Source organism: Arvicola amphibius, chromosome 4 (assembly GCF_903992535.2).
Source record: "Arvicola amphibius chromosome 4, mArvAmp1.2, whole genome shotgun sequence".
NCBI classification, from domain to species: domain Eukaryota; kingdom Metazoa; phylum Chordata; class Mammalia; order Rodentia; family Cricetidae; genus Arvicola; species Arvicola amphibius.
Genome location: NC_052050.1, coordinates 55842386 through 56130743, shown reverse-complemented (window position 1 = coordinate 56130743; position 288358 = coordinate 55842386). Strand labels below are relative to the sequence as shown.

Sequence of the window (288358 nt, the reverse complement as noted above, 5' to 3'; positions counted from 1 at the left end):
AGTCTCCTGGAAACTAGAGCTTACTTAGTAGGGTAGACTGCATGGCCAGCAAGGCACAGGGAACCTCCCATCTTGGCCTCCCCAGCACCAGGATTAGAAGGACACAGTGCTATGCCTGGCCTCTCACAGAGGTGCTGGCAGCTGAGTTCCGCCCCTCCAGCTTAGGCAGCAAGCCCTTTGCTGACGGAACCGTCTCAGCTCCCTTCTTACGATTTTACCTCAGAACTAATCCTGACATTTGTTCTAAACCCATAGTACACTTTATCAAAAAAGTAACTTTCTTCATTAATTTCTCAAACTGTGGATTCCATCCAGCTAATTTCCCATGTATCGACCCAGAGCAACCTCCTTACCAGGCTGAGTTCCAAATTCAAATAAATTTCCTTTCACATCATGCCTTTCTTAATAGATTTTAATGGCAGCAAAGTGCATTTCCCCAGATCCTGAAGTTTTAATTTCGTATCAAGCATGGTGACCCAAAGAGATCTGACTAATTGAGAAAATTCAAAGTCGTATTTGAGTCTGGGTGCATTTATACTCTGGTGTTTTGAACTAGTTATTTTTGAGGGTGTAAATTTAAGACTCTTTTATTTGCCCTAAAGATTTAAGGTTATCCCCATAATATTCTCTGTTAGTATTCTGTATGCTTCATTGAGAGAATTTTTTTAAAAAATACATAAAATCACTAGTATTCATATAAAATGTGTCACATATGGGATTATCTAGCACACCTGTGAGAGAAGAAAAAGTAGGGAGCCCACAATACAGTGGACTTAGGGTGAAAATAGCAATCACAAAACAGTAAGCTATAGAAGCCACATGGGGACATCCATGGTTGTGGAAGCCTCAATGACTTACGCAGATTTGGGGAAATTCCTTTGTTTTCTGACAACCCTGTAAAGTGAAGTTAGTGGTGACTGCCTGGCCTGGTTGAGTAGGATTGAGGAGGATGCATGACAGGAGCCAGATACGATGACTATCATGGAATGGCCCTCTGACAATGACTAGTTTCCAGCCCTGAGCCCTAGGCCTCCTCTGCTTTCCTTGGCCTTCAGATTGGAGGTGCATAGCTCTGGGTTCCCTGGGTTCCTGATTTAAAGTAAACGTCATCGTGGAACATAAAATAGCCTATCCACTTCAATTCTCCTTCATCATCATGGTTGGAATCAAGTCCATCCCAGTGCCAAGTTCTACCCTGGGTTTCTACACTGCCCTTCTGCTGCCCTTCTGCGGTCGTTCCCAGTACTTGCCTGTGCTCATTCCCCACGTCCTCACCGTGGCATCCCAGACCCAGCTCTTCCCCACACTCCAGAGCTGGAAAGCTTGTAGTTAGTTCCCATTTTCTTGCTGGAGGCTAGGATCAAAAGAACAACTAATAACATTTGACTCTCACCGTCTTTCCAGCCATCAGCGTATTATTCGCCACCACCCAGAACGCCGTGAGATAGCAACAGCTCATGTGAGATTCGAAGCTGAAGAAGACAAGGCCCCTCCCTCAAGGAACTTACACTACCAGTTGACCTCAGGGATAGGCTGCATTTGGAGGTGCGACAGAGACAACCTTGGAACGGTAACTTTTGGCTAGAGGATGGGTCTCTTCCAAGTCAGCGGTTCTCAGCCTTCCTAAAGCAGCAACCCTTTAATTCAGTGCCTCATCTTGTGGTGACCCCCAAACATTACATTATTTCATTGCTACCTCATAACTGTCATTTTGCTACCGTTATGAATCATAATATAAATGATTCTGATACGCAGGATATCTGTTACGTAACAGTTATTGAGAACCACTGTTCTAAGTCAAGGTAAAGAAACCGAAATGGGGCCTCTGACAGATTAATACGCAGCCAAAGGATGCTCAGGTAGATCAGAAGAGCAGCAAAGACATTAGCTGAAGAGGCGGTGGATGGGATAAAAGGAATTGCATACAAAAATTTCAAGGATGAGGACTGGATTGGCTATCCTCGGCCACCTCACAAGCTAATGAAAAGACATCGATATGCATTTTTTTTTATCTCCACAAGACTTGAACATAAGGTAATTTGTTGTTGCTGCAGCAAAGAACCGGGCTAACGCAGTGAGACGTGGGATGCAATGATCAATTACACTGCATCACGTCAGCCAGGCGGGGAAAATATGTGGCCTGGGGCTTTCACCCTCGGATACCAAAGTCATGGCAGGCATCCCCAATCAATCACAACAGCCTTGCTCATTGGATTCAGATGTAGCTTTAGATCTCTTGTCAACATGGTGCTCCAGGCGGAGAGGACAAAATCTATCAGAGCTGGCAGCCTAATTAAAACCTACTTACCTTTTTTTTTTTTTTTTTTTTTTTTTTTTTTTTTTTTTTTTTTTTGGTGGTAGGCTTTGAATGCCATGCAACAGTTGTTCGGTTATTATTGAGCAGGCAACCAGATGTTACTAATGGCTTTTGAGGGAGAAGAGCGGCAGGCGGAGGGCATTAAGTGTGGCAGGAATATGGAAACGATGCTGTAGGAGTCCGTGGCTAGAGGCCGGCAGATAAGTCAAAACATTAAGTCACTTCATGATTTGATGGTTAGTAACTAGGGAAACAGAGACTGTAGATTAATTCACAAGGCGTGTTCATTTTTGCCAGAGTACCTCAACTTCATGATGCCAAGGTACTGATTTGTTTCCGCGTTCCTCTTTGTTTATGCAGATGAGGTGTGGTATGGCTCGCACCTGCTTACGTGAATCGAATCTTGGCGTGCGTCACAGGTTGTTTCCAAACAGGCTCAGTTCCACAAAAAGGGACCTGATCTTTGTCCAGCCTTGGAGCCTTTTAAACATCCCATGTTTTATTTGTTTTGTTGTCTTTTGTACATTTGTAAATGTTGTTCTCACTTCTCTTCCCTAGGAAACAGTCAAATGCATCAAGAACCATAACAGAACAGCTAGTAAGGCAAACGAGAGTCTGGTTACAGGATGCTGTGATTTTAAATAGCCTTCCCCCAGAATTCAACTGTTGCCAGCAAGATGGCATTAAAGGCAATTAAACTAGGAAAAAGGGCCCTTCCCTTTAACGCAATCAAGGACTTTCTGGTGGCGTGCAGAAGCCATCCTCTCTGAGCAAGGTGAGGCTGACGCAAGGAGACCCTCACCAGACTCCGACCGAGTGCCCCCATCTTCATCTTGGACTTCCGACTTGTAGACTGAGAAATTAATTTCTGTTCTCTAAATACAGCCCAGACTGTGGCCTTTTGGTGCAGCAGCCCAAATGGACTATAAGGTAGATCTTGTTTTCCTCCCAGTATTCATGGCCAACACAGCATGCCTGCAGCCCAGAATTAGATGAGTTCCCTGCAGTGGTCTCCTCGGCCTCCGGTTCAAGACCTTGCTCTAGCAGACACTTATGGCAGAGAGGCCGTGTCTACAGTACACTAAGAACGGTGGCAGCAATCTGCAGGCATTTATTCTAGCCACAAGGGAAGGTGGATCATTTACCTTTTTGGGGTCTCTTATTGTAGTCAGAAAAGAACATTTAAATAGCTGTTCTCCTCAGTGCCTCCCTTTCCTTCTAACTGACTCTGATTCTCTGTGTTTCACTGAGGCTGGAAAGTGGGGGGGGGGGAGTGACCCCTAGCTCTCAACACTAGAAGAGTAAGCACTTTCTGGAATGAAATAAGACCCTAAAGAAGAACAGACTCTGATGGGTCTGATCATTGGCCTGTGGCTAAGGGCACCATTTGCCTCTGAGATCCTGGTCATGGGTTGAGAGTTTCATTAAGATTCCAATGTATCAGGGTTATCTTGGGGCATTAAAGTCATGGCTTTTGTTCTCTCCTTAGCAATCTGACATTAAAGTGTGCCTGCGCCATCTCCTATCCCACTGAAACCAGGGACTGTTTGCCACAGGGATTGATGAATGAAGGATGATCTCTGATGAATGATGATGCCTCAAACAATTTTCCAACTCTTTGGAGTTAGGATTCATCCTGCCTTGCTCCATCACGACAACCAAATCAGCACCACATGGCGACGAGACCCCGATTACAGAACAGAGGCCTGCCTCTGAGGACATCTGGAAATCCTTTAACACGTGGACACTGAGGGACTGGAATGGATCATTGAATGGTCATGGATCTGTGTGCTGGGTACACCATTGCTGGGCTTTGTGTGGCCTGTGCGATTAGCAAGAGGCCTTTCCTGCCCAAATAATGCTTTTATTTTGTCATCGTCATAGCTGTGTCTTAGAGAGACTTCTTGTCTCTGTAATGTGTGGTATTTATATACCAAATGTTTTTGAATCCCCAGAACTCAAAGAATAAATGGGACCACGTGTTTCTCTGATTGCAATAATCCCAAGAATGGGGCATTGATCCTGTGGTCTCTGGGTGATCAGCATTCACCCGAGGGAGTTACCATATTAAGGAGGGTGTAAGTCAGAGAGTTCCCCAAAGGAGCCTGTGTATCAGAAATGTAATTCAGTGTTTAAGATTTTATGCAAGCTGGAATCTTCTGTATCACCATGGCGAGCACTGCCTCTCTTGCTGGTATGGCCCACTTCACTTCAAAGCTCCTGGTCTTCCACTGGTTCACTCTCCAATGTGCCCTTAAAATATTGATATGGATAATTTATATGCATGTCTGCAAATGCAGAGAACAATCTTTTTAAATAAACACTGATAAGCCACATTTCCCTAGAACTAGGGAAGACTAACCAATATTAGAACTTATGTTACTGTGATCACTAGCTGTCTTCTGTATACACTATTCCCAGGCAAAAAAAAAAAAAATCATAGCAGAAAATTGTTTAAACTAAAGCAAATGAAAATGTCTTTGGTAGGTGATATAGCAGGTTTCCTCCAAAATGAAATGAGCTCCCAACAGGGGGAGCAAAAGAGACTCAAGAAATAAGCTGTACATGTCCCAGTGCCCAGAAAGCTGAAATCTGCAAGATCAGTGAGGATCCCTCCCTAGGGATATAAAAAAACAGAAAACAACCATTGGAGGAGAGGCCTCCAACTGACCCAGTTGCTAAGGGATTTGTCCAACCTGTCCAGCTGCCTGCAAGTCATGCAACAGCCTGCTTTGCCTTCCTGGAATGTCCTCTGCCAAACAAACCAGTCTACCATGTTTCGATCAACTTCATTAAGGTCCTCAGGACACAGGCAAAAAGAAGTCACATTCTTGGTCAAAATCTCACACTAATGATCATTAGCCCGGTTCTCAATAGCGTTCTTATCTTCCAATCTCTGAAAGAATTGCCCATTAAGCTCTACCCAAAACACTCGATGGTTTTTCTAGCTCAGAGTTCCAAACTCTCTCATGTTTCTCCCCCCCCCCCCCCAAAAAAAAAACAGTTCCAGTGTCCTTAAAGACACAAGGTCAGATCACCACAGGAGTGAGAAACAGAACTAAGAAAAGATGCTATATTGTAGAAAGGCCTGCCGTAATCATGGAGACCAAGAATTCCTGTGGTACGCCATCTATATGATAGGGAATCAGAACAAGAAGTGTAATTCAGTGCGAATCTGAAAGTCCGCGAACCGGGTGAGCTAGCAGTTCACCTCCCTGTGTGAGGCCAAAGGACTGAAAACCTGAAGGCACATGCGTGATGGTGCAAGTCCTAGAATTCAAGGCACAATCAAGGCACCCTGGTATCTTAGGGCAGGAGAAAGTATAAATTCTATATCATCCCCTTCCTCCGTCTCTATCAATCAAAATTCTTGGTACTTGAAATGTCACTTATCTATACTGGTAAGGACAGGTTGTTTGTAGTCTTCTCATTAATGAGTTAATCTCGTTCAGAAAAATCCTCAGATACACTCAAAATAATGTTTACTAGTCATCTGAGTATCTCTTAGCCTAAACAGGCTGACCCAAGAAAATTGGCACAGATTTCAAAGATATAAATATTCTGTTATTTGTCACTAAACTATTTATGAGGTAGAAAAAGCATTCACTTAGTGTATTCTTTGACTGTATATATTAGTTGTACTGTATATATTAGTTGTAAATGTATATTGTAAGATATAGAGAAACCACCGAAAAAGCAAAACCAGTGTCTGATTGTTGTGCTAAAACAGAACACAGAATACTATAAAACACTCAGAATCACAAAAGGCAGGAAAAAAAAAGATGAAACAAAAACCAGGATCATATGGCAAGGGTAATGATGAAAAGATCTTAACAGATATAGTCAATATTAATCCAGTGGTGTTAAGATTTCCTTTTTGGGGTGGTTTTGTTTTACTTGTTGGGTTTTTGTTTGGGTGGTAGTTTTAGTGTTTTGAGATAGAGTCTTTCCCTGTAGCCCAACTGACAGGGATTCTCTGTCGTACCTTCCTAGTGCTAGAATTATAGATATGCAACACTATACTCTGATGTCCTGCTAAAATTATTATCTTTTGTTCTATTTTGTGACACAGAATCTCTCTGTATCCCAGGCTAACCTGGAATTTACAGTAAATTCCTATCTAAGACTCCCAAGTAACGTGTGATACCACATTAGGCTAAAATTGCTATGTAGCCCAGCTTGCCTAGAAGTAAATAGGTAGCTCAAGATGACCTCCAATTAGCAGAAATCTTCCTGCCTCATCTCCAAGGGCTAGGATTATATGTGTACATCAGCATTCCCATCTCAATCGTCACTTTAAACATCAATTCTCTAAATACAACACTTAAATTGCACACATTATCAGTGTGCATCCAAACAAAGACCCAACTATATGCCATCTACAAGAAATCCTTTCAAGAGGTGAGTGGCTGCTCTCTCCGTTGGGACAGCCGGACAGCCCTGTTCTCTGAGCACTAAGTCTGGGTACTGCCCGTGCCTCTCCCCCACCCATCCCTGCCCCTGCAGCAGCCAGCAGGAAGATCTCCTGTTGCCAGGCTGCTCCACCAAATCCTCAGCTTCATCAGAGGACCCTGGAGGCACAGCCCCCACCTGTACTGATTGGAAGAAGATTACCAACAGCCAGTCAGCAGGCAAGACTACCATGGTCAGACCACTCCACCACCAGCCGCAGCTGTATCAGAGGCCACCAGGAGGCACAGGCTCTACCTGCCCCAACTGGAGAAAGAATCAATGCCTGTACCTGCAATCACTCCAAACCCAGGTGGGTAGAAGGCAGTATAAGAATATGTTCAACAACATAAAGAGCCATATGGCAACACCAGAACCTAGTGGTTTTACACCAGCAAGACCAGAACTTCCCAACACAGATGAAGCAGAAGAAAACAGCCTTTAAAATAACTTTATGAAGATGATAGAGGCCCTTAAAGTGGAAATGAAAATATCCATAAAAGAAATGAAGAAAAAGACAAACAAAAAATTGGAATAAATCAGTAAATCTCATAAAGAAAGTCAGGAAAGTCAAGAAAAAACAAACAGTTGAAAGGAAAAGTTTAAGACTTAAAAATTGAAATAGAGGCAATAAAGAAAACACAAACCAAGGGAATTCTGGAAATGGAGAATCTGGGCAAATGAACAGGAACCACAGATGAAAGTACAACCAAAAGAGCACGAGAGATGGAAGACAGAATTTCAGGCATTGAAGCTATGATAGAGGAAATAGATTCATCAGTCAAAGAGAACATTAAATCTGACAAATTCTTAACACAAAACATCTAGGAAATCTGGGACACCATGAAAAGACCAAACCTAAAAATAATAGGGGTAGAAGTAGAAGAACTCTGAATCAAAGGCACAGAAAACATATCCAACAAGAAATCCCCTTGAAATACGAAGACATGCATAGTGTGAAGGGATAGAGAAAATTAACATAGTAACATTCTAATGGCACTCAAAAGAAAGTTAGTGTTGCCATAGTAATTTCAGATAGGAAAGCCTTGAGAGCAAGAAAAATCATCAGAAATAGAAAAGATATTTCATAGATATTACATAATATGATTATGTAGTATAATTACGTAGATATTATATAAAGTATGTTCTTAGATAGTACATAATAGATACTACATAATTACAGAGGCTCAGTTCTGAGAATTGTAACAGTCCTTGGTATTTGTGCTGCTGATAGCAAATCTCCAAAGCACCAAGGAAAAAAATGAAAGCCTCAAGGTGAAGTAGATGGATTCGCTAATCCCGGTGTAGATTTCTGCTCCCCCACCCCAACCCCAGCCCTGCCACCTCCCATCCATCCTAAAAGCAACAGATGCATGGACAGCTAGGAAGCTTCAGCTGAACTCAACAGCACCAACAATTAACTGGATAATTGGTATCTGTAGACTGGAGGTAACAAGGGCAGACTATGCATGCTTTCCAGGCCAAGTACAGCACATTTTGGACCCTAAAACAGATCTTTAGAGGAAGAAAAATCATGCAGTATCTGCTCCCAGAACACAGTGAACTCAAACTAGAGATCAATAACAGAAAGAAAACAGATAAAGTGCAGAATTTTGTGTGGATTAAGCAGCATGCCTCGAAGTAACACACTGGCCAAAGAAGAAAATTAATGAAGATAAAAATACAACGCATCAGAGCTCCGGGGTGCAACAAAGAAGCACGGATGCAAAGAGAGGGGAGACAGCCCACCTGGGGTCCAAGCTTCTGTCTTAGCAAAGCAGAGTAAATTAATCCCAAAATAAACAAGAGCGAAATAACAAATGCTGGAGCATAAGTCATCAAAATTTAGAATAGTAGAGAAAACCACAGCAACCAAAATTAATTCCTCAACAAGCTCCATTAAAAAAAAAATTATCCGAACTAACTGAGAAAAAGGAGAGAAGATACAAATTAATTACAAAAAAAAATTAAGATTACCATGAAGCCCATGGGCACTAAGAGGCAAGGAAGTGAATACAATGGACAGGTCCAGCACACACCTTTGGTTACCTATAAAATCTGGCAATTTCCTGAAAGACATTATCTACCAAAATTCACACAAGAAGAAATGAATTATCTGAGAAGATCTGGATGGATTAAAGCAATAATTCTATAATAAATAACCTTTGGGGCTGGAGAGAGGGCCCAGCACACACTTTTAAAAACAAAATAACTCAGATAGATAGATAGATGATAGATAGATAGATAGATAGATAGATAGATAGATAGATAGATAGATAGATAGATTCTTCTAAAACACAAAGTTCAAGGCCCAAATGGATTGAATATATACCATTTTTTCAGTCTTTCAGAACACAGAATCTTAGCAAGTTATTTCTAATCCAGTCTATAAAGACATTAACACCCTAAAAATGAGAAAAAGCAAAAATATACATGAAAAGAAAAAAAAAAGTTATAAACCAGTGTAGTGGTTTGAATAGAATGGCCCCTCATAGGCTCATAAATTTGAATGCTTGACTACCAGGGAGTGACACTATTAAGATGTGTGGCCTTGATGGAGGGCATCTGTCACTGGACGTGATATAAAGCCAGGCCCAGTGTCTCTCTCTGTTCTTGCTGCCTGCCTATCAGGATGTAGAACTTCAGCTATTTCTCCAGCACCATGACTGTCTGCATGCTGCCATGATTCCCTCCATGACAATGGACTAAACCTCTGAACTGTAAGCCAGCCCCAATTAAATGTTTCCTTTGATAAGGGTTGTGGTGGCCATGGTGTCTCTTCCCAGCACTGGAGCACTAAGACAGAGCAGTGTCAGTTGTGAACGTGGGTCTAACAGTCCTCAGTGAAGTATTAGCAACTTGAGTTGAACACTGAGACGAATCCCAGAGCACAGCCGAGAGTTATTCTAAGTACGAAAGCTGGTCAAATAAGCTAAAGTTAAAATAACACATCATCTCACCAAATCCCATTTATTACAAAATTTTCAGAGGAGTAGAAGAAAATTTTCTTAACTCTATAAAAAAAATGAAAAATCCCACTTGTGTCACTAATTGCTTACATAATGACAAACTCAATATTTCCAGATGTTTTTGTTTCTCTTTCCATTGTTGTGATAAAATATTCTGTCCAAAGCAACCCAAGAGAGAAAGGTTTACTTCAGTTCACCCAGTTCAAGGTCTCGCCTGTCTTGGCAGGGAGTCAAGGCAGCAGAAGCCTGAAGCGTGTGGTCACATGACACCCAAAGTCAAGAAGCAGAAAGCGATGAATCCTTGGATGTGGAAGTCAGCTCCACATCTTCACTTCATACAACCAGAGACGTTTTACTCGGGGGATGGTCCCATGTGCAACTAAGGTGGATCTTCCCCACCGCAATTAATGTCATCAAGATAGTACCCTTCAGAATACCAGAGACCCATCTGCCTGTTGACTCTATATCCTGTCCTGCTGACAATCATCACTAACTGTTATGGCACCTAAAATGAAAAGAAAGGAGAAAACTCTCGCCATTTATTTTCAACCTTATTCCAGAAGTCAAAGTTAACACAATAGCACAGAAAAGGCAACAACAGGGATGAAACTCTTGTTCAGAAGTTACATAGTTTGCAAAACAAACAGACAATGACGTAAGAGAGGGGGTTGTAGGAGAGAGGGGTACTGCTGAAAGTGGGAGGGGGGATAAGAGAGAGTGGGGGTGACTGTAATCAGCATACATGTACAAAAGAATGAGAGAGTAAATTTGTATCAATAGCCTATATAGAACATCCAAAAGAAACAATAGAACACCCAAAAGATAGCAAATGTTTACAAGGTCGCAAGATTTAAGATTAATATACAAATGTCATTAGCTTTCCTATAAATGAATAATACAAATGAAATTTAAAATTAAAGATACATTAACATTTATAATACAACTCCAAAAAGGAAGTATTTATGTCTGAGCATAATAAAATATGCCTAGGACCCATGTGAGGAAAGCTATCAAACTCTCATGAAAAATAAAAACCCTAAGTGAATCAGTGGAAGGTTCAGTCAGTGCTCACTGATGGGGAAAACCAATGTTTCTCTTAATGTCTCAACTTGATCTATAGAGTTCTGCAACCTTAATCAAATCCCCCAAAACCCAGAACATTCATTTATGAATATCAATAAATTAATTCTAAATCTTTATACAGGGGGCAAAAAAACAAATGAACCAACACAGTAGTAGAAGAAAAGGACAAATTTGGGGGTACAATGCCACTTGCCCAGGGTGTACAATAAAACTGCAGTTGTCAAGGTGGTATGCCACGATGAAGGGTGGCACAACAGGGAAACTGAATGGTCTAGAGAGCCCAGGGGAAGAGTGCGGAGGAATGGCCCGTGGTGTTTGAAAAGGTGCAAAGGAGACAAAAGAGGGAAGAGCATCTTTTCAGCAACCGCTGTTCGAGCAGCTAGAAACCCACATTTCAAGCATGAATCTGGACACTGGCCTTACACACTTGGTGAAACCCAGCTCAGCGTGTGCTATGGTTGTGATCATGAAACATGAAATTCTGCAACTGTTAGAATGCAGCCTAGGAAAAGGTCCAGGTTACCTTGGACATGAGGAGGAAGTTTCATGTACAGTACCCATGGCCCAACCCAAAAAGAAACAACGGATAAACTGGATTACATTGAAATTTTAAAATGTTTGTCTTAGAGCCACAAACTGAGATGCCATCCACAAATAACGTTACATTTAGCAATACGAAAGTAGGCAACCTTGCTTAAGAATTGGGGAAAAGGTTTAAACAAGCACCACACCAATGTGAATGATCAAGGAGACTAGAGAGATAGCTATATGATTTCTTGATGCTCTTGCAAAGGACCAGAGGTCACTCACCAGCATCCACATCAGGCAACTCACAACCACCTAGAAATCTAGATCCAAGGGATCCTAGACCCTCCTCCAACTTCCATAGGCTCATACACCGCACACACACACACACACACACACACACACACACGTGTATATACACGCAAGCACTTGTATGTGCATTTGCCCTTGTGCACATGCTCACATACACACAAGTAAAAAATAAAAACAAAGAAGAGAATATTCAGATGACAAGTGTAGGAAAGGATGGCTTGCATGATAATGCCATTAGGAAAATGCAAATTCAAAGAGTGAACAACAAATTTCTAAAAGGTGAAAGGCCAAGTGATGCTAGGATATGCAGCAGCAGAGCCCATTCCTGCCAGCACAAGACAGAAGTGGTCCACCATCTTTGGAAGAAAGGTTCTCATAAGCAAACAAGTTCTGATTGCATGGTCCAGAATCCAGACTCCTTAATATTATAGCAAATCTATCCATAGACAAACTTGTACATGGATGTTTATAATAGCTTTATTCTGATTCCAAATTTTTGGAAGAAGCCAGTATATTCTTCAGTGGGTGAATGGATAAATAATATATCTGCACAATGGAGTATTACTTAATGTTAAAAAGTAATGTAATATTTTAAGCCATGCAAGAAAGTCTAAGGTATATTACTAACTGAAAGATGTTAATCTGAAAAGTCCATGTGCTATTTAATTTCAAATATATAACATTCTGATGAAGAAAAAACTATGGAGAAGGTAAATCGGTCAGAGATTGTTGCAAGAAGGAAGGAAGGAAGGAAGGAAGGAAGGAAGGAGGGAGGGAGGGAGGGAGGGAGGGAGGGAGGGAGGGAGGGAGGAAAGGATAGAGAAGAGCATAAGGAGATATATTAAAGCTACTTTGTAAGATGTTGTTATAATAGATGTATGTTATCAGGCATTTGTTAATCCTGCAGAATGTATCACAGAAAGAGTACCCCAATGTGCACTATAAACTTTGGTTGGTGATGATGTCACTTTGTATGGTCCCTTGCTGCATTATAGGTACCAACCACTCTGATGAATTCTCCAGATTGTGGATCAGGCCATGAGGGCAATGACTATATAGAAAATATGCTTTATGCTCAATTTGCTGAGTGTAAAACTATTCCTTAATAAGTCTAAAAAGAAGTATGAACTTGGAAGAAAACTGAGTTGGGAAATTGCTTGCTTTTATAAGCAGAAGGACTTGAGTTAATCCCTAAAAGTCACCAAAGATACCAGGAGTGGTGGTGGATGCTTCTAACCCTAGCACCAAGAAGGCAGAGACAGGAGGACCCTAGGACTTATTGACCAGCCAGTTTAGCATTATTGGTGAGCTTTAGGCTGATGCTCTCTGTCTCATGGAGATGGCTGGTGTTCCTGAGGATAACAACAGAGATTATTCTCTGGCCTTCACAGGTACTCCATATATGCATGAACACCCACACATTCATTACACACACGCACAGACACACAAACACATATACATATATAATAATATTTATTAGTAGTAATAATAAGCTGAAACAACAACTAAAAGTTTTTCTAGAATATTAATTGCATTACATTGAGTTATAAAAACATATTTTTCTGTAATCTGTGACTATGGTATTCTTTAATTATTTGATTCTTCTTTATAGTGCTAGATAGATATAGATGTCAGTGTGAATGGTCTTAGAAGCTATTCATTGAGTTGATTTCTAATCAATTAATCATCAAATGCTACTGTAATGAAATATACATAGTTTATAATAGGCTCATTATAGGCAGATGTTAATGATTGCTTTGAATTTATGAAATATCTTCAATTTCTTCCTCCTCCTTCCCTCCTTCCTAGCTTAATATTTTTTTAATATATGGATCTATTTTCAAATTCTAAAACAGCCATACTTGAACATCTTAGACATGATGTACAATGTTACTTATATACTATTAGGCTTCATTTGAGAAAACTTTTATTCAGATACTTTCACCTGTTGTTTCGAATTTATTTATCTTCTTTTATAAGTGTCTTGCATGCATGGATATCTGTGAAGCACACACATTCCTGGTGTGTGTGGAAGCTAGGAGAGGATGTTGATTCCTGAACTGGAGTCACAGAGGGTTACAAATCTCCATGAAGGTACTGAAAATCAAACCCAGACCCTCTGCAAGAACAGAAAGTGCTTTTTAAGCCCTGGACTACTCCCAGCTCCTTTGTCTGTTCTCATCCGAATGGTAGATCTAAATGTATATTTTGTTATAATCCTTTTTTTGGCTCTCGTGTCCAGGTAGCTCATCTTTTATTATGCAACAGAATGTGTGGGATTGATATTACATTTTCCTTTAAGGCTTATATTTTTCTAAGATAAGACTTCTGTGAATAAAATTTTCTATTTAGGCAGTTTCTTCCAGCTAAATGTCATTTTCTGGGTGCTTTGGGCTTTTTTTTTATCGCATCTCGGATAAACTCTGATAATTTGTGTATTTCAAGGATTTCATATCACAGAGAATAGCCAGGAATCTGTTTTTTAAACTGTAGACAATTTAATACTATCTGATCCAAAGACTTAACTATTCCCTGAGCATAGAAAAAGTAGAAGTCACTCTATAAAGGCTTGGTTTAAAATATGTGTTGAATGATGGGGACTAAGTAACAATTGTTCTGCAAGTACCCCACTACTGACAAATTCCCAGAACTATTTTCACTTCTTAGTTTGAGATGAAAATCTCATTAAACTGCCCAAATTGGTCTTGAACTTGGAATCCTCTTGGCTTTGCCTGTACCAACCTAGCTGGGTGAAAATTTCCTTCTTATACGTCTATATTTTTATTCACAGAGCATATTATTTGACCTCATTAAGAAATGAATTACACACCTATTTGAGTTAGTGGCCGTGGAGGCCTCAGATAACCACACACACCACACAACAACGGCTGTTGCCATTCCCTTTGGTTGGCCACCATAACTAGATGGAAAGTCATCATTGCTGAAAACCCCACAGAGTTCGGCTGCAGGGCAGAGAGAAATAAAGCTGTAAATGACTTGAGCACTTCCTCCCTGGTGGCTAGTATCATAGTGTTGGGAGACGTTATGAAGGCGTCTAGAGGGGAAAAGGCACCAATGGTCTTACCTGCCTGTGAACCCTATGAATTTCAATGCCACGCAGCCAGGCAGTATATGCCCACTGAAAAAATAGTGGCATGACTGTCAGAGGCTAATCAGCTACTAGCAGATTGATTCTGAGGTCCACTCCACAGGAGGGAGTACATACCTGGTGCAGGAAGCCCAGTCAGATACTTGTTATCATCCCTAGCAAGGGAAACTCACTCCTATTGTTTTGCTAAGTTGACATGGTGCTAAACTACCTTCTAAATGTGTGTGCGTATAACCAGAGATAAATGCCACTCTCAGCCTCACAAAGCTTTTATTTGCAGTGAGCAGGAAGGAATGCAGAGATTCATGGATGCTCAACCTGCTGAGAACAAAGGATGGTTGAGTACTCATCCTTAAATATGACATCTGAATAGCCCTCTAAGGCTCAGGGCACAGCAAAGAGGAAATAATGGAATGAATGCAAGAGCTGGAAGAGAGGAAGAAGGGCTTCGAAACGTTATCTTAGGGCATAATTCGGCCATTGCAAAAACGATTCTACAGCAGCTGTGATTTCCTGTAGGAGGCTCGCACAAGGTTGATCTGTCAGCAGTCAATCATGGATCAGGAAAGGGAGCCAACCCCTTCCCTGCTGAACTTTCAGCCTCCATTTAAGAGGCAACAGCAGGACGATCAGGATTTCAAAGCCAACCTGTGCTGTCTAGAGACACTGTCTCAAAGGCAAATAAAAGAAGAAATTTCCGACGGCTGGGGAAATGATAGGACCTGCTTAGCACAGTGTGAAAAGCCCTGATTTCCATCCCCAGCCCCCCAATAAAATAATATAATACAAGCCATCTTCACCAGCTCAGTTCATACTGCATTCTCATTCTAGATTGCTCCTCCTTCTGCTGATGGGGTAGCTCAGCCAATCACATTCTGTTTGTGGGGTGTGTCCCCCTAAGGCCAAGATTTACTTATAAATCTTGCAGGTGCGCTTCCCACTTCCTCTTTGGTTTCCTGTGCTCCTGGCGTTCGCGGGATCTTTGGTCGTGTTAGTTTTCCCTCAAGTATTAAAATCTTTTGAATAAAGCTGGTCTGGTTATTTATTAATCGACCTTGCCCCTACATTCTGCACCCACTGCCACTCAGCCATCCTCCTTATCATCTTTCTGCACTGGATTGTTGTGCTGGGATTGAGTCACGTCAGCCCTGCAAAATCCACAGCGTGGCCAGCTTACCTTTTCACTTTCCCTGCTGCTATTTCAAGGCGGCTAAGAAAGAAAGGAGGACGCTGCACACACCCATAAAAAGTTCAAGCTCCTGTCTATGGCGCCTTCCATCTCCTGAGTTCGGGCACCCAGGGACAATGGTTGTGTTTCTCTCATTGGGTTTGCCTTCTGGTTTTCATTGTGGGTATTTGAAACATGCACCGTTGGAGTTCTTTGCATTACTCCATTCCTTCTTATCAGCTGAGAGCTGGCTGGCTGGCCTGCTTCATAATAAAACGGATGTGAGGAGATGAAAACCCCTTTCCTGCCATTCCACCCTGCAAACTCATCAGTGTTCCCAACGGTCACATTCAGCTTCCTAATGGAACCGTGGGAGACTGATCTCTCCTGTGTAAATCTAACCCTCCTCTTAAAACCCGAATCTTAGTCCAAGATTCTGCAGAGATTTGAGCCCATCAATTATCACCTTTTCCATTCATGATGTCATTGGCTTTTTTCCATCTGTGCTTGAGTGTGCTTCATTCTCTCCACCCCCTCGATCTGCTTTCTTCTCTCTCTCTCTTTTATTAACTTGTAAAACTTCCATGAACATCTGTCTTCTGCTATCTCAGTCTCGCTGTATGTTCTCTTCACAGATGTCCTCGTGGAGACCCTGGCCACAGTACTGTTCGTACAGTTCCTTCAGTCTAAAGTCTGGCCAGTGCTTCAACATCCCCATTCCAACCCCTTTACTCACACTTGCCAGTGGACTGCTTGATACTGAAGCCAAGACAGAGAGCCTCAAAGAGATTAACAGGAAATGGATGAAAGTCAAGTTTGAAGGTCACGCTCAGCAGTGCAAGTTTCAGGGTTAACCTCGAGGTAGAGTAGATGTGAATTGGAGGAAAAAAAAATATGGAATGAACAAGAGGAACCCTTTTTATATCCATATAGTTGAAATTACCAGAGAACTTATAAATAATCTGGTCTTTGTGAAAGAGAATTACATGCATGGAAATAAAGGAAAATTATTTGCAATATTTGGGGTTCCCCCCAAGACTGAATTGACCAACTATAGTGAAAATGTCTAGGTTTTGAAAAGCTAAGCAGTCCCTTTAAAAAGTATTCAAATTAGTAGGACATGGTGTCTCTGGGGAGGCTGTGGCAATCAGATCTTTGTGAGTTTAAGACCAGGCTGGTCTACATAGCAAATTCCAGTCCAGCTAGGGTGACATAATGAGACTCCACCTAAAAAAAAATGTATGCAGATTATATGAATAATATAATTAATAAATCTAAATTAAAAGGTGAATGGACTGAGGAGGATTATTTATTTTTTCTTCTACTTTGATTAACACTACTAACCATATTTTAGAATTTTAGAAAGTCAGTTATCTGGGGGATTAAAGGTTTAAGTGGAGATGGGATCGGGTTTAAAGGAAAGGAAAAGATGGGTTTGTTGTGGGATAATGCTCTTGTACACTGTAAAGATTTGTCATTCATATTGGTTTAATAAATGCTGATTGGCCAGTAGCCAGGAAGGAAGTATAGACAGGGCAGCCAGACTAGGAGAATTCTGGGAAGAGGAAAGGCAGAGACGCAGCTGCAAGCCAGACTCAGAGGAAGCAAGATCATAATGCCTTACTGAGAAAAGGTACAAAGCCATGTGGCTAAACATAGATAGGAATTATGGGTTAATTTAAGTTGTAAGAGGTAGTTAGTAATAAGCCTGAGCAATTGTCCAAATGGTTTATAATTAATATTAAGCCTCAGAGTAGTTATTTTGGAATTGAAAGGTGGGAAAAAAACCTCCAGTTACATAGGGTGAGGTAACCCACACTAAGTATATATGAGGATGCCTTATGGTAACTCACTATTTTACAAGTTAATTCAATAGCATAGTTTAAGAAACAGAATGATTTGAATGTTGGTATCCTGCATACATAGACAATGTTGCTTCCAGAAAGCATGGGTCATTAAATGAAATTATCAGAGGCAGGTATGAGATACTTCTGCATGAATTATTAGCCAGGGAAACCTCATGGACTCCCAAACAACACAAACTACTGCTATTTCTCTTGGATAAGCAGATAGTAATAGTCTGTTGTTGAATATAACCCTCTCCTTGGTTGTAGACAGGAAGAAATCAATCCAAAACTGACAAGGAAATTTTCTCCTGCTTACTAACTGCCATTGTGCTAGGAAGTGCTATGCAGGAGACTGAGGGAGAAGAGGTACCGAGAGTCTTAACAAGCTGTTAACTACATGAACCTGCCTGCCAGGACAGGTGTGGGCATTGATATGGAGTGGCTGTTATGGGGTAACCAACTGTTCTAGAATTAGTTTTGAAGCCCATGACACAGGAGAGAATACATACCAAGTGCTAGAACCTTTTTTTTTTCAGTGACTAGCAGTTAATAAAGAGACTCATAAATGGTCAAAATGCTAAGAATGAGTGACTGTTGTGGGCTCACACCTAAATGGCCCATCTATGTTAACTCTACTCCCAAGTCTCGGGGATCATTGTGGAAGAAGCAACAGAAAGAATGTTAGAGACAGAGGGTTCAGAGAGGGCTGTGAAATGTGGTTTTCTTGGCATAATATAACTGTGGTACTCATGAATTCATAGCAATCTTGGTTTCCTGCATGAGACCTATGCAAGACAAAGCCAGCCAATATTTAGGCATGGATGTGAACTTCCAGAGCCAACCCTTCACTAAGGAGCTATTGGTATGGGTTTTTTTGTTGATGTTGTTGTTTAAAGTCTGGCCACTGGTAGGTGGTAGGGTGTCCTTACTCCAGTGAAGATCCCCACATTCATTTGTATATGGGAAGCATTAACTGGACTCAGTGAATTATAACAAAAAGCAGAGGATACTAAGTCATAACATGGAAGCTTAGAGAGAGCATGGGGAAGTTAAGGGATAATACGATCAAAACACACTGTATTCATGGATGAAGCTCTTGAGGAATAAATGCTTTTACGTTTAAACTATTTTTTTAGCACCTTTTGGATTGTTAATTAAAATACAATTACATTTCCTTCCCTTTCCTCCGCCAACCTTTCCCATGCACCCCTACTTCTCTTGCTCTAATTCATACCTTTATGTCTTTAATTGTTGTTAAATAATATATATACATATACATATGTGTAAATATATGTAGAAAAGTATACATGCATATAAACATACATGTGTACGCATATTTTCTACATATGTTATATATACATATATATGTGTGTATATGTATGTATGTATATATATACACATACATATATGTGTATATATATATATATATATGATGTAGGTGTGTCTTCTATCTATCTGATGATTTCTTTGGATAATTAATAAAGAAACTGCCTGGCCCATTTGATAGACCGCCCCTTAGGTGGGTGGAGTAGACAGAACAGGAAGAGGAAGTGAGGTAGAAGGATCAGTAAGATGCCACACCTCTCCTAAGTTAGGCAGACTGCCGTGCCTCTCCTCAGAGAGAGATGCCAGACGCGATGAAGCTCCAGCCCAAGATGGACGTACGCTAGAATCTACCTGGTAAGGCACCACTTTGTGGTGCTACACAGATTATTAGATATGGGTTAAAGCAAGAGATGTGAGAATTAGACAATAAGAGGCTAGAAATAATGGGCCAGGCAGTGTTTAAAAGAATACAGTTTGTGTGTTGTTATTTCGGGGCATAAGCTAACCATGTGGGATCCAGGCAGGACGAAAAGCCGGCCTGCAGCTCCACACTACAGAATGGCGCCCACGTGGATAACTGAATCTGCAGAAAGCTTGAGAAAGCTTGGGAAAGAATAGAGTAAAGCTCTATTTTTTGGGTCTGGCAAGCAAGCACTCTCATCTAAGAGAGGCTTCCTGACTCAGCTTTAGCTGCAAAACCCTGCAGCTCTTTTAAGAAGTCCTGCCACGAAACAGTTAAAAGGTGTTGATGAAAAGCTGAATGCATGTTTTTTTGTTTTCAGCTGTAGCAAGAAAAAAGTTGTGCTGTTTTAAAATGCCGGCTTTCTGGGTCATCCTACCAGGGCAAACTCTGACTCTTTCAAGCAGGCGGTACTGACTATGGAGCTTTTGATTGTTGTTAAACACTGTTGCAGCTTGCTTCCTGGCAGGGACCTTAAAACACTGTAGAATTGTGGCAATGAACACGGCTCTGGCGGGTATCTCAGCCACAAGGCTGGAATAGCAGAAAGCTAAGGAATGGGGTGGATCTAGCTGTCAAAGTCACGGCTTTAGTCCTACTGATTTTGTTTCGTAAATTAAAGACTCATGTGGTCCAAAAAGAGAGATATACAGTAAAAGAAAGATTCAAAGTCGAAGAAAATGTCTAAATGGTTTACTATGTGTTGGGAATATACGCAGGCTAAAGGTTAAAGTTCTTAAAAGTAAAAAAGATAGAAAGAGTAGTTGGGTGTGGTAGTACACACCTTTAATCCCAACACTTGGGAGGCAAGGTAGATTGACCTCTGTTACTTCAAGGTGTGGTAGCACACACCTTTAATCCGAATGCCTGGGAGGCAGAGACAGACAGATCTCTGTGAGTTCAAGGTGTGGTAGTACACACCTTTAATCCCAGAACTTGGAAGGCAGAGGCTGACGGATCTCTGAGAGTTCAAGGACAGCCTGGTCTGCAGAGTTATTCCAGGACAAAGATATACAAAGAACTTGTCAAAAAATAAAAAAATAAAAGTAAAAATAAAAGAAATAGAGGTTAAAGTAAAGTCGCATAAAGATGGAAAATACACAGAGAATCTTGATACTGTATGCTATTATGCTCTCTTTGAATTGTTTGAATGCTGAGGAAGAAGCAACAGCTGCTAAAAGATATTTGTTTATAAATGCTCCTGAACTAATTCAAGATAGATATTTTGAAAATACCTTGACTTCAGAATTTGGATCTAAGGATATGATGCTTTGGAAAAGAGATTCTTCTTTTAATTTTACAGAAAATGAGACCTGTTGGATTGCTTCTATCCCAATATGGTATGATAGACCACGCCCTCCTGAAAGGTTGCTGTGAACATCTTCAGAAAATTACTTCACCCAACTAATGACTGAGATGAACCTGACACACAGGTTACACCATGAAAGATCTGATTAACAGCGCCCCCATTCAGCAGGAAGCAGTTTGGAGAGAAATAACTGCGTCCATATTCCCAAATATTGTTTATAAATGTTCTTTTACATTTAAAGGGGGATATGATATGGAGATGAATAATTTGCATTGATATGGATTTTGCTTTAGTGATTTAAATTTAAGGTCAATTTTGTTATATGTATATGTATTTTTGATACTGATTAAGGTATTGTGATTGTTTAGTTCATTTTAAAAATGTAATGTATAATTAAGAAATATAGGTTGCTAATGGATAATCAATAACAGACAAACTTGTAGTCATGTTAGTTAGATTTTCTAGATATATAGAGATATATTTCAGTTAGATAGGCATTCCTAATATCTTTCAAAGACTACAGAATATTCCACTTACATGTTTTAATAACTTAGGACTTTTCATGACAATGAGACACGTCAGCTCCTGGCAGCACCAATCTACTTCAAGAGGAAGATGGGCATCGAAGAGGATCCTTATTGAGTTTGATAGCCATTTGGGCAAGAAACTGCTCTTGCCTGGACTATTGCATAAACTGGACACAGAGAACCCTCAGAGAGAGGACTGCTGAACTTGCCTAGAGGTGAGATGATCTCTTTGGGTTCCTGATTCATGAAAGAGTCTGCGAGACATTCTGCAGGACACAGCAGATAGTGACTGAACTGTCTTTGAAATTTCCTGCTTCATGGGAAACTCTGCTGGATACTGTGGGCCTATAGGCTGAAGATGGATGCCCCAACAGTACAAAAGAACTTTGGGTGACTGTCCAGGCAGCAAGATGTCTCTGTCATTTCTAGAGTTTTGTAAGTTGCTTACTTCTCATTTACTTAGGTAATATTATACCCTTCTGGAGTCTTTGATGGAGTTGAAGGATAGTTATAGTTTTCCTTTGTTATGATAAAAGATAAAATGGATATAAATATTGTAACTGTAATTCATACTTGATAACTGTTTTGTTATATGTAATTTTACTATGTTAAAGTGAAAGCTTTTCTTTTTTGTTTAAACAGAAAAAGGGGAAATGATGTAGGTGTGTCTTCTATCTATCTGATGATTTCTTTGGATAATTAATAAAGAAACTGCCTGGCCCATTTGATAGACCGCCCCTTAGGTGGGTGGAGTAGACAGAACAGGAAGAGGAAGTGAGGTAGAAGGATCAGTAAGATGCCACACCTCTCCTAAGTTAGGCAGACTGCCGTGCCTCTCCTCAGAGAGAGATGCCAGACGCGATGAAGCTCCAGCCCAAGATGGACGTACGCTAGAATCTACCTGGTAAGGCACCACTTTGTGGTGCTACACAGATTATTAGATATGGGTTAAAGCAAGAGATGTGAGAATTAGACAATAAGAGGCTAGAAATAATGGGCCAGGCAGTGTTTAAAAGAATACAGTTTGTGTGTTGTTATTTCGGGGCATAAGCTAACCATGTGGGATCCAGGCAGGACGAAAAGCCGGCCTGCAGCTCCACACTACATATATATATATCCTGCTTAATCCATAAATGCTACTTGTATGTATTTGATTTCAGGAATGACCACTTGGTAGAAACTGCACACTTGAAGTCTCCTCAGCATGGCTGCCTAAAGAGGATCCAAACAAGGATGACACCCACAGACATGATAGCTTGGAAGAGGGAAATCTTGTGAGACCCTTACTCTAGACAAAGAACTGTAGGAAGCTAAGGGATGCTGCGAGTGGCAAATGGTTAGGGCTGGAGAGGTGGCTCAGAGGTTAAGAGCACTGGCTGCTCTTCCAGAGGAGTAGAGTTTCAGTCCTTACACTCACAGGTCAGTCCACAGCCATCTGTAAGTCAAGTGCCAGGTGATCCAATGCCTTTTGCTGGCCTCCATGGGCACTGCACACATGTGGTGCACAGACATACATGTAGGCAAAACACTCATACATATAATAAAAATAAGTAAATATTTAAGAAATTTAAAATGATTATACAAAGCAATATAAAAAGAAGAGAAAAGAAATGAGAAGATCAATTCAATTCCCCAGTAAAGACAAAGAATCTGTACTACAGTCTTTGGCTGTAGAGAGACAGACAGACAGAGAGAGAGAGAGAGAGAGAGAGAGAGAGAGAGAGAGAGAGAGAGAACATATGTATTAAGAAAACTTCAATGAAAATTCAACTAAATTGTAATTCTAACCTGATATTATTTTAACTATTAGTTTAAAGGGGAAATAAAAAGTCAATATTTAAGCATCAATACTGAGCTCTAGGGAAATTCACACATTTCAGTTGTAGTAATATAAACTAGGAAAAATGAAAATAAATGAGCACACAGTATGTAATTTTGAGGAAAGCATTAATACATTTTTCCATGAAATGAAAAATTTATGATTTAGGACAAAGGTGAAGCTGAATAATGAATTCAAGGGCTGGTTTGCTGACCATGAAATGGCCTGAGCATTGGTGAAGTCAACTCCATAAGACAAAAGCCATATATAACCTGGAAGCCCAGAGGCCTAACTGTTGTTATTTTATGTAGATTTGGAAGATTCTTGAAAACACAACGCAAATGGAGTATGCATGAGAAGTTTTATATACAATGAAAATATACATACATGTGTGGCGATATGGAAATTATGGGTCAGTATTATTATAAATAATATGAATTTCTTTTTGAAGATCTGATAAACTCACATGTAAACTATTTAAAAGAATAAATTACTTTGGTTTGATTACCTGTAACAGAATATGCAAAAGGTAATAGTTACTTTGCATACCAATAACCTCCAGGATCCCTTCAGCTACAAATGTCTGAAGTCATTCTGACCTAAATTAGGGAAAATAGAAACTATTGACAGAAAAGTGGGTAGAGCATTGCATCAGTTTGGTACTCTGGTGCAGTGATAAGATACTGACCAAAGCCAACCCGGGGAGGAAAGGGTTTATTTTAGCTACAGCCCATCATCATAAGAAATCAAGGCAAGAACTCCGTGCAGGAGCTTGAAGCAAAACCAATGAAGAACTGGTGGCTAATGGATTGCTTCCTCTGGTTTGTTCAGCTACCTTTCTTATACAGGCAGGCCCACCTGCCTAGGACTGGTACTGCCCAAAGTGGACTGTGCCCTCCTACATCAAGTCAAAATCAAAAAACAAAAGCCACACAGCTATACCTACAGGCCAGTCTGATTTAGTCGCTTCCTCAATGGAGGTTCCCTCTTCCCAAGTGTGTCAAGTTGACACCTGAAGGTGGCTATGACACCTGCGTATACTTTGGTCCTCTGCTCCCATGAGTTGTCAGCCAGTCTCTGAGCCTGGAGTTTTCTGGATGATGGCTGCACCATCTCCCTCCACCTCTTGCTTGCTTTTTCTCTGAGCATCAGCTTCAGGCTTGGTCATTGCAGCTCAGTTTCCTGCACCTAGTCAGAAACACAACATCTTTCAGGTCCTATGCCTTACTTCCTTTATCTCACATCACCAGTAGGGGATTTAGCTCTGCAGTCTCAGTGTAAAGACATAGGAAGCCGCTGACTCTCCTTGCCCTGTGGTGCCCCACTGTTGACCAGTCTTCTGCAATGCTGAGGATAGCAGAACAGGACAAATTCCTCCAGACACATATCTGGAACCAGAAGAGCGCTCCTCTAAGAAGGGAAGTGGGACTGTTAGGGTCTGAACCTGCAAGGTCTTCTACGGGCTCGCCCTTTGGCCCCTTGGTTCTCAGTTGGTGGGGGCTGTTCTAGGAGGCTATGACACCTCTAGGATATGAGGCGCTAGGGTGGACCTTGGAAAGACATAGCTCTTACTTCTAGCCTCTGCTTCCTGGTCCACCGCATCACGAGGAGCTCGTGATTCTGATCTCTAGATGGAGTTACCCAGCTGCTGTGCTTGCCTCACCATGGCAGACATGGTGGCAATTAACTTCCATTTTAAGACACGATGACTTGTGCAAACTGAATTCTTTGTTTTCTGTATAGATTTTAGCATTCCACTACTACAAGGGTCCTCAAGATAGTCCTGAAAATATCAGTAATTATTTTTCAAATATTGGAATCAGAAAAAAGTCAACAAGTCCTAAAGATGTCCCTGTTACCCTCCCTACTCCCAGCAAAAGCTTGGTGCCATTAACCTGTAAAGAAGGTGGTAAAAGATGTAGGCGTGTCAAGTGAGGAGGGGCAAGTGTGAAGACATCCAAGCGAGAACTCAAGCAGGCACATGGGACAAACACCAAGACCCTCTGTAGAGTCAGTTTAACTTTCTGTGTGAATCCAGATCAGGTATGAAAGTTGTTAGGTTTCAAACCTGTGGCAAATGGCTCAGGAGCCTATTTAATATATTAAAGTGAATACTGGCCAGCAGGTTCTCCCTGTACCCCTCAGTCCCTACCTGTGACAAGGTCCTCTTGGCTGACATACCCCCCCCACGCCAATCCTTCAGCTTCTCCAGCTGAGAGGTCCTTGGCTGTGCTCTTCCCTATATAATCGCTACCATTTTGGTTTAACAACTTTGTCTTGTAATCTTTGGGGCCTTCCTGGGCTGCTGCACCTAGTGTACCCTTTTTCCTTCCTCTTGCCGCTTCCTGTCCCCGTTCTCTCCCACGTAACACAACTAGTGTCCACTCTAGACTTGTCCCGGATGTTCCCTGCCTCTGGCCATGCTTTCCCACATATCTATAATAAATTTTCTTCCGTCCATCATACCTAGGAGCCTGTAGTCATTTTTCTTTCCTTTTTATTTATTATTTTCATTCATTGGGTGGGCCAAAACCACCACAGAACCGGTCATGTCCGTTCCTTCTCTCTCTCTCTCCTCTCTCTCTCCTCTCGTCCGTCTCGTCATCTCTCATTCTTTCTCTCGTCTCTCTCTCGCTTTCCCTCTCATCTCCATCTCGTGTCCTTTCTCTTCTTTCCTCTCTCTCTCCTTCCCTTCGTCTTTCTCTCTCTCTCTCTCTCTTTCATTTTTCCTTCCTTCTTCCTTCCTTCTTCCTTCCTTCTTTTCCTTCTTTCTTTCCTTATTTTGCATTCAAAAGCCTCAGCATCAGACCCAGGACAAAGACCACAAAACTCAAGTCAGAAGGAAAGTCCATATCAGGATAGCAAATTGAGAATCAGTCTCCAGAGGCAAGAGGAGTCACTGCCAAAAAGAAGGTCCAACCGTGTCCCAGGTCCACCATTGTTTATGACAGTAGACGAATGCAGTGGGTCCTTCCTAAGTATTCTGCACCCACAGATGCAGCCAGTCACAGAGCCAAACAAAAACACCCAAGAAAAAGAATGCACCTTCAAATCTCATCTCAGGGAACCGAAGGATCGGGCTTGTTTACTGAAGTCTTACTTCATTTTCCTTGGATACAAGTTTGTCTTTCTAGTAAAGATTTGAAAGATTAAGCAATTCTCACAGCCTGGTGCTTTAAAAGTATGTTTATGGTGAGAATTTGAGCCTCGGCATACTATCTGAGGATGTTTTTGATGAACTTCGATCATAAGTAACTGAGTCTAACCCCTTTGCTTCCTGGCTGAATTCATTCTAACTTCGATAGTTTGAATATCTAATGATCCCTACAGGCCTGTGTGTTTGAACACTTAGCTCCCGTTGGGTAGCAGTGTCTTGGGAGGGTGTGGCCCTTTCCGGAGGTGGGGTAGAGCAGGAGGAAGATGGAGAAGACTCAAGTTTTACATAATCCTTCTCATTTCTTGTCTAGTCTTGGCTTCCTGTTCCTCCCACACGTGAGGGGCTTCCAGCATCACAGCACGCTGCCACCGCCGCTATTCCATCTCGGCCTTGAGTGACTCGGACCCCTCAAACTGTGAGTCCAGATATGTCCCTGTTCTCTTACATTGCTCAGTCAGGTCACAGTGATGGGGGAAGAAACTAATGCATTGACTAAGAGACTCTTCCTTACCAGGATACCCTATAGACACTGGTGTGATGTATTGTTGTTCCCAAGGTCTTTTCTCATGAATGGAGAGAGAGGAGGGGAAAAGGAGGAAGTGATGGAGGAGTGTCTATGTGTTACTTTCATTATTAATAAAGATACTGCCTTGGCCCTTTAAGAGAACAGAAAATTAGGTAGGCGGAATAGACAGAGCAGAATTCTGGGAGAGTTGGGGAGACGCTTCAGGCAGTCTCCATAGGGAGTCTCCATGCTTCTCCTCTCCGAGATGGACGCAGGTTAAGATCTCTCCTGGTAAGCCACACCTCGTGGTGCTACACGGATTACTAAATATGGGTTAAAGGAAGATGTGAAAATTAGCCGATAAGAGGCTGAAACTATGGGCCAGGCAGTGTTTAAAAGAATACAGTTTCCGTGTAATTATTTTGGGCAAAGCTAGCCGGGTGGCGGGACACAGCCCGCCACTTCCTTCAACAGATTGGCGCTCCAACGTGGTGACTAAATCCACTTAAAAACCTGAGAGGGCTTTAAATAAAGGAGAGAGAGAGTTTAACACAGCTTTTTGTTATTTGCTAGGACGTGCCATAGAGAGATTTCCTGTTTCGGCAATAGCGGCAAAAAAAAAAAAAAAAAAAAAAAAAAAAAAAAAAAAAAAAAAAAAGCTGAGTCATTTTAAAACGCAGCTTCCTGCGCTGTGCCGCCAGTGCAAACTCTGGCTATAAAGCATTTCAATGGCTTTTATGGGCCTGGATATTTGTGTTCCCACTTGGGATCGGAAGGAGAGTGTGCTGAGACCATGGCAATGGCTCCCTGCTCCCTGCCTGCACCTGGGCAGATGGCGGAATCAGGCTTAGGCGAGCGGGAGAGCATGGCGGATTCCTGCCGCCATAGAGAGAGATGTTTTCAGACTGCATGGTGCTCTGCGCGTCAGATTTGGCTGTAACTTGGATGGAAAGAGTTTCTGTGCCACACGCTCAGTCTCACAGTTAAAATGCTGAGTGCGGCTCCTACCTGGCGGCCCCAGAGCTAACAGAAAATGATACATCCTCCATTTTAAAATTGGAGAGAGGTGGAGCCAACATCTAAAACAGCCCGGCGGCTCTGCAGCTCAGAGGTGCAACCGATTCAGAGTCACAAGCGGCTCCGCCATGTTGGACTGGGCGTGGCAAGCCTGCAGTACCTGTTTTTGACCTAGAAATGTCACAGCTTAGAGTCTTAAGCGCTTAGCGATGTAAAGGCACAAATCAAACATGTTTCTGGACAGTAAAAAAATTACAGATTCACAATAGGACAGATTCAGACATAAAAGACTTTTAAATGAGTCACAATGTTGGATGAATGTACATATGCTTGAGAGAGAGAAAAAAAATATAGAGAATAAAGTTAATGCCTTAAAAAAAAAGGGTAAAGTCTTTAAAGAGACAGAGTAGAGATAGTTATAGATTAAAAGAAGTAAAGTGATAGAGTAAAAATAAGCCACATAAAAATGGAAAATTCACAGAGAGTCTGGATTATGTATTTTGTTGTGTTTTCTTTGATTTTTTTGACTGTAAAGGAGCTAAGTACAGAGAGACATTTCATTATATGGGCTGCCAGGCTAGACCAGAATGGACATCTTAATGGTATGACTTCAGGATTTGGATCTAAGAACATGATGCTTTGGAAAAGAGTTTCTTCTTTTGTTTTCACAGAGGATGAGGCTCTATGGATTGCTTCTATCCCAATATGGTATGATAAACCACGCCCTCCTGAAAGGTTGCTGTGAACACCCTCAAAAAATTACTTCGCTCAACTGCCTACTGGGATGAACCTAGCAGACAGGTTATACCATAAAATATCTGATTAACAGCGCCCCCATTCAGCAGGAAGCAGTTTGGAGAGAAATAACTGCGCCCATTTTCCCAAATATTGTTTATAAATGTTCTTTTACATTTAAAGGGGGAGATGATATAGATATGAATAATTTGCATTGGTATGGATTTTAAGGTCAATTTGTTATATGTATATGTATTTCTGATCTTGATTAAGCTATTGTGATTGTGTAGTTCATTTAAAAATGTAATGTATAATTAGAAAATATATGTTGTTAATGGATAATCATTGATAATAGTTAAGCTGTAGTCATGTTATTAGATTTTCTAGATATGTAGAGATATATTTCAGTTAGATAGACATTCTTCATATCTTTCAAAGACTGCAGAATATGGCATTTAATGTTTTAATAACTTAGGGTTTTTCATGACTATGAGACACGTCTGCTCCTGGCAGCACCAATCTACTTCAAGAGGAAGATGGTCATCGAAAACGCTACTTATGGAGTTTGATAGCCATATGGGCAAGAAACTGCTCTTGCCTGGACTGTTGCATAAACTGGACATAAAGAACCCGCAGAGAGAGGACTGCTGAACTTGCCTAGAGGTGAGATGGTCCTTCGGGGTTCCTGATTCATTAAAGAGTCTGTGAGACGTTCTGCAGGACACAGCAGAAAGTGACTGAACTGTCTTTGGAATTTCCTGCTTCATGGAAAAGTCTGCTGGACACTATGGGCCTGAAGGCTGAAGATGGATGCCCCAACGGTACAGAGGAACTTTGGGTGACTATCCAGGCAGCAAGTTGTCTCTCATTTCTAGAGTTTGAAAGCTGCATATTTCTTGTTTACTTAGGTAATATTATATCCTTCTGGAGTCTTTGATGGAGTTAAATAATAAGGTAGTTATAGTTTTCCTTAGTTATGATAAAAAATAGATATAAATATTGTAACTGTAATTCTTGCTTGATAACTCTTGTTACATGTAATTTTACTATGTTAAAGTTAAAGCCTTTCTTTTTTGTTTAAACAGAAAAAGGGGAAATGATGGAGGAGTGTCTATGTGTTACTTTCATTATTAATAAAGATACTGCCTTGGCCCTTTAAGAGAACAGAAAATTAGGTAGGCGGAATAGACAGAGCAGAATTCTGGGAGAGTTGGGGAGACGCTTCAGGCAGTCTCCATAGGGAGTCTCCATGCTTCTCCTCTCCGAGATGGACGCAGGTTAAGATCTCTCCTGGTAAGCCACACCTCGTGGTGCTACACGGATTACTAAATATGGGTTAAAGGAAGATGTGAAAATTAGCCGATAAGAGGCTGAAACTATGGGCCAGGCAGTGTTTAAAAGAATACAGTTTCCGTGTAATTATTTTGGGCAAAGCTAGCCGGGTGGCGGGACACAGCCCACCACTTCTTACTACAAGGAAAAGGGGGATATGATATAGATATGAATAATTTGCATTGATATGGATTTTGCTTTAGTGATTTAAATTTAAGGTCAATTTTCTTATATGTATATGTATTTCTGATACTGATTAAGGTATTGTGATTGTGTAGTTCATTTTAAAAATGTAATGTATAATTAAGAAATATAGGTTGTTAATGGATAATCATTGATAATAGTAAAGATTATAGTCATGTTAGATTTTCTAGATATATAGAGATATATTTCAGTTAGATAGGTATTCCTAATATCTTTCAAAGACTACAAAATATACCACTTAAATGTTTTAATAACTTAAGGCTTTTTATGACAATGAGACACGTCTGCTCCTGGCAGCACCAATCTACTTCAAGAAGATGATGGGTATCAAAGAGGATCCTTATGGAGTTTGATAGCAATTTGCGCAAGAAACTGCTCTTGCCTGGACTGTTGGCATAAACTGGACACAAAGAACCCACAGAGAGAGGACTACTGAACTTGCCTAAATGTGAGATGATCTTTCGGGGTTCCTGATTCAAGAAAGAGTCTGCGAGACATTATGAAGGACACAGCAGATAGTGACTGAACTACCTTTGAAATTTTCTGCTTCATGGAAATATCTGCTGGAAACTATGGACCTGAAGGCTGAAGATGGATGCCCCAATGGTACAAAAGAACTTTGGGTGACTGTCCAGGTAGCAAGATGTCTCTGTGATTTCTAGAGTTTTAGAAGTAGCTTACTTCTTGTTCACCTAGGTAATATTATATCCTTCTGGAGTCTTTGATGGAGTTGAAGAATAAATAGATAGTTATAGTTTTCCTTAGTTATGATAAAAGATAAAGTAGATATAAATATTGTAACTGTAATTCTTACTTGATAACTGTTTTGTTATATGTAATTTTACTATGTTAAAGTGAAAGCTTTTCTTTTCTGTTTAAACAGAAAAAGGGGAAATGATGTAGGTGTGTCTTCTATCTATCTGATGATTTCATTGGATAATTAATAAAGAAAGAGGAGAAAGGAGAAGGTAAGAGGGAAAAGAATAGAGAGACCTGCGGAAGGAAGACAGGCAGAAGGAAAACTACAACAGAAAACAGTTTCTATTTGAGTCTTTGTGGGTCTCAGATAACCAGCTAAAGACCAAGAAACAACTGCCAGACTGAAAATTGAATGGAAAAAAAGGAAACAAAGAAAGGATATGTCTGCTCTAGGTATGGTGGAGGAGAATTATTGTAGATATAAGGAAAGTGTAGTCGGATGCACCGGAGAGTGTCCAGAGTGAACACGACTCTGAGCCAGGCCATGTGAGGAGAGTGGGGGGGAGAGAGAAAGCCAGACTGAGAAGACTGGCAGGTAAAGGGTGGAGCAAAAGGAAAAGGGCAGGGTAACCAAAATAATTGTATTATAAAGGGAAGAGGTGGTGAGGGAAGGGCAGCCCAGCCCCAGAGTGGGAGAAGTTTAGGGCAAGGGACAGGGTATGCTGGCTATACCCTGTAACAGGGACTGAGGGATACTGGGAGACCCTGGAGACCAGGTTCACTTTGATATATTAAAGATGCACCTCAGTCATTTATCCTGGGGTTTCAGACCCAAAAAATCTGCATATTTTGTTTTCCCTGGTTCTCACTCTAAGCTCCACCCAGTTCAGATGCCAGGAGACTAGAGGAGGAGCTGAGCTTGCTCTCACCTCAAGGTGACAACCAATAAACTCGGCTGTATTTCTTTTGCCCTGAAATTCCTCCCACTGCCTCCCCGGGAATTGGGAAAGAACACATTCTCGGAGCAGAGAAGTTAGGAGGTCACCACCGTGGCCGTGACTGGCAGAAGGCGTTGATGTGAGGTGAGGATGTTGGCTGTCAAACTGCCACCGAGACAAGCAGAGAGTGGCAGTGGCCTTTGACATGCACTGCCTGACAGAGAGCAGAAGCAGATGCCCATCCTGGCGGGGCTGTGGAGGCAGCGTGGACTCTGCCTTCTGTACGCTTGCATCCTTTGGATTCTACTGACATCTATGGGCTGTGACCCTGCTGCACTCTTTGCTTCGCCCGTCTGTCATCCCAATGCTTACCTTTTAAAGGAGATTTTCTTCTTTATTTTATTAAAAGAACAAAAAATTAACATTTTTTATTTTATATACCAATCCCAATTCCCACTCCATCCCCTCCTCCCATCCCTTCCACCTATTCCCCCACCCAACCTCTTCTCAAAGAGGGTAAGGCACATTGCTTTGGGGAAGGTCCAAGGCCCTCCCTATTCTGTCTGAGCTGAGCAAGGTATCCATCTAAAGAGAATGGGTTTCAAAAAGCCGGTACACGCAGTAGGGATAAATCCTGGTGCCACTGCCAGTGGTGCCACCGTCTGCCCCAGCCATACAACTGTCACCCAGATTCCGAGGGCCTAGTTTGGTCTTATTTTGGTTCCTTCCCTGTGCAGCCAGAGTTGGTGAGCTCCCATGAGCTCGGGTAGACTGTTTCAGTGGGTATTCCCATCATGGTATCTTTGCTTATATTCCTACTCCTCCCACTCTTCCATTGGACTTTGGGAGCTCAGCTCAGTATTCCACTGTGGATCTCTGCCTCTGCTTCCATCACTTGCTAGATGAAGGGTCTATGGTGATATTTAAGATAGTCATCAATCTGACTACAGGGCAAGGCCAGTTCGGGCACTCTGTCCACTATGGCTTATGGTCTTAGCTGGGGTCATCCTTGTGGATTCCTGAGAATTTCTCTAGTGCCAGGCTTTTTGCTAGCCCCATAATGGCTCCTTCAATCAAGATATCGCTTAAAGAAACCCCCTCAAAAGAAAAAAAAAAAAAAAAAAAAAAAAAAAAAAAAAAAAAACAAGATAAAGGTTTTTGAATGTGATTATATAAAAGACAATGGTGTAAGCCTACTATCTCTAAACGTGGGGCTCTTCCAGACTCAGAGAAAAAGGAACTGACTTCTCCTTTCAAGCACTTCCTTTTTTGCTTCAGATACAACCAGAAAAGATGTATGGTTAAACTGTGTGGTATTGCCACACATTGCCATCAATGTAGCAGATTTCATGTACTACGGTTTTCTTACAGTTTATTAGCAACATAACTGAAGACATTGGCAAGGTTTCTTCCCTGCCCCCCAACAGCTTGCGACTTAAAACAAAGAGCCCCTCGAATGCAGAAGAGAAGACTAATTCTTCCAGATTTTCCATTTGGAAACACTCTCGCCTCTTTTGACCTCTCTGCTCCCTTCTCCTTTAGATTTCTTCATAGATAGGGTCCCCAGTAATTTCACCGTCTCTCTCCCCTCCTCTGATGGTTCCTCCTTCTTGTGGTGTGTGTTAGAAGATCCCTCATTGATCCCTCTTGCCCCAGCCATCAGCTCAGGTCACACACGTATCCCCTGGCCTAATTTCCACTTCTACCACAGCTTTTAGAGTCCACTGAGATAGAACAGAAAGTCAGGGGAAACTCAGAGAACATGAGATAGAATAAGAGTTTCTTACTTAGGAGTCTGGTTGAAATATCTCACCACCTAAGAGCTAAGAATTACAGCAAAATGAGCCAGACTTTCTGTGAAGATTGCCTACATATAAATAATATTCATTTCATATAGATATTTCAGATAAGAATACTTAAACCAGGCAGTGGTGGTGCATGCCTTTAATCCCATCACTGGGGAGACAGAGGCAGGCGGACCTCTGTGAGTTCAAGGCCAGCCTGGTCTACAAGAGCTAGCTCCAGGTCAGGCTCTAAAACTACAGCAAAACCCTGTTTTTGAAAAAAAAAATGCTTTAGTGGCCATGAGCCATGTTTGAAGTCTAAGCACATTTGACCTTTGGGTATGGACGTACAGCTTGTTTGGATATACTCCTAGCTCTTATGGGAATCTCACAGACAAGACTAAAAACCTTTGATACACTAAAAACTTGTTTTAATTATTTTTACCCAACATACATGATCTATGGTTTACTCTATCAGCTGTAATCACGTGCGTCACGCTGTGGGGAAGTAACAGACTACCCTAAACTGATGGCACCGTGGTTTCGCCTGCCCAAAAGTGAACTGCTCTATCCCAGTCATTGGAGTCCTCAGACCTGAGGAATAATTCACACAGGTCCTCTGTGGTGACTGAAGAAACTTAATATGGAACCAGGCATCCCCTAAGGGCCATGGGCCTTTTACTCTGGAATGCCTGGTAGGTCTAGGAGCCTGCAGGTGAGTCAAGAATAGGACAAATGGGCTGTGGGGTATTAACATCTGCCTTTGCTTCTGGAAAACTTGCTTATCACTATGGGAAAGGGGTGGAACCGTCTTTTCAGTACGCAAGAGTGGGAAAGTAAGAAGCAACTGAGGGAACTAAAATAATTTGCTTGCCCAGCTGTGGTTTCTGGGGATAGCTGTCACACGCCCCTTTCTGATGGTCACTTTAAAACCCCACATTCATCCCCTTTCTGCACAGCATGCTGTACTGGCTCTAAGGATGACCCATGTGGGTGGGTACGTTGTTTTTTCCTGAGTGCCTCTCTTTCTTTTTATTCTTTTGCTTAAATCCTTGTTAAGATCTTTTCTTAACAGATTCTGCCTCTGTCTCATACTGGCAGGACCTGAAGTTCCTTTTCTGAGGGAAAGTTAAGAATTGAGGCTCCACCTGAGTGAGGAGGGGGACTCTGAATAGAGCTGCTCCCAAGCTGCTGCGGGCAGCACCCTGACTACTGCTTTCCCCATTAATGTCTAAATTCATGTGCATTAAGTAAGTATTCTCTTACTTTCTAATTCAGACTCTTCCTTTGCTTACATCAATCATAACTTATCAGGGAAGAAGCAGGATTTCTTCCTGACTTAGTCTGACTTTTTTCAGCTACGTTGTATGTGAATCCAACTCTTGTGTTTAGAGTGGTAAGTGGCTCCTGGAGGCTGTCTCTGTTGCTCTCACTTCTGATTCATGTTCACAGTTAAGTTTGTGTGTGCCTAACAGAAGATGTTGTTTATTTTCTAAGCATAAGAAAATAACCATTATTAAAGCTATAAGAAGGCACACATTGAGATAAAATCCACCAAGAAGAGATGAGCCATGGAATTCATGACCCACACATGTCTTTCTTTCTTATATTATGGAGATGAAGGACCACAGGCTTTGGGATTCAACCATGAGTTTGAAAGTTGGTTTTGTTCCTCATGAATGGGAGAAACTGAACAAGTCATTCCTTTTAGCAAAGCCTTCTACTTCTTATCTATAAATAATAAGCAACAAGGATGGACTCAAGCAAGTCTATACTCATACTCTTTATACTTCTAATTCCACACATACCCAACAGTTATCAGTTATGACTTGGTTGGGCAACCTCTTACCTAAGATGCCCAGTATCAATAGTTCCCAAACCCAGAAGACCACCAATTTTCAATAAGGAGCTATGGTCATGAAATTCTGACTGAATATAGAATAGGGCTAGGAATCTACATAGTCAGCTGATGGGCCCAAAGGGATGAACGTGCTCAACTCAATTCAGAGATTATGGATTCCCCATAGGACTGACAATTGAGATTTCTGAAGAAAGTGGTTAACGGACACAGCTAAGACTTCCCAGTGTCCTCAAGTTGCTAAAATGAGAGAGAGAAACAAACAACAGAAGACCATCTCACATTTCACGTCAGGAAAACACATCATGGAACTGAATAGTCTTGATTTCTAACCAGAACTACAAGTGAATTCTTGTCACTCAATAAGCCCACTGACTTCTTAGCCCAGGCCTGTTGTCAAACTCGATTCTTTCACAAATGTTGCATGTCCCCCCGCCCCAAAGACTACATCCAGTCACTGCCCCATATTCACTAGGCATGCCCAGCACACACTCGGGCTAAGGGTATTTAAAGTGGCATGATTTGCCAGTCATCTTCCTGGTGAATTATATTCAAATCACAACCCAACCCATTAAATGTCTGGATACTTCCAGAAATAAGTCTTCCATTAAGGGAATGTACACATCATTGACCTTGGTCTGTGCTGAGAAAGGAGCCTCGGGCTTTAAGGACCTGGTTTGGATTGGAAACAGAGTAGCAAAGAAGTTGAAACACGGGTCTCAGGAGTGTTTTTTTTTTTTTCCTGAAAATTGTATCCTTATGTCCCGCTTCACACTGGGGTCTCCAAGGACATCCCCAGAGATTGTCAGCCTTCTCTGTCCTTCCCCACCATGTGGCCATCTTTTTCTACCACATGAGTTAAACATTAAAGATGCTAAATCCTACAGCTTTACAGTGGAGAACTGTCCCCGTGGGGGTTAAAGCATACCTAGAGAACCCCACACATTATTGACTGGTGTTATATTTGGTCCCTCACTCAGCCATAGCACTATAGCCCACTCCCCAGTCTCTCTTCTGTGTGGAGAGAAGCTGATGGTCCGGATGAAGCCCTAGGGGAGACAAAGGACTCTTATGGGAGATCAGCCTTCTATCCCTTGCCCCAGCTGTGCCATCTCCTATCCCTTAGCCTTAGGTCTTGCACAAGCATTACTGCGTTCTCAGCAATAACTGAAGTCTTTAGACGATGAGCACTAACTCTTTAGCAGCGTTTAAAAAAAATCTGCCATTAATATAGAGTGACACTGAGTGTCTTAGTAATCGGATTAGAGCATATTGCTCCAACTGTCATTCATAGCCCAAGTCCCTTTTATCGCCTGGCTGATAGGAAGCTAAGCTCCTTGACTTGCTTGCCGCTGTCTCTTTGGAGTCATCAAGAATCTGACTTTTTCAGACCAACAATTTTATTTGCTTAATCTTGGGTGAAGGGATTAGGGATTTAGAGATTCTCAATGCCCCTACTACTCTCAGTAAGAAGACATGTCCCTTCCCTTCCACCCTTTCATTTCTGTTGCCAACACACACACATGCGCGTGCACGCACGCACACATACACACACACACACACACTATCATAACACAAATACCAACATACAATGAAACACTCACCCCTAACACAGATCTAACATAGATGCATAACACAAATACCCAACACAATAAAACAATAAATTTTTAATACACATTCCAAACACAGAATACATACTTAACACTCATAAGACAAATTAATACTCACACATGACACATACCTAACATACCACATGCCCCAGACAGATACAATACACAAGAATACAACACAAACATCCAAAATACAAAATACAGCTCAACACACCTACTCAGCACACACCAACAGCACATGTAATCAACATCTGTAATACCTCAGTACCTACATACAATACACCACAGTTTATAAGTACACAGAACAGAACACACAACGTCATACATAAAACACGGAATGCATGCCCAATGCATGTATTTAACATGCACAATAAGACCCAGATATTTTGATGTGCTTTCCCCAAACAGGCAGGAACAAGAGAGAGTCACACGCCAAAACACATATTCACAGAAATCCACATAAGGTGACAAAAAAGGAATTTCATGCCGGGCGGTGGTGGCACACGCCTTTAATCCCAGCACTCGGGAGGCAGAGGCAGGCGGATCTCTGTGAGTTCGAGGCCAGCCTGGTCTACAAGAGCTAGTTCCAGGGCAGGCTCTAAAAAAGCTGCAGAGAAACCCTGTCTCGAAAAAAACAAAAAAAAAAACAAAAAAAAAAACAAAAAAAAAAAAAAAAGGAATTCCATGCCTATTGATCAGCACATCCAAAGGTGGCATTTCATACTGGGGAGGCTGAGGCAGGAGACTAATAAATGAGTAGGACTTGAGCCTGAGCTACAAGAAAGACTATGTCTCAAAAAGTAAATAAACGTCGCATTTCTTTGGGGAAACAAAGCAATTTTCAGACTGTTCCTGCCTGAGGTTGCACGGCCAGAACCCTGCTCGTTTTGGTGAACAGGATGTTCACCCTATAATCTGTTGGAGCCTGTTAGCCCCAGTCACAGCAGCTTCCAGTTAGAGACCAGGAGTTGACACAGAAAATGACTGCAGAACTTTTGTGTATCAGAAGCCTGGGCACCAGAAACCCGCCACAAATTCTGTAGTATCCCCTGGTTTACCGCTGACAAATTAGAGAGCTACCGCAAGACAAGCAGAATTCCTTCCAACCTGAAGACACTTTTTATATTTAAAAAAGTATTTTAAAAAAGAGATGCCACTCAATGTAAAATATGAAAGAACACCGTGGCCCACACCTGTAATCTCAGCACTTAGGAAACCGAGACTGGGAAAATGTCAAGATCTAGAATAGACTGAACTGCACAGTGAGATCCTGTCTCAAAACTACAAAATAAAACACTATCCTTTCAGTCAGGACTGAAGACCCCCTTAGGCAACTTCACATCCATGTAACTGTGTCCAAATTACCCATCGATCCAAGCCCAGGGTTTCTTGCCTCTCACATGGAGATAACGCCAACTTCACACAGGTGTCACTCAGGAAGCTGGCTGTGTGACAGGTGGCACTAGTGCCTGAAGAGTCCCACACACCAAGGAAGGCTGATGATCTTGCACAGCCAGCGGTCAGCATGGAAGAATTTGGAAAGGCACAGGCAGAATGGATGCCCCATGGCTGCCCTCAGGCATTTGAGTGGTGATATAGGGAAGACGATAGATTTACAAACAAATGTAGGCCTGGCTGCAAAGAGGCAGCCTTGGCTTTGTATTAACTCAGCCCAGCTCAGCCCCATGGCTCTTACTGAGGACTTCACACAAGCCGGGCACTCAGCCAGGTGCCAGCCGCTTTGATGGACTGAATGTGAAGAGGAAGAAGAGAGAAGCTACCTTACAGCTCATTCTAAATGGCATGCAGGACTTTGCCAGGAATGCATTGAAGGTATGCCCCAGAAGGGGCTGTAGCTGCACAGGCACAGAGTGATAAAGGAGCTGTGCGAAGAGCAATGTGGGAGCGCAGTGTGGGGAGCACAGTCTGGGGAGAACCGTGTGAGGAACACGTGTGGAGATCACGGTATGGGGATCACAGTATAGGGAACACAGTGTGGGGAGCACAGTGTGGGAAACACAGTGTGGGGAGCGCAGTATGGGGAGCACAGTGTGGGAAACACAGTGTGGGGAGCACAGTGTGAAGAGTGCAGTGTGTGGAGCACAGTGTGGGAGCTCGTTGTGGTTAACACGGTGTGTGGAGAACGGTGTGTGGAGCACGGTGCATGGAGCACAGTGTGGGGAGCTGAGGAGCACGGTGCAGGGGATCACGGTGTGTGGAGCATGGTGTGGGGAGCACAGTGTGGGGAGCATGGTGTGGGGAGCATGGTGTGAGGATCACAGGGACTAGTCCTGTGCTTCATTAGAGGGCAGAGGGGAAATGGTGGAAGGTAGGGATGGTGAAGTGGTGGGGAGGGAGTAGGGAGATGAGCACTCCAGAGCAGCCTCATCCCAATGCATGAGGACCCCCAGACCGCAGACAGATCAAGGATTATACAGGACTTAAGGACAGTGTACAAGATCACACACTGACTTAAGTACAGCCCTGGAGAGGAGTGAGACCCGGTGAATTTTCACAATCTAGGCCAGGAGGATGGTTAGGACAAATGCGACTCCGTTTAAGCTCAGGGGCTCCTGATCTGCCTCTAGCTCACAGGCTAGAATACCTTCCTTCCGTGTGTCCAAATGCCTGGCTGGGAGACACAGCTACCTTCCCTGTTCCCTTGACACTGGCTGCCGTCAAAGCCCAGAGTCGAAAACCTAGCTACACCAAGTGTGCCAGCATTTCCTCCCCGCCACTCAGGTTTCCAGGGTTACAGCTCCCAAGACTGCTTTGGATAAAAGCGTGTCAAAACACATACCCTCAGCTCATCCTGGACCCCTCAGCTCTGCACCTTTTGTTCTTCAAAGACATGAGATAACAGCTCTGAAGCTGGCCTGATACACTGACTGTCTCGCCTAAGCTCTGCTTACAGTCTCTCTGTCACTCCGCTGTCCACTTTCTTACCCCCGGCCCTAGCAGTGGACAGAAAATTAATCGGTATACTCTATAATTTCCACATAGGCAGAAAGCGAGACTCTCAGTGGCAATGAATGCTGTAAAGAAGGGGGAAGAGCACTAGCGACTGCATTTTCTGTGCTTATGGGTAAGGGAGAGGAGTGTGTGCTGTATCCTGGAAGATGATTTTAACTATATAAACCCAGTTAGTTAGCCAGAAGCAGCCCAGCCATATTCTTTCGCATGGCAAGGTCTTGAGAAGCCGGTAACTAGCTGTAGACTGGTTAGAAGTTAGTCAGGCCTATCTTCGAGATCCACACCTCTTTTTTCTCTTTTTTTCCTCTACTCCCATCTTGACTAGACCCTTGGGTTTAACTGTTCATGGTCACAGGTTGGCTGCTGCATCTCCAGGAACCCTATTTTTATATATCCAAAGGCAGAAAAAAAAAAAAGATCCTTTGTTTTTGTGCCTCTCTGTTGATTCCCAGGAATTTATTGATTATATCTATTTTTTTAAAGTATATGCATAGGAAAGGGTATGTACATGTGAGTTCAGATACCACCAGAGGCCAGAGATATCGTAGGCCCCTGGAACTGGAGTTTTAGATAGTTATGAGACAATTGATGTGCGTGTGCTGAGAATAGAACTCAGGTCCTCTGAACCCTCCCGCCAGCCATACTTTCTCTCTTGCTTTTAGATAAGATTTCACTATGTAGTCCTGATGTGGTCGGAAACTCACCATATAGACCAGGCTGACCTTGAACTCAGAGATCTGTCTGTCTACCCCCGCTTCCCGTGAGCTCAGATTAAAGACATGGGCCACCATGCCAAGCCCGGGAGTTCTTTTTAATCCTGCCTACCGCCAGTATTTCATCATCTGCCCAAGCTGAAACTGCAAAGAAGGCTGAAGAGACAAATATCGGGCATGACCCGATTTTATTAATAACTAACTTTTTCTAGTTTGCCCAGACTTTTCTCAGGTTTCAAGGAAAAAATCCATTGTCTTGGGAAACCATTAGTCCTGTGCAAATTGGTTGGCAGGTCACTCATGTGTCCTGGTAGCCACTAACAGGGTAGCCAAGGAGTGGAGCAGTAGGCAACACGTGGATGAAGTACAAGTGACATTCAATGGAGATGAGAAAGTCTTTTGGTGTGAGACTCCTAAAGGTGAATGAGAAGGTCACCAACCATCGTTTGGGTGTGAAAACTGTGCAGGAGCGGAGAGTCACTGATGGTTCTGGGTGCAGCTGAAGTAACAGGAACACCCCTGCATCAGAAGCAGACATAGCTTGAACCACAGGGCCTTCCGCTCTCGCTCTTAAAGGATGACATTCGTGTTTCAAAATCTGGGGTCACTGTCAGAGCTTTGTTCCTAATGGTTGTTGGGTGGATCTGCCTGGTTCCTTAGAGCCTGGCCTTTACTGGCCTTCTTCAAGCCAACAGCAGCATCCCCATCCTTTGCAGCCTTGATCTCCAGCTTCCCCTGTGTTACCAGGGAGAGAAAGGCTTGAATGGCTAGGTGAAGACCCACTAACACCAATAGTCAGAGACCAACTCTATATATGTGAGTGTGTATGTATGTATGTGTGTATGTGTGTGTGTGTGTGTGTGTGTGAGAGAGAGAGAGAGAGAGAGAGAGAGAGAGAAGTGTGTGGGGTGTGTGTGTGAGTGTGTGTGTACAAATGTGCATGTGGAACTGGGAATCAAGTAATCTGTAACTCTCAAAGTCAACTGAGTAACACCCCTAATTACACTTCTAAACCCCTGTTGCTACACAATATAACATTCCCAGGAACAATTCATGGGGAGAACATCATAGGAACCCAAATCTAGCCTTGGAATACTATGGACAGAAAGCCACTGGTGATATTTTGTCACCATAAAGAAGAAAAGGTTCTATCAATAAGAACTGGCTTACAGCTAGATGGCCTGCCTTGTCCAGCTATAAACCTTACAGTCCTACACCTGAGAAAGAATCCAGAGTCTTAGGAAGTGCTCCTAAAGAATGCCCAGCCACACTTAAGCTTCTCACAGTTCTGTCTCCTTCGGGCCTCAGGATCCAGCCTGGTGCCATCCTGCCACGTGGAAGAAAACATGTTTTCTTCTTGAAAAGGCAGAGTCTTGCGGTCAGGGACCACATTCTTCCCCACAGATGTTCCAGCTTTCTGTGAACAACTTGATGTGAACTTGAAAGCAAGGGCTTACTGCAGTCAAACTCCCTTTCTCATTTCATGGAGTTATTACTTCTGAGAGGGTGTGGGACCATTTAGAGATTCTTTTTCTTAGGCCAGACAGGTGATTGGGCAGTCTGATGAAACACTCCCCTTGGAAAGGGCTGTTTGAATATCGCCAATGCGTAGTTTTAGGGACCTTTCCTTTCCGGATGACAGCAGAGAGCTGGAAATAGAAACAGTCTGTGTGACCCAAGACTGAGCTGTGGTTGATGTGAATGAGGGAAGAGGCTACAGATGGGAGGAAGCTGTGAGGGGCAGGAATCAGAGTGGACAAGGTCTTGCTTTGTAGGATAAAAGTTCACAGGCCTCTAAAAGCCCATGAGATGGGGATTTCACTAGATTAGCTTCTTTACAAAGCAGCAAACTTTAACCACCAGCAGGTTTAAGTCAACCCAAGCAGCCTTCAGTGATAAGTTGATAACCGCATTCTTGACTTCCCTACATACCGACACCACCACATAGAAAAAAGGAGTAAGAAAGCCCCTCTGTGTACAAATACTTTTGAATGTACTTCTCTATAGGGAGAAGTCAGAGACAGACAGAGGTAGTTACATTAATGCTCACCCTGAAAAAGATAGTAGTCATTGATAATAAAGATCAGACACAGTTCCCAAGGGTTGTTGGGGAGATAGAGAGGAAACCTGTCTGACACTGTACTTGGAAGATGGATCTGTGTCTCTGTGGAAATGAGGTTGATTTTACTGCATGTGGATTTAGAGAAAAAAAAGTTGGTTCAGAAACAAAGACAATACAAACCGAAAGGAAGCTATACAAAATACACTGTGTTATAAGCCCCCACTGTGAAGGAGACTAAAAAGAGAACAACCCAAACTAGCTTGGGAAAGCAGAATGGGACCAAATATTAAGAGCAAATTAGGGCATATGGGTGGAGAGATGGATCAGTGGTTAAGAACACTTGTTCATCCAGAGGACCCAGATTCAGTTGGCATGCACACAATATGGTAACTCACATTGTCTTCGCTGATGCCCTCTTCTGCCTTCGTGAGCACTGCACTCACATAGCACATAACCATCCACAGAGGTCAAAAACATACACGAAACAAAAATAAATCAAGTCTTTTTTAAAATCATGGACAATTGAAACTGTACTCCAGAGGGTAAAGATTTCTCACATAGATGGGCTAATAATCCCTATTTCCTGCATATCTTAGAGTTAAATAGGTAATCCCTTGGGAGAGAAATGTGACAGATGAGGATGAATGGGGAACATAACGAGTCCATGCCCCACCTGTCCTTGCCTATTGCAGTCTTCCTTCCCAGGATTTCTGTTACCTGCGTCTACCACAGGTGGGAACAATTAAGTAAAAAAGTTCAGAAATAAGCAACTGATAAAATCTAAGGAACTTATTGCAGCAATGTTTTCTAAGGATTTCATCCTATTGGTAGTTTTGTTATTGATATTTGATTGTGCAATTAATTTACAAACTAAACTTTATCAACATATATACTACAACCACATGCAAATACACATGCAACAATACAGGGTCTGTCAGTGTAAGTTCAGGAATCTGGCAGAGGTACGGTAATGTGCCTCCATCAGCTAAATTGGGACGACAGCTGTGTTCTCATTTAAAAGATACTTTAACTCTGCCTGATCTAAAAAACCTAAGTAAAGGTATAGTCTAATAAAATAAGTGGTCAGAACTTTGACAATCCGAGAAGGCTAGAGAGCACACTAATATCTCTTCAGCTTTTCTGTAAATCTAAATATGTATGTGACTGAAGAAAAGAAAAGAGAAGGAATTCAAAATTAAATTAGAAATAAAACATGGACAAATTATCATTCAAGATAGGACTGTTAAAATTTGCACCCATTACAGCCATAAATAATCTGTTTATACCTAAAGACTACTGCTTTTGAGTGTGTGGGTGATGTGTGTGTATCATTTGCAATTGTGATGTAAGAAACTGATTTTTAGGGTGTTTTTTATTTTGTGGGCTATTGTTTTTGCTAATAACTTCAGGGTGACAAATAAGGATAATGGTTCCTTTTATTCTCTACAGTTAACAACCTGGCGACAAAGACCCAGGCTATCTATACCCAGCCACACCTGGCTAACTGCAAGACACCTTCTTCCGACCAAGGCTCCTTCCCATTTTTCCAGAGCAAGGTGTCCACCCACACTGATAAAAAAAAAATAATAATACGAGTGTGCTGCACTCACGTTTCATTTTTTTCCAAGGGTAGAGTCCCCTACCTCCTAATCTAAAAAATATGAGAATGAAAGAGAGAGAGATTTGTACTCATATTTCTCATGAGCAAGTCTTAGTCCAAGCTGGTAATCATCTCTCTTACATGTGCCCTACAGAATTAAAACAAAAAAAAACACTCCACCCATTTCAAGAGTCAGATAGCCCTGAGCAGAGTCTGCTTACACAGTGGATAAACTCAAATGCCTGTTCTCCATGCAGCGGTTTTCAGATACCCTAGGGGCTTCAGACAGGACTGTTTCCCCACTGGATTCCTTGAACAACATGAGGGCCTGGCAGGGCAGCAGGCGGCAATAGCAGTAGGAAAATGTCCTGATTAACGGGGGGAGGTAGGACGGAGGAGGGAGGGGAGGAGAGGAGGAGGAGGAGGAGGCGGAGGAGAGGAGGAAGAGGAGACGAAGAAGACCCATACTCCTCTCTCTGCCGTTCTCTTCCTTCTCCTCCTTCTTCTTGAGACAGGGTTTCTCTGTACAGCCCTGGTCATCCTGGAACTCATTCTGTAGACCAGGCTGACTTCAAACTCAAAGATCTGCCTGCCTCTGCCTCCTGAGCACAGGGTCTATCAGACTAAAGGCAGGTGCTACCACTAGCTACTTGATGCTTCTTAATAGAATGGCAATTGGCCAAGACCAAGCTAATGCCCTCAGGGGCAGCCACTGAGGTCCTAAAGCAAAACCCAGGTGGCCAGAGGTTTTGGATTTTTTGTTGTTGTTGTTTGTTTTGTTTTGTTTTTCAAAGCAAACACAACTCACACACATACATGGTGGTGGAAAGGTGACATATTTGTATATCCAGTACTAAAAGTTAAAAATGAGTTTGTAGTCACTTTAGCTTCAAAACTGTTTCTAAGTATAGAATATCAATAGTACTCAATCTGGAGACAGAGGAGACTGCCCCCGCATGTGTGTGGACACGCGCGCGCACATACACAGACACGCACACACACACACAGGCCTTTAGGAAAGCTCCTCACACCTGCTGGTGGCCTTCAGTGTGCCACTCCCACATCTGTGCTGGTGCTGTGTAAACAAAGCTGTTGTGCTGCCACGAGTGTGAAAACACAGCACGTGTGATTCCACACAGTGGCTCACACCTCATCAGGAAACCGGAGCACATCCCATACAGACCTCCTAAGATACTCAAGAATACCATCAGTCGCTCGCCGATAGTTGCAAACCGCACTTTCCGTTGTTATTTGGAGTGTATTCCTCCTACTTAAATAGTTCACCCCACAGCCATGCGCTGTATCTCCCTGCCAGCCCTCTCTTGTGTCTCACACCTGGTACAGCTCAGTTCTTCCATCAAGGTCACGGAAAGATGTTGGCCTGTGACAGCCAGAGCCTTGTGAAGGCACTTTTTCCTGTTTGCACAATGATGCAATCACCTAAGGACACATTTCCCAAAATGCATCTCTAATATTAAGAAATGCTTACCTGTATATCTGACAATATGTATAATATTTGTGTTTTAGAAACTACACACACACACACACACACACACACACACACACACGTTAAAGTAGTGAAAAAGGAGCAGGAACGAGAAGAGGGAGCGGTGCTGGTAGGGGGAGGAAGGAGGAGGAGGAAATGCAGGAAAGCAGTGTGGCTGCTCCCAAGCAGCAGAGGCGGCGCTCACTTTGCCCATAAGCTCATACATGATACACATGTCACATCCACGTTTTACAAATCGTTTTCTTTAAGCTTGAGAATTTTGCATGCAGACAATGAAATGTGATCGCATCTACTCTCCACATCCCTTCCAGCTTCCCCCATATCTCTTCCTTTCCAAGCCTGGGTACTGAAGAGAGGCAACAGACAAGCTTCCCAGTATGATACAAGCTGCTTCATTCTGGGCCCTCCCTGAATCGTAAGCTTAACCCTCTGGTTAGGACCCTGGAGACCTCTTCTGAAACCCAGTTACCTGGAGGCGGCAGCAGCTGGCTGACGAGCACAGAGCTTTCGTGGATGTGTGGAAGGATGTGTGGGAGCAATGGAGAGAGGTGCGCTGGCCTTGACATCCTGACGCAAGCTGAAGTGCGGACCTGTGCCGCAACCCAGCATAGCCCAGGTTTGAGCAACTATCCTCCTGGAATCTCGAGAAAAATGAGACGGTCCTTGTCATCTGCGGCAGAGACCCTGCCTGAGACACGGAGATAGCATTGCTAAGACAGGGACAGCCAAGGTGGCAGACAGGCATGAGGGCTGCGCTCCAGGTAAAGGGGCCTCAGCAGATTAGAAACTGAGGATGCAGGTTAAAGGTCAATTTTGGAGTGGATTGTAACCTGGAATGAGAAATATGGTATTTTGTAATTTCTAGAGAGTTCTCTTTAAATCCCCTTTCCCTTCAGTAAACACATTGGGAAACCACTGCCCGCTGTGTGTGGTCTCCGTGGCACACGGGAATGCAGGTCACAGTCAGGACAGGCGAGGAAAAACCAGTCTAGAAGCCCGGTACATCAGGTGCTATGAAACTGAGAGGCTTTCTGCCCTCTGCTGGCAAGCTGGGGAACTACGACACCGAGGCTCCCAGCAGACAGCATGTCACCCAGAGAGTAAACAAGCTTCTCCACCACAACAAAATTTGATAATGCCTCTGTCCTCCTAGAAACCCTCCAGGGGGACAGATCTTTAGATCCAGCTCAAATATTTGCACAGGAATTACTTCCACCGCTGATTGTGAAACAGTTGAGGTCACGTCACTGGCTTTGCAACTGCCCCTTCACATTGTCCTCTGGTGACAGTTCTGTGAATCTCTGTCTTCTTCCTCTGCAGAAGAATACTGGCCTCCGGCATCCAGAAAGGGTACACCACTTAAAAGAGATGCCAAATGCCCTCCAGTCTCCTCTCCACTGTGCCGGCCCAAAGGCTGTAAGACGAGTCCTGTAAGTCAGGAGGTCCAGACCACCATTCAGACTGAGGCCAGGTTCATCCCGGAAAAGTTCAGATCTCTGGTGAGGACTGGAAGCCATTAACTCTGCTCTCTAGGAAGCTGTAACAGGAAGATGGAAGGAGAACAAGATGTTTAGTATGCAGGATGATTATGGGATACCTCTCTCTCACCCGCACAGATCCGTGTTCTTCTTCACTTTACAGTCTTCCTGGCGAGTTCATAATCACAGAAGGCTTTTCTTCTCAACAACTGCCAGTTTTACACTTGCAGTATAATAGGCAGAAAATGGGCGAGGGTGGACTGTTTGCGAGTTGTCCTGATATCTCTAAGATAAACATTTGACACCAGCGTCACCCTGCCAGTGTGAACCCACCAGGCCAGGCCAGAGTCAGCAAGAAGAGGTCAGTGGCCGATTAAAGCAAAGCCCTCTTGTCTTATCCCAGCTGAGGTGCCGAGCCCCTTAGCACCTTGTCAAACATGAAATTTAATCCCGGTTTTATTTTCCGATTGCTTTTTAAAAATGCACTACCCGTTGCGCGATAGGGGGAAATAGGCCCTTTTAAAAATGATTTATTATGTGTTAACAGCTAGAGAAAACCTAAACAATGTCTCCGTAAAGACCCGAGATCACGTTTTTAATTAAGAGCCACAACTTTTAATGGCCGGCATAATGTGCCCATTCATTCCGGGGCACCGGCACTCTGGGTAACGCAGCAGTCAAACTCCGGGGAGGAATAACACCCTTCAGTTCACACCTCAAAGTCTTCTGTGAAAGAAAATAACAATAAAGTAAGACCCCTTTAAAACTAGCTTGACATTTTAACGAGAAAGGACACATTCTGTTGGAGCGCAGGGGTGCCTGCTGCCACTGCTTCTTGGACAGACAATAGTTCCCCCCAGAGCTTGGTAGCTCACCAGCCTCGGTAATAACTGTGCAACTTAGTAAAAACCCGCAGTGTGCAACTTAGTAAACAGACACCCTGTATGCCTCACCTGATCACTTCCTGCCCAAACTCAGAGAACACTAGGCCCTCTGGGTTCGGCCGGTTGCGTCTCCCACACGAGCTGCTCCTTTATAAGCTTTTTCTTCTCTACCAGGTTTATTCAAGATTAAAAGCTAAGACTCTAAAGCGAACATGGTGCTGGGAATCCCGGTTGTATCAGGTGCTGTTCATTCATTGCTGGGTCCCAGGAAATAGCAACATGGCCGACGGCCGTGCATTGAGAGGTTGTTACCTAGTAAACCAGAAAGCCTTACTACCTGCAGATGACACTGGAATACTGGAGGAGAATAAGGGATGTTGCAACCGTGTGGAGAGGCGAGCAGACATTGTGGGCTGAGAAGGACAAAGTTGGGTGGTGTGGGGTGCAAGAGGTGCACCCTCAAGATACCACCCAGCTAGCTCCTAAGCAGAAACGGGATGGATGGACACACTCACCTCCTGGCCCCTGTTCCCCTCAGTGTATCGTAAGATTCCTGTGCCCTCTATGGGCTGAACACCCTATATCTCAGAAGATACGGGTCACAGAGGGAATGTGAAGAAACCTAATGTGGCTCAAATTGCCCCCCATGCATTTACGTGCCTTCTAATCTAAGCGTTAAGATGGTACACATTTAAACTGTTTCTTTGCGATCTTCTTTAGTACAAAGCCTCTGTCATTATAAACCTACATGACAAATAAATTTATATCATAGGGCCCCCGCACTTCAGTAGTGCCCAGACCTTAGTACACACAGACTCCATGATTTGAAGTTGCCAATTCAGGCTATAAACTCAGCACCGTAGACTAAGACACCACCAGCCAAAATGTGAAAACAAAGACCTAATCCATCAAATTCCATATCAGTTCTGGGAACGTCTCAAAACATGCTAACCTTGTTTTTTAGCTTCGGTACGCTCTGCTTCTGGCTGACTGCTTTTGTTATACTGAGTGTGCCAACCCTAGAGCGTAGGATTTTGTGCCTTCCAAAGACTCACACCTGAGAAAGGCTCGGTGCTAGCTACTCTCGGTATCCATGAACACCCAGTAGTGTAATGTGCCCTCCAGCTAATAAAGACCTTCCTAATTGGATCCAAACGCATGGTTTGAGCAGATCTATTCTGGTGAATACTCTGCAACAATACATTTTTCTCGTGTTATATCTGCCTTATGTTATCAAGGAACTTCAGCCCATAAACTCTGTATTGGTTTGGAAATAGTGGGCAGGGTCAGCCTTCCAAGGCAGAGAGGTGTAGGGGCAGTTTGCATGGTGATTGGACAGGAGAGAGAAAAGAGAGAGGCTTTGCTAGGGGGCACTTGCCACCCTCCTTTATTCCAAACCCAGGCTATGGATGGGACTGAGCCACATTCAGGACAGGCCTCTCCTCTTTAGTAAATCCTCTTTGGAAATGACTTCACAGACACACCCAAAGGCGTGGCTTCCTAATAATCTTCTATGTAGTCCTCAATCCAATCATAGTTAAAAACTATATGAGCACCAATCACGAACGACTTTGTTGTTTTGGTTTTTTTGTGGTAGTTTGAATGAAAGTGGCTCCTATAGGCTCCTGGGAGTGGCACTATTAGGAGGTGTGGCCCATTGTTGAAGTGGGTGTGTCTTATTGAAGGAAGTGTGTCACTTGGGGGTGGGCTTCAAGGTTCAGATGCTCAATCCAGACCCAGTGTTTCTTTCTCTCTCCCTGCTCCTGCAGATCCAAATGTAGAACTCTCAGTGACCTCTCCAGCACTATGTCTGCCTTCATGATACCATGCTTCCCACCACGATGATAAGGAAGTTAATCTCTCAACTGTAACCCAGCCCCAATTAAATGTTTCCCCGTATAAGAGTCACTATAGTCATGGTGTCTTTTTTCACAGCAATGAAACCCTAACTAGGACAACTTTTTTTCTCTTCTTGGGACCAGATTGATATAGATGATCAAACTGTTTCAGTATATTTTACATTACGATACCAAATATCTAAGGGCTGGACACTATATAAAGCAAAAGAGGTTTGATGTGGGATTCCCCTCTGCATGCTGTGAATACCATTGATTACTAAAGAATACTGCTTTGGACCTATAGCAAGGCAGAACTTAGTTAGGCAGGGAAAACTAAACTGAATGCTGGGAGAAAGAAGGCAGAGTCAGTGAGAAACCATGTAGTCCTGCCAGAGACAGACGCTGGAACTTTACCCAGTAAGCCACAGCCTCGTGGTGATAGCACACAGATTAATAGAAATGGGTTAAATTAAGATGTAAGAGTTAGCCCATAAGAAGCTAGCGCTAATAGTGATTTAATTAATACAGTGTGTGGTTATTTTGGGGCTGAGAAGCAGGAACTAACTAGCGACCCTCCTTACAACAGAGGATTTTTTTTTGTGTGTGTTCATGGTTTAGAGGTTAAGTGTATGGTGCCATATCTCAACTGTATGGAACACCTGATGATGGCTTCACCCAATGGCAGAGACACACAAGAGCGTCACAAGCTGTGCAGAGTGACTCTGGGGAGACATCAGGTCTGCATATACAGCCTACCCTTAAGAGAACCAGTCTAGTGCCACGTGACTCGACCTCACTCCTGAGAACAAAACAGAATTAATCCACACACAAGGATGGGGCTCTCAGGACTTAATTATCTTCATATCAGTCTCACCTCTCCGAGGTTCTAATTGCTTTACATGCCATTACACTGGACCCAATGGAGCTTCTAGTATGCCATTGTTTGTGAACACATCTATCAATTTACCATGCCATCCTTCTTATGGAGGTACTTCAGAACTTAGGGAGAAAGGATTTGGGCACATAACTGGCCACACAGCATGACAATTATCAGAATCCAAGAGGCCGAGAGACAGACAACATTGCTGAGGAAGGTTCAAAGAGAAAAATACTTGTTCTAAAATTTAAGAAAAAGGGAAACTCAAACTTGGCCTTGAATGGCCTGCAGAGTGCCCTGAAATAGAGAGAAGCAAACGTACAGAGAGAATTATACAAGCCTTGGTGGCCACCTTAGGGCCTGTGCCTCCTTCTGCAGCTCTGATACAATATCTCCACATGTGGACACACCTGGTGGACACACATCCTGGCTACTACTTCAGAATATTTGTCTTAAATCATAGTACTTTAATTTAAAATAGAAGTTCCCTGGCTGGGCATGGAGGAACATGCCTTTACTCCAGCACTCTCTGGCCCAGAGACAAGTGGATCTTCTATGAGTGTGAAGTCAGCCTGGTCTACATAATGAGACTCTATCTCAAAAACGAAGTTAGGAATTTAAGGCCCGGGGATAGAGCTAGTGCAGAGTCACTTGTGGAGTTTATGCTCAGCTTAGAGTTCTAGCCCAACATTGGCCTCCTCAGCATGCCAAATATCCTTACAGGAACACCTCACATTGATTTTGAATTATGCAAAACTAGGCTTTTTCCTAAGTAATACATATCTATGAATTCTATAATGAGAATGACCCTAAATTTAAAAATTAAATTCACAAGTATTTTCTACAACCCTTGAAATAAGAAACTTTGACCTGAATGTAGCCTAGTGGTTGAGCACATACTTAGCATGTGACACCCAGGGTTCAATTTCCCCCAGCCCCAAAACAATAAGGAAAGAGACCCAAAATGCAGCAGCTTTAATGATCATGGTCTGGTTCCTGGAGGCTCTGTCTGATGGCCATATCACAGACCCCAGGGCTTCTTCAGTTCGCTGTGGCATTTTGTTGGGGTGAGAGCCATGGGATGTTGTCCCATCACACAGATGATAGTCCGCCCTTCATCCCAGTGACCACCCCCTCTGTAGTCTCTCTCAGGGAGTGGCCTCAAATTCTTCCCTCATCTACACTCCCTAGGATAGCCTCCATTCCTACAGCAAAGAGCAAGGCAGAAGGAAACCCAGAAGAACTAGACCAAAAGTGATCCATTCCATCAACACTTCCAGAATATTACAACAGAAATTTATATTACAGGAGGCTTAAAAATATTAATGAAGACATCTACGCAGCAAGTTCAAATTCCTACGGTTGCACAGATCCGGAAATGCCAAGGTTGGACCTTCTTTAATCTAATGTAAGTGTGAACTATATTGCTGTTCTTAGTGTGCATGAAGATGAAGTTCACCATGTCGTGCGTGCCTTTGTGATGTTGCCTACACATCATGAAGCTGATTTGCAGCGCCAGGGCCTTGTGTGCATACTGAGCAAATGCTTTACCCTGAGCTACTTTCCTAGTCTTCAACCCATGCTGCGACAGTCCAACTTTGTCACCGTCTGGTTTATGTGCCCACACTTTCAAGAGGTACTGACAATGAAATCAAAAGACTCATCGTCTCGTCCTCATGTCCCAACCCCCATCTGCGCTGCCCACTGCCTGCTCCAATCTTCTCTTCTTGACCCCCTTCAGGCTTTCCTAGCATAGCCACAGCATAACACCCACTGGCCCTTAGCACTTCACCCACGCCATTAAATTCATTGCTCCCAAGAAGCATCTATGGTACCTCCTGCAGCCCTGGTCTCCATTGCTGACATGCCTGACTGTTGCCTCCTGCAGGTAGCTTTAGTCTGCTAGCTCGGCCAACACGGGTTTGAAAGTACAAGTAGGAGCCAAGGTGTTTCAATCTTCTTACCACACAACATCTATTTGGCCAGTTGCCTCTCTCACTGAATCTGCAACATCTTTTACACTCCCCAGACAGCCTCATTCAGCCACAATAGACTCTAAATCACCGCATTAAACATAGGCTGGATTACACGGGACTCATATTTCAGTTTCTTCGAGATCTACAGGTAGCAGCAATTTGAGAACTTCAGCAGGAAGTGTGGTGATGTAAGCAATGCCCCTCCTCCGAGTTGTCAGCACTAGCTGAGGCCAGTCTGCCCACCACTCTTGAATGTGACAGATGAGGTCTGCAGGACTACCCATCAGTCACAGCTGCCTCACAGCATGGGATCACATACCCCGGGACTAAGAAATGCCACCCCCAAAGTCCTACTCTGAAGCAATTGTTTAGAGTTCTAAGGCAGAGTCCATATACCACAGTGCTCTCAAATCCTTGGTGTAAATCCGACACCAGTTTGGAATTACCTGGTGTTGCTTTTCAATGTGTGCTCAGACCTTTTGGAAGAAAGTATTCAAAGAAAACCTTTAGGCAAATCATGCTGAGCAGAGCTGACTTGAGGATGGGATGGTTTGAGAATTGGACAATGCTCAGAACAAAAAAAAAAAAAAAAAAGCATCCAGAGAGCTCAGTCCAGATGTGTGGCTGGATGAATACAGAAATAATGCAGAGAGTGGATCTGCCTTGAGCATGGTCTGAGGATTGGCTCCCTTTCACCAACCAAAACAAAGGAATTAGCCATTTGCCACAAAGTACCTTCCTAAGACAGACTGGGCTGTTCATGGGCTAAATTGGGTTCTAAGTTGTAGCATCCAAACTCAAAGTGCAGAGACAGTGTAAGACTAGTGTGGGCTTCTGCCATCAGCTTTAGCGAAACTTATGTATTGTAGTCTAGTGTAACGCCATACCTGTTTAACCAAAGTAGATGTTTAAACAACCGTGTGCCAGTTACTGTAGTGAAAAAACCAACCAGGACCCAAACAGCCCCTGCTGTAATAACCGCAGCTCAACGTCTTAAAAGAAATACAACATTCGGAGAGCGGTTACTTATGTGCCTAAATCACAGACTCCTACAAGAATGAAAAGTAAGAGTTTGCACCAGCTTGAGGTTTGGGGAAGGTACATCCAGAAGGTCTGTCCTGTGTCTCTGACCTGTCTAGTGTGTCACCCACAGTAATCGTGAGCCATCTCATCCCATGGAAAGAGGCTAGGGAACGTGACGTGGTCATGACAGTGTGACATGAGCATGCGTCGGAAAGCAAAGGGAAGAGTGCACGGCAGCACAGCTGTGAATAGGGGTGGGACTGCAAAGTGTATGCCCAACCAGAGCATCTCCCTGAAGCTCTGGGATCAGTGGACCCTGGCCCGGGACCCCACACACCCCCCTCCATCAGCCCCTCACAGCTGATACCTGTCCTCAGCAAAAGAAATCCAAACTTCTTTTCTAACAACAAACACTGTCATAAACCTTGGATGCCACCTTAGGCCACATAGACTGACTGACTGGCTCTCCTGTTTTTCACTGGCACCCACACTGGCCTCTAGTCCTTGGCAAGCAGAGCACACTGAGGTTGTAAATTCCTTCAAAGGGGGTTGCATTTTGAAGGAATCAATCTATGTTTTAAGGGATAAGCTTCATGTGGTTGCCCCACTCTCCCCAGCCTGGACCTGAGTAGTTTATATACTTAGGGTCAGGCATGTCCAAGCATGTTGAACACGGTCTGGGGGCTGCCGGCTAGACATTGGATTTCATTAAGCCCAGGGGTCCCGGAGGAACTGAAAGGAATGAACGAGTGTCAGAAATACAGGGTTAGCAGTTGTCAGTCCAAGGAGGGGACTTCCCCGGCAGAGAAAAATTGTTGCGCGCGCACACACACACACACACACACACAGAGAGAGAGAGAGACAGTAAACTGCTCTTGGCAGCCAGACCCCCACACCTGCATCTTGTTTCCAGAAAGAGACTCAAATCTCCCAATTCTGTCACTGAGTCACTGTGAGTCACTTGTCATGCGTGCACCATGCCAGACAGAAACATTGGACAACACATTTGTGTCTTTCCATGCTGACAGAGTTAGCTGAACGCAATAAATTCACAAGGTTTGGTGGTTTCAGTGGCAGAGTCTACCATATCATCCCACCTACATTAGTCATCCGGGCCCTGGAAAATGCAGGGTCCCTTCTTCCAATGTTGATTACATGTATTAACTCTCATTTCACATACCGCACAGAACACAGTAACCCTTTCTGTCTAAATGTCTATGCACACACATGTGAGTCACAGGATGAATACAAGCTAGAGTGTGATAGCTAATCTTTGCTGTTAAACTCGATTACATCTAGGATCAGCTAAAAACTCATGCAGCTATGCATGCACGCCATGGAAGACGCATCCTAAATGCAAGCCATACCTTCTGATGTAGCCCATGTAAAGATATGGGAGGAGGAAGCTTTGTTCTTTTGTTTTTTTTGTTTTGTTTTGTTTTGTTTTTTTGCTGCCTGCTTGCTCTCACTCTTGCTTGTAAGTTCATCTACCTGGTTCCTGAGGCATTCCTTTAATGGAATAGAAATCTTACTTCTTCAGGATTCCAACACAGACCAAAGACCAGGACTCCAGTACCAGATTGGGGACTGCTGAGACCTTCGGTCTCGTGAACTGAGCAATTGCTGGGTTTGTGGCCTCTCCACAGAGAAACACACTTATTGTTAGATTAGTTGGGCCACAGTTGGCCAGGCATGAATCTCAGTGGTAGAATGCAGAATGCTTTTATACCACAAGAAGACCCTAGATTCAATCAAAACAGTCCCACAAAAGAGGGGGGGACAGGGGAAGGAAGGAAGAAGGAAGGAAAGAAGGAAGGAGGGAGGGAAGGAAGGAAGGAAGGAGAAACTGTGAACACATTAGATCAGAAACATAGACCAACACATATGAGTCTTTCCAGAATTTGAAAATTTATTAAACTCATAATATTTAATGGTTTCAGTGGCAGCAATTTCACATACAATCCTGCCTACCTTGAAAGTCTAGCTGGGGTATTGATTATTAACTCTCATATCACACAGCACACAATGTGTGTGTGTGTGTGTGTGTGTGTGTGTGTACACATATATTGTTTACAGAATGAATACAAGTTAAGTTGTAGAGGCTGCATCAGAGCTCAAGAGGTCTCAGAAGTGGGCTGAGTCTGTATTGATAAGGGGATGAACCAGTCCAGTACCTGACCAGAGCTGTTTCAGGGAGTGAAGCTGCAGAGACCAGCCATGAGTGAGAAGCCAAATCAGAAGATAGGGTGTTGTGGGCCATCTTCACAGTGTTAGGTGTCCATACCCTATGGGATCTCAGGAAGGGAGTCACTCATTCCCTTGGCATAGTGTGTCTGGTAAATTATCAGGTCTGGTTTCCCTGTTATTATTTCATTACTCCCAAGTGTCTTTACAGTCTCTGGTCACCCACATAAATGTATAGGGTGGCTCCCTTTCTGCTCTCAGGAATAAGTCATTCGTCAGTCAGTGCCTGGCGGATGGTGGTTGTGGGTCTATCAGAGACTGAAGTCACTCTCCTTCAAAATGGAGTCTTCTAGAGTAAGGAACCACCATTTGATCAGCACAGAGAAGCTTAGAGCGGGCCACCACCTGACCGCAGCAAAAATGGACGGTAGGAGGGGAAAGAGTGAAGAGTTCAAGGCAGTAGACTAGATGAGTGTGTTTAGTACAAGAGAATCTGATGTGTTTTCAAAAGTATATATTGACCTGATGATGCTTTGACGATCAATGATCATCATTTGCTTAGCCACATTAATTTCCACTTCTATTATGCATTCATGAAAATTAACAACCTACATGAGTTTCTCCACTTCACCAGACTTCAGTAGCATTCCTAAGCTTTCCAGGTCTTATCCTTAATTCTTTTTTCTTATCTCCCTGAGACATAGTTTTCTCTGTGTATCCCTGGCTTTCCTGGAACTCACTATGTAGACCAGACTTCCCTCAAACTCAGAAATCCACTTGCCTCTGCCTCCGGAACGCTGGGATTAAAGGTGTGCACCACCACCGCCTGGTTTAGGCCTTATCCTTGAAAAACTCTAGCAAAGGATCCTCCTGCATCAATTCAGCCATGGCCCCACAAACCCCCGTGTGCAATGAACTAGCTCTTTGGAGTCCATTCTATATGGAGGAATACCTTGCTTCAGCCTAGGTACAGGAGGAGGAGCCTTGGTCCTGCCTCAAGTGATGGAAACAGACTTTGGTGACTTCCCATGGAGGCCTCATCCTCTCTGAAAGAGTGGATGGTGGTGGAGTAGGGAGAAGGAGGGGGGGAGTGGGAGGATGGGAAGGGAGAGGGAACTGGGATTGGTATGTAAATAAGATTGTTTTAAAAATAAAAATAAGAATAAAATGATAAAATCATGGCACCGATTCTGCAACATGCAGTTATACAATAAGCCCAAGTCTGAATGACAAGGACGTCAGGGAGCACTCAGCCCTTTGTGCACCAGCTGAGTAATCAAAATTTCAGAGAAGTACTGGAAGAAAGGCCTCTGACAACGAGCCGAGACTCTCTTGAACATAAAGGATACTTTCAACGTGAGGATATAACAGATGTTTATTCTCTAGGTTTCTTAAAGACTGTCTTGGAAGAACTGGTTCTGATAACTGATTTCAAGTGTTGTCCTTGGAAACAGGAAAATGGGACACACGTGCACTTCTTCACCAGCGTTGCCATGAGGAGCAGATCGGGAGCCAGGATGTGAGGAGCATGTGGGGTCTCTGAATGTCACAAGTCTACCAGGATCTGGACCTGTGCAGAAGCAGACTCTGGTGTCAGCATCCCAAAATGTTAAGGGACTGCCTATAGAGCTCCCGACATTCTACTAACCTTCTTACAAACGCATTTCTGAAGTCCCTGGTTAGACAACCCATGACCCTGCCAGCCCAGCCAACTGGCCCGAGGAGCAAGTCTAGCGCCAGCCATTTTTGCAGTGTCTTAGTTGGGTTCCCGTCGCTGTGATGAAACACTATGACCAAAGTCAAGTTGAGGAAGAGTGGGTTTGTTCAGTTTATGCTTCCACATCACAGTTCATCATCTAAGGAAGTCAGGACAGGAACTCAAAGAGAGCGGGATCCTGGAGGCAGGAGCTGATGCAGAGCCATGGAGGGGTGCTGCTTACTGACTTGCTCCCCATGCCTTACTCAGCCAGCTTTCTTATACAGCCCAGGACCACCAGCCCAGGGAGACCACCACCTACAGTGGACTGAGGCTTTCCCAATCAATCACCAACTAAGAAAATGCCCTACAGGTTTCTCTATAGCTTGATCTTATAGAGGCATTTTCTCAATTGAGATTCCCTCCTCCCAGCTTGTGTCAAATTGACATAAAACCATCCAGGACAGCTGACCCCCTTGTCAACTTGATATGCAAACGCATGACTATTAAGCCATAATATTTCCTGCCTTGTTCATCTCCAAGGTTACACATTAATAAAGACATCACAATATAAAACATTTTACAAACTTAGAGAGTCCCGCAGCCTCACAAATTCAAACACTTTCAAAGCCGCTCTTTAAAAATATCCAGTCTCTTATAAAATCCAAGTTCTCCATAAAACCCCCAAATCTCTTTTTTTTTAAAAGTTTAAAGTCTCTTGACTGTGGGCTCCTATAAAATAAAAAGTAAATTAAGTACTTTCTTACTTCAACAAGAAAGAACCAGGACCCAGTCACAATCTGTACACGGTAAAACTAAACTAAAAAAGTATAAATCGTGCATTGTGTAGTGTCTCTGACCCACTCACAATCTTCCGGGCTCCTCCAAAGGGCTTGGGTCACTTCTCTGGCTGCTCTGCCCTCTGCAGCACACACAGCTTGTCTTCTAGACTCAGCTGACTCCACTCCACTGCTGCTGCTGTTCTTGGTGGTCACCCCATGGTGCTGGCATCTCCAGAATGCTAGGACCCCTTGCTGCAACTGGGCTGCACTTTCGCCAATAACCTCTTATAGGTTCTCCTCATGGTGCCAAGCTTCAGCTTCTCTGCATGACTGTTCTGATCCACTGAGGCCTCTCCTGTCCCCTCAAAGTGCCCAGCCTCAGCTGTTCTCCAAGATCCCTTCATACCTTCAAAACCAGCACCACCTGGGTGACTCTGACGTTACCAAGTTTGGCTGCCAGCATGAGATACAACTTCAGCCATCTCCAGTACACAGTTTCTCGGTGCTTTCAGGAAACATATTCCAGAAGATTTCACCTTAGTGATGCTGGTCTCTTCTTAATCACCACAAATTTCTTAATGCCAGCCAAGCAGCATTAAGTACCCCAGCAAAGCAATGGTTCCCGTTAACAGTTCTGGTATCTTGTTAATCACAGCTGATTCTTCGGCCCCCAGCTATCCAGAACCACAGGATCTAATTCAAAGTAATAAATGGCCCCGATTGGGTCTTTAAACTTCCCTCTGAAACTTCACAAGCCAGGCCTCCACCATCTGCATTCTCCCAAACATTCTCGTCGTCCATGCTCCTGCAATCAGATCAGCAAGCTTTCTAGCCCAAGTTCCAAAGCCCTTCACAAACCTCCCCCAAAATTACATGATCAGGTCTGTCATAGCAAGACCCTACAGTCCTGGTACCAACTTGCCTTAGTTAGGGTTTCTATTGCCTGCAATGAAACACCATGACCAAAAAGCAAGTTGGGGAGGAATGATTTTCTTTTTGGCTTGTGCTTCCACATCACAATTCATCATGCAAGGACATCAGGACAGGAACTCCAGCCAGGCAGAACCTGGCCATAGGAGCCATTGCAGAGGCCTACTGTGTACTGACTTACTCCCTATGGCTTGTTCAGCCTGCTTTCTTAGAGACCTAGGACCAACCATCCATTGGTGGAACCACCTACAAAGGACTAGGCCCCGCTCATGGGTCACTAATTAAGAAAATGCCTTAGAAGTCTGCCTACAACCCTAATTTATGGGAGCATTTTCTTAATTGAGGTTCCCTCCTCTTATAACTTTACCTTATGTCAAGTTGACATAAAAGTATTGGCAACACAGGGTAGGTAATTGATGCCTTAGCTTCAGCTGGACTCTTTGGAAATGCAAACTGCCCCAAGTTTTGCCAATTAGAACATGGCCTCACCTGCATCCTACTGGGCTTTTCCCAGAAAGGTTTAGGAGGGGTGTCTCTTGGCAAAGAAGGTCTGACAATCTCCCACTAGAGATGACTGCAGAAAAGCTACCCCAACCACTATGTCACCAAAGGTCTATTCCCATGACCTCAGAAGGTTAATTTGGACTTAGTTTCCCTGCATGGATCACCTCACACTCCAGTCTCATGAAAAACATTCAAGTAGTTCATCAAGACTCCAACTCTGATTCCTGTTCTTAGGAGCTGTCAATAGAGCAAGCAGATCTATGAACTGTTTCTTAGCAGATTTCTTGGCAGGAACATGGGCACCAGAGGTACCAGTGTTTGTTTGCTTTGACTTTTCTCATTCTGCACATACTTCATGTGAAATATAGGCTCACCCCGTGGCGCAGAGAGCAGCACGATCGATTTTTTACCTCTGTTGTAACTGAACCGGCATACATAGAAAGATTCATGCAGACTGATAGTCAGAGATACACGGCTCAAAAAAAAAAAAAAAAAAAAAAAAAAAAAAAAAAAAAAAAAGAGGAAACCCAGTTGCCACTTGCCCTTCCTGGCCCTTCTTTCCATACAACAGCAGCACCTAAACATGCATGAAATGGCCATCTGAAGGAAGCCAAAGGAATCAAAGTGGCAGTCATTTTGTTTTGTTTGTTCTTTGAGGCAAGCTCTTTTTTTGTAGCTTAGTCAGGATTTGTACTTAAGGCCTTCCTCGACTTTCCAGGTGTCTTAGTATGCCCAGCGTTAAAATTCTCTTCATCTGAGAACTGTCTTAGGGGGTCACTTTAAGAAGTTAATTATATGTGCTGGCAATCAGTGTGGTACCTGCTGATCAGTGAAGAAGCTCTGCCGGAAGATATATGCAAATACATAGGCACATATATACGAAAATCTCGAATTTCTATAGCAGAATACATGTGTATGTACAGACACTTTGTGCTTTGGAATACCTGGCTACGGATTGGGCTCTTACTTCCAAAAATGCCTGAGTCAAGAAGTCTCGCAGACAGGTGACAACGCGCATGACCTTTAACTGGATGAGAATCACTGATCAAAAAGTCTAAAATTCAACCAGGCATCATGGGTGTCTGCCTGTTATCCCAACCCTCAGGAAGTAGGATGATCATAGTTCAAGGCCAGCCTGGGTGACATAATTATACCCTGGCTCAAAAATGATTTTAAAAAAAATCCAAAACGAAAAGTCATAAATGTTTTAATGTCAGTGCTGAAAAAAGTTCCAACTCTAGATTTAGATTTATTATTTTTTATTTCATTCAGACCTTAGATTTCTTTTTTTTATTAGTGAATCTCAATTTCATATAGCCAAAGCTCATGTAAACCAGAAGAGACGTTGGCTCTGATGGGTTCAGGACCTGCTACTGCAAAACAGGGCCTTTGGGAAAACAGCAAGAAGGTCCCTCTTGCCTTCTCTCACCCCTGCCTCTAAAGGCTCCTGCAAGTTTCTCATTCTGAGGATACCCTCCATATGCCCAAAGGCAGGAGCATACTTAGCCCTGCAAGAACCTGGACCAGCAGGCTTTGGTAAGCCCTCTGGTTTATTACAGTACCACTCCCTTTGTATAATCATGCCCGTCTACAGCTGCTACTCATCTCCAACTTAATATAATATACACATGCTTAGCTGGTTTTTGGGAGATTTCGTTCCTTATGAAGCCCCCTGTAAAAGATAAAACTCATATTAAATTTCTAACCCTTTCTCAGGCTATAGAATCCCCAGTCAAGAAGCCAGAAAGTATCTTTCCTGTATTAAGCTTCATATATTAAAATAAACTTTAATATACTGGAAGGAACTTCTGTCCAAAGAAATTGAGATCAGTGGAGCAGAGAGACCTGCATGAAGAAACAGAAGAGCCACATGCAGGGACTGAGCATGCTCTTCCTTCCCCCAAACCTCCTGCCCCACAGGGTCTGAGTTTGATCCAGTCAACTAGATGCATCGCAGGGGTGTTTACCAACACTGGCGGACTTTGTGAAGCCTGACTCTGCCTTAAATGAGATAGTTAGATGACCCCGAATACAAGACGAGACTCAGGTGCCTGAATTTCCTCAGGCACCACCTGGTGGTCCCAGTGGCACCTGCCTTATAAAGTTGACATAGGAGCTGAATTCCTCCACACAGGTACCACATAGGCAACAATGCCTGGCGCCTATGTAACCTGGGAAGGAACCTAATGCTACAGTACACTCCACTCCGTACATAGAATAAGCTGAAAGGGGATGCAATATCTAAAGGGCTGGGAACATCTGAACGTGTGCCCAACTATAGCGTGCTGTGTGGAGTGGTGGCTGTGTTTGCTGTTTTTTTTTGTCAACTGGGTAAAAGCTGGAATCAACTGAGGAAGGAAGCCTCCACTGAGAAAATGTCTCCATAAGACTGAGCTGCAGGCAAGCTTATAGGGTATTTTCCTAACTAGTGATTAATGTGGGAGGACCTAGTACATTGTGGATGAGGCTACTCCTGGCCGGTGGTCCTAGGTTCCGTAAGAAAGCGGGCTGAGCAAGCCAGTAGGCAGCTCTCCTCCATGCTTCCGCATCAGGACCTGCCTCCAGGTTCCTGCCCTGCTTGAGTTCCTGCCTGACTTCCTTCCATGATGAACTGTGAGTTGCTTCGGTCATGGCATTTTATTATGGCAATAGAAACCCTAACTATGACAGTCACATATTCTTCTGCACACATCTTCCATTTAAAAGTAAACACAGAATTCTTGGCGGCACCATCCAACGCATGTATCCCCTGGGTTTTGCACAAAGAATGACTTGAGATGACTAATCTGATATCAGAGGTGGCTTGAGAGCCAAAGACTTAATTTATGAAGTGTTTAGTACATTCCTGACGAAAGTCGGCTCCAAAATATGGACACATGTTCATTCACAGTTTATGGTTCCCAGCTGTAGCACAATGGGGCCATAAACGCTCCTTGGAAATTGATAGAGCTGAGCTGTACTACAGAGGGTCTCTCCTCTGAGCTGGCCCGAGAGCAGGTTCCCAATGCCTAAAGGCTTGGAAGACAGGTGTGCCAGCAGGCCCCACGGTGAAGAAGCACTGAGGTCTGAGTTTGACTGCACTAAGAACCAGGCGCCTCTGGGCAATGCTCATTCATCATCTTAACAGCAGTGAAGCAAGAGGCACATCTGTAGGGAAAAATTGGGGCTTTGAGGGTGAATTTGTATAATAAAAAGTGTCAATCGTTTTATAGAGAAAAGCCAAAAGACAAGTTAGGAAGACATTGTGAGATGAAGGCTGAGAAAGAGTGGAGCTTGAGTGTCGAGGCCATGAGCACTGGCACCTGAATGAGTCATCGTGTCATTCTGGGGTGGACTAGGAACTAAAAGATGGCCTTTGACATGCACCATGAGTGACACTCCTTCGTTTCCATCACAGGATTTTCCATACCAGAATTACCCAGTAGGGTGTCTATTAAAAGCCATATTCCCAGGTCCTACAAAGGGTTATCAGATTTGACTGCGGGGTGGGGTTCATGGTAGATAGCTGCATCTATGGCAAACTCTTTAAGTGACCCTGGTAAAGTATTGAAGGTCCCCTCACCCTCAGTCCCCACTCTGAAAACATACAAGTGGAGACCATGTTTGTCTAAAGGTATGGCCTATGAAACTTATGTATGCAAGGATGCTGGCTAGAGGTACCACATCCTCTCGACTGTCCCAGAACACCTTCTACCAGACAGGTTACAGTGCACTTTCTGAAGAGGTGTATCCTGTGTGGTTTTCTTCACAGCCACTGTGAACCTCACATATCTGCTTTGCCCACCTGAGGTTGAGTTCATCCATCCTGTTCCAGTGGCTTTAGGGGTAAGAGACACACAGAACTAGAAGATTCTATCACAGTGAATGGTGAATGATCGCGAGAAGCCTGGGAAGCCAAGTATGGTTGCACACTGCTGTAACTCTGTATTAGGAGACTGCTCTTTTGTTTCCCAACTGCCCAGACCCAAATAATCACACAGAAACTATATTAATAACAACACTGCTTCACTGATAACTTAAGCATATTTCTAGCTAGCCCTTACATCTTAAATTATCCCATTTCTATTATTGTTTTATATTTTGCCAGGAGGCTTGTGGTTTGTTACCTCTTGCTTCTTGGGCAGCTACATGGCATCTCTCTGACTCTGCCTACTCTCTCTATATATCTCTGTTCATATTTCCCACCTGGCTTAACTCTAATAAGTCATTGGCCGAAACAGCTTTATTCATTAGCCAATAAGAGCAGCACTTATACAGAAGGACATCCCACATCATAACTCTAACACTCGGGCGGCAGAGGCAAGAGAATCGTGGTTACTTAGTGAGATCCCTGACTGAAAAACAAATGAAGGTATGGGGCTGTCTCTCCGTGCTGGAGCACTCACCTCACACATTCAAGGTCTTGGGACTGAAGGTATAATTCCCCAACACTGAATCTGTAAAAGGCTGGATAATAAACAATCAGATCTCTGAGTTCCTGTCTATTATATCTCCCTTTCTAATTTTCTATTCTTTATTCTATCTACATACTATTGTCTCTCTACTACCTCTATTACCCTCATTCTTCTAGAACTTTCCTTCTATTATCTCCCTCATTCTGTGTTCCTCTATTTTCTCTCACTATAGAAGATCCCCGAGATAATCAACTCACACTGTGGAAAACGTGTGTTTGGGTTCACAGTTTGAGGTTTGAGCCCACAGTGATTGACCTTGTTTAGGGCACACCATGGTGGAGAATACACTGTACAAGAAGCGGTTTATGTCACAACTATGACAAGAAGGAATGAGAACAGGTAAGTGTCCCACAGTCCCCTTAAAAGGCGCATGTCCCACGGCCTAAGGCACCTCCTACCAGGTATCACCTTTAAGGTCTCCACCACCTCACAGCAGTATCTAGCTGAAGATAAGCTTCTAACACACACTTATTTGAGGGACATTTAAGATTTCAATTGTATCACCCCTCCTTGTTTTTATGTATGCTTATTATATGAAGCCAACTTAAGTATGGTTTTATTGTTCTTATGAAATACAATGTTATCCTTCCTTAGTTTACAAAGCAGTGGTACATTTTCCATTTATGGGTTGTATTGTTATTCTTCTCATTACTGCCACAAAATACCTGACAGAAGCAAGTTGAATGAAGAAGGCTTTAAAGATTCTTGGCTCTTGGCCTCCAGGGATATGGTCTGTTGAAGCAGAGAAGGGAAGGACATAGTAGCTTGGGCTGGAGTAGCTGCTGTGGCTCAGAATTTGGTGGCCATGAGACAGAGAGCTCAGGCAAGAACAGGGTAAGACACAAACTCCAAGGCTCAACCTCAGTGATGCACTTCTGTTAGGGAGGCAGGACCCTAAGGGTCCATGGCTTTCTACAGAGCACCGTCAGTTGGGAACCTGGTGTTCAGAAGCCTGTAGAAAATTTCACATTCAAATCATAGAACTCACGTCCCTGAAAACTCTCTTCTCTGATAGTTTTATCCTAACATGGTCCTTGAGGCTGTGAGATGCCCACTCAGTGGCTCAGGGAACGTTCTGGAAAGGGAAGTGGAGAACATAAAGTCAGGAGATGAGGAGGGGTGCACTGACTATGTCTCTGGACACAGCATGGCTGTCACAGCATGAGCTCACAGCAGCAGTTACCTGCCTGAGGTCACGCCAGACAAGATTTCAGTGAACATAGATGGGGGAAGTGCCTTCAGGCCCTGTCCCTTACTAAGGAACTCCTGGAATTGCTAGCTGCAGGGGCGCGGGGGGGGTGGGGGGAAGGGAGGCAGACTCATTCTTCTTTAAGGATGTGGCCACTGGTGGATTTATCATTTTTGTGAATGGTCCAACACCCATTAGTTAGATTTAGCAGATTACCAAAGAAGGAGAAGAAGAAGAAGAAAAGAAGAAGAAGAAGAAGAAGAAGAAGAAGAAGAAGAAGAAGAAGAAGAAGAAGAAGAAGAAGAAGAAGAAGAAGAAGAAGAAGACGACGACGACGACGACGACGACAACTGTTTGGGGAGGAGTAAGGGGTGGATATAATCATATTTCATACATTAAATTCTCAATTTTAAAAATATAAAAATCTAAGGTAAGTAACAGTTAGAGGAAGTGGATATAATCATATTTCATACATTAAATTCTCAATTTTAAAAATATAAAAATCTAAGGTAAGTAACCGTTAGAGGAAGATAACAAGCATGGACTCCTGGCCTCCACATGCACACATCTGCAAAAACATCTGCACACACATGTCCACCATACGAAGGTATACACATGCATACACCACACACACAAACCAAAACAATAAAAAAAGTTTTAAATCAATAAAGTTTTGTTGTTGCTGCTGTTGCTGTTTTTGATGTGTGAGCATGGAGCTTCAGATCTCAATTTATTCTCACCCAGACACCACTGGGTGCCTTTTCTACGCATCCTGATTTACACCCCCACCCCTCTCCTCTTAGCCTCACCAGCCTTGCTGTACCACCTATCCTACAAGTTCATCCATAATTGAAGACGATTGAGCCAAACCCAAGAAGAATCTGATGCTGCTTTAAATTCCCATGTGGAGCCTGGAGGGAGACTGGAGATTGGGCCTGATTGCGCATTAGAAGCATTAGCACCTCTGAAGTGCACCTCCACGTACTCAAAGGGAAAGATGCTGGGAGCCTGAAGTTTGATTTCAGGAATGTGACATCATTCAGAAATGTCAGTTTGTTTATAGCTCTCTTTACATGAAAGTCTATAAATTAAGGACGAGTTAAGAGGGAAAGGGATCTGGATGGGGCACAGGGGGTGAGTCCTGATGGCTAAGAGGAATGAGTGCTGAGTCTTTGATGATTTACAGCTTATAAAATAGGAGCAGAACCAGGAGGACTTCAAACAGCAACACTGGCACCAGGCCTGTGCCGCAAGATACAGCAAAGCCTCAGAACGCAGACCAGATGAGGAGTTCTCCGGGCCTGTTGCTTGACCCTGGGGGATATCAATCAGCAGGTCCACTTTAAAGATAGGAAAATTGAGGTTTAGAGATGACTGTGGGAACTACCGGTGGGCATCTCTGCAGATTTAGATTTATGGTATAAACATAGAAGTTACAAGCTTCAGACCCTTATTAGTCAGTTTATAAGCAATAAAAAATCCTTCCCCATGGCTGGGAAACAGAAGGTCTGGGAGTCATAGGAGATGCTGTAGCCAATTTGAATGAGGAGACGATACCACCTGAGGCATCTGTAGCTCTGCCACGTTGCTCCTCCGTCAAGACCTTACCATGAGTACACTGGGCAGACTAGTGCCTCCGTCCTTCCCCTGGGAGGAGACGTGGCTGGCAGGGATGGGGCAATGCATACAGACAGCACAGCAGGCCAGGAGAGAAGGAGCAACCCATACCTCAGAGCTTGTCTCCACATGACTACCAGGAGGAAAAAGGAGCAATGATTTTAATACCATACACTCAGTTCTCAATATCACATTGAGAGCACATTCACATACACACATATACACATTCTCTCTCTGTGTCTCTCTCTGTCTCTGTCTCTCTGTCTGTCTCTCTCTCTCACACACACACACGTATAAACATACATATGCATGGACACACAAATGAGCATTTGTGAACATATATACATGAAAATATTCTCAAACACATATCAATATGCATGCAAGGACATACACATACATTAGCACATGCCCAAACACATATATGAACACATGTGCACAGCATACACATGCATGAATACATAATGAATACATACTACATACACATGAGCACACACAAATATATACACATACATAAACACACATGCATGAACACAAACATGAACATGCATGAGAGTTCATGAACACAAGTGAACACATATTGTTCAAACATTCAAGGTGTTTAAGAAGAGGGAACTGAAAGCATAAAAGATCAATATGGAACTGAGTTCACATGTCATCTTGTCCTATATGAACACTGTACAAATTAAAAAGAGACACACCACATCCTAACCCACCCCAGGCAGAAGCATGAGTTGGTGAGTGGTCACTCTCCTCTTAGGAAGATGTCCTTTCCTTCAGTGAACGTGCCCTTAGCCACAGTGGGATTCACTTGGTGGGACAGCGCCTGACTAGCACACACCAGTCACTGGTTTTCATCCCTTGCACTGGAATAAAGAAAATACTGTATAAGCTGAATTTGTGTGCATGTGCGTCATGCCTGGAGCCTCTTGAATAGGACAGAAATGCTTTATCACTTGAGCTACACACCAGCCCGCGTGACTGAGTGTCAACAGTAAGTCACCTTCCACAGTCACACACACACACTATCTAAACCGCACAGCCATATAGGAGCATCACATGTCCCAGAGCCAAGCCTACCTCACCTGCTTACTGCCCCCATCCTTCATCCTCTTTCTTGTGTGTTTAATTTTTAAGTTTGGAAGCTGGGTCTCACTAAGCTGCTGAGACAGGCATTGAACTTTCTATGTAGCCCAGGAGGCTTTGAACTTGTGACCCTCCCATGCCAACCTCTTAGGCTGTTGGGACTACTGAACCACCAGGCCCAAGCCAAGGTGCACTGTACCCAGTATGATCTTCAGAGAATGTAAAATGTGGTTTTATATTCATGGCTGGCTTTCTTTGTTTTAATTTTTTCCAGGAGAAGATTAAGATTAAGGAGCTGGGACATGTCTTAGTAAGTGCCTAGAGGCCAGGAGAGCCTGCCTTGTCTTTTTCAGATGTAAAGCGTGAAGTAGAACACAAACAAGCGGCTGAAGCATAGGCCCCACACCTTTCCAACACAGCCCTTCTGGTTTGTAGGGAACAACTAGTTCACAATAGGAACACGCATTTCTTTGGGTCCCCAGACCTCCAAGTCCTCAGTATCAATAGCACCAAACCTTCCCAGGGAAATACGGCCTTTCTAACAAACATGTGGGGCTTACCATATGCTGAGGCTTCCCCACCAGGTTCTTCTTGAGTCAGATTCCTGGGGAACTGAGCCACATGCAAGTTAGAAGGGAGTCTGTGCTCCTGGCATATGTAATTTCGACATTAATGTTAAATTAAACATAATACATGACATAATTGAGAGTTTACGGCACCTTAACAAGCGGAACTCTAAGACCCAAAGCAAAGAGTTATTGGGTAAAAACTGTGATCACTAGCATTCAGAGTTCCTAGAGGAGCGGTTTGGAGCTTGATGTAGATTAATTTATGATGTGAGTTCTATTGCTCTTCCCTTTCCAACCTCTTGAAAAACTAGAGAACAGAGGAGAAGAGCAGAGACTTAGCAACGGTGACTCAGCCAGCACCTAGACCCAGCTGTCCTTCTGTAAACTCTGTTTTTTTGGCCATCACATGATTCTCTCCTCTAAAATGATGCTCAATTATTTAAAGCAAAGAAGGAAACAAACAGCCCGCTCTGTTGAAACATAGATGATCTTTGATTTGCAGTGGGTTGTGTCCAGATGACCTGCTGCGAGACAAACAGACTCACTCCAAGGTTCAAATGCATTTAATACCTGGGAGGTTCATCGTAAAGCTGAAACCTCGGAAGTGGGGGACTGTCTGTGTAAGACGCTTACAACATAGCTTGATGGACTTTTGTCAAGGGCTCACCCTAGTTAGCTACTGTCTAACAGAGCATCTGCCCGAGGGAATGGCCTGCCTGCCCACCATGTCCAAAGAGAACTGGTGGCTTTTATTATTATCAGTTTAATTCTGTATGTTTTGTGCTTCCTATGAGTGAAATCACAAAGCACATGCCACTTCTTTTTAATCTGTTTTCTTCCCATCGAGTCACCGACATGAAGAGTGTGGCAGCCAGCACTCTCTTCTCTCTTTTATACCTGTTTCTGTAGAACTCTCTAAAGAACAACCTGGCTCTGTTATCTTGGGTCTTTTCATAGACAAAAGGGCTGAAAATAAGCGAAAGCAAGGATGGATACATGACCTCATCTTTATATCCTCTAAACATATTTGGAATCATGAACCATGACTTCATAGATGACTTCCCATTAAGTCTGCTTTTATATTTTGCAATGGTTGGAATAAATCAGAAGAAGAGTCATATTTTTGTAATATGGTAATTACATAGAACCAAATTTCACTGTCCATAAATGGAGTTGCAGGAGTAAAACCATTCTTGTTACCTTATGTATTGTCCCTGGCTGTATTCATACAGTAGCAGAGCTATCTTATAGTGGTAAGAGTTGTATGTCCCCCAAAGTTGATGAAGGAGGGTCTTCTATCAATCTGTTGATTTCATGGGTTAATTAATAAAGAAAACTGCTTGGCCTGATAGGTCAGAACATAGGTGGGTGGAGTATACAGAACAGAATGCTGGGAAGAAGGGAAGTGAGTCAGATGCAATGAAGCTCTGACCCAAGATGGACGTAGGCTAGAATTTTCCCGATAAGCCACCCCTCGTGGTGCTACACAGATTACTAAATATGGTTTAATCAAGATGTGAGAGTTAGCCAGTAAGAGGCTAGAGCTAATGGGCCAAGCAGTGTTTAAATGAATACAATTTGTGTGTTGTTATTTCGGAGCATAAGCTAGCCAGGCGGCCGGGAGCTGGGCGGCAGGAACACAGCCCGCAGCTCCTTCTACACAAAGTCCCTCAAAGTAATGCTTAGTGGCAGTCTTTTGTTTGTTTGTTTGTTTGTTTGTTTTTGAGACAGGGTTTCTCTGTGTAACAGCCCTAGCTGTCCTGGAACTCCCTCTTGTAGACCAGGCTAACCTCGAATTTTCAGAGATCCACCTACCTCTGCCTCCCAAGTGCTGGGATTAAAGGCGTGCTCCACCACCTCCTCCTGAGTGCCAGTCTTTTATGGAAAAATGTTTATCAAACCCTGATCTCTAGTGTTATGTTCTGTGAATTAACTGTAATTTATCATCCATTCAATTGTTGATATATATTTAGGCTAATGTCTAAAGGGAGTTTCTACAATTTAAATGTATTCCTTAAAATTCAAGTGTTGAGTGGTTGGATAAATGTTTCATTGGCTAAAATCTTATACTGGTCTTGCAGAGGACCTAAATTCAATTCCCAATACCCACACTGGGCAACTCACCGTTTTTACCACAAGTTCCAGAAAAATCAAGTGCCTTTAGCTTCCAAGGGGATATCCACACATGTGTGCATACCTACCCATAGACACACAGATATAGACACGCATGTAATTCAAAATAACAGAAATAAATCTTTAAGAAAACCATGTGTTGAAATTTGCTTGCCACTGATATGGTAGCAAACAAGAAGGAAATATGACTGAAATTTATGTTGATGGTATGTGGAGGTGAGACAGTAAGATGAGGTGACAAAAAGGTGTGGCCTTTGTGGTAAGAGGCCTTGATTCAAACTGAGACCTAAGCTAGCTCTGTCTCACCATGAAAGCCCATCCATGTTCAAATGCAATGAGAAAGCCCTGACCAGAGGCCAACCTGGTGCCTTTAGACTCCCTAGCCTAACTTCAGACTGAGCAAAATACACTGGTACACTTTATAAACTCTTCAGTGTGTGGTACAGCAACAGAAAATGGGCCGAGATGGAAGCTACAATACACTGTGCCAATGTGTGCCTCTTCAGACACTTTTTTCATATACATGTGTACACATTTTGGTTGGTAGGCTCAAATGTGGAGCTGCTGGCTCACATACATGTTTTCCAAAGTGAATGCACACATTGACATTGCCACCAACATCATAGCTAGTAACTTAGTCATGCAGTAAGTGAACAAACATGTAGGGATCGGCTTCTTATAGCTTTTACTTCACTGGTTTATTTTCCTTTATATTAGTAATGTGCAAAACGTATTGGCTACAGCTATATAAAACACCTTAAAATCTAGTGTTATCGTATTCTTAGCTCTCTCCATTTCCAAATAAATTCTAGAAATGAATAAATTTTCAAATAAATTTTTGTGCCTTTTTCTTCCCCCTCCGCAAATGTGGTGATGAAGCCCCATCCACTTATTTTGAAGTTTTCTGTGAACAAGTTTTAAATCTCTTTCCCTGGACATTTCCCAATGTCAAATGATTTTGATGCTCTGTTGAACATCAGAAGAATCCGCATGGGTTCTTCTGCTAGCAAAGAAGCTAAATTAATTGTCCCTGAACTACTTCAGAACACGCTTCTTCAAGTCTTCACCTAGTTCCTCTCTCCTGATATATTATTTTTTTCTACCTGCCACATCTCAACTGTATTAAAATCCAGAAAGCATTCAATCACTTGCTTGAAATTCCCTCTGACACATGGACACCTGCAGCCACACCCCATAGCTCCTGTCCCCTGGATCTGGTACCTGTTGTTTGTGGTGCTTATTTGCCATTCAGTGATCTTCTGATGCTTTTCATCTCCTGGGAATCAACCCAAGAACCTAAGGAAATCTTCAGTGTAGAGACAGGGTCTTTGATGTCCTATCTCCCCAAATAGGCTACACATCCACTGAGAATGAATGTGTGCTATTTTTCACTTTTAGCACTTCTCAGATATCTTTTGAGAGTAAAAGGCTCAGAAAGGATTTCATGCTGGCTCCCTCTTTGGCTGAATTCTAAATGCCATTTCTCTGAGCAGAGTTTAACTGGAGATTGATGTAAACCTCTTGGCAATCTTTTATTTCTTCTGCAACTTCTACAAATAGACTTGTAGATCATACACATAATAATTAAAATATTTTAATATTCTAAACTAAATGTTTCAGTGAATTAAGAGAGCTGAATATATATTTTTTTCTTCCATCTTTGTTTTTAGAGGGTAAAGTAGGCAGCTGGTTCAGAAAGACCGTTGAGAAGAAAAAATATCCACTATCATTTGGCCCTTTTTTTCCTCACTAAATCCCATTGGATGAGGTCTTGAAAGGCTGTAAGATGCAAACCTGTTATCCTCACTTTGCAGTTGTTGACATGTAAGACCCCGTGTGCATCCACAAGCCAGTTTTCCAAATGCCAAACAGCATTTGGGGGGCTCCTGAATAGCAGCAGTGGCCTGAGTGCCCCAAATAATGTTTCCTCGTTTGGAAAGCACTTGGATCTAACCAGGAGAGTTTAGAAAGAAAAAAGACAAAGATACAGAAAGAAGAAAGAGAAAACCCACCAGACTGAGGCAGGAGCCCAGCTACCCCCACGCTGGCATGGATGATTGGGATCAGGCCAAAGAGAGAATAAAAATTAGAAAGGTTGAGTCTTTGACAAAGAGGACTTCATCTACATGAATCAATTGAGGCTTATGCTTTGTTCAAAAAAAAAAAAAATCACCCCACAACAACCAGCCTGACCCCCTCAAAATGCTGCCAGCAGCTGCTTCCAGAGATAAGGTGAAGGCGTTTCACAGCCTATTACTAATCGTGTTGGGCCATTTCAAGTCAGATTGGACCAGACTTTTTTCTTTCTTTCATAATGTTTATTTTTAAGTTCAAAGCAAGTGCTTGTTATAGACGTGAAAGATCCCGTTGAATCTAAAACACAAAACAGAGGGACAGAGAGGCGAGGAAGCCGCTTGAGGCTAGAGATGGGAACTGGAGCAGACTCACGCCTCTTTCCAACAGAACCCAGTCATTAATGGTGGAATTCCTATAAACAGCTAGCGTGGCCCAGATAATACCCACATGAGGGTGCAGGCGGCTGCCAAGGCTGCCAGCGCTCCGAATAGGGGAGCGTGGTCTAATGACCAATAACAGAACGCGCCGCTGGAGGCTGTGGCAGAGAGACGGGTTCCCAGTGGTGAAGACTCACTCTTATGCCGCAGTTTTGTTCCTTCAGCCAGCAATTCTGAGATTCCAGTCCTGCCTCATCTCCACGGGACACCTTAGGAAAACAACGCAGTCAGTGCCAGGACCATCACCCGTTGGCGACACCGAGACTGTGATAGAGAGACATTCTTGTCTACTCCAAAGTTCTCAAAGGATTCTTTAACTTTTGGGTTTCTTTTTTTTTTTTTATGTCTAATTAAACCGACTTTAGACTCAACATAGTCTCGCATCCTTACATTAGATAAATAATGTAGGTAGCCAGCAGCACCAGAAGCATTTATTGTCTTAAAATTGATATCAACATATAGCTGTACATATTTATAAGGGATAATGTGAAAGTTCATTAATATATTACAGGTAATATAATCAGATCATGGTAATTTGTATATCTAGCCCTTCAAATAGTTATCATTATTTATATCAGGGACATTCAACATCTTCTCTACTGGTTATTTGAAATTACTCAATTAATTATTATGTGAACAAAAATTTCTGGAAAAAAAACCCACACACCTTCCACGGAATGTTTTGTAAGGCTGCTTAAATTACTAGAACCTCAATGATTGTCGAAAGGTTGGGATGTTGCAAGGTCAGAACAAATTATCTTGGGTCCTGGTTGACTATTTATAATCCTCCTCTGTAGGTAACCACTAGGTAAATCCTTTGGAATGAGGACACAGAAGCCACATTTCCACTAACCAGAGGGCTTAGCATGTCATCAGATAGCATCTGAGGCTTAGAGCTGAGATCACCACCCAGGCCACCCAGTTTGCCTTAACCACTCACGAAATTGTGCTGGTTGGCTTTTCTCCACTTGACACAAACCTAGTGGTATCCCAGAGGCGGGAATCTTAACTGAGAAAATGCCTCCCTAAGGTTGGACTGTGGGCAAGTCTGTGGGAGTATTGTCTTGATTAATGATTGAGGTGGGAGGGCCCAGCCAATGGGGGTGATACCACCCCTGGGCCTATGGTCCTGGATAGTGTAAGAGAACAGGCTGAAAAGGGCCAGTCAGCAGTATTTCTCCAGAGTGTCTCCTGAGTTCCTGCCTCCAGGTTCCTGTCTTGAGTCCCTGCCCCACTTTCCCTCAGTGATGGACAGCTGCATGGAACTGGAAACAGAAATAAAGCCTTTCCTCCCCAAGTTACTTTTGATCGTGGTGTTTCATTACAGACATAGAAAAGTAACTAAGACAGAAACATGCCCACCATTGCATTCTCAGAAGTGCTTTGATTTGTGACTTTGTAATGTCACTAGAGAAACTTCACTGAGCTGTTACTACATTGCAAAATGGAATTTGGGGGGACCTGATTCTGTGTTCATAGAGCCATGGGCTCTCATATTTGGCCCCCAAATAAACTTTTTCTCTTCCCCTTTGAGGTGAGAGTTGAGGTTTTCAATTGACTGTTCTCAAACACGGCTGGCTATACTGCTATAACAGAGAGTGTCTGTCATCATGCTAGCTGTCCAGGGTCATTCTACTTGTGAGAAAGTGTGATATTTGTCTTTCTGTTCCTGATTTACTTCACTTAGCCTAATGTCCATCAGTTACAATTACATTGATGCAAACAACCAAATTTCATCCCTTTGTGTAGACTATTCTACTGTGTTTTGTGGCACATTTTATTATCCGTTTGTCCATTCGTCCATTGATGGACACCTGGGTTGGCTCTGTCATAGCTATTGTGGGCAGTGCTGCAGTGTACGAGTGAATGTCTCCTGGATCATCAGCCCATCTGCAGACTGTATTGTGTGCCTCTTCATTGGTATCTAAAAATTCATTCCTTGTTGGGTCTGCTGTTATTTTACCCTGTTCTGTTGGTTCTCTCTCCACTCTAATGAGGATTTACTTTGCTGTGCAGCTGATTTGGTTTAATTTGTTCTTTCTTGACTATGTGTTGGGAACTTGTCTGAAGAAAAGATAGGTTTTTTTTTTTCTTTTCAAGATTTCCTCTAGTAGCTCTGTACTTGGAAACTTGGGTCTGGGGTCCATTTTGAGTCGACTGTTGTATTTGGTGAGAGATAAGAGCCTGGGGGGTGGCACCTCTGCCTGTGGATAGTCAGCTTTCCAAGTGCCATTGACTAAATCGACTTTCCCTTTCAAGGTGCACGTCCCTGATGCTTCTGCATAAAGACATGTGTTCTCAGGTCTCTGTTCTGAAACCCTGACCTATGTATATATTTGCATGCTAGGGTGCTTGGGGTTGGGGCTTTAGCAAGAAGGGCTGGTCACTAGAAAGATCTGACAAGTTTGGAAAGTTGGCCTCCCTCCAGGAACTGAAGAGGTAGAGGTTCACCTGATCACCAGTGGCCAGTGGCTCCGTCAATTATCCCTCATAATAAGAGCTTCATAAAAGCCCCATCATACAGGCAATTAGAGATCCTGCAGGGTGGAGAGCATGGGAAGTTGCGTTGAGAGAACAAAGTGTCCCGAGAGGGAGAGAGAGCTTCATAGTCTTTGCCACACCTTCCTCTGAACATTCCTGTTTCCAAGCTGTGCCCTGGGCAGAGCTGCCTGGGTTTGTTTTTTTGTTTTTTTTTTGTTTTTTGTTTTTTGTTTTTTTTTTTTGTCAAGCTGTCTGTCAAATTGCAACACGTGAGGAAGGGCACATTGAACGGCTTATCTGTAGGCTTGGTGGACAAACAGAGAGCTGAGACTCTGAGGTAGTCTGAGGTAGAGAGAGGTAGAGAGAAGCCTTGTGGGACTTGAATATCACCTGAGGGGTCTGTTCTAACTCGACAGTTAAGGTCAGAATTAACTGGAATTTCCGGCTGATGCCTGGAGAAGCACAGAGTGGGTTTGGAGGTGAAGGAAACGACACCACTCCATACATATCTGCTTCCAGGGGCACTGCAGGCAACACCTGTCCTAGGAAGTGAGCATGTGTGACCTGTGACCTCAGTAACTCCCTGAGTCAGAGACCTTAACAGCATCATCTCACAAAACAACGGGTTAAAGAGATGATGTGGACTTCCTAAGCTTGCTTTGCATTGCTCCATCATTGTTTTGGGATTCAAACCAAGCCCTGTTCCTCCAACATGGAGCTTTAGAAGCTTTGAGACCAACTCCTAGGAAGTCGTGTACAGGTTTCCCTATTCCTAGGCCTCCACACTGGGTTGGCCTGAGCTGCACAGTGGGCCCCACAAGAAGGCAGGACCCACACAGAGGCAGAGCCTTGCTTCTTACTGCCATTTTTTTTATTGACACAGTCATGGATTGCATTTATTCTCTGGAGGGGAAGCCCTGAGATGTTTTGCACTTTATATACAGAGCAGAAGGCTGATGTGTTAGGTAGAATATTTTTTTAGCCAGCCCTGGGGTTTACAGAATGAAATAACTACTCTATGTCAAAGGTCCCAGCAAATACCCGTTCAATAGCCCAATCACTTCCTGCAGAACTTTCGGGAGAAAGCCAACAAGTAACTGGGAATGGATGAGCTGACCGGTTGACATCTCTGTTCCATGCCCTCTACATCCAAGTAGGAGGGTGGCAGCAAGATTTCTCCAAGTCCCTCTGGGTTTATGGATTTGAACCTCTGGCAGCAAACAACTCCTTTGGGCACATGTGGTAGCCCATCTAAAGTGCCACTGCTGAACCTGTGGCAAGAATGCATTTCAAGTCCCCTTTATTTTTAGCTCTGGTGGTGTTTTTGATGTGTTGCCTTCCATGGAGGCACATGTTAGAAGGCGTTTGTGCTTCCTGGGCCCGACTGTCTAATTAGAACACACAGAGGGGCTGGTGGAGGACTCATTTATGTGCGCCTCACACGAATGAAGTCCTGGGTTCCATCTACAGGACTGCCAAAAATAAAATAGTAGAAAAATGTGCTAAGCGGGTGTCCATTTCTGTAACCTCTGTTTTATTGACTCAGTGCATATGCTTATGTTGGGAAAGTAGGGACATCATTCTCAGAGATGACATCTAGAGCCCTTCAGCACACTATGTGAAGGAGGGAGGGGATGTGGCTTCTGTCCCACTAATACTATTTAAGAGCTGGAGGCTCTGAGCCTCCTATGAAGAAAGCATAGAATGATACCACCTCACCTACTCCGCTTTATCTCATTGGATCTCTCCTAGTTCTGTGTTGAGTCTGCAATTATAACAGATTTTTCTTAAATCACGTTCCATGGCTGGCAGCTCTAGCCATCTACCGGCGGTTCAAAACCACTCGATGAGCTCAGCAGAATAATTCAGTGTTTGCAGTGTGCTAACTTCAGGCCACAAACCTAACGTCTGCTTCCAAACATGGCATAAACAAGTATTCTGTAGCGTGGCAGCCTGGGGACCCACATTAGAGTCTGCAGTCTAGATTGATGTGAACTTTTTCTGTCCATCCTTTGGACCAGGTGGTCTTGTATTATCACTCAGTGTTGTATTTTATTTATGTGGAGAGACTTTATACAGAGTTCAAATGCATTACTTGGATACATTGGATGAGCTAAGTGAGACAATGGTTAAGATCCTCTGGCTCCTAGTACTTCCTTCATAGAACCAGCACCATAAGATCATTTTAAAATTAATGGAGCCAAGTTGGGCATAATTGGATATATCTGTAGCCCTGGCTACTTGGGAGGCTGAGGCAAGAGGACTGCTTGAACCCAGGAGTTCAAGGGGGGAAATGCCGTCATAAATAACACATGATCACTTTTCGTTTTGCTTGCAAAGACACCAAAGGCACTGATGAGGAGGCCTGATAAGAGTCTCAAAGAGATTCTCAGATTCCAGAACTGGCCCCAGCATAGCAAGGCAGCTAGGGTTCCCCAGCCCACAGGCAAGTTCACTCTCTCTCACTCTCTTTGTGCCTCGGGGCTTCCACTCCAAACATCTCCAAGAATCGCAGGAAAATAGACTGAAGTTTTAAATGACCAAAAACAGGGTCACTCTTACGCTCCTGCTAGGCCCATGGTCAAGAATTTCTGTATATAAAATAAAGATTACTTTAGTCGATCTAGAAGGGAAGATGGCAATGGACTCTTTAAGAGATTAATTTGGTATTTATTTGGTACAAAACGCTTTGCCCAGATGGAAACATTAATCATACTCACATGCTAATTATCCAAACCCTCCCTCCACTTCCCTTTCCATGAATTCTCTCAAGATGCCCCAAGTTCCAGGCAAGCGGATAGAATTGCCTGCAGCTTGGCACAGGAGAAGTGTGGTCCTAGGCCCATGCTGGGTGCGGCTGCCTTCTTGGTGATGTTAACCAGAGTTGGCTGCTGGGATCTTAAAGGATCAAAAGGAATTTTTGAAAATTGTACATGAGCCCAGAAGAAAGACCATAAAAATCACTTCCTTGTGTCTGTGGGTTCCACCCATTAATAGCCTGCCAAGCCCAAATACCTGGAAGGAAGCAGGGTGCGGAGAGAAAGGAGAGGCTGGCTGGGGGCGAAAAATGAATCAGTTGCCGGATTCTGGATCGTCAGCATGTAACTGGGACCATAGGGTACACCCTTCCTGCACACACGATGTACATGTGAGTCTGGGGAGAGAGTTCAAGAACCTTCTATAGGTAGAAAGAAAAATGGAGACGTGGGATGAAAGCGGAGGAACCGGGTTCTGGTTGTACCGTAAGGAGGTGGCCTATCTCACATACTCACTGGGTCCTTGGTCCTTTTCCAGAAAGAGCTGTATTTATTTGCTTTATTTTTATTTCACCCCATGAATATCAAGGCTGTGAACATGAAGAGAGCCCAGTTGCTTCCCAATCCCTCCTCTGCTGGCCTCATTAAACTGCTGAGGTAATAATTCCTTCGTGCCCAGCTGACTCTTGTTACGATATCATCTATTTTTCAGTTTACTTCACCAAAGTACCTGGCAGGCTCCATGATGCTTATAGGTTTGCAAAAGCCATACCTGCCACTAGCATACTGCTCTTGCCCACCTAAAACACCCAGTCATTAGACTGTGAGGCCAGCCCTAGGCCCATCATCTCTACAGCCCACACCCGGCATTCCATCACAGGCCCCCAGCCCATGCCTGCTGGCACAAGCATTTTGCTCTGTACAGTCTCACACTAATTGTGAGTTCTTTTGCTATAATAATGTTCCTTGGCTATGGCTTTTCCCATCTACGAACGACTCAAGGGCGGAGCCACACACTGCCCATGTTTTAATTACTAATGAGAGGACAACTTAAAAGGATGAAAGTTATTTTATTTTGATTTTTCAAGACAGAGTTTCTCTGTGTAACAGCCCTAGTTGTCCTGAAACTCGTTCTGTAGACCAGGCTGGCCTCAAACTCACAGAGATCTGCCAAAGGCTGGGATTAAAGGTGTGTGCCATCACTGCGCAGCCCAGACGAAGGTTATTTTGACTCATAGTTTTGGTTGTCACTTTGTGGTCGAGCCTTGCCCTCATGCTTCTAGGCAGACCATCGTATTGGTGGAAGAACCTGGCAGATGACAACCATTTTTCTCATGTTGGACAGGAAGCAGAGAGGGAGACAGGAAGGGACCAGAGGCGAGGTGCTCTCAAGAACCTACTCACTTTCTCCACTTAGGCCTCATCTCCTAAAGCTCACGGAGCTCTCGGTTCTCAGTCTCATTCCTTGCTCTCAGCGAGGTAGTCCACACGATGAACAGGGAGACAGCGTGAAACACGCTGCCCCATAACGTACGCAGCTATGCAGGTCCACCAGTGTTTGACACATGAGCCCTCAATGCAGCTTCTCTCCGGGATCTGCTTTTCAATCTGCTTTTTCGTCTTTACTAGGTAACACCGCATCCTGAGTGACCAGAGGCAGAACTGAGGCAGCCTAGGTGGGCTGCTCCAGACACGCTTAACTACTTCTTATTCCTCAAATTAATCAAATGACAGAATGAATGCATCACGGCAGTGTGATTGGAAATGAGTTTGTAGGATGCCGGGGTAATTTCTTACAATTGTCCCCGTGATTTATGCCCTGAATTGGGCACAAGTGCTTAATAAATGTTCATTGTCATCATCGTCGTCGTCATCAGGGCCTGGTATTTCCATTTGGAAACGAGTCTTTTACCATTAAAGCTTAGCTGTCCATGAGTATCATTATTTTTTAACATTCTGGGCGTGCCAGACAATGCACTCAGACAGGCAATAATAGTAACTGTGTGTGCCAGGTATGGGCTGTGTGCTTTAAGGCCCCGTTTCGTTTAATCCTCACACAATCCCTGGAAAGGAGGTCTCATTATTTGTCTTTGAGGGAACTGAGTTTCAGACATTGGGTAAATTGCAGGAGGCTCCAGCTAGTAGGAGGCACAGCTCAAATTTCCCCCAGTTGGTTCTGTCTCAAAGATCTCTGCTCTTTCAGAGTTGCATGATGTTGGTCTGTAAGAAAAAGAGGTAAAGAGTCTTAATATCGACAAATGCTTTCTAAAAGCACAGGCCGGGGGAGAGAGCTCAAGGCTGGAACATGTGTTTAGAATGTGTGAGGCTCTGGGTTCAATTCTTAGAACGATGATGATGATGATGATGATGATGATGATGATGACGATGATGATTAATAATAATAATAATAATAATAATAATAATAATAATAATAAATAAAGCTTTGTATTCTTAAAAGCCTAAGGGATACAACCTGAAATCTGTTAGAACTAAAATAAAAAGGCAAAGTAGAGAGTATGGCAAGATGACTGGAGGTAAAGACACCTGCTATGCAAACCTGCCACCCGAGTTCTGTCCCTGGGTCCCATGTAAATGTAACAGGAGAGAACCGACTCCCTGGGTTATCTTCTGACTCCACATGTGTTCCATGGCACATGTGCCACCTCACCGCATCCCACACACTAGTAAAATTAAAATTTGATTTAAAACTATTGAAGTCGTTATGAGATCAATATTCAAATGTGTGCCTTGTCTGTTGTATTTCCAACAACACATTCAGGAACAGCCATGATGGTGTGTACCCACCTTGATAGCAAAAGGGGAGAGGACTGTGCCCCTGAGGCCAGCCTGGGCGGTACAGCAGGTCTCAGACTAGAGCGGTACAGAGGCTAAAACATGCTGTCGTGTGTCTGTATCCGGGGGCTGCTCTCTATGTCCCCAGCCCATCTCCACCAGCCAGCGTGCAGGGCCGGGTGCATCTAAAAGAGATGAACTTTCTTTGTAAGCTGTGACAGTGGTAGTAAAAAAAAAAAACCACTCTAGGCCCCCAGTGAGGAAACAACTGGAAAGACGTAGAGATGTTAAAGTCCGAGATTAAACAAATACCCACAAAAAATGTTATAGCATATTTCTGAATGGGAAGATACTGAATATGGGTAAAATTCAAATTCACCAAGTTAATTTTATATTCAACCATACCCATAAAACCCTCTGACAGGGCTGTTTTCTAGACCTTCAGAAAATGATTTTAACATTCATATGAGAGAACACATATGAGCGCAAAGTCAAAAGTGATTTAGAAAGGAAGAGTTTTAAGACTTATCGTACAAATATTAGCATATAATATATAGTGCAAGTAATTAAAGCAATGTGTTACATGTACCAAGTCAAAAAGCCAGCAATAAAACAGAATCAGGAGTATAAAAACAGACCCAAATATGTATGTACAGATATACAGAGTATTAGAAATTTTAAATCAGTAGAGAAGGAATTAATAACTCAACAAATGGTTTGGGGGAAATTGGCTAAGCATTTAGAGACCAATTGTAAATACCAGGCTCACATCACACCCTAAATAAATTCCAGATGTCCTGATGTTTTAGGAATTTAAACAAAGTAAATCATAGAATGGTCAGTTCACATGCATGAACCTTATCAGGGCTGAACCAAAGCATCTTATCAAAGACAGAAATCTAAGAAGAGTAACTAGAAAATGAAAATATCTTTCTGGAGTTATGTGACAAAGTGTTAATTCACTCACATATACAGGCCTTGTATGACTCACTCAGAAAGGAATGAATATTTCAGTTAAAAATTCAGCAAAAGCAACTCATGGAAGAAATACAAGACGACACCTGAGTGCCAGTCTGGCCTGTCGGACTCACTACCCTGGACACATCTGTGGTGGTGAGAGGGGAAAGATGGTGTATGCGGTGGAGCGACGGCAGAGAAAGAGAAGTTGGACTCGATGGCAGTGAGGAACAGGCTGGTACAAGGGGGTTGGACAGCCACCTGAAGCCATGGCGATGTCTGGGCCTGGGCTGCTGTGGAGGGCCATACTGACTTGAGTGGCCCGCACTGCAACCTGGGGCCATGGTAATGTTCCAGCCAGTGCGACTACCAGCGGCTATGTCTGCTAGGGCAGCGAGGGTCCGTGTTGGTGTCTGGGACCCATGTTACCACCAAAGGCCATGTGGATGTCTGTGGTGTGGGCTACCACCTGAAGCCATGTTGATGCCTGAGAGCTGCACTTGGCTGGCCCTCTCTCTCACTGAGGGGAAGGGGAGGCCCAGTGGAGACCCGGACTGACCAACTCAGCTCCCACCCAGGTCCACATCCAGGGCACATCCCAACATCTACCCTATCTAGGAGTTGCTGGAGCCAGTAAAGTGGTAGATCCTTCAGAACCACAGCCACAGCAGGTATCTGAGAGAAGTCTCAGAAAGCACTGATGATGTAACAGAAGCCAGAGACCTTGAACCAGACCAATGGCTCACTTGTAAGGAGCATTCACAAGTACAGCTGTTTGGGAAAAAGAGTAAACTGTGTGACCCACTGCAGCTTCCAATGCATCTGCCACAGAAGATGCTATAGCGAGGCAGGAAAACCAGAGAGGTGGAGGACTACACGAGTGGCTGAACTGGAGATGCCACCGCTGTGACTGGGTTGGGAGAAGGCCACAACTGGTAGAGGAGCAGCTCATTGCCCAGAAGGGTTAGCAAGACATTCGTTTGGTCTGAATTTTTATTTCTAATTTTCTTTTGGGGGAGGTTACAAAGATAGAGGGCAGATATAAAGGACTAGGAAAGGGGGAATTGGGGTGCATGATGTGAAATTCCCAAAGAATCAAAAAATTATGTTTAAAAAAATAAAAGGAAAGAAAGTTCACCCCCCCCCCAAGAAAGAAAGAAAGAAAAAATACAGTAAGTTAGAAATCCCAGGAGAAATCTAAGAACACGAGCAGGTGTGGTAGTGTGTGCTCTTGGGAGGCTGAGACAAGAGGATCATGAGTTCAGGGGCAGCTTGAACTCTGAAAGGAGATCCTGTCTCAAACAAAGATGAAACCAAAACAGAACAAGAATTGCAAAGCAAACATCTTTGAGATAACACTTAACTACCAAAGAAGCCATGGAACCACTTTGTCCCAGGTATGGAAACAACTTTAAGAAGCTGCTGGGTGGAGGGGAGGGGAGGGAAGGGGGAGAAGGAGGGGAGAGAAGGGGGAGAAGGAGGGGAGGGAGGGGGGAGGAGGAGGGAAGGAGATGGAAATTTTTAAATATAAAAAAAATAAAAAAAAATAAAAAAAAAAAGAAGCTGCAGCCTGCTCTAGAAGTAATGGCTAACTAAAGAGCTATTGTAAAGCTTGTGGAACACTTGTGACTTAAGAATGGACTATAAGTAGTTTGAGTGTCCAGCTTTGGAGACATGGTTTAGAGAGTGATTTCAGATGCCCACGACTGAACACCATGACAATGGCTCTCTGTGGTCACACATTTTGACACAGAAGGTGGTATATAACCAGCACTTTAAAGCAGAATTATAGCCACTGTGATGTATTGGTTTGATTTGTGTCAGCATATCAGACTGTCGGAGACAAATTACTTCTGAGATAAGAAAGGGTTAATGAGGCTCACTGATTGCCGTCTAAGACTGGCAACCCCATCATGGGTTTCCTGTTAGGGACAGGAAGTACATCATGGTTTGGGCACTGTAAGCCACACATTCACATTGCAAACCAGGAAAAGGCTAGGAGGGAGGGAGGGGAATCTCTAGCCCTTTCTGAGGTCACATTCCCCAATCACTTATAGCCTTCCCATGAAGGACCCCCCACGTAAATGCATACAACCTTCCCTCCCAGCAGCACCACCTGAGACCAGGTTCCCACGGGTGGACATGTGTGGGCCTGTGTTCATACTCGCCATGCATGTGCTGTCTGTCAGTAGCGCTTTGCTTTCCAAGAGACACGCCTAATTCTGAACAACTAAGAAGTGGCTGGTACAACTCAGGGGCTGGGTCTCTTAATGTATTTTGGCTAACTGTGGTGGTTTGAATAGGTATGGCCTCCATAGACTCATATGATTGAATAGGGAATGGCACTTTTAGGAGGTGTGGTCTTGCTGGAGTAGGTGTGGCCTTACTGAAGGAAGTGTGTCACTGTGAATGAAGGTGGGCTTTGAGGTCTCATACATACATAAGGCATGCCCAGTGAGGCTGTTCACTCCCTGCTGCCTGCAAATCGAGATGTAGAACTCTGCACTCCTCTCCAGAACCATGTCTACTACATGCCACCATGCTTCCCCACAAACCTCTGAACTATAAGCCAGCTCCAATTAAATGTTTTCCTTTATAGGGTCCTCTATATGGTCATGGTGTCTCTTCATAGCAATAAAACCCTAGGACACCAGCTTTATTTGGAGTGGCTATTTCTATCTCTTGGCTATTGTCTTAAGATTACTATTGCTACTGCTATGATGAACCATCATGGTCTAAAGCAAGTTGGGAAGAGAGGGTTCATTTGGCCTTTGTTTCTGAATTATAATTCATTATCAGAGGAAGTCAAGACAGGTATTCAAGCATGCAGGAACCTGGAGGCAGGAGCTATGCAGAGGTCATGGAGGGGTGCTGCTTAGTGGCTTGCTCCTCCTAACCTGCTTGGCCTGTTTTCTTGTATATCCATAACCACCTGTCCAGGAGTGGCACTGCCCACATGGGAAGGGCTCTCCCACATCAGTCAGTAATTTAAAAAATGCCCCCATAGACTTATCCACAACCCCATCTTATGAAGACATTTTCTTAATCGTGGTTCCCTCCTCTCAAATGACTTAACTTGTGTCAAGTTGACATAAAACTAGCCAGCACAGCTATCATAATAAACTGTACAGATGTAACATCAGAGCCAACTGTGGTCTCCACAGAAATGCATATAAATAATACTGGAAAATATATAGGAAAATTGTAACCATTGACTGCTCCTATTTAGTGAGTCTATGGTTACTTAATTTTAAAAAAATTGTTTAAATATGGGTTATCATTTTTTTAGATGTGATCATAATGTGCTACAAATTCATTTGGAGACTTTCTTTGTGCAGAATGTTGTGAAAACTCCGGGCCTGTCCCATGTGTCCCTTATGGTTTTACCTGGCCACCCAGACCGAGTCAAATTTATCTGGAGCCCTACATTCTTCCCAAGAACCATACCAGATGTCATGGCCTAACATCTCAGCACAGCATGGATGACTTCTCCAGAGTCACAGCCTCCAGCTTTACTCAATGTTATTTTCATAACAGTTTGCTTAACTGATGGGCCAGGAGTAAGAATTTGTGTGAGTGACAGGCAGGAGGCCTGGTTTCAATAGAAGATGCTGTGAGTTATGAGTTTGGGTTCAGCCGCACACGCTCCCGTCCGGGACACCTTCTCTCATCCTCAGTCAAAGCTTTTCATCGCATGCTGAGTCCCAGTCCAGGAGATTTGCTCCTTTGTATGGCTCCCAGCCCAGTTCTCCATCCTAGGAGCCAGGGCTAGGCATGCCTCAAGAGTGAACAATTATACAAGCTGCTGGGGCGGGGGGGGGGGGGGGCGTTAAGGTTCCCACTGTGGTTGCTTCAAGGTGTTTTAGAGCCCCTTGTGGTGGCAGGAACCCCCCCCCCCCACAACAGAAGTTCTTTTGGCAGTCCATGTCTGCAAGTTGCTTCTCCATATCTTAGCCCATCATACCATACTCTCTTTGTCTTCATTTGTCCCCGTTTTAAGTCATGACTAGCACAGAATCAATCAGACCTGATCTCAGTGCCTCTGCCTTCCCAAGTACTGTGTACAAGCACACTCTTCCCTGCCCAGCAGGTCCTCACCGTCTTTCTTAGCACAGGGCAGTCGCTGATCTGAACTGACACACTGTCTCAAGGCATGGTCTGTTACTACAATAGCACACCTGAGACTACATAATTTCTAAAGAAAGAGGATGCTTTGGGTTCATGATTCTAGAGGCTGGGACATCCCAGAGTGTGACATAAGCATCTTCTTGGCTTCTGGTAAAGGACTTGTCTGCTTCAACTCACACTGCAGGAGTGGGCAGAAGAGTATATTTAGAGGAGGTAATACTCAGCAGGAAGCCATGCTTCCTAGCTGCTCTCTTTCATCAAAATTTTTCTAGTCCTATAAGGCCCAAGATTGACTTCTAAAAGAAAAGGATTAATTCATTTTCATAGGATCCATCTTCATGACCCAACTACCTCCACTAGGTCTCTGTGCCTGATACCACCCAATCACAATAAAATTTCTGTGTGAGTTTTGGAGCAAAAAATGTACTCAAACCATAGCTCATGGAAACAGAAAACCATATATCCCTTAGAAGTTAAGATCTGTTGTTTTGAGGAGCAAGTCCCAAGTGTTTTTGAACAGGTGAGAGCAATAGTGGTACGTTAGAGTGCACAGAAGAACACTTCCACAAACCTTTGAATGTCTTGATTGCCCCATAAAGTAGACAGAGCCATCATGCATTTTCCAGGAGTCATGGAAGCTCTCCCTCACTTTGGGTTGGGACTCTGTAATTAAGGAGCTTACTTCTCCATCACCTGACCCCCAACACAAGGCTCTTCCCCAACACAGATTTGCTCCACTCCACTGAAACCAGGAGAGTCTAGGGCTATCTGAGATATCCCAGGTCCAAGACTTCATGTTTTGGTTTTGTTTGTTACTGCTGTGAAGAGACACCACGACTACAGTAAGCCTTATAAAAGAAAACATTGCATTGGGTCTGGCTTATAGTTCAGAGGTTTAGTCCATTATTGTTATGGTGGGAAGTAGGGTGGTGTGCAGGCAGACATGGTGCTGGAGAAGCAGCTCAGAGTTCTACATCTGGAGCCTCAAACAGCAGGAAAAAAGGAAGGAAGGAAGGAAGGAAGGAAGGAAGGAAGGAAGGAAGGAAGGAAGGAAGGAAAGGACAGACAGACTGGGCCTGGCTTGAGCATCTGAGACCTCAAAGCCCATCCCCAGTGACACACTTCTTTACCCTAACAAGGGCACATCTACCCTAACAAAGGCACACCTCCTAACAGTGCTACTCCCTATGAGCCTGTGGGGGTCATTTTTATTCAAACCACCACAACCGCATAAAGAAAAAGATGAAGAACTTGGTCTGTCTGGCTCCGAGTCCCAAACTTGTCTCATTACTTCCTAGTGATGCAACCCCTGAAGAATTGTTTAGCCTCTGTAAACGTCAGTTCTCCCAACTTTTATATGGATAGTGCATTTACCTCCTTCACAGAGCTGTCAAAATCAATCAACTTTAGCACACTACCTGGTACAGAATAAGCATGCAGAAAGGTAAGCTGTTGCCATAAGTACAACCATCCCCCCAAAGATAGACTACCTTTCAGCATAGGGCGGCAAATTTCTGTACTCCACGTCACTCATTAATTCTGTAAAATGCCTATAAAGCATTCCAAAGAAAAGCATGGTGGGTTGACCATAACGTGGAAGTGGCTCCCTGGCCTAAAATCATTTTGCAGGTTTCTTACAGTGGTGGGAGGTAGATTTGCCTGGTGCCTTGAGGGGCTCAAAGTTGGGACCCCAGCAGCAAAATAGGGATCACTGTGCTCAGAGACATATTTACTGAACAATGACTCCCCATAGTAGAACTGTCACATTTGATATCACCCAATTATGTATTGTCGAGCCCCTCTACCTTGTCTCTTGGCATCTGCATTCTTCTGGAAAGAGGAAAGCCTTCCCCCAAACAAACATGATGATATGTCACACCATGGTTCTGGGTAACAACTGCAGACTAAAACTGACAAGCTCAAGATGGGAAGAAATGGGATATCTTTAACTTTATAAACTTTTACTTAGAGTTGGTAAAAGAGGGACTTGTTTAAATGCTAATTACAATCCAAAGACTCTATTATTAGAAAGGCAATCTATCCCCACCATCCACATACGGTGTCCTTACATACAAGGTTCCCATGCTTCTTTACTGGGCCAGAACCCACATAAAATTCAGGTAACATTGACATCAGTAATCCCAGTGCTCTTACAGGGAAACTGAAGTCAGAGATAGAAGAATACCAGTTCATGGGACACCTTTTTGGCATATACAAGGGAAAACCACCAAATCAGTCCTGTCTCAGACAAGGTGTATGGTGAGGACCAATGTGTGAGGTTGTCTTCTAACAAACTTGAGGCAGGAAGAGGCATGCATGAGAACATTAGCTCACTCCTGATTAGTGGGAAAAACAGAGCTAGGATGTACTATATCTACCTGAGGAGTTCACTCTGCACTCTTGGGTTCAGCATCATCCCAGTCTTCTGCATCTAGAAATTTCCATTCATGTTTGTGCCTGGGACTTGAATAAGTACCCATCTTGTAAGGCAGCAAACATCCCCGTGAAACAAACACATTCTGCCCTCGGTTCTCGCTGTCTTTGCTCTAGAATGGAAGCAGGGTTTAAAGAGAGGCTGAAGGAGAGTAAGCCCTGACTGCACAGGATAGCATTTCTAACACTGGAGCCAGCCTGGGGCTCCATAAGCAGAGATTTCCCTTCTCTCCACCATAAGTACACCCTCTAGTCCTTCTGGGATCACCATTCCAGCGAAACCCTGAAGAACACCCAGCACCAAAATAATACAAGAGCAACTTAATGGTAGAGAAACATGGTAGCCCTTTAGGATATTATTTTAAACTAGTATCAAGATAGAAAGAAGGAAATCATTTAGTTAAAGCAACAGCATTGGCTCTTCATATTTGTTTTTCACATAAGCATGAACGATAACTGTAGGTGACACAGAATAATTGCATCATCTCCCTCTTTCTGTCCCATGTCCCCTTTCCTCTCGGCCTTGCCGCTTGCAGTCACTGATCTCTCTGTTGTCGTATGACAGCCTTGCCTCTCAGATATCACCCATAAGGGCTTCTCTAACATCCTGCTCTTAAGACCTGTTTCTTAGCACAACACCTTTCAAACCCAATGTCATTTACAGAAAACAAAATACAGCCTCCCATCTACTGGTGAGTGGTGTACCACATCCTGGACGTATCACATCTGCTAACCTTTAGATCTCCCAACGCCGTCCCTCCAGGCTACTTCTCTGACAAAGTGAAGACAGGGAGCATCTTCACTCTCCTATCAGCTCCATGAAAGAAATCGCTAAAGCCAGAACACTCTTGCTGTTTGGCGCTCAGGCTCCTGACTTTCCCAATCCTAGCACAGGTTTCTCTTCGTTCATCACTTCTTCCCTGCGGAGTAGCATACTGTGCATGCCAGTCCCGCACCCCACCCTTTGCCCACTGGTCCAACCTTTCATGGCCTCAGTTACCCATACATGGTCTAAAAGTACAGCACAGTGTGGTAAGATAGCTGGAGAAAGAGAGGACACAGTCACATAACTTTCAATAGAGCATATTGTGGGATTGACATACTTTATTCTCAACTGCAGTTATTAGTCTCTTATTATGCCTAATTTATAAGTTAAATGTTGCCCTGTATGGGAGAACAAGCAGAGTGCTGGGCTGGGTACTAACTACAGTTTCTCAAATCCCTGAGGGGGTGGAATGTGTCCTTGAAAGGGGAGGGGAGCTTCGGCACACTGTTAGAGATTATCCTTTCATCTCTGGACTTAAAATTCCATAATGGCTTTTCACACTTATATGGCATTCCCCACAATCTCAACAAAAGGACAGTATTTGTCAGATAGTAGCACCATGTGGCCTGTGATTCACAGCCACAGCCATGCTGACTGACATGTTTTAACAGGTCTTACTTTGCTCCTTCCCAAACTCATGTCCTACACTCAGCATCCTGTCGGACCGACCGCATCAGTACCCCCACTTCAAACCACACATCACCGCCAGGCAAATGAGCAGCAGCTCAGCGAAACCCAATGGCAGCATTGAGCAAATAGTTACATTTAAGATCAATTTCAGCCATCCAATCCAGAGGCAGCAAACTACCTGGGGGCTCAGGCTCAGGGGCCCAGGAGAAGTCAGAGCAAATGATTTCGGCCCATTTTCCCAGAAGTATAGACAAATCTTCTAGGTCATTCTTAGTCCATCATCTCAGTCCATAACGCAGGTATCATTTGTCTGATATATCATCCCTGCCAATCATCAAACAGCACAGTCAGCCTTTGGGGGCGGATGCTAACTACATCCTGCCTCATTTTGTAAGCATCTCAGCTTGAGACGTCCACTGTTTTCCAGCCATCTCAACCCTCACTCAGTGAGCCAGTTGCAAAGGCTACAGGGTGCTCCTATCTCGAAGTGTTCAAAACTGTGTGCGGCACATTTATTCTTCCAAATGAGCCGTTAGAAGATGGGAGTGATTATGGAATCAAATCAACCCTTAATGGCCCACTGCGTAATTACAAAGCAAAACAAAACAGCTATAAACCTTAAACACACCCACATATTGACATGGAATTCGCAAAACAATTCTTCCCGAGTCAGCCTGCTTCCTCGGTGTTATTAGTAGGAATAAATCTCCTGGTTCAGTATCAGTTTATTGGTAATAGGGAGGGCGGGTTCTCCTGCTTGCAGAGTAACTGCATTTTAAAAGGGTTCTCTCCCCAGGAAGAATATTATTTACCTCCCGACCGCTAAGACCAAGCAGCATGGTGTAGTAACATCCCATTTGAACACAATTACTAAGGAAGATCAGAGGTCAAGAGTTAACTCCTGCACCTGAAATATGTGTGTGGAATCATGGTTCTACCACTAATCAGCCATGTAACGTTGGCCAAATTACTGAACCTCTCCAGGCCTCAGCTTCTAGAACTCTAAGACGTGGCTAACGCTACTTGCTACACAGAACTGTGGCAATCTTTACGAATTATTGTGTGTGTGAATCTCCGAGCTCCGTTCCAGGTACACAGAGAGTACTCAGTTCCTGCTAGCTACATTCTTTCCCTGTTTTATCAGCTTTCATTCAGACCTATCCAGACCTCACACGATAACAAAAGAACCACTTGATAAAAGTGTTACATTTAACCACCCACTTCCATCCTGTGCATAGGGCTGGGGCTCCATCCAGGGGTCCAGAATAAGAACCCTTGACGTGGAAAGAGAGGCAGTCACCACAGCTGGGTCCCCAGCCACTGAATTCAGTGTTGGTAGCCTTCCATTTCTTCTTGATATGGACACTCCGGGGCACTTTGGGCTCTCCCATGCCCGTCCCCAGTCCTGGGCTAAAGAAGAGACATTCTTTATCAGGCCAGCCAGATACCAGGTCACCACCAACTCCACATAACCTGACCTCTTGTACATTCTATTTTTTAATTAACCTTGGATCAGCGAAGCAATATCTGTTCTCCAAATACAGCCGTATTTTATGCAAGCAGTGACAAGCTAATTAAGTTAATTATTACAACACCTATCTGTATAATGAAGCTCTGGGTAGATGAGTCCAGCTGCTTCTCCTTATAGCACATCCTGGTGATGATTAAAAAATAATTAATATTTCACCAAAGACAGGAACAAGAAGTTAATTAAAAGACGGAGCTACAGTCTTAATGAAACATATCCACTTGTGTTCGGCACAGCGCTCCACAGCCAACTCCCTCCTTAGAATATAGATGAATGACAATGAACACGACGTCTTTCTTGAGAGCATTTAGAAAACACTAGCATTGCCCATTAACCTCATGCTGCAAACATTCCAGAAGTCTCTTTCTGCCTTTAACAAGATAAAGGGAACTTATGTCAAGTCACTTGGCTGAAAAGAATTCCTAATCTGAAGCAGCGATCATTCCTTTGGCTTCAGCAAGCAAACCATAGTTTTTCTTATAATCAATTCCATGTGCATAGATAGATGGCCTTGACTATCAGAAAGCTCTTATGGTGCCCATTCTTATATAGTTAAGTGTCTTGTTTGTCTTAAGTCTATTTGGGATACTATAACAAAATGCCAGGGCAGGGAATGAATGGCTGATAAACAATATTTCTCATAGAAGTCAGAACTGGAAGTCTAACATCCATATAATGACAGATTTGGTGTCCTACGTGAACTCATTTCCTAGTTCATTGGTTCTTCTGATGAGGACATCAGTGTGCCATCCATGAAGCCTACATCTAGATGCTGGTTCCATCATCTTGCATTAAGATTTAACGCAATAACTTGCCAGAAGCTAAAGTCAATCCAAAGTGTGACTTCATGAAGTAAAGACAGTATAAAACACCATCAGAATAGATTAGAATTGTCACTGATGTTAATTGGACTCCCAATGTTTGAATGTCAGGCTCAGACATCCTCATAGAGAGAGTACAGAGTTTGGAGTGGCTCACTGGGATCCAAGAGGGCATAGCTCTAGATAATGAGATGGTTTGTTTGAAGGCATCTGAGTAGCCAAAACAAGTGGATCAAATACCTATATCACTGACGAATGTCAATGCTAGGAACATGCTACATCTGAGCTCTCTGCTTAGAAGATTCTTTTGTAAAGAGAAACATTAGGAAGAGCCAAGTTCTGTCCCAGCTGAACTTGGAACAAAGGGCCATCTCCCTTAATGCCCAAGTTCTAGGTTCTTCTTCATCCCCTGCACAGTGACTGTGTCTCAAAGGAAGCATTGCCTCTCTGAGTTGCTTGCTCTCTCCTTGTCTACAAAATGAGGTAGCCAAACATACGTTCTCACTGCAGGCCCTTTAAGTCTCTGCTCCACAGATGTGAAACATCCCCTCTGAGAGCTTTTAGGAGAATGAAATGAGATTAGAGGGGTATTATTAAGCCTATTTCGCAGGGGGAAAAACACAAAACTGAAAACCACACACTCATCCATCTTCCAGAACATTGTGAAAGTGAATTCCACACAAACCTCGCCTTTCAGATAACACCCAGGTATTCTGCCTCCTGGTGGTTTGCTGAAGAAATAAGGCCCAATACCAGCATCCTCTAAGGAGGCTTCGACTTCTGTTCCTGTAAGTATCTCCACCCAGGATAGGACAGATGGACATCATAGAGAGCAGGCAAGGTTCAGTCCTCAGCGTAGGAGAGAGGCCATGTGGCTTCTGTTTGTTTTTGCTATAGAAGGATGCTCCTGCACACCGGGCGGATGGTCTATACCCAGGGCAGCATACACATGAAAAGCAGTATGATGCAGTCCGTCCAGATGGGCCTTCCCACAGTTACAACCCCATGGCGCTCATCATTAGCACCTCATTTGGAGCAGGCTCCAGCGTCTTCCTTGCAGGAAGCAATTACACACACATGCGCCTGCCTGGAAATTTTATCCTGGCTTTGAGTTTGCTGGGGCACCAGCAAAACCTGGCGGAAAGGGGTTTCTCGCTCATTTATTTGGGATGGGGGATTTGAGTGTTGGTGTCACGTGAAAGGTGAAGACATTTTGGAAAGGGCTTTGGTGCCTGAGGAGGGATGGCTGGGCCAGAGGGAGGAGACCAGGCTATTCGGTTGGGGAGCCCAGAAGTCCACAGTGGGACGGACAGATCTTCAGGGCTGGGATGTGAACCTGCATGGCATTCCCCCATAACTTCTGCAGAGCCCTTCTTTTTCCACAGCCTCAGAGCACCAGGCAGGCCTGCAGCTGCACGACAGGGGAGAGGGTTCAGTCAGGGAAGACTCTTCTGAAGCGTGGAGGGAGCATCCCACACAAGCATCCTCTGGGGTCAAACGGCAGGGAGGGCCTTCACTTCCTCGGCGAGAGTGAAGCTTCTGCTTCCATGGAGTCGGGCAAACGTGAGAGTGGGGACAGGTGTTGAGGGCCTGTGGGTTGGACTTTAGAACAGTGTCCTGAACTCATGTCACTTGGTCAAGGTGAACTCGCTACACAGAATCAGTGTCATTCACCCGCCCTGGGCCTGAGTTCCCAGCTGTAACACTGGATCATGCTAACAGCTATTCTGTCTGTGTGCAGAGAGAATAAGACTATGTCAGTGAGAACGATCCACATACAGATGGGGCAATCCGTGTGCTGTGACCACAGAGACCTTGGGAGATCGGAGGAGGGCAGAGCGGAGATGTCCACCAGTCATGACGTCCCCAACAGATTATTTATTCTGCCTGAACTTGTTACCTGAGGGGACAGATCCAGTCATCTTGACTGAAACTGAGAGACGTGTGTGTGTGTGTGTGTGTGTGTGTGTGTGTGTGTGTATGTGTGTGTGTTAGTTATCACTACTGTGTTTCCACAGCAATGCTATTAGTGTCCCCCTGAGGAGCTTACAGTCTGGTGGCTGAGAACACAGGACACGCCAGCAGCAAGGTTGAGACAGTAATTCTGGAGCTGGAGAGATGGCCCAGTGGTTCAGAGCACTTGCTGCTCTCACAAAGAACCTGGGTTTGATCCCAACACCCAAATCAAGTGGCTCACACTGCCTGCACTCTAGATCCACAGGACACAGGGCCTTCTCTGGTCTCTTTGGACACCTGTGCTCACATTCACAGAAACATACACATATACATAATTTAGAAGAATTGAAAAAAGAAAGGAAAATGCTTCCCACACTTGACCATGCGGTGAGATCTGTGCTTGGAGGGTTGAACAGGGGTAGAGCTCAGGAGTGGGACACATGCCCATCACACATGCTTGGGATCCACATGGATAATCCTGTGTCCACTGCCCAGAGAGGCTGTTTATGTCATTCTTAAGTGGGGCCTGGATTGAGCGAGTTCCCAGGAGTTGTGTCTGCTGTGGGTCAAGAGACCTCAGTCTGAGACCCACAGCACTGAAACATGAACAAGCTTTGGGAGCAAGAGCTCCAAGTTCACATCCTTCCTCAGCTCTTGTTCCTTTTCTGCCACCAGTGGGAGATGAGCTGAAAATACCTGTGATTATGCAGTCAACAAAGAGCAAGTGGACTTCACTGCTGGCCCATATGCAGTCAACACACAGAGCAAGTGGACTTCACCGCTGGCCCATATGCAGTCAACACAGGGTAAGCAGACTTCATGGCTGGCCCATGCTTGCCCTGATGAAGGGCAGGTTATAGCAGAAGGCAGGAGAGGATGCTCGTCCCAGCCGAGAGGGAGTTCTTTTGGGCTGAACTTAAATTCGACTAGAATCCTGAGGAATTGAGGCAACGGTAATAGAAAAGCTCAGAAGCCCCCTTGAGTCTTGAAACTTAGGCACTTATCTCTTCTTTGATTGATAGTGACCCTTCTGAATCTCTAAATATAAGTGACAGTAGGAGCCAAAAGGGATCGTATCCTTTCCTCCTGTGTCCTATACAAGAACTGCATATGACACCAGGATGGAGTTTATATTTGAAGCAGAGCCTCAAGAATGGTTAGTTGTCTGATACCAAAGTCTTCACGTGTGCGCATTCAAAAGCCGGTTACTTTGTGTTACCGGGTCGGTCCCCAGTGGCTACGGAGATCCATCCATTCCTCACCGTTACCATTCAACACTTCACTCGCTCGCAGTTTGAAAACGTTGACGTAAAATGTGGCAGACATTTCCTGAACACACCAAAAATTTGACAACCAGCTCCCAGGAGAGTCATTACAGATCAGTCAGCATACCCGGCCACAACAGCGTGCAGGAGCTGTGTTCACGCCACGTCTCAGTGGTTACGCTTCCCTTCCTCGTGGACACTTGCCTGGATGCTGAAGCCACAGAATGTGGGGCCGTTTGACATGTGGCAGTTCCGGCCAAGCACAGGCTCAGGCGGGAGGGGCGGGGAGGGGGGGCAGGAGGGGCGGGGGGAGCAGGATAAGGGTGTCAGATTTGCCTGAAAAGGAATAAAACTCAGTTGCATAAATCCTGAGGGTCCAGAGGCAGACAGCCCAGCCCGGCCTCATGGAGGGGGAAAGAAGTTCTGATGCTTTGCCCTGGAAGCTGGAAGCCTCACACCCAGACTGGATTACAGACACCCAGAAGGGGAAGGAGCGCAGGCCTAAAGTAGAAGACATAAGCAATCCTGTGTTCTTCCCGCCCCGCAGCCCACTTGGCAGATCACAGTGCATAGCTGCTGAGCCTGGTTTGGTCGTCTTTCAGGAACACACCAGGGTTTCTCAAATGATACTGCACAAAATCCTCTCCCGTTTCAAAATTCAATACTGCCTCTGTTTCTTGGAGACCACAAAGCAGATGTCTCCAGGCAGCTGTATCCAAGTCCTTCTGGGTTCCAGACTTTTCCTTTTCATTGTCTCCAACCAAATTTCTCCAGAGCCATGCCCCCTTCGTGAGAATGTGTGTGTGTGTGTGTGTGCGCGCGCGCGTGCGTGCGTGTGTGGGGGGGGGGCATGTGTGTTCTGCCTGCTTGCTTCTGCCCATCCTTGCCTATGAACCATAAACTCAAAAAGCCCCAGCATGTATATAAAGTACTTGGGGAGCCTAAGAATACATAGGGTCAGAGCTGGTGTCTGAGTTGAGACCCGTGCTTCTGTAACTCAGTGATGCTGATGTTGATCTTTGGGGAACTCTCAGGAAAGTCACTGGGACCATGTCAGAAGTGCCTGCCTGCCTGCTGTGAGCCATCATCCATGGGAAGACATGGAGGAACTGTCAAATGCCACACCGCTCTCATCTAGGCTTAATGCAAATGGCTTTGAGCTGGGCTGTTCCTGCTCATTGTGTTATTTAGGGTTAAGGATGGTGTTTCCTGCATTTCATGATTATACTGTTGGTTAAAGGGAATTATGTGAACCCACAGCCAATATGGCCAGGGAAGAATTTTCATTTGGAATCCATAGTCAGAGATATAACACCCAGCTGTTCCCATCCCCAGTTGTGTTTATCGAATGGGCAATTAAGCCACCTGAAAGTTGGGAAGAGGTAATAGTAACTGCCCTGCTGGCATGGCTGCTTCAGAGGTGGAACTAGGTACACGAGAAATTCCAATGCACTTCCCTCCATTGAACTCAGGAAACACATGTGCATGTGAAGCACGAAAGAACTATTTAAGAAAGAAAAAGGAGCCGGGCGGCGGTGGCGCACGCCTTTAATCCCAGCACTCGGGAGGCAGAGGCAGGCGGATCTCTGTGAGTTCGAGACCAGCCTGGTCTACAAGAGCTAGTTCCAGGACAGGCTCCAAAGCTACAGAGAAACCCTGTCTCGAAAAACAAACAAACAAACAAAAAAAAACAAAAAAAAAGAAAGAAAAAGGAAAGAAAGAAAAAGATGTTTCTTTCCACGGTTACATGTAGCTATACTTTGTCCCGTCTTGCATTTTAAGACACAACCCCATGTCCTAATCCTGCTGCTTCTGTAGCCAGAGAAGACCTGGGACTAGGAAAACAGCATTTGCAGAGTTAATGAAGTAGCTGCGACCCTGGGCCACTTGTCCAGCAGGGTATCAGACTCAAATTTAACACTGTAAGTGAACTTACAGCAGGCCACTTGCCTCGAGCTCAGCACGTTTCCTAGTTGGGCCATCTCCAGAAAAACCTTCTTTCTAGGCCTGGGTGAACCCCAGCCTTTCAGGGCATAATTACTGTCAGGGGCCCCACCCATGCATCCTTGGGGTCCTCTTTGCTTGGGGGAAAAGATGGTGCCTTGTCAGATACCCTCAAAAAGATCAGAGAGGAGAGCCTGAAAGGGTTCGCTTTTGGAATTTGCCATCCGAGAATGAAGCCCAGCTGAAGGAGACTCAAGGCCAGAGAAATTATGTCACTGTGCATACAATCATCCTGACTGTTCGCCTGCTGTGCATCCCGTTCAGACAACCGATGGATGTGTGATCCTGGGCCTGTGTGTTCTGTGATTAGAGAAATGTGATTTCCATTATGTATTAAACTGTTTGTTGTTACTACGCAGGCCATACACTCTGCACATGTTCCTCCCAGTGGCACAATCCCCTGCTCTCCTTTCACTGTGGTGCAGGGAGCATGGAACTCAGAACACAGAGTCTTAAGGAACCCAGAGCGGCTCCTCCTCGACCCCCTGTGCTGCTTTTGATTGGGCTCCACTTCTGTAAGAAATTGGATTCCTACAGAGCAAGGCCATGTAAACAGAACTCCCCCACCCCCCAGTCCCATCCCCACCCATGGATCATTAACCCTTTCTGTGGCAGGCAGCAGTTACATCAATTTAAATCAGATGGGGGAGCGAGCCTTTACAAGAGGGAAGAAACACATCTTTCTACAGCCCATGTGGAGGATGAGCAAGCGTGTGTTTCATGCATACATCGTGTGTGACGCTGGGTCCGAGCGTGGAGACTCAGACGTCCTCAGTGAGGGGACAATCCTCCGGCAGTCTTGGATAAAGTTGACCTTGTCAAACAATCCTTGCCACCTTTGAGGCCAGGATGTTTCGGGTTAGCCCGGGTCAGCCACAAATCAAAACTGTGGTTGATAATATCAGTTTAAACACTCAGCAACGATTTATTGCGTGTATTTAGTGCAGAAGGGTCAATGGGCTTCAGAAAGGGTTCAGCTTTGGAATTTTAGGACAAGGTCAGAGAATGTTACCTTCTCCAACTGAAGCTAATGAGGATTAACATGGAATTGGAGCCAGGATCCAGGCTCCAGATGCAGGGCTAATTCGCTCTGTGGCATGTGTTGCACATGAGACCTGGCTGTTCCCTGAATCTCCACCTAGTTGGTCATAAAGAGGAAAATCTAAAAGATAGAAAGCAACTATTCCTAAAAGAACAGAGTAGGAGGGGTGGGAGTTGGGGGGGGAGAACACATTGATCCTGCACGTGTCTTTCTTAGAGAGACACCTTAAACCCGAGGAGTATTATTCAGTTAGTCACCCCACCTTGAAGGGAGCATCTAAAAGCATCTGATGCCCTTTGATCAATTACGGTCTCGGAAAGCAAACTTCCCCTACTTTTCTGACATCACATACCCCACGACAAATGGTTCCTAGAGTGAACTAGTAGGTTGACAGCCCAATGGACGCCCGGATATGGCAGAGTCCTACAACAGACAATGCTTGATTTATGGTGGTGCTTCAGCCTAGTAGCTTCTTTTACCTTACACTTACGTCCCTACAAGTAGCTTGCTTGCCACTGTCAATAGAGTGTGTGAAAGGGTCCAGAAGACGGTCAACACTTTATTGGAAAACGGACTTTATGTTGGATGAGTTTGCCCAACTATAACGCAAGCTAATGTAAGTATCTAAACACCGCCAAGTTAGGTGAGGCTGTGCTAGGATGTGAAGCGGCTGTGATGGACGTGACTAGCCGCAAACGCACTGCAAAGTGAGGGTCTGCGGTTGGATCTGAATATTCTCCATAGAGCCAGGAAAGCGAGTGCTGAGCCAGTGTGGACCATACTGAGAATCACCCGTCCATGCATGATTTGCTATCAGCATACAACAGTGACTCCTCTCTTAGATACTGTAGCAGAAGTGCAGTATTTGGCAATGAAACTGCTCTTAAAATGATTCTGTTCCTTTAAGGAACATTATCCAAGCACTGAACTGTGACCGAGCAGTGTAACTGTCCTGGCAAGGGAGGAAATATTCTGAAGGGACATGCTATCAGACAATGGAAGCGGTGAACTCCAAAGAGTTAACATTTCTCCAAGAATGCCACACTGGGTGAAGGGGGAAACTGAAGCCCTGTTGGTAGCCAGAGGAGGAACTTGCCTCTGAGAGGGAGACTGCATGCAATTCTGACAGCTCGCTGGACCACCATGAAGGGAGCTCAGAGGCAAGCCAGTGACGTGCCAATGGTGGGCGGGACCACACCTCACTGCTTACTGATATGCTCACTCATGCCTTCTTTATAAAAAGATGTACTTATTTTTATTTTATGTGTGTTAGTGTTCTGCCTGCAGGTATGTATGTGCAACAGTTACGTGCCCAGTGACCATGGAGGCCAGAAGAGGGCATCAGATCTCCTAGGCCTGGAGTAATAGATGGTTGTGAGCCTCCAAGTGGGTGCTGAGAACTGAACCCAGGTCCTTTGCAGGAACAGCAACTGCTCTTATCCACTGAGTCACCTCTCTAGACCCTCACTCTTGCCTTCTGTTGAAGCCCAAACGCCATGTCAGAATCCCACAGGCGGACGTAGGTCCACTAGATGTCTTTCTTGCTCTTTCCAGAGTGACCACGTTGATTGAATCTTCTCTGTTCTTCATTATCACCTGTCTCTTAGGTGTGTTAGGAACAGCTGGCTGAGCCCGGCTGGTTAGAGCTTTCAGGCGCACAGGCCTGGACGCTAAAAACTCTGGTAACAGTAGTTATGAAATCCGCTCCATGGGTAACAAACGGGGTTTTAAAAGCAAATTTAGTAGGCTGAAAGAACAGAACAAACCTAGGATTTCACTCATATGCTGCGTTGGTTTTATATCACCAACAACCGTTTATTCAAATCTCAGATGAAAATAGAGCCCAGGGTTCGGAGCTCAGTCCCACCTGGCACTCAGCTTCGGGTGAAAAGAGTAGACGTGAGTTGCAAGCCACACGCATCTCTCCCCAGCAGACTATGAGTTCAGTGGGCCCCATGACTCCTGCTGAGATTTCATCATTTGCTAGAAAACTGCTTAGGACTCCAAAAAAGCTCTGCTGTTATAGGAATAGAAATGAGCGGGCAGGGGAATCACCCAGAACGTGTCTGCAAGGATCTGGTGCTGCAAAGTCCCTGTCCATCCTGATAGACTTGGGCTCATCTGCCCTCTAGGCAGTGGTGTGTGTCCTAGTTTGCTTTCCATTTCTGTGGTAAACACCATGACCGAAAGCGCCTCGGGGAGGAAAGGATTTATTTGCTTTACATTGCCTGTCACAATCTGTCCCTGAAGAAAGTCGGTGCAGGACCTCAAGTAGACACCGTGAAAGGACGCTGCCTACCGACTTGCCCTTTATAGCTTGTTCAGCCTGGCTTCCTAGGCAACCTAAGACCACCTGGCCAGTAATGACAATGCCCACAGTAGGTTGAACACTCCCACATTAATCATTAATCAAGATCCTCTCCCCTTCCCCCCCCCCCCCCCCCCCCCCCCCCCCCCCGCACACACAGAAAAGCCACAGGCCAATCTGATGGAGGCATTTTCTCTATTAGGTTTTCCTCCTACCAGATATGTCTAGGTTTGGGTCAAGTTCAAGAAAACTAACCAACACACTGTGTTCAGGAAACCTGAAGTGCCCCGAGATGCCACTCTTTCACATTTTCTAATAACAGTTTCATTGTGCGTGGATGCTGGATTGAATCACTAGCTGCAGAGACTGGGGTCAGCCTTTAGCCTCTTTCAGTTGCTGGAGCCTGGGGAATGGGGATGGAAGTTCCAGCTCTAATCACTAATCACTGTGGTTGACTCATCTGGCAACTGGTCCACATCCTGAGGGTATCCACTCCCGCCTGCCAGGAGCCACCTCATTAGCATACAAGAGAGGAGAGACAGGAAATTCCATGGGTTTGGGGAGTTGAGTGCCAGGTATTAGGAACAAAGACGCAATACCTTTTTTTATTGTACCTCAGTTGCACAAAGCAAAGACTGGAGTAATTTTGCTGAAGTTTTGCCTGCAATTGTTCACATATGCGTGCGTTTGTCTTCTCACCAGACCACCATTGGAAAGATAGTTCTTCCTATGGATTGTGGTGGGGATGGTTGGAAAACACAGCCAGACATGCCTGCCTCCCAGACTTAGCTATAAATGTTGATTTATTTGCTGTGCCAGCAGGGCCGAAGGTTGACATTTCTCGGATTTAACTCTGAGATCAGGATCTCCCTTTTCCCCAGTTCTGACTACAGTGCGCACGCGGGTCTGATTCCAGTAAGGAGTCTTGTGTTCGGTAATCTTCTAAGTTTGAGAAACACCTTTCAGGCAAAGCATTATACATGTAATGATTTCTGTCTGTGTCCAAGGGTTTTAGAAAACACGGAAGAAGGCCACAGAAAGGCCACAGAGGAGATGGCTTTAATGAGCAGGGAAAGCTTCTTGGGAGAAGGCACACTGAATTCAAGAAGTCAGCTGGGACAAACCCACTCTGCTCTGCCTTTTCTCTTTCTGTGAGAGTGGTCACTGGGGCTCAGTCCTGGGTATGAACTCACCAGGATATGAATATGTGTTATCTTCCACACACCTGTGGGTATGCTGAAAGCTCAGGCACTTGTGTGTAGCATTAAGGCAGTGGCACCTTGAAGACTCAGAGAAGCAGAAAGTCACTAGGTCACAGGCACTCCATCGTCATGGCTGGAGGAATGTCATCTCTGTGAAGTGGGTCAGGATTGGTAGGGGTGGGTCAGCTCTATAAGTGTTTCTAGTTACAAAAAGAAGAAGATGGAGGAGGAAGAGGAGGAGGAGGAATTGTCTTCTTCCCAGTCTCTTGCTTCTTGCCTTCTCTCCCCTCGCACATGTCTTCACATTGTAATGCTATCAGCTAGGACGTTGCTGGCCCTATGCTGTTGAACCTCCAGACTTACAAGCTGAGGTGTTTTGTTACAGCTACACAAAACAGACTAAATGTTGAGATCAGGTTGTGCCTTGCCCAGTTACTTCAGATTATGCAAAAAACTGATGGTTTGTCAAATGTGCCTTGGTCTGAGAGAGACTGTTTCGGGGGACTGTGCAGCTGGGCAGATATATAAAGAGCACTGTCTACCCAGCACCAGCCATGCCACAGACTGACAAAGGACTTGTTTCTGGGATATAAGGGAGCCACCATATAAATATGTCAGGGTGATTTGAGGCTGTAGGAATATTACCAAACTTAGGAATGCCACAGCCTGTGCCCCAACAAGCCAGGACAGTCATTCATCTTTCATAAACCATTAAGGGCTGGAGAGATGGCTCAGAGGTTAAGGGAACTGACTGCTGTTCCAGAGGTCCTGAGTTCAATTCCCAGCAACCACATGATGGCTCACACCCCATCTATAATGAGATCTGGTGCCCAGAACACTAATACATAATAAATAAATTTAAAAAAAAACCATTAAAAGGGCTAAGGTAATAGTGGAATGCAAACAGGAGATTTTATGGAAGATTTATTCAATGTGACCAGGTAGTGCACGCCTTTAATCCCAGCACTCAGGAGGCAGAGGTAGGTGGATCTCTTTGAGTTCAAGGTCAGCTACACAGAGAAATCCTGTCTCAAAAGACAAAAAAAAAAAAAAAAAAAAAAAAAAAGAAAGAAAGAAAGAAAGAAAAGAAAAAATTATTTATTCAATGTAGCATGTCAGGAAGAGGGACAAAGAGATAAATGGCCTCTCTAGGTCTGTCTTTGGGACCTGACACGAAGGCAGAGTTTAAATTAGATGCAAGAGATATTCACAAATGAGTAGTCAGCCAAAGCATGGTCTCTCATACATACAATCCCATCCCCATCCAACATTGTCTCAGCTCCAAGTCTGTCCATAAGGTTGTCTCACAACTTGTAAATCTTCTTTTTAGGATACGAGTTCCTCATCTGGCAGGGAGTTATCTCTGCTTGTCCCTGGGGCTTTAGCCTTTTGGCTTCCCAGACAAAGATTCTTGGAAAAATTCTGATTTCTTGGGTTTGGTGGTTTCAGTCATCTGATAGCCAGGGAAAGGGACACAGCATTCCTTTTATCTTTTTTTTTTTCAAAGATTTATTTATTTATTATGTATACAGTGTTCTGCATGCATTTGTCCCTGCAGTCCAGAAGAGGGCACCAGAACTTATTACAGATGAGTCACCATGTGGTTGCTGGGAACTGAACTTAGGACCCCTGGAAGAACAGTGAATGCTCTTAACCGCTGAGCCATCTCTCCAGCCCCCCATTTCTTTAGAATATATCAATTCCTTCAAGACAGGTTGGTAACATGACCAATGAGCATATTAAAATCGTATCAGGGAAACCAGGCCTAGGAACTTAGGGGATGCACCAGGTAAGGGGAGGGTGTGACTCCCTCACCTGACCACTATAAAGAGGTGGGCACAGTGCATTTCATCGGGAATGGCTCCTCCCACCCGTCATCTGATCACCCAGTGTGTGCCTCAAGGAGGACCATCAGAGACCTTCTGACTGTCCCTAGGGCTTCAACCCAAATTGTCCCCCAGTTGCTGTTGGTGCAGCTACTCAGCTGCCATTGACCTGTTCTCCTGCCCACCCACCTGGCCCTGCCCTGCCCTTTCACCCCTGCAGCCTGACTCAACTCTACCTCTCCAATGTCTGTGAACCACGGAAGCCTTACTAGGGCAGCAATGTCTTCCTACAGTTGATTTGGGCTTGTTATCAATAGACTATTTACATTTCTATCAGCCTTCTTCTTCCGAAACCTTTTGAATTCTGCTACGGCTTTAGCTTTGTAGCCTTTCTGAAGGTACACTTACCGAGAAATCTAGACAGATGGATTTATAGGGTGACATGTAATGCGTGATCTGAGTTATTGGTTGTTAAGACTGGAACAAAAGAACCTGTGTTCACCCTGGCCAGGGTTACAAAGGAAAGCAGAAATATCTGGCGAAGTGCTGTCCTTGAAAACACCACATCTTATAAATTTATTGTTATTCCATAAATCCATTTATCACCTGAAAACTCAGCTTATTCAACTAACGCGACAAGCAGATCCTTTGCTGTAAACCTGTAGTAAGCTACTGAACTATGGCTATGCCAGCTCAGGAAAGTATTCCTAGGTGCTAAGACTATCCTGGGTAAAACTGGCCCCTGGACCAGCCCTAAATTCCTACACAATGTGACCCTGAGCTAAAGGTCAACTGCTATCTCTCTGCTATCTCTCCTGTAAACAGTGCTCCTTTTCTGTGTGGCACAACTGCATATTTTACCTTAAAAACTCTAGCCAGCTAGAGGTCGGGTTTGCTTCCTGATAATCTGCTTGTAACAGATTCACTGGCAGTTAATAAAGAATCCATTCAACTTAATCGACCTCTCGGGAATTTTTCTCTTCAGGTATCTGTGGTAGATTGAATGTAATTAGTCCCCATAAATTCACATGGGGAGTGGCATTAATAGGAGGCGTGGCCTTGTTGTAGGAAGGAAGTGTATCACTGTGGGGGCGGGATTTGAGGTCTTCTTTTACTCAAGCTTTGCCCAGTGTGACATACTGTTCTTCTGTGGCCTACAAGATCTAGGACTCTCAGCTGCTTCTCCAGAACCGTGTCTGCCTGCATGCCGCCACGTCCCCTGCATGATGATAAGGGACAGAACCTCTGAAACTGTAAGCGAGCCACTCCAACTAAATGTTTCCGTTTATAAGAGTTGCCGTGGTCATGGTGTCTCTTCACGACAATAGAAACGCCAAGACAGTGACCCATAACAAATGTATACCCCAGATTGTTTCCAGCAAAGTTGTCCCAAGGAGACACGTTGCTATCCAGGGACCCCAGGGCACATTGGAGACTGAGGTGAGACCAGGACAACAGAACTGCACTATCAAAGCATACGAAAAGCGATACTCACCTCTTTGAGAGAAACAACTACATTGATTGTGTGAAAGGAAGATGACAGGTCCCGCTGGAGTTCCTGAAAAGACTCTGCATGGGGAATCGCAAGTCAAATCTACAGATGAGGTTACATGTAAGGGGTAAGGAAGGTGGGAGGGGGAGCGGGGAAAGTTCAGCCACAGTGACGCTACAACTGAGGCCTCAGGTGACCCAACAGGGAGCCTGCATTTGAGGCTGAGACACCTCCGGCTGAGTGAAGCAGACGGGTCTTTGCATTCCCATTACATCGAGTTACACCCATTGACAATGATTTGAGCCTTCGAAGGCCACGGGCCCCTCAGGGAGTGAAGAAGAGGAAAGGCAAGGAGCTTGTGCCCACAGTCATCTTCAAGGGTACGTCCTCAACGTCACTCAGGCCCCACCTCTATACATTTCCACCACTGCCCACGTGCCAAGCTGGGGACTAAGCCTTCGCCGCATGGACCCTTTAAGGGACACTGAGGACCAACCTGCTGCAGGAAGCAGAGTTATCTCAACAGGTCATTTGTACAGATTCATCTTGGCATGGTCTCCCCATCTCCAGGGATAACACTTTCCTCTTCCTGGCCCAAGGACATTTCTCTTGAGAAGTGTGTGCCTTGCCTTTGGGGAATAAGGAGAAAGCAAAAGGCTCCTTCTGCCACTTCTCAGGTGCCCTCAGCTAGAAATGATCAAGATGTCCCACTCAGGCAGATGTGGGGTTGACACCTTCTGATTCCTTCAAAGTTGAAAAGGGAACTGTCTAGCCCCCAAAGACAGGACTAAGAAGATGTGGAGGTGTGACTCTCTAGCCAGTGTGATGTGGGCAGACATGGCAGAAGGGATCCCCCCCCAACCCCTCATAGCCTCCATGGATGGAGTCCTTGCTCTATCATATCAGCTGTGCCATCATAGAAAGTTCCTTACACTTCCCTGTCTCTGTTTTCTGGGTTGTAAAACAAGAACAAAACCGACATCTGCTATACCATTGGTGTGGGCAGTCAGCAAGCTGAGGGTCTGTCAGGAGCCTGGGAAAGTGCAGAATCCATATCAGCTAGCATTACTTTTATTTGAACAGGGAGAACGCCTCTGTGACTTGCGGGGATGAGGATAGGGAAACAGATGTGACTGAAACAAGTCCTTTGACAATGAGTCTGCTCTGGAAAGCTCAGTCATGGGCTTGGAAGTCCTTCCTGTTATGTGGAGGGAGCATGGCGGACTCTGCACAAAATGACCGTGCCCTACTCCCAGTGCCCATGAATTGGGCTCTTTATGTCCATGTGGCAGACAGATGTGGCTAAATAAAAATCCTGATATGAGGACTGACTTACTCCACTTTTTTTTTTTTTTTTTTTTTTTTTTTTTTTGGTTTTTCGAGACAGGGTTTCCCTGTAGTTTCTAGAGCCTGTCCTGGATCTAGCTCTTGTAAACCAGGTTGGCCTCGAACTCAGAGATCCGCCTGCCTCTGCCTCCGGAGTGCTGTGATTAAAGGCGTGTGCCACCACCACCCGGCTCTTACTCCACTTTGTGTTTCTGTAACAGAATACCCATGCCTGAAAGAGAGAGCGAGAGAGATACAGAGATACAGAAAGGAAAACACACAGGGAGATACAGAGACAGAGAGGGACTGGCAAGGTCTGGCATCTCATCCCTATGATACTGACGCCTCAGAGGCTGAGGCAAGGAGACTGTCATGAGTTTGTGGCTCTCCTCACTATACAGTAAGTTAAAGGCCAGGCTTTATAGTGAGACCCTCCCTGCAGCAAAACACAATAATAATTACTTTGTTTTTCTTATACCGGGGCTGGAAAGTTCTAAGATCAGTGACCCCTCTGATAGAGAACAATAATTCTTGCCCCATCCCATAGTGGAAAGCAGAATGGCAAGAGGCAGTGAGATTTAGTGTAAGAGAACTAAATTTATCCTTTCATAAGGAACCCACTCTTGGGATGATGGCATTAATCCACTCATGAAGGTGAAGATGGGGCCTCTTATCCCAAGTTTTATGCCTTCCCAACTTCCATGGAGGAAATGGATAGGGAGTAGGAGTTCTTGGATGGATGGAACTTCCTTTGGGTACCACGTTGATATCTGCAGCAAGGTACTGTACTGCTGCGGCAGTGTGGGCTCACCCGCTTTTGGTTGATGGTGTTCCATGGTGTCAAGGTGACTTGTTCAGCAAGGAGCTGCAGCTTCACTCTGGGAGACGAGACCAGCAGGTGGCAAAGACCGCCCTGATGCCACCTTCAAAGATCCCAGTGCATCCTTGTCAGATTTCAGGCATGCCTACAACTGAACAAGTTCCCCCAGACACTCTGTAGCCAAACTTCAGTGCATCACAAAAGGCAGAAGCAGGGGCAGAGATGGCACATCTTAGCATCACTCACCCTGAGTACCACCCACCCCACCGAGAGTCTAGTGTGGTCACAGGGGTGGGAGGGGGAAGGAGGGAGAACACTGCACTCTGCTCCCTGTGACTTCATCACCCTCCACAGGCCAGCTTGCTTTTTTGTTTTGTTTTATTTTGGCTTCAAAACAGCAGATCATTGCTCAGCATCCAAAACTAAGAGATGTCATCCGAATCTTGAAGCTATTACTGACAAGGCAAAGGACAGGATTGCCCTCTCCTTTACTTATACTTGAAAACAAGGCAGCCATCTCCAAGTCCACGGCACAAGCTAAGGGTCTACACTTCGTAGCAGGTGTCCTCATCCACCATCTGGTCCCACCTTTCTTAGCATCACTCAGGAATCTGCAGAGAGGAAACTTCTTGAGCCCCACTCCAAGCCCACTGGATCAGCGTCTGGGTGAAGGAAAGAGGAGGAGACCCCATCAAGGTGGCGCTGAACTGCACAGCATCTCTGTTCACAATGAAAAGCCGAACTGAGGACAGAGTGGGAGGACTGGGAAAGCAGAGTGCAGCAAGCCGTCTTCCCCACAGAGGTAAACAGGCACCAGTGCTCCAGGGGCTGGAGATCCCGGAGGGCTCAAAGTTAGCTTTCATGCATATCACTTTTTTTTGGCCCACAATGTCATAACTTTTTTTTTGGAAATTTCACTTACAAATTAGACTCTCAGTCTCTTCTGTAAGTGATGGCTTAACTGGGAACTCCCTGAGACTAAATTTCACGGGAAAAAAAAAATCATCAGGGCTGGGAATTTCTTGTTACGACTAAACAAGGGTCTCTCTCACCCAAGGCACCTCCCTTGTCTCTTTATGCCATTCCAGTAGCCAGCAACCATTTGGGAGGGCAGCTGAGAAGGAGGCTTGCTTGTTTATTTTGTTTTTAGAATCAGGGTGGGTCTTGTGTGGCTCAGGTTGGCCTTGAACTATCCAACCAAGGTTGACTTTGAATTTCCTCTTCTCACTCCCCAGTCCCAAGTGCTTGGACTAAGAGAGTACACCATCAAGCTTGGCTTGACACAAGGCAGCGTTTTGACAATTGTTACCTCACCACAGCAAAAGGAAATATGAGAACAATCTGTATGTATGCTGGGTTCTAATGTTTTCCTTCTACATCTTAGTTCTATTATTCACACCCAAGGCTGTGTGCACTCAACACTAGGGTGACCCTGTTCCAGGATCCATCTCTCTCTCCGTTTAGTTTGTAAATTCTGAGAACAGAGACTAATGTGATCTTAATATTGATACTTTTAGCTGAGTACCTAGTTCTTCATGAGGACCCAATAAACATAAGGAAAAGAGGCAGGCAGGGAGGAAGGCAGATGGCTAATAGAAGACAGTATCCTTGCTCTCTGATCTTGGACCAGGAAGCCTCCCAGTCCCTCTCAATTCAACACTGCAAACAACTATCCTACATCAATCTTCCTTAAATTTAAACCCTAATGGTCCAGGAAAGATGGAGAAGCTCTTAGTTTTCTGGCAGGAGTCAACCCCATCAGAAAAGAATAAGAGAATGGCTATTGTTGGCCCACAGAACACAAGGTCTCGCCCTGGGGTACTGGTCACAGGTTACTGGATGGGGTCACAGGCAAGAAGTTGACTTAGATTTGTGGAGCTGTCAACAGGGCAGCTCCTGAAAACAAAGCCCAGGCTGGCAGGAACTCTTCCCAGGGCTGCTTAGCTGCAAACCAGCAGGACTTAGCCAGTGGTCACCTCCCTCAATAACTATAGCCTTTGGCAAACATGGGTGCACATTGCCACCCAGTGGTCAAGGTTGATAACAGGACAAGGCTAAAAAAAAAAAAATGCTGACAACCACAATGTCCAGGGAATTGGATGCGTGGGAAGATAACGACTGGAATTATTTTATTTAGCTTTTTGTCAGCTAACCAAAACACACATTCATATTATTGTGTATAAAGTACTGTGGGAAACTCACTGCAGAAAGAGGAGACTCAAAACCTTTAAAGATGCTACCATGTACTACTGGCCAAGAATGGCCAGCTTAGGAATTCAGCTCAGACCCCTGGGATCCTATCCAGATGTTTGACCAGCTGGTCACAGAAGTCCCCTCCAGTCGATTACTTTTCTTGATGTTTCTAATCAACAGTGTTATATATGTGACGCTGCAAGCTTTTACATTTAATGTTAGCTCATAACTCAGGAGCCTAAATCAGATGTTTTGGGTGAGAAAGAAATTGATGACTTATCAGGAGATTGAACCCAGGCCCCTGGCTGCTCTTCAGGCATTCTGCCAGCTGCAAAGCAGAGTGGCTGCTACCCACTCTCTTCAGTTATGGAGGGAGGAGGGGAGAGAGAGGGCAAAAGACCAGTATATGGCTGCACACAAGGAAATCTGGGCAAGGCTTCCTTATAAAGTGGTAACCCTGTGCTCTTTTTAAGTCAGTAATAATCCGGATTTTAGATGTTTTTGGATGTGCCCTCTTCTGTTTATAATTTTATGAAGAAGAGGGAAGTTATGATGGGGAAGACACTAAAATATACAACCAAGGGAAGACACTGACCTGACAGAGTGGTTGCGTCACAGAGGAGGTGAGGTCATGCCTTAAAGGCGCTGATTTAGAGACTGGAGAAAGGTTTCATGATGTAATGTCACCTGAGGACCTGCATTCAGATCCTCAGCAGCCATGAAAAGCTGGGCACAACAACACACACTTCTGTAACTCAGCACTAGGAGTTGGGGGAAGGGAGGACAAAGGCAGGCAGGTCCCAGGGGTTCACCAACTGGTTAGTCTAGCCAAAATAGCAAGGTCTAGGTTTGGTGGCAGATCTTGTTGCAAAAATAATAAAGTAGAAAGTGTGTTTGATTAAGGAAAACATTCCAACATCAACCTTGCACATGTGCGCGCGCACACACACACACACACACACACACACACACACACACACACACACACAGATACTGACTTGATCCAGGCATGATCATACCTGTAAGCTCTAGCACCTTGGATACTGAGACAGGAGGAACACTCCAAGACAGAGGCCAGCCTGGGCTACATAGTAAGTGTAAGCCCAGCCCGTGAGACTTGTCTCAAACAAACAAGCAAAACAAACAAACGTACACACTGTCATTTTCTCTGTATCACCTGAGCACTGAGGCCCACCCTCTCTGGGAGTGAGAGAGACAACAGAGTGGAGAGAAAAGAAGTCTTCTGGATTTTGTTTTCTGAAACCCAAGCTGTCAGGGGAAAGAGGATGACAAGACGTAAGGGTGAAAACTCACAAAGGACCAAAGGTATTTCTGCCCTCCTGCATCCCTCTAGAAAGCACACGCCAATCCATAGATCCGGAAGCAGAAATTGGTTGGGTCCTATGCTTGGAGTCCTGGGGAGGGAGGAGCATCTGGAGAGAGGGCTCAGCAGCTCACAACACTTACTGCTTCTGTAGATTGTCAGAGTTCAGTTCATTGCCATCACAGTAAGCAGTTTATGGTTGCCTAGAACTCCAATTTCATGGGATTCACTGTCTTCTTCTAGCTCTGCAGGCACCAAACAAACGTGGTGGCATATACATACACTCAGGCACGCATACATTATCCTTAGGTAGGTGATGTGGGATTCCCCTCTGTATGCTGTGAATATCATTGGTTAATAAAGAAGCTGCTTTGAGCCTATTGCAGTGCAGAATAGGGCAAGGAGATAGAGGAAGCAGATAGAGGAAGAAAGAAGGAGGAGTCAAAGAGAAGCCATATAGCTGGTCCAGGAAAGGCTGCTGCTGGGTCTGGCCTGGTGGAACCCAGTGATTCCTCAGGCGATAAGCCCTGGGAACCACTTAGCAAAACTGGGACAAAAGGTGCCTTAAAACCAGCAGTTCTTTCTGCTCTACCAGATGGCTGAAGTGTTAGGAGCTTTGACAACGGCCAGTTCCCTCTGTGATGTGAAAATGTCCAGCAAACGGCGGCCAGCACAGGTCCTGCTCCCTCTCTCTATCCTTCTGATGCCGAGCATGGTGTCACAAGCCAAGAACAGTGACAGTAAACCAATAACCTGGCTGGGTTATAGCACCAGGCAGTTTCTTCTGCACTGACTTCAGCTGGCTCTGAGTGTGTGTTAGGTAAAGCATGTGGCCCTCTGTTGTGTGGATTAGGTTCTTCCCATCTGGTAAGGACTTAGTAAGAAAAAAAGATTCCCTTCCTTTAGAGAAAGACAGACTCCTGCCACACATGGCTTTAGGCCTGAGCCTCCAGCCTGCCAGCCTACCCTGCAGGTTTGAGTTTGCCAGTCTACCCTTCAGGTTGTGAACTTACCAGTTCCGTGTTAATGGGAGCCAGTTACTTTTATCTTCTTATCTATGAGCTATTTTCTCCAGAGAGACCTGCCTGATAACATTGCAACTCCACAGAAACAGAATCGGTATCAAGCTTTGGTATACAGATTTAAAAGGGGCACATTTGTTCTGTATGTGGGGATACAGAGGATGTGAACACATTAGCATGGAAAATGAAGGGTATTGGGACCCATCATCTTGGTCTGAATACCCTGTGCCCTACTTCTGCACAGTGCTTGGGGTAGTCACTTTACTCTGGGATCCCATCCCTTTCTGGGAGTTCTGCTCAGGCACAGGGCATAGGTCCCCCAGTTTTGCCTACTGTCTGCTTGTCCGTCAGCTCCATCTGCCCCAGGTCTTAAAGAAACTCAGTTCTTCCCCATCTTTCCACCAGACATGTTTTGTCTGTCTAACAAATCCTTTCTTCCTCCAAGCTGAGGCTTTTGGAGCAGAAGCAAAGAAGAGCCTGGGGCTTTGCTTCCCTTCAGCTCCACTTCCCCCCTCCCTCAAGACATCCAAGTAGCCCTGGCTTGCTGCTTGGAGTCAAGCAAGGAACCCAAAGAAAATGTCTCACTTACTCATCTATTTCTGTGATAAAATACCATGACAGAGGCAACTTATAGAAGGAAAGGTTCATTTGGGCTCATGGTTCCAGAAGATAAGAATCCATTATAGCAGGGACTTATGACAACTGGCAGCAGGAACAGCAGAGAGAGCACCTCTGATGCAGGAAGCAGGAAACCAAGACAGATAACTGGATATAATACATAGCCTTTGAAACCTCTAAGCCTGCCCCTAGTACCACATTTCTTCCAGAAGGTCATACCTCCTAAACTGCCCAAACAGCCACCAACTTAGGACCAAGTTATTCAAATGCCCAAGACTTTGGAGAGCATTTCATTCAAATCACCATAGAGGATGAAATTTATGTTCAAACTGCACCTCTCATGTTCTGGGAGATGCATTAAAGTAGGCTGTTGGGTGGAGAGAGATGGATAGACAATAGGTGTGTGTGTGTGTGTGTGTGTGTGTGTGTGTGTGTGTGCGTGTGACATGCTAGCGGTGCGGGGACTAAGCACTTGGCTGGGTATTTACTAACAAGTTGAAGGTTCTCATTATGATTTGGTTGAGGGAAATGGTATGGTTCACATTTGCCAGCCTTTTAAACTATACCTATGATGGAAGAAAATAAGAAAAGTTTCCTCTGTGCTCTGCCAGAGACAATAGGCAGGAGACACTTGCTCACCTGTACTGAGCCTCAGTTCCAGCTAGGGCAATCATATATTTCTGTCTTGCCACTCTGTAGACACTTGAGCCTGTGCAAAAAAAAAAACTACCTTGGTGGGTATGGGTAATGGGTGTCCTGAGCACCCCTAAAAAGAGTGAGCTGGGAGAATCTCACTTGTAGGTTGTGCATCTCATGCAGGAAGCAGGAAACAAACTGGGAAAGGTTGAGGTGGGTATCTGGAAGATTCTTTCCATAACTGGCTTGTCTAGAGCAGGGGTAGTTGGTTAGGGTACAGATATACACACTACAGATTGGAAAGGAAAGGCCAGAGGTGAGGTGAGAGCCTACAACAGGGGTTGGGTGGCCGCCAAGTGGATGGCCAGTCAGGGATAGGTTCAGACAGTTAAGTTAGGAGTGGGGTGGGGAAGAGGTATGGTATTCAAGATGGGTTCTGGCCCAAAGAGATGAGATAAGGTGAGGCCATAGTATACCTAAAGCCACTCACCTCTCTTCAGGCCACTGCTTCTGTTCCAACTTCTACCATTGACAGAGAACTTATGTGTGTGTGTGTGAGTGTGTGTGTAAACTAGGTTATAATGTATGCATTTGTAATTTGTGTAAGTGAAATTACTCCCATATCAGAGTAAATTGGCCAGACAGTTCCTCTAGCTTTGTTGGTGCTCAAAGGATAATCAGAAGGCACCAAGAAAGCCTGGCTATTCTACTTCAAAGGCTACATCACTGTTTAACCTGAATACTAACTTCTTTCATCACAAGGTGGAGTTCATTTAACTCTTCTTTGATTCTATCCAAGGTGAATGCTATTCAAGACTTGCTTTGAGTTCTGGGTTCAATCCTCCAGAATAACTGTGGTTTCACTCCAGCTTCGTGGAGATTGGCTACCATGAGGTCAGTCTGACTACTGAATAAGGACAGTCTGCATGGATGGATAAGCTACTTAGAATCTAATGGCACCACAACCCACAGTCAACACGGAAGCATCCAGCCTGTAAGGCCACATTGAACATGCCACTCCCCAATGAACACTTTAAAAGAAACCTCAAGTTGTAGAGACAAGTCATCCTTCTGAGTACACCCCTAAATGAGCTAGAAAGGGGTTGGAAGCGATCCCAAGCCACAGGGTTTTTAGGTAGTTTCTATATAGGGCAGTGAACAACTAAAAGTCTCGAAGTAAAGGGAGGTGATTAGACTATATTAATTCAGGGTGTCATGGATTCTGAAAGCCCATGGCTCAGTTTCCACTTCCCAGCAGCCCTGACGGCCAGACTCCACCTCCTCAGTTTCCACTTCCCAGTGGCTCTGACAGCCATGTTCTGCACTTGAGCAAGTCAGGAGACAAGTTTGTACCTCTGATCCCATCATGTAGCCTTTCATAGATGCCAGTTTGACTGAGTGATTCTTCATCCCAACAAATTGACAAGATTGGCCATGATGAGCCATGTTTACAGCCAAAACCTGTGTCTGTCTCAGGCTGGAGAAACAGCTCAGAGAGACACTTAACTATGGGAACCCGAGTCTAAATCCCTAGAAGCCAGATACAGCAGCAGGCATGGTATGTATGGTAAGAAGAAGGATCTATGGTAGCCATTTATTTAGTTTGAAGGAGTGTCCTTATTAAGTACAATTAGTTGAAGTAAAAAGAATAAGGAGAGAGAGAGAGAGAGAGAGAGAGAGAGAGAGAGAGAGAGAGAGAGAGAGAGAACACAAAAATACAAATTTGGTACTCATAAGATTCAGCAGAAATCAGCTGGAGAAGCCCCCTTTGAAGCAGCCAGCTAGAGTATTCAATTAAGTGTTCAGGGCCCCAGATTTACCCAGAGGTCTCTGAATGCAGGACTACAATAGATTGCAGCTGTGAGTATCAGCTCTTGCTACTGGTGACAATCTTTTCTATATTTTTAAGTATGTTCAGTTTGGGAATTTCTGACAGATAAGTACTTAGGACACTGATAACAGAGCGCTTTATTTTTGTCCAGGGGATTTAGTATGAATAGATTCCCCTACATGGATTTTATTGTAGAAAACACATTTTAAAAACTGTGTCAGATGTGGTGGTATATACCTTTAATCCCAGCACTCTGGAGGTTAGTGGATCTCTGAGGGCTAGTCTGATCTAAATGGAGAGTTCCAAGACAGTCAGGGCCACATAGAGAGACCCTGTCTCAAAAACGAAAAAAGAATTTGTGATTGTTTATTTCTAGTATTTGTGGAAGTGGTGGTGTTAAGAAAAATTAAAATGGAACAGCATTGGCTTGGAGACATTAAAATCGAGTCAAATGATCTCCGAGAGGCCAGAGCTGCAACTCTCAAGTGGGTTGCGGATTAACCATCCCTTAGATCCAGTTGACCTTTCTTTCAAAGATTGTTGACCTCTGCTGACCCCTACAACAGACCCTTTCCCCCCAAATCCTCAAGAGACCAAGAAAGCAACCAGTCCCCTTTTATTTACAGCTTAACTTTTCCAGCATCAATCACAATTACTGGTTAATCTACACCCTCCTGAGGGTCCAACTACAAATGCAGCCACGAGTTTATAAAACCCAAGATCACACAGTCAAGATTTCACGAATGTGATTTCCCTGCTATCATTCCTAATCAGCCCGGAGCAAATGACATTCTCCTTGTTCTTAGCTAGGTAATAGGATGGCATAATCTTTCCAGTGTATAAATCCTCGGAGGACACAGCTCCTAAAATCAGAAGATGAACAGAAAGGACTCACTCATTTCCCAGTACTGCTTTTCGGGTACTTACAAACCCAGAAGTCCCTCCTCCAGAAAAATGACAGTATCCGGAAACTATCAACCCTGGGACAGCTGGAAGCTGTCAGGGGGCGGAGTCTCCGGCGACTCTCTAGCTTTCGCTTACTCTATGTCCGCCTCGATTGACAGGCTTCTAGTTCCAAGGCTCCTTGCAATTGGATGAAGCACCTTGTGTGGGCGGGCCGCCCGTGTCGCCGCGCGCTGATTGGCCAGTCCCGCCATGCGGGGTTCAGGGGCAGTGCTTGTGGCGGCACGAGGGGTCCGGCTGCCTTGTCAGCCAGGTGTGGCCTGGTGCATGTGGTCGCTGCGCTCGCTACTGCGTCCCATCGGCCTGCGCACCATGTCGCAGGGTTCGGCTCGTCGGCCACGGCCGCCCAAAGACCCCCTGCGACATCTGCGCACGCGGGAGAAGCGCGGCCCGTCCTGGGGGCCCGGGGGCCCGAACACTGTGTACCTGCAGGTGGTGGCGGCAGGCGGCAGGGACGCGGGCGCCGCTCTCTACGTGTTCTCTGAGTACAACAGGTCAGTGGGGACCACATCCCCGGCTGTGTGGTCACAGCGCCATGTGCTCGGAGCTTCACTCTAGTCCAGCCTTGTAGGTCCCTTACCTCCCTTGGTCTGCATGGTTTTCAAGCATCCGTGCAATCCGGCGCCTTACCTCGGCCGGGTGTGGCTTTTGGCTTGCCCGGTGTCGTATCAGCATCCCAAAGCAGGGGTCTCACAGTGTGAGTGTGTAGGCGAGACCGGGCTGGTGAGTTCTCGATGGGGAAAGGGGCTTCTTCCCACCGGCCTATGTTGAACTCCACTCCTCCGTTCCTAACCAAAGAGAGGTTCAAAACTTACCTGCCAGCGACAGAACATGGTCGTCTGGTTGTAGTTAGAGCGTTGTGTCTACAATAAAGCATTTTGCAGAATAGACTTTAATGAGTAGGGTAATACTCCTCCCACAGGTACCTCTTTAACTGCGGAGAAGGCGTCCAGCGACTTATGCAGGAACACAAGTGAGTCAACCCCTGGCTTCTGGGGTGGAGATGATTAAGGGCTTGGAAGCGGAGGTGAGAGGCAGGTGAGACTTCTCAGCAGAAAGTGATCTTCGGTCAGCCGGGTTTCATCTTGCTGAAATATATGTTTTTTCTTAGACTGAAAGTCGCTCGCCTGGACAACATATTTCTAACTCGAATGCATTGGTCAAATGTCGGGGGTTTGTGTGGTGAGTCTGTTTTGGACGTCAGAGGCTGGTGGGAAGTCTCTGGGAATTTAACATGGCTTTCAGCTCCTTTGGTCCACTTCTCAGCCCAGGGGAGCTAGAATTCCTTGTGTACTAGCCTAATCAGCTTGAGTGGGAAAAGCCAGACTCAGAAAAACAGGGCTTGACATTGGTAATGGCCTCCAGGGCTGGACTATACACTTAGCTAGAAAGTAGCAGCGGTGATCAGAGTCAGAGTAAAGGTCTTTATCATGAAAACCACCAGCAGCCATATGCAGGCACCTACTGTCAAGATTGCCTCTTTATTCGGGCCCTCAACTCCAGTCACCTGTGCCCATTCTAGAGGCACATGGGGAAGATCCCTTGTCTCTTGTACTTCTGCTAATATTTTCTCCTTATGTATGGCGTAGTTGCTTATAAGCCAGAATAGGGACTTGTGGGTAAATAATTGGCTCAAGGAGAGGCAAACCCTGCTCCCCCTCCACACACACACACACACAGAGGCAGTGCCTGTATGTTGAGAGAGCTGATTTTTTTTATTTATATTTATTTTTGACATTCTTTTTTTTTTAGGAATGATTCTAACATTAAAGGAAACTGGGCTGCCTAAATGCGTTCTTTCAGGACCTCCACAACTGGTGAGTGTCTCCCGAGTCACATGTCAATAACAATTCTTTTTATAGGGGTTAATAATAGAATCTTCATTTTTGTATCCTAACCCTCTGCCCTCAGGATATAGCAGGTAGTGGAAATAAACACGTCTCCTTTCATAGTACAAAAATGCCTGTGTAGTCCTTGGTGAGCTGCCAAGGACTCAGCACCAACTTCTTAATTTATGAAGTGGCCAGAATGTCCCATAAGGTTGTAAAGAGTGAAGGAAGGTGTGCGTAGGAGGTATCACATCTCTTTAGACATTTGGTGCCAAGGAAGTGCTTGATTAAAGCTTTCATTCTTATGTATGTATTAAACTTCACATATCTAATTCTATCTTCATAAGAATGTCCAAATATGTTTCTGTCTCCTGTAGCTTTCACTGTCTACTGAAGTAGCCTTGCATGTCAGCTCCCACTTCCCTGTAATCCGTCCTCTGCAGCGCAGCTGGAGCAAGATGTCCATGCAGCATGCCACTTCCCATCCTGGGCTCCCTTGTGTGTTATGATCCACAGTATGGCCTCCAAGTCCCATAGGCCCAGGCCTCTGTTCACATTCCTACCTGTGCTGTAAAGCTGGTGCCACGAGGGTCTTGCTTTCCAGGGTCATTTCTTCGGAGCTGTGCCTGTCCCTCCAGACAAACTGGTGTCAGCTCCTGTGTCTTCTGCAGTGCTCTTTCAGGGCTCCTAATTGCTACTGAGTTGTTTGTGTGAGCATTTGTTTCATCTCCATCTCCAGTGAGAGAAGCAAGAACTTTATGCCTTTTAACGTTGCTAACACGGTGGCATCTAATGATACTGGACACAATAAGTATCTGTATAGATAAAATTTAAAAAGCACTTGCTAAGTTTTGTGTTGATGTAAAGTCCATACTGTATTTGAGTGCTATATTAGAACATAACTTCTTGCTTGCTTATTTTCTAGGAAAAATATCTAGAAGCAATCAAAATATTTTCTGGTCCATTGAAAGGAATAGACCTGGGTATGTTGTTGCTTGTGTCTCGTTATCTCATACTTCTTTTTGTATGAGCCCTGCTTTTCAAATTAGAATCCACCAAGAACTGTTTTAAAGCAAACCTTAAAAATCACATGCTCCATTCAGCATGCTATGTTTTTTTTTTCTTTCTCGTGTTCCTTTTCTAATTTTTAAAAATGATTTGTGTGTTTTTATTTCATGTGCATTGGTTACATGCATGTCTGTATGAGGGTGTCAGATTCCCTGGGATTGGATTTACAGACAGTTGGGAGCTGCCTTGTGGGTATTGATAATTGAACCCAGGTCTTCAGGAAAGGCAATCAGTGCTCTTAACTGCTGAATCATCTCTCCAGCCTGTCTTGGTGTCCCCCCACCCTTTTTCTTTATTCTGTTTTTTGAGACAAGGTTTCTCTATGTAGCTTTGAAATCTGTCCTGAAACTTGCTCTGTAGACAGGCTGGCCTCAAACTCACAGAGGTCCCCCTGTCCCTGTCTCCCAGGTGCTAGGATTAAAGGCATGTACCACCACCACCTGGCTACCTCTTGCTCCTTTTCATGCCTCAAGAATACTGGCTTAGCGGGCAGAGTGCTTTAACCTGGTACATGCCTACATTCATTTCTTTCTCTCACAACCTTCACTTGGGCTCCGGACTCCTTCCCTGGTCCAAGATGGTTCTTGGGACCTCTAATTCCTTGCAGGAGGAAGTGGTATGGAGGGTCTGTGACCGTCGTTATAGCTGAGCTTCAACTCCAGCTGTATAATGAGGCCCATAACCCCTTGATGGGAAGATGTCAGGATGCAGATACAGCAGATCCTTGAGCCAGCAAGCCTCTGGCCTGTCAATGCCCCGCTTTTGTAAAGCACTGACAGTTTTCTATCGGAATTTATTTCAGTACTCGTGGTTGAGATGAGAGAGTTTCTGGCTGGTAATCTTATTAACTCAGGGCTCTTGCATTTCAGCACAATATTTACATTTTTCTTACTGAATCCTGCCCAGTGTTCATAGCATGACTTGCCTTGACTCTGCTCCGTAAAAATGGCTGATTTGATTACAGCTTCCCATTTTTCTTTTCCCTCTAAAAATGTTAAAGAAAACCTGGTTTTATTGGAATATTCCCAATAACATTCTAGGGAAAGTCAGTGGCTGAGGCTGTGTTCGTGCAGGTTCATTTTCCCGCTGGTACTAAGGCTTACGATTTCTTGACCTTTTTCCTGCAGCTGTGCGGCCACACTCTGCACCAGAGTACAAGGACGAGACCATGACTGTTTACCAGGTCCCTATCCACAGTGAGTCTGGGAGCCAGATTTCCCCGGAGGAGGTGGCTATTGGTCCCACCCAAGGGACATGTGGGTGAGGAGAGACTGTGAGGACTTGGTTTGAGTGGCCTGTTGTTTGTTTTCTGAGGATGCTTAGAAATTTGAGGTTGGATACTGCTTATCAGACTTTAGCCTCTCGTGAACAAACATAGCAATACTGCACTAGGGCTGCATTAGTTTGTTGCAATTAAGTGCCTTTTTAGAGACTGCAACTTAAAAGAGGGGCATTGAGGGCTGAGAAGCTCCAGCCATGTTTGTGAGGTACCAGGGCCAAAGGATGTGGCTTTGAGTTGGGAGCAGAGACGCTCTGCACATCACTCTGGCTGAATAGTTCGTGCCAGATATTACCTGCCTTTGAAGAGAGGACCTGGTGGTAGGGAGATACCTTTGACATTGCAAACTAGCATGATCTTGCCAGTTTCTGAGGGGCTATAGAGCAGATGAGAGAGCCTACAAAGGCAGAACTGGGGGAGGAGCTGAAGTTTATGTTGGCCATGGGTAAAGGGTGTGTTTTTTGAGCAATGGCACCAGTGCTTCTTAAGGCCAGCAAGGGATTGGCCTATGGTCTCTCTTTACTCACTCCAGGTCACTGCTACCCCCTCCCAACTCCAACTGGAAGTGTCTCCCTTTCTTGTTTCTTTCCAGCACGCTTTTCTTCCCTCCAGAGCACACGATAGTTTACTGTCATGTGTTTTCCAATGGTTGACACCTGCACACTTCAGGCCAGTGTTTCCTTGGAGCCCAGCAGGTTCTGATTGAGTGATGTGCCTGGAGGAGCAAAGGCAGCTTCTGTTAACACCAGCAGCTGTGCTTCAGCTTTTGATCAGCAGCCGCCCCCACCCCCATTCTCCACCCTTTGATTTTGATACCTAAATAGCTGCAGAATTCTGCTCCTTTTAGTGATGGGTATCCCGGGGGCCTGTGCAGGGATAGCTAAATGGTTGGTAACTGATCTAGTTTATAGCCTGGATGCTTTCAGTCACATACTGTTGACTCCCTTCTGTGGGCAAGGCCCTGAGCCAGGCCAGCAGGCCAGCAGCTGATTATTTCTTACCGCAGGGAAGGGAGTGCTGGTCTGATTGACATTAGGGAATTCTTGCATGAATAACACCTGGGCTGCAGCTGTGAGGGGGTGGTGCAATGTGATGGTTTCCTCTGCTGCCCAGGTGAACAGAGGTATTGCACGCAACAGCCACTGCAGAGCCCAAGAAGGTCTCCCAACAGGCTCAGTCCACCACAGTCATCATCGGACTCTACACCAGCTGAAAACGGACAGCACCTTCCAGATGGCAACAGTACAGGTAAACTGTGGGGGCGCACCTTGTAGTTCGTACTCCTTGTCCTTTTAAAAGATTGTCTCTAATTGACTGACAGTAGTTGTGTACGTTTTGGGGTATAGTGAGTTATGTTGATCTATGTAGAAAGAATCAAATTAGTTAACTTATCTGTCGTCTCAGCAAGCTGTGTGTTATGCTAAGCATATTAGAATTGCATTATTTAAGTGACCGTCCCTCCCACAGTGCGTCACCCAGTACTTCATGCATGCTGAACAGGCTTTGCCCAGCGTGCCACCTCTCCAACCCTATGTGAGCAGCACACTGTTTTCTGTGGTCACAAGGGGGGCGTGGCATGAAATTTTGCATTCCTTATCCACTTCCCCTCTGTCCCCCACCCTCTCCTCTGACCTTTGGTAACCTTTCTTTTATTTGTCTGTGAGATAAAGATTTTTTTTTTAAAGATTCCACATGTGGGTGAGGTCATATGGTGCACGTCTTTCTGTGCCTCCGCCCAGTGTTGCACACGACAGGTCTTTGCCTCTTACTGCTCAGAGTTAGGGTCTTCACTGTGAAAACGCTGTTTGCACAAGTAGATGCTTTTCTTCATCATGTAAAGCCCTGGTCTAGGGAGAGAGATCATGAAAGGTTGTAAGGAGATTGACAGTCCTGAGTGTCAGGCCAGTTTGTAGCTTTGGATAGCTCCAGGATGTGTGTTCATAGAGGAGCAGTGACTGGCACTCTCCTGGGTGTAGGGGGCTTTTGTGTCTTCATTAACAAAACAATAACTCAGAGCCGGTTGCTGTGCTCACACAACAGACAAGTCAGAGAGAGTGTCAGCCTCTCAGAAGGCAGCTGTCCAAGACCTGCTCTGTCTGAGGATTGAACTCTCAGACTCTGCTCGTCAGTGTTGGGCACAGCTGGGTCAGCTCCTGCTGGTCTCAGGGCAGGTGACTAAGAAGGCAGACCTTGACAAACTTATTTTATATGGCAAGCAGAGAGGACCAAAACCTGGTGTGAGAAGTTCTCCTGTATATGTGTTGCTTTATTGGTTAATGAATAAAGAAGCTGCTTTCGGCCAATGGCTTAACAGAATATAGCCAGGCTGGAAAAGATAGAGTAGGTAGAGTCAGTGAGAAGCCATGGAGTCGCCAAAGGAGAAAGACGCAAGCCAGAGGTAGGCCACGAGCCTCGTGGTAAAATATAAAGTAATAAAAATGGTTTAATTTAAGATATAAAAGCTAGCTAAAAATATGCTTAAGCTATTGGCCGAACAGTATTGCAAATAATACAGTTTCTGAGTGATTATTTCAGTTCTGGGCAGCTGGGAACGAAGGAGCGGCCTCCCCCAACAAAAACTCACATATTTCCTTCAGGCCTTTAGTTGTTGTCTCATTTTTCTTTTATGTGCTTGTTTATAAAACATTACAGGGAGAGCTGGCAGGATGTCCCAGTGGGTAGACCCTTGCTGCCAAGCCTGAAGACCTGAGTTGATTCCCAAAGTCCACACATGGTGGAAGGAGAGAACTAACTTTGGCAGGTTGTCCTCTGACCTTCACATAAACACAGTGTCAGTCTCCTCCCGACACCTACATCACCCCCATAAATAAATAAACATTATGACTTATTTTATCCTGCCCCCAAATATTAAGCCAAATGGGACATGTAAAAAGTTTTACTTGCCATTCTGAGTTTTCTGGCTAGAGTTTCCTTCCTTGCCTTCTCTTCCCCTCCCTCCACTGTACTGGAGAAGAACCCAGGGCCTTGGGCCTGTTAGGCAAGCATTCTCTCTCTGGTCTAGTTTTTATTTTTTTATTTTGAGATAGTTGTTTGAGCTGCCTTTGAATTTTTTTTTTTTTCGATTCCCCCTGCCTCAATCTCCCAAGTAGCTGTGATTACAGCCATGCACTGCCAGGCCTGGCTGGAGTTCCACATTTTCTGTTCACATCAGAAAGATAACGAGGTGTGTAGTAATGATAATGACAGGGTCATCCTTCTACTTCAGGATGGGGTCAGCAGTGTCCTTTGAATGCGCTGAGGAGAATTAAGGAATAGTAATTTCAGAAGCGTATACAGCCTTCACGTTCACCTTGTTACATGTGCTTTTCCTCAGGTGTCAGCCGGAAAGCAGGCGGCAGGGACCCTTCCTTAGTGGTAGCTTTTATCTGCAAGGTAAGTCTTGGCAGAAGTGGGCAGTGAGTAGGCCTGTGGCCAGGTGGTGTGTGCTGATTCTGAGAGCTCTTTGTTAGCTGTGAGTTGACGTCCTTGCTGTTGACACTCTTTAAGTTCACCGCAAGGTGATGGTGTGCAGAAGCACTGTGTCTTAGTTCATTTGGCTCTGAGTCTGAAGCCATTTCAAATAAACACTTCTTTACAATACGTGTGCCTACTGCATTTTAATGATTGTAAGCAAGTAACAAAAGGTAGATCCTTTCCTGAGAAAGCTAAGACAAACTGCACCATCAGCATCTGAGATTATGTGTGCCTTCCCTTTGTTGCAGCTGCACTTGAGGAAAGGAAACTTCTTGGTGCTTAAAGCAAAGGAGCTGGGACTTCCTGTGTGAGTGTCTGGCCCTTGGGAACTCCGTGGGGAGGGTCTGTGTTACAAAAAGGTGTCTCACAGAGTGCTTGCCTGTCTCTGTCTCTCAGTGGGACGGCCGCCATTGCACCCATCATTGCTGCTGTCAAGGACGGGAAGAGTATCACATTCGGAGGAAGGGAGGTGAGGCTCCTGGTTTTCGGGATGTAGCACTTGCAGGTGGGGCCTGGAACACTGAGCAAAACCACTGTTTGCCGTAAGCTTACAGACACTTTGAAAGATATGTGGGACAACTTGGGATTACCTACACTTGGCTGGATGGTGGAACCTTTACCTAGTGATGGACCCGTGCAGTGCTCTGCCCGGGCATTCTTACATCTTGTCTGCTCACACCTGCTGGGCTTTTGTGTGTGTAGATGCATTCCCTTGTTCCTGCAGAGCAGTGCCTGCCTTCAAGCATGGCCTTTGCTAGCAAGTCTCATAGCAGAGCTGTGCTCTTTGTCTACGGAGGTGTCTTTGGTATCTTGCATGCTAGCCCTCCCACTAGCCGCCCTGGTTTGAAATGTCTCCATAGACAAGTGCCCATCTGCTGAAGGAGGAACAAACAGAGCAGGGAAAGGTGGGGGGCAACCACTCAGGTCAGGTTGTGCTCTGTGTATTAAGTGTGGGTTGTGTAATGGTCACAGTTGCCTTGAGGGACATTTGATTTTGGCTGAGCTAAGACTGGTGTGGAAGAGCGCTCTGCTCCAATCAGCGACCTGTCTCATTGTCTAGATTGCGCCTGAAGAGCTTTGCACACCCGCAGACCCTGGTCTTGTGTTTATCGTGGTCGAATGTCCTGATGAAGGATTCATCCAGCCCATCTGTGAGAATGACACCTTGAAAAGGTGATGATGAGGGACTTTGGGTGGGAGAAGCGAGAGCCGTCACTGTTCAGCACAGACATCCGTGTCCCAAAGGCAGACCGTGTCCTTGAGATGCACTGTGTCTCTGGGAAGACATCCGTGTCCCAAAGGCAGACCATGTCCTTGAGATGCACTGTGTCTCTGGGAAGGCCTGAACTTCGGGTTCAAGGTGTGTCTTGATCCTATTGGCAAGAGTTGGGCAGTGTTTGTAGTTAGTGCTCTTTGGAATGAGATTTGAGAACAACAAGGACTAAACAAATCAGTTGCAACTTAGAGAAAGTGAGAGAGAGAAGGGGGGGGGGAGAAGACACTTGAGCAAGAGAGAGACATCTAAATCTAGATCAAATTCTAGAATGAATGTGCAGGCAAATAAATCATCTGACCTATTTCTTCCTATATGAGCTTTCTTCCCCGCTGTGTTGAGACTAATGGGGTAGGGCAGTGTCGCAGACTGTGACCTAGATTGTGCTAGGGGCAGTCTCAGCATGGGAACATCTTTCTGGCCCAGGTGTTGTGTCCACTGGAACACAGCCTGTTCTGCAGCTGCAGTCCTGGCAGGAAATTTCTCCCCCATGTATTGCTGGTACTCAGGCTCAGCCTTGAACACACTTGGCAACTGCCTTCCCACTGAGCTTCATCTCCAGCCCTTGGTCTTTCTGAGACAGGATATCCCTGTGTAGGCTCAGCTGGCCCTGGTCATGCGGTCCTGCCTTAGCCTCCTTAGTGCTGAGAATGGCACTACTACCACCTTAGGTAGAATCCTTAAGCCTCGTGTCTGTCGGGCTTTACCTCCTCCCTAGTGGCTTGCTTGTATTTGCTTGTCCTTCACATGCTGTGTATTCTACTTGTACAGCAGATTCACCTGGCTCCTGTACCTTCCTACAGTAGTGCCAGGAGCCCCCCTTGGCCACATTGTTCTTTGTGCTTTGGTGTCCTGAACACACACTATCCTAATAAGATTTCCAGCAGCAGAGCCTATTGTGAGCCAGAGAACTTGAGAGCCCTGTGCCTGTGTGAGATGGTGTGTGTGTGTGTGTGTGTCTGTGTGTGTGTGTGTCTATCTGTCTGTCTGACTGTCTGTCTAGGGGTAATGGTGATAGTGAAAACAGCCACTGATCTAAAAGGAAGTGTCACCAGGTTAGTAGACCATGTGTGATCAAGAGGTAGTACCCATGACAGCACTGAGTATTCCAATTCATGGCTGCACAATCGATCCCCTTTCATGTATATCCTGAGCTTTTATCTCTTTCTGAAGGAAACCCTGTTCTTCTGTCCAGGTACCAGGGAGAGGCCGATGCCCCTGTGGCCTTGGTGGTCCATATTGCCCCAGAATCTGTACTCACTGACGGCAGGTACCAGCAGTGGATGGAGAGGTATGGAGACCAGTCCAGGGCACAGGGCGACTCTTGTAGGTGGTGTTTGAATGTATGTCCACTAAGTGCTGCTCTCTCTCACCTGAGCCTGCCTGAATTTTCTCTGGGATTCTTGTCTTAGAAATTCTGGGCAGGTTCCTCTGTAGGAAGGGTGTGTGTTGAATCATCGCCACTAGGTGGCGAAGTGGGCCCACTTCCCAGTTGTCCAGGACTCCTCTACATTCCACTCAGTCAGTGCCGAGGAGAGACTGGCAAAGGTAAAGGAACAGCCTCCTTCAGCATCTCACTGCACGTATGTGTGTGACGTCCACTGCTCTGGCTTCTTCTCGAGCAGGTCTGTGAGGAGAAGGTCCACCATCTTTTATTAATCCCGCACTGGTGAATAGCACCAGAAGGGTGTTTGACTTGGGTATCTGGTGACCTCGAGTGGCTGCTTAGCTGCCCTGACATCTGCTTCACCCCCTGTTTCCCCGTCCTCTCTGCCCTGAACAGTTCTGGGTCTTGAGCTCTGTTTTTCATGCCTTGTGAGTCTAAGTCATAAGAACACAAATTGTCTGCTTTCCTCCTAGGCCCTTTTAATACCCTGTTCTTGGCGATGTTTTCATATCCTTACACGAAGGTCTAACACTTTCTTAGTTTAACCACCGTTCTTTCCTACATACTTCAAAGGGAGCCTCAGGAGGGACAAAAGCCTGGATTTCGATAAGGAACAGCAGGATTATGTCTGGCTGTGTGGTCATTGTTTGGGGCAAATGACATAGCTCTGCACATGCCCATCACATTAACCTGTTTGTCTGCAGTCCTTTCCCTGAGCTGGGGTGATCCTGATGAACACTGTTAACAGTGGGCTGTCTCTTTTTAGGTTTGGGCCTGACACGCAGCACCTGATTCTGAATGAGAATTGTTCCTCAGTCCACAACCTTCGCAGCCACAAGATCCAAACCCAACTCAACCTCATCCACCCTGACATCTTCCCCCGCCTTACCAGCTTCTGCAGTAAGGTAGCAAGTGCCCCGAAACTTCCTGACCCATGGATTCCCCACCTTTGCTTTCTCACCAGGAAGTGTGTTCTTATCTCTTGCAGAAGGAAGGCTCTGCCCTCAGCTTGCCCACAGTTCGGGGTGAATGCCTCCTCAAGTATCAGCTCCGCCCCAAGAGAGAGTGGCAGAGGTGCGTGCAGTTCTGACCTGTGGGGACATCTACGGGGTGGAGGGTTTTCTGGATCTGGTCAGTAGCAGTCAGTGTTCTGGAAAGCATTTCCAGCCATGTGCCTTCTGCCACAGTAGTCACCTGTGCAGTAGCAGGAGAGCCCAGCTCCAGGAATAGGATGCTCATTGAGACAAGGTCTCACTCTGTAGCCTTGCTGGCCTGTACCTTGCTATGGAAACCAGGCTGGCCTCAAACCCAGAGCTCTTCTGGCCTCTGCCTCCCAAGTGCTGGGATAAAAAATAATATGTGCCACCATACCTGGCCCCAGTAAAAAGGACTTTAATGGTATTTCTGATGTTTTACTCAATCTTGTACATATTTTTTCTTGTTTTAATGCAATAGTAAATGTCTTGTATATGTCTTGGATTGGAACTCTGCTTCCTAAAGGTGATTTCTAAATGTGGGGTATTGGGTCACAGTGTGTGACTTCTTTAGGCACCAGTGACCATACACTGCCGCCTGGAAAGCCCCTGCATACATACTCCCAGGCAAGTGAGAAGTCTTTGCTGACTACCTGATGGCTTGTCTTCTTTTGAGGGTGTGAGTGTGGGGTCCTCTTGTGTCCTAAACTCTCAGCATCATTGTTAGAGCAGATCTTGTTATAGAATGTCACCATGCTATTGTGGTTGAATAGTCACTGCTCTGGGTGGTATGCCTTGGGCCATGGGCATTGCTACATGCCTTCCTCAGCCCATGTGCCAGTGCAGATGTCATTCCGAGGTCCCAGACCCACTGGACTGATCTGGAGAGGTTAACTTGGAGCTGCTTTTTAAGCTTTGGGGGACTTTCCTGCTCAGCTAACCCAGGGAATCAGCCCTCTCAGTATTGTGCTGAGTGGAGAGGAGACCAGCAATACCAGCATTCACTGGCACTTGCTGAGGGTGTAGGCTCTCTGCGTGCTCCCCAGAGCTGATACCAGTTCTGGTTCTGCAGGTCACTCCAAGAATCTCAGTTTGCCAGCTGTGTACATGCTCACTTTAATTTGAGAGGTGCTCGCTGGAACCCTGCTTCTCAGCTAGGACCCTTGGGGTCCTCCTAGGGGACATTGCTCATATGTGGAGACATGTAATTTTCACAGCCAGGCGTGGGGTGTGGTGCTGCAGGGACAGCTCCACTGTAAAGAATTCGCCTTGCCCAGGCACCAGGAAGGCCTGTCAGGCCTGAGGCTGGAGAGGATGCAACGAGCCAGAGTCATTCAGGACTTAGTCACCCTATTAGTTGAGGAAAGTTTCAGAGACCACAACTGCCTGGGTCATTATCTATAGGAGTATTCTGTTCTATTCCTCTTTTGGTTACTTTTCTATTCCTGTGATAAAGCACCATGACCAAAATAACTTAAGGAAAAAAAGTTTATTTTGACTTGTGATTCCAGAAGGTCAAAGGTTCATCACGGTGGGGAGCATGGCAGCAAGTGGAAGGCATGGTGTGGCAGGAGCTTAAGGATCATAACCTCAGCCACAAACAAAGCAAAGGAGTAGTAAACTGGAAGAGGGTCAGGCTATAAACCCCCAAAGCTCAGCTCCAGTGATGTACTTCTTCCAGCAAGGCTGCGATTCCCCATCACCTCCCCCAGCATCATCCAGGAGCTCATGTTCTGAACATCCAAGTCAGCATTTGCCGAGAGGCTGTACAGGCCCCTTGGGTCACCCAAGTTATTTTCCTCTGCAGGGATGCCACACTCATCTGCAATACTGACGAATTCATAGCCGAAGCCTTGGAGCTCCCCAAATTTCAGGAGAGTGTGCAGGAATATAAGAAGAGTGTGCAGGAAAGCCCAGCCCCAGAAGGTGAGCCAAAGCCCTGCCTGCCTGAAGCTTGCAGTCTTGAACAGGTCATCATACAAATTGCAACCTGATTACTTAACTCGGGACTTCCCTGTATTATAACAGAGCAGATCTTAGCTCATGTGACCCTACATCAGTAAACTCCATGTTTAGTGACAGTGTTTGGGCACTCTTGAGGGTCCACCTCTAGGAAAATGGTTAGGGAACACCTGTGAGACCATGTTGATCGTTCCTTGCCACAGTTGCAGTTGGGTGTTCCTGGTTGACTAAGAAGGGCCATGGAAGATGCTGGCCACATTATTGCTCCATCAGGGAAAGCAATTGGAGAATTTTGTGACCTATGCGCTTTGGGGATTTTTCTTAGTTTTCAGTTAGTGATAAAGAAAATGCTAGAGTAGAAGGGTGTGGGTTTTAATCCAGATGGCCTTTCTCAACCTTTGCTTTTCTGAAGGTCAGCGCTAGGTCAGCCATTCCTCTTCCCATGTGTGTCTAAGAAGAACTGTTTCCTGGGAGTTGCTTCATTCTTTTTCTTTTGTTTCTTTTTTTTTTTCATTTTAAAAATTATTTTATTGCTTAAAAAAATACCAATTCAAATTCCCACTTCCCTCCCACTCCCTCCACATACCGCTCCTCCCTCCCCACTCCAATCCTAAGAGAGGGCAAGGCACCCTGCCCTGTGGAAGTCCAAGGCCCTCCCCATCACATCCAGGTTGAGCAAGGTATACATCAGAAGATAATAGGATCCCAAAAAGCCAGTACATGCAGTAGAGACAAATTCCAGTGCCATTGTCATTGGGCCCTCAGTCTGCCCCAACTGTCAACCACCTTCAGAGGGACTAGTTTGATCCCATGGTCATTCATTCCCAGTCCAGTTGGAGTTGGTGAGCTCCTATTAGCTCAGGCACATTGTCTCAGTGTGTGAACCCCTCCCTCATGGTCTTGACTTCCTTGCTCATACTCTTCCTCCTTCCACACCTCAACTGGATCTTGGGAGCTCAGTCCAGTGCTCTGATGTGGGTTTCTGTTTCTGTTTCCATCTGTTGTTGGACAAAGGTTCTATGGTGACATTTAAGATCATCAGTCTGACTACAGGGCAAGGCAAGTTCAGGCACCCTCTATATCCTCTATATTGCTTAGGGTCTTAGCTGGGGTTATGCTTCATTATTGGGGGAAACTTGGAAGATCAGAGAACCGGGAGCAGCTGCCAGTTACTTCCTGTTTCCTTCCTCATTCCAAAAAGGGGTCTGTCTATACCCCTTCTTGTCACTTCTGTCTCCACCTCCTGAGTGCTGGGATTAAAGATGTGACCCGCCACCACCCAGCTTCTATGGTTAACTAGTGACTGGCTAATTCTGCCCTCTGATATCCAGGCAAGCTTTATTTGTCAGAACACAAATAAAATACCACTTTCTGATTAAGTTGCTGCCCTGGTGTGTTAGTTCCTGGCCACCCAGGTGTTTGAGTGCAGCAGATGGATGGTTACATACACACTAAGTGAGCAGTCTTGGTGCAAGGTGGAGGTGCCACCCACATGGAGGAACTAGTGAAACCTATGTCATTTAGTGGTGTTTTGTTTTAAAGAGAAGCCTGAGTAATTACTATCTTCCAGATGCTGTTCTTCCCTGACAGCCTGCTGGCCTCATACTGAAAAGGAAACATATTCTCCCAGCGCCCCCCCTAGGAAAGTGAATTGCACCAGATGGCTTGCTTACCACATGACAGAATGCTGACTCAAGTGCACTTGTATTTTCCACAGAGAAAAGAAGCCAGTATCCCGAAATTGTCTTCCTGGGTACAGGCTCTGCCATCCCAATGAAGATCCGAAATGTCAGCTCCACACTTGTCAACTTAAGGTACCATGTTTGCCCCAGAAGCCGCCGTCCACCAGAGCTTGCTGCTATGCAGTCCTCTCCACTCAACAGGCTGGTGTCTGGGAGTGGAACTAGTGGGCTTTGCTATGTTTTATTTTATTTAGAATATATTGTTGAGAACTCACTATGTTGACCCAGCTGTCCTGGAATGTCGGGCAGCCCTCCTTTCTCTGCCTCCTGCTGGGCATGCTGTGTCTATCTGCTCACTGCTGGGAAACATGCAGACCCATCCCCTCGTGACTTTGGAGAATGAAACCTTCTCTGCTGTACACATTGCTGCAGGGTGTCCCAGTGAGCTTACACATTAGACCTGTGAAGGACAGGTGACTACTGACTTGGTTGACACATTGAGAGAGGTTGCTTTAGTTCTTCAGCCTAAACTGCAGGTCCAAGCTGTGAGCTTGCATCTAAACCAGTACCTGTGTTTCTGTCAACTTCTTGCTGGTGCATTTCAAAGCTTTTGGGGTCTTGTACATTTGTTTATATTCAGCCCATTATTGAGTTCTGTTTGTTTTGCTTTTTCCCTGGTTGATTTCTGGGTTTGCTTAGGTTCATTTATCTGCAGATATGTCAGAGCCACTGTGAAGTGTTCATGACCACTGCTCTGCAGACGTGGTTTGTCAAGGAAGCATACTGGTGAAGTGCTGGGTTAGTTCTTAGAGCTCATTATAGTGGCTGTTAGTGATACCAAACAATAACAGGGTAATGCTGCAAATGTGCACTGTGGTACACATGTGCACCCGAGGTCAGACAGTGTGCACTGCAATGCACTACCACACTTGAGTCAGACAGTGTATGCTACAGTACCCAGGTGCACCTGAGGTCAAATGTTTTCAAATCTGGACATGTTTTCTTCATGAGTAAGAAATGTAGGAACGTGAGTTAGAGTTGCCTGGCCCTCTTGAAGACTTCTGGTTTCTGATTCCTAAATACAGCCTTGTAACCTTGTTGATGTGAACAGCGCCAGCCTTTTCTCATTTAGGCTCTCCCCTAGAAGTCACTGTCTTTGGATAAGTGTGGCCCTTCCAATCTTGTGTTCGTTGAGAGAGGAAGGAAGAGTACCAGAGGGGTACCTCCATCTGTCTACTTGAGTAGAGCCTCTGCATTGGTGTGCTGAGCTCAGACCTGAGATCTGCTCAGTGGAAAACTGTAAGAGGAACCTTGAGTCACACTAGCCACCTCCCCAGAGAAAGTTCATGCAACCCATCCTGTCTCAAGACCATTTGAAGATGTGGGCCGAGAAAACCAGACCACTTGGAAAGGGAACTGGGAGTCAACTCCTATGACATCATGCTGTCTGTGGCACTCTCAGCAGAGTGTGGCCAATTCAGGGGAAGCAGAAGGGTGCTGTGAGGGTGTCTCCAGTCCACCATCTTTTTCTTTTTTTCTGTTTTTGACACACAGCACTGTGTTGATGTATATCCTTAGAGGCTTCGGGGTTCCTTAGATCTTTCTTTCGTATAGAGAAGACAGACCGGTCTAGAATGACCTGTGTGATTTCATTAGTTGATTTTATATGACCTCCACAGAGGACAAGGGCATGTGGCTGTGGAAGCCGAGGGCGGCCACAGCAATGCCATTCTGGAGAATCTAGACTAAGCCGTGCCTGTCTTTTGCAGCCCTGACAAGTCTGTGCTGCTGGACTGTGGAGAAGGCACTTTTGGACAGCTGTGCCGCCATTATGGACAGCAAATAGACAGCGTCCTGTGCAACCTCGCTGCTGTGTTTGTGTCCCACCTGCATGCGGACCACCATACGGTGAGTGTGGCACCCAGAGGTCAGCCTGCGAGAGCTGCTGGCTCCTTTAGTCTGGGCTTTGGATTCGTTCTCTCTAGTACCGAACTTTTGACTTTACTCAACTTTCCTTCCTTCTCACACAGCCTAGATCTGGGCCTGGTACAGCTTTCTAGGTCTCAGCCCATTGCCCTCTCTCTAACATAGCTATGTTTTTCTGCCTGTACCATTCCAGTCATTGCTTAGCATGTGCAACCCCACCTGTGATGTGGGATAGGAATTGGGTCAGTGAACTTGTCGGCAGGACTCTGACCGGTAGCAGTGACAGCTGGGTCTGGCTCATTACATGCGCTCTCTTCCAGGGCTTGCTGAATATCTTGCTGCAGAGAGAGCACGCACTGGTAAGTGAAGCTCCTGACTGACATTGGTAATTGACTGCTTCATGGCCAGCTAGCTGTGCCTGCAACTGAATCCAAACCATTTTTCTGGGAAGCCTGCTTATTGGCTGTGCACTGGAATCTTCTTTCAGGAGTCTCTGGGGAAACCCTTCCAGCCTTTGCTGGTGGTGGCTCCTACCCAGCTCAGGGCCTGGCTGCAGCAGTATCACAACCAGTGCCAGGAGATTCTGCACCACATCAGGTGAGCACCCTGTGTAACGAGTCTTTCTGCCCTGCCAGCCAAGCTCCCAAATAACTACGTGTAGACTTATATTATGAAAACTCAGCCTTTGTTCAGGCTTGTCCCACTGGCTCTTATACGTTAAACTAACCCATTTATTTTCATCTATGTTCTGTCACGTGGCTCATTACCTCATCTCTTTATACTGCTCATGCTGCTTCCTCTGCATCTGGCTGGTGACTCCGCATTTTTCTTAGAGTTCTCAATTTGTCCTGAAGTTCCACCTATAATTCCTCCTGCTTAGCTATTGGCTGTTCAGATTTTTATTACACCATCATAGCAATATATTTTCACGTAGTGTACAAATATCTCACAGCAACCCTGTGCACCAGACCCCAGGCTATTGCCTTCCACTGCTGCCTCCTTCCAGTGCTCCAGCTGACTGGGTGGCAGCTGAAGTCCTGGCAAGCCTGCCCTTGGAGGCCTGGAGGCCTCTCCAAGTATCCCAGTGCTCACTGCATCAATGTACACATGACTGTCTCTACGGCACGCACACAGCTTCAGAGTCAAGTACCTGAACAGCTGTTGGCACAGAGACGTTTACACCAGGTGGTGCACAGCAGGGCGGACCCAGCTTATGTCCAGGGAAGGATGAGAAGGAGTCCTGCTTGACAGATGCTGCCTGTGACCTGCACTGTCTTAACTGTGAACTAGCTAGGCTGGGCGTGTGGCTTGGATCAGTTTTTCTGTCTTCATTCCTGTGACGGAAGTCATGATTCTTAAAACCACTGAAAGTTCTTCACGCAAAGAACAGAAGTGTGACGGCAAGTGTTAGACTTTTTCAAGAAATATTTTCGTTATCATTTTTCAATCTCTGTCTTATAGTATGATTCCTGCCAAATGTCTTCAGAAAGGGGCAGAGGTCTCCAGTCCCCCAGTTGAAAGGCTAATCAGCTTGCTGTTGGAAACATGTGACTTAGAAGAAGTAAGTGGCCCTGGTGCAAGCCCCACAGAGGGTGGGCAGCATGGGGAGTGGGGCCTGAGTTCTCCACCTCTGCTCCCTCAGTTTCAGACCTGCCCAGTACGGCACTGCAAACATGCTTTCGGCTGTGCGCTGGTACACTCGTCTGGCTGGAAAGTGGTCTACTCAGGGGACACCATGCCCTGTGAGGCTCTGGTCCAGATGGGTAAGTGAGGGGAGTGGGCCTCACCCAGGATCTTTGAGAGATGCATGGGATATGGCATGTGTCAGGTGTGTGCAGATGGGTATGAAGCTGATACCAGCAGATAGCAGACTGGTTCTTATTTAGTTGGTCCCTTGGCTGTCATCCTGAGGAGCAAACAAGTCTAGGCTAGGACCAAGAGAGCTGAGTATTTGGTCATAACACAGCTATGGATGCCAGGAGTATATGGTACTCATCCAAATTCCTCCTTGATGCCTATCTTTCTGTTCAGGGAAAGATGCCAACCTCCTGATACACGAAGCCACTCTGGAGGATGGCTTGGAAGAGGAAGCAGTGGAAAAAACACACAGGTAGTGCCATTTAGTGCTTGTCACCCTCTCTTGTGTCAGATGGAAGCTAAGCAGCCTTCTGCTCATCCCCAGAGAAATGGTGCCCACAGCCAGGTGGGACTGGCTGGTTTCTTTCAGGCCTCTGGAATTTCCTGAACCCACGTAAGCTCTCCTGGGCACTCTGCTTCAGTTTTTGATTATCCCCTAGGCAGGGTTCTATGGTGGCCCGTGGGGTTTTAAAAAAACAAACCAGCTGGAATAAACTGTCACTTCCGGGGAAAGTGGTGTCATGACTGAATCTAGGGTGTTTTAAGTCCAGCCTTCCTAGGTGCCCGGGGGTCTTCTTCAGTGTTATTCCGACAAACTGACAGATAACACCTCTGCCGGGCCTTCCTCAGGAAGTGTGGGCAGGCTCTGGCCCTCCTATCAGCCCTCCCTGGTGCCTTCAGCAGGGAGGAACAGGCTTGTGGACTCCTGTGCCAAGGCTTAGCATCCTATGCATTCTTCTTGCTGCAGCACCACCTCGCAGGCTATTGATGTGGGGATGCGAATGAATGCCGAGTTTATCATGCTGAACCACTTCAGTCAGCGCTATGCCAAGATTCCCCTCTTCAGCCCTGACTTCAATGAGAAAGTTGGCATCGCCTTTGACCACATGAAGGTCTGTATGCTGCGCGGACCCTGAGGGCTCTGAAGGGCAGGGCCAGGTAGGAAAGTGAGCCTCATTCACTTCTCCTTTTATGGCCTCTGGTCACCAGAGAAAAGCAGCTTTCTCTATCACTAGCCAGGTGTAACCAAAATCTGACTGAGGACATAGTCTGCTCCTGAAAGTCTCCCTGCCCTTAGGGTCCGTGGAGATGGCAGAACATCTCCCAGGCCTGAGCCATTCCCACTGCAGCCTTTAGCACCAACTGGGGTAGGCTCTCAAAGTACCAGAGCCGCTTGCCCCTTTTGCCTCCCCAGATAAAGGAGTGGGCATGAGCTTGTCAGAAAAGTCTGTACTGTTTGATTCCTTTTCCTTTGGTCTCCCTACTCTTACCCAGGAGTCGGGAATCGGCCCTTCTTCACTGTACTTGTTCCCCTCCTGAATAGCATTCTTTTAAGTTACAGTCCATGGCCTAAGGGTATGTAAGGTAGGAGAGGTGGTCTTACCCCAGCTCTCATACTCCTTTACCCTCTCATTATGCTGTCCTGTCTCTCATCAGATCTGCTTTGGAGATTTCCCAACAGTACCCAAGCTGATTCCTCCACTGAAGGCCCTGTTTGCAGATGACATCGAAGAGATGGTTGAGCGCAGGGAGAAGCGGGAGCTGCGCATGGTACGAGCAGCCCTCCTGGCCCAGCAGGCGGACAGCCCAGAGGACACAGAACCCCAGCAGAAGCGGGCCCTCGCGGAGGAGCCGCACAGTCCACAAAGCAAGAAGGTCAGAACCCAGTGAAAGTCTCAGTCATCCTGGACTAAAGGCTGTGTTCCTCTGCCCTGTGTGGAAGCCACATCGTCTGTCATCCTGGCGGGAGTCGGCGCACGTGATCTAGCCACGAGGCAGTCTGGAATCAAGAGTAAGCAGTCCTCTATGGCCAGGGCTGGGGGAGCACCCATCTGCCAGGTGCCTCCCATGCTTGGAGAACACAGTGGCAGGACAGGAGGTCACACAGTGGAAGACAGCAAGCCAGTCTTGAAAGAAGTCATGGAAATTGAGGTGTCTGCCCTCACTCACTAGCATAGGGGGCTCCCTCTGCGTGCCAGAGTCAAGCCATGGTCCAGGTGAAATTGGGTGTGTATGTGTCTCAGGCACCAAGAATAGTTTTTCCAAGGACTCAGACTCAATAAAGCTCAAGTTTGGAATCCTGAGTTCTTTGGCTTCATCGTGGTACTGCTTCGGTATGGGGTCGTCGATGGGCTGGGTACCTAGTGTGTGAGCACTGCATGCCCCAGTGGCCGCAGGATCTTGGAGCCTGTTTGTTTGCCTCCATAATGAGAACGAAAATCACTGAGAGTATGAAGAGGTGTCACTTTGGCCCTAGATGCCCTGTTGGATCTGAAAACAGGTTAGTGACGGAAACTCGGAAGGATGGTTCAAAGCTGACCTCTAACAGTTACATATTCTCCCTACCCAGGAGAGCATGGGAGAACACTTGAGGCACTCGGCCTTCCTGACGGCGACCCTTCAGACTTCCCTCCTGAGGCAGCCCAGGATGTACGAATGCCCAGCTGCCTCTCCTGAAACAAGACCATGTGCCAAGCTCAGGGATAATAAATCTATTTTAATAACATTACTCTTGACAACAGTTTGTACATGTATTTAAAGATAACCTTCAACCCCCAGGCTCCGTTACAAATTGGGGGTTGGACCGCCCTTGCCAGGAAGTGCGCGAAGCTGTAACATCAAAAGTCTGCAGATCCCACTCTCGGAGAAGGGTGAGTTTACACTGCTGGGAAAAATAACTAAGCATTTAGAATTTTTCATTGTACACCTGTACATTGGTTTAGAGTGAATGGCTCAAATTAAACAAATATAGATTTCGTATATATAAATATATCATGTATAGGTATATCTATTTTCAAAGGATCAAACTTTAAACATGGACTTCGCATGCATGGCCCAGATCCGTTTTATTCCCTCAGTCCCAAGTGTGAACCGGCTCCCTGTGCTCTTGCCCCAGGGCTGGATGGGGCATGTTGAGAAGGACGAGCAGGGTCTGCTGGTGAGCAAAGCAGTCCACACCATGGGCTGGGTGGCCAGTACCACTCCCTCTACCTGCTTTGGGGAACAGAATTATTGCTAGTCAGCTGTAACCTCCAGAAGAGGGGTGTCAGGCCCCCCACGTACCTACGAAGCTGTGTGCCTGGATGGGAAAGTTGCTCTCAGATACCTAACGTGTGGAGAACCTGGAGCTCTGCATAGGGTCTGTGGTCGAATCCTCAATTCAGGAATGCCAGTATGGAGCAGAGGGAACCTCTTGCCAACACGGGGAGATGAAGCTGTCAGAAGTGGATGGGTTGAGCTGTGATTAAGGGTAGCCTGAAAGATCTTTCTGGTTGGCCAGGACCCTGGCAGCAGGCAGAGGATAGACAGTACCCAGGACTTCTCTTGCCCTGTGAAGGGGGTCTATCCTCCTGTCCTGCTTCCCCTCTGGTCCTTATGGTGATGCTGCAGGACCTGATGTACCAATCAAGACAGTAACTGGACCCTCTCTTGCACCCTCATCCTACAAAGGCCATCCTGGCAAGCCCTTGAGTGAAGAGGTGGATGCTGCTTGCCATAGAGGCCAAAGATGGATCAAAATAGGCACAAAGTCAAAAGGCAAAGGTCAAACAAAAGGCTGGAATCATCACCCAAAATGAACAAACAAAATTTGCACCACCAAACACTGCCACACGGACGGGAGTAAGCTCTTTTTCCTCTGTCCATCTCCACCCTGGTGTTGGACATGACAGCAAGGGCTGATGGAAAAATCCTTGGCAGGCCAGGGGCGCTGCACTGGGTGGTGTCTGGGGACCCATGGATGTATGCCTACATGTCAGGGTGGGCCACATCAAGAGCTGTGCTCTCAGACTCCTCTTCTGAGTCCCTCTTGTCAGTCACTGAGTGCCGCCGTGCGTGTTCCAGGGGCTCAGGCGAGCGTTGACCCCAGCTTATGTGGATGGAGGGGACATCAAAGTGGACAAGATCTGCAGAGAGAGGAAAAGGTGGGACAGGGGCCAATTGCAAACAGACAGCAGGGAAGCAGGGGCGGCCCTGGCTCTGCTCAGGCTAGCTCCTAGAAGTTGGGCTGTGGCTGGATCTGATCTGCTTCTGCCTGGGAGCCTGCCTAGGGAACAAGGCTCTGGTCCAGTCTCAGCCTCTGCACCCAGATCCTGATAAGCAGGGTGCCCCCAGGCAGGCCTCAGTAACATCTGGGGGTCCTTTGCAGAGGCAGTCACTTAGAAACTGCTGTGTGTCAGCAGCTCAGCATCTTCCTTAGGATGCTGGATCCACCCTACCTGATTCACATTTACAAGGAGCACTAGAAGGTCATTCTAGCCAGGTGGGGAAGATGAATGTACTAGACGTTACAAGACTCAGTGTCTGGACATCTGGGAGTCAGTGAAGATAAAACAGCCTCACGTGCTGTCAGCTGGGTACTCAGCCCCTCAAACACCACACTGGGAGTAGTTCTGGAGCCTCAGCCACTGGGTAGATCCTGGAGGGCCCAGCCTGCTCAGGCCTCTGAGGTGCAGGAAGTGAGTTGGGGTGATGGGTCCCCTGGTACCTTCTCTCAGTTCCAGCATTCCCCTACCCACCAAGTTCTGAACTTGGGCGAGTTTTGTCATTCTGAGCTGGCAACAGCATTCTAGCTGACAGTACACCAACCTGGCAGGGGCTCAGCCCTGGGCTGCTCAGATGATGTTTTGTTTTTGTTGGCTTTTTAAAAAATTGACTAAAACATGTTGAGAATAAGAAGCACCGTACAGGCATTACACTTGGACACTACCCTCACAAACGTCTTACAGACACACAAGCACTGGGACAGCCTACTCTGCACAACGGTGGAGCAGATCTGTGGTCTGAAGCTTGGCCCAGCCAGCACTAGGTGCCCCCCTATGGTGTGTGGGGATGCCTAAAGACTGACTCTTCTGCCTGTAGGGCAGGCTGCTGCAGCAGAGGCAGGCTTTATCAGGAATGTGCATGGGCTCTCTGGATGCAGACATGCAGACCTGTCTTCCCGCAGGACTGTCAAACTGGAGTATGGGCATTGGGGAGCAGGAACGTGAGGGTTCAGACAGCGCTCAGCTAGCGCAGGGCTCTCTCAACCCTACCTTGGCTGTGTCCTCGAAGGAGCCTGAGCAAGAAGGGTCACTCAGCAAGAGGCCTGACTTAGGGGAGAACTCTCAGGGAAGCTTTGTTTCCCTCAGACGTGTGAGCACCAGATGCCTCGCTGCTAGTCAGCAGAGCAAAATCCTCTCATTTCTCTGGATGTCATTCATGCTCTTGCCTGATTTTTAGATTTGAATATCTATTCCTGATGAGAGGGAACCCAAGCCGATAATGATAAAATGCCCCCAAAACCTTGCCCAGGGTTGGATGGAGGACGCTGGCTGGCTTATTGTGAGGCATCAGAAATGCGTGCCCTATGGACCATCAAGCTTTGGGGGCCTTAGAGCGCTGACAGTGGCAGCTGGGATCAGCCTGTGCAAAACCCGTGGCCCTGTGCCAGACTTCACCTGGTGAGGGTAATTGGGGACATGTCCCTCAGGCAAGGTTTGTGGCGGAGGGAACAGTCTCCGGCAGCAAAGAAAAACATCAGGAGCTATTACAGCAGGTCTGTTAACTGGGCAAACTTAACCTGAGGAAAGAGGATCTGCTATGGTGGTGACTGGGTGGAAAGAAAGGGCCGGGTCCTTCTGCTGGGTGTCTCCCCAGCTCCTGATGAAAGGAAAGCCAGGCCAGTGAGCTCAGAAAGCCACAGGCTCCTGAGGCTGGGGAAAGCCAGTCAGTGAAGTAGGCATGCTGTTGGTGGGTCTGAGCCACATGCAGTGAGGGGAGGGGCTGGTGGGGGGGGATAGCCAGGCGGCTGGCTGGGCCGGCTGGGAGGTGTCAAGCGAGGTGAGCTGGGGCCAGCTTACCCTGAAAATCCCCCTCACACGTATCCAACACTGCGTCACTCATGTCACACAGCTGCAAGAACATAATGATAGGATTCGGAGAGAGGAACACACAGGATGGAACACATGTAACAAAACACTGCCCATGTCACAGTCCCAGATAGGCCACACTGACTCCAGGGTCTATGCTGTCAGACCTATACATACACGACACACAATGGTCTGCTGCCCAGAGGACACTAAAATGACAGAGACGTCGGGCAGGATGTTACTTGAGTCAAAAGGTCACAGACATTCGGCCTGGGGCTGTGGAAAGTGATCCTATGCCTCAAAAGCTAAAAGGCACTGTCCTTCCTTCTGAGTGCTGATGCCCACCTACCAACTATGTCATTGTGTTCTTTCTGCTTTCTTGAGTGAACACGCTGTTCATCCTATGTCTTGTTATGACATCGCTGTCCCAGAAGAGGTTAGAATGCTGAAGGAGCAGTCCCACAAGCGCCTCTGGCCAGTGCCCACTCTAAGAGCACAGTGGCTTGCCTGGGTCATGTGCCCCCGCAGCGTACCCACGGGTTCAGTACGCCCCTAGGTTTGACTGAGCTAGTCAATGGGTGATAACAGCTGTGTGTTCAATATTGGCTAATACAGTGTTACTCAGTATGTAATGGGTAACAGCAGCTGTGTATTCAATATTGATCACTTCCAAACGTACTGAAGCCAGGTTGCCCGGTGGCTCTCCCCATAAGGCTGCCACTCCTGACCCACCACAGCGCCTTGCTATTGAATAGCATTTTCCTGATGGACAGCCAAGAGCTCACCCCCACAAACTGGCTGCCAACTCAACTAGGGAGGAACATGTCAAGTTCTGTGTGATATGGTAGGGGAAAGAAGGCAGGATCTGAGCAAGGTCCCACTGTACCCAAGTATGTGGTGGTTCCGTTGTGTGTGGTACCTAATGCATGTAGGCATGTGGTTTCCTTAATGGTGTGTGCTGGGGGATAAACTCAGGTTAGAGCAAATTGTGTCTGCCATTCATTTATGCCCCAGCATCACGGGTTGTGTGGCAGTGTGTGCATAATATGTCATGTGTTATATGTTTGTTGTATGCTATGTGTACATGTGTATGTGTGGTATATGTGTGAACATTGTGTGTACATGCGGTCCAAGTATGGCCTATATATTTGTGTGCTGCATGTGCATGCAGTCCATATGTGATGTGTGTACGTGGGTGCTAAGTAAACATGCAGGTATAGGGTGATACATTTTCTTAACTGATATGAGAGAGGGTCCAGCCACTGTGGGTTCTCTCTCACCGTCATGTCTGGGATCGCGGTCTTGGGAGCTATAATAGAGCAGGCTGAGCAAGCCATGAGGAGCAAACCAGTAAGCAACACTCTTTCAGGGTCTCCGCATTAGCTCCTGCTTCCAGGTTCCTGCCCAGAGTTCCTTTTCCAACTTCCCTAGATGATGGACTGCAAGGTTAAAACCCTTTCCTCTGCAAGTTACTTTCATTAATGATGTTTTACCATGGCCACGGAACCCTAAGACAGTGTATGTGTAGTATTGTTGCGGGGTATTTGACAGTACTGTGGCACTCCAAGACAGCCGAAATAAGGGAATGATGTCAGGACATTAGCAGCCCCTGACCTTACAGTTGTGTAAGGTGAGTATCGTGGAGACATTTTCAAATGCCCCACTTCTTCCCCTGCCAACAGTGGTCACAAATTTCATACGTTTTCCTGGGAAGACAACTCCACCCTTGTTTTGAATTTGGAGTACAATGCAGTAAAGCAGTTGTGGGTCTGACTAATTTGCTGCTGGAGGGGTTTTGGTGAGAGGAGACTTGTTTTTCTGAAGGCGACCCATCTGTAATATGTATCTGCAAATACATCTCCCTAGCGAGGCTTACTTTTCTCCTCAGGGCAAGGCGCTCTCCTCCAGATAAGCATCTGTACTGCTCAGCTGCTGGCCTTTTTCTGGGGGAAGGTGACACTGCCTCTGTGCTCTGATGCCAGCCTCTCTGGAGGTCTCATTCCGAAGGACTCAGTCCCACCAACTGCACAGAATTAGATCCCTAGGCTGGAGAAGTCCCACGAGCTCCCCTGCACACCGACTGCTCCCCAGGACCGCTTTCCCTAGGGGGCTTGTGGCCAGAGGTGGCTGCTGCTCCTGGCCCTGGCACACTCTGCTAGGCGACCCATGAGCCCTGCAGACAGCCATGGCCTGCATACCTGTAGACATGCTTTCCCCCGGTGACATGCCGTCTAATATGGGGTGCTCCGCGGACTGTGGACTTGAGGCCGACAGGCTGACACTAGGAGGCTGAGGTGGCGGCAGGGTGGGCCTCTGTCGGGGCTTAGGGGTGGGCCGAGACTTGGCTAAAGTGCTTGTGAAGACAGAGGGAGAGGCCAGGGGAGGGGCTGAGGCAGGAGAAAGCTGGCCAGAGGCCAAGGAGTACCCTGGCGGGTAGCTCAGTCCATAGGGGGATGGAGTGCTCGGTGGAGTGGGAGACAGGCTGACTGGGGATGGCTGGCCAGTGGGCTGGTCAGAAACAGTCCCTGGCTGCACGAAGGGGACCTTGGGAGGAATCGGTGCCAACTTCTTTGAAACTGTAAGAGAAAAAAACACACACACACACACACAGGACAAATGATTATCAGGGAGGCTCACTGGGACGACTGGCAGTGTGTATCCTCATGGTTCCCAACTGCCACTGCTTCCTGCGATGCCACGAGTAGTCAATAAGCTTGTAAAAGTTCAGAGAATGCTGAGTTTTCTTAACTTACCACCTGCTGCTGACTTACTTCTCTTCCTCTCCTTGCTGAATTTTAAGAGGGAGTCAGTAAGGCCAGCTCTACTGGGGAAGATTCTAATTCAGGGTGTTACCACAGCTGCTCAGGGGTGCCAGAGAAGAAAATGGGCTTGGAAGCTGCACAGTGACTCGGTCTCCCATTGATAAATCCTCCGGCTCCAGACACCCCCAGCCCACATTGGCTCAGACACTCTCTCATGTTTGGGCACTGGCTGCCCAGGCTTTGGTTTGTAATCTGAGTTAACAGATATAATAGCTTTTGTATATCAATGGAACACAATGCATAATGACCAAATTACAGTCATTACCATTCCCTTGTCCCCAAGTGTGATCACTTCTATGTGCTGGGAACTTGCCAAGACTTCCCTAGTTCCTGAAATCTCTAATTAATTACTGTATGTGGACTATATAGTCAGCCCACTGTGCAATGGAACATTTGAACTCCGCCTCTCACAACTGTGACTTGGTAACTGCTCCCTCACTTCCATGCCCGTGGCCATGGGTCACTGTCTTTTACCCCTTTCCTATTAAGCATTGTACTCCCTGGGCGCAAGTAGGATGCCCAATTGTAATTTTCCTCTTTTGCAGTGCTGGGGAGTAAGAAAGTGTCAGGCCCCCGAGCTACACGCCACATGACTGCATTTAAATAAAGCGCAGCATTGCCCCCGTGCCTCTCTGAAATGCTTCTTTTTCCCCTTTTCTTACTAATCCTAAAGAACACCTGCTACCTTGAATTGAAAATGAACGCTCTCCACAGTGGAGTCGAGTACCCAGGAGATCCCACTAACAGGCAAACACCCCGAGAACACGAACATTAGTCTTCAAAACCGAGGGCTGGCTGCCAGCACATATGCTAGAAGGACCTCATCTAAGTCTCTAGAGAGGCCTAGTGGCCTCCTCCCCACCTTTGCCCCTCTCCGTAGCCACTCCATGAAAGAAAAGCCATTCTGAGGATATCTTATTTCCCAGGCTCGTCTCCCTGCAGTGTGGGTAAGAGATAGGCTCTGCCAACTTGGGGTCAGGTTTCTATCTTCTGCTTGCTCCTACATGCTTTAGGGATAATTATTTTAGCCTCTTCTAAAAAAAAAAAAAATGGGGCCTCTTTGTATAGTGAAGAACAAGATTTTCTTCCACAGCAGTGGTGGCAATTCAGTGGCATTATGTGGTGAAGGCACCGTAGCAATAGGATACATTACGAAAGTTCTGCTCCTCCATCCAGCTTCCTGTAGACCCGCTGGCATGTGTAGTAGCATTCCCAGGTCGGGTTGGGTGATTTCTTAAAGTTCAGCACTGAGACTGGGAATGATTCATTAAGCAAAGGTTTCCAGAGGTCCTTGCTAATGGGGAAAACGTCCATCTCCGGCCTAAGAATGCTCAGCAGAGGGGACCTACCTTTCCGGAGGGTGTGTGGACTCTGGTCTGCAGGAAGCTGGCTGGGGCTGGCAGCCGGCTGTGGCCCCAGTTGTGACCCTGGGCAGGCTGTCCCCGGGATGGAACCTGGACTTCCTTTCTGCCCAGACCCCGGAGACAGCTCCTTGCTTTTAGACACACTGAAACACAAACACACAGGACAAGGGAACTCTTGAGCACAGTCAACAACAGCACCCATCCTGCTTACTGCACTGCTAAGTGTCTGGTCCCTGCTTAACTCTCACTGCTTTGTCTCAGTCCTTTCTCAGTGCCTTTGATGGTCCCAGATAGGTGAGATGCCTCTCCCTTCCTAGAGCACTGATGGTCTGTGTTCCACTCTCAGCTTGGTATTCCCAGCCAGCATCCTCTGCCCTCTGATGACCAATAAGCACCATGGAACACACGTGTGGCCACTCTATGTGCTGTCCTCAACCAGGGAAATCTGAGTCATTCTGAAACTAAAGACCTGATCTTCTTGTTTCTGCCATCATCATGGCTACCAGAATCAAGAGGGCTTCCTAGAGTCAGAGTGCCCCAGCAAGCGCTGGTAACACAACATCATACTACTACTGCCAAGCCTCTGGCAATGGCTCTCCAATCAAAGGGGGACATGTCTGACTTTTGCAACAAATCTGTACCAATGAGTGATACCCTCCACAGAAGTGTCCCCTGAGAGGTACCAATGCACAATAGCCCTGGAGTGCCTTCAGAGCCCAGGGGATCCATCCTTAGGGAGTAGTATTCATATGGACAGATAAGCCACACTTGCATCTCTTTTGTAAGATGGGACAACCACTGATGCAGTTGAATGCTGCAAGAGGGGACCATCTCAGTCAACCCTGGCCATGTTGTCTCTTCTCTCTTGACCAGCTTGTCTGGACCACTGTTACCAACCTCTACATCTCTAAGATCCCCGGCCGTGTGTGCAGCTCCCATGGACCCCAGCGTCCTGTGGGTGCAAAGCCAGCATCAGGGCTTCTCTGAGCTACAGTCAGCAAGCACTCCAGCACACCCCGGTGTTGGGTGACCAGCTCCCAAAATCCATGGTTGTCTCCTTTGCCCTTTGCCACTTTTATATATTGAAATGGAATTGTGTTCTACCCATTAAGGGAAGCAAGCAATAAAAATAACTGCAATCTTATTTAGGAACAGTCTAAGGTAAAGGCTCAGGGTACTCAGCACCCCATTCCACCCCGTGTCTGTGAGGGTGTGTGTGTGTCCCTAGCATAGTAAGAGCTGCCCAAGCAACCTCTCTAGTTCTCTGGTTGCTGCATGAGAAGAGAAACAAACCACCCCATGGTGTGCTTCCGCTTCTGGGTCTTGCTTTCTGCCTGGGCCTCAACAGGTATGGTATCCCTGCCTTCCACCCTGAACCACACTGAGCCTAGTGTTGTGTCAGGAGGGCATGAGATGTAGACAGAAATCCCACGTTACTAGCTTTAGGCGGAGAGTTCTGGTAAATGTTCACTGAACTGGTGATGGAATGGATGCTCTCTTTCTTCTCTGAAAGGCAATGCCAGCAGACAGCATGCTTCGAAGATGACCATGCCCTGGGTATCTGCCACCTTTACACCTCTGGTCTGCACTAATGTTAGTAGTGAAAACTGCCCCTACAAACGTAAAGGCAGAAGGGAGAAATGCTGACATCCTCAAGTTCAAACCAGGGAACGTATGCAGGCATGAGAAGAGGGACATGGAGGGTGGGAAGTCCCCAGCGGGGGCTGGAGAAGTGCCACCTTCCATGTCTGCTTGGGGATGCTATTCTTGGAAAGCCTGTGCTTCACCTGGTAATCCAGGGCAGGTGATGCAGATGACTGGGCGCTGGCAGGATGGAGAAAGCCAAACATGAATGTTCTGATGTGGCGGGGTGGGGGTGAGCAAGTCCAGGAGGCCTGGAGTGGGAGCCAGAGCCCAGGCACCCCAGCATATAGGCCAGCCTTCCATGGCGGGGGCTGGGCTTACCTGGGGCGCTCAGGGGTGGGCTGCAGGCTGGCACCTGATGGAGAGAGTGCAGGAGCCGGAGTGGCGGGGCTGTCTGGGACCTGCTCCGGCAGGGGTGATGGCAGGGGTGCAGCCAGCTCAGAGGGTGGGGCAGGAGGCTGCATGGAAGGCGGGGCGCAGGATGCTTTCCGACCAGCAGAGGAGCCTCTTCGAGCCACCCAAGATGTGTCCATGACCCTCACACCCATGCTGGCGAGGGACACAAAGACATCTGCTTACCCACATGTGACAGGTGACATGTTCCCTCCCCTATGAAGCAGAGACATTCAAGCAATCTGTGTTAGGAGAGAGCAGCAGCCTTAGCACCCTCCTGGGCCCTGGGAAGCAATGCCTACAGTGGAGAGGTATGGCTAGTGACACTCCAGTGCCTGGGCTGCTGGCGACCAGCTCAGGCCTGGCACGAGCCGCCCTCCCACAGTGGCAACGCACAATGGGGCACAGCCAGCAGCTTGGGAGCCCACAAGCTGTGCTTTCACCCTCTGCCAAAGCCAGCAGGCCCTGGGATAATGGCCCCCAAAGCATCCTGGAGTGTGGAACTCAAGCTGTCCTCAGAGCAGAATGTGGCCTACCTGTGGGGCAAGGGAAACATTCTTCCCATGTGAGATGAAGGAGGGTGGGACATGGATAGACAGCACCAGTCTAGGACGTGAACCGACCGGCAGGAGCCTTCTAAATACATCATTTTGCAAGGTGGGTTCTAGCCCCAGCTTTGCCACTGCTGGGTATCCTGTCAAGGCACAACCTCTGTAGGCCACAGCTGCGTATTTATATAGCATGGAAGGAGCTGCTCATGCCTCTGGTCCCTCCAGGCTCGGAGTCTATTTTGATGATGGACACACAGCTCCGAGTAAGTCGGACAAGCAACCAAACATGGCACATTCACCCTCTTGCCGAGCTCACTACCACACAGCTTGCTTGCTTTAAGAGACTGCAAGTGGCCTCGTAGCTACCAGAGGATACTGTACCTTTGGATTTTCCTAAGGCTGCAGGGACAGAAACATACAGATATTAGTGTCAGTGAATCTACAGCTTCCTTTGGACACAGAGGTGGTATGTCTGCAAGGGGTCCTGTGATGGTCAGAGTCCTGACATAAAGCTGGACTGTGTGACAAGGTGATTCGTGTGTAGTTGCCCTCCGAGCCTCTCCTGTGTCTACACAAGCCACAGTCGTATCGGTGGATAAAGCAGAGCTGTCTTGTTGCCAGGGCTTTGGGGACGATGGACTCATCAGAGCGCCAGACATCTGCTTGTTTTCAAGTTGTATGAAACACAGAAAGCAGTTAGCACCCCATCACTCCGTCCAGGGGGACCTGGTCCCGTGTGCTTGGGCAACAGCTTCGTTGACTAACACAAGAACTCTGCTATGGAGGGAGAGACATGGGCTTCTGTGTGCGCACAAGCCACACTCGGGACACGCCAGTCTCCAGTGCTATCAGCACAGGAGGGGGAAAGCAAGAGGACATGCCCACGCTCATCATCCCTCTTCTCCCTCAGTGGTCCGAAGGGCTGAGCTGGTGCACCATGGAGTCCTGCCTGTCTAAAATGGGCACATGTACCATGTAGAGGTACAGCAGGATGAGAGGCCAATTCAACACAGAGATAAGCTGTAGCAGGTGGCGTGGATCCTTCAAGGAAACACGCCTCAGCACAGACCTGAGGTGAGGGGTGCGGTGAGGGTGCTACCAAACAAACCAAGGCTGCCTTAGCTTCCCGACTTTTTCACACCCAGTGCTAGGTCCTTTTCTAGGGTCCCCTTGGAGATGGCTTCAAGAGGGCCTCTTGGAATGGAGGGGGAGTATCTCTTCCCAGGACCCACTGACTTTTGTCATCTTGAACAAGCACCTTCATAGAGCATCCAGAAAACCTCAGTTTTAACTGAGTCATTAAACTGGAACAGGGGTCCATGAGTGTCCCCTGGCAGTGACAGCAGGCCAAGGAGGATCAGCAAACTATGCTTTCCAAAGGGGAAGGAAAGCTTATTCTTGAACAAGGGGAGGGAGGCGGTAACACTTAGTGCCCAAGGTCAGGCAGCCACAGGAGTCCAGAAGCCCCACCCCCTGCTCTGCCACAGTCTCTTCTGCTTAGGAAGGCATTCCCTCCTCAGGGAGGGAAAGCTGGGTCCTTAGAAGCAGGGCTGTGGGAAATTCTCTTTCCAAGGGCAGCTTCCAATACTGGGAACCTCAGACCCCAGTCTACCCGCTGATCTGGTTCAGCAGCAGAAAGAGCAGGCTTGGGCACCAGTTAGGTATGGAGCAAGCCCTGGTAATTATGACTAGCAAATGTCAGCAACTAAGAACTACAAGCTGAGTGCACACTGCCACCTTCACCAGAGGCTGCTGAGCTATGCCAGTTACCCCTCTGCCTGCTGGAGAGACTGATGGGTAGAACATCGTGGGTTCAGTGAACATGCATACCATGTCCACTGACATTTTCAAGTAGTTATGTAAATCTTGGGGTGACTCAGTAGCAAAGGTGGAAGCTATGCTCACAAATACTTAAATATTCATTTAGACTCAAAGGAGCAGTCTGCTAATTCTGTATGCCTGAATGTCCACATAAACTCAGCCCATGACAGCCATGACAAAGCTGCCCCGAAAGGGGCTGCCCACAGACGAAGGGATTAGACTCTAAGTCTGAATCGACAGTTCTCAAGTCTTTGTTGTTGTCTCACAAGGGAGATCAGAGCAGACTCAAGGTGCTGCTTGTGTTTAAGGGGGACAGAATGGAAGTGGGTGACTCCGGCAGGTGCTGCTGATGGAAATTCAAAGTCAATGTGGACGCCCCAGCACCTCCACGACTCCCTCTTGTGAAAACCGAGGGGCCAGCCTTAGAGAAAGGGAGCAAATACCAGGTTAGGAGGAGACCATGGAAAGCTAAGGGGAATCTATAAACAGGAGGCACACAGAGAGCCCCAGGGAGGGCCTCCTGGAGCACTGTGCTCTGCCTCTTTGGGGGCTCTTGGGGAAGCAGGAAGGACTCAAGGGGTGTGCCTGCAGGATCCGGGAATCAAGGGTGCAGTGTTGGGTTCTTACTGCTGTTAGGGTAAGGAAACACCAGCCAGACAACCCTCACTGGGATTCATGTGGGTAGGCCAGATGCCAAGGCTTCATTCCTCCCTGCCTACCAGAACCTTCCATTTATTTCTTTGTTACTACAGGCTTTTGTGACGTACTGTCTTGTGGAGCACAGGTTGGCCTCCACCTCCCAAGGGCTGGCATTACAAGTCTGTCATCACATACAACCAAGTACCATTTGCATGAGATTTGCAATAAATTACACTTTGGATTTTTAAATGAGACTTTAACAAAGAATTGGTTCTGAGATGACCCATGCCTCCAGTCCCAGCTAGACCAATTATTATTGACTTCTTGTAACTCTTTCCTCATAGACAGAATGAGGCAAATCCTTCTTTCCTGCCTCCAGTATCCATAAGGGTAACTTGTGATGACAGACCTGACATACCTCATAGCATTGCCTGGGGGCAGAAGTGGCAGAATGAGTTGTGCATGTGTTTGAGATGGTGCTGTGGTTTGGAGAGGGCTATAGAGTGTCTGTCCTCTGAGAATGTGGTAAAAGATGCTAGGAGCTGGGACCTAGCACTCAAGGTGATAGGGTCACAAGTGACACTGTCTTCAGAAGGACCTGAGAAGTTTCTGGTGGAATCCTGCTTCTCACATGAGAGAGGTTCACCAAAGGGCAGGCATGATCCCAAAACCTCTCTAGCTTCCAGTCTTGCCATGCCATCTCTTGCTTTCGCATATACTCCTACTGCCATCTGCCATGGGATGCAGCCAAGGGGACCTTCACTATTGCTAAGCCAAGACTGGCACCATGCCTTGGAAGCTCCAAAACTATGAGTTATGTAAACTTCTTGTCTTTACCCAGTGTGGTAGTTTGAAAGAAAATGGACCCCATAGAGAGTGGCACTATTAGGAGGTGTGGCCTTGTCAATGAGGGGGCAGGCTTTGAGGTCTCACATTTGTTCAAGCTACGCCCAGTACAGACTCCTGCTGCCTTCAGACCAAGATGTAGAACCCTTAGCTTCTTCTCCAGCACCATGTCTGCCTGTATGCTGCCTTGGCCAGCAATGATGATGATAATAAACTAAATAAATCATTGCAACTATAAGCCCCAATTAAAGGCTTCCCTTTTAAGAGTTGCCATGGTCATGGTGTCTCTTCACAGAAATAGAACATTGGCTATGGCATCCAACCTTATTCATTCAGTTATAGCAATAGAAAGTGAACTGATGTAAACATGAAGTATGTCTAAGAGGAGGTGTGCCCAGCTATGGAAATGGTATTTCATCAGGTGATGAGGCAGGGTTGTAGCAAATGAGAACTTATCTTGGAGGAGGGACCTACGGGCTGGTTTGTATTGCATCTCTGATGTGATGACTATGTATTTTCTTCTGTTCAAGGCAGCAGAGTGTGCTTTGGAGGCAGTGCATTTTGGCATGAATGCCAGACTTGGCAATTATTAGCTATACAATACAGATACAGATGAGCCATCTTTGAGTATCCTTTGTGAAGGAGGAGGGGCACACCCTCTCTCCCTTGGGGGTGTTTATAGAATAATGAACGTCAGACCCTAAGCCCAAGGAGACCAGGCACAGGCCGAACACCCTTCATCTCAGAATGTGACATGCAGAATGCTTCAAATCCCAAAGCTCTGTGAGCTGATGAGAATGTCAGAATTCCTACAAGTGGCCTCAAGTGTTGACTTGCAGTCAAAGCAGGAGCAGGAAAGATGCTGTGTAAAATGACCTTCAGGATATCTATACCTATATATATGAGAGACATATTTCATCTCTATTCTTGGGTTTCACCCCCAAGATGTTTTCGTGTGTTTAAACATATACTTCAAAATTTGAAATATTTCTAGGTCCTAAACTGTTTTTATAAGGGACACACAATCTTGAAGAAGAATCAGCAGTGGTAATGTCCTGTTACTCCAGATGCCAAGTACATATGACTTTAAAAGGTGTCTAAGTGGGTATGATGGCACACATCTTTAATGCCAGCACTCAAGAAACAGAGGCGGACAGGTCTCTGAATGCAAACCTAGTCTACATAGTAAGTTCCAGGACAGCCAAAGCTACAGGATGAAACTTTGTCTAAAACAAAATAAAATAAAAATACAATGTCTACTTGATAAAGGCACAGACTGTTGTTTATTAAGGGGTGAAGAAGGGTACTATGTTAGTGGACTGGGGACAGTGTGATATGGAGACACTGGGAAGATGCTGCCTAGGTTTAATATTCGAGTTCTTACTTCCTTAGCAATAAAGCATGGAAAAAGGGTGACTCAGAGCCTCTCTTCCTTCTGTCACTTTGTCCTGTAGGGGTCTGGCCTGTCAGACCAGTCAAGATAGGTTTCAGAAGAAAGAATACTTACAGCCTGACAGAAGACTCTAGGAGTGAGAAACTAAAATTAAGGGGGAGGTTCACACAACCCCACCTGGAACTGTTGGAATCAGTGTCTTCCAAAGGCCTATGTGCTGAAAGCCTGACCTCTGGTCCTCTGGGAAGATGATGGAGCCTTTAGGAGCTGGCCCCATAGAAGGATATTAGGTTACCAGGAGCGTGCCTCAGAAGAAGGGTTTGGGACTCCTCTCTTCTCTGAGCATCCCCTGCTGTGAGCTTCCATGTGTACACTGAGGCCCAAAGGCGATGAGGCCAAGCAGCAGTTTGAAGTCTGAAGCCATTCTTCACAGTAAACTCTCTTCCTCTTCAGTTGGCTATCGCAGGGATTCGGTTCCATTAGCAGAGATCTGACTATTACATCTGTACTTTTTGGTGCTCAGCCCTGGACGGCAGGTGGGGGGGGGGGGGCAGGAATAAGAACTGTCGTCTCAGCAGAAAGGTCCACTGGAGAACAAACTGACAGAGGACAGGGGACCTGACTATAAAGGGTCATGACCTTCCTGCCTGAAGAATGGTTTGTAAGTTAAAGAGAGCCCTTTATGACCTTCAGGTATCTTTGGTCAGTTTGACTTTAGTATATTTTATGCTTGTAGAGTTAGCTCTCCAACACTTGGCATAGTGTAGACAGAGAAAAATACCAAGTACTTAAGAGGCAAGGAAAAGGCTTGGTCAGGATGCCTTGGTGGCAGAGGAGTGGGCCAGGCATGCCATTCCTTTAAGGCTTTATTTTTTATATGTATGTGCTTCTGTCATCTGTGACACATGTGAGACACATGTGAGAGTGCCTATAGAGGCTAGAAGAGGGCACGGAAACCCATGCAACAGGTTGGAAGCCATCCAACCATGCTGGGAGTTGAACATATGTCCTTTGGAAGTGCAGCAAGTGCTCTTAACTGCGGAGTCATCATTCTTCCAGTGTGTACTGCTCTGCTACCTTAAAGATGCGGCAATGACACTCAAAAGTTGAAACTTCTGACAGAGCTGGCTGCCAGCTCCCTGCTCCCTGGGGACAGATCCCCCTGGGACCACAATTTCTCTGCAAGGGATGCTTGGATTCTGCACTAACTACATTCCAAGAATGAGGGTCCCCAGAGACATAGGAAGAACATATTGAGCTAGTCTCAGAAGTTCCAGAACACCACCATGGCTAGCTCTGATGCCAGGGAAGGTCACTGAGACACTAATACTGAGCAAGGACAACTCATGTGTCTGCTGCCATCTTTCCCACAATGCTACTCACTGGCACCTGCTAATGGTTGTATTAGGCTCCTGCAGCGGCAGTGATAGGTGCCACAAAATGGGCAAATGAGAGCTATAAACACACAGTTCTGGAAGCAGACTCCAGACTCTCTGTCACAACGGTCTATTCAGCAGCAGTGCGGCTGTGGTCCCTTCAGGGGCTCTAGGGGATCTATTTCTGTCCCAGCTTCTGGTGTCAGCCCACCTGCAATCTCAGCCCCACCTTCACAGCGCTAGTGCAGTATGGTTCTCTGCCTCCCTCGTGCAGATGATGTCCTGTAGGGACCACTGAGAAGCCAGTTCAGCTTCCTACTTCAAGATCCTCATTCACTCTTGCAAAGACTTTTCTCCACCCCCCCCCCCCCCCCAGAACAAAGTAATATATACAGGTTGCAGATTTGGACCCTGTATCTGTGGGTGCCATCATCCTGTGTGTCATGATGAAAACCACAGATGTGAGCTCTTAACTCTGACCCATGACTCACTGGAGACATTCCACTTGCGGTGCTGTGACTCAGAAAGGCTTCGTGACCAGCCCCGTGGAGGGCTAGCTGCCTTACATGACATCTAGGACTCAGAAGCCCATTGGCCCTACAGATGATCTTGACACTGACAGATGACTTCCCACTCTCGCCCAGTTTTATCTGGCTTATCTGCCCCAACTTTTCTGATTTTATAATAACAGCTTTATTGATACATAGTTTCCAGTTTCTTTTACCTTGGGCAAAAACCTTCGACAAGATCTATTTAATGTCAACATTTCAGTGGGAGACTTTCAAGACTTGAACATTTTCCTTAAGATATATCAAGAGCTCAGAAGTTGGGAAGTTGAGAATTAGTGAACACTGTGATACTCAGTGGATTTAGAATATTCTCTTCTCCCTCCAAGAGCAATGAGTTCACTTTCTTTCAAAGTTCAGAACTGACCATTCTTCTAGATATCTGTTACTGGGCAATTTCATTTTTGTCTGAACGTGTCAGAGCATACTTACAAACTATGCTGGCTGTGACATCATCAGATACACAATCTCATATGATGGTCATGTATGTGAGCTATCATCACCCAAAGTCATCATGCGGTACATGGCTTCAAACCATGCCCTGTCAGACAGCTCTTTGAGGGTCAACTTAAACTACGCTTTCCATCTCATTTGCTGTGGAATATAAATTTTAAAACACACAGTAATTTTACTTCATGTACTGCAGCAATACACAGACGGGGAAGGTGGATGATGGAAATAAAAATTTGAGTTTATAAACTTAGATTTTGTGTGTGCGCGCACTTGTGTACATGCATGTGTGTGTGTGTGTGTGTGTGTGTGTGTGTGTGTTTGTGTGTAAATGCACCACAGCACACTTGTAGAGGTCAGAAGACAACTTGTGAGAGTTAATTCTCTTCTTTCACCATGTGATGCCTGAGGATCTAACTCAGGTCACTAGGCTTGGCAGAAGTACCTACGCACACCTAACTTCACAGAGTCCCAACCTAAGATCATCATGGCACACAGATGGGATAGTTCATTCCCAGTGCTCTGAAGCTACAGGACTTCACTAGAGATGTGGCATCAGATTAAAATGTCATTGGTCAAGTTGCTGCCACACCTGTACACTGCAAGAGGTCAGTAGACTTGGAAAAGCCCAGTGGTTCTGAGGTGTTCTCTATGGTTCGGGCAGCACCACCATCTACCCATGAGTGTATCCTGACAGCTTGGTGAGGGGTCACATGGGCACTGGGCTGCTGCCAGTACCAGCATCTACCCATGAAGGCATTTTAATGGCTTGGCAAAGGGTTACATGGGCACTGGGCTGCTGCCATCACCAGCATCTACTCATGAGGGCATGCTGACGCTTGGCAAGGGGTCACATGGAGACTGGGCTGCTGCTAGCACCCACATCTATCCATGAGGGCATGCTGACGGCTTGGCGAGGGGTCACATGGGCACTGAGCTGCTGCTTAGAATGAGTTTTTAAAAGAAACGCCCAAGGTGCGCTCCAGATTTCTGTCTCTCTGACTCTAGTTTTGCTACTTTTTTTGGTAAAGATTTTTCTTTTCCATATTTGAATACCTAGAGTTTCCATTTTCCCTCTCCCTGCTAACAACACACAAATGCACACATATTCAAATAACTACATGCAACCCCACACATCATGTCTGTTGAGTAAGGTCACAAGCAGGAGCAGTAACTCACTGAAGATAGCTGCCCCACCCCCACCTCCTATATCACAGGACACAGCCGTAGAGCTCCTCTGTAAATTCCAGCCCCTAGTGCCAACTCCATGCAGAAGGAGGAGGGACAATATGACTCCCACTCTTCGACAGGTCCCCTGGGCCCTTCTGACATCTGCCTTTGCAGTACATCCTAGTGGTTCCTGGTTTAAGGGGGCATCTGGCTGCTTTGGTTCCTGCCATCCCAGTTTCAGACACTCTGACTTGGGGCTCTATGCTTCTGCCCTGAAGCAGCTGTAGATTGTGATTGTATGGAAGGAGTTTTTGATTCCTAATCCCAGTCTACTTAACTGACTGACTTGGCAAAGCCTGGTAAGCCACTCCTGCAGTAGGTGTGCTGATGCCCTTGGTGGGCTGGACTCTCATCATAGACTCTGCTGTCCCTGGGTGACCGCTTGCCAGGACTCACTGGGGTGGGTTATGTAACCTGTTTATGCCCCTGCTGCTTACTAAGGGGATCACGTTGTGTAATTAGGCATTATGTAAACTGATTTAATAGGCTCAGGAGTGGCATGCCACACACTAAGCTGGGTGAACTTAAACTGCATTCAAGCAGACAGACCCTAAGGAACTTAGAAAAGCTGTATACTTGGGCCTCTCCTAGGTGAGGGTTCCTTTCCTGCCTCGCAGAGAAACTTATTCATTAAAGGTACTGCGTATGCAAGGAAGCCGCTCAAGATGGCAGGTTAGCAGGCAAAGACAATGCAGAGGCGGGAATGGCCGCACATTTATACATGTTGGCTTTTTCTGGAAATTCTATACTACTGAGATTTAACTTCACATATACAAAGCATGAGTTGTGCCACTAAGCTAGACTCCCAGCTACACATGGGTGTATTCTGAGTCAATAAGGAGCTTAGGGGCTGGGGGTGTGGTTCAGCTGCCAGAGCATTTATCTAGCACAAAGCCCTGAGTTCAATCCCCAACACTGCCTAAAACCAGGTAACACACATACATATCTAGAATCCCAGCATCTGGCAGATGGAAACGGGAGGATTAGAAGTTTAAGGTCATCCCTGTTTATATGGGCAGTGTGTTGCTAGCCTGGGCTATATAAGACTATGTTGAAATAAATAAGAAGATAAATAAAGTTTATGATTGAAAAATCAATTCCCTTCACTGACCAACATTTATATATTTGCTGAGAACTAACCGTACTGGTGGCAATTCAGTCAGCTAAGAAGGCTGTATTTACCTCTGGCCCAAAGAGACGCAGGCCAAAGAAACCTGTCCCAGCCATCACAGAAAGAAAGTATCAGGGATGAGGTCCCAAATTAATTGCTACAAGCCACCTCAAGTGTCATTAAGTACAGCCTTCCTGTCATTCCTGGTTTTCTTAAACACACCCTCCCCCAAACCAATATTTCCAATGCTGAAAAAAGGGATACGAGCTCATACCCATCCTTCTTGTAAAACTCCAGCATCATGTTGTCCGTAGCAACACTGAGGGGTCGGCGGGCCTGCTCTGGCTGGCGCCGGTCAGCAGGGTCCATGTCTGGGGAGGGCATTGAGCTGTAGTTGGCATTGTGGTTCACGTGGACTGGACTCCCGTAACTGCCTGTGATGTTGAACTCTATCTCTGCAGGGAGAAAGGACCAGTGTACGTGATCTCTTGCTAATGGCACTCCCTTCCTGGATGAGAGTTTTTCACAGGCTGCCTTTAGAAAAATTCACCTCACAGTCTATACCAGCTAACCTCGTGATATTAACTCATTGTACTGATCAGCCAATAAAGAGACTGAGCAATTGCCAGACTGGCCGTTAATAGAGAAAGATAACCAGGTCAGCCCTGCCCACTGAATTGTGATGCAAGGGTTCCAGCCTTAGTCACATTTTGTCCTCACACAAGTTAGCAGCTAAAGCTCACCCTCAGCATTTACTCCGCATGACATACAGGATCAGTGTGTTGTTGTTTTAGCAAATAATGTTATTACAACTGCTGTCTCCATAAAATGATCACCACAGAGAAACACCCATGTAAAGGCACTCCCATGGCTCATAACATCTTGTAAATTCCCTTGTAGAGAACTGTCTCAAGGATCTAATTTTGAACCAGGCACATACACAAAAAGCAACTCAGTGCCTTGGAGCCCTGTTGTTATGCACTGAGGGGCAGCTCAAAGACCACCATTTCAATCAGTGGAAAGGCAGCACCCAGATGATGCCTGAGCCCTGAGCGGAAACGCTTCCCCACCCCTCAGGCTCAGCCGCCTTCTGCATTTGGAAAGTGAGCAGTTTGGAGCTAAGGGGCACTCTGCACTCAACCAGTTTCCCATGTTTTGTAGATGTGAATCAATCACGCTGTAGATATTAGGTCAGGAGAACCCATGGACCTGGTTAGCAGAAGGCATGGACACCCAGGTACTAGAATGTCTCCTTGGCAGGGATAGAGAGGGGAGCATCCCAGACTCTGCTCCAATGCCTGGTGCATTGGCCGCTGTGTGCAGGAGAAGTGAAAACACCCCTGGCTTCACAGGCTCCGAACTCATAGCGGCTTTCCTGTCCCCACTTCTGACTCTCTGTCCCCCATAGGTGAACACTGATACTAACCCCCAGGGAAGAACCAGTATCCCCACCTCTGACCCTCTATCCCCCATGTGAGCGCTGATACTAACCCCCAGGGAAGAACCAGTCTGCGTGCTGGATGATGGGCTCCACGATGCCGACAATTTGCAGTGAAACTGTGGTCATCATCTCGGTGATATTCCTGCCAACAGAGCAGAGGGGTGGGCTAACCAGCTGAGGGAGGGGGACAGCTCCACTAAGTTTCACTAAGCTCGAAGAAGGACCCTGACCTGGAATCCTGCAGGCCTGGGTCTGTCACCAGCCTCCCTGAAGCTTTACGAATAGAATCACTCCTGGTGACCACACTAGCCACAAATGCTTTTTCAGTATAGAGGAGCTTGTCTGCTTTCCAAGTCTGCTGCATCTTGCAGACAGCCAGCCCAACATCTTTTTAGGTCTAGATGCTTATGGAAGCCTCCAGAGGGCCCAAGAGAGCTTGCCTTGCTTGGTGCCGTGATGTTCCTTGCCTTCCTCTGCCACCCTCCACTCTGGTTTAGATTCATCAGAGAACACCTTCCACAGATCCATAGCTCTGAGCCTGTCAGCGAGGAAGAGCTGCAGGAAATTCTCCTCCTTCTCCTGATTCCAGGTAGGAGCAGGCCAAGACAGAACTAGAGCTAACAGGCTGAGGTGATCCAGGGCCCAGGCCTCCTGTCCTGCAGCCCATGTCTGGTACCCTAGGGGCTCTCCCCTTTCTGGACTCACCCCTCTGATTGTGGCCACAGGAGGTTGGGTCCCAGGACGATTGCCATGTTGCTAGGAGTCATCTTGTTTACATCCTGATATTCAGACAGTTTGGATAAAAATTTGATCAAGTACCTGAAAGGCAATGAGAAGAAATGGATTTAACTAGAACTCAATACTAGTCTTCATTCCATAGGGCTGAATAGGAACTTCTCGTGTAGGACATTCCTGACAAGGAGACTCACAGACCAGTCATATATGAAGAAATAACCCACATCAGGCAATAGGAATTCTGGATTCTCTTCCCCAAAGCAGACAGACCCAGAATTCAGCCAGGCAGATACTCACATCTATTCCAGTGAATAACCTGTAAAAGGCCCCATCTGTCCTTGTGCCTTAGTACAGGATGATCAAGGTGTGTCTATCATCAAATCCTGTCACCTCATGTGTAACCTCCTGCCATCGTCTCTGTGTAACCAAAGTGTCTATGGCTATTCACAGGCTGGGGCATTATTGCCCTCACTCAGGCTACCTAGAAAGAGCACATGACAACAGAACACGGCCTGGCAATTGCACTGCTGGGAATACACCCGAGAGAAATGCGCCTGTGCACAAGCTGCTAAAAAGACACCTGGAGAGGCATTCTTTGCAGTATGCAAAGAGCCATGGCCACTCAAATGCCCTTCTAGGGGTGAATGCATTTATGTAGAGTGCTATGAAGGCATAAAAAAAGAATGAAGAATTGACAGTTTCAATTTGACAGAATTAACAGAATCCAATTCTCAATGTGGATGAGTCCCGGGAATACGGCAATCAAAAGAAGACGGACACAAAAGGCCACACAGTGTAATTCCACTTCATTGGTGAAATATCCAGAACTGAAAAGGGCACAGTGCAAGAAGGTAGATTAGCGGGTGCTGGCCTGGAGTGGGGTGGTGAAGGATGGCCGTAGTGGGAACCAGGTTTCTTTGTGAAGTGATTAAAAACACTCTAAAATCAGACTCTGTGAACAGGTGCACAACTCTGTGAATGCAGACTCAATCCTAAATGTCACCTTTCCAAAAGGCACAGTGGCGTGTGAATTATATCTCCATCACTTTGGTTCTTCAAAGGAGAATGACAAAGCTGTGTACAAGGTGAACACCCCGAAACAACTTGGGCATGCCACAGCTAGAATATCCCTGTCCTCCCTGGAGGCCTTGGGGTGTGTTTTCTTCTGGACTTCTAGCTACAAAAGGCTGCCATCCGAACCCTTTGTCACAATAAAGGAAATTCCTTAGAGGATTTTAACTCATCTTCTGACATCCCAGCAGATGGTGCACCTGCCTTTGGGGAGTGGGATGTCCAACCCAGTAGTCATGGTCTTCTCCCTGTTCTTGCTCTATCCACAACCTCTCCTGCTTAGGTCTCAACCTCTAGGAAGCATCCTAGGACTGGACCAGGATGTGAGATATCTGAGAATATTCAACCTGGATCCTTGCCCATGGCTGAGGGTTGAGGTTACCAACATGTTGTGAGTCATGCATATTTGACTTGGATCAGGGTATTTTTAAATGCAAATTTTAATAAATATATCTACGGCTCACTGTATCCATCTGTAGGCATACACTAAAGTACTACAACCTATATCGTAGTTATATATAGCTATATTGTTGCCAGACGACCATCTATCTACCTCCAGGGCCATTTGACCTTTTCGAATTGAGACCGCATGCATTAGACCATAGCCCCTGCATTCTCCACTCTGCCCAGCCCTGGCCACCACCTTCAATACCTGTGACTCTAACTACTCTCAACACCTCATCTATACGGAACCACACCTTCTCATCCACATTACTGTAAGAATCACAATTGCACTGTGTGTGCACACCATATCAGATTTATCCATTTATCTGCCTAGGGACACTTAGGTTATTTCCACTTTGGCTGCTGTGACTCTCGCTGTGGTGAATGTGGGTGCATACATATCTAGTCTCTGCTTTCGGTTTCTTTGGGCAGATGCTCTGAAATGGAGCTGCCACATCCTGTGGCAATTTGGGGGTTAGTGCTTTGAGGAACACCACAGCAGCGCTCTAGGGATTTTTAACAGGGAAACAGAAATTGTGAGGCAGATGGAAGCAGAAGTTGAAGCTGAAAATCTGCACCCTGAGAAACAGGGAAGAGAGGAAGCAAGCAAGAGAGAAACAGGCAAGGCAAGGAGGAGAAGCCAAGGGTGGGGAAGGATCTGCAGCAGAGATCGGTGGTTCCCGGAAAAGACAGATGTGTGGAACTCTCTTCCTCAGCACCCTGCCTATGACTAACCCAAGGTCACATCTGTCTCCTTTGGCTCCAGACTAGGTCAGCTAGATGTCCACCAATCTCAAACACTGTAAGAAGGTGTGCACAAACTGAAAAACTACATAGAGTTAGCCAATGGCTGTTGGGTAGCCCCTGATGACATGTGGCTTCTGTCCCTTTCCTTAGCAGCAAATCCTATCAACTTGCCCCTGCCTTATCTCATAGGCTGTTTGGAGCTTAAAATGGACTGGCATGCTAACTGTAATGCGAATCCCATAGGGTGCCTATGCATGCTAGGTTCCATGATCTTTATCCAGGGAACAGGTTAGCTGGGTTTGCATAAGCCCAATCCACTTTCTCCACTCCCCTCTTACCGGATGTTGTTGTGATTGGCCTTGGGCAATTTCTCACAAGCATTCCAGAGAGCCTGGAGTCTCTTGTCTTGCTCCTGAATACTGGGAAATTGACAGGAAAAGTCACTGGTTGAACACACACTGGCATAGCACTGATCACCAGTCTTTCTCACCAGTCATTGTCATGGACACTGGACATTTCCAATCACTGCAGATTATTAGAATTAAGTACCCGTGGCTGTTAGCACTTCCCCGTCAATGTTCTCCTTCAGTCCTGCCCTGCTCTATTTCAACAAAACTTCATCTGCATGGATCACAGGTCTTAGGGGAACAAATAGAACAGGCGAACAGTGAGGTTAAGAGGCCAGACGATCGCACAGGACTTTGGTGCTGTCAGGAGAACACGGGCCACCGGCTGGGAGAATCTGACCCTGCTGCCCACGTCAACCTTGCTGCATACCAAATCTCTCCATATCTGGCATAAACTAAACACTCAACAAACAACGTAAGCTGCACAGACATAAATAAATCCGACCTTTCAAAACTTAACTTCAGTGAGTGGATCGTTCCCACTAGCTAAAAGGTTTTCCATTTCCTATTTACTCTCTCTCTCTCTCTCTCTCTCTCTATATATATATATATATATATATATATATATATATATATATATATATATATTCTCTCAGAATAAAAGCATTATTTATAGGACTAAGTTTTTTAAAAATGTATACCCAGGCCTACATGATAAGAAAAGTCTGATGCCAGAACAATCTTTTCCCCAGATCTGAAGAGTAAAGAGCATTAAGGTGAGGCCCATACCTAAGCTACAGCCATCACCTTCACATGTCATTGCTGGGTGCCCCTAGGGTCTTCCTGCTGATCTTGACCAAGGTGAGACAAATTCTCTGTGCCCCTCATTTCTGCCTTGGGATAGAGGCAAGCAACCTCTGCAAGACCCATCAGCTAAAAGCTCCATTTATGAACAGAAAGGAACAGAATGTATTTTTGCAATGCCTAGTCAGAGCAGGCCTGGACTGGGAAGCTATGAAGCAGCCTTTCTGCTCCCTGGCATGGTGGAAACTCTGACCTTTGTTAGCGACACCTGCCTCACAGAGCTGGTGTGAACAGTCTAAACCAGAATGTGACCCAAGTGCCCCCTCTCCCCCAACCCTGCTGCTGATTGATGTCTCAATAGACATGAAATATTGGCATTGCAGCTGCCACCACCACTGCTGTCCCTCTGTCCCTTGTGAAGGCACTTTCTGTGGCGAGGGCCCCATAGCCTCTTCCAGTCTTCTACTTCTTTGAAGGCGACAGTGCAGCCGGTGGGAAGTCACCCCTTTGTGCAGACAGCACTGGGCCTGGCAGGACAGACCAAGCTGTCATGGGGCCACTGTGCTAAAAGCCACACAATCAAAGTGAACTAGTAAGACTGGGACTAATTTCCTAAAACAGGAGTCTGGCAGGAACTAGTCCCAGTGTCTCTGAGCCTACAGGATCGTCCCCCTTATGTTTTGTTGTTTCTGTTTATTGGGGGTTTTCTGCCTGTAAAGTCAACCCATCCTGATGAATTCACTGGAAGAACTCATTCTGCCTCGTGGAATCAAGTGCTGCTCAGTTAATAAAATGGAAAAGGAAAGTTGTTAGATTTTTAAACTGAATTTGTCTTTTGACAAAGAGCACATGATGCCCGACCTTTCAGGGAATGTAAGTCAACAGACATATATTAGAATGAGTCCCTCTGTGCCAGGAACAGCCCTATAGGCTGGGAAGAAGCCCTCAGAGTTCTTAACCTATCAGCTATATCAACAACCTGAGGCATTCATACTTTCTCTAGCGCAAAAGCAATAGGGCAAAGAGAAGAAGGATGCCTGGGAAGGCTCCTCTGCGGAGCTGACATTTAAAGTGAGGCAGAAGGTATCTGTGAGGTGGAGGTGTCAGAGAGCAATCCATCAGAGGAGTCAGCCAGAGCATCTGTCCTGAGGATGGTCTCCTAGCCACGGAACCCTGCGTCTTCCTCCAGAGTATCTGTCCTGAGGATGGTCTCCTAGCCTCGGAACCCTGCATCCCCCCCTCCACAGCATCTGTCCTGAGGATGGTCTCCTAGCCTGGGAACCCTGCATCACCCTCTCCACAGCATCTGTCCTGAGGATGGTCTCCTAGACTGGGAACCCTGCATTCCCCCCCCCCCCAACATCTGTCCTGAGGATGGTCTCCTAGCCTCGGAACCCTGCGTCTTCCTCCATAGCATCTGTCCTGAGGATGGTCTCCTAGCCTCAGAACCCTGTATCCTCCTCTAGAGCATCTGTCCTGAGGATGGTCTCTTAGCCTTGGAACCCTGCATCCTCTTCCAGGGCATCTGTCCTGAGGATGGTCTCCTAGCCTCGGAACCCTGTGTCCTCCTCTATCTCCATGCTCTACCATGGAGGTACTTAATTTTACCAGGCTCCCAAAGTCACCTCCTCGGTCCCAGTAAGTCTGCACTTTGTTTCTAAAGGTATACTTTATTTATATTTTCATTATTTCATACACATACACTGTACATCTGGATCCCATCTATCTCAACCTCTGCATCCTACTCCCCTGGGACCCTTCTAGCATGTTTCCCTCCCATCGTCATGGCTTCTGCTTTTATTAGTATGTAATCCACTGAATTCAGTTAGTTCAGCCTGCTGGAATGCTGTCTTGCTGTCTTAGTCTTGTGAGGTCTTTCTTGTACAGTTAGCCATAACTGCAGTGAGTTTTAAGTCCAAGGGGTCACGTCCTGTCCAGAAGTCAGCATTTCACAGTGACACCTCCCTGTCTTCCAGCTCTCACATCCCTTCTTCTCCTTTAATGTTCCTGAGTTTTGTGGAGCAGGTTTGGTGCAGACATAGGCCCAGCCCTCAACAGGCACTAATTATGGTCTCTGTGACCAGTTGTGAGTCACTGCATTAACTGTCCTCACTGCAAAGAGCGTCCTCTCTAGCATCAGTCATGATCTAGAATCTGGCCTCCTCTCTTTCGTGGCCCACCTGGGTCTTGGATGTCCTAAGCCCCCTCAGATTTGTCTACATATGCTGCATTAGCCTGGAGTGCTGCATTCTAAGTCCAGCTGAGTGCTGTCCTGCATGAAACCTAGCTTCTTCACAGGGTCAAGGTTATCCTCTCAGCTGCCTGTGGGCATGAAAACATAGAATCCCAGGCAATCCAATCCAGATCTCCAGGAAGCAGGATCAGATCCTGGTATCTTTGGAAAATGTACGGAGAGAATCTGATGCACACGGACAGTAGGGAAAAGGTGTCTTAGGATGATGAGACCAAGGCAGACCCCACCACTCCCCATGAACCTTTGGCATTAGAAATGCTTATCATCCAGGCGCAGAAACAAGTCCTTGTGTTTCTATGGCTCAGTGGCCGGGAGTCATCAGGACCACGCCTTTATTTTAAAAGACACCCGCCTTTTAAAATGATTTGGGACCGGCGTGTCTTGCAACACTCCCAGTGCCACTCTCAGCTGTTCTTCCTCTCTCTAGATTCTCATCCAGAGCTCTTCTCTATCCAGGAGAAACACAGGGGCAGTCTCCAACAAAGGATATGCTCTCATTTCTCACTAGAACCCCTGTTTTGTTTTGCAAAGGCATCAAATGCAGTGGCTGCACGCATGACCTCTAGGACTTGTGTGGGAAGTCCTTCTGTATATGTGTTGCTTTTATTGGTTAATGAGTAAAGAATCTGCCTTGGCCTGTAATAGGGTAGAGTAGAGCTAGGCGGGGAAAACTAAACTGAATGCTGGGAGAATGAAGAGTTGGAGAGACATGACAGATGAGCCAGAACCTTGCTGGTAAGCCACAGTCATGTGGCGATATACAGATTAATAGAAATGGGTTAAATTAAGATGTAAGAGTTAGTCAGTTAGAAGCTAGAGCTAATAGGCCAAGCAGTGATGTAATTAATACAGTTTCTTTGTGGTTATTTTGGGGCTGAGCAGCTGGGAAAAACTAAGCAGCCTCCTACAATATAGGACTTGGCTCATTTGATTTGATTTCTCACTCTCATGTGTTAGCTGGCAAGTAACTTGCTGCCCCAGCCTCACTCCTCACCTTAGAGTCCTCATTTGCAAGGGAGGGAAACAGCCTAGCCCACTTCAGAAAGCTATGAAAATTAGATGGTTCAAAAATTATTATGAGCTTAGAACAATGGCAAGACTCTAAAAAGCATTCAACAGATGGTACCATTTATTAACCTCACCATGGAATCAGAGACCTCCCCTTCAAAGTAAAACCTGTGGACCATATGTTCACCATAGTATAACTCTATTCTGCTTTGGAAAACAAACAGCGCTAGCAATGTACTTGAGACAGCCTTCTCTAGCTTGACACATTTAAGCATGCCTTCACCTTGAGGTGAACTGGTTATCTTTGAGCCTCCAGGATTTCAAGGAATGAAAGAGTAATGAACAATGCACATTTGAGGTGATGAGTACACTAACGATGACCCTGGCTTGACCACTGTACAATATACCCACACACTGACACATCACACCACACCCTAAAACTTTGTAGATATCAATTAAAATGAATGATGATTCACTTGATTGAAAGAGATGATGACCCTTGATACATCCTCTGGTGTTCCTTCTGAGAGGCTCAGCTGGATGCCTTGGATGGCCAAATCCCATGGCCAGAGAGTACTAGGAATTCTTTCCATCTGTAGACACCTTTTCTCCCAACCTTCTCTCCTAAAATCTTCTCCCACCTCTTCTCTGCTACCCGCATGATCTTCACTCTGCTCTCCACCATCCTGGCTCTGGTGCCAATTCTCCTGCTCCCATTTTGTCTGCTTCCTCACTACACATGGTCATTTGTATTTTAAGATAGTTGTGGTACTGACTGCTGGCCTGCTAATTCTGCTCCTTTGGCCCAATCTTCAGAGAGCATGGATTGTATCTACTGCCCACATGGGATGCCTCAGTGTTACTAACTCACTGTGGCTTAAATATCTCTATAACAGATATGGGTAAAGACCTCAAGACTATCCTTTTCTTGCTCTTTCTACTAAAAGAAATCACTGCCATTGTCTTGTTGGGCCTTTCCAGAAACTTCTTTAATGTACACACAGGGCCATTTCTAAAAATCTTTATCTTTGTCTTTATTTTTAGTAATGTACTTTATATTTATCTTTAGTAATGTACTTAGAGGAAGGAAATGGAGGAGGAAAATGATATTATTACATTAGAACCTCAAATAATGGAAGAAATAACACACACATATTGTGTTCTTATTAACTTGCCTATTTCATTCAGCAACAGATCTATCTTCCCTAGTAGCCAGAGTGGCCCTATCAGCTTCTTAATTGCCTCAGAACATGAGGCACTGCCTCTGCCCTCAATGAGCCATTAGTAACTTCCCAAACAGAGTTACACTCTGCATTCTTGCAATATCTTTTTGGGAACATGATGCTCATGATGGAAAGCAAAGAGGGAAGTTGCTTATCTGACACCACAGGCTTTCACACTTCGGAGAACCTACAAGCAATGCAGCACAGCAACTACTTACATGGCATTAGGTTTTATAAGTAATCTATGGATGGCTTAAAGGGCACATAGGGTTCTATGAAAACACTACACTGGCTGCTTTGGATCAAGAACCTAAGCATCCCATGGCCCACAGATACCAGCAGATGAATGTAGTCCTCATAATCCTAATGTATACACAATTCAATATAAGGTACTCACTTGGAAGCTTGGATCCATTCCTCATAGAGTTCAAAGGTCATAAGAGGTTCTGGCAACTCTCGAAGATAAGACTTCAAAGCCCCTGGGCATAAATACAGTAAGCTGTTACACCACAGCAGGACAAACTATATCCGCCTACACTGCTCCAAGTGGACATGACTCCTTGACCCACACATGATCAAATAGTGGTTTCCCATGTGAATAGTTGCCAGGCTTCGAGAGTACCTGGGTTGAAAATTACATAGCCCTGCAACTTATTTTCCACATGGCCTCGCCTTCAGCTGTACTAATAAGGTAGTCTTCCATCAGTGATCAGAACAAGGTCTGAAAGGGGGCCCTACGTGGACGTCTGAAGCGATTGTTTCTGACATGGAGCCACACACTGTCCATGCTCACTGTTTCCTGTAAACCCTGGCTCAGAGGTGGCGGGTACCCACCTGCAATGGCGTGGGGGTCTGCCGAGTACTCCTGCACATCCACCACACAGCAGTCCAGAGCAGCTTTCAGCTTCTTCAGCTTGGAGGCCGAGGGGGCTACCCGGAAGAGGCCCTACCAATAGGATGGAGGGGTTAGAGTGTGGCCAGCAACTCAGAGGGATAGGAGAAAAACAGAGAGCTGGGAAGTCTACCTGCTCTTCCTTCTGGACCACCCCTTCTTCAGCATCTCAACTAGGGCTATGTTCGGATGATGCAGCTGCCTGCTCCTAGCTATCTCCGCCAGTCTTAAGCAACTCAGGAGTCCACCATGCTGCTCTCTGCAGCAGCTCACTGCGTGGCAGCTCGCTGCACTGACTTATTGGGCATCTGTACCTTGGACTCTCAGGTGTCTCTTTTGCACTTAAAGTAAATATCTTGGAGAATCTACCTGAGAGCTGCCAGAGACGCAGGTCTAATAACCTGGGCAAACAAATGTCTATGGCAGTGATTCTCAACCTCCCTAATGCTGTGACCCTTTAATACAGTTCCTCATGTTGTGGTGACCCCCAGCCATCAAATTTTCATTGCTAATTCATAACAGTAGCTTTGCTACTGTTATGAATTGTAATGTAAATCTCTGTGTTTCCTGATGGTCTTAGGTAGCCCTTGTGAAAGGATCATTCAATCCCTGAAGGAGGCTGTAACCCACAGGTTGAGAACCACTGGTCTACGGGATGCATGCATATGCATGTGTATGTGTGTACTTAAATACACACTGGGAGACACTAAGCAATTTAAATAAACAGCACCTGTGTCTTGAGAAGAAAGGAACATGTTGGTGGCCTGCCATGCTCCAGGTTCCATTATTCATTATTTTGGTATCACTACCACTTAGGGCCAAATGAACAGCCTCACATTATAAAGTAAAACTGAGGTAGACAGGCCTGTTTGGAAGAGAAGATAAATGCAGGCCAGAGCTGGGAAGGAAGCTCCAGGCCCAGGGCTGTAGAAGTATGGAGTCTTTTGGCTTTCCACTCTGCCTCCTTAGGTGCCCCCACAGACTGAAAAGCAAGCTGGGAAGGTGACCCTCTCTCCTCTTAGGTTTCATAGCAGCCCAGACTTTCACATTCCTTCTAAAGAAAACATTCCCAGTCTAGGATGGAGATTTTGAGCTCTGGGGTTGGCTAGCTCCTTTCTCAGTGGAGGATGTGAGACAAGCGGATGTCTAGAACTCACTGGCCTATGTGTGAGGAGGTTATGCTAACGAGCTTGGACAAATGTGTCCATAGGGCTGCCATGACAAGGACATCAAGCTACAGAGCACACAAAAAGATTGGCTTACATCTTATAACCATGCCTTGGCCACACAGGAAGGGCCGGTAGTGTTAGGGATGGACAACACAAAGAGGAGGAACCAAGCTGTTAAACTCCGTGGTTCCTGCCCTACTTACATTTTCCATAGCATGAGGTATCTATCCATAGCCATTTGCAGTCTGGAAATACTAAATGGGAATTTCTAGAAAGGAGTCGCTCACAGACTTTAGATTCTTTTACTACAATGTGTTGTTAGAACCATTCTATTTTATTACTGATTACTATTAGTCTTTGTGGGGATTTAGATGCTAAAGGTCCCCATAAGCTTAAGCACTTGAACACGCGGTCTCCAGTTGGTAGAACAGTTTTGGAAGTTTAGGAGGTGCTTTGCTGGCCTATGTAGACTAGCCTCTGCCTCCCGAGATCTGGAATTAAAGGTGTGCACTACCACGTCTGGTTGGCCTGTCTGTGAGTTGAGAGTTATGATGTGGTTGATATAATACTCTAGCTTTTCTGGCTCATTACTGGATAGGTAATGCACAATTTCTTCTTTGTGAGATGCAATGGGTCCTTCAAAAAAAACTTGGAAAAATTTTCCATTGAATGTTATCTTGTAGTTTCTTCTCATTATAAGCTCTTGCTTCATGTCTTTTACACAATATACTATTATCTGTTCTCAACACAGACACTATATAGTGTTCAGGGAAGGAACACAACCGTGGTAGTCGACAGTAAGGCTGCCTTCTTTCATTGGCTTCTCTAACTCGTCAACAACTCTATCTTCATCCAAAATGGAGCTACCTTATTCTTCACCATAGCCATCATATGACTGCCCTCCTCAAGCTAAATATCTACATTTACGTACTTCAGTCCTGACCTGGACGCGAGTTCGTTTTCTAGTGTGGTTTTTCTAGCCCCTGGCATAGCAGTGATCAGGATGTCCAGAAGTTTCATAGTTGTACTAGCTAGTTTTGTGTGTCAACTTGACACAAGCTAGAGTCGTCAGAGAGGAAGCAGCCTCAGCTGAGGAAATGCCTCCCTGAGCTCCAACTATAAGGCATTTTCTCCTTTAGTGATCGATAGGGGAGAGCCCATGATGTGTGGTGTCATCCCTGGACCGGTAGCCCTGGGTTCTATAAGAAGATGGGCTGAGCAAGCCAGCGGAAGCAAGCCAGGAAGCAGCTCCCTCCTCCATGGCCTCTGCATCAGCTCCTGGTTCTGGGATTCTGCCCTATTTGAGTTCCTGTCCTGACTTCCTTAGCGATGAACAGCAATGCTGAGGTGTAAGCCAAACGAACCCTTTCTTCCCCCAACTTGCTTTTTAGTCATGGTGTTTCATCGCAGCACTAGAAACCCTAAGGAAGATAATAGTCCTCCTTCATAAGCAGTCAGCGCCTTGGTTCGTGTGCCCCTTAAATTTTATTTTTTAATACCTACTATGAAGAATAGGCCCGGTGCATGCATGCGTGCACATGCACACACGCACACACACACCAGCCAACATAGATATGCATAGTGCTACCTTCCCTCTCTTCCTCAGCCCTTAGTTGTCCTACCCAGCTTTGCACTCAATTAAAGAAGACAACCTGACTTTGACTAATCCTCCTTATTAGATAGATGCTAGACTCATCTCTTCCAGTAAATTTATAACCCCCCATCCCATGTTTATATTTTGCTTAGGAACGAATACTGAGCCCATCAGGCTAAAGGAAGATGGGATAAAGATGTTAAGATAGCCTGTGGATGAGACCAAACAAATGACTGACAACAATGATCAACATCAATTCTTCACAGCCCTTCCTTATATGAGGCTCCTAAAAAAAATCCTAATGCCACAATCAAATTGTGAGGATCTGTTTAAAAGGACCAGATGCAAATGGGTAAGATCACTACTCTGAAAATCAGAAACTTAGCAAGAAAAAGGAGGAGGAGCAGGAAGAGGGGAGAGGGGAGGTGAAGGAGAAGAGAATTAGATGGAAGAGGAGGAGGGAGAGAAGGAAAGAGGGAAAGGAAGTAGTAGGAAAAGAAGAGGAAGACGAGGAGGAAGGAAAAGAGGCAGTAAGGTTAATACTAGCAAGAGTAGCAGCAGATTGTTCAAATCACCAAACTACATTAAATAGGAAGAAGGGATGTTTATGTCATACAGTCCTTGTGGGCAGACGTCAGCCTCCCATAGTCTTCTGTTCTCTCTGTGAAAGTGAGGGTTCCCATGAGAATGTGGTGTCTATTAGTCTCTGCAGAGGAGACACTATTGCCCAAATCACTGAATGCCTTGATTTAGGGATCAAGGGTGGGGGAATACTACAGGAGAGAAGCTCTTGAGAACCCTGCCTCTTGAAAGAACAGGCCAGCCGGGGGCTGGGCATGGCTGCCTTGTGCCTACCTCTTCCTGCATCCCACACTCCAGCAGCATCGTTACACAGGCCTCTATAGGGAAGGCAATCTCACGGCCACTGATCATGAGGTGCTCCTCCAGGGGCTTCCCAAAGGAAGGCTTCTCCACCCAGGCCTCTGGGGAGAGGTGAGCAAGAAAGGAGTCAGTTAACAGCTTCCCAAGGCCACGCATGCCCCTTGCCCAGATTCTACACGGAGTACCAAAGAAAGAGAGGGCCCAGATGAGCGTTTTTTGTTGTTGTTGTTGTTGTTGTTGTTTTTTACAGCTTAGTGGAAAATGGAAAGTTCATTTTTTTTTTTTTTTTTTTTTTTTGCAGCTTACTGGAAAATGGAAAGGCATGGAGAGAGCTGTACCTGGCACCACTGGCGTCCGTACTACACATACCCAGCTCATCCCCTCTAGAGGGCGATATGGAGGGATGAGCTCAGCTTTAGGTCACTGGTGAACATCAGCTCAGGGAGATCTACTGACTCTTCTAAGCATGACTGTTCCCAGGAGAGCCCAGGTGAGGAGCTGATCTCACCCACAAGGCAAGCAGGCTCTCCACCCTCTCAGCTCTTAGGGAAGCTTGCACTTACCCTGCTGTGCTTTGATCTGAGGCAACACAGCCTGAAGCAGTGTCAACGACTTCCTGTGGTACTCAGCTTGCACTTCTATCAGCTGAGAAAACACAAGAACAAACCTTACCCTCTGCCAAAGGCAAACAGTCTTCTACAGTGGCATCCTCTCTTTATGAAGGCACTCGCTTGTGGAGGGAACAGGTATACTTCAGCCAGTAGGGCAAAGGGGTCACTCCAGGTGGAAATTTGGGAGGTAGGAGAATCAGGAAGGAATGGGGGAATCCACCTGAGCTGGAGCCTGGCTTACAGAGCTTGCCTTAGATCACCTGACATCACCTGGCAGCCCATCCTGAAAACTAAAGTAGCAATGAAAGATGCAACGAGCGTGAATGTAACGGGAAACCCATGCTAAGGTTCATCTGCCCAGGATATAAACAAGTTAGTGCATCCTGTGTGTGTACTGATTTCTGTGAGTCCGCTGACCCTGTCCGTGGTCAGAGAGCAGGAGGCTCTACTCCTTCAGACACACTGGGAAGTGAAATGCCTTTGGCTATCATCCCAGGTCCTCAGGAACAAACTCCTTCAAGGTGTGCCCCTTGCCATCCTAGCCATTAAAGAGATGACTGCAACGTTGCTTCAGGCCAAGGAAAGCTCGCGAGCCAACGGTGACTTCATTTGTTTTCCGGCTTTCCATCTTTCCAAAACTAAGTAAAAGTCGGGCATGGAGTGTGGACAATGACAGCACCAGTGTGGGAAGCCAGGGCCTGAGAAAACAGTGTGGTGTGACGGCGGGGGGCAGCCTGACAAAGCCTGGGTGCCCGTGATTTCACTGACTTCAGTGGCTCCAGATTAAGAATTTCCTAAGTCAAACCAATGGAACACATTTGAAAATAAACTACTGTGGTGGCTGGAATGAGAAATGGTCCCCATTGTCTCTGGGACTTGAGCACCTGGTCCCCGGATGGTGCTGCTCTTTGGGGAGTGAGGTTCAGGTGACTGGCGGGCCTTTCTGGAGGAAATATGTCACTGGGAGGAGGTTTGGAGAATAAGAAGCCTTGCCTACTCAGTTTGCTGTCTCTGCTTCCTGTTTGTGTGTGAGGATGTGAGCTTGCAGCTTCCTTCTTGGGCCTCCATGCCTGCCTGGTCTGTCTGGTACCGTATGTCCCAAACAAACCCTTCCCTCTAAGAGCTGTTTTGGGGGCCATGGTGTTTGACCACAGCAACGGAAAATTCGTCAATACAACTTCTCAACAATGCTTTGAATCAGATGTTCCACACTGGAGGTGATACAACCAGCTCTTTCATAGGTACGTGTGTTGCGGTTGGGGGCTGCAAAAATCTGTACCCCTAACACAGGGGAAGTGCCACAGCCCACAGCTGCTCCCCCACTGTGCACCACTGAGCAGTTTAAACTTCTCAGACCTGTCTGCCTGCCCGCTCTTTCCTCTGACTCGCTTTGATTCTTACCCCATCATTTCTTTGGTCATGAAATAAAAGTCCATAGGTTTTTGCCTTATTTTCAACATTTGGAACAGGCACACTCAACTGTTTTCCATGTTGTATGATTTACCTGTCTATGATTTTCTGTTATGTCTTTATTTTGCCTTATGTTTACTCTGGCAAGGAGCCAGGATCCAAATTATCCGGATTGGCAGACTGAAGTTAGTTAACTGGGATCCTGTCTCTGGACTCTAAATCTGTTTTCACTGAGAAGAGGCAGCCACCAGGTCACCAAATGCTGCTTTTCTACCTACCTGCCTTGAACTTGTCATAAATCTTCAACAGAAACAAATATGCCTCTGTAAGGCACTGGATAGTTTCCTAGTCTTCTCAAATCCTTTGCTGTCACTAATCCTGGTTTTCCAGCATGGGTCCTCTGACTTCCTGGGTTGGGCCACTCTGCTCTATGTACGGAGGTGCTTGTGCACCTGAAGAGGGTTAGCATTTTAACACAGACACAGTGCCACAGCCTTCCTGAGCTGGGACAACTAGAGGCATCTGCAGACTTCCGGGGTCCTCCAGGAAAGGGGAAAAGCCACTTTTGGCTGAGAAGCCCTGGTAGGGGCTCACTAAACTGTGATAATCCTCAGAGACGAGGTTCTGTTTTAAACTTAGGTTTTGAAATGAGTCCACACGTGACGGGCAGAATCCCCTAGAGACTGAAGCAGCAAGGCGCTGTCCCCCCAGCCCCCTACCTCTTCCCACAATACAGACATGCAATCAGAAGGCCCTGGTTTTTATGCCCACCTTCCTTCGCTGTCCACCCCAGGACACATACAGACTTTCCGCCGCGATCTTGCCTTTGTGGAAAATTACGGGCTGCCTTTGCGGACCCTTACCGTTTGAAAGTAGTTTGCATAGTCAATTTCTTTGGCCACAAAACTGTACATGTCAGCAGAGAGCTGGTCCTGTGCAAGGTAAAATATACAAGCAAGGTTAAAAATAGAAAAAGAAGAATGGGAGAGGGTGGCTAACACTGGTCAAAGACAGCATGGGAAGAAAGGGCTTAAACTCTGCTGTACCTGATTATTCAATAATGTGACATCACACACTTGTCCTATGGGGCTTCCAGCCTCCCAACCGTGGCTCTAGAAATGAGTGACTTTGCAAGTCTACCATGATGGTAGTTTACCCAGAGCTTTAACTTACGGGCTAGCAAATCCAAGCTGGTGCTACAGTGATGGGCAAATGAGCTCTCTACACCACAGCTCGCCCCTCCACAGCTCGCCCCTCCACCTGAAGCAGTCCTAAGCACACACTGGCTTGCCTCCCTCTGCCGTTTCTTCTTTTGGGTCACTTCACGTGCTTATTCACCATCACCCTCAAACTAACTGGATGACCATGAGCATATGGGAAAGCCAAAGAAATGCAGTGGTTTTGAGAAAACCTGTATAGACAAGGTGCACAGTGGGTAAAGGATTGCTGGTTTAAAACCTGGCAAATTCTGACCTCATCCGTATTGCACACAATTTTAATACAGAGTTAAAAATACTTAAGCATTAGGCTTTCCATGGGATGCAGTGGCAATGGCGGAATGCTGCCCTGGAATCTCCATGGGCTGCAGTGGCAATGGCGGAATGCTGCCCTGGAATCTGTAGCATTTTATTCTGAGAAGAATGGGTTTCAGTTCCAGAGAGACCGCCCACAGCAGACACAGCAAATGTTTTTTTGAGCAGCATACACTGCCGCTAACAGCATCTTGAAGCTATCACTCTGTCCTTGTGTGTGGAAGCCATGTTGTATCCGGAGGCCATGGCCCCTGGAGGAGGCACTTCCTGAGAAGAGCCTGAACACTGGAATGGGTCAGACAGAGCAGTAACCCGCGAAGTCAACACAGATTCCAAACAAACAGAGGCAGAGAGCCCCATGTTTCAGGAAGAGTTCTGGATGTCAGATCATTAGTGCTCATGTAAATGCCAGGTGATTCAAGGCCTGACTGTAACCCCTGCGTTCTGGAGGAGGAGACAAAGGATCCCTAGAACAAGCCTGCTAGCTATACAAGATGAGTTTGTGAGCTCTGGCTCAAGTGATAGATGGTGCCTCAGTATCTAAGGTGGAGAGTGATCAAGGGAGACACCTGACTCCAGCCTCTGGCTTCCACATACATGCACACATAAATATGTACACTGTACACTCATGCATGCACACACGCACACACACACACACAGAGAGACACCCTGCATATACACAAGAAAAATAAACAGATTATTTTTAAATTTTCCCTTCAGGGTTCAGCAAATGTGAGTGTGTATAAGAGAACTTAATGAGAGAGTAAAATATATTACCTACATGTATGAAATTATCAAAGAATAAGTTAAAAAATTTAATTCCCTTCATGTTTTTTGTACAAGGTACATATAAAACACAAGTGTATTTTAGACTTAGGAATACAGAAATATTTCAGAATCTGGAAAACAAAAACCACTGAGTAGTAGCCGGGTGTGGTGGTGCATGTCTTTAATCCCAACACTCAGGAGGCAGAGGCAGGTGAATCTCTGTGAGTTCACTTCCAGCCTGATCTACAAACTGAGTTCCAGGACAGCAAAAGATAATCAGAGAAACACTATTTCAAAAAACCAAACCAAACCAACCAACCAACCAACCAACCAACCAAACCATTGAGTCCTAAGGATTTCTATTCAGAATACCCACTCCATAAATACTAAGAGAAAATGAAAGAACAGTATAAAAGCAAGATTTAAGACAATTGCTGAGATTTCTCCAAATTATCAAATGCCAATCTAGATCCAGGAAAGGCAGAGAACACCATGCTGAACAAATAAATACACATGAAAATCACACACGGACACATAATGTTTAAATTTCAGCAGATAAAACATAAAGACAAAACCTTGGGGAAAAGTGAGAGAGGGGAAAAGAATTACAGCTAAATTTAACTAAGAACACATGCAAACTAATACACGAACGTAGGCTATTTTAAATGTTAAGAGAAAAACATTAAAACGCCAACTCAGAATCCCCTTCAAAGGTAAAGGAGAAAGAAAGACTTGGCCAGACTCAAAGACTGAAGAACTGTGCTGCCCCAGACACGCCGGGGAAGAAATGAATGTTAGAGACGATTCTACAGAAATAGAATGTGACACAGGCCAGACGCCCAGAGCCCCCAGCAGGAAGCCCTGCAGAACAAATAACTGAATGACCACCGTGTACCTGCATTGGATTTAGAATGTCAGCCTCATGTGATTTTGAATGCCTGGGAAACACGCCTATCTCTACAAGGGCATGTCCAGGGAGGCTTAACTGAGGAGGGAAGATGGACTCTGAATGTGGGTGACACCATCCCGTGGGCCAATGCTCTTAACTAAATAAAAGGGGGAAAAGCCAAGAGAAGTTCATCTCTCTCTGTATCGGATCTGCAGTGTGACCAGTTGCCTCATGCTCCTGCCACAGTGCCTGGCCCTCCAGGAACCACTGCACCCTCCAGCTGTTCACCAGTGGAAACTCCCCTTTTCTAAAGTTGCTTCTGTCGTGAATTTTATCACAGCAGTGAGAAAATTAACTAATAGTCAAAGTAAAATATAAACTTTTTGCTTATTAAGTGGTCTCATGGGTGACAGTTCACAGAAACTACTATTAACAACAATGTATTCACAGTTCAAGGTGTCTATTACTAAAGGCACTTTGGATACAAGCATGAAGACCTGTGATCTATCCCTGTCCTCTGACCTCCACCTGTGTGCCATGGCATGCACACACACTAAGACTTACACACACACACAACAAAAAAATAAATACACACAAGTGAAATAAGAAGGTTAAAAATTTTAAATTCCAAAGAAGCCACTAAAAAAAAAGTAAAAACGGGAAAGTATTGTTATTTTAAAGCAGAGAATCAAAATCAGATAAAATATTCAATTAAAACTAAAAATGAAGCCAGGCGGTGGTGGCGTATGCCTTTAATCCCAGTACTTGGGAGGCAGAGGCAGGAGGATCTCTGTGAGTTTGAGGTCAGCCTGGTCTACATGAGTTAGTTGCAGGACAGGCTCCAAAGCTACAGCAAAACCCTGTCTCCAAAAACAAACAAACAAACAAACAAACAAACAAACAAAAACTTCAAATGAAAGAATGATGGGGGAGAAACACAGGAACAACAGACAGAAATCAGAAACACGTGGTATGCATGAAGTGTGCTATCAATAACCACTCTGAACAGCGATGCTCTAAATCTGTCAGCTGAAGGACAGAAACTGTCAGAACAGCATCAAAAAACAAAGCCTGATCAACTGTATCTTGGCTATGGAAAGCCTCTTTTACTTTTTATAGAGATTTATTTTTATTTTCTATGTATGAGTGTGTGAGCTGCCATGCATGCACGTGCATGTGTGGTGCCTTAGGAGTTGAGAAGAGGGCATCTGACCCCCTGGAACTGGAGCTACAGATGGTTGTGAGCTGCCATGGGGTGCTAGGAGTCAAACCTGGTTCACACCTGCAGGAGTGATAAATACTCTCAGTCACTGAGCCTACTGGTTTTCAAACCCAGACGAAACCCCCTTTAGAAAAGCACATATAGATTGACCATAAATGGAAAAGCCAATCATGGGACCACTTGCTTAGAATCCTAGCGCTTGGGTGGCTGAAGAAAGGAAAGATGTTGAGGCTGCTGTGGAATACGGGATGAGATCTTGTCTCACTCTCCTCCTCCACAGAAGAAAACGGATGTAAAAAGGCACGCCATGCCAAGACTAATCAAAAGAAAGTGAGGGTTGCTAACCCTAACCCTAACCCTAACGCTAACCTTCAAATAAAGCAGACTTTAGAGTAAGAGAAGCTATTGGGGTGGTGGGAGGGGTAGGCAGGAACTCCATTAGGGAGGAGTCAACACTCCATAAGATATAATAATCTTTACTATAAATACAGAACATCAAAATATGCTCCTCAATAACTAACAGAGCTCCAAAGGGAAACACCATCACAGCAGAAACTACAGCAGCAGGTGGCACAGGTGGGCCACACCCTCAACTCCAGCAAATGCACTCCTTCAGATGCTATGCAGTCTAGACCCAGAGGGACCACTTTCTGGGTCATCAGACATACTTGGCAAATAACACGAGAAGACCACAGTGGAATTAAATGAGAAACCGGTATCAGGCAGAATCCAGGCCCAAACGCTCAGGGGGGAATTGAAGAACATTTATAATTAATAAGCCGATCAAACCCTGGGGCCTTTAGAGCTGGTTCTGTGCTTCTTGTAGGTTTTTCACCTCTTTTGGGAAGCGGCAGCTGAGAAGAATCGAGTGTGAGGTGACTAAGACAGTCTCTGTGATGATGCACAGGACTTACTAGTGAAGCAGGTTATATCCCCGTTTGTCAGGCAGCCAAACAAGGAACCAGACACCACACAGGCGGAAACAGGAGGGAGGTGCAACTGCTCTTCTCTAGCAGGAGACCTTGTGCCTACTAGAAACAGCCAGCCACCTGAGCTCAGAGCACAGCACCCACAGAGCAGGGATACAGTTTCCATCCCAAAGCACTGAGTGCCCCACCACCCCCTGGCCTCACAGAGGAGTCTTCTCTTTACTTTTAACTCTTCACTGCCTATGGAGTGAGCGCTGAATGAGCACAGTCATATCTCTGCCTCCTAAAGACGAAACGGCCAGCACTATGTTTTGATTAGTATCAAATGAAGACAGATGGGGAAATACCAGTCCTATGAAAACACATGCTTTCTTTGGCTCACACTGATATTCCTGAAGTTATTTTACCCACACTACTTCGTCAAAATCCGTGTTCAATCACAGGATTCTAATGTTTCCCATTATCATTATAAAAATAAGGATAGCTTTATAACCATTTGTACACAGCTATTAAAGGTAGGCGAAATTATCATTAACTATAGATAAATTACTTAAAAACTAGATATTTCCCTTTTAAATCAAGTGCCAAAGTTAGTTATTTTTAATTAAGAGTTTAAAATGGGTAAAGGATTTGAATAGATTAGTCAAAAAACAAGTATTTGTCCAAATCCACTCCAAGTGCTGCTCAGGAGTAAGCCCCTTCATAAACTGGTGCAGGCTGAGTGAGCAGACCCCACCGCTGTCTTGCAGCTGGCTGACAGTGGGGATGGTTATATGTGGGGGCGTGGAAATTATTTTCATATTCCGTTTCATTTTGCTGTGACATTATAGATCCTCTCAAGCTAGAATTAAAGTGTTTACTGCTTTAAAAACTCATTTCAAAGGCTTAAAAAAGACAAAGCTTTTAATTTTCAACAGATCTGAGACAGAGATGTTTGGTGTGGGCCCATTTTATCTTTCTTTTAGCATCCTGACTTGATTTTCAGAATCTTCCTTTTATTTAAGCACAGCTTTTCCACTGTCCATCTTCAACACGTATCAGAATTTCTCCAGACTTATTCCTCTTGGGGGGGTATTTCTCTAACATTCTGTAAGGAATTTTTAAGTTGTTTTGTAGCAGTGACTCGGTTTCCCGCAAGGCAGGTTCTGTTTGTGACTAAGAACAACCCCACGCTGGAGTTGTTTCTTCAAATTTCTGCAGTCTCACCCTGCATCCTTTTCATCTCATGTGGGAATTTTAGCCCTCCGTGTGTGTGTACCTGTGATGTGCTGTGCGCAGAATGCATACGTGTGCACATAAATATGTAGGCCCACAGACAGGTTCTTTGCTTGACGGCTGCCTTATTTTCTTTTGAGACTGTGATTTCTTACGGAAATGCTTTGGCTAGGCCGGCTGGCCAGCGAGCTTCAAGGGGTCTTCCTCTGTGTTCCATCCCGAAGATGGGTTGCGAGCACACACTGTGAGGCCCAACCTGTCATTTGCACTCTGGAGATCTAAATTCTGCTCCTGTGATGGCACAGCAGGTACCTCACCAATGGAGCTCTCTCCGCTGCCCATTCCCTCCCCCTTTATCTACTGAAACATGACATCCTTCTTTGTTGAATTTTATTCGAGGCACCAAGATATGTCATATTCACTTCATTGCAACTGCCAGTAAATCTTTCCAAGTGCTCTAACCTTAGATCCAGCTGGCCCTCCCCACCATGGATTCTGCACCCTCAGATTCAGACAAACATCAATCTCAAGTATTAGGAAAGAATCGTACTCTACTGGGCATGCTTCAGGCCTTTCACTTTTAGTAGTTCCTGACAGTGTAGCATACCAACTATTAGTAGCACACACACTGCATCAAGTACAGCAAGAAATGGGGTGAGAGGAGGTACATGGGAAAATACCGCAATGTTCCCTATAAAGGGCCTGGCCTGTGGAGTCTGGTGTCTTTAGAGGACACTGGGGGAATCTCTAATGTTTTCTGATACAGAAAACTAATCTATTTAAACTTAAAAAAAAACTTAAAATGATGAATATCTTGTCCCTGTGCTTTCCTGACCACACTGGTAACAACTAATAAAAAAAAAGTAGCCATGAATTTGAAAGAGAGCAAGGAGGTGTATATGGGAGGAATTGGAGGAAGAAAAGAGAAGGGATAAATGATATAATTATAGTTTCAAAAATAAAAGAAAAATATTAGAAAAAATGAACCATTATCATGAATTGAAAATATATAATTAATATACACTAAACCTTAGATTAATGATGTGTATGACATTGACTTATGGGAGGGAGTTTCTAAAGTTTTTAACCTATCTTTGTAGCATTAGCTAAAAGTCCTAAATAATATAACCCCCCAAGGATTCTGAACTGACTAGATGGATGTATAATAGACATGTGTAGATCATGACCAAATCAGCAGGAGAGAGAATGACACCTCAGAAGTGGCACACCAGCCACACCAGCTAGGGATCTGTCATAGACCCAGAAGCACAAACGGCCAGTCTGCCTCCATCACAATGAATCTGGGATCTGAAGCACTTGTATTCTCTGCTTGGTTCCACAGGATGGCAGCCTGGGAGACAGGGGATTCTTTAAAAGTCCTTCATTGTTTCCTACCCCAGAGGGAAATTCTGAATGTCATGTGGATGCAAGCTCAAAGCCCACCTGCTCAGTGTGGTTATAAAATCAATGCACAAGTCACAAAAGCTGCAAAGAACAGAAAACCTATGAGTGAAGCATCACATTTTAATAACACATGGGATGGGTTGAGGGTGCAGCTCAGAAGCAGACTGTTTGCCTAGCATGATGAAGCCCTGAGTCCCATACCCAGTGTACACACACACACACAGACACACACACGCACACGGACATGCACACACACACACCTTATGTGCAACCATGACAATAGGAACACAATGTGCTCATAGAAGAAGCAAGGTTTCTAATATTTTGGTCAAAAGATAGTTTACATAGGTTTAGCTTTCTTAGGGACCCAAACTGACACAAAGGCATGTAAAGATGTGTGTTGTGTGTGTGTGTGTGTGTGTGTGTGTGTGTGTGCATCAGCACTATGAATGGTGTATGACTCATTAGGTCTAACACAGTGTGTGTGTGGGGGATAAGGGGATAATAGATGGGAATGATAGTATGTGCAATGAGTGACATCATCCCACAAATATAGGATCCTAGAACTTAGAACTCGGGCCCTCCCTCTCTCTCTCTCTCTCTCTCTCTCTCTCTCTCTCTCTCTCTCTCTCTAAGAAGGGAAATCTGTTTTCTCTGATGGCCTCCACAGCTAACATTTAACGTGTCTCCCAACACAGCGACTCAGGTAATATTGAAAAGCAAACAGGGACAAACATTTTACTATCACAGAAGTTGTGGCTCAGTCTAAATTCTCAGTCATCCTAGGGACCTACAATGTATTCTTTGGAATGCAATTGTCCTAAGGCTCCCCACAAACATGAAGGCCATGCCCCCTTTGCTTACAGCGCCAAGTCCCCAGTGACTCACTGTCCTGGTCACTCTCACAGTCCTGAGTCCGTGAACTCATCAAGGACGCTAGAGATGTAAGCAGGCAACCCAGGGACATTTTGATTAACTGGAACATCAGCAGCAGGACTTTAAGAAAACTCTACTGAACAACACAGACAATACCCCAGGACTCCACAGCCTGCCCCCGGAGAGAAGAGAGCAAAGGGAACAGATACCCGGCAAATCTCCACTCTGTTGGCAGCCTCCTCCATCTCCTCCCTGAGGGCATCAGCTTTGGCACCCGCGGGCTGAAGGCTGCTGGAAAGCCCTGAAGACTTGGAAGTCTGCTGCCACCTGATGGAAAACAAGAGAGAAAGAGGATGTGTGTGAGACAGGTGGAGCCCTGGGGATATGGCAGAGTGCCGAGGAAATACCTGGCCTCAAGTTGTTAGCCAGGGAACTACACTGTTGCAAGGAAGGAGGTATGACCAGGAGATACCGGTGCTATACCAGGTGAGGGACTCACCTTTCCTCAGCGGAACTGATGGGTGAAAATGAGGATCAGGTGACCTTACCCACAGGCCCATCCTACAGTTTGCCACTGTGTCCTCTATGACCTTCTACACACTAAAGTCAATGACAGTCACCACTGCTGTCCCTTATTCACAGACAAAGTACAATGGTTGACATTTATGGAGTGCAGTGTGACCTGCTAATATACATACATGGTGTAGTGTGATTTAAATCAAACTAATTAACATACCCATCACCTCAGGTTTTCTTGCTAAGAGATTTCTGAATCTTAATCAGGCTCATGATTGTTAACAGCAATGCATTCCAAATTTTGAAATTACCAGTAGTGCCTTTCAGTATGGCCCCGTCATTCAGTGAAGTTGCTTATGGGCTTCTGGGCTTGGAAACACGCCTACTCGGCTGAAGCCAGTAATGGATGTGAGGTGAAAAGGAAACAATGACAGGATTAAAAGCCAACATGAAAGCAAGAATCTGCACTGCTAAGTATGGAACAGCATCCTACCGACCTTTAGTTACCTCCTCTGTATTTCCGTAAAAACTCTTTTGTGGAAGAAAACTCTTGAGGCAAACACTCGGATGACAGAGAGGGAGAAGTGCCAACACTTCCTTCTAGAAGGATCAGAATGGCCTACAAGAAGAAAGGGCTCGGCAGGGTTTCTCTGCTGCTAAGTCTGAGGCCTCGCTGGCTCACAGGGACCAGCAAGGCCGGAGAAAGAACCAGAGCAGTCCATTATCTTAACTTGTCCGCTGGATCTTTTATCTTCCAGAGACGGAGCTATTTCTAGCCTGTGAGCAGCACAGCAGGGCAGTAGGAGTGACAAATGGCAGCCAAGTCTGACTTCAGTCTGGGGAAATCAGGAAGAAGAAGGACTGGGGAAAAGAGTGGGGGCCACCTTGCCAAGATGGTCTGACAGAGCACAGGCAGGAATGTGGTCAGGGGTTGCCAGGTGTTTCAGCTGACAAGAGAATTGAGAACTCTTCCTGGGAGCTCCCCCGATGAACTGTGTGACAAGACAAACCGTTTCTTTTGAAAACAATGTAAGTACAAACTAAACAGGAGCCTTCCCCTAACACCTAGACCATGTCTGCAGCTGGCCAATTGGGGGTATAACATCTTCCCAGGTCCTGAGAAAGAATCTAATCAGCATCTAGCAGGCTAGTAGTTCTGCTGGGTTTTTCTTTCTCTTGTTATCTGCTAGGAAAAAAAAAACGTAAGGAAAAACGTGGGGTATGGAATCCAAGCGGGTATTTAATGGCAGAGAGTAACAGAGTGAAGGGTTCCCAGCCTTTTAGGATGCAGCATATGAAACTAATCTACAAAGGTTCTCAGACCTGTGCGGGTTAGAGGCTACCAGGAAGACACATGCCCTGGGAACCATTCTGATTCTAAGATAAGAACTTAGAGAAATTTGAAATTTAGCAATTTTTTTTCTAAGCCAGAACAGCAGAAATGGTTAGGCAGGAATCCCTGCGTGCCTTTTCCTTTAGAGACATGCTTTACACAAATGATCCATTTCTGAATCGATTGGAACTGTCCAGAGTCAGCTATTTAAATAAAACATTAAAGCAATGAAGGATTTGGGACACACCAAGTATTCCCCATTATGGCTGTAATTTAGATGAGACAGCAAGTACACTTCCATGTTGATTATAAAGATGAAGATACAACGACCAATCTGTCCAGGCCACCTAGAGAAGCAACTAATAGATGCTTGAAAGTGGGGGGGCTCTGCAGCTCAGCAGGCTTTACTGCTCTTGCAGAGGGCCGCAGGTCAGGGCTCAATGCTCACATCCCTCTCAGTATAGTTAGATCTATCTCACTGACTTGAAGCAGACAGGGCAGAATTACTTAAACGGTGACAAATGCATGCGCTCGATTCAACCCTCATTAAACACTGACTAAATAAGACAGATCTGACAGATTCACTAGAATTGTGCTAAGATCCAAAGATCCTGTCATGGAAGTATTGATCAGGACACGCTGAGTGAGGACAGAACAGAGTGACTTTGGAGGGGGCTGCTATGGCAGCACTGCGGTACTGTACAGTTCACGGGAAGCACACAGGACTGAAGAAAGCCTGGACAGCTGGACGCTGGTCATCGCCAGCATAAGGACCTCACAAGTGCGGCTGAAGGAAGAAATAGCGCGGAGGTGGTAGGAACACCGAGAACCAGCTGCCCCAGGAGAGTAGCTTGCCATCCCTGCTATTCAACATCACTCTGGAATTCAGTGTGAACTTCACGGCTGTATCCCGACAGCTGCTCCTCTCTGGCTAAGTGTGCAGCTTTAAGGGAAACAGCTGCTTGATGTGGCTTTCAGTCAAGTCCAACAAAGCAGATAAGGCCTGCCTGGATGTAACCATTCAGAACCAGGGGCTCAAGAGCAAGAACCGTCTCTGTGGATGTTACTTCCACCCTAAAGACCATCACCTGAATTGACGAGAAAGTCAGTAACTTGAGGGTTTGGGTCTGCCCTCTCTAAGTTACTAAAGCAGAGTCATGAAAGGAAGCTAGCTGAGATGGTGAGGGACCAGAGCTGCCTACAATAGCTGCCAAGCAACCCTCTCTCACAACACAAAGTAGGTGACAGAAAGCCACCAATGTGATGAGGAGGACTGTACTTACATAAGGATGATCTAAAAGGGTCTTTTTTGTTTTGTTTTGCTTTGTTTTTGTCTAACATACAAAGGTTGCAAGGGTTTGTTTGCTGTGGTTTGAAGGAGAAACCACAAACATACAGGCTCGTGTGCTTGTACAGTTGGTCCCCAGCACATGGCACTGTCTGGGGGAGGTTGTGGAACCCTCTGGACATGGGACCAGGCTGGCAGAAATGTGACTGCCAAGGCAGGAATAAAAACTTACAGTCTGACCTTCCTTCTAGCCAAGCTCTGCTTCCTGAATAGCATGTGACATGCCCAGTCACCTCTAGCTGCTAATCCCTGAGCGGCCAACTATCCCAGCCCCACCATTCCCACCATGATGGACTGCATTCCCTAAACTGTGAGCCCAAACAGATCTTTCCCTAACTTAGCATCTTTCTGCCAAGTGTCTCCTTTCAGTGCACGAGCAAATGGCTAACACAGGGGTCCTAGCTGAACTCTGTAAGCACAGAAACCGGAAAAGGGAGTTACAGCTTTCCCTAGCAGATCCAAATACAGACCAGATAGGCTGAAGTGCGAAAAGGGTGCTAATCACAGCTGACAGGCCCTGCATACACTCCCTTGGGCTTTCAGAATGTACACAATGCTTACTATCACTCAACAAAACCAGCAATGGCTGCCACTCAGTGGTTCTCCCCTTCTCATAAAAGGACCAAACAAAAATATGTGAGATGACAGGGATATGCTTCCACGGTAACCTTCCCTTCCAGCTGCTAGAAACCCTGCAGGAAACCTGCCATTTCCTTAGAGAAGCAGAGAAGACCTCACGGTGAAGACCCAGGCCTAGAGGCACAGTGTCCAACCCATCACAACAAAGAGCAGTCAGCACTACTCCAATCAGCTTCTGTGACCCTAAAGGGACACCTGAATACTGGGGCCCTGGGATGCCATTTTATGTAGTACAGAGGCACTGTGACAATGGCTCTCTTTCCTGAGGGCACAGTATGGAGTTGGCTGAAGGGTTCAACCTGGATTCCATCAATGCCCCTTTGTATTAATTCCTTTTGTGGTAAAATGTTATCAAAGTGACGTGCAGAAGAAAGCATTTATTCTGGCTTATAGCTCCTGAGGGGGATGCCATCATGGCAAGGGAGGCGTGGCACTGGGCAGGAAGCTGAGAGACTACATCTGCAGCCTGATTCAGGAAGCAGAGAAAGCAGACCTCAAGCGGAGAGAGGCTGTAAACTCTAAGCCCACCCTCAGTGATGTGCGCCCTCCAGCAAGGTGCCACCTCCCCAAGGTTGCACTGCCTTCCTGCACAGAGCCACCGACTGAAGACTGAGTATTAAGATACCCAACTGTGGGAGACAGCATAGACAAACCACCACGGCCTCCGTAGGAGACACTGAATTTGCTTCCAGACATTTAATTTTAAGCTCACCTTATTATTTGTAGCAAAGGGCATTGGCTTCCAACTTACAGCCATGCTGTGAAATTTCTTTCTAAAATGTATTATGAGAAAGTTATTCGGGGGGGGGGGGGGGGGTGATGACAGGGGACTGAGGCTTAGGATACACCAACTAAAGAAACTTCTCCACTGATTTAACCTGTGCTATTTCCGTACCCACACCTTTTAGAGTTCTGAGTGGTGAGCCCCCAGTGTAATCACATGTTATAGCATGTGTTGACAGGTGAAGGCACTGGGGAAGTACAGGGACACGCGGTACCTTACTTGATGCTCATGATACCTCTACAGACAACAGCGCTTACTCCCTGTGCACAGGCGAGGAGATACATTCTAGGAAGTGGTTCAGTCAAGGCCACTAAAAGGTCTACAAAAGAACAGAGCTGGATCTTGTTTCCTGACTCCTAATTCTAAATCTCTCTGCCCTAGAGCTTCCTGGTTTTGTTGATTTCATGAAAGGAAAATAAGATGAGGTGATTAGGACTGAATTACAAAGGATTTAAGGTAGAAACAGTTCTTACCACATGGGTGTGAGTGAACTCTTATTCTTTTAACTTATATTTGTATGTGCGTACATACACACATGTGTATGCACAAACACAGAGCACTGTAAGGATCAAAGGCAAATGTGTACCACGTCCACATATAATGGCTGCAGTCCACATCAGGGCTTCTGGCATTGGCCTGCTGAAACAGGAAGTCTGTAGTCTCAGAGTGGCAGGTGGGGATCAGGTTGATAGGACCTTCGCAGAAGGGCTACAACAGGAAGCTTCTACACTGGCCATTTCAGGAGATGACACATGTCATGTCCAGAGTTAGGCATGCTCTCCGTGTTGCACACATGACATAGCTCTGTCTTGCCTCTTGGTTTGCATGCCCACTCTCCTCCAAGTTATGAGCATTCTTCCTGTACCTCGAATACAGCACCAAGGGCCTATGCACTCTCTCTCTCCACGTAGACAGTTTGTCCCTCATCTTTGCCTCGTTGTTTGAGCTCAGACAAAGTAACACCTACGCAGAAAAGCAACTCTTCAGTTTCCCCGTCTGATGTTGATGCCTCTTCCACCATTGTTCTTTTCTGAAATTATCCAGTGTGATTCTTCTTAAACGTGTGACTGCCTAAAACTGTCCTCTTACCGAGGGTCTGCCTTCAGGCTTAAGGCAGGGAACCCATTTCTGGTCATTGCATTACCTCCAGTGCCTGCTACACAGGGTATTTAAAAAACTTAATGAAGGCTGGGAGGTGGTGGCGTACACCTTTAATCACAGCACTCAGGAGGCAGAGGCAGGCCGACCTCTGAGTTTGAGGTCAGCCTGGTCTGCAGAGTGAGTTCCTGGACAGTCAGGGCTACACTGGGAAACCCTGTCTTAAAAAAACAAAAAAGAAAGAAAGGAAAGAAGGAAGGAAAGGAGGGAGGAAGGGAGGGAGGAAGGGAGGGAGGGAGGGAGGAAGGGAGGGAGGGAGGGAGAAAAGAAAGAAGGAAGGGAGGGAGGGAGGGCCGGAGGGAGAGGAGGGAGGGAGGGAAGGGAGGGAGGGAAGGGAGGAAAGAAAGAAGGAAGGGAGGAAGGGAGGGACGGAGGGAGAGGAGGGAGGGAGGGAAGGGAGGGAGGGAGGAAAGAAAGAAGGAAGGGAGAGAGGGAGGGAGGGAGGGAGGGAGGGAGGGAGGGAGGGAGGGAGGGAGGGAAGGAGGGAAGAAAGCAAGGAAGGAAGGATGAAAGAAAGTAAAAAAGAAAGAGATGAATGAGGAGACCCCCTCCCCCAAATATCATGGTCCAGCCAAAGAAGCTGTAAAGGAGGTAAAGAAACTCTACCTGGTCCGTGAAGAATCCATGTCCAGCACCAGCTTTGCTAAATGTTTCCTTTGCTTTTGAATATTGGGGATTTCCACCTGTGGTTCCAGAATAGGAGAGACATAGTCAAGCTCAAGGTCAAGATTAAGACTTGAAAGCGAGGCTCTCAAAGAATACTTAAGAATCTACCGACAGTCACCTGAAAGTTTGCTACAGGTCTTCTGGTCCTTGTTTTCAGAGCAAATCAGTCTCCCCTTTGTCTTGGGTCTAGTCATCAAGTAGGAATCATGCTTTGTGTGTATGCCTTGATGTCAAGCTACCAACGTTATCAGGTATAGCTGCCTTCCTCCCTCCCTCTCCAGATCCTGCTGCCTTCCTCCCTCCCTCCCCAGATCCAGTGTGTGTGTGTGTGTGTGTGTGTGTGTGTGTGTGTGTGTGTGTGTGTGTGTGTGTGTGTGTGTGAATCTACTTGAGGTTCACTGTCACTCGAATTTCAAGGATGCAATACAGTGCAGTCACCCTCCACCCCACCCCCACCTCTCCGCTGCCCACCGCATTTCTTGAACGAATTTATCTTGTATACATGGAACTTTGTACCCTGGACCAGCAGCAGATAAAATGCTCAATTCCTTCCCGGACCTGCATCTGTTCTCTTCCCTGGACATATCATCTATAGGTTCTGCATAGCCCTACCTACTTGGAGATGGCTATACGCTTGTCCTTACCCAAACCAGCATGAAAAATAGAGTTAATAACTGCTGTGTCTGCTTCCACAAGGGCCAAATGCAAGAGAAAGGAAGGACATACCACTATGTAGGCACTAGCAGACCTAACTTAAATGAGCAGCTGAGCACAGAGAAGCCCTGGCCTTAGCAGACCTGAGATGCTAAGGGATACCACTAGGACATACAGTTTGTATTTATAGAAACAAAGGAGACATGTTAGCATATTTATAGAGATGAAGCAAGATTTCCCACAGTCAGCAGTGAGTAACTTGGCCTCCACGGAGTTCTCCACAAGGACTTCTTCCATATTGGTTGTATGTGGATGCTCTTTTTATATTTTTCTTTCTAAAAATGCCTTCCTTGAAGATTCCAACGCAGGATTTTGGTTCCGGGCCCAGCAAAAAAGTAGGGCAGGATGTGAGAATTAAAAAGGAAAATTGGCTATGAATTGAACTAAAATCATCTTTTTTTTTTTAACACTAGGGGAAAATGTGAGGAAAACCTGGTGCTCTGTGAGACACTTTCCACCCACTCAGAGCTAAGCCAGGCTGAGGGCTGTGCAGAGTGCAAGGACTCCAACAGCAAAAAGCAGCATCAGAACCTGCAGAGCCGGGGCAGGGCTGGGCAGTCACAGCACTGCTCAAGTCTCAGCAAGGGGCATAGGCCTTGCTGCTGAGTCCCCCTAACTTTTGGGGTTGTTTCCGGCTTTGGCCAGAGCCCCAGCCACCTTCTGAGCAGCAGGTGCCTCTCATGAGTATTCCTGGCTAGGGAAAGATGGGAAGGAGGGCAACGGTCAACCAATTTCATCTACAGTGTGGGATTCAAGAGGCTTAAAATTGCTCTGGGCTGACTTGTCCAGAGCACTGTATCAATTTACTCTTTGGTCACCTTTAGGTATTTAAGTATTTATCCATACCACTGACTCAGAAAGAACATGGAAAGACAAGAACACACTGGAGGCGATCTAGGGATGAAACCAGATGTGCACTGGGCAATATTACAAAGCTTCTGAAACCTCTAGTCATGGGGGATGATATAATTTTAAATTTAAATGTGCAGAAGTTAGCTATCATTAACTCTGAGTCTCCCAAGTTGCAGTAATAACCACATTCGATGTTCATCATGGCCGAAGAAGGCTAGGGGCTACCACTGCACAGGCACAGAAAGTTCCATCATTGTTGGCATCTCCCATGTGGAGCAACTGCTAGGTTTTGTATGGCCAGTGAGAAGCCACCGAGGAATCCATAGAGAGGCCCATAAAGATCCCAGCCACTCCTTGTCTCACTTGATAAAGCTGCAGGGGGTGGGAACTGGGAAAACTGTCTCACAGACATTTAGACAGCTTTTAGTAAAATAGTTTAATTCAGCATCTTGTATAATCCAAAGAAGGTATTCAACCAAAGGGGCCTGAAGGAGCTTCTTGCGCCAGTTTCCCAGACTCCTCAGGAGGGAGCTGCCATTCATGCCCACCAGCTACTGAAGCCTGGGGATGGGCAGGGGAGGGTGGAGATGGGCAGGGAAGGGGATGCTGGGAAGGGACAGGCTGATGGAAGCTGGAACTTGGGTTAGGGATGGAGGTGATGCTGCTGGCTTTGTAAGTTTATCTATGGGAAGGTGAAGGGAGAAATCGGTGGGGGAGGGAAGGAAGCAGCAAGTAGGTGAAAGCTCCGCCATACTTGAAAATCTTGACAATGGTGTGGGCACGATGTTTCCTAGTGGAATACCAGGTCAGAGATCGAGGAGAGAGAAGCAAACAGCGGAAGGCAGGATGCAGGATTGTTTTTTGTCCCAGCCCCAGCCTCACTCAGCGTCTCACCTCTGCCAGCAGGAACAGGGGTTCAATCACATCCCTCTCCACTTGCAGCTCAAAGTGGATCAGCTCCTGAGCTAGCTTGTCCTCTGTCTCTCCACAGAGCTTCAGCATCTTCCTGCAGGCAAGGGAGAAAGGCAGCCTGAATATCCTGGACCACCACACTGTGCCGAGTCAGACTCCATCATTCCTGGCTTGATAAATGTCCTCAGGTCAACATGTGGGTTGGTTTCTATGGCTACCAGGGACCAAGCTGAATTGTTTCCCATTGTTTCTATGCCTGATGTTATCACCTATTCCAAACAGTGCTGAGTGCCAGGGGAAACTAGGAGAAACTAGGCTCACACAAGCCAAATCCACCAGCATATGAATTCAATTGCTTCTCTCTCTCCTCTAGGATCCCTGGGGAGACTAGCTGAGACAGATCCACGAACACACCACACCTTCACGTGAATACCCAAATCTCAATTCTGGTGGGACCTCACCAGGAGAAAACACTTACTCCTAAGCCATGGAAAGTTACTTAGTACATGACCAGTACTTAAGTCATTATGCCATGGAAAGAGCCAGAAAGTCACCCCCCAAGTTGCTCAATACTGCAACAGCAGATGACACTATCAAGAGAAAGTTAATCTGTTTTCTGAGAAAAGGACATTGTTTCAAAGATGTTAGTTTTCCCTAAATGGCTGTCTTCTTTACACAGTACCATGCTAATTGAAACTCGGGTAAGTTTTAAATATCAATAAAAGCATAAGCAGACACAATTTATTCTCAGCTGATACGCTCACATATAACATGATGCTACCTACCACTTAGTTAAAAATGTCTTTACCATTGGTTTTGTGCAAACTTATTTTGCACAAATTGCTTTCTCCTCCAGTGTAGGGATCGAACTCAGGGACTTAGGCATGACCAGCAAGAACTCTAGTACTGAGCTTCCTCGGCTCTACCTGCTTTTCACATGTAGCTAGTTTTAGGGCTCGTCCATGTTTGCTTATGAAAAATTCATCATTTTGTCACATATAGTTCTTTTTTATGTGTATGTTTACCTCCATGTATTAAGCTTTCCCATGATCAAAATTTTTAGGGACCACATATACACTGCTGTGGTATACATATATAATGTATCCTCATGCATACATATGCATGTGCAGCCTTTTTTTTTTTTGTATGTTTGAGAGTTTTCACTGCTCTATGACCCTAACAATTCTCAGCATGAAAGTCTTGATTTCTGTCACACTAGTGACTCTGCACGGCATCTCTCTCAGGCCCTCCAAAAACCCTGGTCCATGAAGTTTTCCTCACATGCTTGGCTACTTCTGAACTGGGATTTAGTTATTTGAATTTATTTACAATTCTTTATATAGCCACGCATCTACAGGGAAATGGAACAGGGGTTCTAATTTGCTACTATAAATGCCAAGTCCCAGCTTGTGGTTTTATCTTTGCACCTTTGTAATGGTATTTTAACAAAACTTTCTGGTACTTTCCTTCATATTCCTTATGCTACTTCTTGATTTTTAAAACATCAGGTATCAACTCTTGACCCATAGCTATGGAAATGATCATTTAATTTGTGTTCACATTTCCTCATGTTTATTTCATTTAATAGATGTTCAGTATTTATATTTTGACTAAACAGGCATTCCTGCACATTCCTATCCAAAAAAATCCAAATTTTAATTTTTTTTGTTATGTCTTGAGGTTTTTTTTTTTTCTGCTCTGTTCCTGAAATATGTGCAGTGCCTGTGGAGGCCAGAGGATGGCACCAGATTCCCAGGAACTATAGTTACAGAGAGTTGGGAGCTGCCATATAGATGCTGGGAACTAAGCCCAGATCCTCTGGAGAGCAGCTAAGACTCTTAACCACAGAGCCATCTCTACAACCCTGCCAAATTCAAACGTTTAAAAGTTTGAGTTTTTGAAACATCTCAGATTTAAGATTTTTGTGTTAAAGACACTTACCTGGTGATGGCTATGTATTTTAAAACCACAAAAATTCCAAACTGTACAAACTGGTCTCAAGCATTTGAAAGAGGGGCTACTCAACCTGTACTGGAGTTAAGATGTACAGTTAGTGTGCAGTGAGCACCGAGCTCCACTCATTTAGCTTCCCTAAAGTGAGCCACAGTTCAGTTTACTTGCTTCTTGTGTGTCTGACTGAGCCCCAAACACCAGCCACTTTTCCGATTGGCTCAGGGCACTAAACGCTGGATGTGTATGAGCTTCGCCTTCTTGAACTCATCTCCCCTGAACACATGGCAGCGTGGAGCAGCCTCTTTCCATCCATAGGACACAACTGTCTTCTTGGGATCTTCCTCCACTATTTCTGGGGCTGGTCATGGCTCTGCCCTGTATCTTTCACTCTACATCCACCTCTATTTATTTCTTTTGTCCTTCTGGGGAAGCAAAGTCATGGTTTAAAGCCACGGTCCTCACATCCCTCTCCACGCTCTCTCTTTGCAGTTCGGAGGGCTGTTTAACTTGCCAGCTTCCTTCGTTGCTTTTGACGGCTCTGGGGGAGTCACACTTCTGGTTCTTCGTGATAGCATAAGGTTTATTCCCAGGAGCTTGTGCAGTCTTCTGGCACCGCTGTTCCGGGTCCCAGACCTCAGGCTCACATTAATGGTTTCTCCCCTGCTCTAGGAGCTCAGCAGACCCTTTCAGTTCGGAACTCAGGCCCTTCCATCTGGAAAACACTCTCAGATGATTTCTTTTTATTGTCATTATAATTCCTTCCTCTCTTTCTGAAAACTCCTGCTCCTTGAGCATGACTTGTGGAACCATCCCTCTAATGGTTTTCCGAGTTTGTCTATCTGCCATGTCTTTGTCTCCATGCTTGATTTTCTGGATGCTTTCCCCCAAATCATCTTTGACTGAGAGTTTTGCATCTACAGTCATTTGTTTTCATGTCCTTTAATTTGCTTTTGATTTCTGAATGTCCCTGCCTGGTAAACATCCTGTACCAAACCAACATCCTCCCGATTCCACTGCCTTCTCCTACCAGTTGAAAACAATCCCAACACTTCATCTACAATCTTTCCTCCCCACTCCCTCTCTAGTTCTTTCCAATTGTATTTCTCTCATTGATTGATAGAGGTTAGCCTTCCCTTGGACACTTGGGGACATCTAGTACCTGCTTCTGTTTAAGGGCGGGGATGGCAAGCTTGGAGCCTGAGAGGGTGGCAAGACAGCTGAGAGCTGGGTGAAGAATGAGCCATGGGCATTCTCCCACCCTAACATCCTCACAGGCTTAGGCCCTTCCTTGGTGCTCCAGGGAAGATACTTTTTTCTACTTTCTTCCCAGGAGGAGTAAAACTCGGAGCCATGAGGCTGAGGAGTGTCACATTTGTTATGTTCAGGAACCCCCATCCTTCTTCTCTAGTGCCTGGTACTGCTATCCCTTGCTGTGCCCAGAGTTCAGTACTTTAAAAAGTGTTTCTGTTTATCTCCCACGGAAAGCTGTGCTGGGGAGTGGGGGGCGAGAAGGGAAATCTCCTGCAGGTGTGGACTATGAAAGCTTTGCATTCTATGGGGACCTGAAAGCCTTACAATCCCATGCATTATTTTAATAACCTATTCCACCTCAAAGACCCACGAATGTGAAACCCTGGTGCCGTCATTCCTGAGCATTAAGAGAATTCCTTGCTGTACTTTCTGCCAGACCTTGGTGTACCAACTGCTGGTGTGGGGTTATTGTACTGGGATGCGCCTAAGAAGTTCCTGGCTTGTTACTGCTGTCTTTAGAGTGCTGAGGTCTCAAACCGTATGGTAAGCAAGTGTGTCACACTGAGCCTCATCCAGCCCGTTTTTGGTGACTCCTATACCTGGAAACTCACACAGTTACGGCACTGGTGTCTTTTCCTTGCTTTTGCCAACACTGTGGACTTATGTCTTCAAGGAAAACAAAAATGCCTGTGTTCGAACTTCAGTGGATTCTAGAAGGGAGCCAGATGGAGGGCTCCCTGTGGTGTCACTGTACTTCTCCGATGTGCAGAGTGTGTTCATGTGCCTACAGTGTTCTATGTTTTGGAAAGTTTGCTTTATTCCGCTTCCACCTGTGATGACTGGGGACACACACAGTGGAGGCCATCACCTCCTCTATTAGTTGCTTTTCTCATTGCTTTGATCAAATACCCGACATGAAGCAACTTAAAGGAAGAAGGATTTCTTCTGACTTAGGGTTGCAAGAGATGCAGTCCATCGTGGTGGGGAAGGCAGGCAGCTGACAGCTCTCTGGCAGAAACAGCACAAGTAACTACTTGCTCATATCTCAGCACAACCAGGGGAGAGACAAGACGAGAGCAGCGCAGGCTATAGACCGCAAGGCCCTCCCAGGAGAGCACCTCATCTCTTAGTTAGACCCTGTCTCCTGGAGGTTCACGAACCTGTAGTCGCCAGCTGGGACCCACATGTGCACACGTATGAACCTACGTGGATCGTTTCCCACTCAAACCACAGCACCTTCACCATTTCCTAGCCACCCTCTCTCCTCTGTGGACAGTTTTCCCTTCCAGGCCTGTTTGTTTCCTTCTATTCGTTTCTTCTCTTTCTGCTACTTTGGAAGACAGACACTACACATTCTACCCCTCTCCATGTGTGCTTCAGTAGTTCTTTCCAAGGTTGTCTCCTAGAAGACATCTAGAAGACAGGATCTCTTCTATACGTATATATAGGTTCTCACACTGTGGCCTAGGCAGGTCTGGAAGTCTCTAGCTAGCTTAGACTGTCCTCCAACTTTTATCAATCCTCCTGCCTCAGTCTCCTGAGCGCTGAGATCACAGGTGTAAGCCACCACACCAGGCTTCCTATTCTCTTTGCTTGTCTAACACACATAAATTTGAAGGTAATATATCTTATTTTCCTTTCAAATCACACAAGATCTGAAGACAGTGCTCCCTCCCCAGTGTCTCCTGTTGTTACTATCTAATGATGGAATTTTACCAGGCTATTACCCACCAAATTAATCATTCTGTTGTTTTTTTTTTTTTTTAAATTTAATGCTTGTATTTTGTTTACAGCGAAAGATAGTAAATAAGCCACCCAAATCATGCCACTTCGGAATAAGGATTATTGAGGTGAAGGCAAATAAGAAAAAAAAATATCAAAAGTGGGATCTTTTTCCCCACTGCCCACCTAAATGCAAGAAATGGATTTACAAACAAACATGTTCCTCCTCCCTTCTACCTGAAAGAGCAGAAATTAATTACCAGGCAACCCAGACCCCAAGGCAGAGCCACAGGAACCCACGTTACAATCTTTGCCAACTGGTCCTGCCTTCTGTTAGCTCCCCATGTCTTTCCCCTCCCACAATCTGCCACCCCAGAAACTCCTCTCCCTTTGTCTTGTCATTGCTTCTCAAACTATTAGTCTCTTGTCAAGTTGCTGTGCAAACTCACGTCCTACCACCAGTTACTCATGGCCGAAGCGCCCCGCGTGCATGCCTTACACGTGCTGAGAAGACGTGGCTGCTCTCCTGGCGAGCTGTCAGCTGTTAAACTTATAGAAAGGCTAGAGGGACAACAAACCTTTTCCTCCCTTGCAGCAGTGACCTCACGTTCTTCCATGCTGTGCACACGTCACAGCTACCTACCGGACACAGTCCACTTCAGGAAACTTCGGTCTGTTCAATATGCAAACTGTCCCTTCATGGCAACTCTGCAAGCACTAACTCTCTGCCTGAAAATCCCTTTATTTCCCCCTTATTCTTAGATAACGACTTCATTTAGCATGAAAGGCCAGTGTTCTTGAATTGTCACTCGGTACTTGAACACATCCTCTACCATCCCCTGGCATTTATGTGGCTCATGAGTGGTCTGTTACCAGTCTAACGCCCTGCTAGAGGTGATCATCTTTTTTCCTCTGGCTGGCTTTGAATCACGGATTCCCTTCTACAGATCTCCTTCACTTTAGAGACATGTTCATCTTCCCAGCTAGAGCTGAGAATCACCCACTGCAAGCTTTCTTCTTCGGGAACCCCTCTAGGCAGAGGCAGTGGCTGCACAGTCCCTGTTGCCTAAGGGCTCACAGCTTTGGCTAGGGCGTCGCTGTGTTTCAAGTTCATCAACTTTGCATTGGTGCCCAATCTCCACTTCAGCTCAGTTAAGTGTTTACCAGCACTCTACTTGCAGTCTTAAAGAGTTCTGGGTTTCGCTGGTTTGTTTTATTCAAATCTGCCCATGTGATTTAGTTTCTTTGTCAAGGACTTTGTCTTTGGTTCATTACACAACTCCACGCTAGTTACTATTTTGTACTTTTCTGTGCTATTCTTGCTTCTTAGAGTGCTGAACTGGCTGCTGAGTAGAAGTCACTCTGATGATTTCCGCTCCAAATTAGCTCGGCTTCTCCTGCTGGGAAACCCATAAGGTCTGACACCTGATGGAAGTCACCTGTTAGCTCCACTTGAGCCTGGGGATCTCGCTGACCTTTGCCAGGCTTAAGTTCCCTTTCCCACGGGGACTTGCCGGACGTCACAGACAACAGCACTTTGCCTGGGGGTTCTGATTTTTATCGTAATGTCTTCTTTCACACCTAGAATTCAGATGATGCTGGTACTCCATGAGGAGTCTTAGTCCCCGCGTTACAGATGGAGACATACCTAGATTTCACACACGCACGCACGCAGGCACGCACGGTATCTATCGCCTTACCCGAGAAGCGTGTCGTCTCCCAGGATGGCAGAGCCCTCCATCAAGCACTGAGCCAGTGTCGTCAACGGCAACTTTTTCTGGAAAGGAAGCAAATGCGGCACTGAGAACTTCTATCCGTGTCCTCTGAAAGGACAGTCAAAGCCTGAGAAGCTATTATATGAAAACAGCTGTGAAACATCTGACTTCAAAACATGTTTAAGTTAGAAGGGCTCATACGTGTCAGACTTAAGAGGTGAAAAGAAAAAAATGTGGGAAGCTAAAGTAATCAATGTGCTACTCTGGAAATAGCCTAACATCTACATTTCAAAAGTAAAGTGGGATAAGAGGAAGGAGAAACACGGACTGTTTCATAATCATGTTCACAAAGGTTTGAGCAATGCATTCCTTTACCCCAAACGCTATTTTCTTGAAGTCTACCCACTCCATTTTTTTAAACAAGTCAGTGCATACTCAACAGAGAAAAGGGTTCACATACGATTACAGTGCACAGCAAAGCCAGGGAGCTCATGAAAAGGCAGCCCAGCTCACTAGAGACTGAGGAAACCCAATCAGTTATCCAAACAACAAGCCGCCACTCACACCCACCCACATGGATGGCTCTATTTAACGTTTATTTAAATAGAAAATAAACACTAGTTTAGCACATGAAGAAAGGCATTCTCGTATTTTTGGTTGTGGGCCTCGCCTTTAACTGCTGAGCCATTTCTCCAGCCCCAGAAGGGCATTCCTACTGGAAATTTAAAATGGTCCTTCCCTGTGGCAAAATTTCATCATAGCTTAAAGACTAACCAAAAACTAACCACTCAGGATATATGCATCTTTGAAGTGCAAACAAGTATCTAAACAAATACATACTCATCAGTGAGACTAGCAGCCTCTGCATAACAACCAGAGAATAGAAACAGTTCAAATGTCCATGGGCTAAGATAATGTTGTCCATCCATATAAAGACATCCCTCAGCCTTCACCAGATGCCACAATGTGCCCAGTTTCTTGCACACCCATCTACTCAAATTCTAAGCACATCTTATCTTGCTCTTGCACCACTATGTTCCCTTTTACCATATTCCTCACAAACGTTAACATATGCTACAGTTGACTGCAAAATGTTCCCCACAAGTTCCTGTGTGTGAATGGTTGGTCCCAGCTGGTGGTGCTGTTCTGGGAGACTGTGGAACCTTCTGGTCACAGGATGGTGGATGTGATGGTGGTGACAGTCCACCAGAGATACATATTTCATAGTTACAGGTCAGCCCCAGTTCCAGCCCAAGCTCTCTGCATCCTGATCCTCTGACATCTGAGAAAATCAAAGCACAAGTCCTACTGCCAGTACCACTTTCTCCCCACAATAGACCAATATCCCCAGAAACCATGAGCCAAAACAATCGTCCTCCCGTGGGTAGCTTCTGTTACATAGTTTGTCACAGTGTCAAGGCCTCCTGCTTACGTCGAGGTGTCTTTCATACCACTTCCTATCGTCGCATCTAGAGCTGACTCCTTGGCTTTTAATAACCAGGGGAATCACTGAATGAATGGCAATGTATTTACGTAAGTCCTTTACTAATGTTTTAACTCTCCCTCCAGGAGAGAGACAGAGGTGAATCTGAGGGGCAGGAAGAAGGGGGGAAGGGTGATTAAAAAATTGGATATTTTTACTCACACAGATGTTTCGGGAATCATGAAATCAGAAGGAAACCATTAGGGGCAAGGAAAGGAGTACATAGGTGGTACCTTCATATCAAGGGGGACGGGGGAGCCCATCCTCAAGGCAGCAGGTGGGATGGATGCTGGTGGACTGTAGCCCCAACAGGATTCGCTTCTGCTTCTAAAGAAATTCCAAGGCCAGGGCAGGCACTCCACAGAAACAGCCTTGGTAGTCACTCATGCCTACCAACCGCCCACCACCCAGGTCTTCGCTGCTTTCTTCCACCCTCTGCCCACCCCCACGTTGGCCCTGATCCTTGCTGAATGGATGGATTCTGTAGTAGGCTTCAAGCCAGCCAGTGGTTTTCAGGGACAAAGATGAGCTATTAAAATGAACTTGTCCCCTGCTACTTCAGAATAAGACAAGGAAAGACAGAATGTCCCAGGTTTCGATGCATCAATCTGTCATGTCTGAAATGACTGTTCTTTCTAAAATTACCCTGGGCTTAAGAGGCATGGTTTGTAAGAGGGCTCAGGTATACAATCTCCCTCTTATATACTCTGTCCCCACACATGTCTGTATTCACATCCTCTCATGTGACCCAGGAAAACTGCTTCCCACTGTCCTCCAGTTCTCCGTCCTAGAAAGCAGCTTGTGTGGTTTAATCCCCGAAAAGCCAAGGCGTCTTGCTCAGGCCATAGTAGCATTAAGCACACTATAGTCATTTATAAATACTACCTTGTTACACTCACAAATAACCCCACAGAGTCAGAAATCACTGCTATTGCCACTTCCCAAACGGAGGAGCTAAGGCTTAGAAAGTCACTCACTCGCTCAAGGTCAGGCAAAATGAAGCAGCAGCTTCATTCACTTCACGGGACATTCCAGGCTTGACCTCAGAGCCCTCTCACTAAATTGCCTGTTATTTTAAATTGGTGGGCTAGTGTGTCAGGCAGATCCTGTGCCTCAAATACTCATGGACTATCTGTTCCTGACATAGGTCTATTTTTATCACCGCCTACCATGTGGCAGGGCCTGTTTTAGGCACTGAGAACACAGCTGGTGGAGACCAGACCTCTGTTCCCATGGAGCTTGGTTATCGGTGACAGAGATCAGTGATCATGGCACTTTGGGCACCAATCTGCACTATGAAGAAAATGAGGCAGAATGATGGGCTGTGGGAGACGAGGAAGCCTGTGTCCTGGGTGGCTGGAGTCTCTTTGATGATAAAGGTGGAGATAGGGAAGAGCAATGACTAAAAGTCACTGGCCTGAAATGCTTGGAAAGAACGGCATGCAGAGGCCAAAGCAAACTCAAGGGCTGCGGCAGGGATGCTGCTCTCAGAAATACATCAGGGCGGCTGGAGAAGGAGGAGAGGAAGATGGAGCAAGAGCTGAGCTCGGAAACAGGGACAGAAGACTCGTGACGGAGTCCAAACTCTGCTCCACAGTGGATGGGAGAGCCCTTTGTTGGGACTCAGCAGGGACAGTGGCCTCATTTGAGGCCCATGTTCAATACCTGTCTGGGAGGTAGCAGGAGATGGAATATGAAGAGGGAGGAGAGTGTGGGAACCACCACTGAATGATGACCTCAGGGACCAGAGTGGTGCACAACGCAGGGAAGTAGAAATTCACAGAGGAAGAGCCAGGAGGGCTTCCGGGAAGCCTGACTGAGGGTTCTAGAAAGGGAAGAATAAAGAATGCCATCTGGGATAGAGGCTGAGCCAGTGGGTAGATCTTTGCTGGACTCTCCCAGGAGGGCTTCCAAAATTGCAGGTTCTGGGTTCCTGACTCAGAGTCCACAAGTCTTCTCAGCTCCTACTTCCCTGTGGGTGATGATCTCAGCTGTAAGAGTCAGGGGTCAACCAGGCCCCTCTTTTCTGGCACTCCTTATTCATGTAAAGCCGAGTCGGGGTGCTCTGCCAGCAGCATCCTTTAGGCCTGCTGGCCTTTCCAGTTCCGGTCTTCCCAGGTATCTCACCTAGATCATGGTCATATGTGTCTAATTGGGCCTCCCTTCTACCAAGCCCACTGTGGTGAGCAAATGGGATGCCAGGGCACCTCTTAAGGATGAGGTCTAAGTTCTAGTCCTGACCTGTCAGGTGTAACCCAAACCCCTGCAGCCCCTGCTTATGCCACCTCCCTCCTCTTTCTCTGGGGTTTATTTGCTTTCAACACACTTTTGTTTCTGAGGGATGTCTCACTTTTCCCTGGCTCTGCATCCTTCTGGTCTGATGTTCCTGTGTGTGTCCACCACAAGCCCATTTCCTACCATGGAATTCCTAGTAATCCGCTCTGTAGCACTAAGAGACAAGCCATGTACTTGATGCCCATCATAGCACCTGCTTGTCTCCAACCTGGACCTTCCAGGACAGAGGCCCAGCTGAACATGCTTCTTGACATATACACTACCCTATATGACAGACATGGGCTCTCAAACATTTGTTCTTTTTTTCCTAGTCACCCCCAGTGCTGCCCCTATACATCTCCAGGAAGCCCGGCATGGCCCCTGCTTCCAGGGGCTGAGTGACAACCCTTCTCCCCATGTACCTGCCTTCAGATCTGTTGGCTAGGACATACCTCAAAGGCTCTAGGAATAAGTCAATGTCTGCTCACTGAATGAAACTGGCAGAACTCCCAACCCAGCTAAAACTCCACACATTAGGAAATTCTGTCTTCGCCCAGGAAATTAAGTTGGTGTCATTTTGCTGTCAACCTCCAAGGCTGGTTTCAAGCTTCCCGCAGTAACATTAAAATTAAACTCTTCCCTTTTGTTTTGTTTGTCAACAGGGTCTCCCATAGCCAGTCGGACCCCAAACTGACTATGTAGCCAAGGCTAGCCCAGAGTTCATGATCCTTCTTCCACCTCCAGAGTGTGGAAGTTACAGGTGTGTGTCATCCCACTTGACCCTCAGATGAGACTCTTGGCAGAAAAATATACTACACTTGGAATCAGTTATACTGCAGCAAAAGAAAGGATGTGGGTCAAAGGTTGCCTGAGCTCCAGGTCCCTATCTGGAACAGCAACCCAAGTAACATAGTAGACCACCATTGATCAAGGGAGTTCACATCCAAAGGCATTTTGCAAGCTCCTCTTTAGGACTATTTGGGGCCATCCTACTGAAACTCTTGACACATGCTTGATTATGTCTAAAGATATTTTCCAGAGCTGAGGTTTTATTTATATCACACACAAGGGATTCCTATTGAAAATAAGAGTTTGAGTATCTCCAATCTGCAATCTCTAAAACCCAAAAGTGCTCCAAAATCTGAAACATTCTGAGCATCGACCAGAAGCCACCAGTGAAAGTTCCACACCTGGCCACATGTGACAGCTTGCAGTGAAAACAGAGATGCACCCAATTATTAAATAGCATCATCTTCAGGCTGTGTGCAATAAATGACATGAAACTAATGAATTCATGTTTAGACTTATGTCTGAGCCCCAGGGTAGCTCACTATGGGCTCACAGATATCCCAAAACTCTAAATATTTGAAATCCAAAACACTAAGTATTTGGGAGAAGAGAGGAAGAAAGTGAGGGCTGAGCAATTGGTGTTGGCATCTGTGTGGAGACCGAAGGAAACATGGGGCACATTCTTCAGTCCAGGGTACTCATCTGTGACTCTCAACAGCCAAGGTTAACATAAGCAGGGGCCCCAGGAGACCCCGGCAAACAGAAGCCAGCACAACTAATCCAACAGACACCAAACACAGACGGAAATTTAAGGAGGAGGAACGGAAGAGAGGCCATCTGTCTTAGACACCACTCCTAGAGCAGTGAGAACCACTCTGACAAACACAGCTTAAGAGAGAAAGGGTTTATTTGGCTCTCAGTTCCAGGGCATTTATAGTCCATCACTGCAGGAAAATCCACATCAGACGCTTGAAGTAGCTGGGCATATGGTCACCACAGTCAGGAATAGACAGCAATGCATGCTACTGCTGCATTTATAGCCCATGAGTTCACCCAGGGGATGGTGCCTCCCATGGTGGGCAGGTCTTCCCACCTCTGTAGAACTAAGATAACCCCCACAAGCATGCCCACCATCTCCCAGATCATTCTAGATGATGTCAAGCTGACAAATCAATACTAACTAATACCATCCTAGATTGCAAAATACCCATAATAAAACATCATTGCTCCAGTGTTTGCCTGGCAAACAAAAGGTCCTGAGTTCAATTCCCAGAACCTTTTTTTAAAAAAAAAAAATAAAAATAAAAGCAGGTGTAGTGATGCATGCTTATAATCCCAGTGCTAGGAAGCAGAGATAGGCAAATCCCTAGGGTTTGGTAGCCAGTAAGCCTGACCTACTTGGTAAGTTTCAAACCAGGGAAAGTCTCTTGTCTCAAACAGACAAACAAGAAAAAAGGAGAGAATGGTTGGATGGTTTCTAAGGAACAATACCTAAGGTACACATGCACCACTCCCAATGTGAACTCCCCCAAACATACATGCACGTACACACGCATGCACACATGCACGCATGCATGCGCACACGCACCCCCACACATGTAAAAGTATCTTTTGCTTGTTTGTGGAACTGAGAGAGGAAGGGGTGAAAAGGAAAGATAAAAAAAAGTATTTATACCACTCACTGCTGAGTACCAGGGCATTCACGATGCTGTTACCGAAATCAGTTCAAAAGAAAGGCATCGAAGTGCTTTACCCAGCAGGCATTCTGTCACCTCATCACAGTGGAAACCACTTCCAAGGGTTTTTCTAGGTCCCTGGAAACCTCAGAAGTCAAGGTAGACTGTCTTCTGTGGACCATTGATACGACTAAGGTAAATATAATCCATGATGGAGCTCAATCAATGAAAGGTGTCCTTGGAGGGGAACACTCCCTCAGAGGTAGGCTCTTAACCACTTAAGCATGGTCTTGACATCCTAGGGGTATCTGCCCCAGGAACGGGGCCTCAGCTTGGTTGGTGAGGGTGATGCTTCAGGCAGGGTTAAAGAGCAAAAACTCCCCTGCAGCAGAAACAAGCACCGAGGCTTGCTTGGTTGAGCTGTAGACACAAGAGTAGCCTCAGCAAGCAACTGCCCTGGGGGTGGGATGCTGGGTGCCAGGACACAGGATCTAAGCTGCCTGGGCTCAGCAGAGGGTACTTACCGAGCGCTTGTCAGCCTCTGCTCCCTGCTGGCCCTGTAGACACGCGGTGAGCTTCTTGTGTGTGCTGTGGGACACTTGTTTCACCAGTTCTAGGCGCTTCTCTACCTGCACCGACAGTGGGAGGCACAGTGAGACAGAGGGCAGGAGTGGACAATAGTGACCTGTTACCAGAAAGGCAAGAATTTCTGGACAGAAAATGCCTCGTATTGGAGAACTGAAGCGGGGGTGGGGTGACCACAACTTGGGTGGGGTGACCAGCTTGGGTGCTCCCCTGATACTCTATGAATCTTTCCCCCAAGAATCTTATCCAAATCAGTACCTTAGGGAGACTAGCACTGGATACCCTCAAACATCAAGCCACAAAAATGCTTAAATAAACATATTTGCATACAACCCACAGACCTCCCCTAGTGTATCTGAAATCGTCTCTGGGTTACTCACTGTGCTTTATACAATGTAAACCCCTTGGCAACAGCTACAACACTGCCTTATTTAGGGAATGGCAGGAAGGAAAGTCTGCACATGCTCAGTACAGAAGCAGTTTACCCCAGTATTTTTAATACGCAGCTGGTTAAAACCATGGATGTGGGCTTGCATCTCCGGGGAGCCAAAATGGAAAGCACTGTTAGAAACAACAGAGTTTCAACCCCTAATAGTTTGTAGGGAAGCAGCAGAGGCATGGAAACTAAACAGAGAAATGGCTCCATTTCAGAGGAAAACATCTTCAGGGTCTGGCAGGCAAGGTAAGTGGCAACCCACCTGGAGAAGGTCTTCGCTCAGAACTTCAGTCTTTTCTGCCCTAGAGGGAAGATGGAGAAAACAGTCAGCAAATGTGGGCATACATTTATACATATGCACATACACATGTACACGTTAATACACATTTATATACATACATAGGTTAATACATACACATTCCTATGTAAATGTTAGTGCATACACACATACCTATATACAGACTTAGGTAAGAACACAGTTGAAGGACAAATTCCACTGTTCTTTCCAGCAACTCCAGAGACACAGACAAGAGTACCAGAAACTCTTAATAGGAGAAGATAAAGACAATTCTAGAATCTTCCAGAAACACTAACTAGCATGCCAGCAAAGCATAAAGCTCAAGGTTCTCCAGAGTGTCCTACCACAGACTTGGACCTGTATTGAGGACAACAAACAGACTTCTAATATTTTTTTTCTTAAGAAGACTATCACACCCATGCATTCAGGTTTGCCCATAAGAGCAAACAAAAATAGTAGGATCCAATGGTGCAATTCATAAACAGCAAACACCAAACCAGTACTAAATCCTAGCAATGAATAAAGAGACTCTGGTCATGGCTTGACTTTCAAGTGTTAGGTCTCTAGTTGCAGCTGGCATAATCAATGCAGAAAAAAAAAAAGACAAGAAAATGAGATGCCTCCCCATCAAAAAAGTCAGCAAGTCAGACATGGTGGCACATGCCTTTAATCTTGCACTCAGAAAGCAGAGGCAAGTGTATCCCTGAGTTTGGGGCCAGTCTCATCTACACAGAGTTGTAGGTCAGCCAAGACTACATAGTTTACATAGTGAGACCCTGTCCAAAAAACAAAAACCCAAAACCAAGCAAAAAAGAATCTCAGCAAGACTGCATTAAATGAGAGAAATATACAAACATAAACTCTCTCCACATACTAGTAACAGACCCTTGAAAATACTCTTTGTAACGGTTCCAAAAGGTTAAATTCTTTGCTGTCAGTCTATCCAAACTTATAAAGAGCCTGCAAGCTGTATGTGGTGATTTGAAGTAGAATGCCCTCCACAGCTCAGATGTGTAGTCGATTCTCACTGGTGGTACTGTTGGGTAGTTTGGGAGATATGCCCTTGCCACAGGAAGTATGTCCCTGGAGGTAGGCTTGGAGAGCTTAAAGACTTGTGACATTTTGCTCTCTCTGCTCCATACTCGCAGATCAACATGTGAGCCCTCAGCTTCCTTCTCTTACCACCACATCTTCGCTCCGCCATCATGGACTCTAACCCTCCGGAACCACAAGCACAATTTGCTATAAGGTGCTTTGGTCATGGTGTTTTATCACAGCAACAGAAATGTAACCGACACACCAGCAAACTACAGAGTGCTTATGAAAAAAAAAAAATCACAGAATATCTAAAAGTCAAGTGGAGAGACATAGAATGTCTGTGAACTAGAGAACGCAACCGAGTGAAGATACCAATTCCTCCGTAAACTGACCTCAGACAGGCATGCAACCCTGGAGCTACATCAGGACCGGCGGTAGAGATAAAGAAACCAACTCCAACGTGGACAGTGACATGCAGAAAAGGGGAAATGACTACTGCATCCCTAGAAAGAAAATTAAGTTCTAGCACTCACATGATCAGACTTTAAAATTAAATAATCAGGAGGATGGCATTGGCAAAAGGAGAGAATGTACCAGCCAGAAATAGATCTGGACTCATGACCAAGTAATCTTGAAAAAGGAACAAAGACTATTCAAGGAGAAGAAAGAATCTAACAAACTGTCATGGAACACAATAGGCAAAGGTGCGGATCCTGGCTCTGTACAATCTATACAAATTAATCACAATAGATCATAGGTTTCAATAGAACATAAAAATATGGAGTTTTCAAGTAGAGGGAGGAATATCTGTGACCTTCATTAGAGCTGTGGGCTCTAAGGGATAACGTTAAAAGCATTCTGCATAAAAGAAAAAGAATTGGTACGTTAGACTTCTAGCGAAATGAAAAGTTTTTGCTCTATGAAAAAACCTGTTAAGAGATAAAAGGAAACCCATAAAGAGAAATATTTTGCACATCACATGATAAAGGAATGACATGGAAATTATATATAGAACTTTTCAAGTTAGTAATAAGAAAAAAATTCTAATAAAATAAGCACAGAGTTGGGGCAATAGTTCAGTGGTACAGCATTGGCCTGACAGGCAGCCTGGGTTTTTTATCCCTGCTACTGAAAAAAAAGAGACAAAAATAATAAATAAAATATGACCAAGAAAGATAGCAGATAGCAGTCAGTCTCTCTCTCTCTCTCTCTCTCTCTCTCTCTCTCTCTCTCTCTCTCTCTCTCTCTCTCTCTCTCCACTTCAAGCTCTAAAGAATCTGACCTTGAAAAGCCCACAAGTTGCTAGGGGGATGGGCCTGATAGAACAGTTCAAGCCAGTAAAGAATCAATGGCAGTTCCTTATAAAATTGAATATACACTTGCCGTGTGACCTGGCAGTGGTGCATCAGAGAAATGAGCTTCCCACATCCTACACACATAAACACACCTATGAATGCTCCAAATCTAGAACAATTTTTCTGTCCTCCAGCAGGTGACGAGGTTCAGAACATTTCTACTATTTAAGAATGCTACCCAGCCACGAGGGTGGAATGCTGACACATGCCAACACTCAGTTCAAGGTCAAAGCATACCCTCTATGCACAAAAACCAATCATAAAGGGTTACAAAGACAATGAGTTGGGGCTGGAGAGATGGCTCAGAGGTTAAGAGCACTGCCTGCTCTTCCAAAGGTCCTGAGTTCAATTCCCAGCAACCACATGGTGGCTCACAACCATCTATAATGAGATCTGCTGCATACATAATAAATAAACAAATCTTTAAAAAAAAAAGACAATGAGTCTACTTACAGAGAGCATTCTGGGAAAAACTCAATTACAAGGCTGGAAACAACAACTTTGATGATAACTCCTAGGATGGAGCTGGGGCAGGTTTGCCTGTGATGGGGCAGCATAGGAAAGTTTGGGGGGTTTGTCTGTTTGTTTTGTTTGAGACAGAGTCCCTTTGTACCTCTGACTGGCCTGAATCTTGCTGTGGAGACAAGGCTGGCCTTGAACTCACCAAGATACACCTGCCTCAGTAACCCCACCCAGCTATGAGAGAAGAGTGTGGAATTTTGTTGGCAGTGATGGCTGCACAGATCAGCATATGCACTAAGACTCACATACTACCAAGGCAACATACTTTTTTTTTCTTTTTTTTTTTTTGGTTTTTTTTTTTTTTCAAGACAGGGTTTCTCTGCAGCTTTTTTTTTAGAGCCTGCCCTGGAACTAGCTCTTGTAGACCAGGCTGGCCTACTCACAGATCCGCCTGCCTCTGCCTCCCAAGTGCTGGGATTAAAGGCGTGCGCCACCACCGCCCGGCCAAGGCAACATACTTAAAGTTTTAAAAGCAAAGAAGAAATCTCTTTAGACATGAAAGTGATACCAGACAGTATCCCAGAAGTCCAGGAGGAGAAGGAACTGGGCAAATTTCTAAGTTGCGGGCATCATTCTTCAGCAAGGCTGAAGTGATCGATCACCATGATTCTCTTAATTAAGCTGAAACACAGTGAACATTCAAGAGCATCCCTGCTAGGGAAGAAGTAGGATATGGATCTACCAGAGGCTACGTAATTAAAGATAACTAGAGTAAAGCTGAACATTGAAACAAAGGAAAACAATAGCTGTGAAGGAAAACAGAAAAATAAAGCAAAAGTTATATATGTCACGTGATATCTACTATATCGGAAAACATGCTCAGATGAAACACTCCAGTTAAAAACTCAAAGATCGCATTTTCTTTTATCCTGTGGTTGTCCTGTGTCATGGAGATTCTGTTGTTTTGGATCTCTAGGTTTGTCCCCTTCACATGCTCCAACAGTTCATAGGTTCAGTGGATGCTGGGGTGGGGCAACTCAAAGTTCTGGTTCTGGGCCTGAGTGGTAACTGGGTTGGTCAGCTCATTAGCTTTCCCTCATCTTCACTACCCGGATAAGCTCTTCAGCAGGGCCTCAGCTATCTCATCCAAAGCAGTCTGCAGCAAGGAGGGGGCCAGTTCTCCTGCTCTGAGGCCCTCAGATCTAGGTCCCCCTCACTCATATTGCCAGGGCCAAGGGCAATATGAGTTTGGCCTAGGCAAAGTACAGTGCCCTCTCTCCTGAGTGATGTAGGAGGCATAAGAGGTGGTGCGAGGTCAGCTCTCCTGCCCCATGGTTGGCTCACTTGTAACCCCAATAACAAGGTCAGTTCTAGTGTGGGGTGCAGATCCTGTTCTCCTGTGTGCTGTAGCTGATATAGGGTAGGGCCAGCTCCTTCACCTGCCAGAGGTAGCAAGTGGGGTTAGGGGAAAAATCCAAAGATATACAGCCTAGATTTTAAAAAATCTAGCTCAAAGATAGCTCAGTGCTACTCAGAAAAGATCTAACAGGAGGAAGAAACTTGAGAAGCAAAAGGAAAACAACAACAACAACAACAACACACACACACACACACACACACACACATGCTCACACATACAAATTTACTTCTAAAATACCAGACTTGGGAGGGAAATAGCAAGGAAATTCCCCTTTGCTGTTTATCTGCAGAGCTGCAGATGGGAGTTGAGGTTTCAGCCATGCTAGACAAGCATGTTCTTTCCGAGCTACATCTCCAGCTATTTTTAATTTATCTTATTGACTTTAGGAGAGAGGAATGAATGCAATGATAAAAAAATAATTCACTTCTAAGGATCAGAAAGTAAACAAGTCAAACCTGAGAAAACTTTGGGAAGGTATAAACATGTTGGGATAACAACAGGCATCACCATTCTATTACAGAGAAATAATGAAGATACAGGGGGCTTGAAACCATAAAGCAGGATGTATCTAACGGGTATACATAATCTCTGGTGGTAAAGAGGAGGATCTCTGCTCATGAGCGCAAGAATTTGTTTCCAGAAACTCCAGCTGATGAGTCCGTGAAACACTTCTTAACAGATGTGAAAGGCCAGGCAATGTTCTCTACCCCAATACTTTATATTGCGATAAAGAGCAAGGTGAAATGAGAAAGGAAACACATTTGCTTGGGCTATAGCTCAGTTGCTAGAGTGTTTGTCTCGCATGCGCAAAGCCCTGGATTCCATCCTTGACACTGGGAGTGGTGGTGCACACCTGTAATCCCTGCAGTGAGTGGGTAGACGGAGGAAGATGATAAATTCAAGGTTATCCTCAGCTACCCAAGGAAGTTGGAAGCCAGCCTGTGATACAAGCCCTGTCCATCCTGCTTCCCCTGAACTGCAAATTTGGAAACACTTCTAAATAGCACACAGGTCTAAAATAATTTGTGTTTTAAAAAATTAAAAATTTAGAATTAAGAAGCAAAATACATCATATCAGCAAAGTGGCACTTAAAGTACACACTCTCAGCTGCTTATTTTATGAGATGCAACACTACTCAAACAGCATAAACAGAATAAACAACAGCAAAGAAGAAGAAATTAGATTGGAAAAAAACACGTAAACTAACTCTTCGAAGGAACTAACAAAAAAGCAAATCTTTACAAGATTCACTTGGTAAAGAAAAATAATGAGAGAAAGGACACAAAAGATAGAACATACACAGATGTCACAAATGTTAAAAGATAAACGAGACTCTGGAATGACAAAACTCACAAATTCAGACAAACTGGACCAAAGGCTTAGAAAAACAAAAGTAAAGTAAAACTGACTCGAGTCAATAGAAAGCATGAACAGTCCTACCAACACAGGAAGCCATTCAGACAGCAACTATATATCTTTCCCAAAGGAAAACAGAAAGCCAAACTGTCTTTAAAATGGCTCTCCAAATATAGTCTCACAAACTATTTCAAAAATAATCGGGAAAGAATAAAAACAAGTATCAGTTCATTCCCGTATTATATCTCAACTGCATGACAGGGAAGGCAGGGAGCTGGGAGTGTGAGGCAGCTGCTCACAGGATCTGCAGTCAGGAAACAAAGCACAGACAGGCGGTGGGAGCCCAGCATTAAAACCTGAAGGCCTGTCCCTAGGGAACCATCTCCTTTAGCCAGTCCTACCTCCTGAAGGTTCCGCACCCTCCCCAAATAACACCACCAAGTTAGGGAACAAGTGTTCAAACTCAGGAGCTGGTGGGGGGCATTTCTCGTTTAAATCACAATTCCCAAACTGGAAAAGGGCACTACAAGGAAAAGTATGGATTTTATCTAGGTAATGACATTGTAATATAAACAGGCACACTGCAAACAAGTTAGATTAGCTGTCAGAAGGCACAGAGTCTAACCTCAGGAATCTTTCAGTGTAATTAATCATACTGCTTAATTAAATGTCAAAACCAAGACTATCTCATAAATGAGAAATATTTAACACAATCTAATGCATAGTCATGAAAAATACAAAAAGGAAAATCTTTGGCTTTTAAAAAGTAGTTATACACTTTATCCCTGGCAGAATGTTAAAAGTATTCTTATGTAATTGAGAAGCAGGCAGATTCTTTTATCCAATGGTGCACAATGGAAACCAAAGATTTATATGTTTATTTATTTACTTGCTTTTGAGACACACCCTCAATGTAGCTGAGGATGACCTTGAGTTCTGATGCTCCTGTTTTACTACTAGGGCAGTATAGGCACATCTGCTCTTAAAATAGATTTTAAAAACTAAAATGGAAATATCTAAATAGACATATTTGGCATTAAATTGGTTTAATGTAAACTTAAACAGCATAAAGAAATGATTATATAATCTATCTGGAAAAGTAGGTTAGATATAAAATCAATACAATGAAACTAACGTAATTGGGAAATGTTCAGAAAACCTAATTTCAAAATTCATTTAATGTAGCAAAGAAATTAAACCTAAAAGATCACTAATACACTCATGGAAAAACATTAGAGATGAGGCAAAGATATCAAGGGCAAAGATGACAGTAGAACAGATGTGATTGTTGGGGACAGAAAGGTTTAAGGGGTGTGTGAAGGAGATGGGAGAGAGAAAAGAGGAGGAGACTGGGGAGAGGAAAGATTGGAGGAAATGGGGGCAACCAAAATTAAGGGTTTCTGAAAAACTATATGAAAAACAAAAACTACTTTGTTTTTGGTATTTTTTTATTGTTTTTATCGAGCTATATATTTTCTCTGCTGCCCTCCCCCTCTACCCTCTCCCATGGTCCCCATGCTCCCAATTTACTCAGGGGATTTTTGTCATTTTCTACATTCCATGTAGTTTAGATCCATGTATGTCTCTCTTAGGGGGCCTCAGTTTCACATGTTTAAATATTTGGCTCCCCAGGTAGTGGAACTGCTTGGGAAGGATTAGGAAGTATGTCCTGGTCTTGGTGGAGAAGGTGGGGCACTGGGGGTCAGTTTACACCAGGCCCAGCCTCTGCCTAGTGCATGCAGATCAGGACATAAAGCTCTTACCTACTGCTCAGTATCATGCCTGTCTGCTTCCTGACAGGATCATCTTGGAGTAACACCCCAAACTATAAGCAAACTTCCAGCTAAATGCTTTCTCTTCTAGGAGTTGCCTTGATCAAGGCACCACTTCATAGCAAGGTAACAGTAACTAAGATCAAGGCTCCAGGAGCCTCTTAAACAATGCAGGCCATTGCCATTTTTCTTGGTTGACCGACCTAAGGAGATGGTAAAGTCTTGTTTCTAAACTCCTCAGTTGCTAGACATAGAAAAGTCAAATTGGAACTGACCTGGAAATTTTCTCTCTGGTCACTTTCTTTCATGGCTAAAATATATTATGTGGGCTACTGTGGGATAAAAGTCACCAATGACCCTAACCAGCAGTGGACCTTGCATGCTGCAATAACGACCTTCCAGGCGTAATGCACCCACTGGGGTGGCAGTGGCATGAATGTTATTGGAGGTGTAAGAGCTAATCCAGGTTGCTGGTTTTATGGTATCTTGAATTAACTAATGAAGAGATTACCGGATGTAGAAGGAACAGCGGGCTGTGTCCCGCCACCGGGCTAGCTTTACCCAAAATAATTACTCGGAAACTGTACTCTTTTAAACACTGCCTGGCCCATTAGTTTTAGCCTCTTATTGGCTAACTTTTCACATCTTGCTTTAACCCATATTTAGTAATCTGTGTAGCACCATGAGGGGTGGCTTACCAGGAGAGATCTTAACCTGTGTCCATCTCGGAGAGGAGAAGCATGGCGACTCACTATGGTGACTGCCTGAAGCGTCTCCCCAACTCTGCTTCCTTTCTCCCACAATTCTGTTCTGTCTGCTCCGCCCACCCAATTTTCTATCCTCTTAAAGGGCCAAGGCAGTTTCCTCATTAATGAAAGTAACACAGAGACACTCTTCCGTCAACCGTATACTCTTGTAAGAACTTTGCTTTTCATGTTATTTAAAGTAGGAAGACCCACCCTAAACATGGATAGGACCTGCTGAGGGCAGGTTAGATAAAAGGACATGAAAGAAGGAAATTTGCTCTTTGCCTTCTTGCCCTCACTCCTCGCTCACAACGTCCTCCATCCTGATGCTGTACTATCCCTTTGATGTTTGTAGAACCGGCTTCTCCGGGCTTCTGACGGAGACGGAAGAGCAGCAGGTCTCCAGGAATTTCCCAGGTCTTCTGCGCTGGATTGGGAATGCTGACACATCTGGCCTCACAGAAAGAACCAGACTCTTGGCCTCTCCAGGAAGAGACAGCCATTGTTGGACTTCCCAGACCACATCTTGTAAGCCAATCTATATATTCATTCAATCAGCTCTGTTCCTTTAGCGAGTCCTTACTAATGCAGGAGGTAATACCTCTGCTTGGTTAGATTTAAGGCCCACTGCACAGAAGAGAACTCATGCCTGTTACTGTAAACCTGACTGAAAGCCCATGGTGGGGTTGGTGACTGACCCGAGGGGTAGGGTAAACCTTCTACTGTTGTTCCACTACATGACCACGCTGTCAAACTGCCTTCTAAGTACCTGTGTTTACACCCATAGCTTAGTGCTACTCTCAGCCTCGACCAGACCAGCGCCTTTTTTCCCCAGTGGGAGATGATCAATGTAGAGACTCACAGCTGTGCAAAGGGCTGAGCATAAGTGACTATTAGCTGCCAGACCCAAAGAGAAAGATCTGTAACCCCACCCATGTACTCATCTTCTGGATATGACATGGCCACTACACTCAGGAACTCATGGTAACCATAGTTACCTGCAGACGAGTGCACATAAACATCCCCATGTGACTCAGGGAAGGCCCCATACAACCACCAAAACCTAGTTGAGGAGCTGCGGGCAGTTAATGGTTTCTGATACAAGGGAGTCCTTTTCTTCAGGGGTATAGCCATGGGTACGTCACCTACATCCAATAAATTGCACCACAACCAGGCACGTAAAAGCGACCTTAACCCAACTCACTATGTCATAAGGACTAGAGGAACAGCTGGGGGTGGGAAAGGTTCCAGAGTACGTAGGAAGATAAAAAAAGGTGAATGGAGGCTTAATATAATCAAAATGTATTATAAATATATAGGAAACTTTCAAAGAATATTTTTTTTAATTTTAAAAATAAGCAAAAACTCTTCATGAGAGACCCAAGGAAATGGCTTTGCGGGTAAGAACACTTACTATATAAGCATGAAGACCTCTGAGTTCAGATTCCAGCAGCTGCAACAAGAAGCTGGGCATGGCTGCATGCTCATGTAACCCTAGTGCTGGGAGGACCTGAAGTAGGGGGATCCCTCTTCTTATAGGGCATCAGCTATGGGTTCAGTGACTTTGTCTCAAAGAAATAGTAGCTCATGATAGATAGATCAGGAAACTCCACACCCACCACTGCACAGGGAGACACACGTGTGAACATACCACACTCATACATACACACACAAAACATCTTTTAAAATATTAATAAGGATTTCTAAAAATAATTTCACAGATCTCCATGATCTACCTGGCGGTCCCTGTCTCCAGCAGGTACCTCAGATTCTCATCATCAATTCCACACACCCCAGTGAGGATGCCTAAGAACTGAGTGTCCTGTGCCCATGCTCTCAAGTCCCTCCAGGTAGGGACTATACATATGCTGCCAACTCCACTCTGCCTCACAATACACCTCTGCCCACATCCCCGGTAAGGATCCTATATTTACACGGCCAACTCCACCCATCAGTGCAAACCACCCTCCAGGACCTCATTTCCAGATAAAGACCCAACTCTATCCATACCCACTGTTTATACTCCATCCTGACTCCAGGTAGAGACCCGAAACATGGAAGGTCAATTCCACAGCCCTGCAGTCCAACCTCCCTCCACATGAGAACTTAGACTACATATTCCACCCATTCCTGCAGCAGCCCTCCAGACCCCCTCTATAGTTAGGGACCTAAGACACACACTGTGTACTCTATTCAGGCCTTCAGCTAATCCTCCAAGCCTGTGCCCAGGTAGGGACATTAGACTCCTTCTGTCAATTCCACCTGTGCTATCCCCAGATGCTGGAAAGCCAAATGCCTTACACTTGCCTTCCAGCCCTGCTGGGACTCCTCTCTCCATGCAGGGACTCTAGAATCACACAACAACTCCACTCATCCCCACAGTCTGCCCTCTGGCATCCCCTTTCTAGTTAAGCACTCAGGACTCACACAACCAACTTCATTAGCCCCTACAGACTAAATGAGAATTAAGTGTCTGTAGTAGTTTGAAAGAAAATGATCCCCAAAGCACTATTAGGAGGTATGGCTTTATTGGAGTAGATATGGCCTTGTTGGAAGAAGTGTGTCACTGTAGAGGCAGGCCTTGAGGTCTCATATATGTTCAAGCCACACACAGTGTCTCAGTTTACTTCCTGTTGCCTGCAAGTCAAGATATAGGACACTTGGTGGCTACTTCTCCAGCACCATGTCTGCCAGCATGCCACTATTAAAATAAATAAATAAAAAACTTCTGTAAAATGTAAGCCACCCCAATTAAATGTTTTTCCTTAATAAGAATTGCCATGGCCATGGTGTCTCTTCACAACAATAGAAACTCTAACTAAGACAGAAGTTGATGGCAGGGACTGGGGTGTTGCGGTGATAGGCCTGACCATGCTTTTGTTTGAAGGAATATGGACCTTGGCGCTATGGGTTAGAAAAGCAGTTGAACACTCTAAATGCTGTTTAATGAATCATAATAGCAGGAGCATGGACGACAGTGGTGCTGAAGTGATTTGAACTGTGGGAGGCTGGCTCAAGAGGTTTCAGAGAAGACTTTTAGTTTGTTGCTGAGAGATTGTTCTTGCAATATGTTGGTAAGAAATGTGGCTGCCTTTTGCCCTTGTCTGAAGAGCCGACATGAGGCTAAACCAGTTTTGGATTAATTCCATTGGCAGAGGAAATCTCAAAATAGCCTAGTATAGACTCTGCAATGTGGTTATTAGTGGTAATTCTAATGAAGATTTATAGTAAAAAGGAGCAAGCTGAGCAAGAAAAAAAGTACAAGATGTAGAACAATTTGAGGAGAAACGGAGCATCAGGAATGGAGTTAAATCCTGTGTTCAAGGAGATAAGCAGAATAAGAAATGGAATAAAGAGAGCAGTGACCTCAAGGCAAGATCCCACCCAGCTAAATTTCCAACTTGTGAAAAAAATTAAAGAAAAGCGTAGAGCCAGTTGTGGTGATGCAAGCCTTTAATCCCAGCACTGGGAAGGCAGAGGCTGGCATATCTCTGAGTTTGAGGCCAGCCTGGTCTACAGAGAAAATCCCAGAAGCTTAGGCAGTGAAAGAAACCATGGAAAACAGAAAGCTGGTGAAGATGTAATTAAACAACGGTCCATGTTCCAGTTCCAGCAAGCAGCAGAACTTGGCAGCTTTGGCCACATGGTTCTGGCTTTAAGGATAGAAGAAAGGGGCTTTGGAATTTGCCTTTGTGACCAAGAAAAGCTACTGAGACCAGGCATGTGTCAGGTGTATCCTTGAACAGAGACCTAGAGAGGCCATTTTATAAAGCTGTGAAGGTGAAGCTTGGGTTGCCTTGGAGACCCCAAGATGTTGATGCCAGATCTGTGGGATACCTGCTAAAGAGAGCTGCTAACAGGGAGTAGAACCAACCCAAGAGAAAGAAGTATATAGTCAACAAATCAGAAAGGAATTGAAGATCTGAAGAGTGCTTTGACATCAGAGATGGAGATATAGGAACTGGAGTTTGCCCAGTTAGCTTTTAGTCTTGCTTTGGTCCAGTATTTCCTCACTATGCTCCCTTCCCTACATTTTAGAATGGTAATGTATATCATGTGCCATTATATATTGAAAGTATGTTATATGCTTTTTTACTTTGATTTTACAGAAGATTACAGCTAAGAGATTGCATGAGCCTCAGAAGAGACTTTGAACTTTAGGCTTTTAAATAAGTTAAATAATGACAAGACTGCTCAAGACTTTTGAAGTTAGACTGAATACATTATGATATGGCTACATGATATAGGATGCCCCTCTATATGCTGTGAATATCACTGGCTAATAAAGGAATTGCTTTGGGCCAATAGCAGAGCTATAGGGGAACAGAGCTAGGTGGAGAAAACTAAACTGAATGCTGGAAGAAAGAAGGGCAGAGTCTGGGAGAAGCCATGTATGTAGCCCCGCTAGAGCCAGACAGAATTTTAGCTGGTAAGCCACAGCCATATGGCGATGCACAGATTAAAAGAAATGGATTAAATTAATATGTAAGAGTCAGTCAACAAAAAGTTAGAGCTAATGGGCCATGCAGTGATTTAATTACTATGGTTTCTGTGTGATTATTTCAGTTCTGGGTGGCTGGGACAAACAAGCAGCCTCAGCCTCCTCCAACAGTTACAAGACTTTGGGGGCCAGGAGTGGAATGTAGTGGTTTGAAAGAAAATGGACCCCAAAGGGAATGGCACTACTGGAAAGTGTGGCTTTCTTGGAGTAGGTATTGTCATGTTGTTGGAAGGAAGTATGTCACTGTGGAAGTACGCTTTAAGGTTTCACACAAGCTCAAGTCATGCCTAGTGTCTCAGTTTACTTCCTATTGCCTGTAAGATAAGGTGTAGAACATTCAGCTACTTCTCCAGCACCATTTCTGCCAGGACAGTGCCATGTAACACCATGATGATAATGGGCTAAATCTCTGAACATATAAGCTACCCCAATTACATTTTTTTTCATTTTTAAGAGTTGCCATGTGTCTCTTCACAGCAATAAGAAACCCCAACAAAGAAAGTGCTCATCACCTGGTGACCTTTCCTCTCTTCATAGGGACCTCAGATATGTGCCACCAAATCCATCCACATCTTCAGGCAGCATGAGATCATTATATCCTATGATTACCAGAAGGCCAAGCATTCCCATCAGATGTTAGCTGCCATTCCACCCATACCTGCTGCCTGAAGAAAAGTCCTAAGCACTCCCCCAGACTCCTAGGGACTTACTTAGAAACTTCTGACTCTATAGAAGCTCTGGTCTGTAGGAAGAGGGGCCGCTTGTTTGTTCTTGTCTGCCTGGCTAGCTAGACCCAAAATAACCACACAGAAACTGTATTAATCAAACCACTGCTTGGCCCATTAGCTCTAACTTCTTACTGGCTAACTCAAACATCTTAATTTACCCCATACCATTAATCTGTGCATCACCACAAGTTCGTGGCCTACCAGCAAAGTTTCAGCACGTCTATCTCCAGTGGCGGCTCCATGGCATCTCTCTGACTCCACCCTTCTTTCTCCCAGCATTCAGTCCAGTCCTCCCTGCCTACCTAAATTCTGAGTTCTGCCCTATCAACAGGCCAAGGCAGTTTCTTTATTCATTAATGGTAATCACAGCACACAAAGGGACTCCCACATCATTGGTCCTTGGATTAGAAATGTCACCTAGTCTTACTCTGATACCTTATATTCAAACATCAACACCGAATTGCCCCAAGATTGAACCCTAAGCCCTATGTACTTAGTGTTACAAGCACTTAGTGTTACTTACACCTGGTGTACAACCTAAGAAGTAAGAATAAGAAGGAAGTAGAGTGCCAGACTCAAAAACTGGGAGGCAAAACTTTCATACAAAGAAACACTGCCAACAACCTAACTAGACTCCAAGGTATCATTGCAAAAACAAACAACATAAATGACCAAGACCATAGGTTTCCACAATATGAATACACCCTGAGAAAAGTAACTTAGATGATGATTTCAAATCAGCAGTAATGAATATGTTCAAAGAATTCAAGAAGGATATGAATAAAGGCTGAAATGAATATCATAAAAACACAGTTGAAGTCGGGTGGTGGTGCATGCCTTTCTCCCAGAACTCAAGAGGCAGAGGCAGGTGGATCTCTGTGAGTTTTGAGGCCAGCCTGGCCTACAAAGAGAGTTCCAAAACAACTTGAGCTATTACACAGAGAAACCCTGTCTCAAAAAAAAAAAAATTAAAGCAAGCAAGCAAACAAACAAAACCCCAAACCATTGAATGAAATAATAAAAACAATTCAATATATGAAAAGAAACCCCATCTCTAGAGGGGTTCCCAGGTGTCCAGGAAGACGCCCCCAGCTAGTTCCTTGGGCAGCTAAGGAGGGGGTGCCAGAAATGTCCAGATCCTATTGTCATACTCATGAATATCTTGCATATCACCATAGAACCTTCACCTGGCATTGGATGGAGAAAATGACAGAGCCCCACATAGGAGCACCAGACTGAGCTCTCAAGGTCCTGATGAGGAGCAAAAGGAGGGAGATCATGAGCAAGGAAGCCAGGACCGCGAGGAGTGCTTTTACCGATTGAGACGGTGGGACAGATCTAACGGGAGACCACCAAGTCCAGTCAGAATGGGACTGATGGAACAGGGGACCAAACCGGACTCTCTGAATGTGGCTGACGGTGGAGGAGGACTGAGAAACCAAGGACAATGGCAATGAACATGAACTCTACAACATGGACGGGCTCACTGTGAGCCTTGTCAGTTTGGTTGCTCACCTTCCTGGACTTAGGGGGAGCTGGGAGGACCTTGGACTTAACATAGTGAAGGGAACCCTGATGGCTCTTTGTCTTTGGAGAGGGGTGGAGTGGGGGTATGGGTGGAAGGGAGGGGAAGAAAGGGGGAAGAGGAGGGGAGGAGATGGAAATCTTGAATAAAAAAAAATGAGAAAAATAAAAAAAATGTGAATTACAACGAGAATGTCCTAACAAAGTTTTGTTTTCATTTAGCTTTAAAATAAAACAATAAAATGCAAAGTACTTGAAAAAAAAAGAAAAGAAAAGAAACCCCAAACCCCAAAATGAAATAAATCATGAAACAAAGAATTTAGGAATAAAAACCAAAAAAAAAAAACCCTCAGAGGAAAATATTAGCAATAGATTGAGCCAAGTGGAGGAAAGAATGTCAGGTCTTAAAGACAAGGCAGAGAAAAAAATCATGTCATCAAAAGAAAATGTGAAACAAACAAACACACACACATACACACACACACACACAGAGTGAGAGAGAAAGAGAGAGAGAGAGAGAGAGAGAGGGAGAGAGAGAGAGAGAGAGAACATACAGAAACTCCAGAACACTATAAAAAAAAGATCAAATCTAAATATAGAGAAAGAGAAAACTTGGCTCAATAGAAGAACAAATCCATAATCTAACGAAAGAGATGTCTGTAACTATTCAAGAGGTATATAGTACACCAAATAGGACCACAAAGCCCTACCTTTCCATGTTATATAATTGTCAAATTACTAAATGTACAGAACAAAGAAAGGATACTGCAGCTGCAAGAGAAAACGATCAAGTCACACATAAACGCAGGCCCATCAGAATAACAGACGATCTTTCAATAAAGACTATGAAAGCCAGGGTTATCTGGAAGAAACAAAACAAAACAAAACAGCGACTCTCTGCTTAAATGACACAATTACTCAAGTGGACTTCACAGACAACTACAACAGTCTACCCGAACACTGGAGCACACATTCTTCTCGGTAGTGAATGGAAATTTCTCCCAAACTGACCACATCTTAGGAAGCAAATCAAACCTCAACAAATGTTAGGAAAATGGAATCACATCCTATGTTCTATGAGACCATGGGTGAGTAAGCAACAGAAAACATAGAAAGTACACAAACTCACGGAAACTAAATAACTCTATTGAAAGATAACTGATTTAATTGCATTAAGTCATCTTTGCATCTCTGGGATGAAGCCACCCTGATGATGGCTGCTAGACTTTTGCTGTGTTCCTGAACTTAGTTTCTAAGTATTTTTTGAGAATTTTTGTGGCTATGTTCATCAGAGATATTGATGTGGCCACTGGATAACCCCTGGGAAGGGACCCTGATTGGTGGATGGCAGATGCACTGTCATCTAAGATCAGCAAGGGGGTAAGGGGAGAATAGGAGTTATTTAATAAACAGTGTTTGACTCACTCCCATCTGACTAACGCCATCAGCCAAGCCACCAGTCAGACTGCCCTCATGGCAGCATGGTGGCTCTGCACTCCAAGCATGCCCCAAGGAAGCTGCATGACTTTCACAGATGCTTGCTGCCAGGGCGTAATTCAGGAATTAAAACAGCTTGGATTAGACTTTTAAAAAAAAATTGTTTTTAATCATATATGTCTAGATGATTCATGTCTACTTTCTGAGTAGTAGCAGTTCTCCTGGTTGCCAGCAGAGGGCCTGTTGAGATTGGCCTGAACCAAGCAAAGAGTGTATTCTGATTAGCAAACATCCTTCTCTAGGTGATGTAGGCAAGTTGCTGCTCATTGCTCAGCTGGCCCCTGGTGCTGCAGCATTAGGGCCAATCACAGGTTATGTTAAGCTGTCTTTTCTTCCCCTCTTTTGACCTCCATCTTTAGGAGAAGACACAGAAAATGAAGCTGTGCCATCATCAAACCACTACTGCGGTAGATAGGGAAGCAAACACAGCAGCAATATCAAGGAGACACTGCTGGAGGCTTCTGCAGAGTGGCTAGATCCCAAAGGCTGGGAGCAAGAGGACCAGCCATGGCAGAGGATGCCAACCTTCTGTGCCTACTTGAGACCAAGAGCTCTGGGCTGGCAGTCAGCATAGTAAGCACTAGAGGGACAATGCACTCAGAAGCAAAGGGTCACAGAGGTCACCTAGGACCCATGCTATCAGAGCCTCACCTTGTGCCATCACGGTCCCTGCCAGGGCAGAGGAAATACAGCCAAGCTTGCTGGCAGTGCTGGCAGCTGCCCATAGTGATGACTCTAGCTAGCATCAGGCAGACTAAGGAAAAGCATCAGGACCAAGACCCGGAGCTGTGCAGCTAGGACAGCACAGCAAGCATGCCCCTCTACTAAAGACACTCTGCTGGAGTCTGTTCCTAGGAGCTGAAGCTGAGAATGTCAAGGTCAGATGGGGTTTTAAGACCTGTGGAGCATGCCTGCATACTTGAGGAAAAGGCCCATGGGACTCGGAAGAGATGAGGGCCAGGTAGCCAAGGGGAGTGCTGCTGCACCCCAGGCTCCAGTGAACAACAGGAGGCGCTGGCCCCAGCAAAGAGGCCCAGCACCAGGCTGTGTAAAGCTGGGTCTCAACCTCGACTTCCTACATGCAAGACAAATATCACTTGATACCCAGCCTAAGCCCTCTCCACCACATTCAACAGATGAATCACTATGGTGACAGGCACTGTATAAGTGACACTGGGTACAAGTCATGACTTTTTAAATTTTCTTTTAATTTCACGCTCAACAGACTAAAATCAAAGCAGGGGCCAGGCAAACTGATCCAAAACGGGTGCTCTGATCTATTCATAAGCCCAGAGGAACAAGCGATGCCACCCACGGAAACCTTGATTGTCACAAGTGTCATACATATTTGGAAGTGGCTGGTCACAATGATAACCCAAAAAAGTTTCCAGGAAAGAACAGCTCCTCAAGACGCTGTGGAGGAAACAGATTCTGTGGAGAAATGAGTTAAGGAATGACTGGATGTGAGTTCCCCATTTAACACAGTTGTACTGAAACATCAAAGGTACTGAGAAATCCTGCAATACAAACCATGTTCTAATTTCAGCTATCCTGCCAAAAAGAATGATGTGGGATCGTGTTAGACATGTTGGACAGTAGGTAACATTTACATGGCTTCATTGGCTTGTCCTTTTTTTTCTTTCTTTTTTTTCTGTTTTTTTTTTCGAGACAGGGCTTCTCTGTGGCTTTGGAGCCTGTCCTGGAACTAGCTCTTGTAGACCAGGCTGGTCTCGAACTCACAGAGATCCATTGGCTTGTCCTTTTGAACAGCATCTTGCTACGTGAACAAGCTGACCTAGAACTTCAGATCCACCAGCCTCAGCCTCCCGAGTGCTGGGATTATAGGCACATTCCACCACACCCAGTTCTAATTGACTCAAGGCTTCCAGAAGGAACGTATAGATGATGTATTGAAGACGTAATCATGATTATCCCAGGATAGAATGAATAGCAACCATCTGTTTTTTACATGTATAAAAACATTTTTTTAAAAAAAAAAAAAAAAGGAAAGAAAGAGGAAGGGAAGGGGAGGAGATAAGGGAAGAGGGAGAGCAGGGGAGAAATAGCTGAACAAAGAAAGGTGTAGTGAGGGTCGTGGGTGAATGGAAGGACTCCCAATTATCATGGCTCACTAAATCCTGTCGAAAGAAACTAGGTCATCCTGGGTAGGTTTAAATAGGAGTGAAAAAAAATCACACATTATTCAAGCAATGAGCATGAAAAGTCTATGGGTGGTATAAGAGAATTGCTGGCAAGAAGTAAATGATGCTAAAGTGTATACATGTGTGTGTGTGTGAATGTGTGTGCACATGCATGTGTGTTCATGTCCATGTGTGTCTGTGTGTCTGCTTATGTGTATGTATGTATGATGGGTGTGTGCAAGCCAGCAGAAGGATAAGCATGTCATTTGCTGTATGGAGAGGAACTAAACCCAACAGGAAGGCCTGGGGACAAAGGTCTGTTTACTTAAAGACCCTAAATGGACAGCTTAAACGCATGAACGTCTATTCTAGCTAAGTGGTAAAATTTAATGTCATTTCTTTCACATGTAAAGCTGTGAAAAAAAACATTTTCACTTGGAAGGTGGCACACAAGTATATATATATACGAAAAGGTAGAGGGGCTGGAGAGATGGCTCAGCAGTTAAGATAACTTGCCACTCTTTCAGATTATCAAGGTTTGGTTCTGTGCTGGGTGTCACGTTATATCAACTTGATACAAGCTAAAGTCTTCTGAGAAGAGAAACTCTCAATTAAGAAAATGTCTTCATAAGATCCAGCTGTAAGGCATTTTCTTAATTAGTGATCAATAGGGAGTGCCTACCCCACCCTACCCCATTGTAGGGGAGGCTGTCCCTGGGCTGGTGGTCTTGGGTTAGCAAGCTGAGCAAGCTGTGAGGAGCAAGCCAGTAAACAGCATCCTTCCATGGCCTCTGCCTGCTCCTACCCCCAGGTTCCTGCCTTGCTTGAGTTTCTCTCCAGACTTCCCTTGATGATGACCTGTGAAGTGGAAGCACAAGCTGAACAAGTCCTTTCCTCCACAAGCTGCTTTGTAATTGTGTTTCATCACAGCGATGGTAACCTTAACTAAGACAGACTTCCCAGCATGCACATGGTGGCTCACAACCATCTGTAACTTCAGTTCCAAGGGAGCGGATACCTCCTGGTCTCTGCAGGTACCAGACATGCTAGCAGTTCACATACATACAAGTAGGCCACACATTCAAATATAGAAAATAAAAATAAATAAACCTCCTTTTTAAAAAAAGGTCCACATATGCATATGCAGAAAAAGCAGATTAAGGTACGTGCCATGGTAACCGCCAGACCTCCGCTGCTTTCAAACTCCCAGTTCCTCTAGATGAACAGTGTGTGTATTGTGCTGTGAATGACAAAGGCGGCCAGGAGCCAGGAACAGGGACAGGTCCCACGGTTACAGAGTGTCAATGGCAAGGTAAAGAAAACAGTGGCCTGACAGGTGGAGGAACAGGAGTGCAAGGACGAGAATGTACCCACAGTACCCGTACACACAAGGAACAGTAACGATGGTGACTGCCAAGTTGTGTGTGTGTGGGGGGGGGGGGGGGACAGGGATGTCACAGTTAAAAAAAATAGGCATGCAGAAAAAATAATATCAAAAGAACAGCTTACACAATGGGTGTGATAAGGAACAAACCAACTTACAAATAGCACACCATGTCACTAATAAGCAAAGGACAAAATTTGTACTGAAACTTTAAAGTACTGTATCATTTCCCCAAAACCTAGTTGTAAAATGGGAATTCTTACGCAGTGTCTAAAATACCTGAACATTACCTTAAATCTCTAATCTAAATCCTACAAGCTCTTCATTGTTCTCTGAGAGTGCCGGACAGCAGGAGCCTTTCTCGGGAGTGTTTTCCAATCCTGGATTGATATCTCCTTCTCAGAGGGAAGATGGCTAAGCCTCAAATACCCTGACATTTATTAGACTAAATTATTAGGCACATATTCTTCCATTCTCTAAATAATTATGTTTCTTTTGTTTGTTTATTTAATGTAAAACTGAGGTTGAACCCATGGCCTTGTTTATACACAGCAAGCAACCACTTTACCACCAAGCTTCATTGTAAGCCCTTGTAATTTTTTCTTATGTATGCATATATTTTGTGTGTAGCATAGGTATGTACACAGGTTTTTGCATGTATGTGTACATATTTATGTGCTTGCATATGTGTATATGGCTGTGTGTGAACATGTGTGCATGCATGTAGAAGGCAAAGGTCAACACTGGATGTGCTCCTCTATTGGTCACCCTGTACCTTTTGAGACAGTGTCTCTCGCTAACTCTGCAGCACTAGATGGCCAGCAAGCCCCAGAGATCCTCCAGCCTCTCCCTGTCCAGTACTGGGATTATAGGCATGTATTGCTTTTCTTTTTCCAGGTGGGGGCTAAGAACGTAAACTCAGGCTGTTACATTCACGTGTTCACTAGCACTTTACCAACCAAGTTCTCTCCCTGCCCTTGTGGGCATCTAAGATACCTCTCAGACTGTTTATGCACTCTCAATTTATGCTAGTTGGAGAGGGTGGGGAAGAATATTCTTTCTCCCCAATGGTGTGTATATACTGCTGGTGTTACCTAAGTGCTGTCACCAAGGGTAAGTCTTATCCTGCAACTTAACTGTACCTCAGCATGACTATATTACGAGGCAGCATCTTTAAAGCTATGATTAAGAGCAGGCTTGGGTGGCAGCTTGATCCACTGACACTGGAGTCCCTACCAGAAGAGGAGACAGGGACAGATGGGCACAAAGAAAGAGAACACTGAGCCTGAGAAAACTCCACCCACAAGCTGGAAGAGGTGCCACAGAGGCAACAGCCCCACTGGCATCTTGAGCTTGGGTTTCCAGCCTAGGAAACGAGAGAAAAATCCTGTGTCATTCTACAACTGTGATGATCGAACCAGGGACTCACTGAAGGACCAGGGGCCAGCTGGGGCAGCCCACACAGAGGCATCTCTGCACTCTTTCTTACAACCGCTACCTCAGTTATCTGAACATAGATAATCACCAGCACAGAGCTGCAGAATGGTGTTCAAAGTGCTCCACCCCCGGCCATGCTATCCCTCTGCCCAAGCTCTCATTTCCTTGCCAGAGCCGCAGGGTCATCGCAGCTAGTGAGTGACAGGGCGGATCAGCATGTTCCGGGATTCCTGAAGAACAGTGCCCCGCGCGGGGCTAACGTCCCTCTTTCCTGTGTGAGGACAGACTTAATGACTTGCCAAGGTCTCTTTCTGGCCCATGAGGCTGGGCACAGCTGTAAAAATAAACTTATGGTTAAGGCCAATGGGAAGAGGCTTGTAAATACAGGTCTTCAGGATGCAACCCTATGACACAGAAGATGACAAATGCCCAGTATATTTGTGTGACTGGCAGATTTTCCCTGGGAAAGCCTGCTCTGGGATCCTGCAAACAGAAATGTGGAAATAATTGAGTCAAGGGAGAAGAGCGCCACTGTCTAGATGTGATCTTCCCTTTTCTGTGTCCTTGACACTATGATCAGAAACCAACATCTCATTGGTCATTCCTCAAGACCCACGGGGCCTGGATCCAGGGAGGCTCTCCACATCCTGCAGGCACACATGGCCCTCACAGTGTAGTATCTGAACAGAACCTACACATGGCCTTGCGTGTGTCATCCTTGCTGGACCACTTAGGACCTGCCACACAACTGCTGTGCTATTGCTTATGAAACAACCAAAAGCAAAGCCACCACTACGTTGAACATATTCAGGTGAGATAGAATATTTTTCAAGGTTCTCATCAGAGCTGGTCGAATCTACTGATGCAGAGGGTGGGCTGGGTTGCCAGTTGCTGGGAGGATGCAGTTCCTCGTTAGCTACATGAGACAGGAGAAGGGTCCATGTCCAGACAGAATAGGATGCTGGCACTCTACAGATTTTCTTTGACTGTCCTCTCTTCTCCAGACCCCCTCACAGCCTGTGGTGTCTGATTGTGACCTGTCACATTGTCTTATGGATGAACAGTGAAGACTCATGATCCCTTGCCCCCATTATCAGTAAATCTATCTTCTTTCTCAGGTGTGAATCAATTTACAAACCGTGCTGCTGTAGGGATAAAGACGTGCCACCCCAAAGTAAGTATGCTACCCCCAAATCTGCCAGTGTGACACATGGATTACTTTGGACAAAGCAAAGATGAAGTGACAGGTGCAGGAAGCAGCCTTCCTCAAGCTGGACCTTTCTGACCAAAAGCAGAGACTCCTGAAATCTAAAACTTCCATAGATTCTTCTGCAAGGAAGTGGAAACGGAGACTGTGCTTTTGTTTCCTGGCTACTCAGACCCAAATAATTACATAAAACTACTTTAATTACAACAGGAAAGAGGGCCAAACATGCTTCCTGTCTTTGCTTATGGTACCTCAGACTACGTCTTAATGGGCTGGTATCTAAAAGGTTATTGGCTGAATGAATTCACATAACAGGGATGCTTGTCGTCAAGAAGACAGACAGTGGATGACAAGAGGGACCTATACAGACTGACCCAGCTGACAGCACAGGGACATTCCCACAGCTCTCTGACAGAGAAGGCGCAAATTTTTTCTCTTTGTCCTTTTTTTTCTTTTTTTTCAGAACTGGGCAGAGTTCTGAGGCAGGGTCTCTCTGAGTAGCCCTTATTATACCAGAACTTTCTGAGTAGGCCAGGCTGGCTGCTAACTCAGAGATCTGCCTGCCTCTGTCTTCAGAAGACTGAGATTAAAGGTGTAGACGACCATACCCTTCTACTTCTTACACCCTATATCCTTACTAGTTATTCTTTGTTAAGATCCTCTATAAAATCCAGACAGAGGGGCTCACACCTATAATCCTGGTACTTGGGAGGCTGAGGCAGGAGAACTGCCACGCACTTGAGGCCAACTTGGTCTACACATGTTCATTGCTCATGTTCATAAATCTTGCTTTCCTCTTAGCAGTCTGATTTCCAATGCCCCACTGGGAGAAGCTAAGACAATAAAGGAAAAGGCTTACTGGGCTCTGTTTACTCCAGACTCTGCAGTCTTCGTGGACCAGAAGCCAGGGCTGGCTGAGATCTGTGGGTCACATGGAGGCTAAGGCTGTAGCTGTGGGGTTCAATGGCTATGATGGTTCTTCTGAGGTTGGAGATGAAGGGACAAACTTTCCCCAGAGTAACTTGCAGCGCCCTCAAGTGTGTGGGGTCAAAAGCACTCTGGCAGAAGAGATGCTGCCCTGAAAGCCCCCACTGAGGATCTCCCTTGTCCCTGTGCTGGGCAGATTCCCTATTCCAAAAGTAATTTCTCTAACCTGAAATCTATACTGAAGCCAGTTCTAGTGTTGGCTACATTTAGCTAATTACTAGACAATTATAATTACTAATTATCCTGACTAGTAATACTAATAAATCCTGGCTGATCCAGGAGAAGAAACATTTGAACACGTTTAACCTCCTAATGTTGCTCTCCTATTTCCAACCCCCTCTGTGTGTGAGAGAGAGCGTGTGTAGCGTTGTATGCACAAGTGCAAGTGTGCATGTGCATATAGAAGACAGAATTTGTTAACAAGGGTCTTCCTCTATCACTCTTCACACCACCTTACTGTTAAATCAATCAAAATGAGTATCTCTGTGTGTGTGTGCCTGATCACACACACACACACACACACACACACGCACACGCACACGCACACGCACATGAATGTGAAAGTGCATACAGAGACCAGAGTAGGCCACTGGGTGTTGTATTCTATTGTTCCCCACCCTGTTGTGGCAGGGTCTCTCTCTGAACATGACGCTCACCTTCTGGGCTAGCCTTATTGGCCAGTGAGCTCCTGGTCCCTACCTGCCTCTGTCTCCAATGCTGGGTTATGGGCTTCATACATAGCCAAGCCCAGCTTTTTACATGGATATTGGGGATTAAGATTTAGGTCCTCCTACTTACACAGCCAGCACTACCCAGCGAGCCACATACTCAGCCCCTCCAGTCTAATTTCTTTTTTTTAAGACAGGGTTTCTTGCATGTCCTGGAAACTAGCTCTTGTAGACCAGGCTGGCCTCGAACTCACAGAGATCCACCCGCCTCTGCCTCCCAAGTGCTGGGATTAAAGGCATGCACCACTAACCATCCTGCCAGTCTAATTTTTGAGACAAGGTCTTCCACGGAACCTGGAGCTCACCAATTCAGCTACACTGGATGGTCCATGAGCCTCCACGCCTGACTCATACCAAGCCTCTCGAAGCTGTCCTCCAAATTTCTTGTATTTCCTTGGAATGTCTTCTCTCTGTGAGAATTTGTGCCCTTGACTTTCCTGAAAAGTAACTGCTCTCAGCAGTAGCCCTGCCTTTGCCATATCCAAGAACGCTTTGTAATGTGAAAGTAACATTTCACCTCAGGGAAGCCTTTTTTTTCCCCTCCTGGACTTACGCTTTCTTTCATTCTGTCTGTAAAGTCCTCTTTCAGGACTGTGCTTCCTAGGACAGAGTTTGCATTTCTTCCTCCATGGTGCTAAGTCCCTCAGTGAGCCCTGGACTCCTCTGGACTCATAGCCTGGTGCACTTCAGCTTCTACTCAGACTTTGCCAGCGGTGCCAAGTGAAATGGGTCGAAGAAAATAAGGTTAAAGTCATCAGGTGAAACCCTGAGATCCTGCACCCTTCCTTACCCACAAAGACAAACCCGGAACTCACCTCTGGCCACCCTTAACTACACACAGTACTTCCCTTGAGTCTTCAGGAAGGTACCATTCTCACCACAGGAGCTGACAAAATAATTTCAAACCCAAGAGAAAAACCGAAGCCTGCCCTCATTTCCCAATGTTTTGAAAAAAAATCCTCATCTTAGACTCCCGACCTTGGTGGACCTTTCTTTAGTCCCCAGCAGGGAAATCTGGCTTTCATCCCCTTGAACCTTGGAAAAGCTCAGATTCCCTCATCAAACAGCAGCAGGGTGTAAAGACGTCAATCCCGAATAGAGTGACCACGTGAAGGTGTCCAACCAACACCTACTAAGTCCTCCACAGAGAGCCAATGCCAATGAACAGCCAAGGGCATAAGCAAGCCTTCGTTCACACGACAGCCTCAGCATGTAAACTTAACAGCCCCGGGTGGCTACGGCAAGGTGGTGCCGCTCCAAGTGCTGGCCGAACAGATCCAGGAAGAAACCACATGACAGTGCTATGGAAGAAGCCAAGAGCATCACTTACGTCAGCTGCTCCCCAGAATCTTCCGGGATTTGATTGTACTATACTTCAGCGCAGTATTGTGCTGTTTCTCAAGCATCAGTTTTAGCCCCAGATCTGTCCTAGTGTCTTGGTGGGGGTCTCTGAGAGGATTTTGGCACTACCTACTTCCTTGGCATTAAAATGACTGTCAAGAGGTTTAAAAAAAAAATGGGTAGAGACTGACAGAATATGGTAATTTCATTTCATAAACTACGTTTAGCAGAAGAAGACAGGCTAAACATTATGTCACGTCTCATGCACAAATGCAAACTATCTCGAGCTATCTCAGGGAATGACACTAGATTCTGCAAATTTCGGGGAACACCCTTATGCAGATCGAGTGAACTAGGTCAAGGAATTTTCAGAACTGTAGTGCTGCGCAGTGGGATTAGCAGTCAGGAGTCCTTGCTTCTCCTGGGCTGTTTCCAAGTGGAAGCGCTTAGCTGCTCAGAGGCCCAGTTCCCACGTATGTTGAGTAAGGAAACTGGGCACAATGACATTTAAAGGATCCTTCTAGCTTAATGAATATTCATGTGTGGAAACCAAGCACACACTGGGCACCAAACTCAGCCTTCACAGAGGAAAGTGATGAGGGCCTGAGAGGTCAGCAGACAGAAAGAGGTCAGGTCCCATGGAGAAAAAGCAGCATTTCCATGCCCGGAAAAACATGCCACCATAAACCACTCCCCACGCAGCTGTTTTCCAAACCCAGCCATTCCCTGAGCTCCAAAGAGCAAGGAAAGGGAGTCAATAGTGTCCTATCCACTACATCACCAACCTGGACGGAAGAGATGGTGACCACAGCAGCTGTGAACTGGCTAGCTCTGTCACCGAACAGTCTGGGGGTAGAACTGGGCTCAAAAGCCTAAGGACACCACCAGATGGGTCATGACCTTGCTCCCCTCATCTTGCAGGTGGCCCACATTCTTTGGGAGACAGAGGCTTCACATAGAAGCCCATATGCTCAACAGTCCCAGCAGAAGGGGAATCTTTCCAATAACACCATCTACAGCCCCAGAGCTGAATGTTGCCGGTTATGGAAGGGAAACAATGTCCTTCCAAGCATTTCTTCACCCTAGTCCCCTGAACTGGGGACTGTGATACCTTCTGTGGGAAAGGCATGTCACAGAAATGCTGAAGAACATCAGAGGATGACAAATTCATAGATTGTCCAGATGAGTCCACTGTCATGCCAAGGTCCTTGAGGGCTCCAGCAGCTGTGACCCACACACGGGTCCGACAAGAGAACCTGGACGGCAATGGCTCTGAAGGTGACAGAGGGGGCCTTGAGGCAGGGACAGAAGCTCTCTGGAGGAAAATTCAAGAAAAATATTTCTCTCCAGAGACCCCAGAAAGAAACACACCTCATCAACATCTTGCCATCAATTCATGAGACTGATGGCAAAGTTCTAGCCTTCAGAGTTGCAAAGTAAGTTGCAAAGTAAAGTGCTACTTTAGCTGTTACTAAGCCTGTGGCAATTTTACAGCAGTTGCAGCAGCAGCAGAAAATGCAACTCCGAGAAGATAAGGCCTCCCCTGGGAAGTCAACTAATTCTGTCCCATCACCTTGTTGAGGCAGGACCTTGCCCCACTCCTCAGCCCCTGGTACCTAGGCTGAGCAAGGTGTCTCTCCATAAAGAATGGGCTCCACAAAGTCAGTTCATGCATTAGAGCTAGATCCTGGTCTCATCGCAGTGGCCCCGTATAACTGCCCAAGCCACGCCACTGTCACCTGCATTCAGGGTCCTAGTTTTGTCCTATGCAGATTCTCCAGCTGTTAGTCTGGAGTCAGTGATCTCCCACTAGCTCGGGTCAGCTGATTCTGTGGGTTTCGCCATCATGGTCTTGACCCCTTTGTTCATATCATCACTTCAATTGTACTCCGGGAGCTCAGCCCAATGGTTAGTTGTGGATCTCTGCATCTGCTTTCATCTGTTTCTGGAAGAAGGTTCTAGTTTCTCTGGGGTTGTAGACTGCAGGTTTTTCTGGGTATGTACGTCTGGAATCCACTAATGAGTGAGTACATACTATATTTGTCTTTTTGGGTCTGGCTTACTTCACTCAGGATGTTTTTTTCTGGTTCCACCCATTTGCCTGCAACTTTCAAGATGTCATTGCTTTTTACCACTAAGTAGTCCTCCATTGTGTGAATGTACCACACTTTCTTTATCCATTCTTTGGTTGAGGGGAATCTAGGTTGTTTCCATGTTCTGGTTATTACAAATAATTCTGCTATGCCTGCACATAGTTGAGCAAATGTCTTTGTGGTATGAGTGTGTCTCCATTGGGTATATGCCAAAAGTGGTACTGCTCAGTCTTGAGGCAGGTTGTTTTCTAATTTTCTGAGAAATTGCCATACTGATTTCCAAAGTGGCTGTACCAGTTGGCACTTCTCACAGCAATGGAGGAGTGTTCCCCTTACTCCACATCCTCTCCAGCATAAACTGTCATCAGTGTTTTTGATCTTGGCTATTCTGATAGGTATAAGATAGAATCCCAGAGTTGTTTTTTCATTTCCCTGATGACTAAGGATGTTGAACATTTCCTTAAGTGCATTTCAGCCATTTGAGATTCTTCTTTTGAGAATTCTCTGCTTAGATCTGTAACCCACTTTAAATTGGACTATTTGGTAATTTGATGTCTGGTCTCTTGAGTTCTTTTTATATTTTGTAGAACAGCCCTCTGTCAGATGTGGGATTGGTGAAGATCTTTTCCCATTCATTCTGTAGGCTGCCATTTTGTATTGTTTACTGTGTCCTTTGCTTTACAGAAACTTCTCAGTTTCAGGAAGTTCCATTTATTAATTGCTGCTTTCAGTGTCTGTGCTACTGGTGGTATATTTAGGAAGTGGTCTCCTGTGTCAATGCATTCAAGAGTGCTTCCCACTTTCTCAGAGGGAGGAGGGGAAACTGGGATTAGTATGTAAAAAAATACAGAATAAATAAATAAAAAGAAAATATAAGTCCCTGGCTGGCACAATTTAGCTAGCTTGCTCTGGTTAAATCAGTGGCCACAAAAATCCAAATCCTATCCCTGTGGATGTGCTCTGTGACTTTATCAAAAGAGCTGATATAATATGGTCATAGCAAGAAAAAAAATGCACATGATTTAATTTGTGAGGTTCTGGTGACCCCTGTGGCTTTGGCCTGTGGTAGAGCACCAGAGTGGAGCCAAACTGTACACCTCATGACCAGGAAGCAAAGAGAGAAAAAGACAGGACAAGGTCCCGACCACCACCTTCAAGGCCTTGATCTCAGTGACTGTGACTGCAGGGTCTCCCATTAGACCTACTTCTCCTGGTTCTACCTCCAGACAACACCAGTCTAAGGACCAAGTGTTGAAACCAGGAGGACATTTGACAGCCAGTCTGCAGCAATAGCCATGCCTAAACCTAGGGTGGGGCAGATTTCACTCACTCTAAACAGAGCAAGGGCGGAATGGTGTAGCTTACTGAAGAAAGGCAGGAGGCTGTCCTGGAGACAAGAAGATGGAAAACAGACAAACATAAAATGTTCAGGTTCCCTGAGAATAAATGAAATGTCCAGTAGAAACCCTGACTGTATTGCTAGAATACCAGAAGCTATAAGCAAATAAAACCAACAGAAAAACACAAGTATAGGCCTGTACACAGCGTTTCAACTCTGCTTTCTTAAGGAAAGATAAAAAAGATGAAGAAGAGAGACGTGGGAAAGGGTGAACATGGACACGGGGTAGCAAGCAAGACTGATTTTTCTAGACAGTCTTCTAACGGAATCAGAGCATGTGTGGAGGAGAAGGCCACCTAGAGAGCACAGCGGTCAGGAGCTGTGGAGGCGTGGTTGGGAATTCTACAGAGTCTAAACCAGGGAAGAAGAGGTGCAGAGAGACAGACATGTAAATGTATATAACAGGATGACATATAAACTCATTCATTATTTTCTGTCATCTTGATGCTCAAAATTTGGGCCTTGCAGACCTAGAAAGGTTTCTCCCAAAACTGTTAATTCTCAGAGGCAAAAACAACCACCTCCCAGCACAGCTTGGATGTGCAAATCAACTAATTCATATCCATATCTTCCATCATACTCCCTGTAGACTGCTCTGCCCAGGTGCCAGACCTCTGGGGACCAAGCCTTCCATTCAAAAGCTGACGAAGCTGTCCAAATTGCAGCTGTAAGTGTTCCTGGCTTTTCCCACTCCTTCCAGTGTGCAGAGCAAGGAAGACACGCCCTCAGCTCCCAACCTCTTTCTGCCAGCTCATCTCTCTTCCGTGTGGCCCTGCAGTGGGATGTGCCCTGCGGGTGGTGTATTGTCTCCAGTGAGTCTGAATGTGATAGAACACCTTCTTCCTTAGCGGTGATCATCTTCATATCTGTGCACGGAGTCCTCTCCAAACAAACCCCGGATGCAATTTACAGCAGGAGAAGACAGCCGTTATGACTCAAAAAAAAAAAAAAAAAAAAAAAAAAAAAAAAGGAATGAAAAGCACATAGAAAGAAAGAAGAGATGGTAGTCATTACAGGCCCTAGTGCCAGCCCAAGCATGAACCTTACAGCAGTTTGAAGACATGCGTGATGACAGTATGGTAGCTTTGGCTTGATCCGATGGGATGACAGCCTCATCCCAGAAAGAGGAAGTAAGACCGACTTTGGGGCTGATGAAGAACTCCTGTATTGGGCACAACGGTGCACAGATTAGGAGGGTTGTTTGCTCACGCTCTGAGATCAAGCCTCGTTCAAGGCCTCCGAGACAGAAGCTGTCCAGGTCTGCCCTCCAGCCTGTGACAGCCCAGGGACTTCTTGGCTTGTGGATCTTTATGTCATTTACTTCTCCTTCAGTTTTTATGGGTCTGTCATGTAGGGTGAAGGCTCAGCCTAAGGACTTCACCTGAACCCCGCCATCTGCAAACACCCTACTTCAAACTCAGGTCAAATGTGCGTGCACTGGCATTAGATGGCAGCAGCCGAGGGGACATCTCTCAGCTCAACCCGAGGTGGCTGTCTGTCCTTCGCTGTTCTTTCACCCATTGCCATACTCTGCCACCAGGAAGCTATGGAATTAAGCTAGAGGAGAGGGTCTGGATGGCTGTGGATCGGAGGGAATCACCCTGCACGGTGACCTACAGAGCTTTCCTGCCCTTTCCTCCTGGGGACCTGGAGTCAGGGGAGGGAGGGGCTGTCTCAGGGGGACTCCAGTTTGATCACAATTGACAGAGGGCAGAACAGGTGAAGGAAGGAAACGATACGCAGCCAGTGTGCACAAGATTCTCACATACGGCTGACCTGGATGTTTCTAGAAGAACAAATATGGTTGGTACTTTCCAATCCTGGGATTTCTATGCCCACACACCGTGGACTATTACATAGCCAAAGGCTTACTATAACTTGGCATAAGGCTCCTTTCCTTCCTTCCAAGCTTGAGTACATTCTGGCATCTTAAAATAAACCTAAGGGAGAACTGACCCAGTCCTTACACAAGGAATCTCAGTAGAAACAAGAGAGCACCATTAATGGCAGCCAAGCCATGGAGAGTGGTTGCATGCACCTTGCTTATTCATAGCCACACCCCCACTAAAAGCAGATATGCCTCAAATCTGACGTAATCTTTAGTAACAGCTGGTGATATCTGCTGGCTAAATCTACAAGTCCCTCCCTAAATGAGGGCAAGATACAAAGGAATAAATAACACAAGCAGTTAAAACAATCCATATGCTGGCAGCCAGAGCATCCTGTTGTAGGAAACACGGTCACGAATCATTTCCTTGAGAAGTCGGCTAGCTTCAAGCCATTACAGAATGTTCTTCTCAGAAAGGCTATACTGGAAAGCCTCTTTTTCTTCCTAGGAATATAAATCTAGAAAAACAGAGCACCCGGAGAGGATATATTCAACAGCAGATGTCCGTGACTGCCAAGAGAGACAGTACTACGGTGAGAATCCATGGCACCCTATTTGGGCCATGGCCAATGCCAACAGTACCTGACCCTTAGTACTCACACAAGCCTATGGACCAGGCATCATTCAGACTGGTTGAGCTATACACAATCTTGAGCATTGGCCGGAAGGCACATCACAGGCTGGGGCATCCAATTCATTGCATATATCTGGCTTTTTCGAAAGATATTATTTCAATATTTTCTAATCTAAATATAATTACCCCTAACTAACTACCTCTGAGATAAGTTCCAGAACCTCCACAGATACCAATCACAGGACAGGCAAGCCCCTAAGATACAGTTCTGGCCTGTGAGCCATGTCCATCCAGTAGACTCCATTCTCCCTAGACTGCATGCAGCACCTAACACAATGTAAGCACTGGCAAATGTTACTACCCTGTATAATCTAGGGAACGTTGCCAACAAGGGAAAGTCTGGGTTGATAACATGGCTCAGTGGTAGAATGCTGGCCTGGCATGCACAAGGCCCTGATTTTGATTCTGAGTAGGAATGGGGGAAGGGAAAAGATCAAATCAGCACACGCTTAGGGCTGATTTTTTTTCCTCAAACATTACTGATACATGGTTGAATATATGGAAGCTGTGCCCATCGATAAGGAGGGCCAATTGTAGCCACAAGTATTTTGATCTAGGTTGAGTTGTAGGATCTCAAATCTTCTCAAATAAACAGTTTATAAACCCAAGGAGTCTATGTAAGATCTAATGGGTGTAGAACACAGCAAAGGCTACTTACTTCTTCCTTTCCTTAGGAAGCTGGATTCTTATGTCATTAAGCTCCTGCATCCTAGTGAGATGCATTTGGTTATTTCATGTGTTTGCTCCTTGACCCCCCAAAAGTATCACAATTCAACATGCTTTTCTTCAGCAACCTAAGACTCCATTGTCCATAAGAGTTTATCATGCAGTCAGGCCTGATCAGGATACCTTAAACCAAATAACCAAGCTTGCCAAGGAAGTCCCAGCAAGGTCTGTTTTAGAATAGGGAATTAATAATATATATGGCATCAAAGTTCAAAGAAACAAGACAAATATGTTTTAATCAAATGTAGCAAAAAGTGAAGGAAAGATTTTGTTTGAAAAACAAAAGGATGAATTATTTGGGGAATGCAATTAGCAGAAAGCAGAGCAGCCTCTGGGGTAAGGACAGGGCTATGAAGTTCCCAGGAAACATTACCATAGGTCATGTGCTCCTTAGTCAAAAAACACTCCCGAGGCTGAGGGAATTAAAATTGTAATTTGAGAGGGAAATTGAGGCTTTAGCAAGCTCTCTTAGCTTGACCAAGAATGGAGAAGTCATTAAGAACCATCTGACTTAGCTGGGCAGTTCTAGTGCATGCTTTTAACCCAGCACTCCAGAGACAAAGGCAGGTGGATCTCTGGGTTCTAGGTCAGCCTGGTCTACTACAGAGCAAAGTTCCATGACAATCAGAGCTACACACACACACACACACACACACACACACACACACACACAAAACTCTGTTAAGAAAAAAACAAAAGAAAACAAAAAAAACCTGACCAACTAAACAAATAAAAAGAAAAACCTGACCCAACAGGCTACATCCATAACTTCTATACCCAAGCTTCTTCAACTGGGTGTCAAGATGCTATATGAAGGTTGTTGGGGTTCCTCTAAAATATGGCAATAGCAAAAGGGTTTTGAATGTGCAATGAATAATCAAAGATCAATTCAAAATCAAACATGCAATGGATCTAAACTGGATTTCTGGCAGCATCTGGCATGCTACATCATGTGACTTTGTTACATTCTTGGTTCAGAAAACAGAACATGAACCATTTACACGGTGCACCATCATGGCACATGGCGCTAAGGATCACAGCCTGAAACACCTTGACTCTGGTTGGAGACCACTGTATGGTATGAACTGAGTGTATATAGAAAGTGTCTTCTGTTAGAGAACATTAACAGCTGAGTTACAGAAAACAAAAAAATTTAATATTTTCATACCAACATTCCTCTGTGTGTAAGTATCAAATTGGTGTGTTTTTGAATAGCACTCCTTTCGACAAACATCAACACCCACTTCATTAGCATGCAGATTTGATTTCTTCTTTAGTAAATGGTAGAATTATATACATACTAAAGAAATGACTAAAATTAAGTTTATGACTTCTTATCAGTAAGTGTTTAATTTGTTTATATATGTGAGAGGCAGCTATGTCCCAAGAATTGAGGAGAAATTTCTCAGTTGAGAAGGGGTTAAATGAAGAAAGTTCAAGAATGCTTGGGTACGATGATGGCTTTGCTAAAGTCAGGCAAGCCGGTGGTTCTCTAAAGTGCCTTCTCAGAGAACCTTCTAGTACAGAAGACAGTGAAGGACGGGAATGCAAAAATCGACTCACCTACTCCATAATAACCTGGGGCCAGCTTTCAGTGTCTTCTAGATGCATCCCACGGCTTACAAAAGAAGATGGATAGCTCTAGGCTTAAGGTAGGGAAGCAATGGGAAGGGCACAGACCTGCCAAGCCTGGCAGACAGTTCCTTCTGCCTCCAAGCCTCCAGGGGCAGTTCCCCTGCACACAGTGGGCAACTCAGGATTTTAAACAAGAGAAGATAGTTGCGAAGTGGTAGGCCTGTAAGACCAGGGGCTTCAATGAACCACGCATAGAGGAAACTGCAACAAAAGGTGGCAAGGACACAAAACTCCAGGCAGATAAGTCACATGACCCCTCTGCCACGAGGCTCTCCCCTGCAGGGACTACTGGCGGCTGTTCAGCATGCCTAGTGCTTAGTCCAGTCTCTACAAGGAGCTTACCTCTTCTTTTCTCTTCCTTTCTTTTCTTTTTTTTCTTTAATGATGAGCCATCTCTCTGGTCACTCAAACCAGCTTTTAATTTAATTTAATTTATATTTTATGTATGAGTGCACTGCATGTGCACCTACACGCCAGAAGAGGGCATCAGATCCTATTATAGTTGGTTGTGAATCGCCTGTGGTTGCTGGAAATTGAACTCAGGACCTCTAGAAGAGCAGCCAGTGCTCTTAACCTTTGAGCCATCTCTCCAGCCCCCTCACCTTTTTTAAAAACACCTTAGGGTTTGTGTCTTGTTTTGCCTTTTTCACTCCAAGGCCCTGCCAGAGCTCTACAACAAATAGGGCATTTTAAGGTACACACCCTGCTTGCCCCAGGCGTTATGTCCACAATTTGTTGTTTATGCTTCCGTGGGACAATAGCAGCTTTCATTTGGTGCCAGGATCCCTCCAGATACTCCATCATGCAAGTGCTTTTTCAAAGGCGCAACCTCAATAGATCACTTAATTGGGCTACTATCAACAATGAGACACCCCCCTCCCAAAGCTAGGCAAATCTTAATACACACTCCAAAGATGTGTGGGACTTTAGAATGCACAACACTGGGCCCACGGATCGCTGGATAGATGGAGCTGGGAAAACTGGATATCTACATGAGCACATTCCATTCCTCAGACCACACAGAAAAACAAATATCAACCGGGGTTTAATAATTAGTTGCAAGATACAAGACACGAAAGGGAAAAGAAATCAAGGGAACACAGCTAGTATAAAAAGGGATGGAGAAAAGCCTTCCCAGGCAGGACTCCCCATTCAGAAATCACAATTAAAGAAAGAACGTTCTGACATCAACTTCTCAAGCTGCCAAAGAGCGGGAAGGACACAATAATAATGAACAAATGACAGACTGGGAGAACATACTTGATAATCTTCGCAAAGGTTCTGGTGGGGCTCAGTAATGCAGGCGGGATGTGCCAGGCAGGGCGGAGTTGGCAGCAAACTGTCCCCTGGAATAGCCCTCCTAGTCCCTCATTCTGTCCTTTGCAATGTCTATACATTCCATGCTCACGCATGTAGTGATACATGTGCCTTCTCTTTTCTCCAAAATCATTATACTCTGCAATGTAGCCCTCTCCCCACGATGAGCTGCATAGATTTTTCTGTAGATCTGCCTCACTTTACCCGTTACCAAAGCAAAGTCAGCGGTATATCAGCACCCAGTATGCACTCTCCAATTCAGACTTCGTGAGTCAGCTTCCCACTGCTACAGCCCAGATAAACTGACTCGAAAAGAAAAACAAAGAAGAGTCCTTCAGAATCGGTTCAGGAGTCTGAGTCCACGTTAGGTCAGCCCTAGCCATTGCCTCTGTAACTGTGACAAAGCAGAATGCCATGACGTTAACATGCGGTAGAGGAAGATGGCTGCCAAGAAGCCAACAGAGAGGAAAGGTTTGGAGTCCCAACAGCATTGTCCTGTCCCAGTGACCAAGCATCTTCTCACCTCACTCCACTACTAGAGGGCTCGCTCCATCACAACAGCAACACCCAAGGTTGGTAAGCAAGCCTGACAGGTGAACCTTTGGCGGACACACCTCCTAGAGTTCCAGAATTGTGAGTCATCTGTCCATAAACATCCTATTCGTCTTGTTGGGTCTGTGTCAATATTAACAATGAAAAGTTACAAAGCCTTCCCATACAAACTGGTGTAAATCAGCGTGAGCAGGACCCTGGCGGGTCCCATGGCAGGTGAGGACCACATGGGTGACAGAATACGCCATGCAGTCAGAGCTAAGGTGAGGAGTTTTGTTGGGGAAAGAAAAGGGAGTGGGAAAAAGAAAAGAGAGAGAGAAAAGAGAGGGAGAGAGAGAGAGACAGAAAGCTGCCTCCTCAAAGAGAATGGCAGAAAGGAAGCGAGAAGTGGGTGGGCGGAGCTTATCTCTTAAAGAGACCTTTGCACCTCCATACAGACTAGGACCCTGGGCTGGCCAGGATGCAGCCTGAGTAATCCTGCCAGATGACATAGCAGGCCAGCATAATGCCTGAATCCTAACACAAACTACCCTAACTGGTTTTTAAAACACAATTAAATTTAAACACACACACACACACACACACACGCACACACACACATATACACACACAGGAAAAAGCAACCTTAAGAACATTCTGGATGGTACGGCATGTTTTCTTTTGATTCATCTAAGTTTTCCCAGTGTTTCCACAGTGAACAGGATAATTAATCCTCAGGGGAAGATGTGAATTTTACAATGAGTTAAATCCTTCACTAGGGAGACATGAACTAATTCTTCAGTCCAATAAGGGACCAGTGACCTACCAAAGTGCTGATTCTACAAAAGTTCATCTTGGAGAACCAATGAGTCCATTTGGCTCCCTTACAGAAGCACAGGTGAAGGGCAGTAACGGGATCATGGTTGACTCCATAGCAGTCACGTCACCCAAACGTGCTTCAGAACAAAGTGGCTCCCCTCAGACTGTGGCAGGAATTTGATGACTGACTCCTCCTCTTCCTCAGCTGCTCATTTCTCAGCAGGGATCTCGGGCAGTGAAGCTACTGGAAGTGGGAGCTACTGGCACAAGCAGCATCCTACAGCCTCTTTATGCAGCTTGATGGGCAACCCCATAGTAGTGCTTCCATTACCACAGGGAGTCAAAGCCGAGAGAAGGTGATTGCTCATCAAGCTAGAGCCTGGAGATGAAGCTGCTGTGGTCACCAGGCAGCCAACTGTCTGGGCTGAAGGACAATGGAGACCCAGAACAGAAGCAGAGAGCTAAGCCAGCAATACTTAGTTAAAAGCGTCCTAAAATCCATCCCAGAGGAAGCAGCCTTCCCTGGTCCCCATGGAAAATGAAATGAGCAGGAAGCAGCCATGATAGGCTAAGGTTGCGGCGGTCACCAGTTGTGGTGGCACATGCCTGTAATCCCAGTCCTTAGGAGAGGAGACAGAAGGGCTGCTGGGAGGTCCAAGTTGGCCTAGACTACAGTGTGATAGCCTGTCTCCACGACAAGATTGTGGTGGCCTTCAGTGTTATCATCTGGACATAATGAAGTGGATGGGGCAGCACGTTGATGGCTACATGCCTCTTATGTTGGCATATCTGGTTTATCATTTCGCCTTCTAACAGCTGAGTAGTTGTCTGGTCATAAGCAAAACAATAGGAGATAAGGTCACACACAAGAGAAAGGCTGAGTGAAGAATCTTGGGAAGGAAGCATGAGACCTTGAGGCTGACATGCATTTCCCAGCAACAGGTTCACAGTAAACATTGTTCTATGACTAAGAGTGCTCTAAAGTAACAACAGAAGCACAGCAAACACATCAACAGGTAGCAGTCACTCATCATCACCAGGCATCATGCACTGTGCACAATTCTGCCTTTATATGACCAGCCATGAAGGTCTGTTCATGACAGTACCACAAGCCCACATGCCATGCCCTGCACCATGATGTCATGATTCAATGACATCACTGGATCGTGGAATGTTTCAACACTATGGTAATCTGTGCAGCCCTATGAATGTGGTCTGTCATTTACCAAACATCCTACACAGAACTTGCCTATGCTTACTACATACATGCTTCATGCCAGGAAAGAGCCCTTGCCAAGGTCTGGGGACCCAAGGATGAAGGAATCACTCCCACCGCCTCTGAGCAGACATTGGCACACAAGAGGACACAAGGCTGGTATCACTGAGGGTGAAGAAGCAGGGCCAAGACCTTTTATGGAGCTCCTGGGGACCACCCTGCTACCCACGGATGTGGAGGCCAGAGGACTGGTGGACTTTTCCAGGGCACAGGGCAGCCTCTGCCATTCCCCTGACCTCTGCTCATGGGCTCAGGGACTCCTGGCTTACTCTACTGCACACCAGAAAGCAGAGGACACTGTCCTTTGACACTGAGTAGGCAATTCACTTCTCAAGTATGCACTCTCTCCTGGTCATTCAGCTGACTTTGATGTGAGGTCCCTTAGTTTTTACACAAAAGCAGGGAAAAGCAACTGCTACCCTGTGTGTAACTATGAAAGCCTGACTCAGGCCAGGGCTGGATCTTGGGAGGGTCCCTTCATGTGTCCACACCTTGCATACTGTCTGCAAACACAGAGCTAGGTGAAGGATGCTCTCTGCCTAAGGTTTAGAGCTCTTAATTTTAATACACTGTTAAAAATATATTCTTAGGTTATGTTGAGCAAGTCTTTCTTTATCATAAGCATTCAGCCACGGCAAGGCTTACCGATGTTTCTCACAGCCAGGAACAAATCTGGTGCACGTGAACTGAAGTGGGAGGACAATCTGAACTCTCTTTTCGGGGATACTGTTTGCATTTTGAATAAAAGGAATACTACTGTGGATAGCCAGCTGAATCCTCACAACCAGTCCCATTGATGCTTCCTAGATGGCTGGCTAGTTTTATGTCAATTCGACACAAACTATAGTTATCTGAAAGGAGGGAACCTCAAATGAGAAAAAGCTTCCATATGACGCAACTATAGGACAAGTTCTAAACTAGCAACTGATGGGGGAGGGCCCAACTCATTGTTGGTGGGGCCATTCCTGGGCTGGTGGCTCTGGATTCTATAAGAAAGCAGGCTGAGCAAGCCATGATGAGCAAGCCAGTAAACAGCACCCCTAGATGGTCTTTGCATCAGCTCCTGCCTGCAGGATCTTGCTCTGCTTCAGTTCCTGTCCTGACTTCCTTCAGTAATGAACAGTGCTGTGGAAGTGTAAACCAAATAAACCCTTTCATCCCCCAATTTGCTCTTTTGGGCAGAGTGTTTTGTTGCAGCAGTCAGTGGAAAACCGTAAGAAGGAAATGTTTTATGTCTTTACAAGTCGTGTCACCCCATGGCACATCCAAAAGGAATCAATAATTCAGAGTCAATAAAATTCATGAGCCCTTCGAAGTCTCATTATCAGCATCTGTCAGGTTGTGTTTGTGCCAGTCTCACTGAGTAGCAAAACGAGCAGGATGCACTGTGGTCAGACACAGACAGAAACACTACAGCTGAACAACAGCAGCAACAAAAGGCCAGAGAGAAGAAAAGCCATGGTCACTTGAATAACGTCAGCAGCAAGAAGATCCAGTTCCAGTGAAGCAGAAAGTCAGGCCTGGGTGAGCAAGACCAGCCAAGGTCATGAGCATCTGTAGAGTCACTGAGAGCATCAGGGCGGACATGCAAGCTGGTTGCCACTGGCAGGCAATGAGGAGTGGCTCCACAGAGGCAACCACAGCTTCACCTAGCAGCTTGTTTGCTATTTGTTTCCTCTATAGAAAATGGAAGCATTATCACTGTGTGTGCTCCATGTGTTGAGGGCAGTGTGTGCTAGGCCACAACAGGACCAGAGGTCAGAGGAGAGTTCTGTGGAGTGGCTCTTTTCTTCTACCTTCATGTGAGCTCTAAACACTGAACTCAAGCTGTCTGGCAAACACTTCGCCAACTGAGCTATCTCATCGATCCCTTGTGTCTGTTTTCTTAAGACTGGCTATCTAGCCCAGGCTGGCCTCCTATTCACAACAATCATCCTTCTTCAGCTGGCATGACAGTGAATGCTGACATCCTGGGCTAGCTGCTTTTAAACAGACTCTGAAAGGCCTGTTTTAAAGCCCTCCTTCTTCCTAGCGAAGTCTATAGACATTTGGAGAAGAACGCTGACATACAAACCCTAGCTGGGATTCACTGGAGACTGAACAGATGCATTTTAAAAAGCCTCTGCTCTTGGACTCTGAAAGCTTTTACAGGCAAAACTCTAAAGGTTGGAATCCAGACAACATTTGCTGTGATAAACATTAAGTTCTGTGTTCCTTCTTGAACACATACACTGCCCAATAAGAAAATAAGACACTTAACCATTGTCTAGTTCTGCACAAACATCAAGAAAAACCCTGACAACCAACTACAGAAGTATCTTCAGACATTAACAAACTCAGACACAGGTATGAGGTACAGGAGAAGGAGATTCACAGGGACTGAAAGCTATCCCTGCTCTACACTGTTGTGGGAATTCATCCCACCAATAGCGACTGCTGAACCTTGCCAAGACAGGGTAGAACAGTCTTTCAAATTTTCCTGTTTCTGAAATTGTGTGCCAGATATTCTAGGCCTATAGCCAAAGTTGGTTGCCCCAACATTACAGAGAGACTTTGGGAGACTTTCCAGGTAGCCAGCTGTTTCTGTCATTTCTTGCATCTTTTGGAAGTTGCTTGCTTGCACTTCCTGCTTACTCAGGAAATATCTTCCTTCTCAGATCTTTGATGGGGCTGAAGACCAGGTGGTCACAGTTACAATCCTCTCATATCTTAGCTAAGGCATATTAGGCACAAGACTTAGACTCTTCAGGATAAGACAGCTACTGGAATAATCTCTGTTATTTGCCAATTACTATAGCCTAAGCATTTAGTATGTGTTTCTTGCTTTATGTTGTTCTTGTTGGTTGCAGTTCTATTTTTGTATATGTTCTTACCCCCTTCTTTCTCTTGGACAATACTCAATAATTCTTACTGTGCATAGTTTTATATTAGGTTTAGAACCTTCTTATCTGGTTAGACAAAAAGGGAAAGTGTTGCTGAAATTCATTCCGCCAATAGCTTTGGGAAACCAGCTTCAAGCTGTGGCTTCTTGCCTGATCTCATAAAAGGGAGAGAGAAGTGAAGCACACTCTTTTGGGTTGTGAGAACTGGAGTCAGAAGGCATGAAGCAGTGTGTGGTCCGCAACCAGCTCCCTCGAGTCTGTTCTGTTCCCCCCAGCACCCCTCAACAAACTGATATATATATATATATATATATATATATATATATATCAATGTGTGTGTGTGTGTGTGTGTGTGTGTGTGTGTGTCACTTGACTACACCAGGGAACAAATTTGACAAAAGGTGAGAAATGCATGGGTAGACATTGACAGTATGGTTGAAGTGGCATGTGGCATTTCCACGCAGAAATAATGAGCTACTTCAAACCTGGAAATTTACACTGTGGGAGGCGGGAAAGAAGATCCCATCAGAGATGGGGATGTGAGAGATGACATGTTCATTCTCTCTGATGACGTCAACACTATTTCTGTATGTAACACAGAGACTCCTATGGCATGCTTTATCACAGTGCAGGCTCCCTTCCGTCTGTAGTGAAATCAGCAAGATGCAAGAAGCAGGCTGGTGTTTGTCTTTGGCCAAGAATATATTCTAACTGACATTCCTGGTTACTTCATCGCTCTGGCGTTATTTACAGAACACAAATGTTTCTGACACAGTGCCATATACTCTTTCCTGAAAAACTACACATTACATGAGTCCACACTGAAAATACCATAGCTCCTAAGAGATACCAGCTGAGTTTAGCTAGCCTGCCGTGCATTGACACCAGAGCGTCTGCAGGGGCAATAATGATTTTAGGGACAATAATGACTCAGTTGAAAAGCCGGATTGAGCTGAAATTGTTTGAAAAATTCAAATAAGCCGAGACTTTACTTTTAAGTTTTTGTTTGTTTTTACATCAATAGTAGCTTCATGGAAAGTAGAGGGGAGAAAAGAGCAAAATACACGAAGATCAAGTGGGCTGGCATCTCCTGCGGGGCTCCCAGGCACCTCCAAGAGAACAGCAGCATGCAGAGCTTGCTCCCCCAGACCTCGGGAGCTCCACTCCCTGGGGACATGCCTAGCCATGTGAATATTGCTGTCAGATCAGCCCATGCAGTTTTCCTCAATTACCATTCTAAGGAAGTTTGCCAAACAAGTCATGTGATGCTGGACTGAGGGCAGGTAAGAGGCATAAAACTGACAAGGGGTCAGAATACAATAAGGAGGTATACCGCTTCATGGGTCAACTTTGGACAGCCTAAAAATGCTTTGGTAAAGAACTCTCAACCTGAGCTGGAGAGAAGGCTCAAAAGTTAAGAGCATTGACTGCAAGCAGGTTCAAAGGTTAAGAGCATTGACTGGTCTTCCAGAGATCCTGAGTTCAATTCCCACAACCATGTGGTGACTCACAACCATCTATTGTGAGATCTGTACTCTTCTGGAGTGCAGGCAAACATCCAAACAGAACACTACATACTAAATAAATAAATAAATCTAAAGACAAACAAATAACCCCCCCCAAAAAAAACAAAAACAAAAAACCTCTTAGCTCTATCCCAGCACTATGGAAGTTTCTCTGTGTAGGAGAAGATGTTTTCTGAGCTTGCTTTTGAACCACCTTTTTATGGCTATGTATTCGAAATGAAACTCAACTGCCCGGGCAGGGAAACTGAGCACATAGCTAATGAGTTCTCCTCAACCCTGCCTTTCACTAATACACTCACTCTGTGAAAGGTGTCACGACAGGTCCCAGGCCCTCAGGAGATGTTTTGAATTTTCAAGATAATTAGCAATACTATGAAACTAACTTTCATTAGTAATCCCTTGACAGTGGCTAAATGCTCTGAAATATTACATTTCCAACATTAAGTGCTTTTTGTTAGGAGGCTGGTTAAACACACTACAATGTAAGGAAATAATGTGCAGTCATAAGCAATGACACATCTACTTGTGCTAACTAATATATGTGATAATGGGCAGAAGGGTAAGTATACACAAAACACTTTCATGGTTTACAAAAAGAGGGTGGGTGGGTGGGTGTGCACAGCCGAGAGTCCTTAGTAGGCGTTGTGTGGCTGCCTCTTCAAGGGAAAGCCCGAAAGATATAGTGCTGAGAAAATATCTTATCTCACTTGCACTTCTTATCAAAACGTGACCATGTAAACGTCTTTTGTTCCAAAACACCCAATCAGAGTGAGAGGTCTAATGCTTCACTAGGCTCTGAGGTTTCCAGATGGATCTAAGTCTGCAATCGACGGCTGGAGCTGCCCAACTCTAAGTCTTCTGCAGTGACCCCTAAGCCTCAGAACCAAACAAGGACCAAGGAAAGAAGCTGAGTCTCTGGTGGCCCCATTTTCTAGCTCTCGTCCTCACTCCTGAGATGGATTTCCTCTGTGTTGTATTTCCAAGACTGCTGTCAGGACAGGACATGCCTTTCTGCAAACTGAGAACGGCTTCCTTCCTCAAGCAATGCTACTTGTGTCTAATTCTACAGGACAAGCCTTCCAGGGTTGGGGGGCAGCAGCCCTGGCTGTAGTCTGTTCTAATCTGCTAGAACATTCCTCAGGAGTGAAAGAACACATACACTACCCACCTACCTGAACGCACACACACACACACACACACACACAGTCTGTCTGTCTGTCTGTCTGTCTGTCTACCTCAAGGGCACAGTGAGAGTTCTGTAGGCCTTGGACATGATCTCAGTATTCTTTCTAGTTAGGCTGGTAGGCTGTGCCCATACCACAGGTACCAGAGAGCCTGGTATGAACAGGGATTTCTCCTGAATTCCATGACTCTGCCAGGAAGCCCAATATTTTCTTATTTATACTCATTGCATCTTTGATGTGAATCACATCATCTTATTTTAAGAAAGTAAAATCCACCTGTCCCCACGATGATTTAGGATAGGACGCCTAATCTGCTGTCTTAAGGCATGATGCCTAGTATCCTTCACTGGCCCACCTGGTTCTTCCAGGTCAGACACTGCATTTTCCTAATCTCATGGAAGAGCCAGGAAGTGGGCCGTGGTTATAAAAACAATTCAGCTTTCTTTTAAAAACAGAGATCAGAGGACTGGGGAGATGGCTCAGTGGCTAAGAGCACTTGCTGCTCTTGCAAAAGACCTAAGTTTGGTTCTTGGTACCCATGTTGGTCACATCAAGCAGCTCACAACTGCCTGTAATTCCAACTCCAGGGAATCTGACACTTTCTTTTGTTCTTCAGGCCTCTGCAAATACTGTATTCATATGCCCACTAGCACTACCACCTGACACATGGACACACACGCAGACACATACACACACACACACACACACACACAAAGTTAAAAACAAAACAAAAACCTAACATCAGAATAAATCCAAGACATGGTTGAAACATTACAAAGCTAAAAACAGAGCTCAAGACCCTCTGGCCATAAGAGTCTGTCAACTTAGCTTAACCAGATGTGGTCCCCAAAGTCAAAGCAGTCAGTGGCATCTGAACCACACTGCACTGGTCACCAAAACAGACAATAGTTGGGATGTGAAAATGGGACACTAGCCCACTGGAGCATGTGACTCTGGCAGGCCTTGTCCTTTTCCTCTTTTCCCCTGCCTTACTAAAAGCTGTTACATTAGATTCCTAAAGCTATCCCCTTAATTGGTCACTTCCTCCTGAGGCTGACTACTAAAGTCCAGAAGTATTGAAGCCCAGCAACCAAACCCCCTTTTACTCACCTAATTAACATGCCCAATTAAAATTAAACACCTCATCCTAACACAGGGTTTCCCATTTTTACCTTTTTAAACTGCCTATGTGCCATGTCTGTCTCCTCTCTATCCAAAGCAGTCCTTTGTCCCCCTGGGACAGATATCCTTGTCCCTTCCTCTTCTCCCTTGTCCCCTATCTCCTTTCCCACCACATCCTATACCATTCTAACAGAAACATCCCCTCTTTCTCTTCTAAAAAAAAAAAACAAAAACAAAAAAAACCCTGACACCTACAAGGTCACTTGCCGCTGTTTTCTGCCAGAGTCAGGAAGCAGCCACTTGAACTTTTTTTCCCTGCTTAATAAAGGCTCTCTCTGGGAAAACAGGTGTTCCGGTGGGGTTTGTGCCTAATCTGGGTCTTGGAGGAAGCCCCACTGTTCATGAATCCCCGGCAATCACTAAACTTTCTAATGACAAAAAGTCTTCAGTACTTAATAGCTAAGCCATACAGGATTAATTGAGAAACTAGGTTTCATTAATCCCTCTGCAGCTAAGTGTGAAGAAGGTGAGATGCACAAGGAACCTGTTGTGTCTGGGGAAGACAGCGAGAATCGAGGAGTGTCTAAGAGTTTATAAAGGGAAACTTAGAGACCTGGGCGTGAATGGCAGCTGTGTTTTGTTTTGTTTGCTCCCCTTTTCCACTGTAGTCTCTGTATCCTACAGCAACTGGCATTAGCAACCCGTGACCATCTCCGCTTCATCTCCGGGTTAATCTTTTCACCATACTGGAACTCATTTCAATCTGCATGAAGATGAAGAATATTTTCGAAAAAGAAGAGGAGCCAGAAGGGAAGGGGAAAAAAATTACATCCACACAAATTGAAAATATAAAACAATAAAGCCACTCAAAATCTGGGGTCTGTCAATGGTTGGAAAAAACTTCAACTAGTGTTTTGCAGGTTCCTACTCATAGAGAGTGAACAACTCTAAAGTACAATATGAAGGCACCTGCCAGCAAGTTCAGACATGGAAACCACACATGTTATTTGAGACCAGGCCTTATCCAGGTAAACAAAAGCCTGCAGAAAACAACTGCACTTTATTTTGCTAACAATGGGTTATTTGTGGTGCCTGGGGGATGGGGGTCTGTGTCTCCTGCTGCTAATGAAGCCCACAGGAGTGGTAAGAGGAGCCCGGGGGTCACCAAAGGAAAGCAAAGCAGTTCAAGCATGCTCCACTTGCAAGAGCAGTGGACACGGGAGACATGCATGGCAAAGAAGCCTGCAAGTCCTCAGCTCTGAGACAGAAAGGGCAATGCTTTATACAGGGAAACCCCTAGGAGAAAGAATGCACTCTGGGATTAGACAAATGGCCTAGAAGGAACCATCCTGCTGGCTCTACCCTATCTGCTGTCACTCCACTAAGTCAAGTCCTCACTGCGCATAGTCTAATAAGGCTTAGGAGCATAAAGTAAGGTAGCCATCCTAGTCTAGTCTCTACAGACTAGATCAATTATAAGCAAGGTTTTGGTTTGGTTTGGTTTGGTTTGGTTTTTTTTTTTTTTTTTTGGTGACCGTGGCGGTGGTTTTGTATTGTTGTTGTTCTTTTGTTTTGTTTGATTCACGGATCTAGATGCTGTGAAATCCAAGAGCAGCAGACCAGCACCTGTCAGCATCTGGGGTTCCCAATTGTATCCGCAGGGAGAAAGCAAAGGTGTTCTTGGATCTTACACCGCCGCAAATTCTGCCCTGGGCTGGGGATGGGGTGTGCCTTCATCACCTCCATCCCCAAACAGCAGTAGCATGCAACTTTGAGATGACTTTTCAACCTGAGCCCTGAGAGGGGGCACAATTAAACCCCAGGAGTAAGCTGTGGAAGTGATAATTGTTTTAAAGTTGACCGCTTGGGGGGGGGGGGGGGGGGGCATATTAAAAAGGTTTTCTTAATTTCTAGATGTTCTTCTCATTTTTAATGAACTCTCTGAGGACTTCATGCAATGCTTTGATAACATTCATCAGTCCCCCAACTCCTCCCGGATCTGTCCCCGTTTTTTCCTACACACCAACTTTGCGTCCATACTGGGGTTCTGCCTGGCTTGAACTTTCACGGGTCTTATACCTGTTCTTACAGATGTTATGAGTTCATGCGTGCAGTTGTCTTGTTGTGTCCAAAACCCACAGTGTCCCTGCAGCCACTCATCGTCCCTGGCTCTTACCCTCTGTCTACCCACTCTTCACCAGCCATCCCTAAGCCCTAGGAGGAATCCCAACAGCTGTCTACCCACTCTTCATCAGTCATCCCTAAACCCTAGGAGGAATCCCAACAGCTGCTTTCCAGGGATATAATCACTGACTCCTCGCCCACTTCCCTACATTCGGAAACTCATCAGATCCCAGCCTGCTCCCCACCAGGGACCCACGGGCCATCCCACACAGTAATGAGACCCAAGTAGGATACCCACACTCCCTTTCCCAGCACCTTCTGGTTGTGTTACCCCAAAGCCCCATAGCTACTGGTCAGGGACCACCACCTCCTCCCAGTCCCTTGCAGGGCCTGGACAGTTCCCAACCTCCTCATAAGGGACTCGTCAGCTACTGCATGTGGTTGGGAAACCTCCACTCAGGACTCAGAGAAGTCCTGACAGCTGACTGACCAGGATCCTCCAGTTCTTTCCAGCCCTGAGACCCAGGAGCAGTCTACACTGCCAGAGGAAACTTCCTCCAAACTCCTTCGCCAAGCCATTGGAGAGACCAGTCTGTAGTTGACAAGCAGAAGACCTGGAACAGAGGCTGTACCTCCACATGCCAGACAAAGAGAGGAATCAACATCCCAATCCTGCACAGAATTAGCCCCCTCCTGCTGAAAGAAGATAGGAAACAGAAAAGAAAGAAAAACTCAACCAGCTAACTAACTCCAGATGTGTAAATCCCAATACAGAAATAAAAACAATACAAAAAACCAAAATAACACGGCTCCTCAAAAAAAAAAAAAAAAAAATCCCAAAGTAATAACCCCTATTGAAAATAACCTGGAAGAACTCCCAGACAAAGAAACCAAAAGAAGGATTACAAACATGGTCAAACTACTCAAAGATAAATAGACGGACGAAATGAAGGAGTCAATCTAAGTACGGATTGGTTTCTGTCAGCTTGACACAAACCTACACATCTAGGAAGAAGAAACCTCGGTTGATGAAATGCCTCCATAAGACTTAGCGTAGTCTGTGAGGCATTATCTTGATCATAATGGATGTGGGAGGGCACAGCCCACTGTGGCTGAGGCCACCCCTTAGGCAGGTGGTCCTGGGGAGTATAAGAAAGCAAGGCTGAGCAAGCCATGGGGAGCAAGGCAGTAAACACTGCTCCTCCTGGACCTTTGATTCCATTTCTGCCCTGGCTTCCTGCAATGCTAGAATGGGACCCAAGAGTTGTAAGAGGAAATAAACCCTTGTCTCTCCAAGGTCAGGATGTTTTATTCGCAGGAATCGAAATCCTAAGACAATATGAAAACAGAGTTTAAACTTTTAAAGAAAACTCACACTGAAATGAAGCTGGAGCTGAAAAACTCAATAAAAGCCAGTTACAAACCTCAGCAGAGAGCCTCAGCAACAGAATGATCATGTTGAAAACAGAGTGTCAGGGATGGGAGGGGAAGCAGATGTATTTTCTTCAAGACATTTTATAAAGCTTCTTTAGAAAACTATAAACATGTACACAAAAGCAGAATATATGCCCCACCTTTATGCAATGTAGTATTTCCCAAGGAAACCCCGTAAACACACGACTTTTAATAATGGTAAAAATTTTAGGAACTACACTTAAATAATATGCATGAAAGGAACAAGTAGATTTTTATAAGATGCTACTTAAATAGTTGTTATGAAATAAAGATGTACAATAAAATAACCTACTTGTTCACCTACTATTTTTACTGAGGAAACCAAGGTTTCTTTTGGGGGTACCTAATTGTTGATAAAAGAAATTAAAAACACATTTAAAGGAAGTTCAAGGGCAATTTTATTAGTGATTGAGAGATAAACACTAAAAGAGACAAGTGTGAATCTAGAAATCTAGGCAGATGCCCAGATGAAGATAAGAAAGAGAGGAACCATGGCTTCCACAATGGAAGGCAGCAAGTCGCTGCATAGTACTAGGTGAGTGGGGCTCCAGACTGTGAGTGGGAAAGCCCAGAGTGTCCGAGAAAGCAGGCTCAAACTTTTGGTCAGTGTCTGAAAAAAAGAAACAAAGATAAGGAAAAGGAAAAGCTATGCTTTTCTGACTTAAGAAAAGAGAATGGGTTCTGTGTGGTCTGCCTCCTGGAAGCACTGCAAGAGTTGCCCTAAGGGAGAAGTTTCTGAAGGATACATACATTGTATCCGTACCATAATTAGTCCTCCCTTCTCCTTAGCATGTCTTCAACTGAACTCACTTCCCTGGGGATGCTCAGGTGATTGACAGGCCCAGCTAGATTAACTCCAAGAGGAGGAGACTACAGTGATGTCTTATGTAGCTCAGAACACCAAGTCTCCAACCACAGCCACAGATAGAACTTAGATTTTCCTTTTCCTTTCTCTCTTTTCTTTCCTTTCTTTCTTCCTTCCTTTCCAGGAGGAAGTAGATTTTTTCCTAATGGGCCTCAACAAAGCCCAGCTACCTCTACCCTTGCATTTGGTAATTTAATCCTAAAGAGGGGACCCATCTCTAGTATTACCAGAAAAGGAGGAAGAGGGGTCTAAAGGGGACACAGGGAAGGATCCATCCTCAAAGGCCTCCACGGCTGCTGTTATTCTCTACAATACCATCAAAGACAGACAGAAACGGAGAAACTGGCTTGGGGAAGCCAAAATAAGCAGTTGTGAGGTCAAAGTGGGGCTCTCAATATGGGAGACCGAACCCAGGGCCTTGCATGCCCCTAACACTTGTTCTACCCAGCTGCAAAGAATGAGTTCTGGGCTCTCAGTGAAGCACAATAACCATCCTCAGGTAGACTAGAAACCAGAGTATCTCAGAGCTCTGCAGAGTGGGAGAGAGATACCCTCTTTATCTTCAGTCTTTGGCTGGATCTCAGAAGCCAATTAAGCCAAAAGCTAATTAACAAAAGTACAAGTTGTGTTAAATTTACATAAGCAGATGTTTGCAAAAGTGAAGTCCACAGAAATGCCAACCATGCTTTTACACATTTTAGATAAGAAGAAAGTAACGACGATGGGATGACTTGACAGAAATGAAGGTATTCTGAGAGACACAAACATCTCTAAATCTGACTATCAGATTATTGAAACAACGGATGCCAATGGAAGGGGACTCTCCCCAGGATCTAATGTTGGCAGAAGGCAAAGGCACCAGCCAGTGGAAGTATTCGTCTCCAAAATAGTGGGTAGAACCACACCTTGGCCGGACAGCTTAGATTTGTGTATCCTTTGCCCTCCATTTAATCCTTACCCTCATTTCAGGACCCTAAAAATAGACTAGGGAAGGGAGTCACTGGATTTCTTTGTCCTCTTCCCAATATCACCACACTGAATTAAGCTCCTTGTTCTGTTTTTCATTACCAACTTGCCTCTTTTAAGTGGCTTTCTGAGGACCAGTGGCTGAACTTTGTGGGACACAAGCTGTGACCTCCCAGGTTTAGGACAACTGGATCTGGACTACAGTAGCTTCTGGGGTGCTGGTTCCAGTTTGTCAGAACTGAGAGGACACAGAGTTCTAAGAGGTCCCAGAGAGGTCATCAAGGCTAGCCTTCAAGAAAAATGGTGAAGCCACAACTTCCTCCTCTTTTCCTCTCATTCTAAGCCACGAAGTGCACTGTTTGTTCTGCCACAAACACCCTGTAATGATGCACTCACTGCTACAGGCCCAAAGCAGCATTGCCAATCAGTCAACGAGAGCCTCCAAGACAACACTCCAAGACAGACCTTTCCTCTTTACAAGATTACCTCAGGTGTTCTGTTGTGGCTATGGAAAGCTAACACAATGACTAAAGATACTGTATAAATACACATGTGTATGCATGCATGCACACATATGCACACAATTGCATGCACATGCACACACGCATGCATGAACACATACATCATGCACACACACAAGCACACACATGCATACACATACATGCACACACGCACACATATGCATGCATACACACAAGCACATACACACACACATACATTTTTCTTCTTCTTGGCACTGTTGGCAAACTTCTACTCCACTGACTTTTAGGTTTCCAATTAAAATTTATGCTGACACCATTTTGTTGTTTATATCTTAGCTGAAAAGCTTTTTCTCTGGGTTGGATATGCCCTTTCTAAATTAAGCTTTGTAGGAAGATGAGCCCCTGAAGCCATGAGTTTTCAAGGGATGCTCTCTCTTTCCCTTATATAAGATGCTTTGGAATGAAGGGGAAAAATTTGTTTTGCTTTCCAAACCCTTTCAGCCTCATAACAAGCTTGCTTTTTAATCTCCTTAGCAACCATAACTTCCAAATAATTAAAATCAACTAAGCTTCAGATGGTTTAAATAAATTATACCTAATGGGCTAAATACAACTATAAAATAAAACAAAACTATCATGTTTATACGATTACAAATAAAGAGATGTAAAAGAAAACCTAAAAAATATTCTTGAAACTTCCCCACATTAATTGCTTTCCATTGATTTCTTCACATTATTCTACTACCTAAATGTGGTACCTCTTGAGAAAAATCACTTTTATTAGAAAATAAGCTACACACAAAAAAAGGAAGGAATCATCTCAAATGCCCAATGCTAACAGAATGCAGAAGATGCACTGATTGCATAAATAGACCTCCTCACCTAGGCTTATGGTTTAATTTAGCTGATTCCCAATGTTGAGCAGCACCTGTAACAGAGGTATCATACAGAGGCTACACAGTAGCCCCTACCCTCAATCTGTCAATTCATGTTCCAAAGTTTCAGCCGCCTATAATCAACTACCATCCAAAATAAATAAGTGGAAAATAAATACTTCATAAGTTTTAAATTCTGGATCATTCTGAGTAGTGTGATGAAATCTCAAAGCATCTCACTATAGAAGATGATTCATCCTTTCTCCAGTGTGTCCACACTGTCTACAGTACCCACCCATTAGTTACTTTGTAGCCATCTTGATCACAAAATTGACCGTCACATATTTCATTGCGTTGGCTCAAGCACTCTTCTGTAGTAGTCTTGTCACCAATCAGAAGGCTGGTGGAACCTGCAGCAGCCCCCTCCAGTGTTACAGTTCTCAGAAAGCCCTCAGGCACAGGGACCCTTCGGAAGAAGCCTTTGCACTGGTCAGTGTCGCAGCTCTTGGTCTGAAAGATGAGATGAGACGCTCTGTGGAACTCTGCTGGTGACCTCTGCTGACTGACAGCCTTTTATCCTTCTTTAGTCAGTCCGCCTGTCTCTCACTCTCTTTCAGTCACGACCCCTCTTCTTTCTGCTTTGGCCACCCTTAAATAGCTCAGCTGCCATACAGCTGGTAGCCCAACTCCTCCCACAACTTGGTTACTACCCACAACTACTTGGCGTGCCCACTTCCACCTCCATCAAAAAGGTTTAGGGTGCCCCGTGAGGCACAGGAGCCAGGCATCCGGCACCTCGTGCTGATACAGCCACAATCACTCAGGCGAGCACCTGAGCGAGCCACCGCCACATTTGCTCCTGAAATTGCCACCACTACGTCAGCTGCCAAGGCTGCCTGCATACTTTCAGTGTGGCTTTGCCAGCCTGTCCAGTCATGTGGCTATTTTCTGCACTGCTGCTGTCGCTCTGTGCTGTCTCTGCTACTTCTTTCATCGTGTTACCAGCTCTGCCTGCTCTACTGGCAGCAGGCAGGAAAGGAGCAAAGCAGGAGGGAGGAGGGGGCTTTAATTGGACCCGATGCTGCAAGCAAAGCTAGCAAGAGCAATAAGAGAGGGTGTCTCCTGGCTGACTCACTGAGTGAGCCTGAGCAGCCTTCAATAGCCTGAAAGGGGGTGCTTAGGCTGTTTATTCTAGACCAATCACAGTGATGAATTTGGACCAATCACAGCCTTGTCTCTTAGCACTGGTCCTCACAGTCTCTCTGGTAGATTACCTAGGAAGTTTCCCCTCTGGACAAGGTGGGGACTGTTGCAGTCATCCACTGCTCCCCCAAACAAACTGGTTCATACAGTCCTTTGTGTGGCTGTGCCATCAGGGCCAAGGTGATCAACTACAACCTCCGCATAGATGCCTCAGGGCATCTGTAGGAATGTTCTGGAAAGCAGATGCTTGCCCAAGGTTAGTCCATCTATCTGTCAGAGTAATAAATAGTCTTTTTGCTCAAGGCAGCCAGACCAACGAGTGAAAGGCCCAGCAGCTACTAATGAGGGGGTGAGGTTGCCCCATCTTCAACATCTTTGCTAACATCAAAGGAAAGAGAACATCAGAAGCAGGGCTTGCAATGGAAACTAAAAGATCTTATCATGAACAATAACAGATTTGGACAGAGCTGAACACCTGCCCCATTGCCCCGCAGTGAAGCTGGTGCGGTTTACCCATCTCGGTGTGTACCTGCAGCAACCCCTCCCTTCATCTCGTCTCTACGGCACCGGCGCTGTATCTACCACTTTACAGCACCACAGAGGAAAAGCTGAATATAGTGCCAAACTGTGTTTTAAGAAAGACCACATAACAGACTCATTAACTTGTCACAGGATATTAAAACCACTCCATTGCTAGTTGGTAGCCTCCTGTTATTTCTAAATTAAACATGTAACAGTAAGATTTATGTTTTGGGAAAAGGTGGTTTTCCCATGCTTGGCTGTATCCTGTGCTTCAGGGGCAACTGCTGTGGCCCTAAACCTTTAGCATAGTAAGAAGTCTGAGCTGCCACATGGAAGAGGCTGCAAGGAAGGGAGCAACCCAAGGCTCCATGGCTGAGTAGTAGGAGCAAGAAGAGCAGGCAGAGGGGCGGAGAAAGAGGAGCAGCTCCTGGCATCTAGCAATGGGTGTCCTGACAAAGATGACGATTCAGAGGACAAGTAGGACCAGGGGTGAACCAAGGGGACAGTAGGCATCACAGAAATAGAGAGCGCAAAGCATCCAGGCTGACAGCACCGGGCAGGGAAACACTCCCAATGTAGGAAACACAAAACACCAAAAGACCCAGACAGGCTGAGGCAGGAAGGTTAATGTGAGTTTAGGCCAGCTGGCACTGGCTTCAGCTGGTGCTGGCTTCTCTAGGCCTTGGTGATCAGGAACACAATGTTCTCTGCTGGCAGTGAGGAACTGTGACTTGCTGAACTGAGGCCCTGCACAGACTGGAGCGCTCTCCAGGACACTCAGCACTATCCTTTCTGCTTCCCTTGCTTGCCTGGCCTGTGTCCCTTGCAGCTGCTGTGTCTGGGAGGGAAGCTTGCTGTGGCTGGGCTCTAGCCTGGGCCTGCAACAGGAAGCCAGACAGTCCCATGCAAGGCTAAGCTCAAGCAAGGGAAGCGCACCACTAAGCAACATGCTGTGGGGGAGGGAACTGGTCAGCCTCGCAAGGTCTGAGTTACAGCTGAGCGAGGAAAGCCTGTGATTATTTTATGACTTAGAATCAGTTTGTTCAAGATTCCTAGGAGCAATCAGGAATGATCCTCACGGACTTCTAATACTTCGACTTTACAAACAATAGGTGTGACTCTAAGCTAGATTCCTCTGAGCTCCCCTCAGGATCACCTCAATCTCAGTCGCATGGTGTCTAAGAACCATAGCCAATCCTCTTCCTTCCTATTCAATGGACTCAAGAAACATTAGCATGAGGAGGTGACTCAGCCCCACCCCCGACAGTGCTGCCTGAGAAACGCCAGGTCTACTGAAGAAAGAACTGTCTCTCTCTAGCCCAACTTGACAAGGCCCCCGGGCCACTTAAATAGGCTTGTAGCTATGAAGGCTTGCCCATCCCTCTGATGGGTTTGTATCTCCTACAACTCAAAAGCATCTTTTTCAAGGACCTGACAAGCCTCCTCTAAATGCCACCCTCAGGAAGGAGGATGTCTCTGCTAGTCCCTGGCAGGGACAGACACTTAACTTCTCCCACTGCCAGCTGCAGAGGCTACAGGCCTCATCACCAATCAGCCTTCCGTGAGTTTCCACTGGACTGGGCCCCAGCCTGCCCACTCCAAATTGCTTGTCTCCCTTGGAAAGGCCCAGCCACCTTTTACAGGATTAAGTGGTTCCTTTCACACGGGACTCTGTTCTCTTTGCTGATGGGATTAGACACTGCCTTTACCTTTTTAACTAGCACCAACTTTTTTTCTTTTTTTAATTTATGCTGGTGACGTTGGGGGTAAAACTACAGAGTCTTGCTCACAGTAGACAAGTGATCTACCACTGGGCCATTTCTGGTAGCCTTCAGCTCATCACTTCTGGTAATCCTCAACTCTGTCTCTCTTTGACAGGTAGACAAGTAAGTGATGGATAAAATGGGAGGAGGCTGCACACAGCACAGGCTCTGGATTCCGGCCATCCAGACTCTGAAGACCAGGCTGCCACTGACCAGCTACGTGGCTGCAAGACATTTTCTGAAAAAGAGGCACCCCCTTAGGAAACACTGCTAATTAACCTCCTGATGTTAGCTAGGTTTGTGTAACTATGAGTTTTCTTTGTAATGTTCTTGAGATAAGAGTCTAAGTATGTGGCCTGGAACACACAACACAGACCATAAACACATAGTCCTTCTGACGGGCATCCTAAGCTCTGGGATTACAGTGTGACTATAGGAACCGCATGAAATGAGACCACATTCTGAAATGCACTAACATTCAATACATGTTTTCTCAAGAAGCTAACCTTCCAGCCTTTCACTGAATCTCATAAAATTCAAGCAGCTCTGGAAAACCCAGGGGCTAGACAAGAAAGGAGCGCTGTACCCTCTATGTTTGTAAAACCAAAGCATCGGGAGAATGTGAGGGTCATTCTGGCTGTCCACAGTTGCAGTCTTGAATGACTTTGGTTCTAAACCCAAAAAAGAAAAAAAAAAGATCATAGGTCACTTGTTCTGTTGGAAGCCAGACCTTGTAAGGCTGACTTGTTCCTCTAAAAGTGAAATACACTTATATGGAAAATTTTTTTAAATTCAGAAGGAGATATATACCCAGATGAGGCCAACCTTATCTGCACAGCTGTATTCCATGATTAGGGTGTGTGTTATGTGTTGTGTTTCTCTCTCTCTCTCTCTCTCTCTCTCTCTGCTTTTTTCTTCTGTTCTGTTTTTGGTTTGTGATAGAATCTCATATAGCCCAGGTTGGCCTTAAACCCAATATGTAGCTGAGGCTAGTCTTGAATTCCTGATTCTCATTCTTTACCTCCAGAGTGCTAGGTAACAGGCAAGCATCACCATGCCCAATTTAGGACAGTGTCTCTTTAAACCATCCAACTGACTACTTTCTGAAAGCAGGCAGTTGCTAAGTGTTGCCAAGGGATACAGGCTAAGCTTGTGTGTAAATTAATCATTGTGTGCAAATTAAGCAAAACACCAGATGAGAGCTGTCTGGAATAGCTCCCTATCAAAAGAAAAACAATAATAACATATTTCAGGGAATTTTGTTTTCAGTGCTAGAGGAAAGAGTCTTCCGTGGCTCCTGACCTCACCCTCTCCTCATAAAGTGAAGGACTTAAGCCTCCTGGGACAAAATGACTCACCAAGGTCCTATGCCGTGGAGCCTAGAAGCTCGACTCGCCACGCCTTCCTGAGTCATCACATTAATAGTGTAAAAGAAAGTCTAACACAGCCCCGGAGACATGTCCAATGACGACACAAAACCTGAGTCATGAGACAGTGCCTGTAAATCTGTGTGAAAAGCGGGGATGTAAAAATCAGATAAATCGATCCCCTCTCTACCTTCTTACTGCTAGGATAGGGCTGGAGATAAAATCCTAAGAGCTGTGGAAGAATTAGGGAAATCAGGCATGTACCCCTCTTGGCTTGAGCCCCAAAGATCACCAAAGATCATAAGGTTTTCTCTGCAGAACATTAAAAGAAAGAAAACAGATCCCTTAGCATGAGAGAATTTAGCAATCGGAGGAAGAGATGCACACCTCTTTTCTTGCAGAGAAAAGGATTTGGGTAAACAAGGTATGGGAAGATAGCAAGCCCAGCCCTTCAGGACCTGGAAAGCTAGAGTGCCTACACTGCCACATAGTGGTAAGAAGCCTAAATTGCAAGACAAGGAAGGGTGTTTTAGTTTGTTCATATTAAAATAGTCACACAAGACAGTGACTTCCATTATGGTGTTTTCAGACATGCATGCAATAGATTACAACAGTATTTACCCATCTTTACCCATCACCCTCTCTCTTTCAGCTTGCTTCCCCAAAACACCTACCCTTTCTACTTTCATTTTTTTATTTATCCACTTATTATGTATACAATATCCTGTCTGCGTGTATGCCTGCAGGCCAGAAGAGGGCACCAGACCCCATTACAGATGGTTGTGAGCCACCATGTGGTTGCCGGGAATTGAACCCAGGACCTTTGGAAGAGCAGGCAGTGCTCCCAACCTCTGAGCCATCTCTCTACCCCCCTCTACTTTCATTGTTTAATCAGTATACAAAATAATGGATTTCATTATGACACTTTAAAGCCCATATCATTGAGCCTTGCTTATATCCATGCCTCCTCACTTTTCTTCTCCCCACATCTTGCTGGTACGTTCTTCCAAAAATGATTGTTTTGTTCTCTCTCTCTCTCTCTCTCTCTCTCTCTCTCTCTCTCTCTCTCTCTCTCTTTGTGTGAAAATGGCTTCCCACCCCAATTTTCTCTCTTGTCCCCACCCACCTCTTCACATGAGGTCCCGTCTTTGCCCCTCATAGTTCCACTTCTATGCTCACATAATATATGCACATGGATTTAAGTCTGGATTCTGCATATGAAAGAAATGTGATTATTTGTCTTTCTTGAAACTGGCTTATTTCACTTAACATGGTAACCTCCGGTTACACTTATTTTCCTGCAAATGACCTAATTTTGTTCTTATTCACAGATGGCTAAAACTCTACTGTATAGACTCACCACATTTTCTTCATCCCTTCATCTGTCTGTAACTCAGTAAACAGGGAGAGGCAGAGGCAGGTATCTCTGTGTACTGATTTAGAATCCTTCTGCTATATACCTAAGAGCAGAGCTTTGGTCCTGTAGTAGTTCTTTTAGGTTTTTGAGAAACCTCCATGCTGATTTTCATAGTAGCCATCCCAGTTTAAATCCGCACCAGCGATAAGAGTTCCTCTTTTCCCACATCCTCACAAGCATTTATTATCATTGGTTTCCTTAATGACAGCCATTCTGATGAAGCGGAGACAGAATCTGAATGTTTCGATTTGCATTTTCTTGACAACTGAGGATGTTAAATGTACTTTTCGCATATTGATTAGTTTTTGCGCATTTTTATTTTTTAAAAAAAGGTCTATTCAGCCCATTTATCCATTTACTCAATGGATTAGTGAGACTTTGGGCATTTAACTTTTTAAGTTCTCTCTTAGTTTGTCCAAAATTTCCTTTGTAGTGTAGAAGCTCTTACACTTCATCCCATTTCTCGATCCCTCCTGTTATGTCCCAAGCCACTGGGCTCCTGTTCAGAAAATCCTTGCCTGTGCCTGTATCTTGAAGCTTTGCTTTTTGCTGCTATCCTGTTGCAGGTCCTACATCCAAGTCACCATGGAGACAGGTATGATGGTATCAATCTTTGATATGTGGCTATGCAGGTTTCTTAGTACTATTTTCTCCAATGAACATTGGATACCTTTGTCAGAAATTAAGGGGTGTTCTGTATGGGCTTACTTCTTGATCCACTTCTTTTAGTTACTTCGAAGCCTGCATTCAACTCTTTGTGTTGCTCTGTCTCTATAGTACAGTTTTAAATTGGGTATGGTAATAGTGCCAACTCTACACTCTCTCAGATCAGGATTGTTTTTGCCATTTTGGTCTTTGGTATTTCCATATATGTTTTAATTCTTCTATTTCTGTGATAATGTCATTGTAGTTTGGACAACATTGTACTGACTCTGTCTCCCTTTGGTAAAATAGCCATGTTTCATATTACTTCAGCCAGTCAATGCGCACGGGAGGTCTTTCTATCTTTAGTGTCTTCTTCCATTTCTTTCCTTGGCTTTCAGAAGTTTCTATCATAGAGGTTGTGGTAGTTTGAAAGAAAATGGCCCAAGGGAGTGGCACTATTAGGAGGTGAGGCCTTGCTGGAGAAAGTGTGTCACTAGGGGCAGGCTTTGAGGTCTCTTTTGCTCAAGTTTCCCTCAGTGTGACTTTCAGTCAACTTCCTGTTGCCTGCAAGATACAGGACTCAGCTACCCCAGAACCATGGCTGCTTCACGCCACCGTGCTCCCTGCCATGATGATAATAGATTGAACCTCTGAAACTGTAAGGGACCTGCTGTGGGACTCCCTCAGCTAGTAGCCTTTAAGGTGTGTGGCCTCTTATACTATAAATGCCGATGTAAAGCAAAGCATGTGCGCTCTCTCTCTCTCTCTCTCTCTCTCTCTCTCTCTCTCTCTCTCTCTCTGTCTGTCTCTCTGCTTCTGGATTTGGTTCCTGTTCAAGCTAGTTACAGGAACAGCTGTGGCTTTTTTAGGGGGTTGATGCCTCCCACCCACTTCAGGCCCAGATGCTTATGTGCCCACTTGGGGGTCAGGAGGAAAGTAGCTGAGACCATGCCCACAGCTCAGCGCCACCCCCCCCCCAGGCAAATGGCGGGATCAGGTGTGCACAGGCTAGGTGTGCACAGGCTAGGTGTGCACAGGCCTCATTTGCAATGAGATATTTTCTTTTTATAATAGATATTGAATTATATTAGTGTTTTTCTGTTTCTATTGAGGTGATTGCATAGATTTTTCTCTCTTTTTTATAAATGAAATAGTTGAAATTAGTAGATTATTTTCATGCTGAATCATCCACTCATCAGTGGTATAAGCACAATTATCCTGTATTTAAAGATTTACAGGATACTTACTGCCAGGGTTTTTTTTTTTTTTTTTTTTTTTTTTCGAGACAGGGTTTCTCTGTAGCTTTTTTGGAGCCTGTCCTGGAACTAGCTCTTGTAGACCAGGCTGGTCTCAAACTCACAGAGATCCGCCTGCCTCTGCCTCCCGAGTGCTGGGATTAAAGGCATGCGCCACCACCGCCCGGCCTGCCAGGGTTTTTTTAAAACATGTTCTGGACATTCTAGCAAATCCAGAGAGCAAAATAAATAAATAAACGCTATAAGGGAATAAAAAAGTACCAATATGTGTAGAGTATTAGGTAAAACTATCTCAAATTGGAATTTTTGTAGGAAAAAAGGACAAATATCAACAATGCTATATGAGTCCATATATTACTTGTATAATTTAACAGGGATATAACTATGAAACTGATAAGAAACTTCACCAAGGTTACTGATAATGTATATTTAAAAAAAAAAACTTCTGATAGCAGCAACATAAAATTATACACACTGCTTAACAATATAGCATCTATGAAAGTATTAAAGCCATAAAAGCATATAACTGTGATAAACACAGATAATACCGTGAATTAACAGAGAACGAGCAACCAGCAGCCCTGACCCACGTGTTAGCATTGCACTGTGGATAGAGAGACTGAAAAGCAGTGGGATATCTAAAGGACATCCACAGCAAAAGGCAAATGCAAACACATTCCCACTTTCTATGGGGCGGGAGAGGAAATTAAATAAGAAAAGAGTGTATTAAAAAAAAGACTCAAAATAATTGCATTCCTAATAAAGGAAATTTAGCCCTCTGTACTAAAGGAAAGGTAAGAAAGAAATCCACTCTAGATGTGAACCTGGTGAGCCCTGAGGCCCAAGCATGGGTGTCAAGGAGAAGAAAGGCACTGGAGAGGGTACACAAAGAGCCATCCAGGATTGTTGGCCATAGTTGGTATGGAACAGGTCAGGGGTGCCGGTAATTAGTCCAATACTGTGGTGTGAGCCTTGTAGAGTGTGCTGGAAGGAATGTAGGAATGAGAGGATCAACTGAAGGACGGCAAAGAAGACCCAGGAGCATCCTGAAATCACAAGGGAGCAGGGAGAGCGGGGGTGGGAAAGCCAAGGCTGGCTCCGAGCGCTCTTGCCTCTGTGTCTGGCACCAATGACAGAAATAGAACACTCTGGAGACAGGGCCAGGATGAAAAGTTTGATTTCAGAAGTAGAAAATTAACACACTATGATGCTGTAGCCAAAATGGCCAGGGAAACCTAAGAGCACTGGGAAATAAAAATTCAATTATCTCCTTATGTAAAGCTTATGTTTCCAACCACATGTTGGCTCTAGTGCTACACCCAAGAAAACGCCAAGGGAGAAAGGGGTGGGGGGGAAGAGCGGAAAACAGTAAATCAGTCAAACCAAGAGGATGAGAGGCTTTTGAACAGGACATACTGACTGTAGTCATGAGACTGTTGCTAACAATGGCTGGAAACAGAGATCTGACACCCCCCAAACCCATATCCGGTATCTACTGAGTACCTTCCACATGCCATGGGCTGGATGGATGCTGGAGATGCAGGAGCCATGGCAGCTGTGACAAACCCTTGTACTGGCTCGTTTTGTGTGTCAACTTGACACAAGCTGGAGTCTCCAGAGAGGAAGGAGCCTTAGTTGAGGAAATGTTTCCATGAGATCCAGTTATAGGGCATTTTCTCAATTAGTGATCAATGGGGAAGGGCCCAGCCCATTTTGGGTGATGTCATCCCTGAGCTGGTGGCCCTGGTTCTAAGAGGAAGCAGTTTGAGCAAGCTATGAGAAGCAAGTCAGTAAGCAGCACACATCCATGGCCTCTGCATCAGCTCCTGTCTCCAGGATCGTGCCCTGTTTGAGTTCCTGTCCTGACTTCTTTCAATAATGAACAGCAAAATAGAAGTGTGAGCCGAATATACCCTTTCCTCCCCAGATTGCTTTTTGGTCATGGTGCTTCACTGCAACAACAGAAACCCTAACACCCCTAGAATCCAGTTTGGGGATACTACCTATCTAGATGATGCTAAGAAGTGTTTTTTTTTTAATTTTTATATGTGATAACTAAATCCGTAGATTTGAATAAATCAGATTAACATTTATGATGTGGCTAGGTCTCATCCACTCAACAAAGGTCTCAAAAACCTGGGGTCCTTGAAAGCGAACCTTCACACACAATACCGCAATAGCAACATGCGAAGTCTACAGCTCAGCACCCACCCTGCAAATGCCAAACTCACCCACTGCACCATCACAAGGGTGACTGTTTGTAAGCAATCAGCCCAAACACCACACACACACACACACACACACACACACACACACACACACTTTCTCTGTTGAATCTTTGTAGTGATATTTCACTTGTATTTAAATAAAGCTTGCCTGAAGATCAGAGTAAAACAACTATACTGGTCAGCCTTACAGATCAGGCAATGGTGACACACACCTTTCATCCCAGTAGTTACACTAGTTTGCGATAGAAACCGGATGGTAGTGGTACACGCCTTTAATCCCAGCCCTAGAGAGGATAAAACAGGACGAGATAGCTCTCCCACACGGTCTCATTCTGAGATTCCTGGAGGCAGGATCTCCATTTCAGACTGAGGTAGAGGTAAGAGCCAGTGGCTGGCTATTTTGCTTTTCTGACCTTCAATGTAAGCTTTATTTATTAAAATACAAATGAAGTATCACTACAAATCCTAAAACAGTTCCTCATGTCATCAAAAAAAAAAAAAAACTAAATAAGGGGTCTGGGGAGATGGCTCAGTCTGCAAAGCACTTCTGAGTTCAGAACCCTATGAACCTACTCACAAGCCAAGCACACCAGCATGCTTCTGTAACTATGGTGCTGGGGTAGGGTGTAACAGGTGGGATCCAGCCTAGTCAATCAGTACGTTCTATGTTCAATGACAGACACTGACAAAAAAAGGTGAAAAACATTGTTGGAAGACATTTGATTTGTGCTTCTGGTCTCCATGCTCACATGCACACATGAATGTACCTGTACGTGCATATACATATATGTACACTCCTATGAATACATATGCATACCTCTATACACACAAACACAAATTAAATAGTCCTGTAAGTGAGTATATATTTGGAATCTCTCCAGCTCCCAAGAAACCCTTATTTTACTTAATAGGAGTCCAAAGTACAAGAACAGAAAGGCTGGTGATTTAGGTTCGCATAGGATAAATTGTAAAGTGCTGTCATTAGGAAAGAGTGAAGATACAATAAGATATTTTGTGATCACATTCACAAAAGTTTCATTGCCTTATATTGCTATAATTGTTTTATTTATCATAGCAACAACAAGTTATAGCTGCTAATCCGCAATTGCTTCTAATTTACAAATTAGACTTTATCATAGGTATATATGTATATGATATATGTAATATACACATATATCATAGGTATATATATATGATATGTGCATATATACATATGTTATATGTATATATAATTAAGGTATTTCAGGGCTGGGGATGTAGCTCAGTTGGTAGAGTATCTGCCTACCATGCAGGAAACCCTGGGTTCCATCCCCACTGCAGGAGATGGTTACGGTGGTGAATGTCTACAACCCTAGCACTAGGAAGGCATAGAGAGAAAAATCAGAAGTTCAAAGCCATTCTCAGATATATAGTTTGAACCTAGTTTGAGGCCACCCAGGGCTACATTAAGAGGAGGACAAGAGAAGGAAGAGGAAGAGGAGGGAGAAGAGGAGGAAGAGAAGGGAGAAAAGAAGAAAACGGAGGGAGATGAGGAAGAATTAGCAACAGAAACAAATGGAATTCATTGGTTATATCGTCAGGTTTACATTCTGAAGGCAACCTGGGCTGGCTAGTACGCTAGAATCAGAGAGAAACAGAGCCAGTGTGCATATAGCCAACTGGAAGGAAAAAAAAATGGCATCAAGGACTGTGACTCACCCAAACAGGTCTCTGGTGATGGCAAACACAGGATGAGGAAGTCTAGCCAGAAGACCATGAATGTCATGAGTTTGGGATACATTTGAACATGTATCTGGAGACATGGCAGGCACTGGCTGAGCTCTGGTGGCTCCTTGAAGCCTGGCAGCATCCTCACAGGTTCCCTGGTTCACTCCTTCCTTTCTGCTGTTGATTTGGCACACAGCAGAAAATGCCAGCACAACCAGATTTGCTCCTTGGCTCAAAATTCAAACTCTTCTGTTTGCACAGCCCATCTGCAGCTCTAAAGGGGCTGATGAGCAGCAAGTGTGAGTCACCTGCAGAGAACCATCACAGATGCCAAGGTCATGAAGGAAAGTGCCCAGGGAGGGATTACAAAATAACCCAGGAGGCCCATCCTGTCCTGTGAAGGACATAGCTATGAAGCAGGCAGGAAAACCTCAGAAGGCTGTAGTATCACTCCATCCACAACCCCCTGTGCTGCTGAACCATGAACAAGGAAGGATGCAAAGGTGTGTGTGCTGCATTCAGCAGTGTGCCATCTGCTGCCTTTTCTACTTACTGAGCTTGGGGAAAGTGGTACAGATGCAACCGTATGGCTAGAAGCCAGACAGGGCAGGGTAGTGAATGTGTGGTACAGAAATGGAAACAGTGAACCCAGACAAATCTTCCAGGGTTTGGCTATAAAAGGGAGGCAATGGAACGCAAGGAGCAGAAGGTTAAGAGCTTATGTTGGTGATCTAGGAAAGACCAAACCGTTTCAAAGGTTCGGGGATCAAATGACCTGAAAGGAGAGTTGGATGTGAAAGTGAGAGAGGGGTACTTGTATAAGGTTCAGGAAGAGCCTACACGGATGTCAGAGAAGAGCATGAAGCTGCCTTCTCCATCAGAACAGGTGGTATGGTGGCTTTAGCTAGCAGATCTTTCGGCTTTGCAGCTGAATTGCACAGTAAACTCATCTGTATTAGCGCTTGCCGAAGGACAAAAACCAATAGTGCAGGAAGGATGGTGGGAGGAGATTTATGAAGATTTATTGGGATAGCTGGCACATAGAACTTTGGAAGCTGTGATGGTGTTAACTATCAACTTTACAAAAAACAAGACCACCTAGAAGATGGGCCTCTAAGCATATCTGAGGGAGTTTATCTTGATTACATTAATTGAAGTGGGAAGAAGCACCCACTGTGGGTGGTACTACTCCTTAGGAAGGGGATTCTGGACTGCATACAGTGGAGAAATTGCGCTGAACACTAGCATGCATGCAATCGTTGCTCTCTTTTTCTGACTGTGGATGTAGGATAGTCACCAGGTTCAAGCTCCTGCTCTCTTGGCTGCCCTACTACAGAGACTGTAGCCTTGGAACTGTGAGCTAAAGAAAATCCTCCTTGCTTTAAGTTGTTTGTGTCAGAGGATTTTATCAGAGCAACCGAAAAGAAAGGAAGACAGAGGCTAAGTTCCTCCACTAGCCATCTGCAAACTGGAGAACCAAGGACATGAGACACACACAAGTCTAAAGTCCCCACAACCAAGGAATTCAGGGAGTGACTCTTGGTTTGAGGATGAAGTCCTGGGGACCCTAGGGCAGAGAGCTGCTAGTAAAAGTCGTAAGGTGAAGAGAAATCTGGGGTACGGTGTCTTAAAGTAAGAGGAAAAGATGACCCACCCCAAAAAAGAACGTTACATTTTCCTGTCTTCTCCATCCAGGTCCTCAGACTTCTGGACGGCACCCACCCACACTAAATGAAGGCATGTCTTCCTGACTCAGTTCGCTAACTCAAATGCTAACCCCTTCCAGAAACATCCTCAGAGACAGAGACATGATGCTTACAAATGACCTGGTTATCCCTTGATCCAGTCAAGCTGACATGCCAAATTAGCCAGCATATCCAACAACAAAGCTTCAATTTTCTCAGGAGTAGAAGAAAAGAAAGAATTGGTGACAGAGAAGTCTTTAGAAAGTAGAAAAGAAAAAGGAAATCATTTTGTTTGAGGAAGTGAAAGAATAAATTCTTCTGACAAAAGGAACATACAGAGGCAACAATCAGGCCCCTGTGAGTTGGTTGTAAGGAATTCACAGTGGGGTGGGGTAGGAGATACCTTACATGCTACTGAAGGGAATGTCAAGGAGGCAGCCACTGTGAAAATCAGCACAAAGGTTAAAACAACTAGAAATAGAATTACCATATGGCCCGGCCCTACCACTTCTGGGTATATACTCATAGGAACCTAAGTCAGCAGAACACAGAGATCCAGGCACCCCCATGCTTACGCCGGCACTGTTCATGCTGGTCCGGTGATGGAACCAGCCTAGGTGCCCGTCAACAGACGAATGGCCAAAGAAAGCACGTTGTATATACAAAGGAGAAGTTTTTAAAGCTATAGAAACAAATAAACAGCCAGGTGGTGGTGGCACACACCTTTAATCCCAGCACTCAGGAGGCAGGGGCAGATCTCTGTGACTATGAGGCCAGCCTGGCCTATGGAGCGAGTTCCAGGATAGTCAAGGCTGTTATGCAGTGAAACCCTGTCTCACAAAACAAAACAAAATAAAATAAGCAAGCAAACAAAAAAAAGACAAGGAATAAATATTACCTTTGGTATGTGGAGTCAGGTATCTGCCCAGAGAAATGGAGACTAGGAGATAAACCATCCTGGGGGAACTGGGGAACTACCACTGCACTGTGGGTCTTCTCCCACGCTCCACTTACAGAACTGCCTAAGTTCTGCCTTCACTACCCCACAGCCTATTAGACAGTTTCGCCCTTGTTCTTTGCAAATGGTTGATACCCTACATGGGCTTCTTTCCCTGAGTAGTCAACAGCAATGGTTTATTAACCCAGCATGACCCATGGGTAGGGTGTTAAGGGAATATTTTGTAATCTGTGTAAATTAAATCTGGAATGTAAATATGGATGTCTAATGAGCCTCACTGTGTTGCATAGATGCTGTCATTATTCAGTGTCTGTGATGTCTTTACACTGTAACAACAGAGGTGAGGATTAGCTCTCAAAGCCTACAAGTTTCACTATCTAGCCTTGGACCTTTGAGTCTTAGTCAGGGTTCTATTGCTAAAATAAACACCATGAGCAAAAGCGACTTGGGGAGGAAAGGGTTTATTTCAGATTACACGTTAGAATCTATCGGAAGGGAAGTCAGGGCAAAAACTCAAGGCAGAAATTGAAACAGAGACCATGCTCCAGCCATTCTCATTGACTTACTCCTCATGGCTTGCTCAACCTTCATTCTTATATAACTGAGGACCACCTGCCTAGGGCTGGCTTTGCCCTCCCTCACCCTACCTCCACCCCTGTAGGCTGGGCCCTCCCAGATCAATCATTTAAGACTTGCTTATAGGCAATCTAATAGAGGCATTTTCTTAATGGAGCTTCCTCTTCCCAAATACCCTAGCTTCTATCAGGTTGAAAAGAATAGTTAAATAAAACAACAAAAATAAAAACTAGAGCATCATGATTTGCTCCACTATTGTAGTCACCTTTGACCATGTTCACAACATCAGTGCCGCAACAGAAAACCAACCAACTCAGTTGTTACCTACAGTAAAATTCTAGGCCATCCCAGCACTAGAACCACAAGGCTTTATTGCTGATAAGGTTTATGAACCTTTTTCCGGCATTGTCAAAATGATCCTGAAAGATGTCAACAACAAAAAAATAATAAAATTTTTAAAACTAAGGACACACTGAGAACATTTTATGTGAACAACCTTTTGATGAGTTTGTGAACAAAAACCAAGTGTGCAAAATAGCCTAGTCTCAGAACCCCAGTTATGCATGAATGCTAACTTCGCTCATTGACATTCCAGTGAGTGAAAACATCTGGATGCATCAAAGTCCTTACTCATCAGTATGCTCTCCTGAATGTGTCTTACTCCTTATCAAGTTGCCCAATTCTCTTGTTGATTTAAGTCCAACTGAGCCAGAACCTTCAGCTGTCCAGAGCTGCTTCTCCTAACTCAGCTGTGTGTTCACACATACCCTAAGTCCTCCGAATTGGTGAGACTGTCACGAGGGCCACGTATCTTTCCAAATACAGACTAATATCTACTGGGCGTGCTTGAGAATAGTGGGATTAGAGCAATGAACCACAGTCAACTCCTTGACTTCTTCCACGCAGCCAAGAAGCGTGTATCCCTTCCCACGGGCCTTAGGACGTGGGAGAGGCTGGCTGAAAACAAGCAGAGGGAGTAAAGACGCACACACTCAGCTTTCCTGTAACTATTACAGTAGTATGATATAAAATCCTCGCCACTCCCTCTTCCTTGCCAAGCTCTACACTAATTCTCACTGCTTCACTAGCCGCTTGGAAAGCCTGCCATCACTGGATGCAGTACACTGCATCATGCCTCAGCAAAGAGACTGTGCTGTTGGGAAAACACACTGACTGTAAGCAGAATCTCTCTTGCTATCCTCTCTTTTCAGCACACTATGGCTCTTGAATTGCATACGTGCATCTCAAGGACAAGATTCGTCTTATTTATATAATAATGCCAAGCGGTGGCTTGACAAAAGTTTGCCAAATCTATTTCCCGGGTTATAACCTTGAAATACACCTGAATCTCAACTCCCATAAACATGGAAGTACATTCTCTGCCTACCGTAAGGAGTGATCTTTTTCAATCTTAGTTGACATTTCAAAAATTACGTTAGGAAATGTTTAGCTGCACATGAAAGCTTAAAGGACTTTTAAATGAGTACAATGGTCATTCTTTTCAGTCTGCACACATTTTTGTTCATCTCCCTTTTAGGACTCCCCGGGATCTCCAACACAAGAGAAAGCAGAAGTGAAGGAGAGCATCCCCACCCTTCCCAGTCTTAAGAGAATTGGGTGTAGTGCACAAGTCCAGCTCTGGGTGCTCTAGGATGCCCTTTATCAAAGCCCCTAACTTCTAGTTTGATATTTTATCACGAATGGATTTTGAACTTTATGAGATGTGTTTCCTATACAAGTTGATATGATCATATGATATTTCCTCCTCAGTTAAAATATTGTGGAAAATTACATGAAATCTTTTGTAAATGTTAGACCAAGCCCACATTCCCTGGGTAAAGCTTCCCTTGGTTATAGTGTTATTCTTTGATATACTGCTATGCTTGATTGGTTGTTTTTAAGAATGGCTGCATCCACACCCTTGCAGCTAATGCCTACACCTTCTTGTAATGTCTTTGTCTTGCCTTATCAGCAGAGTCAAGACAGGCCTCACCAAGTAGTGGGAAGTACCCTGCTTCCTGAAACAATCCAGTAGAATGGACATTATTTCTTTAAATGTTTGGCAGACTTTGCCAAGGAAACGGTGTAGATCTGGAGTTTCCCCCCCCCCGCCCCCCCGTTTCTTCGTGGTAACAAGACCATTCATGGTTTCATATCCTTTATGCGGACTTTTGGAAATTTGTGGGTTTCCATAAACTGTGATGTTCTATCTAGCTTGTCCAATTTATATTCAGAGTGGTTTAGGGTACCTTTAAAAGTCCTTAAGTGACTCACTAGAGTGGCAGCCCTCTTTGACTGATGTCATATTTTGTGTTTTCTCTCTTCCCATAGTTGGCCTGGCCAGATTAGATATATTGACATTCTCAAAACAGCTTCTAGTTTTGGGTTTTCCTTCCCACTCTTTTTCTGGGTTCTATTCTAACAAGGATTTCCATTCATGACTAGTATTTCTTTCTTCTGCTTGATTTTTAACTTATTTTGTAATTTTTAAGATGAAAACTGAAATTACTAATTTCTATAAAACAGCTAATGCTATGAAGTTCCAAGCTTTTAGCACACCTCACAAATTTTCTATCTTTATTCTGTTTCAAAATAATTTTATGCCCTATGAAATGTCCTGTTTAATCTATGGGTTATGTAAAAGTTTGAACACTGTTTAACATTTGGGGTTTCTTTATGAAGTCTTTGTCGATTTCCACCTGAATTCCACTGTGGTCAAAGAACATACTTTGCATAATTTTAAGTTTTACAATTTGTTATGGTTGGTTTTAATTGAAAATGCGGCCAGCTCTGTGAATGCTTCATGAGCACAGGAGGGAACTATGCACTTATTGTTGGACCCAGATTACTTACGGTTCTTTTCAGTTCTACCATAGCCATCGCGAACTTCTCTGTAGTGAGAACTCTAGAGTAACTGAAGGGAGTGTTGAGGTCCGGAACTCTGGGATCCGTCTGCTTCTCCTCTACTGCTGTCCAAGTTTGTACCTAAACACTGTTCCCATAAGATGCACAGGAGAGGCTGTCATGTCACGCTGGAGAGCGGGACCTGCCATTTGTGATACTGCCTGTTATCAGTCACCGCGCTGGTCTGGTGTGCCTCACACATTTATAGCCACTCTGTCTTTCAACCATGCAAACTTGATAAACTTTTAGTAATTTCAATCGTTTTCAGCGGAGATGATTGGACTTCCATCATAGAAAACCACATCTGAAAATAATGATGGGCTAGAATTTCTTTCTACTTTTCATATCTCTTTATCACGTTCAAGGACTGTTCATGGTATACGCTCTGAAAGACAGGGATGGATATGCAGTGTTCTTATCCTAATACAATCCCTCACCACAACCTACGAAAAGTAACTGCAGCTTAAGAAAAGCATAAAGCACCATTAACAGAGTGCCGCGTGCTACCTTCAGATGCTCCTAATTGAGGAAGGCCATCTTCACTGTTAAAGCTCACAGCTTTACAATGAACGACAGTGGAAAAGGAAGGAATAAAGAAGACCATTCCTGGAGTTCAAATATGCTACAAATTCAGAGGCTCAATGACACCGGCCTTCTAGTGACGTTCTCTTAGTTGGCTACCTTCCCCCTAGCTCCCTTCCTCAGTTACACTACATTCTAAACCAATCTTGTCTATAATCCTACGCCCCTTTCAACTGCCCTCAGTTCCTCCCACAATTTAGCAGGCCCCATGTCAGTGTATGCCCAATTTTCCCAGCCCAACCTTCCCAGTGGGGGGCTACCAGCCCGATAGCAGCCACTTCCTCCCACACATTCCATCTGCCCCACAATACTCCTATTCCCCTTCTCTGAACGCTGCTCCAGTCCTATGCACTGCATGTTTCTCTCCTATTCCCCCTCTCTGAATGCTGCTTCCTATAGACTGCCTGCTTGTCTCCTTATTTAACTGATCTCTTCTTTTTTTTTTTTATTTTTCGAGACAGGCTTTCTCTGCGGCATTAGAGCCTGACCTGGAGCTAGCTCTTGTAGACCAGGCTTGTCTCGAACTCACAGAGATCCGCCTGCCTCTGCCTCCCGAGTGCTGAGATTAAAGGCGTGCGCCACCAAACTGATCTCTTCTTAAGGGTTCACTTTCACATTTCTTGTCCTCCACAAAGTCTCCCAAATAAGAAAAAGAGAAACATAAGTTTTTTGTAATCTTAGCTTCATTCACCGATGGCCAGTTTAGAACCTGGGCAGCATGTGGCACTAACTGGGCACTAGTCTGCTAGTCATACGCTTGGGTTTGGAGTCATTGTTTTTAACCTTTTCTTGGCTGGCCCGCCTCCTCAAAATTGGAGGTCCAGGGGCTCCACCTGCTTTACAGTTTACGCTGTCCTGAGATACCTGGTGATGGGAACACGCTCTAAAGAATTCATGCCTAGGCAATTTTTTGTGCTTGCACAAACCCATGGGATGTGCTTATGAGATCATTAGGTGATAAAATCAGGGATTATCATCATACACCCAAGCCTGTTATTTACTGGAATGTCTCTAAGCAGCACATCACTGCACACCTACCGTGGGTCCCAATGATCACTGCAGTTCTGCCTCAGATCCTTCCTATCCTTTACTCATCACCTCTTTGGATGTCACAATGTCTTGTTCACTGTTCCAGCCTCCTCTACTCACCCCACCACCACCACCACAAGACTATTTCTGTATTTCTATTTCTCCCAGTACTGAACACAATAAGCATTCGCTGCCTGGGGGTGGTGGGTGGGGGTTGCTCACTCCCCTTCATGAATGAGCATAAGAAGAAGGTCTTTGCAAGGGAATGCAAAAGGCGCCTACCTATGTATAGCCCTGCTCACCATAACCACTCGCAGCATAACCGCTGGGGTACCTCCTCCGCACCCCCCTCTGTTATAGTCCACAGGACCCCAGGAGGCAGGAAGGATCAGGGAAGGGAAGGCGGGGATCTTTTCAAAAGTCAGAAGAACAACCAGCATCAGAGCCCTTCTGCCCTGGCTTCTCTGGAAAGCCAAGAGTGAGGTGCAAAAAGGACAGGCACGAGAGGCTTCTCTGGATATTGAAGCAGGGCTTTCAAAGCAGGAGGGAAAGGGGTCAAGGGTCACCGGATGTGGGAAAGTCAGGTGGTTTCCTCCCAGCAACCTAACCTGAACAGTTAACCATTTTAGAAAACCTACCAGTTTAAAATGTAAAACAAGTATTTTGAAATTAAAAAAAAAAAAAAAAGGCAGGGAGAACAAATGAAAGTAGAGAGAAAGCTGGAGGTAAAAGGGATTCGAGGAAGCGGAAGCAGACCCTCAGCAGAGGACTGCACCCAGTGTGGACACTGACAAGACGGGGATGTGTGGTTCAGCATGCTGCCCACTGTCCAAGGAAGAGCTATGAGAATGCACAAGACCCCATCTAGAGGAACACATGCACTTCAGCCTGGCCCGGAAGGCAACTGACGAAGAAAGCCTGGCAAATGCTGCTGCAGAGGACGACTTTACACCACCAGGACCCCGAGGCAATGGTGACTTTCACCATCATCCCTGAACACAGGGCAGACACAGATCAAGGGAAGGAAGATTTACACAGCCCGTGTTTCAGAGGCTTCAGCCCACCGTGGTAGGGAGAATACAGTTCATGTCATGGCCACCGGGAATCAGCAAAGAAAACTACAGGGCAGGACAAAGCCCCAAGGACTCATCCCCCAGTGACCACCTTTCTCTAGCTTCCTCAGCTACTCCTCACCACGTCTCTACACCACCATGTTAGGAACCCACCACGTCTCCACAATACCACCGTGTTAGGAACCCGCCACGTCTCCACAATACCATCATGCTAGGAACTCACCATATCTCCACAATACCACCACCCATCAAAATCTAATGGTGATGTAACAGCCCTCAGAATCCAACCACTTCTCAAAAGGTCCTCATCTGCCAACAAATCCTCCAGGAAAGAAGCTCTAGAGGACATTTGTATTCGAACTATAATACCTTGGGGGGTGAGAGAGAGAAAGAGAGAAAGAGAGAAAGAGAGAAAGAGAGAAAGAGAGAAAGAGAGGGAGAGAGAGAGAGAGAGAGAGAGAGAGAGAGAGAGAGAGAGAGAGAGAGAGGTATTGCTTTTACAAGTATTGTGAGCAGCTTCCAATATCTGAAACCCAAGGCAAGAGGTCATTACAGCAGGGAGTCTCAAGTAGAGTCAGCTGCAGCTCAGTGAGTCAGGAGAAAAGACAGTCTTCCTGTATCACTCTGAGGCTAGCATGTTCAGTCACAGCTAGGTTTGATGACTTGACACAACCCTACACATACCTGGAAAGAGGGAACCTCAGCTGTGGAACTGCCTCCATCAGAACAATCATTGGGCATTTCCCTAACTGTTGATTGATGTGGGAGAACCCAGCCCACTGTGGGCAGAGCCTTCCCAGAGCAGGTGAGCCAGAGTTGCTGAGCGAGCCAGTAAGAAAGGTAGCTGAGCGAGCCAGTAAGCAGTGTTCCTCCATGGCTTCAATTCCTGCTTCAGCTCCTGCCTTGGCTTCCCTCAATGACAGACTATAACTTGTAAGACAAATAAGCCCTTTCCTCCCCAGATTGGTTTTGGCCAGTGTTTTACCATAGCAACATAGAGCAAGCTAGAATACTAGCCCATGAGTCTTGGCAGTAGGAGCTAAGTCTGTATGCCCATATATTTGTGTGTGCTTAGCCAAGAACAATGGTACACACAGCACCCATGCATACACAGAATTTTCATAACAAGTGGCACAGCATGAACAGAATGGTATAGGGCAGCTCCAGGGAGACCCACCCATTGCAACCAATGATGACAGGTAAGATGCCCAGGAAAACCAGGGACCCAGTCACCAAGGGTCCTGACCTGCCTGAATGTGATCTGCCTTTTTCTAATCTGTGTACTGAAAACAAACAAACAAACAAAAAGAAAAAAAAAAGCCCTCTAGGTAAGGAGAGGCTTTTCTAAACCTAGCATGTAATTTCCAGGCTTACTGCTTTGGTTATGAAAAACAAGGTATTTCAAAATGCCAAAAGGCTATGCAGACTACCACCTTGGTTTCTGTTTTGTTTTAAAGAGTTAAACAAGCCCATGCATGCAGTCAAAACTGGGGACTCCTTTCCCTGTCTCAGTTATCCAAAGGTGCTATGAACAGTTTTTCTATTCTCCGAGAGGCGATCCATGCATTTACAAACATGGTAACCACTCGTGTTTAGGAAGCCATTTGCTCCAATGGGCTTTTTATAGAAACCAGGTCAGACACAACATAGAATGTCCTTCATCTTGCTCTCCCATTTGCCAGCCTGTCTGAGATAACTGCCTATTAATGCATTTAGATCTGGTTCTGATAGCACGCTGCCATCCAACTATCTATCTAATGAGCTAAGGACTAAATTCTACCCACACCCAGCTATATACCTTAGGTGTGTGTGTCTCCTTTGTTACCATACAGTTTCCTGACCTATGTTTACATTTATGCTCCTTCTTCATCTTCATCTGTCAAGACTGCATGCTCTCTTCAAAGCCCAGTTTCAATAGGTTTCTGTTTCCAGGCCAATTGATTCTAAAAAGATATAGTGATGTTTCCATTCTCCCAAACAACCTAATCGTTCAAGCTATCATGGGCATAATCAAAACACAAAAACCAACTTCTGCAGTGTGCTTGGGTCTCATGGTCCCCACTGGAACTCAAGCTCCTTGAGGACAAGGCCCTGTCTTATTCCTCTGGGTCACCCTCAAGACCTCACCGTCAGCCCTACCACACAACATGTCCTACCTCGGGGAGCTGACCAGGGAAAAGGCACGGAGGCTCTCCTGCCCTCTCTCCTCAATGCAGGGTAACTTTGAACTTATTTCAGTTCTGAAAGTTAGCATGGAATCTGATGAGGTCATCATGTAAACCACATCACCATGCAAATCTGTCTGCCCAGTCCTTTCATGTCCTTCCATGCGTGCAGAGAGATATTAAGAATGCTTCTTAACAAACACTCTGCGGGTTAATCTCAGGATCTGCTTTCCAGGGACTCAAGGCGTGGCACTAGGTTGCAAATACAGATCCATTTAATGGTATCTTTACCCCATGAACAGGCATGCCTTCCACTGCCCCTGGCCCCTGTGACTAGACTATGTAATGGTAGAATATTAGTAAAGATTTGCGGACCATGCCTTAGAGTTAAAGACAAATTATCTCTAAGGGTTCTAAAGATATGTCAGATTGTCTTCTAGAACATTTTTGGCTCCAGTGAAGGCATGGTTAGCTACAAATTTAGCATGGGAAACTTCAATTAAGAAAAGCATTCTCCAGTTTGGTTTTTCCCTAGGGAGGCAGGAGCAGAAGGATTTCCATGAGGCAAGGCCAGCCCAGTCAGTATAGCAAGCTCTAAACCAGCCAGCCAAACCTATAGAGTGAGACCCTGCCTGAAACAACCATCAAAAATAGTGATTTTTTAAAAAAAAATTCACCTTTGAGGGACTGGAGAGAAGGCTCAGAGGCTAAGAGCACTTGTTGCTTTTGTAGCTAATCCAGTTCAATTCCCAGCACCTATGTGGTGGCTCACAACCATCTGTAACCCAGTTCCAGGGGATCCAACAGGCAAACATAGGGTTAACATTCATGCATACAGGCAAAACATTCATGCATACTAAGTAAAATAAATCTTAAAAAGAAATTGATTCACCTTTGAGTCCTTTCAGAACAATCCAGAGGGTCCCATCACGCCATTCTTGAAAAGGACCCACAAAGCACCAGAGTGACACTAAGCCCCTATTTATGCGAGCATGCACAGCTCCCACCCTCGTGGAGAAGTCACAGCAACCAGAAATCAAAACGGGATGAGGCACGTCGCAGGAGAGAATGAAGAAGAGCACCGGGATGCATACAGAGCAGCCATGCGGGGAGACTGGGAGGGCTGAACTCTGAGAATAACTGTGACCAACTGTTTTCTGAGCCCTTACTAATTCTATACCGCGGACACGGTGCCCAGGGTGCAAAGACTTGCTGAAGACACAGCCCGAAGCAGAACCGTCTGTGTGAACTAGTGCTCTGGAATAGAAGGATCTGCTGAGATAGAAGAAACAAGGCTTGGTCAAAGTTGAAACCACCTGAAGAACACGTGGCCTTCTCCGGCTGATTTCCCCCAGGACACAGTCCACGGAACACTGGGTTAAACCAAGTCACTGAGAACAGTGTTGGCTCTGTACCACAACGACCTCACCTTCCTTTATGTTTCTTTGCTGTTAAATTGGCTTGCTTGCCTCTGTTTCTTGAGACTGGGTTTCACTCTTCAGTGATGGCTAACCTAGAAGTCACTATGTATGATTTGCTGTGATCCTACCTCTACCTTCTAAGTACTAGGATTCCAGGCATGTGTCACCACCCCCAGCTGTCGCTTTCTCTTTGCATGTGTGTGTGGGGGAGAGGGGGGTCGGGATGGACGTGGCATGTACTTGTTAGTGTGGCTGTGCAGGCACACATGTGTTCAGGTACCCATGGATGCTCAAATACTGGAGTTCTCACAGTTAGTTTTGGAGATACACTCTCTCACCGGGCCTGAAGCTCATCAATTCAACCAAACTGGCTGGCCAATGAGCTTCAAGGTCCTCTTGTCTCTACTCCACCCCTTTCAGTGCTGGGGTTACAGGAGCACACTGCCACTATGTTCAGTTTGGTTTGGTTTTAACATGGGTTCTGGGTAGTCAAACTCAGGTCCTTGTGTTTGGAGGGCAGCCACCGCCTCTGCCCCTGGTCTTCCTTTCTGGTGAGCTCTGACTTCACTGAGGTGCTCATCCCTCTACCACAGTCTCTCGAGTCAGAAGAAGCCCCCTCTCTCCTATTCTGAAGGAGTCCTGATGGATCTGTGCCTATTTCAGCCCCACCAGTCCACCACATTCCTTCCCCTGCCCCATGATAAAGGTCAATCGTAAATACGTGAAATACGTCGGTTTAGACTGGATGAAAGGACTCTTATCTCCTGAGCAGAGCCTTCTAGATGGTGCCTTTCCCTGTCTCTGTGATTGAAGAATGCGGAAGTAAGTCACCTTTGTTTTGCAAGCAACCTTAGTTCTTACTAGTGCACCAGGAAAGGGGTGCACTGTGGTGTTTCCACACTTATATCATCATCCTTTGTATATATTCACCCCCACACAGTACCCTCCCTTTCCCCTCCCAGCCACTCCCACCGATCAGTCTCCCCCACTGATTTTGTGTCATATATATCCTACTACCCTCTCTTTATCTCCTCCCTACTCATTTTGAGAGCTTCCCCCATCTCAGAGTACCCTATGTACTTGTGTGCCTTACATATATAGGTATATACACATATAGCAATGTAAACACAGATCCTGCATGTGAGAGAATGTGGGATGCTTGTATTTCTGAGTCTGGCAAAGCATAACGGATGACACCAGTAGGACTCGACATGGAAGCCTCGATCTGCACAAGCAGGCAGAGCCTCCAGTCCCTTGAGGAGTGAGCTACGGAACAAGACGACTTCTGGTGCCATCCACTTTGCTGCAAATGGCACGGCATTCTTCCTTACAGCAACTGGACCATGAAAAAAGGGCCCAAGAAGGCCAAAATACTAATGAAGATAGAGCAAGGAAAACCAGAGGACAACAGGAGACCCCAAATCACAAGGTGCCCAAACCTGGCCCGCCTCTGGATGGCCTGGCATTTGAAGTAACACTCCTTTACAGCTGTCTGCACACTATGCAACTGTGCAGTCGGCTGAAACCTCACACTGCTCCCCATGATTATTTTGGTTTTCAATCCATTAAAATAATTTCTTACGAAGGAAAGTTAAGGTTCCTTTACTGTGTAAGCTACACTGAACAAGAGTAGTCATTACAATAAACAAAGCATTCCTAGAGATACACATCACCAAACTTTGGTTACTGCAGAACCTGCCGGAGCCTTAGTAGATTGTCAATTTCTTAGTTTGCTTCCTATTGTTGTGACAAAACACCATGGCCAAGAGCAAACTGGAGAGGAAAGGGTTACTTCACTTACAACTCTCAGGTCACACTCCATCATGAGGGAGGTCAGCCAAGAGCTGAAGCAGAAGCCATGGAGGAATGCTACCTACTGACTTGCTCTCCATGGCTTGCTCAGCCTGCTGTCTTATACAAGCCACCCAGGGGTGGCCCTGCTCACAGTGGGCTGGGCCCTCCGACATCAATTATGAGTCAAGAAAATGTCCCAGAGATTTGCCTACAGTCAACCTGATGGAAGCAGTTGCTCATCTGAGGTGCCCTCTTCCCAAATAGTCCTAGGTCGTATCAAGAATTAAAAAAAGAGGCCGAGCAGTGGTGGCGCACGCCTTTAATCCCAGCACTCGGGAGGCAGAGGCAGGCAGATCTCTGAGTTCGAGGCCAGCCTGGTCTACAAGAGCTAGTTCCAGGACAGACTCTAGAAACTACAGGGAAACCCTGTCTCGAAAAACCAAAAAAAAAAAAAAGAATTAAAAAAGAGAGGGAGAAAGAAACAAAGAAAAGAACAAAGAAAGAAAAAGAAAAAAGAAACAATCTAACCAGAACAATTTCTAAGATATGTTAGTGGTACACAGAATTTTCTACAGTCATAGAACACACTCAGAAAACTTAATATAGAAGAAAAGATATAGTCTTCCAAATTGTGTTCAAGACTACAGTGTAAAGTCAGGAGAATCACCTCAAGGCCAGATTAGGTAGAAGGGTCCCTGCAATCACTCGGTCTGCAGACATGAACTATAGTTATGACACAGAAAGGAAAAGGTGCAGACAAGCTGATTGGGGTGACATACTTTTGCAATGCCAGCGCTCTACCAACTGAAGCGGGAAGTCTCAAGTTCAAGTCTAGCCTGAGCTACACCCAAGATCATAGTCAAAGGAGGAAGAAACATTACTTCAGGGTTAGAGTCACAGAAATTAACCAGGATTATAAAAGTAAAAATAACTTCCTTAAAAGTCAAGAGACCCTAGCAAGCTGGTCAAGGTGGGTGGGTTCCAACTCCACTGCCTATAGAACTCAGTCAGCATCCGGGCTTGCTGAATGGCATCATTCCTTCCAATGACATGACCCAAGCTTGACCAATCAGACTCTGGTCTGTGCAGCTTGAATGACCCAGTGACAGCACACAATAGTAAGTCCTCCAGTGTCTTCTATCCCCTGTGACCTGGCTCTCAGGAGCTATTCCCATGATGCACCGTTCAACTTTTCCTTTGGTCTAGAGAGCAGTCCCCATCCATTCCCAAACAGACCAGAGTCTGCTGCTACAACCAGAGAATCCTGGCTGCCCACGTAGAAGCCCTGGTCCCAGGGACTGACTGGTGCTGACCACATTCCAAATGGGGCTGGAGAGGTGGCTCAGCAGTTAAGAGCAGAGGGTTGGAGTTATGTTCCCAACACCCACCTCGGCAGCTCACAGCCACCTGTAACTCCAGGGTCATCCAATCCCCCTGGGCTCCTAAGGCACTTGTTTCCTCCCCCCCCCCCCCCGTGCACACAAACATGTATGCGCGTGCGCACACACACACACACACACACACACTCTCTCTCTCTCTCTCTCTCTCTCTCTCTCTCACACACACACACACACACGCACACACGCATGCTCCCAGGCACACACACACACATCCTTAAAACTCTAAAAATGAAAAACCCTGGTAGCAATGAAACACAAAAATGAATTCCCCTGGCATTTTCCACAGTAGTTCAACAAAGCTACAGAATTCTGAGGCATTTCTGCCTAAAAACATGATCAACATCATCAGGAGTCCCCTTATCCAGATGTATCACAATCACATGACATCCTGAAAATAAGTATCATTTTTATATACCAAATTAAAAGATATTAGTACTTAAGGTAAAATGCTAATTATCCTGATTTCAACATTATATACTTTATATTTTTCAGTGTCCCTCGTAAATATCCATTGAATGAAGTGGCTTTTGTTTGTAAAGAGAGAAGCAAGTCAGCATGATGACTCAGTGGGTAAAAGCATGTGCTGCCCCACCTGATCACCTGTGCCCATCCCTGAGACCCACATGACAGAGAACCAGCATTTACAAGTTGATCTCTGACCTCCACAAATGTGTCATACACACGGATGGCTCCCAATATGGTACATAATGTGACATGTTTTCAGATAGATTAAAAGGAAAAGATAAAAATTACCATCCATCCCTCAAAAACATGATTAGCTTCATTGATCTGAAAGTCCAGGGCCATATCACTTCTCAATAGCAGGCTAGTCTAGGCTGCAAAATGAGGTCTCCCATCATGTCCAGAACACTAGAGATGATCAGTCTCCCATATCTGAAACCAGGGCTCAAAAGAACTGCAAACATGTTGCATTCAGATCCAAAAAGATAAAATACCATCACAAGAAACTATAACTACAGTTGCTTCTACTGAGTCCTGGAAGGCTTTCTTTTTTGCTGTTTGTTTCTTAATGAAATGTGTGTTTATTTGAAAGAATCCAGATGCAAATGTACAAGCAGCAGAAATCACAAATGGCTACTGGTGCTGCAGGCTTAACCTTCCCTCTCTCCGGACTTCCTGCCAATCTTTCCTATGCAGTTAGCTTTAGCACTGGAACATCACCTCTGAGTGCACTTCTGGATCTCGTGTCCTTATCCTACAATCTTCTCACATTTTCCCGATGTTAAGCAAATGCTAAAATAGTTGCAACTATGTCAACACAGAACTTACGCCCTCACTCTGTTCACGTCAGACATCCTCTTCCGTTTCCCTACTGCCACCATTAAAGCACAGCAGCTAGGGGCATGTCGCCCCCAGGGTCTTCCCTCACGCAGCAGCCACAGCACTCTGCCCTTCCCCGTGTCGAAAGTGGGGGCTCTGGCAGAATGGAGTAAACGCACAAGTTTGGGGTACACTTAAGAGACAATGCTCACCTCAACAGTGGGAATGCACACACTGATGAAGGGGGCCAGTGAGGTCACTGTGAGGCCAGAGCCTGGTCTTCTTGACGCAGCTGTCAGGTTGCTATTTCATCCTGAGCTGGGGAAGAAACTGCGAGGCTTTTGCAGAAACACAGTCTGCCTTCCCAACTTCCCAACGGAAGGCAAAGAACCTTCAAAGGGCGTTGTTTTTTTTTGTTTTGTTTTTTGGGGTTTTTTTTTTTTTGCCCTTTCTGCTGACGTTGCATAAAGGAAACACAGCAATGAATATTCTATTGACAAAAATTTCATTTATGCGCTTTGTGGTTAAGGCTCCATACAAGATACTCCATTATCTTAAAGGAAAGGAGACAGTTTTATTTTTATTTAAGTCAGACGCAGTTAATTAGCATTTCTAAAACCACCTAGAGCAGTGGTTCTCAACCTTCCTAATGCTGCAGCCTTTTAATACAGTGCCTCATGCTGTGGTGACCCCAGCCATTAAATTATTTCATTGCTACTTCATACCTTCATAACTAAAATTACTTCGTAACTTGCAGTTTTGCTACTGTTATATTTAATATATATTTATGTTATACCATAAATGTCTGATATGCAGATGATCTTTGGCAACCCCTGTGAAAGGGTCATTCAGTTGAGAACCAATGACCTAAACTATAGGGACTTGGGACCCTGTGGCCACAAAAAATATGGTACTAGGGAGAGAGCAGGAGGCCTCCAACCAGGCTCACTCCGTTCCGGAGGCACCTCAAATCTGGTCCTGCTGTTTTCCGCCTCTATTTCCCCATCTGCAAAGTGGGTCTATAAGCAGCACTCGATCCATTAAGGAAGCTACAATGAGAACAGTCCTCGCCAAGTATCTCAGCCAGGCTCCTAGAACAGGTCCTGCAGCCTGGTCTCCCCTTCCATGCCTGCAGCAAGGTTGGCTTTCAGGGCTGTATCTGGAGTAAGGTGTAGCCAGCTGTCTTGCTCTGGCCAATGAAAGGGCAGACGTGGCACATGCTGGAAGCCAGAGTGTGACTCATGGCAGTCTTGTGTCCTTTTCTTCCACCATGGAGGCAACTGTGGAACAGAGGCCAGGATGGCATGAAGCGAGGAGAGTTGTCCTCACACTATGGGCCAGTGCTGGGAGCCACTAAGATCTGCCACGCCCTGACTGTTATATTACTGCCGTTACTGATGCCACAAATCATGTTCTGTTAAACACAGAGAAACTAGATTTGATTTGAGGCGAAGACAAATGGCCATCAGTTTCAAGTTATAACTTTCAAGTTCTCAGGAACACAGGTTAAGGGGACCTACCTGTGTGTCATACGCTGTGTCCAAGAGACTCTCAGCACAGCAAGGGATCCTGTAATAACTATAATCTATTAGCTGCTTATTATAAACAGGTGTTACACTAAAGATATTGTATTTACTATTTCACCGAAGCCCAGCAATAAACTTATGAAGTGTCATGTCATGGTGGCAGGATGAGACTTTCTGTTCCCTTTATTACTCCCTTCATTGTAGAAAGGGCATTTAAAAATACCTTTGTTAAAACTAACTTTGAAGCTGGGCATGGCAGTAAATGCCTCT

General features: G+C 45.4%; 2 protein-coding genes and 1 pseudogene across 3 annotated transcripts; 1 reads left to right on the top strand and 2 right to left on the bottom strand.

Annotated features, from left to right (window-relative positions):
* Window positions 1-117011: 117011 nt before the first annotated feature.
* On the top strand, window positions 117012-138045 carry Elac2 (elaC ribonuclease Z 2). Of its 2 annotated transcripts, XM_038326441.1 has the most exons (24): window positions 117012-117319; window positions 117748-117798; window positions 117937-118007; window positions 118578-118642; window positions 119580-119637; window positions 120850-120918; window positions 122115-122249; window positions 124336-124394; window positions 124724-124782; window positions 124872-124944; window positions 125536-125648; window positions 126944-127039; window positions 127902-128040; window positions 128124-128209; window positions 129917-130035; window positions 131789-131885; window positions 133523-133661; window positions 134000-134038; window positions 134167-134276; window positions 135141-135240; window positions 135322-135442; window positions 135711-135789; window positions 136285-136429; window positions 136974-138045. In XM_038326441.1, the coding sequence occupies exons 1-24, from the start codon at window positions 117018-117020 to the stop codon at window positions 137205-137207; spliced, it is 2559 nt and encodes an 852-aa protein (XP_038182369.1). In that variant the 5' UTR covers window positions 117012-117017; the 3' UTR covers window positions 137208-138045. The 2 variants fall into 2 exon arrangements, with proteins under 2 accessions (XP_038182369.1, XP_038182370.1); XM_038326442.1 differs by lacking the exons at window positions 117012-117319; window positions 117748-117798; window positions 117937-118007; ... (7 more) ...; window positions 125536-125648; window positions 126944-127039 and having other exon boundaries at window positions 127934-128035.
* A 732-nt stretch (window positions 138046-138777) lies between these two features.
* Arhgap44 (Rho GTPase activating protein 44) lies at window positions 138778-269804 on the bottom strand. The gene is made up of 20 exons (XM_038326443.1): window positions 269686-269804; window positions 206127-206166; window positions 205368-205472; window positions 198607-198683; window positions 191963-192074; window positions 189443-189519; window positions 183268-183385; window positions 175087-175155; window positions 172766-172847; window positions 172176-172303; window positions 168500-168611; window positions 168063-168144; window positions 162368-162448; window positions 159738-159851; window positions 159083-159174; window positions 157866-158046; window positions 147537-147764; window positions 145557-145714; window positions 143584-143961; window positions 138778-139441 (listed from the first exon to the last, which is right to left on the bottom strand). The coding sequence occupies exons 1-20, from the start codon at window positions 269787-269789 to the stop codon at window positions 139284-139286; spliced, it is 2496 nt and encodes an 831-aa protein (XP_038182371.1). The 5' UTR covers window positions 269790-269804; the 3' UTR covers window positions 138778-139283.
* LOC119813536 lies at window positions 168766-170746 on the bottom strand (annotated as a pseudogene).
* Window positions 269805-288358: the final 18554 nt, after the last annotated feature.

Coding starts and splice junctions, on each gene's coding strand:
- Elac2 (XM_038326441.1), top strand. CDS start 117,018: ATGCGGGGTTCAGGGGCAGTGCTTGTGGCGGCACGAGGGGTCCGGCTG. Junction 135,241..135,321: donor AAACATGTGACTTAGAAGAA/GTAAGTGGCCCT, acceptor CTGCTCCCTCAG/TTTCAGACCTGCCCAGTACG. Junction 136,430..136,973: donor TCGCCTTTGACCACATGAAG/GTCTGTATGCTG, acceptor GTCTCTCATCAG/ATCTGCTTTGGAGATTTCCC.
- Arhgap44 (XM_038326443.1), bottom strand. CDS start 269,789: ATGTCTCCAGATACATGTTCAAATGTATCCCAAACTCATGACATTCAT. Junction 205,473..206,126: donor TGAGCGAAGACCTTCTCCAG/GTGGGTTGCCAC, acceptor CTGTCGGTGCAG/GTAGAGAAGCGCCTAGAACT. Junction 162,449..168,062: donor GAATGGATCCAAGCTTCCAA/GTGAGTACCTTA, acceptor TCAATTTCCCAG/TATTCAGGAGCAAGACAAGA.